Below are 243,720 nucleotides of genomic sequence, written 5' to 3' on the forward strand. Positions count from 1 at the left end.
GCAAAAATGAAACAAAATATGTGAAAATTGTCATTTATTGGCCATAACTTTTATAAGAATTTGTCTAACAGTTATAAAATATATGGACATTAGGTAGAGCTCATTATTCTGAACCTATTTGTTCCTTTCAGATTTTCTCTATAAAATAACTGTTCACAAAGTAATAGACAAAACTTGCATTTTACCCCTATGTTCTATTTTTAGCCATGTTACTTGGAAGGCAGGGTCATCTGACACATTTTTATACAACCGCGAAAATAAAAGAATTGTTTGGTTCTATATTGGTATCATGTCGTCGTCGTCAGTGTCGTCCGAAGACGGATGTTTTCGGGCTAATAACTTTAGTATACGTAAATAGAAATCAATAAAATTTACACAAGGTTTATAACCACTAAAGAAAAGTTGGGATTGATTTTGGGGGTTATGGTCCCAACTGTTTAGGAATTAGTGGCCCAAAAAAGATTTTTTGTAGTTTCCAGACAATAACTTGTGTTTAATAAATGTATGAATCTCTCTGAAATTATACTACAAGGTTCCATATAACAAAGGGATGGTTAGGATTGACTATGGGGGAGGTTATGACTAAAACCATTAGGAATTCGAGGCCAAAAAAGGGGGAATACAAGGTTTTTTTTCTGGTTAAAGGACAATTAAGACAATTTAAAAGCAGTCTAAGGGAGGCAATCCAATCCCAATTTAAAAGAACAATGTTTGATTACCTCCCTTACACTCCCTGTAAATTATGTATTAAGAAATGATGATTGTCTTGTGGTGATTAGCTGTCAATTTATTTTTGAGAGTTACTATTAATTGATATTAATTTTAGCCATGACTATGCATGTAATTTTTAGATTTTATACTTTTATGTTGTATTTAAAAGGGTAATTATGGTTCCAAATTAATTTGAAATTCGAATTGAGTATATGACTTTAACTTAAGGGAATGATTTTTTTTTTAGATAAGGGAAAGGTGAAAAAAATTTGGGAGGGAGGACTATTTTTTCTTATTTCAGATTTCAGAAATTAAAAAGAACTTTCTTCAAATATTATTTTTTGGGGTTAATATTCAACAGGACAGTGTATTGCAAAAATGCAAAAAAACGGGGTCAATTTTATTTAGGAGGTCAATTCGCAACAACATAGTGTATTGCACAAAAGCAAAGCATTGAATATAAATTCAAATCACATAATCAATTTTTAAGTTCTTTGACTACAGTTATTCTATGGCAAATGGGTCAAATATTTAATAACAATCCAAATTCAAACCTGTATCAAGCGTGAATATTGTGTCCATTATTGCCCCAACGTTTCAGGGTTTGACATCTGCAGTCGTATCCATCTGTGCTCAGCTGAGCAATTTATTTTTAACTAGATACCTTAATGATGATTATAATCAAGTTTGGTTCAAATTGTCTCAATAGTTTCAGCAAAGATTTTTGTAAGGTTACAACAGTTTACAAAAAATGTTAACAATTGACTATGAGGGCAATAACTCCTAAATAGGTCAGTTGACCATTTTGGTCATGTTTGACTTATTTGCAGATCTAACTTTGCAGAACAATTTTGCTGTAAACAGTTTATCTTTATCTATTATAATAACAAGATAATAACCAAAAACTTGTAAAATTGCCTTAAAATTACCAATTCTGGGGCAACAATCTATCAACATGATTGTCTGATTCATCTGAAAATTAACGGGCATATAGATATTGACCTGATGAACATTTTTATCCCTTTCAGATTTGCTGTTTATGCTTTAGTTTCAGAGATATAAGCCAAAAACTGCATTTTGCCCCCATGTTCTATTTTTAGACATGGCGGCCATCTTGGTTGGTGGACAGGGTCATCAGCTACATTTTTATAACTAGATACTATAAGGATGTTTTAGACCAAGTTTGATCCAATTGGCTGAGTAATTTCAGAGGAGAAGATTGTTGGCAAAACTAACAAAAGTTTACGAAAACTTGACTTTCAAGGGCAATAATTCCTAAAGGGGTTAATTGACGCTTTTGGTCAAGTGACTTATTTGTAAATCGAACTCTGCTGAACAATTTTGCTGTTTACAGATTATCTCTATCTGTTTTGATATTCAAGATAATAACCCAAAACTGTAAAATTTCTTTAAGATTACAAATTTAGGGGCAACAAACAACAAACGGTTGTCCGATGCGTCTGGGAATTTCAGGGCAGATAAATATTAACCTGGTTTACATTTTTATCCCATATCAGATTTGCTCTAAATGCTTTAGTTTCAGAGTTATAAACCAAAAGCTGCATTAAATCCCCATGTTCTAGTTTAAGCAATGGTGGCCATCTTGGTTGACGATCACATAACCACCCACACATCCATCCCCTGCTGACTGTAGTAAAAATCCTTTACAGAGGTCTTGTTTCAATGGTTAACTTAATGGAAAGAAAACATCAGTGTTGGCTTTCAATTTCACCAGGATGTAACTCTTTAATCTTTTATATATAGTTAAAGTCAACATTATTTGAGGAACTAAAATTCAAAATAGCATAGTACAGGCCTTGAAATCGGCAAAAATAACGTATGATGTCCAACTTGCTAAGACGATAAATCATATAGCCGTCATAAGCAACAACCAGCGGTTATCACAATGTATGGCCATAGTAACCAAACAATCAATCCTACAAAGACAGGCACTCATCCTAAAAAAACCTAAAAATTTTAACAAAACCGATTTAAAATTAACTTTAGGCAACTTCTAGACTATACATGCATATCCATATTAAGATACTGCACAATAATCTCGGTCTAATAAAAGCAGACATAAAGTAAGAGTACATTAAATATCGATGCAAGTATGTATCAGAATTACAAAATGAATTTTGTTCTCCTTGTTGAACACTACTGTAATTTCCACAGTACATACGGCCTTAAAATTTACAGTTAACGTCACTCTGCCGGTTTTATGGAATGGGGGTTATACTACCTATCCAGAAGCATATGCAGTTATACATCTTGTTACGCTTCCATACAACAACTCAATTCCAGCCTATGCCTATACGAATAACTAGTGGAACTGTATACTTGTTCTTATGCTTATGGGTACTAAACATTAATATGAAATTCATAAAACAACTCTTATTCCTTTATTATGTTATATTTCATGTGACAACTCAACAGTATTAAGAATTTTAGATAATCAACTACTGTAGGGTCGTATGCGAGTTGACGTTCTTACGATCTGCCATGCATGGAGTCACTCAGACACAACCAGTGAAACTGTGAGCTACTGCTCCCTGATGATACCCCCGCCGCAAGTGTAAAAATATACAAGTGTTCGGTACACAGGAAGTTATCGAGTGATGACTCTGAAAACGCATCACACGGTATAGCTGACTTATATAAACCTTGAAACCAAATTTCAGAAATCCTTGTATTATAGTTCCTGAGAAAATTGTGACGAAATTTTGTTACTTTGCTATCATGTGTAAAATCATACAAGTGTTCGGTAAACAGGAAGTTGGCGAGTGATGAATCTGAAAACGCATCACACAGTATAGCTGACTTATATCAAGCCTGAAACCAAATTTCAGAAATCCTTGTTGTGTAGTTCCTGAGAAAAATGTGACGAAAATTTTCAACTTGGCTATCATGTTTAAAATTATACAAGTGTTCGGTAAACAGGAAGTTGTCGAGTGATGAATCTGAAAACGCATCACACGGTATAGCTGACTTATATCAAGTCTAAAACCAAATATCAGAAATCCTGGTAGTGCAGTTCCTGAGAAAAATGTGACGAAAAATTTTCAACTTGGCTATCAGGTGTAAAAATGATACAAGTGTTCGGTAAACAGGAAGTTGAGAAAAATGTGACGAAACATATTCATGGGACGGACGGACTGACTGACAGACTGACGGACTGACGGACTGATGGACTGATGGACTGACGGACTGACGGAAGGACAGACAGAGGTAAAAAGGTATACCCCCTTTTTTTCAAAGCGGGGGTATGATTATCATGGAAAACTTATGTGAAACCGACTCTCCCAAAGCATTTGTGCCCGCAAATAAATTTAATCTAAAAAAAACTCTGTTGCCTTATTAAGAATTGAATCTTTACACCCTGTTTGGACTAGCTTATTAGCAACTATTTCGGATGTTAAAAAAAGAGCAATCAAAATACGTATCACAACTGGAACCTACATATTTGAATCGCATAAAAACGCATTTAGTGATGATAGAAAGTCATCTCTAAATGAGGTGGCGTGAATCAGATGTGGATACTAAAAAAATCCAAAGATCTTTTAGAGTACATACAATCTAAGACTTTTCCATTTTGCAATAGCATTAACACATTTGACTTTTCTACACTTTACACAAGTATTCCCCATTCCAAGGTAAGCGACTAATTGAAAGGGTTGGTATTGCTTTGTTTCACAAAAAAGAATGGCCAACAAAGATACAAGTATCTTGTCTTAGGGAGGGATAAATCCTACTTTGTAAAGGATTACACTGATTCAAACAAAAAATTATCTGAAACTGACATTATCAAGATACTTGATTTCTTGATTGACAACATATATGATACGTTTGGAGGACGTGTTTTTCAACAGACTGTCAGCATTCCAATGGGAACAAATTGTCCCCCTTATCTTGCCGACTTGTTTCTTTACAATTATGAGGCTGACTCCATACAGGAACTTCTTAGGATGAAAAATAAGAAGTAATATCCTTTAACTTTACTTTCTGCTATATAAATGATGTTCTATCACTAAATAATTCAGATTTTGGTGACTATGTTGAACGCATCTATCCCATCGCAATGGAGATAAAAGATACAACAGATACAGTTTAGTGTGCCTAATATCTTGACTTGCATCTAGAAATTGACAATGATGGTCGGTTAAAAACAAAACTTTGCAACAAATGAGATGATTTCAGCTTTCCGTTTGTGAACTTTTCATTTCTTTGTAGCAACATTCCAGCAGCGCCTGCATACGGAGTATACATCTCCCATTATTGATACGATATTCCCGCGCTTGTATTTCCTTACTATGATTTCCTTGATAGAGGGTTTCTGCTCACAAGGAAGCTATTAAACCAAGAGTTCCAAATTGTGTAGTTGGAATCATCCCTTCGTAAATTTTACAGACGCCATTACGAGTTGGTTGACCGTTATGGAATAACCGTTTGACAGATGATTTCGGATATGTTACTCACGTCTTAACTACAATCCCCTCCAATGAATGTGACTTACCGAATTAGATTATTTACTGGGTTTGTAATACATGAGCAACACGACGGGTGCAACATGAGGAGCAGGATCTGCTTACCCTTCCGGAGCACATGAGATCACCCCCAGTTTTGCTCGGATTGCTCAGTCTTTAGTTTTCTATGTTGTTTCTTGTGTACTATTATATGTCTGTTTGTCTTTTTCAATTTTTGCCATGGCGTTGTCAGTATATTTTCGATTTATAAATTTGACTGTTCCTCTGGTATCTTTCGTCCCTTTTTCATCTTCACGAAAATGCTGTGGAACTTCAAATGAAGATTATAAACACTTTCTACAACACGTCATCGTGTTTTCACATCTATTCTAAACGACATATTATGTGATTGTATAGATAATTCAAATAGCTTAAATGAAAAACCAAGGAAGGAATTTTCAAAATTGGATCATATTTTTTATTATTCGCTTTACTTGAATGGAATGTCAACGGGCGAAAACATAAAAACTTTTCTATGTATTTGTCGACTGGTGTCAAATTAGTTTTTAAATCTGATTCATGGAAACGGATACTTTGCAACGTGAATCGTACTTTATACGAAAAATTTTTAGAACATCGAAATGATCTTTTAAGAGTTATTGTTATGCCAAGAACACGGAGAAATGTTCCCTCGAAATCAAGATGAACCTTGCATATATTTTGGTGAGGTTCTTTGAAAGATGTAGATCATGCTGCATCTGCATTGGAGAACACAGACTACAATATACATCAAAGAAAGAATCAATCAAATACTGTCATAACTGATCAATACTTGTCCGAACATATTTAAAATACATAAACAATACAAACATATAGACAACAACTGACCATATCAAAATATATGTGAGATATCTTAACGTGAAACTATTTATGAATATGACAAATAATCCGTATATCCTTCATACCAATTTTGATAAACAAACTAACCAAAAGAAAAGAAAAAAAAAACTGAATTTGTATACGCAAGAAAAGACAACTCAAGAGTGAATATGGCTTAAACTGTTAAAAATTAAAAAAATATTTATCACGGACAAAGCACGAGAAGAAATGGAGAAAAATAGAAGTTGCAATGTCTCTTGACTCAACATTCCTATATGCACTTGGCCAGACCAGAACGAGAAACAGCTCTTTTATTAATGTGTTTCGTCGATATAACTCTATGCTACATACTGTTTAAAATAAACTGTTTTGTTATTTTCCCACATAGATATTGTACCTGCAGTAACCATTTAACCCAAATGAAGTGAGCAAACTGAGATCGCATAACGATCTAAACAATTTTACAACATTTCCTTAAACAGATAGTAAAAGCGCCATTTCAATCTTGTAAGCAAACGATTGCGGTATCTCCTTGCGTGATCGTCAGTTATTCGACCAAAACAACGCCCACCAAAGTTACTTTGACACTTTCGATAGTGATGGATATATGCAATCTCAGGATTAAAATTTTCCACTTTGAAATGTTCCTCCATTGGCTTGCTCACGTGATGTATTCCAATTTCAAAGATTTTGATTGGATCAACAATCATTTTTGTTCGAACAGTACTAAAATCCTCCTTTCTGCTTATTGAATTTAATGTGACTAAATGGTTCTCAATGTGGTCTGAAAAATCAAAAATATCCGAAATGATTGTATCCTCGAGAGGATCAAAGTACGCACTCTGGAATCTAAAAGCACAAATGTCGCCACCTTCTGAGTGTTGTTCGTGGAATGATTTCATTGTTTTGTTTATAAAGTTTGGAAGCGTTTCATCATATCGAGGGAAAATAATTTCGTCGATGTCAAGAAATGCAACATGTTTAAAAATATACATATTTCTATAAAGACAATCCCACACGGCAGCTGACTGTCCGTGATACCAGATCCAGTCTTCTTGTATAGGTAAAGGCCAGTCAAGTATCGTAACTAGACCCTCCTTTTCATAAAGTTTTAAGATTTTTAAAGTTTCATTGGTTACATTTTGTGAATAAAAAGTAAAATGCTTATATCCTAGTATGATAGAAAATTCTACGAATTCCAACAAGCGTAAAGAATTAACAGTCCCAAATAATGGCGGGACACAAACAGCTAAATCGCCTTTTACTTCAGACTTGTTTGAATGTTGTATGACAGGAATAATGTGTTTCGTTTCTTCGCTGTTCGCATCTTCAGAATTTGAAATGTAAATATGATCAAATTGCACATTGTCGGGAATTCCACATGATCCTATATAAGCTGCAAACGTCTTGAGATGGTTTTCACAAGTCTCATAGAACACAAATACAGACGATTCCCAACAATTTATGATAGGATTCCAAAAGTGACAATAAAGTTGTTGATTGAAATTCTTAGCAGATCTGCTTATTATAACATTTCTTATAAAACGTGTTTCCTTCCTGTCATCATAATATGATGCATATACATAAATATCTTCGGCTACTTTTAAAAATCCTATATTACTTTTTGTTAATGTAGAGTTAATTTCTCTTGTATAATGGTATTTGGTGTTTTCTTTCTTTTGGTAATTATTATCATTAGTGATATTGTAACTTCTGCGTATAGGTTGTTTAGCTGTCGTTATCGATCGCAGCTTTAGATTTGTTGTACTATTTTGGATACGATATATTTTCAAAATATGATCTACTTTCTCTTTAAATGTAAGATTTTTTAAACTGTCCCAATAATCTTGATTTGTAAGTGCTTTGCCGTTCTCTATCTTACTCTTATATCGTTTTCTCATTTGAAGTTTACCACTTCCAAGTTTTTTAATCCTCTTTATTGATTGTAAAGCATCTTTCTTTTTTAATTTATACAAACTATCAAACTTAGATTGAATTTCGGACTTTTTCGGTGTTGAAATATTTGACCTGTGAAGTTGTCGGATATCCAACAGAACCTGTTTATCGTATGAATACGTTGTTTTATTAGATGCCTTTATGAACACCTCATCTATTGGTAAATAATCATCTCCAGTTTTATCTATAACCTTGACATCATTTCCAGTCAGGAAAAATATGAGACCAAAAACATAAAATGCCAATGCTATCAGTAACAGTCGTGTTATCTGACGGGTAGCCATCCCCCTGGTGTCATCTCGACAAACAACTATTAAAATCTGCTGATAACCAGGTTACACTGTAGATAATCGTTATCATTACCTGCAAATAGAGAGATTATATTAACATCCCTTGTCCACACTTGTTTTCCGGGGGTATCAAAATAATGGAGTCCAGTCAAACGCATCAATGTTTGATACCAAATGTGCATGACACACATTTACGATGTTTGCATATGGTTCCAATATACCTTATAAAGATTTTTGTGCATCAATTACCTTAGCTTTGCACACAAAAACCCGTTAAGTTTAGTGTCAACTCATCTTCTATTCAGTGTTATACTACTTCTCTTTCTATCCTTTGTTTTAACCAGTTCCTTGACTTAGTTTAAGGTACTAATGGATAGATTATGTCTTGGTTGTCTACATGCAGGAAACAAAATAATTTGATGTATTTGAAATTATTTTAAAAAGGTTACTAATAAAATTGAGAATGGAAATGGGGAATGTGCCAAAGAGACAACAACCCGACCATAGAAAAAAACAACAGCAGAAGGTCACCAACAGGTCTTCAATGTAGCGAGAAATTCCCGCACCCGGAGGCGTCCTTCAGCAGGCCCATAAACAAATATATACTAGTTCAGTGATAATGAACGCCGCATTTAAGAATAACAGAAACACATATAGTACTATATTTGTCTTTGTTCAATAATAACACAAACAAAACTAATGGGACATCATTACAGGAAAGTACAAGAAAAAATAGTGAAAGTATCACCTAGCCACCGGATTGATTTCCCTTTCTATGCACGGCCATTTTTTAAATTTTCTGTGTCGTATTATTCATGGTGTGACACCGTAGAGATAACAATATAGTGTATAGATCATATAAAAACCTTAATTTTACTAATATATTGACTGAGCATGTGATCTAGGCAAGTAAAATATAATTAAAGTTATATAACTGGCCTGGATAAAACACTCACTTGCATACGTACTTTTGGTTTTTTTCCCAGACGCTTAAGAAGTCTATATGAGAACTAGTAAATTTATTTGTTAAAGCATTAGATAATATTATATCTATGGTCTGTCTACGGAATGATATATATGAAAATATTCATTTGAAACACTTCAGAGGAATCTTTTTTTAAATGTTATAAGGCGATAACATGTGTTATTGCTTTGTTGTATTTGAAATTGATATATATATACTAAGCTAAATAAAATCCTTTTAATACACAACATATTTGTATTGGACGATATACCCCAAAATACAATGACTTTGCGTTATAAGACCAAGGACACCTAGATCTTAAACTAAAATGTAAATTGCTTCTTGAATTTTATCCTTACTTATCACACGAACGATTTCAATATTTATACTATATCCTTAACCGAAAAGCAAACATATCAAAAACCGTATGTATGAATGTGTGCTGTTGATGTCCAAACTAACCTGAGAACTTATTCAACTGAAATCAAATTCAGTTAAATGCAAAAAGCCTGGCATCAGGCTGGGTAATTACAACATGCTATTCGTTTCTTCTCTCAACATTTAGCTATTGTGCAATAGTTTAACACAGTGGTATGGAAAAAAACCCGAAATAAATCAAGAAAGAGGTATTGATTTGAAAATGAAATAATGTGATATGATTGTCAATGTTACACAATGCTTATACTAGAAAGTTCTATAAACTATGAATATCTACTTAAAAATTCCGAACTTCATTCTTTAAATTTTTTTAAGACAATCAAAACGATTGAAATTGAAGCATTTAAAGCAATTCATACAAAGAGAAGCATTAGCGTTTTTCATCGTTGAAGATGACCCGTAGTTACTAACTTCTGTATCACTGGATCTCTGTTGGAAAGTTGTATCATTGGCAATCATATATTTTTATTTTTTAGCAGTAAACTATATGAGCCAAAACGATGTAAAAAAAATACCAAACCTGTAACAAATGTCGATGATGATAGCCCATTAACTGTAAGCAGTTCTTGAAATAAATTAATAATAGAATACAAAACTGTTATTTTAGATCACAGGAAACAGAACTGCCAGGTAACTAAAAGATTTTGATATCGTTTCGTTTTAATGTTGCACAAATCTGGCATTAGCTATTGACCAAACTTGTACAAACAATAGTTACAAATATCACATGCCGGTGCAGTTCATGCACATAGTTGTATATAGCGTGTTTTTTTTCTTAGTTTGTTAGACTTCTTATTTGCTTTTGGTTTATTTATCTGCTATGCTTTACTTATTTAGTTTAAACATGTGTCAGATGACCCTGGCATGCCAACTAACATGGCCGACATGGCTAGAATAGAATATAAGGGTAAAATGCTAGTATTGTCACGGTCTATTGTCTTTAGAATAGCTGTGAACAGGCAAAATCTGAAAAGTCAGAAATGGTACGAATGTTGGGATCCACCTTCTGTCTTTTTACACCAAAACTGCCAGACTATTTTTTATAGTAGTTATTGTCCATTAATGACGAATTTTACTTTGTTTTGCGGTTTGTTAATTATCTTGAATACTATAAAAGATCGATAGCAAGAATGACAAGATCTACATATAAGGTAAGTGTTGCCGAAATTGTTATTTGACCCTTAAATGACAATTTTTGACCCTTGTGGGGGTTTTGCAAGTAAAAAAGACTATATCAGCTTTACAAGGTCAACAACAAAAAACAAACTTGAAATTTGTTTTTCGTGGAGTATAAATTATCTAGTCCACAAAGTTGGAAGTATATATCAATTGTTAAAGATACACTTAGACTGATGTGACAGATTTTAAAACTTAGTTAACATTGCATTTATTGATCTTTTATCTTAACATGCATCAAACAGTCGATTATCACTGAGGCGTTATAGCATATAAGAGTGACTATTTCCCGCATCATGTATTTGTAATGAACAAGGTATTACAAACAAGAAAGAAAACCTGAGTTGTGTATAAATACGTGAAAGCATTCAATTTCCTTAATCACAAAATTGAAAAATAACATGAAAATTCATACATATTTTCATTCTTTTATCTTAAAGGTAAATATTTTATAGGTTATAGGTTTTATTTGCTTAAGATTATAATTTATACTGTCGGCAACTCTTTTGTTTTGTAATTCATTATATGGTCTATTTTGATAAAATTAAATGTGGGAACTGGAAATAAAATGCATCATTATTAAGCACTTTCAACTAATGCAGCTTTTTTATATTTTAAAATTAAAATTGCAATCAAATGATTAGAGTTTTACAGTAGTGTTTGTGTTACTGTATGGAATATTTGAACTTTATATGATGTTCTTTTATAATCTTCTTACTTTATTCGAACATATAATTATAGATGTAATTAATTAAACTTACCAATACCAAACAAGTCCATCTTGGTAAAAATAGAATATGATATATTACCCAAGTAAAATCTTTATCACAGGGTATCACTGGGTTGAAGTACAAATCGTTATCTGACTTCGGGTGCATAAAATAAACAGTTCACAAAATTTCTCCGTTGTACTTACCTTACACACTATTTTTGTTTGCAAAAGACTTTTTTATAAAATGTTTGTATCGATTTAGTTTGACAATGATATGAACATGCGTCTGTCGTTTAGTTTAAGTCATAGTTTTTTTTTATTAAGTTATTTAATATAGCACGTACGGATATAAAAGTACTCTAAGGAAAAGGTTATTTGATTTGAGAGTCACCAAATAAATTACTAATATGAGGCTAAGTGTATGTTGTATTATAAGATGCATTAAACCAACCAAATGCATGTACTATGACGTTATATATAGTTTTACCCGATCGACAGACAGGCGGTGGCGGAATGCTGTCAATCATATCACGGTTTAAATTATATAACTGTGAATGAAAATTAATCTTTTCAAATTTAAAGCCTGAACATAAAAAAGATGTACAAAGATTCGGAGATCGAAGATGTTAAACATGTATTTTCTTAATTGCCAGAGAAGACTTTGTGATTTATAAATCTGGACAGACATTTTAAGTGAATGTAGGACACAACAGTAAAACTCATAATCAGGTGCTTTACTCAACAGTGGCTAACACATCGTGCAAAGAAAATTATAAAGGGCAATCAGGAGGTGCACTCCTTGAAAGGGCCAGAGTATATAAACATCAATTTCAGTCAGAAATTTCCTTGCAGTGAACATTGTTGATTGGAAAAATTCCCGTATATCCCCATTTTTAAAAGTATTTATTGAAAAAAACTTTTTTAATAGCTTAAGAGTAACACCTTAGTCGGAAATGAAATTCTCCTTGCAGTTTGATACGAAAACATATATATTTGTGATCTAACATGCTACAACCATAAGACATTGATAAACCAATAATTGATGAGAAAGCATGACAATCCAGAATTTATCCGTCACTGGTAACAAAAAAAATCTGAATATGATTATTCCTCTTTTGCTGCCAAGCAATAACCATAGACACTAAATTGCATCTAGTTGGTTAATCAATGTTTTTGAGTACGAACATAAAGTTGTGATGAGGTATAATTGGTAAAAGGAAAAAAAAGTAATGTTCAAATTCAATGAAATGTATTAAATTAAATACATACCACCGAGTATAGCTATTCTAATAATCATTGTTGTGTTGTTCTGTTTCCAATAGCAATTAAAAAGTTACTACAATCTCGAAATGGGAAATATCTATTAAAAAGCAACAAAATTTAACTAATATCAGGAACTCTTTAAAAGCCTCATCAAAGCTATCACCCACATCTTCTGGTTTAAGAAACGCTAATCCGAAAATTGTTGAAACCGTTTACTCAGGATAGTTCCAATTTTCTTGTATTCTTTTTCAATACCTAAATTCTGTATTTTCCTCCACTAAGCCTTATCAAGATAGAATCTACAAGACATTTTGCTGTTTAAGGTAGATCATAGGTATACGTTTCTTGAGATAGAATTTTCTTATACTTTTACTATGCTCTTTTCAAATATATAATAAAAAGGATGGGTCACCGTGCTATTTTTCAAGCTATGATTCGTTGAAAATTGCATTAATTTGCTTAGAATGATCATGAAAAAAAACACTTTTGTGCTTAAAAAAATCTATAAGATAGAATTTTGAAATAAATTGTGAGAAGATAGATTTTGTGTCACCGAACTTGTTTTCTTGCTACAAGTAAACATTAAAAATTTAATTGACTGATTGTGTACTGCAATAGTACAATCCGAGATGGCGTTATACCATGAATCTAGGTCCCATGAATCTACCTTAATGCTATCGTTCTTCAAAATCTAGATGAATGGTGTTAAGGTTCAAGGTCAGATGAAAAAAAAATTTCATGAAGTAAGGAATTATATCTTGTAATAAGTCTCTTATTTTGACGGTTACAGACAAAATACAAATGGAATAAAAAAAAAAACGGTATAAAAAACAAATTGTTTAGAGAACAATTGAAGGTCTTTCCACTTTATTGATGAGAAGCTACTTTCGGTTTATTCAAAGTTACTATTGGCGTCCAAGCATAGGTTTCTTCATACTTATTCAATAAATAAATCTTTCTATATATTTTTGCCTAAAACAAGGGAGATAATTATTAACTTCCGGTTAAAAATGTCACTTCAAATCTCACATGATAGCTTTATTTACACTGATTCCAAAAATATATGGTTTCTATTTAAGAATTGAATGCTTCTTTTTGTAACTTCATTGGGGTGTAAAAGCGTTGACCGAAGAACATTTTGTATGAAGCGCGGAAGCGCTTCATTCTAAAAATGTACGCACGGCCAACGCTTTTACACCTCTATGAAGTTACAAAAAGAAGCATTCAATACTTATAATTAAATTTTTTAGCTAGGATCAGAATAACGCATTATAATGAAACATATACATTATATACTTTTGCCTGTAATACGAGAGACATTAGATATTTCCGGTTAAGTAAAATTCACTTGCGGTCTCAAGTGATAGGTTTATGTAAACATATTTAAATTTTTTTTTGTTTCTATGGATTTTTCAATGAAATAATTTCAAAATTAGCTACTTCCGGTTTACACACGGTATTTTCCGGTTTACATACGGTATTTTCCGGTTAATATTTTTCAAGGTCACACGTCAACCAACAGTTTATAAAAGACCTTATGGCTTTATCATGTACCAAGTTAAAGTAATAATCAATTAACCTTAAATTGTTACAATAACTCTTATAAGATGTCATTGGATCGTTCTGAACAAATGTATCCTATCTTGATCATAATTAAGCAAACATTCTGCACTAGTTCTTTTATATGTATCTTTAAAAGTGACAGAGGAGATCAAGGGACAAGTAAAAGTCAATATTTTGAATTTAACCTTGACCTTTGACCTTGACCTAGTTTTATATTTTATGGATCAGGGACCTAAAATGTCCCAAATACCGTACCTATCTCTTAGGGTTTTAACTTAATACCATTAAATCCTTCGCAATACATTCCTAACATTCATTAGGTATTCTTTCAAACCCCTACTGAATACCAACGCATCATGTAAATATGGTATGTATATGTTATATAGAAAGTGTTCGCCCGTCAATCCAAGGGAAAATCTTTCAATTCGTACAAACCCCAAGATGTACAAAAGGCCGTTAATTTTTTAATAGCCTCGAGCTCATTCATCAATCATTGACGATAGACTATTCATTGATCAATTACATTGAACCATTGTTTCCCTACGAGCGAGTCTAAAAAACCCTGGATTATAGGAAAATTTGTATCGGATACGGTTTCCTTCATGAGGTCTTTACATTCGATACAAAGACGCAGACTTCCATTTTTCTTTCTCACACAGACAATAACACAATAACACTCCAATAGGGAGAAGAGAGTTGCAACGTTGAACCCCATTCATATGTATGTGATCTGAAAGACAATCCTTGATCTCATGGGTTTTGATATTGAAGTATAGGCCCTATTACGGGAGTTTGGTCAGCAATATCTTTATTTTCAAGCCTGGTGCACAACCAAGTTCAACATTATTTGCAAGAGCTCTATACTCTTCTTTGAGTAATTGCTGTAATAAAATTGACGGTACTAATTTTCTTGCACCAGATGCGCATTTCGACAATACATGTCTCTTCAGTGATGCTCGTGGCCAAATCTACTTTTTACGCTTACTGACAAATTTGGGCCAAGATCGATAGGTGGGTCTCAAATATGTTCATTGTTATTGTCTTCAGTGTTCAGATAATCGTTAAAATTGAGAATGGAAATGGGGAATATGTCAAAGAGACAACAACCCGACCGACGAGCAGAATTGTCGACCTATGTCCTTAGTTTTATAGTCCGCATATGGCATACCATAAACGCCTTCTACGTTTTGGTGTGGTTCCCTCGGTTTCAGTTTGTAACCCGGATTTGTTTTCTCTCAATCGATTTGTGACTTTTGAACAGCGGTATACTACTGTTTCCATTATTGAAGCAGTCACATATTTATTTTCTTTGGTAAAACACCATGCGCCAATAAGTGCTCTCCACAACGACGTGTATTTTCGAAGTACTACCATTTCCATATCTTACAATACTTTCTTTGATTCTAAGTGCTTTAACTGGAGCCAAATTTTAATATAAAAAAGTGGAGGTATTATTATCCTGGAATAATAATATCTAGGAGCCTTTCTCCACATTACTAATTTTTGTGATGTTCAACAAGGTGTTTATTCGATTGACTTTGATGCCTAATGCAGATTTAAACATGTTAGCTGCATCTGTATTTTTCATCATAAAATACTATTGAGAATGGAAATGGGGAATGTGTCAAAGAGACAACCAGACCAAAGAGTAGAAAAACAGCCCAAGGCCACCAATGGGTTCAACACAGCTAGAAAATTTCGCATCCAGAGGCGTACTTCAGCTGACTCCTTAAACAAAATGTGTACCCTTAACTCCGAAACATATAAATGCACTGAAATGAATGCCAATCACATAATATCCAATAATCGGTTCATTCATGTTAGGATGTGAGAGTAGGATTGGCACTTCTAAGCTATTTTTCTGTTCTTTTATCTTTGCTTTTGAGTTTGAAATTTACTCTTTTAGTGGTTTTATTTGATTTTCGTTCATGTTTTCTTTCAACCCTTGAATAGGTATAACTGATACTAATGCTTCCGTGTCCTACAGGAGTTGAATTAATTTTCCCATGTAAAGAAAAGTCAACCTCACATTCACTAAAAAAATGTTTTATTTGATGATCGTTGGAATACGGTTCTTTTCATCTCACATGCGGACTCCATGCAATACTGGTATCTGCCTGTTTTGATTCTCATGGATTTAAATATACCTTTGAATCCCGCTTTTTATTCTTTAGATGCCACCTTGTGTCTAATATTTAGAGCTCGAAGCAAGATATCTTGTGGACTTTCTTTTTGTTAATGGGATAAATAGCACAGTTCTATATATAACTATGTTGTGGTCTTCTCACAATAATGAGCTCTTGCTATACCTTTAGTGTGGTAATGTTGAGCTATCCTTTCCTTCGAAGTTACTGCGTAGGTTAGATCCTGCGGTAATTGCCGAATGATGACATAGATTACTTCCTGCTCATTATATCCCTTTTCAGTCATTGCTTCTGTTAAACGAATAAGCTAGGCTACTGTAGTATATATGATATGCACGCTATGGAGTCTCCTATTTGACCGACAATCTTTGAATCTGTTCTTCATAGTGAACATTTATCACTTTAATAATGGTGTAATTTCGTCGTTAGTTTTCTTTTAAACGATATTTTTGGGTCTTCAACTCCTTGTCCTTCGTCTTTAGTCATATCTCATATCTTCTGTTGCTTCTATTGCTTTAGCTGCTTCAGTATGTTTTCCTCCCAAGAAAATCATTTCTTTGTAATAATGTCGTGATTCGTTTATCATCATCACCTTCAAAAATTGAAATATTAATTGTTTTGTCTTAACCTTAGTCAATGCTAAAACGTGTTGGCAGGTATTAGTTATTCGTATATCAGGGTCTTTAAAACAACCAACGGTTGAATAAATATGTTTCCAGCTACTTCTTAGTAAAGTATAATTTCTTTCTCATTCTCTGGTTCTTTGATCATATTCAAATGTATATTCTTCTTATAATATCTGAAGCCAACATGTCCAAGACAAGACCCCAAGTTTCACGGGTAACTTCGCACAAAATTTGGAAATTTGAAAAAATTATGTGTAATTTTTATAAATACATTATGCATATTTAAAGAAGTTGCAAAATACGTGATCAATTAGATTTTTAAACCCGACTAACAATTTTCAACATGTAGCCATCATGACATTATCGAATGTAATCATGCTAGTGAGTAATCCGCTGATACATCTGTTTATTCAACAATTCACGTGATGTCTAATTACCACAGTCCAAAACAAGCATGGCATACCAGACTTTCAAAATGGCATACATGTATATATATTTCTGGTTACAACAACGTTTATATATACATGTAATACATTAATTCATTCAGAGTTCTTCCCTAATTGATAACTGACATGCCTTATAAAGTGATTGCCAAAAGTCGTATCAAAGTTATGCATTTGGATATTCTAGCGACTTAATGACTGGAAAAACTTAGTACTTTTACTCACACTAAACTAGACATTATAAGCTATGAAACTATATAATAAATTTAGAGATATTACTCAAAACAGAGACATAATACGATACAATGTATTATATGTCTCTGCTCTAATGATCATGTATACCAAAAAGTTTTTAAAAAAATACGTTTGTCACCTCCTGTTCTTGGTGGGGCTCGTGTCTCTTCGCGATGTTTTATGTCTATTGTTCTTTTTCTGTCCGTTGTTTTTTTACCATGGCATTGTCAGTTTGTTTTCGATAATGAGTTTGAATATCTCTATGGATTATTTCGCTTTTGTTTGATAACGAATTGATTTCTTTAAAAATATGAAGAAATTATTACTTTTATATATAACAATCCGTAATTTTGATTGGCTGACAATAATCCTGAGGCACTTTAATATCAAATTTTATTTCCGTATAAAATACAACAGTTATGACTACACCCGCATTTTCATGATTTTAGCATAAACATGTAATTATTATGATTTTTTTTTATACAATTGTATATGGTCGTAAAAGCGTTGATTGTGTGCACATTACGCTTCAAACAAAATGTGCTTCGGTTTACGCTTCAACATTCAAATAAAATAATAAAAAGAAGCATTCGATTTTTAAATTAAAAAAAAACCACTTGATTATTTGATAAGCTTGTATTCATAATTAAATCTATAATGATATACTCAGGTAATCGACATTCTGTTAAAAAAAACAAGTATAATTTGGACCTTTCCGCGATTTCTTTTAAAGCTCCTGGGTTCATCAGAAAAGTCCTACACGTCACAGGTTTAAAATACGCAAAGATTAAAACAAATATATGTTAATTTTACGTGGCGATATTCCAATTATTTTGATGAGGTTAACAAATAGCGCTTTGCTCGCACCAAATTATTAAAAAAACAATTTTTCCTTTTCTATACATCTTTCTACAAATAGTTCCTAATATATATTATGTATCTTTGGTCAAAATAGCAGTCATGCATTTCCAATTTAAAAGTATCAATTTATATCAAAACTAAACAAAAATAATATATATATATATATGTCTCTGATTTACCATACGAGTGTTTTAACTATTGAATGTAAAATGTTGCATGTCTGATCATTCTATATTTTCATTGTTAGATGGTTACAACTAATTGGTAAATATCAATCATTAAAAGTTATATTTTCTTCGTTATTATTGTACATATTTCGATAAAAAGTTGTAAAAATGTTGCTGATGGTATCATGAACGTATTCAAATAGTAAGTCAAAATTCGCGAATTTTCCATTTTAAAGTTTTAGCCATATAGGCCATGTTGGTAGGGAAACGGGATAATCGGACATATTTTTTTTTCAAAGTTCCCCAATGATTATATAATGATTCAGGTAGGCTAAAAAGCGGTTTCAGACACGAAAATGTTAGAAAAGATAAACGGACGATATACAAAAAGTGATTGGAAAGCAAACACTATCATTTTGTGCCAAGTAAGCTAAAGCTACATGTTGAGTACAATACGAGCTTAAATACAGTATGCAGATTAAAATAATATATGTCTATGTACATATTTTAAAATTGTGTAGGTACAGCTACTGGATTTTCATAGCTGCTCGATTCGCTAAGCAGTTTCGGCCTATACATACGGACAGTCGTCATGTCCATCAGCTTTTGTGAATCCTCTTGAGCTTCTAAAAATAAAAAAAAAAAGATTATAAGGAACACATCTTTAAAAAGGCTGATTTGCGTTTGTTCAAATGTGGAAGTATGATTTTGATTCCCTGCCCTACGTAAGACATTGGAAATTGTCATTTACTGCTTCTCCGCCAAGCAGGAAGCATTCAGATATAGGAGCAAAGAATATTCCTGCTGGAGTCAGGAAAATATGTGAATAAAGGGTAATATGTCCCCCATGTGATAAATTCGTTATACAGTTTACTACTGACTATCTACGGAACACAGAGGGTGAGTAAAATTAATAAGACACTCGGACTTCGTCATCACTCCCTATGGATTTTACTAACCCTCTATATATGGAATCGTAGGGGATCAGTAGCGAATCATATGACTAATGATAAAAAGTGAAATCACAAAAATACTTCTCAACTCTGAGGAAAGTTCAAAACGGAAAGTTTCTAATCAAATGGCAAAAACAAATGATAAAACACATCAAACGAATGGACAACTACTGTCATATTTCTGACTTGGTACAGGCATTTTCAAGTGTAGAAAAAGGTGGATTAAACCTGGTAATACAGCGCTAAACCTCTCACTTGTATGACAGTTGCATAAAATTCCATTATAGTTACAACGATGCGCAAACAAAACGGACATACTAGGAAAAATTGTCAAAATAGAGGTACACACTCGCATGTTCTGGTCCTGATATGCAATATTAATGCAATATTTTGAAATTTGACGTGAAACACCAATCTGTCAATCCATAAATTTGCACTAAACCATAAAGAGTACAAACATGGACATATGAAAAAATAAAATAAAAAGAAGGGTTCTTTCAATTAGAAATTATCAAGACAAAGGATTTGAATGCTACAAATATACATCATACTGTCTTCTTTTATTTTACATTTAAATCTTATGTATCACAAGCCTGTCAAAACTGAGATAGTATTTTTGAGAGTTCGAACACAGCACATGGCATGACTCGACGTTCGACTCCAATCTTTTTCTCTTTACCACCATGATATAGACAATAATGCTGGAAGTGGTTTCAAACACTAACAATTAATCAATCACTCAATTTCATAATCGTTCCGAAGAAGCATGAAATTTTGTCATTGACGTTAAAAAAATCAATCTTTCAATTTTACGATGAGGATGTTTTCACTCTTTAAACTATTATATTAGAGTATCTCTCTGCATCCTGTCTTTAAATTGAAAAATAAGACAGAACCCAAAAACCAAAATTCTAATTCATAAATAAAGTAATTGCATATTATAATAACAAAAGTGGTATACACTTTTGGAAATTAAGGACGGATTTAACAGTGTATGTGATCTAACGTTCTGCATTGTTTAACTTCAAGATTTCCTCTCAAATTCCGGAGTTGATTATGAATCTTTAAACAAATCCGACATGTTCTAAATATATAAGTTGCTAAAGTGGTTTTACACTTACCAAGGGTTTGCTCAGTTTTGTGTTTAGTCAAGTTTTTCCGTATTATGTAGACAGTGGTTACTATAACTATGAATCCAATCACAGCAGCACCAGCACTTATAACAGCTATCCAAAGTTTTGACACGTTTGATGTTCCGCTTTCTGTTGAATCTAAATGAAAGATGAAAATATGAACATTAGTTACTTGAATTACTTTATAGATACAAATAACTGTTTTAAAAGTTTTGTTTTACCTTATTTCTAAAAAAGTTACCAATTCAACAATGTAATTAGATCTTTGAATATTGTTTTCCTTGGTATAAATATTGACTTTAATATCAGTAAATTAAAAAAACAACTACACTTAGATCAGTGTTTTGTGTTTTTGTTGTTGTAAGGGTTGAAAATATACCCTGCCACGTCCGGTCTATGTTTGTGTAAGATGTTTATCTGCTGTGTATCGAACTCATTGATTAAGACCTTTTTAACTGATTGTATTGTCTGTTCGTATTTTGTACTGTAACACCCTTTTCCTAGACAACGGGTTCAGGGTTGATCGCCCAGAAACACGTTTAAACCCGCCACATTCAATATGTGCCTGTTCCATGTCAAGAGCCTGTAGGTTGTCGTTTGTTAACGTCTTTCACATTTATTTTTCATAAATTGTTTTATTATGAATTAAGATGTTAATTTTTTTTAATTGAATTCTTCAAGTCAAATTTTTCATGTCGGAGGCTATTATATTTAACTTAACGGTATGGGATTTTCTTATTGTTGGAGGTAGTACGGTTTCCTATAACTGCTTACATCCACCTTTTGGAAGATATTTGTCTGATTCCCAATCAAAACCCATCTCCTTGTGTTTCATAATTATATTTTGTTAAGGAATTCGACGACCTTAGACGGTTTAGGAAAAAAAAACTATGTTTACATTTTTGTTACATTTTTGTTCAAATTTTATCATGCAGCCCAAATATCTCTTGTTGAATACTTAAGTGTGTTTTATTTTTCAATATTTTGTCATAAAATATGTCAGAGCAAAATTCATGAAGCACAATCCTTTCCATCTGAATTATTCGATAGATAAAAATTGCGACTTAATAGCCTGTATATGCGATGAAATAGATCACATTAGCTGAATGAGAGAACCTAATTCGATATTTCGTGTCTTCAAAACTCTTCGTAGTTTATTTGCCTTTTTATCTACTGTTATTCGAGCGTCACTGATGAGTCCTTTGGAGACCAAATGCGCGTCTAGCGAACAAAATTTTAATCTTGGTATTGATGAGTATATGTATATATAATAACTCATGTAAACTTTATTTCATCCCAATAAGCATACATACTTTTATTGAGCATTGCTCAGTTTGATGTTAACTTAAATCGGTTACATATTATGCTGACATGAGCTGACGGATGCCCCATGTGGATCAGGATCTTTACACGCCGCTTCTTATGTTGGTTTTTTTATGTCATGGCGTTGTCAATATTTTCAACTTATAAGTTTGAATATACCTTTGATATCTCTAGCCTCTCTTTAAGATTCAGATTTGTTTTAAATTGATAAATATAATATTTACTTTTTTCATATTTTTTACTGATTACTTCTTTAATGTTAGATTTATCCTCGGCATTCTTGTTTTAATGCAAATACTCGTATTGGTGAGTTCTTAGTGTAACTTTCAAATACTATAATGCACTGCTAAAATAACTGTAAACTAGTATATTAAATATATAAATACAAAGCCAAACACCGTATGCGACGCCATCATGACGTTAAAATAAACTTTTTCACTCAATGCACATTGAGAAGTCTTACCAATCACATTGAAAGACAAAGCTTTAACAGTTTGATTTCCGATCTTTAAAGGATTGTTCTGTTTCATCGAATCTAATGTCATCGTGATTTCTTCTTTCGATTCTGTGCTAGTAATAACGTCATGATAAGCAATAAGACTGCCTTTCCTGTTAAATGTTATTTCAAATTATACTTATTTTTGACAAACCAATGAGGTCTCTGAAATAATATCAAATAATTCATGCCTCTATCATGGATATATCTTTTCGTAAAAGTTACCTGGTAGATGTACCAATCAAATTTTTATTTTTTCTTTATTTGTCACTTGTCACTGTACGTGAAATATAACGGGCAAGATGACACAGTCCACTATATATTGCAGTTTGCACTCACTAATATCCTTTTAATGAAAATGGTCGAGTATCTGTTTATAATACACAGGCAACTACTTCGACATGTTTTTAATATATATATGCTCAATCTTGAGGACCACACGTGTGTATTACACAGATTAAACGTTCTTATAACATCCATATTAGTAGTATATTTTAATAGCACTATACCAACTTCACTTGCATATTGGATATATATATATCCTAACTTAATCGCTATTCAATAGCCCGAGCTGCTATTCAGACTTTGTAAAATTCACCAGTGTCTGAGAAGAAAGTTGATGAGCCAGGGTTATGTCAAAAAACATTTCTCCCTTTTCTAAAACAAGTTCATCGGAAGGTATCAAGACATTGTTGATAAATATCAACTTCATAAATAATACAGGATGGTTTTGAAGTAAAAATTCTGGGTTCTCACGATGTTTATCATCTAAATAACGTGTTAAGTATTTTTTATTTGTCTTTATGTATATTACTTATACTTTTTAGTCTGTTTTGGTAATATTCATTTATCGTGGGTCTGTACCTATACATTCCGTCATTGTGTTAGTGTACTATAAAAAATATTTGTATTCTTGTTTTTTTAATTTTGCAAATGTGCTTTGTGTACATGCCTTTTTGTGTTTCTTTGTTACATATTTATTTATTTTTAGTAGTGATTTAGATAATAAAACAAGGTTGACTGCTGTACTCCAATTTTGATATTTTTATTGATCTTGTTTATAGATATAGGAAGATGTGGTGTGAGTGCCAATGAGACAACTCTCCATCCAAATAACAATTTTTAAAAGTAAACCATTATAGGTCAATGTACGGCCTTCAACACGTAGCCTTGGCTACCACCGAACAAAAATCTATATAAAGGGCCCCAAAATTACTAGTGTAAAACCATTCAAACGAGAAAACCAACGGTCTAATCTGTATAAAAATTGAGAAACGAGAAACACGTATAAATTACATAAACAAACTACAACTACTATACATCAGATTCCAGACTTAGGACAGGTGCAAACATTTGCAGCAGGATTAAACGTTGTCATGGTACCAAACCTTCTCCATTTTTCTGAAACAATAGCATAACTTCCCAACATAGAAAACCACACGATAAAATATTAATTGGAAGGCTTAACTCAATCAAAAAACGTAAATTAACACACTGTGAACGAATAAATTTGATCTGCGATACCTGAATGCAAATGCACAGTTAATATATATAAGGGACAAACATTCAAGGCCAAAAAGCAAACAAACAAATCCAAACAAAGCCATAGCAAGACACCACCGCGAAATATTTAACCCATCGAAAATAATCACTTTTGAAAAAAAAACGGTTTTAATAATACCTACAGGTAAATGAAAAATAACTTTGTCGTTTTAGGTATACTACTTATTTGTATAAAATTCTTCCAACAATTAGGAATACCAAGAAAGTTCTGTCATTTAAATACATAATTTAACACTAGATACAAATTGGGGTGAATATTAACAATAAAACTATACAATTAGAACTAGCTAAAACTTCCCTGTACAGATTTAAGGAGAATAATCTTGATGTTCATACAAATGTAATACGAAGAAGTGAAAATTAGTAGATATTCCCCTTTTTTCAAGGTCCTGTTTGTTTTGTTCATACACCATTATCAATATCATGGAATCTTTTGCGACTGTCATACAAGTGAGTTTAGCTGGCTAAGTCTACCATTTTCTGCATAAAAAATTCTGTACCAAGTCAGGAATATGACAATTGTTATCCATTTATTTGATGTGTTTGGGCTTTTGATTTGCCATTTCATTAGGGACTTTCCGTTTTGAATTTTCCTCGGCGTTCAGATTGTTTGTGATTTGACTTTTTCTCAAAAAAATTAACATTAACATATAAACAGTTTAGAAGGGGGGAATACAGAAATTAAAGCAAGTTTTGAAAAACAAACAAGTTGAGGTTCGTCAAACTGTGGTGCTTTTGCTCATTAGCCGTGTTGTTGTCTCTTTAACAATTTCCCCGCTTTCATATTTTAAAATATTTGATTCGGTCAGATGTTGTTATAGTAGTCCAATATATAAACAAACAAGGGGGAACACGGTCTCCTAAGCTTTCTAAAAGGAATTCGGATCTATGGATGTTTGCTTTATAAAACAATTTTTATCTGAAAGGAGCACACATTACAGGGATGAACAACGTGTTAGCAGATCCATTGTTGTGCAGCATATTTTTTTTCTTCAAATGTGCGGGCATCCAACCATAGTTCTCTCTTCATAAACGAGAACAGGAAAGCATTTGTATTTTGCTTATGGTTGAGCTGTTCATAAGATTGCACAACCTGTGTGTGTATATGCTTCCCCCTGGCACTACAACTAAAAGTATAACAATTCATGCAACAATGAGTAAGCGAAAATACTGATAGCTCCACATTAGTCAAGATAAGATTGTTAATCCCAATTGTAACAATTTGATTGACAAATTTGGACTAAGGTACTTACGCAATTGAGAGCAACGTAATATTGATAAAAACGTCCTTGATAGATGATTGAGAATAATACTCGAACAACTGAAAAAGAAAGGAGTACATATCTACAAATTAAATGAACATTTCTTTTTTAAATTATCTATGAAATATGTAAACATTAACTCGCTCGCTCGATCGATCGATCGATCGAACGCACGAACGACCTAACGGACAAAAACGAGTTGTTTGAGTATCCTTTAAACTATACAAACAGTTTTTGGCCAAAAGATCAAAGTTGATTACAGTGTGTATAAAAAGACGAAAAAATTCAAAGGAAATACATTCATGTTATCTGTAATTACTTAGCTTTTTCGATAACCGTCTATTATTTTTATTGAGCTAACAAAATTTTTCATATTGGTTAAATGCAATCTATGATGGAATTAAAGGTAAATTTCTTTAACGATTCGAATAAAAAGTAAAATAACAAAAATACCGAACTCCAAGAGATTTCAAAACAGAAATTCCTTTATAAATTGGCGAAACTCCTACACATAAAACGAATTGAAAACAACTGTCAAATTCCTGATTTGGTAAAGGCATTTTCTTATGTAGAAAATGGTGGATAATCCCTGCTGAACCTCTCACTTACATGGTAGTCGCAAAGAATTGTAACCTACTTTTGAAAACATAATTGACGATTTTGTTAGAAAACTGTCCTTTTGTTAAGGTTTTCATATGTTTTAAGAAATTAATGACTATATGTTGAATTTATGACTATGTGCTATTTTTTGTCCATCGCTTAATTATCCTAATACAAGTCAGTTTTAAATTGTTTAACAAAATATCGAGCTTAAAGGTAAACTCATAAAGGGGAAGTAAAAGAAACTTGTGGGTTGAAACAGGTTATAAAAGGTACCTCATGACTTTTCTTATTCATACATATAATCTTTGTAAACTCCGTCATAGTACGAACCTGAACGATATGATAGTAACAGTAGCCATGTTGGGAAATTAGAGGGACACGTACAATAGAAACAAAATTGAAAGAAAGCACATTAAACAAGCTTGTTGTCGATTTGCCTTTAGAGACGAGTTTTGTTAAACGGTTTATTGATGAACGACAGCAGACTACACACAATGTCATACAATTCCTTTTGTCATGTGATCTTAATAATTGTATAGATCATAAATAATTTTACCCCTGTGAAGGTATCTTGGAACAGTTTTTTGTATGTTGTGGTTGTTGTATCTGTCAAATCCACTGTGACTTCGAAATCAAGGCGCAAATCTATTCTCTCTTTATACGTCTTTCCCACTCCTATTAATGAAAATAAAAACCAATAACTTCTTGGGGGGAATAGGGAGAAAAAATCTAGATACTTAATGACCTTTAGTAGCATAATTATACAAATATTCAAAACACAAAAAGAAGGAGCATTTTAAATATGTGAATCAGATACGCTCATATTTAAAAAAGAAGTGAAATGTCAAAACTACATATGAGTTATAACTGTACACGACACGACGGCTTGGATATTGATAAACATGCCAAATCTTATACAACAAAGCTGACGAATATTTATATCTGGCACAGACAAGTTTACTCGTAAAACAAATCAATGATTGCATTTTCAAGTTGATGGTAAAGGTCAAATACATGTTAAAGTAATACAATAAAATGTTATATACTAGTATATTAATCTGCATCATTCAAAATATGACAAATGTATGGACAAAATTTGGCTTAACAATAAACAACAATAAAACACGGGCTCAAATTCATACCTAATATGTAAATGTGGCACTTGAGAACAATAGATTGGAATCTTCATCAGTAAAGTAATAGAAGTAGAATTTTGTTATTGAATATCTTATATTTAAACTTATGTATACCTTCTGTAGCTTTTTGTGTCGTAAAGACATCAACACTGTTAGTTGTTGATGAATCAATATCTAGACCGGGGCTAACACTCATAGTTGATGTCATTAAATCTAAAACAGATAGATTGATATATCTTAATTTGTATGTTCAGTTTTATAATGTAATAACATGTGAATATAAAAATAAGAAAATGATTTCCAATGAGAAAACTCTCCATCAGAGACCTTATGACATAGAAGTTCACAATAATAGGTGACCTGGTTTACATTCAAACTATGAAAAAAAATGATATACAGGCTCCTAACTTGGAATAATCACATATGGAATATGGTGGGGTTAAATTATTTGCTGGTGCCCAAGCCTTTCGCTAACATGGGAGATTGGTGTAACTGTACAACATAAGAACCATCATCAGATCGAAACAATACAGAAAAAAACTAGCAAAAACACAGACTGAACTTGGCAGGGTATTTATACAATACCTCAACAAAAAAGATCTGAGATTAATACCTCCGACTAATTCAAAGGCGACAGCAACTCACCACAAAGTCATGCAGCTAAGACTTGATACCGAAAGAAGTTTTTGACATTCATTTAAATATGATTTATTTTCAAATTAAATCCTGCCTTTATGGATTTTAAGGTCTTTAGAAGTTTTTGTTCATAAGAATGATACTTATACTTCGAATAACAGACCAGTCTTCACCAAGGCATGAACGGTCAAATTGATAGGAAACTGGGTTTTCTGTATTTTGAATGGCGCTTTCGGGCTTTTATGACATGTCATATTCTATATCTATTTTGAGCAGAAAATTGATGAAACCAGGGTTATGTCAAAAAACTTCTAGTCCCTTTTCTAAAAAGAAGAACATAGGAAGATACCAATATCTTGTTGATAAATATTTCGTCACAACTTCCCAAATAATACATGATGTCTTCAAATATTGATTCGATGTCCTGGCGTTACTTGACTCTTTAGTCAACCTTTTGATAATATACTTTTGGCTTGGCTATTTTTGCTATGAACTGTTTCTTTAGAATATTTGTATATCATTTCATTTTCCTTTGTTGAAATAGTTACATGTTTTTATAGTTATTAAGATAATAACACAGTGTTGACTGTCGTACCCCAATTTTTGACATTTGTGCCTATTAGGTCTGTTTGTTTTGCTCACATATTGCTGTCAATATAATTGAATTATACGCGACTGTCAAGTGAGAAGTCCGATGAATAGTTAACTTGTACAAAAAATCTTCTCCTCTGAAACTACTAGACCAAATTCAACCGAACTTGGCCACAATCATGATATAACATGCCAAATCTAATACATCATGTCTGACGGATATCTATATCTGGCACAGACAAGTTTACTCGTAAAACAAATCAATGATTGCATTTTCAAGTTGATGGTAAAGGTCAAATACATGTTAAAGTGATACAATAAAATGTGATATATTAGTATCTGCATCAAAATATGACAAATGTATGAACAAGATATATAACTATACGATAAACAACAATAATCGTTTGAACTGTGTTGCATTTGTCATTTCGGGGCCTTTTATAGCTGACAATGCGGTATGGACTTGCTCATTGTTGAAGGCTATGCGATGACCTAATGTTGTTAATTTCTGTGTCATTTGGTCTATTGTGGAGAGTTGTCTCATTGGCAATCAAACCACTACTTACTTTTTTATGTGATATATATGTAAATGGGGTACTTAAGAACAATATAATCATGATTGACGCATCTAGTTAAAAAAAAATCAGATGCAGCATGGCTAAAAAATAGGACATAGCGCTAAAATACAAGTTCTGTTTTTTCTATTGAAAACCATTATAATTAAAGAATATCTGACGAATCAAAACTGTTCAGAATGTCGAGTTCTACGAATTGTTTTTGACGTGAAAACTTTCAGGCGACTTCTTGCAGGTTGTATTTTTGTAAATATAGACCATGCAATTTCCCATAGGAACTTTTTTTAAGGCTTAAAATGTCCCACTTTCACTGTCAAATTTCAAAAATAAGACCCTAGAATGGAAGTTCATTTGCAATACTTTTTTTTTTCAAAGGTCAACATATTGGTCTGAGCGGAATATTTTTAACATTTATATACCCCGATCTCTTAAGAGTAAAAACTTATACTAAATTTCTGAAGTACCCCTACCTTCATTTTGTTTTGTCTTACTCAGAATTAAAGGCCGCCGCTATTTATGTTTATTTATAATTGTAACATTACCAAGTTATGTCTCTATGAGATGAAACATAGAGATCATATCTGGGACTCGTTACGTAAACAAAATGAAATATCTATGTATATTATATATCTTCCTGAAAGAGGCGTGGTTTGTGAAACAGCTGTATTAACAAAGTGCAAACTACAGGAGTTGTTGCCTTTAAATGTGAAGTTTCTGCTTTTTATCTCTAAAACTATAATAGATAGAGAGAGACTTTAAGGTGCAAACATGATCAGCAAGACCGGATCTACATATAAGTATTGCATTGTCCATATCTGTATTCGTGATTATAGTTATTGCCCTTTGATGATGATTTTTACCAATTTTTGCATTTTTGCCTTATATCGTAATAATTATAAAAGAAAGACAGAAACATTTATAGGGACAAATTATCAGCAAAACAAGATCTACATTTTAGACAATATTACTGAATTTTTTCTCTATATTTGAGTTTTTGGCCTTTACTGACGATTTTTATCATTTTTGTTGCGTTTTGCCTTATGAGATAAAAAGTGTAAAAGATGGATAGAAAATTTAAGTAGCAAAATGTTCAGCAAAACAAGATCCACAAACAAGTCAAATTTTATCGATATTTTTTAGTACACAGCTACTTTTCCATAGGTACTATTTCTGTACTAAAAATCTGTAGTACTGGAAATCTACTTTTCATATTCAGTACGATTTTGTTACTTTAAAATTATTGTAATATTAAGGTACCTCTATTTTACAGTACTTTTTTGTACTTGAAATTTAGGTACTACAGATTTTGGTTATTACCGTTACATTTTCAGCATTTTGAAAGTTTTTCTATTCTAAATCTTTTAAAGTTATGATTTTCAAACGGAATATTGTGATCACTGTTGGCGTTATTTCTGTACTAAAATATCTAGTACAAATCAAGTACTGTTAAATACAAGTACATAAATATTACAATAATTTTAAAGTAAAGAAATAGTACTTAATATTCAAAGTAAATTTCCAGTACTTCATATTTTTAGTACAGAAATAGTACCTATGAAAAAGTAGCTGTGTAGACTGTCACTCTCAATAGGAGTGATTGCCCTTAAATAAGGATCTGTTTACCCTCTTTTGAGTTTTCGAAAAAAACTATAGAAGAAAGAGAGAACTCTTAACAAAAAATGATCAACAAAATAAAATTAAGTTATTGTCATGAAATTTGTGTAATTTCTACGTAATCTGCAAGGATAAAAAACTACCGTTCGCAAATAGATCAAGGAAATGACTACTAAATGGTAAAAATAAAAAAATCCGCAATATTAAACTTGACCTTGTCAATATCAGTTGTGAACTCGTAATTAGAGTTATTGCCCTTTGATGACGGTTTTGACATATTTTGGCATTTTTATAATAGATAGATAAAAAAAAACTTTATTGGGTATTAAAATATAATAATACATTTAATTTGAAAACCATTGGTAGGAGGTTGCAAACGTTATTGCATGGACACTATTCGGACCCGTTCACCGCCCAACGTATTTAATAAATTAATAACTGTTTTTTTTCCATGGAAAACCCAGTAGATCATTTTCATGTTAACAATTTTTGACTCCAGAATTTATATTTTTTCGACATGTTACCTGCTTTGTGGTAGGAGATCATGTTAATCGGTCAAGCAAGAGCAACATAAATATGTAAATTCAAGCTTTTAATTGGTACAATTATGAAGGAAAGTTAACTGTTAAATGCTTTCTATACATAATTAATAATAGGAATACAATAAAATTTCCCCCAAATTGCACCAATTATATATTTAATTTTACTTCTTTTAGTTGCTCGCAATTGACAAAGACAATTGACTGATCCCAATATGTAGATTCAAATAAAAGAATATTAATGTTGATAAGAATCCTACCTGGACATTTCTCGACAACAACAGTATCACTGTAATACTTTTGCAGCGATGTTCCATTCTCCACAACTATCGCAACTATTGTAATATTGAAGTGATCAACTTCCGACATATTTCCTCCAAATACTTCAATTGTATCTAATATATCCATAGACGACAGTACAAATGTTCCCGTATTAGTTTCTTGCCCTAAACTCAAATTAAAGTTTTCAGGAACCGTTATGCTAACTTCAAGTGTCTCTGAACTATCCATGTCTTTTAAAGGTGCATTTATCTGTAAATTGGCATAATTCTTCTCCATGCTAAAGCAATCGACTCTTACTCGCATGTCAACACCATCAAGAATAGGTTCGATAAGAACGGTAATGAAACTATTTCTCGTAGAGTTTCGTGAACCTTGTACCAACTCAGCAAGGACATGAAATGTAAAATTTCCAGATATATCCCTTGGTGGCATAAAACTAATATTTCCGAAATCACTAAAATCCAATTCCCAACGATAATCAACCATTTGTCCAAATGAAAATGTCGAATTTTCAGGAAAATTCATAATGTAAATCTTGAAGCTGTCGAATTGTGTTCCATTTGTAACTTTTGCCGACATATATATTGCAATTTCTGAATCTTCAAATCCCTCGGCATCGCGAGCATCAATTATTGGTGGTTCAACTGGTGGTGTATCTGCAAAAAATGTGGAAATAAAAAATTAAAGCATTACAATTTTTAACGGTAATAATCACATAATACGATACGAATCAACGATTCGAAGTTTTACATGTAATATTAATGTGTCGCATTAAAGTCTTTAACAAAGATGTTGGAAATTAGCACAATGAAATAAATATTCTTCGTACTGAATTAAATTGTATTCCCATCATGTCAGCATGCATGAAAAGTGTCTAAACTAAGTTATCATTGTTCATAACAAACTACATCCATATAATAATTGGACATAACACATACTTATAATATATTGATTACTGCTACCAAAGCTCTCAAAATGAAACTTACCAAGTTTACAAAATTCTCGACTTGCTATTTGAAAGCACAAAACTAATTTTGATAAATCACAACCAATTCTATTCTGATTGTAGAAGGATATTCGGATACAGATGTGCACTATAGTCTGCGCATATGTCAAAGTTCATGTCATAATAAAAAAAAAACACCAACAATCTTTCGGATGATTAATGTAAAATGAGGACGAAAGTAAGAATAGACGGGCAAGCATACCATCCCCATATACCACCATTTTTCAAAAATGAGGAGTATATTAGGTGTAACACGTGGATAGCACTTCTTACAGAAGCTATCCGAAATGCACATACGTAATTAATCGAGAAACCAAATGTTTACCAATAATTTCTCAAAAGCCACAATATTCATGAACAAAATTTCTATTCTTTATAATAATACAATTTTAGCGACTTGGACAGGCCAAATGACCCTGGCTGCGAACTAGGTGTGCTTGGCACATGCCAATAACATTGATACACATTAACATATCAATAATTTTTAAAAGAAAACAGTATTTTCTATTTTAAGATCAATGACCTTGAACATAGATATGTTGACTTAAATAAATAGATGTAATTCTTGTTCTTGTTTTAAAAAACAATGAACTTATATTTTAAATCTTAAATTCAATAGGCATCTACCTCTTCATTATATCAACAGGCCGCTTTAGTCTCATTCAAATCAGACAAGGACACACTGTATGGAAACAATTTGTTTCGAACGGACATAAAGACAGACCAAAAAGGATTATGCACTCAACTTATATTTTATTCAAAACAGTAAGACTTAAAACTGATTAAAAACAATAGCTTATCATATAAACAATATCAATACACTGAATAACAGCACAGGGGCTTGTTACAATTGCCGGGTTTACTATCCATACGAACCCCTAAAAAAACACAAGGGAGGAAGCTCATTTGCGACAATGCTTCAAATTATTGTTGTAAATTTTTTCTAAGACTTTCACTTACTTTGTGACCTGAATAAATATGTTCCCACTTGAATTATCTCTCCAATGACATATATTTGTTACCTTAAATAACCTCTATAACTATTGTAATCAATAAAACAAACTCGACATTTTTGAAATAGAACGAATCGAGGCCCTACATTTGAAAATGAAAGTACTAAAGCGACACCTACCGGAAAATATATTTTCGGCTCTCTCAGGAGTTTACCGAAATATGAGGACGAAAGACAGTATGTTCCTAATAATTCCCGCCAATTTTTACATTATTGTAATAAAAAATACCGTAAACTTCCGAAAAGCATAACATTTATGTAAACACCCGAGAGTGCCGAAAATATATTTTCCGATAGGTGTCGCTTTAGTACTTTCATTTTCAAATGTAGGGCCTCGATTCGTTCTATTTCAAAAATGTCGAGTTTGTTTTATGGATTATAATAGTTACAGAGGTTATTTAAGGTAACAAATATATGTCATTGGAGAGATAATTCAAGTGGGAACATATTTATTCAGGTCACAAAGTAAGTGAAAGTCTTAGAAAAAATTTACAACAATAATTTGAAGCATTGTCGCAAATGAGCTTCCTCCCTTGTGTTTTTTTAGGGGTTCGTATGGATAGTAAACCCGGCAATTGTAACAAGCCCCTGTGATAACAGTATAAAAATAAAAATCCGAAGACAAAATATTTTGGATTATTGTTTATAAATAGTTACCTTCGCTGCAATCGGAACCATAGAATCCAAAGTCACAGACACAATTATTGTTGCTTGTACAGTTTCCATTTCCAGAACAATTGTTCTTGTCAATACAAATACCTAAATTTAACAAAAAGCTTGAGTAAATAATCTTAAAAAAGTCTTAAAAATTGAAAAGATAAAGTAAAACTCCATTCTTAGCTGTTGCTAGTTATTTACACAATGACCAACCATGCGTGTACCAAGTCAGAAATATGACAGTTACTTTCTACTCTGACAGATGATATATTTGAGATTTTGATTTTGACGTTTGACAAAGGATTCCCAATTATTTTCTTTTTTAAATTTATCATATTTTATTGAAATCTGTACATTTGTTAGTTTAAAACATCAAGTACCGGTACCTTATCCCGGCCTCGTTAACATTAGTAAATATCATATTTATACAGTTGTTAGTATTTGTTAGTATTATACATCAATTTTCAATATTTGAAAAAAATATACCATGTCAGTAATTTAAAAAAAAAAGAAGTTTACCATTAAGATTTTCAAACATAATTATCTGTATAACAAATGCACAGGTTTTGAAAATATATATATATATTGTTTTTTATATTAAATTTCTTTTTTTCTTATTTGCACATGAACATAATAATTTACACACATATATTTAATAGACACAGCTGTTTTAGTTTGATACATTGCAGATAATGATTTTAAGACAGAGGCTGTTTCGATATGAAATATATACATTATATGTGGAGTCTATTTGGTTTTTGTTTTTATGATAATAAAGGAGTCCAGGGGTTCAAGGATTCCCAATTTAAATATTCCTTGGACTTCGGTATTCCTTTTAATTTTTTTATATATACTACCAGCGCCATGTCAAAGTAGATGTATATAGAGTTACACAACTGACAAAACATGCATTTAATTTTAATAATCAACCTTTTAAAGCTAACTGCTAACTTTTAAATGCATGTTTGACTGTCCCTCTGGTATCTTTCGTCCCTCTTTCATTAGTTTTGGCTCTCTGTCACAAGGCACAAAAAGTCAATAAAAGCACAAAGTTTGAAGCCTGACTTGTATCATAAAGGTTGAAATGATTCCGTACCTAAGTTGGACACCCATCACTCGGAATATCGTTATCGGTCGTCTCCAAGCCGTAAAAGACGTAACACGATGTTACACATACTCTAAACGTTAAGTTAACCAGAGCACAACTTTTCGGATTTAGAACAGATTCCAACTAATAATTGCCGGATGAGCAGAAGACCTCCCTTAACGACTCCTGAACAAGATCGCTATATCTGTGTATAACATCTACATCACCAAGCCGTTAATACCACATCAACCACTGTAGCCGGAAGACCTGGATCGCGAAAAAGCACTTTGCAAGCGACTTCAAAACCCATCAGACCAAAAAAAGTATGTTGGTGCAACACAAAGGTTCAAAAGCGACTTTCTTCATGATGCAGAAACGTGATGGCAACATACAGTTTTACAGGTGCCAGAATGTTTTACGTTGGCCAAGCTTCAAATACAAAACCGTCATCTCTTAAATACACCAAAGGAGTTTTCGTTAATATCAAAACGTGAATGAATATCTGTCTTACATGCCTAAATATATTAATTTTACTGGTCTTAATTGAGCAGATTTATAAGATTCGATAATTGTCAGCTTTCCTAAATGTATCTACAGTGCATTTTAAAATAGATACTTACGGCGCTTTCGCTCGAAAAAAACGAAAAACAAATTGATCTTATAACTATTTATCGACGAATTGATTGGGGGAAAAGAGGCTGGACAGATTTTCGGTAAAACAAGGAGTTTATACCTTAATGCAAATATTTTAGACATGAATAAATAATATGAACGCTAAAAAATGACAGGCTAATGTCTATTTATATTTTAGGGAAATTATTTGGTAGATGTATGATACTTTTTTTTAAATTCTAAAGTCGTCAGATCATACCTTTTTCGTTGTCCATTTACAATATTCAATGCGTCAGGAAGACGCTCAGGTGTTACCGTTTCACAAGAAATATAGAAGGCTACGTTTCGTGGAAATGATATATTTTTACAATTTATTTACTCCTGTTAAACAGTAAAATGTTAATACCTGTTACTCTTGGAAAGTGAACATGAATAGTATTCATTTCTTTGATACTTTCGAGACCAGGTCGGTTGTCAGTAAAATCCACAGGACTAAATAAAAGTTCATATACCTCGCCAGGAGGTAGCGGTATTTGTATGACATCTTCGGTTATTCCAGTAAGTAATGTCTTATAGCCATACTCTACAAAAAGTTAAATTCTCTATCATATTCTCTTACTTTTTATTTGTTTCCTGCATTTGTTTCATTTCAAGTGAGATTTGAATATCGGTAAACTTATATTGCCTATATTTATATTTACAACGTGACCTGATGACAAATCGTTACCTATTGGACAATTGTAAGAACCTTTTTCCCCCCAAGGTAGTTTTATTTATCAAAAACTATACAGCAGTGTAACTTTGATCGCACTTTTTTTAAATATCTAGGATTTTGATTGGTTGATAGTTGATGTATATATGTATTTTTTTCTATAAAACGAACAGTTTTAATAATTTTCTATTGGCAGGGTTTATGTACAAGGACATGTCTTTTTTACCCAAAGTAATTCCAAATACAAATTTGCCTTTTACCGCTTTACGGTGACTCTTGATCATGTTTGCGTCACCAGTTTTCAAGTAGAAACTTGATGAACCAGCGTCCTTTTCTTTTAAAAATTTCATCGGAAGATTCCAAGACCTTGTTGATATATACCTCATATCAATTTCACAAAATAAAACATGATGGTCTTGATGTATAGAGTCTAGGTACTGACGTTGTTTATCATCTCAAATAAGTGATATACTGTTCTATTTTTAATTGACTTTGTATATTTTTTCACCTTTACTGTTAAGTTCATTTTTGGTAATATCCTTTTGGCATGGATCGGTACATACATCCCTCCAATGTATTGTCACTTTTTGTATTCTCGTCATTCATTTTGTTATATGCTTGGGGTGTCTTTATTTATACCATTTTGTTTCCCTTTGTTGACATTTTTTTCAACGCGACGAAGATTATATCACAGAGTTTACTAATGTACTCTAATTTTTGTCAATATAATATAATTCTATGCAACTGCTATACAAGTTTTTAGAGATCTAGAAAGCTATAAAATCTGGTTTAACCACCATTTTATACAGAAAATGTCTGTACCAAGTCAGGTAGATTTCATTTCATTCATTTCGTTTAATGTGTTTGAGCTGTTGAATTTGCAATTTGATGACAGAATTTCGGTTTTGAATTTTCCTTGGAGTTTTTTTTATACAAAGTTTGATTAAAGGCAGCTGTTTTGCTAACGTCTTGAAGAAAAGTTAAATGTTTTCCGAAAGTTTTAATGAATCATCTCTAATTATCTTCATTGTAATATTAAACAAATATCGTATGGTCATTGAAATGTTTTCGTATTTTTTTTGTAAATAAATACATGTATTAGTGGAACAGAATTTTCTATACTCTGTGAATACCATTGCCAAATATGTATAAATAATCAAACCCGATTTCAGTAGGACGTCTGTAGATTGATATCCAGATCCTATATCATGATAGGAAATTGCTACTGCCAAAATTTCTGAGCTCAGCATTTCCTGGACAACAGAGCCATTAATTTCAGGAGGAGAGTCATCTATCTGTTCAATAAAATTGAGAATGGAAATAAGGAATCTATCAAAGAGACAAAAACCTGACCAAAGAGTAGACAACAGCCGAAGGCCACATTACACAAGGAATTGAATAATGTGAAAATAATAAATCTGTTCTGCTAAAGACACCAAACGCCATCCGTCATAAAGTACCCGACAAAATATATAAACCACGAAACCAGAAGACAATACAAAAGACAGGGTATATCAGGGTAGCGACTGACTTACGTAATGTAACTGTTACCAGAAAGCTAAAAAATTGCCAATAACTGTATTAAAAAGTTTTACATCACATGACAAATAGGAAGTTCGATGTCTGTAACATTCATAATAAACTATGCGGCAGCGCTTTTGGCTCATTCTTGAAGGCCATTATGTGACATATAATGGTGATCTTTTATGGAGAGTCTCTAATGGAGAGTTGTTTCATTTGCATCTAATTATTTTCAATCCAGCAAGATCGGAAACTTCACATGAGGAAAAGAGGAATTTCCTTCCTGTTCAGTTTACCAGTAGGACTTGATACAATCACCACCACTAACGTTGTACATCAGGAGAAGGTAATATCCCAAATTCCTCTTTAATTCCAAATCAGTCTGTTCCTATTGTATTCTATAACTACACCAAAATCATTGCACCTAGAGTATTTAACAATAAGCAAAAATTGCACGACCTTGATTTAGAAAGCATAAAAAAAAACTCTTGACATGTGACTGTTCCAATTCGCCTTTATAGCGCCTCTGGTCATGTTATTACTGAGGATCTGAACATGATTCAACATCTCCGAAAGGTCACATGGTCCTAAGTTAAGAGAAACCCAACACATAAAGTGGAACCATAACTTTAAAGTAATTATGGATACCATTGTAGACTACGCTAGAACATGGATTAAACGAGAAGAAGTTCACTTGACCAAGTAACACACAACGGTCTTGAGGTATATTGTTTTAGTACTGACGTTGTTTATCATCTTAATAACGTGTTATAATATTATTTTATTTTTTCTTTGCAAATTAATAGTTTCTGTATTGTCTATTTTTTGTTATAAACGTCATTGTGTTATTGAGCTATGGTTATTTTTTGTATTCTTATCTTTCGTTTTTGCTTATATGCTTTGTCGATATGCCTTTTTAGCTCACCTAGCCTAAAAGGCCATGTGAGCTTTTCTCATCACTTGGCGTCCGTCGTCGTCGTCGTCGACGTCGTCGTCTGTCGTCGTTAACAATTTTTCAAACATCTTCTCCTCTGAAACTACTAAATGGATTTGAATGAAACTTAAAATGATTGTTCCTTAGATTATCCTGCACAAAGTGTGTGCTTCGATTTTTGATCCGTCAAAAAACATGGCCGCCGTTACTTAAAATAGAACATAGGGGTCAAATGCAGTTTTTGGCTTATATCTCAAAAACGGAAGCATTTAGAGCAAATCTGATAGGAGTAAAAATGTTCATTAGGTCAAGATCTATCAGCCCAGAAATTTTCAGATGAATCAAACAAACCATTGTTGGGTTGCTGTCACTTAATTGGTAATTTTAAGGAAATTTTGCAGTTTTTGGTCATTATCTTGAATATTATTATAGATGAAGATAAACTGTAAACAGCAAAAATTATCAGCAAAGTAAGATCTACAAATAGGTTAATATGACCAAAATTGTCAATTGACCCCTTAAGGGGTAAATGTCCTTTAATGACAATTTTTCACAATTTGTTCATCATATTTGCTAACTTTAAAAAATCTTCTTCTCTGAAACTACTGAATGGATTTGGATGAAACTTAGCATGATAGTTCCTTAGATTATCCTGCACAAAGTGTGTGCTTCGATTTTTGATCCGTCAAAAAACATGGCCGCCCTTACTTTAAATAGAACATAGGGGTCAAATGCAGTTTTTGGCTTATATCTCAAAAACGAAAGCATTTAGAGCAAATCTGACATGGGGTAAAAATGTTCATTAGGTCAAGATCTATCAGCCCTGAAATTTTCAGACGAACCAAACAAACCATTGTTGGGTTTCTGCCACTTATTTCGTAATTTTAAGGAAATTTTGCAGTTTTTGGTCATTATCTTGAATATCATTATAGATAAAGATAAACTGTAAACAGCAAAAATGATCAGCAAAGTAAGATCTACAAATAGGTTAATATGACCAAAATTGTCAATTGACCCCTTAAGGGGTAAATGTCCTTTAATGACAATTTTTCACAATTTGTTCATCATATTTGCTAACTTTAAAAAATCTTCTCCTCTGAAACTACTGAATGGATTTGGATGAAACTTAGCATGATAGTTCCTTAGATTATCCTGCACAAAGTGTGTGCTTCGATTTTTGATCCGTCAAAAAACATGGCCGCCCTTACTTTAAATAGAACATAGGGGTCAAATGCAGTTTTTGGCTTATATCTCAAAAACAAAAGCATTTAGAGCAAATCTGACAGGGGTTAAAATGTTCATTAGGTCAAGATCTATCAGCCCTGAAATTTTCAGACGAATCAAACAAACCATTGTTGGGTTGTTGCCACTTAATTGGTAATTTTAAGGAAATTTTGCAGTTTTTGGTCATTATCTTGAATATCATTATAGATAAAGATAAACTGTAAACAGCAAAAATGATCAGCAAAGTAAGATCTACAAATAAGTTAAATATGACCAAAATTGTCAATTGACCAGTTAAGGGGTTATTGTCCTTTAATGACAATTTTTTCACAATTTGTTCATCATATTTGCTAACTTTAAAAAATCCTCTCCTCTAAAACTACTCAACCAAATTCAACCAAACTTCAACTGAATGATCAGTAGGGTGTATAAAATAAAGTTTGTGTTTTATTTTCTATTTTGTACAAAAACATGGCCGTCATGGCTAAAAATAGAACACAGGGTAAAATGCAGTTTTTGGCTTATATCTAAAAAACTCCAGCATTTAGAGCAAATAAGACTAGAAGTTAAAACATGTATTAGGTCAAGGTCTACCTGTCCTGAAATTTTCAATTTGCAATTTGCAAAAAAAATAATTTGTTGTGCTACTTCCAAAAATAGCTGTACATGTTTGCCTGGCATGGTTCTATATGTTCAATAAGGCACTGTTTACCAGGTGAGCGATTCAGGCTCTTGAGAGCCTCTTGTTATTTTTCTTTGTTATGTTTTTTTTGTTTTTATAGCAATTAAGATAATAACACAATGTTGACTGCGTACCACTTTTTATTTTTATTATTTTTAATTTTTTTTATTTTGTTCACATATCATTGCCAATATAGGTGCGACATTCATACAAGTGAGTGATTAAGTTAGTTATAAAACTAGGTTTAATCAACCATTTTCTAATCAAGAAAATGCCCGCACTATTAAGTTAAGGATATGACAATTGTTATCCATTCATTGATGTATTTGAGCTTTTGATTTTGTCCATTGATTAGAGACGTTCCATTTTGAATTTTCCAGGGAGTTGGTATTTTTGTTATTTTCCCTTTTCATTTTAATATATTTTACTATTCATATTGATATACATGTGTACTCATCAAATCACCTCTGATAAACTCATTTGTAATATTAAAGGAAACATGCTGTATAGAAGAATGTAAGTCGTCTAAAAACATAGAGGTGGACAAACATGAAAATAATCTATATGTATTTTTTTTTAATGTAATAACTTTTTGTGTTAACTTTCAAATACTTGATGTCGTATTGTTTATGAATTAAACTGATTTTAAAACATTTTTTTTTATTAAAATTACATTATGAATACAAATTGCAAGTGGATGAAAGAATATTTCTTAATAATTTCTTACCGTATTAAAAATCAATGGTGTATCAATCGGTTCGTTCTGGTCGAAATAAATAGATGCTTTTAAATCAATCCTTGTCAAGGTTTTAACATCTGTCTTTGGTTTGACAGAAAACGTAACATATCCTTGCCCATCGGTCCCATTATTTGGTGGGAGAAATCCTTTACGTGGATCGCTCGGAGAAAGACCTAAGTTGTAAATAAATATCTGTAAACACTGTACAAAAGTGAAGAACATTTGTTCAGACTATAATTTTAGTATGTTATATAAAAAGAAAAAGAAATGCCTGCAACATAATGCTGTAACGACATCGCACAAACGAATAAAATATTCCTGAGGAATCTCATTAATATCATTCAAATAATCTTGAACTGTCAAACAATAAAATAATGCTTTATTGATGAGGATCTCAAACATTTTGAAAATATTCTAAAATTCTAAACTGACAATGAAGTGCGGAAACTTAACCGATATATCATTTAATTCATATTAACATGGCAAATAATAGGAACATTTTAACATATAAAAACTTTTAGGAATTTTGGTCCTCAATGCTCTACAACTTAGTACTTTATTTGGCCTTTTTAACTCTTTTGGATTTGAGCGTCACTGATGAGTCTTTTGTAGACGAAACGCGCGTCTGGCGTAAATACAAAAACTTAATCCTGGTATCTATGATGAGTTTGTTTTCTTTATGTTTACTTTATATAGCGTCAAATTAAGCTTGATATGACAAACAAGAAAACATAAATATAGTTGAGGGTTGAAGAAAAAATGGGAAATGAAAACGAATGAACAAATGAAAAAAAAATATAGCATCATTGCTGATCTGTTGATAGTAGATTAAATGACAAAATATTTCCCCGAAAAACTTTTCCTATATAGTAGATTTGTTTAATTGGCAGTCTAAAAGTTAATTTTATGAACCTTATTTCAATCGGATTAGTTAAACAACTATATTGTACCCTTTAAAAAAAATGGTATATTTTTAACTAGAGGCTCTTAAGAGCCTGTGTCGCTCACCTTGGTATATGTGTATATTAAACAATGACACAGATGGATTCATGACAAAATTGTGTTTTGGTGATGCTAATGTGTTTGTAGATCATACTTGACTGAACATTCTTGCTTCTTACAATTATCTCAATTTATAATGAACTTGACCCATTAGTAAAAGAGGAAAATATTTTGTTAAAATTTACAAAAATTTACAAAATTTACAAAATTATTAAAAATTGACTATAAAGGGCAACAACTCCTTAAGGGGTCAACTGACCTTTTTGGTCATGTTGACTTATTTGTGGATCATACTTTGCTGAACATTATTGCTGTTTACAGTTTATCTCTATCTATAATAATATTCAAGATAATATCCAAAAACAGCAAAATTTCCTTCAAAATTTCCAATTCAGGGACAGCAGCCCAACAAACAGTTGTCGGATTCATCAGAAAACTTCAGGGCAGATAGATCTTGACTAGTAAAACAATTTCTTCCCATGTCTGAATTGCTCTTAATGCTTTGGTTTAGAGTTATAAGCCAAAATCTACATTTTACCCCTATGTTCTATTTTTAGCCATGGCGGCCATCTTGGTTGGTTGGCTGAGTCACTGCACACATTTTTAAACTAGATACCTGAATGATGATTAAGGCCAAGTATGGTTGAATTTGGAACAGTAGTTTTAGAGGAGAAGATTTTTGTAAAAGATTAGGAAAAATTACGAAAATTGGTAAAAAAAAAAACTATAAAGGGCAATGATTCCTTTAGGGGTCAACTGACCATTTTAGTCATATTAACTTATTTGTAGATCTTACTTTGCTGAACATTATTGCTATTTACAGTTTATCTCTATCTATAATAATATTCAAGATAATAGCAAAAAAACGGTATAATTTCCTTAAAATTGCCAATTCAGGGGCAGCAACCCAACAACCGGTTGTCCAATTCGTCAGAAAATTTCAGGGCAGATATATCTTTACCTGATAAACAATTTCACCCCGTCAGATTTGCTCTAAATGCTTTGATTTCAGAGTTATAAGCCAAATTCTATATTTTACCCCTATGTTCTATTTTTAGCCATGGTGACCATCTTGGTTGGTTGGCCGGGTCACGCCACACATTTTTTAAACTAGATACCCTAATGATGATTGTGGCCAAGTTTGGTTTAATTTGGCCCAGTAGTTTCAGAGGAGAAGATTTTTGTAAAAGCTAACGACGACGGACGACGACGGACGACGGACGCAAAGGGATAAGAAAAGCTCACTTGGCCCTTCGGACCAGGTGAGCTAAAAAGGGTTTTTGATATTTTGTTAATCTTTTTTTGAAAAGCAAATAGCGAAAGCGGCTTTATATATAAGAACATGCCTTAGTTATTATTTGCTGCATAATGCCCTAGAGAGACCTTAAATGAAAATACCAACCCTATACATTTTATGATTAAAGCATAAATGACATTTTATTCATTAAGGTTTAATACCTGTACTGGCCTCAACTGTTTGAAACTCCCAAGTAACTCTTTTTTTCAATATGTCCAATCCACCTCGAACGCGAACAAACAAACCTTCATATATTTCAGTCAAATTTACAGATACCTACGTAATTGAAAAATTAACTAAATTTATAGTTATTTAGCCTGTGATACCAATGTTTGTAAGGAAATTACAAACAAATAAGCATGAAAATAATATGAAAATACATCACAAATTTTATAAGGCAGCATATATTAGTCCAATACGTATCATATGTAGATTTCGATCTTATGTCTGTACACTCGAATATTTTCATCTTCTTTTGCGTTGATTCATGTTATTTTCAAAACAAGTATATGAATTATGTTAAGCTGTCTGATATGGTAATTGAAGCTAAAACATTTCAGCTTTGTACTAAAATAAGTTAACGTATAATATCAATTTAAAAAATGAGGATGTTCAAAATGTAAAGTCTACTACACAACCATAACTAACTATTTTATTTAAAATAGTACCTGGAAATGTGTTCTTTCCTTCAATTCATGATTAAAATTTCCGAAACCAAACTTGCCCAATTTGAACGTTCTCATATCTATGGATTTATCGAATTCATAAATTATGAAAACTTTCTGTGCTGGAGCTGTTGCGTTAGCGACATTTTCAAATCGAATTTTTATACTCATTGTAGTATCCTTTTGGATGAAACGAGCAGCACCATATCCTAAAGGTCCAATGATGTCATTCTGCGCAAAAAAAAACAACATTATATCGATATATATCATATTTATCAAACACTCTTTTCTTGGTAGCATATTTACAAAATGACATCTGTAAAAAAAGTTCTCTAATTTTATTTACAAGTCCAAATTTCAGTACTCGTTTTAAATTTACTGTTTCTATTATATCGCATTAATCTTTTTGTTTGGAACATAAAAACTCATCAAAGTTACTGACAATCTATTTTATGCCAGACTCGCTCTTTGTCAACTTAATAGTCATCAGTGTTGTTTAAATATAAGAGAAGATTGTGATCAACGTTTCAAATTAACCTTTAAGTTTTAGAAGCATGATTATTTGTATCATTTTTATTAGTTGTTATTGGCTTTGTACTAACTTCAGTTACAGCAAGTACTCTTATATCTGTGTCTTCTTGTTGTGTGGATGTATAAGTATCATACAAAGTCCAGTCCATGTTTTTGTTATGTATATTTCTGCTTTAACTATCACGAGTTAAGGCCTTTTCAACTGATTTTTATAGTTTGTACTATTACTCCGCTGTCCAGGGTTAGAACAGGGTTGTCGCTTTCATTTTAGTTTAATCCCGCCACATGCTGAATGTGCTTATCCCAAGTCAGAAGCCTATAATCCAGTGTTTGTCATTTTTTGTTGTTTATAATATTTGTTTTTCGTTTATAATTTTGTACATACATCATGACATAAGTTTTCTCGTTCGAATTTCGGAACTTTTTATATCTGACTATGCGGTATGCATTTTACTTATTGTTGAAGGCCGTACGGTGATAATTTTTGTATCATTAAGTATCTTGTGGAGACTTGTCTCATTGGTAATCATACCACACCTTCTTATTGATATATTTATATTATGTTGATTAATAGCATATTTCTGTCACGTTCTATATAGTCAATTCTTGTCTTCTACGACATTTTTCTCCATTATTGAATTTGGTAACAATAACCTCTTCCTTTAGGTTTTAAAAATGTTAATCCTTAATTCCGTGACTAGGGTCTGTTTTTACATTTAGACAAACATTAATGAAAATGTAATTAGCCTTGTACTCATTCATCATGTAGATGCAAGTCAATTGTAAATTTATGTACTGGTAGTTAACAAATGTTCAAATCTTATAAAACGATGTTGAAGATACAAATCATGGTGAAAAACAAAACTTGTGGGACTTGCTTGAAATCGGATAGTGAGCGACAGTGGTTTGCTTTGATTGGTGCGATGACAAGATAAGTGCAAAATTACTATAAACATGCCATGTCGCAATGTCACAATCGGTAAAATCACAGCCACATGTGGAGCAGGATCTGCTAACCCTTCCGGAGCACCTGATATCACCCCCAGTTTTTGTAAGGGGTTGTGTTGCTTAGTCTTTAGTTTTCTATGTTGTGTCTTGAGTACTGTTATTTCTCTGTTTGTGTTTTTCTTTTTTAGCCGTTGTCAGTTTGTTTTCGATCTATGAGGGTTTTTTTCACATTACCCTTTCGGAGCATTTTTTCTGTAACGAGTGTTACGCATAAATTGCTAATAACAATTGCTAATAAATTAGTTGTTGATATTAGAAAATACAAGATCAGCACGTGTCATGGAGAGTAGTTTATACTCGATCAACTTCATTTATGTCGAGAAAAAGAACAACATATGAAGCAGAACTTCTAGTTGAGGTACGTATACTCTTAATTTCACTGGGACATTTGAAACCCAAGCGAGCTCTGAAATGGGGTTTATTGAGATACAAGACATTATTAATATATCTGTAAGGAAATTAAAGAATTTTGCAAGATAGTTTTCCCTTTCTATGAATGAGTACAAAAACAAGTAAATCCGTAGAGGTTGAAATCTCAAGCCACTTAACTCAACATATATGTCGTCGTAAAAAATATTACATTTTTTTATGACATGATGAATCACTTTTCGATTGGATAAATTTACAAAACGGAAAATATATATACATGTATATATATTTCATTACATAGTATAATTCTCTACTCAACATCATCAATTACTCCAATATGCAATACATCTTGTGTGAAATTTCAAATCAAGGGCAACATTATGAAAACTTAGATTAATAAACCAGATAGTTCTTACCGGATCAAATGATCTAATCCATTCTATTATTTTATCTATTAATTTATCAAATGCATCTGGCCATAAGTTCGATGCAATATTCTTTGCGTCCTGTAAATAATGGTTTAGGATTAGTATCGGTTTAAAGTATAGGCATATTGTGTAGTGTGTGATTGTACTAATAAACAATACAAACATCTTTTTAAAAGAAAACACACAAAAAAAAGCAGTCAACAAAAACACTTTTTAGCGTTAAATTAAGACAGTGCAATGAATAATATTTAATGTTCATATAATTATAGAATATGGTGCGTGATCTATCATACGATTATTCAGCAAGATAATAATTTTATCCCAAAAACGCTACATTTTCATGCATCATCTATTCATAGCAACGTTTTGTATATTGTTATCGTTCACAACTGCAATTTAGATTGTTTTGTTAGCTTAAAACCTTAACTGTACAACTAATATTTCACCAATTAGGAAAGGCATCTTGAGGAAACTTGTAGAGGTGACCGGAAACTGTTATTCGATAAAGGGGATAAAACAACTCATAACAGTAACACAATAGATTTATCCGAATTAAGCCAACCTTCCAAAAGCATGCAAATAGAAAGGTTTTTCACAGTGCCATTTAATTCATTAAGCTATCACGTACGCCTGAAATGTCTTTTCTGTTCTGAATGTGTCATCCATTGAAATACATAACTCTAGCTAACACGTTAGGAAAGACTGCATTCATGAAGTGCAACTCGGAATAAAAAAGTGTACTACAAGTGAGAGATTTAGCTAGCTATAAAACCAGGTTTAAGCCTTGTACCTTTCACAACTATTTACACCACTGGGTCGATACCACTGCTGGTGGACGTTTGGTGCCCGAGGGTATCACCAGCTCAGTAGTCAGCACTTCGGTGATGACATGCATATCAATTATATGGTCAATTGTTTTTAATTTACCGTTTGCAAAAGTACGAACTATTCGAAATACTATGGATTTTTTAATCCCAGGCATAGATTACCATAGCCGTATTTGACACACCGTTTTGAAATTTTGGGTTCTCAATGCTCTTCAACTTTATACTTGTTTGGCGTTCTAACCAATTTGATCTGAGCGTTACTGATAAGTCTAATGTTAACGAAACGCGCGTCTGGCGTATTAAATTATAAGCCTAGTAATTTATAACTATTAATACACCATTTTCTACATAAGAAATACCCGTACCAAGTCCAGAGTACGACATTTGATTTCATTCGTATGATGTGTTTGGGCTTTTGATTTTTCTATTTGCCTCGGAGTTCGGTATTTTTATTATCATATCTGTTATTTCTATTGAAGTTTTTGATTGTGTTACAATACCATTTAATATAACATATATCGACTCGTGATAAGTATAATTCTTGTTCAAAGATAATCCTCTAATGATTTCATTTTTTTGTTGCATTGATATAAACAAATATTTGAATAGCATATATATCATTTTCAAAGGAAGTATTAGATAAACATACCTGAAGCTTGTCATCCCATGATTTATTTTTAATTAGTTTTCCCAAAAGTTTGGATAAAAAGAAATCTGCAGCTTTTTGTCGTTTTCCACGATCAGTCTTGGTGGGATAATAATCAATCAGTATTCCTGTAAGAAGATCTTCTCCTAAGCCTTTCCAGCTGAACGGTTTGTCTCCAAAAACGTTATCTATAATCACTTTTGTTAACTCCCCAGCAATAGTTGCTGCATGTTTTTCTATGATAATTCCAGCTACTTCCCCAAGCAATTTACCACCAAAAAAACCGGCGATTTTACCACCTATTACACCACGAGGTACAACACTTACCATCCCTCCGACGAAGGCACCTGCAGCGCCTACAATACCAATAGAATAAATCAAAGTACCTCCATTTCAAACTATGCAAACTGTTAGCACATCTAAAAATAATTACTGGTTTAAGAAAAGTTAATGTAGAATGCCTATCAGTATTTGTCGTGTTTGCATAAATTCTGGTATGCAAAATATAAGAAAAGAAGAAGTTCTAAATTTTGATATATACTAAATTAACTATATGAACGTTACATTGAAATATACTGTATTGTTTTGTTCGTATTTCGAATAAAAAGCTTTTTGACCAATGTTTTTTTTAAATTTCACATTTTGTAAAAGAAAAAGCGCCAATCTTATGAATCAGAACAATACTTAAAACAAGAGAAGCGCTTTGCAATAAATATATTTATATAACAAATTTAGTCAGTGGTTAAGGAAAATGAAAATAGCACTATTCAAGATCACCAGCATAAGGAACACTCAACCCTAAAATTTTGAAAGCCGAGAATAATTCAAGTTATAAATGATTGAATACTGGTACTTATAAGATACATTGCCAAAGGGAATTACAAAAAAGAATAACCAAATGAATATTAGTGCAAAGGACAAGGTACGATAAGGCCTGTTTTTGGCCCCCTATTTTTTTCATTTTTTAAATTCTGTTATTGAAAGCTACTGTTTATGTTAGAATATTTCCTAATGCTTTAAGTTTGTTAGGATGAACTTCAAAACCGTTAATTTTAGCAACTGGGTGGGGTTAGGGGGTAAACTTGCTGTTATTATTCAAATATTGTAATTATTATTCACTTTTAAGGTGTTTTGTACAACAAATTGTTAGTTTTTAAGTGCCTGCGCCAACGTGACCCAGGAATGTTTTAATTTCAATGTCATAAGTACTGTTTTTGCTGAGGAAATCGACGTTATTTTCTCTGGGTCACGTAGGCGCACCCTATTAAAGTTTAAGAACCAATGACCAAAAATCGTAATTTTTCCTTCTTTTGACGTTTTTGGTGCCCTTTTACCCCCATCATCGCAGCCATTTTCTAAAATTAATAGTTTAAACTTTAAACCTTAGGGAATATTGTAACGTGTAGTTTTCCATTACAGAATTTGAGAAAAATGAGAAAATAGGGGGGCCAAAAACGGGCCTTATCGTACCTTGTTCTTTGTCAAAGGAAGTTGATACCTTGGTTTCTGAATTATGTATAAATGTATCAGCGGAAGAAAGGCAAGTTATAAATCTTTTTAATATCGATGATATTGATAATACCATTTACAAGCTGTAGTAGACAACAGCATCGACCCAGTGCAAAACAAGAAATGTGTCCCCAGTACACGAATGCCCCACTCGCACTATCATTTTCTATGTTCAATGGACCGTGAAATTGGGGTAAACACTCTAATTTGGCATTAAAATTTGAAAGATCATATCATAGGGAACATGTGTACAAAGTTTGAAGTCGATTGGACTTCAACTTCATCAAAAACTACCTCGACCAAAAACTTTAACCTGACATGGGACAGACGGACGAACAGACAGACGGACGAACAGACAGACAGACGGACGAACGGACGCACAGACCAGAAAACATAATGCCCCTACTACTATCGTAGATGGGGCATAAAAAGTGAAAAAAATATATATATAAATTAGTTGCACCGATGCGCTTTTCTGTTATTATACTGATCGGTAACTCTTATCACTAAACATTAAAGGGAGTATGTAAAACTACATATATAGTTGGCGAGCTATATGACCAATATATACATAAGTTCGGATGGAAGGACAAGCGAATAAATGAAAGATTGTATGAAGGTAAGTACGAACGGACGCGTGTTAATATAAAAAATATACAGGCTTATTTTCAAGTACATATGTACATTGTTATAAGCATGCATGATCATAATGTTACCTCCTAGTGAGCTCTCTTGATTTGTCAGATAGTTATATCCAAGATAAAAGGCCAAATTCACCGCTCCTTTGAATACGAAGGGGACTAGGAAAGCAACGTTTCCTTTTGGATCTAGAAAATGAACAGGATTATTGTATGCATAAGCATAGAAATTTTTCATTTTTCCGTCTAGCGCAAATTGATCCATGCTTAAAAATCGTCCATGTTCAGAATCATAACATCTTGTTCTCATAAGATACAGTTCTTTGATTTGCTTCATGTTCATAACACCCCACTGACCAATATATGTAAATGGATTGTGTAGCTGTTCAATATCTGACGTAATATTTCCAAACGGATCATATCTGTATGAATTCAAAATGTAGCCGTTTTCATCTAACATGCCTACAACTGATCTGAAATTAAAATAGAGTTAAAAAAGATTAAAAGAGGGACGAAAGATACCAGAGGGAGAGTCAAACTTATCGATAGAAAATAAACTGACAACGCCATGGCTAAAAATAAAAAGAGAAACAGACAAATACTAGAACAGAAGACAGAAGAAGAAAGACTAAGCAACACGAACCCCACCATAAACATGGGGTGATCTCAGGTGCTCCGGAAGGGTAAGCAGATCCTGCTCCACCCGTTGTGTTGCTTATGTTATTACAAATCATGTAAATAGTCTAATTCGGTATGTCACATTCGTAAAATAGTCACTACCTTCAGCACAATAAAAGTGCTTAAACATGCGCCGACAAATTTTTGGTGTTTTGATTTTCTCTTATATTGTTTTTTTTTTTTTGTAAATTTAATGATCGAGATTTAATATCGCGGTATCATAGATACCAAAATATACAATGTATATAGGAATCATTAAAATGTATACAGAAATTCGTATACTTTTTTAATGGAGTATTTATATTGATGATTAATTTACTAACAGTATGTATTAAGTAATGAATTCATCCCGTTTATAAAATTTAAATTGTCTGCATGACATTTTGCACGCTTTTATCAATAAAATTATCTGTGTAAAATGAGGATGTTAAATATTTTTAAACTGCTTTAAAGGGGCACTAGCTACGAGATATATATGATCTTTTTTGTTCAATCATCAATGAAAGTGAAATAATATAATCGATTTTAGCAGCCAATATATTTCAATTTTGTCAAAGCTAAGTATCATCAATGATGAATTATTGACTTGCAAGTTGTACTGAACTTTAATCTATTGACCCTAAATCATATAGGCTTATTTCCCTCCCCCGTAGCTCTCATTTGTATTAGTTTCAATCCAATCCAGACAGAGGAGCTCATAATGTTGCTTTTTTTTAACAGTGACATTGACCTTTAACTTTATGACCAACCCAATATAAAGGTTACTTGTCCTGTGAAGGATACATTCTTATCAAGCAAGAACAAATAAAATTGAGACAAAAAAACTACTTTTTCTATTTTAATGATATATTTGTTAGGTAGCAGCGATCTTGGTCTTATCCCTTGAGATCTCCAAATAATAGACTGATTCCCATCCTCAATATCTTTCATATGCATTCATTCTAACTAAGTAATAGAAATTTGAATTGCCATACGCACAAGATACCATGTTTCCTATATTTAAGTGGCAGCGATCGTGATGCTAAGCCAATAAACCCAAAAGAATAGGATGACCCCGACTCAATATCAACCTTGCAGCATGCTTATAAATCATGTTCCAATCAAGCAAGGGAAATTCATATTACCATTTTTGGATTTCTTTTTCTATTTTTAAGTATAAGCGATCTTGTTCTTCAGCCTATATACTAGGTTGATTTCTATTTTTTCATTTTATTTCGACTTTAAGTAATGACCCAAATCCTTGTCCCAAAATTCAACAGGCTTTAACCAATTCCATTATATTCCTTCGGTATAAGTTTAATTACAATTAAGAAATGAATATTGAAGTTTAACCGAAACAATTTGTGTCTGAAACACGAATAGAAAGACAAGCGGTAAAGCAAATACTATATGCTGCCAAAGTTTTTACGAGGAGCATAAAAGCCAGACAATATATGTATAACATACAATTGGTGTTGTAACCATAATGAAACGGGACTTTTTTTGTTGTTAAAAGCGAAATAAAAAAACCTACCCCATTGGATCAAATTGGTAATAGTAATATCCATTTTTATTCTTCATAGCAATCAATCCTAATTGATCACTGCCATGGAAATATAGTTGGGTATCTGTAGATTCGCCATGGTGAGTTATCTGTTAGTCCAATCGAGTGTTATGAAAGAAAAGTTGACATATTTAAAACAAAAAAAAAGTATAATCGATTTATCTTATGTTTATCCAGTAAAAAAAAGAATGATATACCTTGTTATGATGCCTATCAGTTAGTTGAAACACGTATAATAACGGAAAAAAAACATCCATACATTTCACCTAATTTGATTTTCAAAGCAGGTCAATTCTTTTATAACCTGTATTTTTGTATAGTTGAAATAAATGACAAGTGTTTTTGTTTAATTCATTTAGAATAAAAATCGGTGACCATTTTGAAACATCTGTCCTCATTTTTGCAAATGTATAACTATTCTATGTACTAGTCTATGTAGAATATTCATCATAGATGTCTTATTTCAAATGTCATATTAGTCCGTTTATTTTCAATGTTATTATCAGAAATGTTTCTGTGATTTTCATTTTCGAACGAAAAAAGCACATGTTATTCGGCTATACTTTTTGGACCTTTTGGATTATAGCTCTTCATCTTTTATATAAGCTTTGGATTTCAAACATTTTGGCCACGATCATCACTGAAGAGACATGTATTGTCGAAATGCGCATCTGGTGCAAGAAAATTGGTACCGTTAATTTTATTATAGTAAGTTTCAACAAGAGAAGTACTGAGACATGCAATCGTAAACATCTGCATTATCAGATGGTCGTTGCATTAAGTTACGGTTAGTCGAAAATGGGAGACAACTCTAGGGATAAGTTTTTCTTTTCCAATTTTCGTGCAGTAAAGGGTTCATTTGAGCCAAACCGTTTGCCTCATACACACTATTCGTGAGTGCTTTGATATTGAAACACAAATTGATACATAAAATCATACCAATTTTCGTAGAATAGTCACCCAAAAATTCGAGCATGATGGTCGTAACTTTTTAGTATGCGATGGTCGTAATGTCAACTATAGTATTTTTGATGATGGTCATAGCCGACACAAGATGGTGGTAATTTTTGAAAGATGGTCGTAACTCGAGTATTTAGACGAACTTTTATCAAAGTATTTTAAAAGAACTGTGCACATAACCATGTTGATAAACTCGGGTGTCATATATGGTTTACTACGAACAATATTATTTGTAACTCTAATAATGGTATGCAGAAAATTAGTTAATGAATCATAAAACATTCACAGTTCTGATATATTCCAAACGCCCATCATTTAGGATTAACAGTGAAAATGATCAACTCGCAGTAGCAAAATTGTCTGTTAGGGTTGAGTATAAGGCTTTTCTACCTCAGGAATAGACTGCCTTAGCTGTATTTGGCAAAACTTTTAGGAATTTTTGGTCCTCAATGCTCTTCAACTTCGTACTTTAACATTGGCTTTTTTAACATTTTTTTTATTCGAGCGCCACTGATGAGTCTTTTGTAGACGAAACGCGTGTCTTGCGTAAATATAAAATTTCAATCCTGGTATCTATGATGAGCTTATTAGTATATTTTTTTATATTGTACGTTAATACATTCAATTGTTCAATACACGTGTATTCCCTCATATTTGTTTTTAGAATATTTGTTTTTATTTACGACTTTTAATTATATGCATTCATGTCGGCAGATGAAATTTATGAACGTACAATTTTGAACAATCATCTTTTATTCAACTATTGCAGTTCTTATACCATTGGCCTTCAAATATTCAGCTTTTTGGTCGTTCTTGATGAAGGTAAATCCAAAAATGATCTTCTCAGTCCTGCTGTTTTTAACGTGTTGTTTTTTTTTTATCGATTGCATGACGATCATATATTGCAGTATATCATTGATATTAGTTATAAGTATTGGTACGGAATGAAAACTGAATCCATGGTGTCGCAACGAACATTGTGTTAACCTCGAAAGTAGGAATATTGTTGATATATATTTTACACTGCTACATGCGCTGAATTTAAGAGTAAGATATTAGTAGCTTGAAGCCAGGATAATATAACAAGGTATAACTTAATCATCGTACTGCGGCAACTTTCACGTACATATAGGTTGAAAATAATGTTTATGTTGTATGTTTATATATATTATATAAATGTGTTCTGTTTTAAGACCAGCACGCTGAGTTGAATCATCATGAAAGTTCTATCTTTTAATATTATCCTGGCTACAAGCTTCTCATACATGTATTTGATTTCTTTCTTAAGTTCAGTTACTGTATGTATAGCTGATAGCAGTGTAGAACAGATATCAACAATCTCATACGTCGAAGCTACCACAAAGTTCATTACGACCCCATGGATTCAGCATTCCAACCCATGTCAAGCAATCCTCGCTCAAAGCTCCTGTAGACCTCCTACGGCACCCATCAGTAGTTAACGATTTGATGTCATTTAACAAATCAATTTATGACCTATATGTACTGTACGTGTCGCTTAGAACACGGCTATGACATTGTACAGGGAATAATTGTGCACCCCTATAAGCAACTTGACTTTACCAAATGACAATACGACTTCTAAAAATCCAGACTAAAATAAGGCGTATGTTCTTTAATACCGGTACGGACCCGCGATGTCGCGAGTATGGTCTAGTCTTGATATATAGACCTCCGTAAACCTATCAATATTTTTAGCTTATTGATTCCTAACTAATGCTCTTTCGACTCAATGTAACAATTTTAGATTGTAGATTTTTTTTTATTTCACCCTCAAATAGTTTTAAAAAGTTTATTTTTTCAATAGATGCAAAATCTTAAAAAAAACCAACCAGAATACTGTGATTTCATGTGATGTTTAATTTGTTAAACACGCCTTTTTAAAAAAAAATAATATCTTTTATTTTGTAGTTAAAAATGATTTGATACATTTCGTGCTTTTTTATTCCTTACTATATTTTATTTTTATATTTTAAGTAACAGTGACTGTTCATTTCATTTTGTATTGTTTCGTTCGATTCGTTCCACTTTTTTTCCGTTTCGCACTTTACAGGTACTTTCTTTACCCCTTTTAGTTTTTATTATTTGGGGAAATTTCAAAAACAGTAAACAAAAAAAATGAAAACTTTTTAAAATTTTGAATTGATATCAAAGTGTTAAACGGACCGAAATTGCTTTATTTTTTGTTGTATGTAAAATCAAAAACTTCCCAAATATATCATACTTTATTTATATAATAAAAGACATGTTTAAAACTCTTCACGTGCCTTATTCGGTCCTATTTAATGAAGAGTTACGACCATCACAGTTTACATTACGACCATCCTCAACATTTTTGTTGTTTTAGTTACGACCATCATGTTCGAATTTTGAATGACTATTTTACGAAAATGGGAATGATTTTATATATCAAATTGTGTTTCAATATCAATGTACTGACGAATAGTATGCAAGAGACAAGCAGTTTGGCTCAAATACACATTTTACTGCACGAAAATCGGAAAAGAAAAACTGACCTCCAGAATTGTCTCTCATTTTATGGCTAACCGTAACTTTACGTTACGACCATCTGCCTACCACTAGTGATTATGTGTTGGCTTTTAAAAATTATATTACATAGTTGCGTATCCAATGCCACATATGGGGACATAAATCAGTATCATGGAGTGATTACCAAAACAAGAGATAGATATAAAGAGGCCATTCAAAATTTAAGTCGAGATACACCAAGAACGCAATGGCAAAAAACATACAACCACAAGACTAAAAAAATATCCAAACACATAGTGCACATTTGCAAACAAAATTCTTTTTGTATCTTTTTTTTTTATTTTGCTGTTTTCTAAAAAAAGAATATTGTAATGTTTGTATCTCTAGGTTTTGATACGATGACTTATGTGTGAAAATATGTCTATGATTGTTATATAAATTAGGTCCAAAGTTAAATTTTATAGTCTTATTACATGCAGTTAATCGCTAAACTTTGTCCATTCAACCGTCTAAATGACAATTCCGAACCCGGAAGCATAGGAAAACCAACGGTCTAATCTATATAAAAACGAGAAACGAGAAACACTTATGAACCACATAAACAGACGACAACCATTGAACATTTGATTCCTGACTTAGGACAGGTGCAAACAATTGCAGCGGGATTAAACGTTTTAATGGCACCAAACAATAGTATAACATCACAACATAGAAAGATACACTATAAAATATCAATCGGAAGGCTTAATTCAACCAAAAGACGAAGTGACACAAATTAACACACAATGAACGAATGCATTTGATCTGTGTTACAATGCAAATGCATAGTTATAAAAATAAGGGATGAATAACTAAGATAAAAGTATAAAACCGTTGTGAAAGGTCAAACAATTTTAAAAACATCAACTTTAGAAAAAAATAACGTCATATTATACACAGGTAAATGAAAATAATTTTGTTGTTAAGTATACTTCTTCTGTGTGTATATTTTCCGTTTAGGAATATCACGATATTTCTTGTATATAAATAAAATTAATCTAAAACTTGGTAATATGGGGTGAATATGAACAATAAAACTATACAATTGGTGCTCGATAAAACTTAGTGTTCTTCATATGCAGGTGCCAGAACAGTATTTAAGGAGAAATGAAGTAATTTTGATGTTTATAGAAAATTTGTAGTAATTCCAACCAATCAAAGCTGGTATATAGACAAGATCCGTGTTAACATTAAATAACAAAAAAAAAAGCATTACAAATAGTATCAACAGGTCAAATTAACGATAGTTAAGTACGATTTGAGAGTACTCGCAGTTACTGACAGCTAGTTAAAAGCCAAACCAATAAATAATTTTAAAAAAAATCATGCATCAGAGACTAAAGTCAATTAAAACACTTTCCATTGATTTAGTATTTTAACGTCATGGACAGTCAAAGAAGACATGACTTGTGCAATGCCAAAAATAAATATTTCGACAGGCAGTAGGATAGTTAGGAGTTTACCTCTATATAGATAAAAATGAACGTATGTGTGTGTCTCTTAACATCCCGTTTCAAAAGAAAATACAAATTTAGTTGTTTTAATTTGCTGATGGCAACATCGATATTAGTGCCAATGTAAACTTTATTCAAAGTTCTAATTGCAACATTGGTAAGATAAAGAAAGGCAACAGTAGTATACCGCTGTTCAAAACTCGTAAATCGATGGACAAAAAACAAAATCGGGGTAACAAACTAAAACTGAGGGAAAAACATTAAATATTAGAGGGAAACAACGACACAACATTAAAATGTAACACACACAGAAACGGACTAAGCATTAGACAAAATCCTATGAGAATAACAAATATAACATCAAAATCAAATACATAAATTTGAGATAGAAAAGTACCGTGACACGTCTTATAGTAATGTGAATTCACACTCAAATATAAGAGAAAACAATCGACACAACGGAAACACAACGTTAAAATGTAACACACACAGAAACGAACTATAATATAACAATGGCCATATTCCTGACTTGGTACAGGACATTTTTAAAGAAAAAAATGGTGGGTTGAACCTGATTGTTGTGGCATGCCAAACCTCGTGCTTTAATGGAAATGTTAAATATAACATTATAATGACAACATAAAATTGCAGGACTACAATACAAATAAATAGGAGAACATATTAGACAAAGAAACACATGAATAATAGCTAACAAAAGGCATCAGGTTTAAAATTCAATACGACAGAAGCGCGCCTCGTCCATACAAGACCCACCAGTGACGCCCAGATATAAAAGTTCGAAAGTCAAAACAAGTACAAAGTTGAACAGCACTGATAACCCTTACCAATAAGTTTTTTTTAAATTATACGGATCATAAAGTGATTTCCGCGCTTTTAATACAATATTACCGTAAAATTTAGAACGTGAAATACCATTTTTAATAAGTTTTCTAGCCAACATTTAGTAATCAACCTTTGTATCTATGAAAGAATTTAGTAAAAGTTTTAAATAATTTATTATATCGAAATCACTGACTTAATAATTTACCACTGATGCATTGATAACGTACGTTAAAAAATATATGACATCACTACACATACGGACATACCAAACGAGTTAGAATATATAAACAACGTATGATGGAGCCAAAGGAACATCGCCGTCTAAAAAAGGAATAATTAACAATAGGGAATGAAAAATCGTCTCTTTCGTCGTAAATTTTAGTATGGAGTTTCCCTTTAGAAATTGAAATGTCTCAATCTAGAAAAGGAAAACAACTGCTGTTTATGTTAGATTTAAATAAAGTAAGTTCTTTTGAGTAAATTTCGGTAGTATATTTAGAGAACTCTTGATTATTCAACAAAAAATATCATCAATATAACGGTAGGAATGGTTTAATGTATCAACCAAATGTAACAATGACGTGTCTAAACTGAGTCTGGTCATAAACTGAGATTCATAGCAATACAGGAATACATCTCTGCTATCTAAGTGGCAAAGTTAGTGCCCATGGGAATACCTACTACTTGTCGATACACTTTATATAGGGTATACATTACCTCTGCTAAAATATCTTGTCCAAATCGCCCAAATGAATCAACCACATATTCTGTACGTTCATTTTCACAACTTTTTCGTACAAGATTCTTGAGACCGTCATACTCCAGCGTGCATTCGTTATCTGGTGTTCTGAATTGAACTAACTGATTTTCAACATTAAATATAAAATCTTCTTTTGTTGGTCTATCTTTTGAGATTAAATTACCATTTTCATCGTGTTTGAACGTCTGATCGTTTCCATATTTTGTATATTGATTTAATGAGTTAACAGTATATTCTTTACTAACATCATTAATAGTAACAACTTTTCGATTTTTACGTTTATCATACTGTAATGTTTTCACAGTGCCATCTGGATGTTTGACGTACGTTAATTGCCCAGATGGATCATATCGAAATTTCCAGTTGCCATCCATTGTTTTCAGCGATATTCTTCTCTGTCGTAGGTCGTATAAATACTCAAATTTTGTGCTTAGATTTCCATTTGGTAGGTAGTTATATACACCTTTTAGCAGGTCCGTACCCACAAAGTAGGTGTACACAGTTTCAGCACCGTTACCTAATATCTTTTTCTTCAATTGCATCTTTTCGTTATATTCAACCTTCAACAAACTTGTGTTGTCGTAAGCATTGATTACCCGTGTAAGCAAATTTCTTGAATTGTATTCATAATTTACATCATACCCCTCTAAAGACAATTTCATACTGGATTTCTGAAAATTTTCGTTAAGACTATAGTTTACATATATATCTTTTTCAAAGTATTGAAACTTGACATACTCTGGTAAACCATTAGAATTATAGCCAATGGAAGTTGTTCCTATTTCCTTTCTTGCCTCCTTCAACCTATGCTGTTCATCGTAAGAAAATGAATAAACGCGATCGTTTCCAAAGTCTTTTACAAGAACATTTCCATTATCATCTATTTCAGATCTAATGTTTTGCCCAGATCTACTTTTAAAAATTCGTTCATTTTTTTCATAAGCATATTCTTCTGTAGTTTTATCTGGGTACAAGACAGTCCTTATCTTGCCGTCAGGATTGTATGACACTGAATACGCATTATTGTCGCTATCCTTCACAACTGTAACACGCCCGTTATCATTGTACGATATAGTCAAAAAATCCCCGTTAGCATCTTCGCATAATACTGAGTTCGTCAGTTCATCATATATGTTTTTAGAAACTATCTGTAAAGAGTGCGAACAAAATACATTGTTTAATTAGTTATAAATGTAAAAAAAAACATCAACCTTTAAGGAAATATGAATAATAAGTTAATTAAGAATGACTTTAAAGGTAGAACAATAAAAAGATTTTATACCTCCAATTCCCCAGTTTAAAATTGCTGCAACTTTTGGTATAATGCTTGAAAATTAATAAAAGTGGTATTTATGGATAGCTAACAGATTACTCTTCAAAGTAATACAATGTTATTATTATACAACAATTATGTAATCAATTATAATGTTTACTGTGTCTTCCAAATTTTACAAGAAATTTCCTCTTTCGATTGGAATTAGCTTCTCCATGGATACCACGAAAGGGTTGTTTTATTATATGTTGTTCCTAGAGACATTATCTACAAAAGCATGTCTCAGATTTATGATAGAATGTATTGATCAAATTTATCTACTTTTAGTTGTGGTAAGGATGTTTACACTAATTACAGATTTATGAAAGAATAGAATACGATAGTGATAATTTGAGACACTCTTTTGAAGCTCCTGTTGTGTTGATTAAGATTTCGTTATAATTTTGTGTACAGTTATGGAGGGACGAAAGATACCAGAGGGACAGTCAAACTCATAAATCGAAAATAAACTGACAACGCCATGGTTGAAAATGTAAAAGACAAACAGACAAATAATAGCACACATGACACAACATATCAAACTGAAGAAAAAGCAACACGAACCCCAACAAAAACTGGGGGTGATCTCAGGTGCTCTGGAAGAGTAAGCAGAACCTGCTCCACATGTGGCACCCGTCGACCCGTCGTGTTGTTCATGCTATAACAAATTCGGTAAATAGTCTAATTCGGTAGGTCACATTCATGAAAGGGAAGGGGATTGTAGTTAAGACGTAAGGAATATATCCGATGACATCTGTGAAACGGTTATTCATCAACGGCCAACCAACTCGTGATGGCGTCCGAAAAAAATACGAAGGGATGATTTCAACATCACCATTTGAAACTCTTGGTTTAATAGCTTCCGTGTGAGCAGCAACCCTCTATCAAGAAAATCATGATAGGAAATGCAAGCACGGGAATATCGTATCAATTAGGGAGATATATACACGTGTGCAGGTGCTGCTTGAATGTTGCTACTAAGAAATGTAAAGTACATAATTGGAAAGCTGAAATCATCTCTTTTGTCGTAAAGTTTTGTTTTCAACCGACCCTCATTGTCAACTTCTAAATGTAAGTCAAGATATAAGGCTGACTAAACTGTATCTGTTGTATCCTTTATCTCTAGTTCGATTGGATAAATGTGGTCAACATAGTCACCAAATTTTGAATTATTTAGTGAGAGAACATCATCTTTATATCAGAAAGTAAAGTTAAAGGATATTGCTAACTTCTTATCTTTCTTCCTAAGAAGATGATAGAGCTTAATTCAATCAAGTAAACTGACCAAGATTTTGTCATTTATTGCATAATAATTGATTACATAATGATTGCGTAACAAAAACATTGCATTCATTTAAAAAATTAATCTTTTATCTATCTATATATGCCTCTTTTATTAATTTATATGCAGTCTTAAGAACGTAACAGCATTTTAAAAGGTAGGAGATTGGAAGTGAAAAAATCATTTTATTGTGCTACCTTAACATAAAATTGAGAATGGAAATGGGGAATGTGTCAAAGAGACAACAACCCGACCAAATAAAAAACAACAGCAGAGGGTCACCAACAGGTCTTCAATGTAGCGAGAAATTCCCGCACCCGGAGGATACAACATACATTTCTATGTAACAAATAATTGAAAATCACAGGACAACCAAATTTGTAAAGTTCATCACTCAAAATACACTCTGCAAAAGTTACTGAAGATACGTTTATTTTTGATGATGAAGAAATTTTCTTCGCAAATATTTATACTTACGAAATCGCCTTGGGATACTATTTTATCATGCTCTGTTCTCTGAATTTTTTCAGTTGAGAATCCAAATCGGTTACGTAAAGCAATTTCTCCATTTTCATCGTAAGTTAGTGTCAGTGTCACATTGTCCGGTTGAGTTAACGTCATAACTGTTGCTTCACCCATAAAGGTATACACCTTGTTAGCCATTTGTGTGCCATTCGTAATCAGTTCAATACTTTTCAACCATCCTTGAGTGTAATATTCAAATTCTTCTATAGATCCAGATGAATATTTTATCCGCTTTAAAGAGTTGTCACTGTTGTATTCATAGTTTGTAATCTTTCCATTTACATCTGACGATATCAACCAGTCGTTGTCCACATCATAGTCATATATACTAATGAAATAATAGCTCAATTATTATACAACTCAAAACACAAAAATATTTTTTTAACATTTATATTTTTCATTGATATTTTTCAATTATATTTTAGTATAACCTTTTTAAATTCAATACATCATCATACACATACAAATGCAAAACTTGAGGTCAATGTGGGTGTTTAAGCTTAAAACAAAACAACTTTGTCTTGATCTAATTATCATTATGTAGATTAAAGCGAAGAACTAGACATTATATACGATAGCGGTATACAGTAAATAGACGTTAGGTTGAATATAAAATCAAATCTATGCTAGCAGGGAAGCAATATATATAATATTATGTTAATCCCTTATCACTTTTGCACACCTACAAATATCGCGAATGAATCTATAGTTGCAAAATGGCATGCACGCTATCCTGTCATGCACCAAAACGTAAAATCAATAATCATAACCAGCCTATTTAAATGATCTTTGACCTAATGCATTAAAGACTGACTAAGAGTTTTTAGACTGCTTGCATATTTTGTTTTTTTGAATATACATTATTTTTTAGCATATTTTTTTTGTATTTCATCGTACGTCGATTTTCTGTATACTTATATTTTGGATTGTAAAAAGTAGCATTACACTCAAGAGGTAGTCCTTTGCTCAAATCTACATATTTGGGATATAAAGAGAAGTAAATAATGAAAAATATCTGATTAATTATTTTTTCAAGACTGTTTTTACGAATACCAAGCATTTGCTATAATTCCATACAATGTTTTGACTAACCATATAATATAACTCTTATTGCAAAATCTTATTTAAAGAACGTGAAAGAAAATTTCAGTTTTAACTTGTAGCCAGAAAACAAGTTCAGTAACACCATTTCTTTGTATTTTGTAAAAGAATATATTAATAAAACCTACTTTTAAAACATAGCCTCATTTATAAGTGATAAGTAGAATTTAAGCAACTAGAAGACGTTCTTAAAGAAAGCATACAAATTTGTATATATATATATATGTACAGAGAGAGAGAGTCTTTGGTATAATTATTTGGACTTATATATATTTTGATTCCTTGACGATAAATACTAATTGAGCTATTTGTCTCTAATGCGTGAGACCCTTAAAAACAGCGGGTAACAAAATCAATAGAAAATTTCAAATTACGTTATATGAAATATAAAAAAATCAACTTAAATTTAAAAGACACCAATAAAACATTTAAACACTAGAAACAAGAAATTAAATAAAGTTTGTTTAAGTCCCATGCATAGACATTGGAACATTACTGCACATTTAAAAGTTTGCATACATATTCTTAAATTTGTTTTTCTGTCTTTGTTTTATATAATTATGCAGACGCTATTTTACAAACTTGACAACCATCATGTGTAGTTATTCATATCAAGAAGAGGTATGGAAGTCATTAAGTTGTTTTGAGCACTGACAAGGATACGGTTTAACTCCTCGTAACGGTTCAACAATTTTAGAAAAAATGTGTACAATTTGAGATCACTTAAAAGTCATCTTTCCAATTTATAAAAAGAGAATGCATCAAAACTTATTACTGACTTTTATAATAAATTATTATAGTACGTACCTCTCCTGTTGATTACCTGAATCGTTTCTTAATTCAGCCCAATTAATGAAACCTCTCTCGTTGTAAGTCATGACTAGGAAAGGGCCATCAGAATGTTCGATTTGCTGTAACTGGTTATCTTTATAATGCAAATTGACAAAACTTTTGTCGTTTATGGATTTTATAGCAATCAGTAATCCTGTTTCATTTGAATATAAATACTCTCTGCCTTCAATTTTGTCGATATAAATATATGTTAAATCTGAAAAGGCATATTGTGAAGCATTTAAAATTATAGATACTGTCTTTGAAATTCTTGTTTCTCCTAATCTAAATACTTTAATCTTTTCATCAATAGTAAATAATACGCCCGATCATGGTCACACTACACGGAATTCATTAAATAGGGGTATATGCTTCTTTAAAAGTGCACCAACAAAGATACGACATCGATGCTACATAAGTTTTACTGTCACTATCACGAAATGATTGACTAATCATGTCAATACGATGTGTATGTGTCCTATTACCAAAATCTAAAGCTCAAACAAATCAAACGAATGAACAACAGCCATCATATTCCTGATTTCGTACAGGCATTTCCTTATGTTAAAAATGGTGTATTAACCTGGTTTTATAGCTACCTCAACCTCTCGCTGATATGACGCATTTAATTCCTTATAATGTTAAAAATGTGTGACCAAAACATTCATATTGGTCAATTCATTTAATCCTGACTTCGCCTCTGTAGTAGTCATTACCTGTTAGCCGTAAGAAAAATGTTTTAAGGTTTTGAATTTGAATTACACAAAAAAAAACAAGATACAGAGAAATACTCTTTACAATAGGTTAACTTTTTACACAGAAAAACGCTTTCTGTATTGAAGTGCTAAAAGTGGCGTTGTACACCTACCAATCAATCAATCAATCAAGAGGGCCCATGCATGCAACAAACGATCCAACAAAAGTTCTACATTTCATTGCTTATTTCATATTGGTTTTTTTTTTCCTAACTGATAAAAGACCAGAGCAATCAAAAAGATTCTGATGTTATTTGAATAAATCATATAACGTGTGAAGGGGACAATTAAATGTCGTTACTGTGTTTAGTTATTATATCAAATATGTTTCTACTTACTGTTGGTGCCATTACTTGAAAAACGCAATTCGCCAAGATATTTGTTTTGGTATATGCCATCAGCTTGTCTCTCAAAAATATAACTCTTCCCATTGAATGTTACATTAGCTTCGTCATAATGCACTGCGTTGAGATTTGTACTCCTAAAAAGTTTATCTCTCTTTTATTATCTATGTTCAGAATTAATCACTTTAGAAAGTATTAAATAAAGGCAACAGTAGTATACCGCTGTTCAAAATTCATAAATCGATAGACTAAAAAAAAAAAAAAAAAAATCCGGGTTACAAACTAAAACTGAGGGAAACGTATCAACTCGGTTAAAGTGTTGAAACATCATGTTTATTCTTCAAAGACATTTTAAAGAAACTTTCAAACTATTTTTAAATGATGTTTCTGAAACAGTAAAACAATCTAGTAAAACAATCGTTTTAATAATACATTCTTTATTTGATGAGTTTGGTTGATGCATATCATTCGGTATTTAAATTGGTACCTGTTTTGTACTCATATGAAGTCGATTTGATATACATTTTCCAAAATAAAAAAAAATCTTGCGTTTTACTTTCATGTATATTTGATATGAAAATAAGACAATGTACAGCTTTCAACAATGAAGAAAATCCATACCTCGTAGTCAGCGATAAAAAGCCCCTTAATGACAAATAAAAACAATTTAAACGATAACTTCTAAATCACAGGTTACTCGCTCAAGATAGGCAAATACAAAATTTGGCGTGGTGGTACTAGTTTGAAGGCGCCACCCTTCCTCTTCCTACTTCAAATAAAAATCAATGACAATAGTTATCAAAGGTACCAGGCTCATAGATTTAAACCCCAGACGCGCGTTTCATCTACACAAGACTTATTTAGTCAGAGATGTATGATTTATCTTATTAGTTGTTAGTGGCTTTGAACTAGCTGTCAGTAAATGCGATTTCTCTCAGAACAGTACTTAATGTCTTTTTTTTGTTTGGATATACAAGTACCCGGCCACGTCCACTCCGTGTTTTTGTTAGATGTATTTCTATTTGTATCCATCTGATGAGTTGAGCATTTTCAACTGATTTTATAGTTTGTTCTTATGTTGTTCTGTTCTACTACACTGTCCCAGGTTAGAGGAGGGTTGGTATCCCGCTAACATGTCTAACCCCACCACATTCTGTAAGTTTTTTCCTTGTCCCAAGTCAGGAGCCTGTAATGTAGTAGTTGTCGTTTGTTTCTGTGTTATATATTTTTTTTCCGTTATTTTTTTGTACCTAAATTAGGCCGTTAGGTTTCTCATATGAATAGTTTTACATTTATCATTTCGGGGCCATCTATAAATGACAATGTGGTATGGGCTTTGCTCATTGTTGAAGGCCGTGCGATGACCTATAATTGTTAATTTCTGTGTCATTTGGTCTCTTGTTGACAGTTGTCTCATTGGCAAACATACCACATCTTCTTTTTATATAATCAGTGACGCTTAGATCAAAATAGTTAGAAAGACAAACAAGTATAAAGTTGAAGAGCATTGAGGACTCAACATTCCAAAAAGTTGTGCCAAATACAAAAGTGAAGATTTTTCTAATTACCAAGTCCCCTTTTTTCAGCCTTAAACTGTCATCTGCTTCATCGTATAACAATAACATGCCTATACAATGTATTATACTATTTTATTAAAGTATAGATTTTGTGTACTGACGTTGTTTATAATCTTAAAGGAGGCTTGCGGGTACAAAAATTTCAGCAAAAAATTAAACATTTGTTTTTTTCATAACACATTTTATTTATTACACTATTAGTTATTACTTTAAGATATGGTACAAAAATCACCCAAAAAAATTATTCCGTTTGGCCCCAGATGACTTTAAAATGTTTTTATCATGGAAAAAGCCCCAAGTTTTCTCCCTTTGGTGTAAAAATGTAATTTTTTCATAAAAATTGAAATATATTTTTTAACCAATCGGTGACCTATATTTTTTATAAATGTTTTCAAATAACTATAAACTAAATAATTGTAAAATTTAAGCGATTTCTGTAATATAGTTCTTTTTTTTATTTCGATATTACCTCTCTTTCTTCTATTTGTTCAACAGAAAAAAAAGGACATTAACAAAAATGTATTCTTCTTTCAAAGGCAGATTGTGAGCTTGATTTCATTTTTCTATTAAGTAAATGATAAAGTTCATTTTATAAAATTGCTGATGTATTTGGGCTTTTTATTTTGCCATTTTCAAACTTTCCGTTTTGAATTTTCCTCAGAGTTCGGTGTTTTTGTGATTTACTTTTGAACGATTGGTTTGTAACACTATATCACGAACTTCTTTAGCGGAGTATACTCCTTTCACAGAATCTCCTTTAACATAACTAGGAGTAAAAACAACTTGAATCGACACAATAACTGGCATGTACGTCTTACAATAAAAAAAACCTGTACAAACAGAATTATGAGGAAGAACGATTAATATCGACACATCATCAGTTTTACTGTTTCCATCACGAATTTGTTAATCGTTACGATATGCACTAGCGAGGAATTTTTTCGGAATCTTTTATCTCTACAAGCCAGAATTGTCATTTATTCTGAAATGTTATCACCATAAGGCCTTCAACAATAAGCAAAGTCCATACCACATAGTCAGCTATAAAAGGCCCCAAAATCATAAATGTTAAACAATTCAAACAAGAAAACAAACAGCCTAATTAGTGTACAAAAAAATGAACAAAAAACAAATTATAAACACAGCAACAATGATTACATCAGAATTACAGGCTCTTGACTTGGACAGACAAGGCAGGTAATGTATGTATAGAAGGAGAAGTTTAACGTGTCGCGTCACTCAGTGTCGATCCTTTTGGAGTTCATACGATTTCCTTATTTTGTTTGGTTTTTATTCTAGATTTGCTTAAATTTTTTTTGGAATTAGTCAGTCTGAAAATTGAAATGTGTGTTTTTTCGTACATACCAATATGGAAGCATCCATCCCTTTCCCATCACGCTTTTATGATATCTAGAAAATACTTTTGATGAAAAGAATCTCGTGAAATCTAAAACAAGATTTCTTGCCTGTCTTCTCACTATAATGTCATTTTCTTGAGCCAGTATTGTATCCTCATTATGTCCACCTGCCATGTCTAGTAACATTGTAACTACATCTGATAGCTGATTAACATTACGTCCAGCGAGACTTAATTGATTCATTATTTCAGAAACCTTCCAGTTGAGGGAATACCAGCTTGTACCTATCAACTGAATAAAATTGTCCCATATTCGATCCCATGCCTCGTCGTTTATATCGCTAGTTCGCAGTTGATCTTTAGTAGAGACATATACATGATTCGTCTCTTTCAATGGTTTAATTAAGCTTACACTTATCTTACTTTTCCCTATTTTCGAATTGTCTATTTGTTTGACATTGAACACGAATCTATATGAAGCGCCAGGAGGTAAAACACCTCCTGGTGTATTTTCAGAGCTAGCAATTAAGATGTTTTGCTCCCAGAACTGCACTTCTTCAGAGTCACTTTCGAAATTCAAATGAGCAATTCCATTTGTTTGGATAAATATAAGGGGTGAAACGATATCCGTATCGCCAATGTTTTTGATATATAGATACATTAAACCACGTTGACCTGGAAGAAGTGCATTTGGCATGTCTATATGAGTAGATACTTTACCAACTTCTCCAGTACTAATTTCTAATGCATCTTCTAATATTGTTGTGTTTCCAATCAATGAGTTGGTCAGAATTAACGAAAACCTCTGGCCTCGAATCGTTAAATGGAAATCAAATGTAGCATACAAAAGTGTAGATGAAAATCGAAATATCTTGAGCGGTTTCAATTCTCCAAACGTTGTACTGAATAGCTTCATATCTAACTCCTCTGGGAACAGCGTTCCTTCAATTTTTAATGTTGCATTACCAAGCGGAATTGCTCGAGTTGGAAAAACACTCATTATCTCAAATCTAGCAAGTTTCACAAAAAGATTCACATCTACTGATGAAATATGATCATCTGAGTTTGTAGTAGTTACTAGAATATAATAGTTACCAAATTTAGTCATAGGTATAGTAAGTGTTTGGTTGGATTTAAATGGGTCATCAGAAATATAATCAAAATCAACATCTGTTGCCTCTTTTCCATATTTTACTTTTATCTCATAAAATGTGTCGATGTTTTTACATTCAGACCTTATAACTATGGTTTCTTCTGATGAAATATTTGGTAAAAGGAATAATTTCGCATTATCTGTACCAATGCTTATGTCATGTACAGTGTTGAGATATAAATGCGTTACTTTAATATTTGTTCCATTATAGCTGAACCCGACATTATTCTCCAAATACCCGTCCAGTATATTGGATCTAGATTTTACCATTGCCACATATGAAGCTTCGGACATTTCCGGTATTTTTCCACTTAGAGAATTACTCACATCTGTAGTTGAACTTAGATGATCATAGGGTTGTAATGTAACAAATCTACATGTAGTTTGTCCTATCTGCTTGTCTTCAATATCCCATTTTCTGTCTGCAGAGAGAAAAACCGAATCGCATGCATAGCCCTGTGCACTTATAGTTCCGTTATTACGAAGTTTCCAGTGAACTTCTAAATTATCCCCATATGAAACTGTTTCAGTTGTTTTAACGTCGACTACAGCAACGTCAGTGCTCAGTGTTTGCTCTATTGACATCGAAATAACAAACTCATTATCTAACTCATCAAACTCATATACAGCATTTCCACTGTCAACTTCAATGATTATGAAATAATTTCTGCTCTTTAAATCATATGGTAGAAATACTGAAACTGTATCATTTATTGTTTCATTCACTGCTATTGATTCGGAATAAAAGCTAGTTTTCAGATTAAGATCAAATTCATCTCGGAAATAATCGTCACTAAGATACAAACTGTTGTAAAATACTCTTGTAGATGGAATAACTCCATTGTTTGTAAAGTTATAATTAATTAAAAGCGGTTGACCACCTTTTTGGGGTCCGATACTTTCATTTGCAGAAACAATAATATTCGGGCGACTATTGTGGTCAACAGATATTGCTTTCTTGTGAAAATACAGGGACGTGGCTTGAGAACTTAAATCTACAGATAATCCTGTCTCATCAGCATCAAAAGACATAACGTAAAAGAATATTAAACTGTTAATATCATTTGGAATAATAAGTGTTACGTTTGTCAAATACGTCTCTCCAGGGTCTAAAGCTCCAACGTGAAGTGTTGTTGAAAGTAAATATCCTGAATCAAGTAAAACTTCTTTTGATGCATTCTGTTTTGGAGACATGTAAACGAGATCTTCCCACGATGTCAAACGTGTACGGGCTGATCCAGTATTTTCAGTAAAAAAAGAAGTACGTATGCTACTTCCAGGTGTTAGCATGGTTTCATTGAAAAGAAAAGATACATTAAGTTGAGACATTGGTATCGGAGGTATAACGATTAGTTTGCTCGCCTCTATATTGTTATCCTCTTCATTAAATTCGAAAACGGTATCTGCATAGTCCGTGATAACATATAAGTAGTATGTTCCTACATACTGTTTTGGAATAACAACTGTTTTCGACATCGAGTAGGATGCAGATGATTCAAGTCCATAAATTATTTCAAAAGTATATAGTATTTCAATATGTCTAGCTATATCTGATATTTTTACATGATTTTGGCGTGATATTCCAACTGCGTCTAACCAATTTGACCGGAAAGGCATAGAGTTCCCTTTATTATGTACTGACCAGGTAACAGAAACTAATGATTGACTTGATGACGAATTCTTCAACGAAACTTTCAAAAAGTCAATTATCAGATCAGGCGATGGCGGTCTGTTAACAAAAAGAGTAATAATTTTGTGATTATTTTCTATTCTCGGAGGCTCTCGGCCTTCAAACAAATCATCTTTTGTCTCTACAATACAATGCAGGTATACATCACCATTGAGTAGTTTCGGAATTTGAAGTAAAGTAGTTGTACGAGAGATCTGCTCTGTATGTAAAGGTCCTAATTGTACTGATTCTTCTGAAACAATGTCTGTATACTGTGAGCTAGTAGAGGAAACAATAATTTTATGGTACCACCTTTGATTCGATTGAATGGTAACACCTAGGTTACCTACTGAACACTCCAATTCAAGTTTGCCACCGCTATATACTTCGTCAGATATGACTCTGAATTTGTGTATATACAAATCAGGGGATTTGAGAGGTATATCAAACATGTGTGTCATTTCCATATTATTATTCCTATTGTCATCAGCAGTTTGACCTAAGTAATCAACTTGGACACGAAAAACCACATCGCCATACACATGTGGTGGTAGCACCAATTCATTTTGTATAATATAACTCTGATTGGGTCTTAATATGTGGTCATCTCCACTGTAGAATTGTCCTAATGTGTATTCTGATTTATTATTGGAGTGAACAACAGCAATTAGTTTATCAATCCACCTTGAAATTAGTGTTTTTCCCTCGCCTTTGTTTTCAGCTGTCCACGAAACGCTTATTGAGTTGGATGTCACATTTGACTGTACTTCAACGGTAATGTTGGTCACGAACAAATCTGGTAAAGCTTTTTGTATTTTAATCTCTTTATTGAGAACATTATTGTCCTCATTTTGAAATTCAAAAACTTGGTTATAGTAATCTGTGATAACACTTATGTTGTAAGTACCAGATTGGACATTTGCAGGAATATGATAAGTGATTGAATGACTGTATGACATTGTTGGGTCCAGTTTTGAACTATATGATTGTTGACCTATAATATAGGATCGACCAGGTTGTTCCAATGAAATCAATTTCTGTAAATTAGGATAAATTATTCGTTAGTTTACTGTTATGTTACAATAATTTCAAATGAAAAACTAGACTCAGATATTGCAGTTGCATAGTATCATGGGTATGAAATCTATATCAAAAATATAAAGTTTAAATATGACCAAAATATTGTTTATACCAACAAAACAAATAACCGTTAACCCTTCAAATAAATTGGAATTTCATATTTTATCTACATCACTAGTTAACCTGAAGTTTGCAATGATATTTTCTTTATTTGATTTCTTTAAATGTTTTGTTTTTTCCCTGATATACTACATTTGACCCTTCGTCAAGGTTGTTCCCATGTTTAGGCATGTGTAAGAATAATGTATTGCATATTAATAAGATATTAAAATGCGTGAAAACATATGACCGAAACATGATTTCAACATGATTTTCAAAATGTATACCAATAGTATGAACATGAAGGAATTAATTCTATTAAAACTCAAATACTTACTTACAACTAAATTCCATAGACATAATATTCAAAATTGCAAAGTAAAAAAAATATGACGCAATTTCATACAGATATATAATACTTGACAGTCACTAGGCCCTGAATACAAAGGTTATAATTGTTTTAAGATAGGATCAGGTCTTATTTTAATTCACTTCAATTCAACTGTTTAAGTGTACATCATGAAAGACTGGCGTATTTATATTACTTCAAATGTATTATTTGTAACAGTGACTTACAAAATAAATTTCATGAATTTTGGAAGAAAATATATGTACTTGTAAGCAAAATCAAAATTGGGTCACATATTTTTAATTTTAAAACTTTAGTACTGGGCTATAAAATACATGATCCTATGTATAATGATATAAATCTCTTCCTAACTGTCTTAATATATTCAGTACTCATATATCAAATTATAAACAAAAAGGCATAGACGCTTATGCAGTTTTTAGAAATGAATTTTTAAACACATACGAAATTAACAAATATATTAATGCTAAAAACAGCAATTTTTTAAATGATGTAAAAAGATACATATGATCATGAATAGCTAGATTTAATATATTTTCATGTATAAAATTTGTGTAGCAAAAGTTGACAATATATCTGAACACGTGGTAATAAACCAAAACAGCATGCTTCGTGAAAATGTACAGAATTTTGTCTCAAAACACATTTATTACACACTTTATCACTTAATCAAATGAATTTCCATTTACAATGTCGAAACTTACCACATATAATTTTTAACTTAAGTTTAAGTTGCTCGTGAGTATCAATAAAACGTATAAATTAATCCGCACAATTGATCAACCAGCTTCAACGGTTTTCATCAATAAGGTTAAAGGTCAATGATCATAAAGTTTTAATCTTTAGAAACAAAACCGGACAAAACTGTACACTTTCCGTAATCATGAAACAATATAGTTTGTAAAATGTTTGTAGTAACCATGAACTGTAAAACTAACAAACTATCTATAAATATGCATAAATTCCCTGGTTATCCAGTGACTAATTCACAGGGATACTCGGCCAACTGCTGTAGGTTGAGTATCAATAAAACGTATAAATTAATCCGCACAATTGATCAACCAGCTTCAACGGTTTTCATCAATAAGGTTAAAGGTCAATGATCATAAAGTTTTAATCTTTAGAAACAAAACCGGACAAAACTGTACACTTTCCGTAATCATGAAACAATATAGTTTGTAAAATGTTTGTAGTAACCATGAACTGTAAAACTAACAAACTATCTATAAATATGCATAAATTCCCTGGTTATCCAGTGACTAATTCACAGGGATACTCGGCCAACTGCTGTAGGTTGAGTATCAATAAAACGTATAAATTAATCCGCACAATTGATCAACCAGCTTCAACGGTTTTCATCAATAAGGTTAAAGGTCAATGATCATAAAGTTTTAATCTTTAGAAACAAAACCGGACAAAACTGTACACTTTCCGTAATCATGAAACAATATAGTTTGTAAAATGTTTGTAGTAACCATGAACTGTAAAACTAACAAACTATCTATAAATATGCATAAATTCCCTGGTTATCCAGTGACTAATTCACAGGGATACTCGGCCAACTGCTGTAGGTTGAGTATCAATAAAACGTATAAATTAATCCGCACAATTGATCAACCAGCTTCAACGGTTTTCATCAATAAGGTTAAAGGTCAATGATCATAAAGTTTTAATCTTTAAAAACAAAACCGGACAAAACTGTACACTTTCCGTAATCATGAAACAATATAGTTTGTAAAATGTTTGTAGTAACCATGAACTGTAAAACTAACAAACTATCTATAAATATGCATAAATTCCCTGGTTATCCAGTGACTAATTCACAGGGATACTCGGCCAACTGCTGTAGGTCGAGTAATTTGTCATAACAGCAAAGAAAAGTGCAATAAAGATATTATTTTATAAAAAAAAAAAAAAAAAAAATAGTTTATATGATCCCTCTTTTTAAAGCATGGCTTCTCTGAAACAGGCATTACACGATTGTTGATCGGATGTTAATAAAGAACAACATTAAATTACCAATGTAGTTATTTGATACACGCATTAGTTTCTGTGACATATAAACAATGCTAATATAAAAAACTCTTACTATACTATCAATCCAATAAAAGGCATATGGTGATCTGTAACCATCATTGATAACAGTCCATGTTATAACCATGGCATCACCGGTGACATAGAACGTCTTTTCAGTAAATATTTCTCTTATTGTAAGGTCTGGTGGAGGAGTCAGTGTAACATCAAGTACCTGATAAAAAAAAATACAATGAATTAGCATGTAAGTTAAACATAGTAGAGAAAAAACAAGTTCAAATGTATTTCCTTTTTATCGTCGAAAAGCTAATGTCTGTCTGTCTTTATATGACTTTAAGACAGTGATAAAGTGAATGCACCTGAAAAAAAATTGGTAATACTGAATCTTTGTGATGATGAAAGCAACCAAAGACGCGTAAATCCTACGTATATCTTATTGATTTTTTTTAAGATACCGTGCAATAATTTTCTGGACAGAGAATGAAAGAATCAACTGATATTTAAAGTCCCAGTTATGATGAAACAGGATTTTCATGAAAGTCAACGAACGAATCAAAGTAAAGGATGTGAACATGAAACACATTTAGGAAGACATTTAACTATGCTTTTAAATTATCTTTTTTGTCATTTCTACGTTTTCTTAAGTCGTAGTCCTTTGACCAGTCTTCTCGGCTGGCCACATTTGTTCACAGAGGATTATCATTGTGTAAAGCATCATTTTTGGCACGTATCATATGAGTAAAATTGCAACATTGCTCCACGACAGGTTATTCATCAAACATATCAAAAGTGACGAAAAGCATGTTATTTACAACATGATAGCAGATAAAGTGATTTCCAAAACAGATGACAGATGCAAAGAGTTACAAAATGTCAAATCTGAAATATAAGATAAGAATTATTGAATTTTGAAAATGCACAAGTAAATATATAATAAACTCATCATAGATACTAGGATTAAATTTATATTTACCACAGACGCGCGTTTCGTTTTTAAAAGATTCATCAGTGACGCTCGAATCCAAAAAGGTTAAAAGGCCAAATAAAGTACGAAGTTGCAGAGCATTGAGGACCAAAATCTTTTGGCAAATACAGCTAAGGTAATCTATTCCTGAAATGGAAAAGCCTTAGTAACATATATGATAATATGAATAAATAACACTACCTTTGAAACCCTCCTGTTGTTTTCATCCATCCCATGTTCGTATACATCATTGCCACTATCAGAGTGAACAATTATAGTGTAATTTCCATATATATTTCTAGGAACAAGGACTGCTAAATGCACTGTATAGCTTTCGTCTGGAACCAACTTGCCTAATCTGTAGTGTCTTTCCAGGCGAATATCTTGCCAATCTGATAATAAAATTGAGAATGGAAATGGGGAATGTGTCAAAGAGACAACAACCCGACCAAATAAAAAACAACAGCAGAAGGTCACCAACAGGTCTTCAATGTAGCGAGAAATTCCCGCACCCGGAGGCGTCCTTCAGCTGGCCCCTAAACAAATATATACTAGTCCAGTGATAATGAACGCCATACTAATTTCCAAATTGTACACAAGAAACTAAAATTAAAATAATACAAGACTAACAAAGGCCAGAGGCTCCTGACTTGGGACAGGCGCAAAAATGCGGCGGGGTTAAACATGTTTGTGAGATATGACTTGCTATTTTGTTAACCGATATGGATAAAACACACAATTATATCTATTCCGTGATTTCTATTGTCAGCGCATCGGATTTTCTGTTCCATTAAAGACATAGTTATATGCAAACATTGCAAAAAAGGGTGGTATATTATAAATTTGTTCGACTTAACAGAATTTGTAAACATACATTTTAATGAATTGGTACAATTTCCGTATGTTTCGATTACTGAATTCAGAAAACGTACAAAAGCTGGGAAATTAATTTTTTTTTAAGTCTTATTATATCTCCATCATAAACCTCAATAACAAAAGAAACATGCAAAGATCCCTTAATAATCAGTAAGGAAAGACACATGACCATAGAATAACGATATGATAGGTAACATTAACACAAGTATACACAAATGGTTAAACAATAGTATATCGCATCAAATAATGATCGCAGCTACTGAAAAGAGGCAGAAAGTACTTTATGTGCTGACTGATGTAATCATCAAACCAACCATATGGTGTTTTTATGATGCTAATTCCATGTTAATTATATGTTTTTTTGTAATCCATTATACACTTCATATCCACATTTTCAAAAAAACAAAAAAAAAAACATTACACTTTAATTGACATAAATATATAAATCTTCAAAATAGAGCTGGAAAGTACCTAAATTATCATCCTCAGACCAGTAAATATCATCTTCCCAGACATCAGCAGTGGTAGCTCCGTCTCCATGGTTACGAACATTGTAAATAACAGGTAAAGAAGACCCTATCAATCAAATATATGAAACAGTATATATTAAATGTCACATAATGTGATACGAAAAAGCAGTAGTATTACAAAATAAGTCTTTTTTACAAAAAAAAAGAACGTTTTTGAAACAAATTAAAGGAGGGTTGACAATATCTTTTTTTCCCAAATACTTCCTAACGTTGTTTGATCTTGTATATTTTGTTTGATCACATTTACGTCTGACCAGAATGACTGGAAGTCAACGTATTTGATAATATTTACTCGAAAAAACGCGGACACATTAAAAAAAAACCCGGTCGAATCATTCGAAAAAACAAGATCGCAGCCTGACACTATATTTACTGTATATTTACATGCAAAGTTAACAAATTGAATAAAAACATTGTATTCATTCTGATGTTCAGAAAACAATGTGCAATGATGAGTAGTAAATAACACGTCGATTTACTTGTTCTAATTTCCCTTGTAACGTTGACATGCTCCGAAAGGCCATTATTTTATAAATACACAACAAACTGCAAAAATCATCCAACGAATAGAATATGGCAATGCCACAATTTTGTATCCCATTCCAAGGATAGGCATATCCAAATTTAATCATTCAATGTGATACGAGAAATATATCTTCATGCGAGAAATAAATAACAGGTTACAACTACATGAGATTGATAATGATAATTAATCTGAGGTCAAGTATTTATTTTAACCTTTTTGGAATTTTGTATGATCAATGCTCTTCAACTTTGTACTTGTTTGGCTTTATGAATATTTTGATATGAGCGTCACTGATGAGTCCTATGTAGACGAAACGCGCGTCTGGCGTACTAAATTATAATCCTGGTACCTTTGATAACTATTTATAAATAAAGGACATGATTCACATTTAACGTATGCCTTAAACACTTCTCGTGTTTCTTTTCACTTAAATAAAATAGTTCAACTCACATATTGATAGTATAAAACTTAGTCTTGAACATGTGAAATCTAGTGAAGTATCCGATATAAAGAATACATACCTGAGAAGGTAACATCTTGAACTATTATTGAATCAATCTGTAAATCCGGCGGTGGAGTTAGTTTAACATCTACACGATGGTCACTGACACGTACATTGTTTGTTGTATTGGAGTCTTGATATCCGGTCTCAACAAATACCCAAAATAAGCCAATGTCGCTCTCATGCAAATTCACCTAAATTCAATAGACATTTATTTCGCATAGTCGTAAAAAGATGCATATTGACTTGTCGTATATGTAGTAGTAAAACAAACATATAAAAATCAAATGGTATCTCTGGAAGACCAAATTGGATAAATACCAAAATAGAGGGAATATTTACTGTGGCATTGTTGTTAAAGCATTGTTAGTCAATGTTTAAACTGTACACATTATTTCGCAGGATATTCATAAATACTCAAATAATTGTGTATATATATGTATTTGTAAATACCTTTGCTTGAGATGTGTATCCATCTTCTGGGAACAAGATATTCCTTTGCCAAACATATGTTGGACTTCTGAATCTTTTTGCGTCTTCAAAACTGTCAGTTAAAGAAAAATACACTCGGTCATACCAAATGGAAGTCTCTGTTATCCCAGTGCCAGTGTTACGCGCTGACCATTGAACAACAAACGATTGTCCTGAGAATGCAACCGTTGGAACTGTGACACGTTCAATTGTTAAGTCTGGAATTTTTCTCGTTTCAAATGACCATTTTGGACCAGGAATAGTATCATTCTCTCCAATATCAATTTCAACCTTCCATGAATATTTTGTATTGGACGTTAATCTTGACGTTCTCCAATATGTACGCGATTGTATGGTAATAACTGGTCGTTCTGGTTTTTCTTGTCCATACAGCCACAGATATATTTCATATTTGATAGCGTTTGGATAGGCTGGCCATCGTAATGTGGACTGTAATTCTACATTCACTTGACCATTTTTAGGCGTCACTGGTACTTCCAGTTGTAAAATTTTAATTTGCTGTGTGCCGTTTGCTGTGCTTCCACAACTATCTTCAATGTGCCATGTTCGTATGATTGTGATACCACATTTGTTAATGTTTGAATCTGTAAAGGAAATTCTTTTGAAAGGTATTCCACAAGGGTGGTTTATATTATTCGAAATATAATCTTGCATGCTCTTGGTAAAATCATCAATATCTCCACAAGGAACCAATGCCTCTCTTGCAAACAATAACCTTATTGGTGTCGGAGATTCAAATGAGATTACTTGTGTTTGTGTAGCTTCATTCCCTGCAGCATCAGTTGCAGTCCAAACTCTTTGAATTCCACAGTTGTTTCCTACACTGTCTGTATAAAGAATGTTCGTTCCCTCAGGATTATTGTCTGTTACAATTGGGATGCCAGTTGTGTTTGGGTTAAAATCTGCGCCACATGTGAGTGTCTTATTTACGATTGTAGTCATCGAAGGTGAGATGAAATCTGTTTAATATACAATCGAAAATGTTGTTAACGTGAATTGATATATACGTCTAACACTTGGTCAATAAAAGGTTTCTTAGAATTATTTATTATGATTCTATTCTTAAATAAACTAATCATTAATACAAGGATTAGAACCTTTGTCTACAAAAATTCCATCGTTTGTTAATAACATCTTCCAAGCATTGCAAATGTTTTGTGAATTCAAATATCATTTTGATGATGTAAGTTTCAGGTAATTGTTTTCTGAATCGGGATGATTTATTCTTTCCTTATCATTCTTTGCTCAAACAGTGATGAACTAGTTCTTTAATCGATCTTTGAATTTAAAATACTCAATACTTGAGTCAGAGGAGTCGAATGCTTTATAATTTTGCACGAATAACGTTTATTAGATTGTAGATACTTTAACAGATCTTTAGATTTTTTAAGCAAAACTTCAAAAGATTCAATTGTAACAAAAATATAGTGATAGATCTTTTTTCGATTAAGCAGACATTATGATATGTCCTTGGTTTGAATTCATAGGTTCATAAAACAAAATTCAGTATATAAATACGGATTTGACTCGAGACAATTCAAAATTCAAACTCATAGCACAAAGTTTCCCAAGCGTATAAACGTTTGAAATATAATTGTCTAGAGAAGGCGAATATCGTATATACCGATTCGATGATGAAATATGTTTCTTTAAGTTCATGAGGCCCACTCTATCTCTCTTTTCCTATGATCTGAAATCGTTGTTTTTTTTACGTCACATTTTTTTTCATGGGCTGTTTTTTCAAGAATTCGAAATACTAAAACATAATAAATTATCTTCCATGTGGCTTTTACATTTAAGATAAGAGTAGGTTTATATTTAACATTGCCCTAAAAGTGGGAGGTTTGGCATGCCACAAAACCAGGTTCAACCCACCATTTTTTCTTAAAATGTTCTGTAACAAGTCAGAAAAATTGCCATTGTTATATCATAATTTGTTTCTGTGTGTGTCACATTTTAATGTTGTGTTACTGTTGTGTCGTAGTTCTCCTCTTATATTTGATGGGTTTCCTTCAGTTTTAGTTTGTAACCCAGATTTTTTTTTCTCGATCTATTTATGAATTTCGAACGGCAGTATACTACTGTTGCCATTATTCAGTAGATATATAATCTGAGACACGGCTTCGTATTAAAAAAACTATTAAGACAAACCAATACCTGTTCTAAATCTGTAAAGTGTGCTATTGCCTTCATTTCCAACAGCGTCGACAGCTTTCACAAGAAAAACATAAGTGGTGTTATCTTTCAAACTAAACATAGTGTTTGATAAACTACATATGACATACGTTGGAAGGCTCCCTTCTTCATAAAGACTGCAGAAGGTACTACAGTTTTCATTGCAGCTTAAGATGAATGTGAACTGTCGCTGTTTACTTATGTAATGTGGTTTATCGTTGATAATAATATCCGGTGGAGTTGTATCTAGAAGGCAATAAGTATTACAGGAATATTAGTATCGACCTAATTTTACTTTTACAACAGGTCACATTTTGTCAAGGTTTTCTAAAGAGCATCGCCAATAAAACACATTTTGATGAACATAACATTAAACAGAACCATACACACAAGTCAGTAGTCATTTTTGTATAGTGTATTGTTTGGAATAATTCTTATGACGTTAATTTGTCGCACGAGGAAAATCATAAATCGACAACCAAAAAGCTATAGTTTAATAACATAGGTGATTGAGTGGTGCAGGGTGCTGTACTCAGTACATGTGGTGTTGTCACAATGTCCAAGATTCAGGGGTTCAAATCCCGCTTAGGTATAACTAAACAAAAATTGCAGTTCTAACATTTTTGCTAAATTTGAGACGAAGTATTAAAAATTATGGTGTTAGCCCTGTATAACCACAGGTTCATTTTTTGTTGCTGTTGCATTTAGTCTCTAGCTTATAAGGTATTTGCTTCAAGTTATGCTTGATAGGTGCAATGTGGGTTCTCGGTACAATTTGGGTACTGTAACGTTACATTTTTCAATAATAAAATGAGGTCAAAAATATTATAGAAAAAAAATATACCTCTCTGTAATGCAGTCTTTTAGATGCAAATTTCTTTTAAAAAAACATGAATAGAATTGTAAAAGACAAGTTGCAAATATATAATCAACAAGGAACTGTAACATAAAACACTTTACCGATTTGGAATTCGTATTTTCCAACGTCTGCTTGGTTTCCCTCCAAGTCTGTCCCAAATATGAATAACGTATAAAAACCCTCATTCAGGTTGTCTCCAGACCAGTAATCTGTGCAGTTCGCCTTTTCTGTCGCATCTGGTTTAACAATAGTACATGTTGATGTTACAGGCTCGTTGAATGTCCATGATACAGTAATATTACCATTCGTTGCTTTCTGTCTCGATATAAAGGTTAGTTCGGGTTTTGTTACATCTCCTGTTGAATACACATATACATCAATAAGGTTTCTTTGTCAAAAGTATAGGGTTGTTTAGTCTTCCCTACCCCAGTTTATCTACCAGTTCTACACTACATGTAAACAGCAGCTACATATGTATTTTTCCAAATGTGGGGATTTCCAAATCAAGGCTTTTACTTAACTTGATCTAGAAGGGAGTCATAATAAAATTCGTAATTCCGTGATTAGTTCTTTGTATGAACATTTCATTAATTAACATCCCACATTTCAAATCATGAAAATATCAGATGCCGATGTGTTGTGTCGTTATTTTTTGTCAAGTTGGATAATAGCTTTACGCTATTGAGTATGTCTTATTTACATAAAGATATTGTCCCAAACAAAAACTATGAAAGATGCAAAGTTCGCTATTTGGGCCGTCAGACGAGCGTTTCATCTAACCAAGACTCGTCAGTTGTGCTCAAAATTAAAACAGAAGAATGGCAAAACCAATTACGAATTTGAAGAGCATAAAAACCCGAAAAAACTTGAACAGTTGAGGCAAATATGGTTGGATAAATTTCTGTCTGGGTGCAAAAACCTTTAGTGTTCCGATTTATTCTATATTCTAGAGGACATGAAAACATCAATTACATTCCACGTCAACCCAAAAATACTGACTACTGGGTTGTTGATACCCTAGAGAACGAAACATCCAACAGCAGTGACAACGACTAAGTGCTTGTATAAACTCAAAATGAAATCACAGGCTTATGATTTGAACGTCAGACGCGCGTTTTGTATACATAAGATAGAGCTTAAATCAAATCAGTTTGAATGCAAAACGATTTTTAATGTGTTTTTTTTTTTCCCGTGCCTTTTTTTCCTGTTTCCTGTGACTCTCGAAAAGGGATATTTTGGCGGGTAGCAGGACTCAAGAGTCTGGTTGAAACAAAGTGGGGACGGGAAGTTAAACACAAAGTTATGCTTTATGATACTAGTACCTATTTCCGACTGGGGTAATGGGATTAAGATTTGGAATCAGAGACCTCTTTCGCCCCTCCACAAAGAGGACTTTATATACTTATGATCCATATAATTAAATTTGTTTTGGGATTTTCAAATCAATGAAATAGATTTATAGTGGAAATGTTAAAACTATTATACACTTAACACTGTTACAACTTTAGTCGTAAAAAGGTTTTGGGGATACATCAAATAAGTAAAGGAGTCTTGAACCAAGCAAACGGCGCTTAAACAGATTTGTGTGTTCTGTATGTAAAACAAATATGTCAAGTTGATTGTGGGTTTAATGCCGAAACCTTTTAAACGATTACTTAAATATTTACTTATTCTAAACTGCCAAAATGTTCTGTTGCGAATTGCCGATGATTCAACTTTGCAATCGTTGGTCTTTCCTCTGCCTGCACCTGAAAGAAATATATATATATATATAAATGACGTAAAAAGGATTTTCATGTAAAACTAATTATTCACTCGAAATTGCGAAATTGGATCATAGCTTTTTTGTAAAGTCATTGATAAATAAAAATACTTATATAAATAACTCCAGAATTTGGTTAAATGACGCTAAAATCACGCTAGTTAATGACTTTTTATCTTACCTCCTATACATTTCTAGGAATATGATCGGTTAAAAGCAACCTCGTGGAGACCGTGTATATACCATATTAGGTTAGTAGCTTTTCAATACACGATTAGTAGAGGTGTTACGTCCCTTTATAAAAGCAAAACGGTGCTGTGAAAAAATCTTAAAGGTTTCAACAGACAATGAATGATTGAAATAAAGTCATAAAACACATTTAAAACTACCAAGTTGTTATTGTTGGCATTCGTTTTTGAATGATCAATGGAAGTATAGTTTCTTAATGCTTACGGTATTGAAGACTATCTCACTATGATAGGTTACTAGTCTAAGGCCATATGTTAAGATAGTAGACAAGATAAACTCGAGCTTCTCTCTCACCCCATATGGAATTTACTGACCCCACATATATCGTATTAGGTCACTAGCACACTATGTAACTAATAATATTCAATTGGAATTGTAACATAATTAATAGCTGATATTCAAATTCTAAAATCTTTTTCAGCCTTAAGAATAGTTATTCGTCGATAACCACATTATGTAAACGGTGTACTGGGAAAAATTGTTCTATATGCAACTCACTGTACTGTGACTTCTAATTTGCAACACCAATAACAACAAGATATTTAACTTGGTATGCTTATTTTATTTTCTTGATTTTTTTATTTTTAATAACCAGATATATTTTAGAATGAATTTTTGAAAGGTTAATTGCATATTTCCCAAATTATGAATTTAAACCCACTTCATAATCATTTATCTTTAAATGAACATACATAGTCGTTTTATTCTGCAAGTGTGCTGTGACTACGTGTTCATAATATTTTTAAAAAGATGGTACTGTGCTTTCATGTTTTTGAGTATTTTGACTGCATGCTGTAGTATCATATGACAACCTTAACTATTAGTTTTCGTATTCTAGAGTGGTCATCTTGCTTTGTTATTTAACTTTTCCATATCACAACCCTGCAAATATTGTACGAAACAAACGTTTTCATTTTCTAACACAATATTCTGAACTCTGGACACACACACATATTTGGGTTTGCATGTGAAAAGTTTTTGTCCTTTTGAACATTTTTTGTTAATTTTGTATCAGGCTGAAGGGTTATCCAATAAAAAGCTTTTGAACAGTCATCCAGTCTCATTCATTTAATACAAACTGGTATGGACACCACTTACCACTAAGGCATGTATAGCTTTAATGTCTCCTAATCTCTTGTAGCTTCCTTAAGGCCTTTTTAACTTTTGTTTATCGTAAATTCTAAATTTGTTAACGTATCAGTACCATCAATGCTTCCATGATATGTAGAAGTTCATTGTCATCTTTCGGGCACTTTGATATACATATCATTAAAGTCGAATGTATCCAATTCATAGAATTTCATCAACATTTTATATATTCGACACGCAACAGTTTCTTATTTGCTTACTATATCTGTTCGGTCATTTGCTGTTGGCTTGTCTTCAAAACCAAATAGATCTACACTGTCGCAAAATAATCCAGAGGACATGTTTAGTTTTAGCCGTCTACACAATGTTTTTATAAATTTTCAGACTATCATTATCTGCTGACGACTATTTCAAAATTGCTGCATTTATGATTTTTTTTCCATTTTTATGTATGAAAATTGTTTCCAATATCTTTCAAATTCACATAACGTAAAGTTTAAGTACCATACTGACCGGTGTTGGCAACATTCCATATTTTTATTTTTTTTTTATTTTGTTGTACGAACGTACATGACTTTTAGAACGCACCTACGCATGTGAGATTTCCGCGGGGTTTTGGTGAATGTAAACAGAAAGATACGAGGACCGAGAATACTGAACACAAACAGAGAAAACGTTATTTAAATGGTATCTTTGTGCTTTTGAAGGTTATTGAAATGATAGTTTTAAACATATACTCAAATTTAAATACGTCGGATATCTTTTTTAAAGATAGTTCTTGTTATGTTTATAATGTGCTTTGCAAAATTCATTCAGTAATACATCATGTTATTTAAGAAAAAATATAAAAATACTGGTACATCGAATGTCATTTGGTGTTGCAAAATAGAAGTCTCAGTACAACGAGAACTTGGAGGCACATTTCATTACATAGTATGATAATGTGGCAAATGATTAATTGCCGAATATGAAATCGTACGTGGTGATTAACATGTGTCTATAGAGTTGTTTTTGTCTTATCCATCTCGGTCTTCCGTGTTTTACATTCAATAAAATAAAATAAGATATACCTGGATCTAAGTTCACGTAATAGTGTTTCTTTTCTGTAAACACAAAATTGGTATTCACTACAAGAGTCTTTTCAAGGGCACCTTGTGGAAAATAAGCATCTCTGCTTGTTGAAATGTCGATTTTGTATACAACTGCATCCGTTTCATTATCTTTGAAATACATATATGTTGTTCTGTTCGGTCGTTCAAACTAAAAACATGTATCAAATTATTCAATATTTGCTTTTTATTCATCGATGGAAGGAAAACGGTAATATAAAAATCTACAATATATAGATTTGATATGTCTTCAAAATTTACACAAAGTTATGACTTAATCTGGAATGTTATTCTTGAACTTCAACAATCAGTATAGTAACACAATCTGGTTTATTTCAGAAGAGTGTTACGAAATAAATAAAAAAAGTTTGTTTTGTTCACGAATCGGTGACAATATAATGGAATTTGATGCGACTGTCATACAAGTGAGAGGTTTAGCTAGCTATACAACCAGGTTCAATCCACCGTTTTCTACATTTGAAAATGCCTGTACCAAGTCAGTTCTTGTCCATTCGTTTTTTATGCGTTTTGTTATTTGATTTTGCCATGTGATTATGGACTTTCCGAATTGATTTTCCTCTGAGTTCAGTATTTTTGTGATTTAACTTTTTATTTTTTAGATGCCCTACTAATCAACAGATGCATACATTTTTTAAACTCATGTTCAAATTATTTTTCCTTCTGAATTGTTTCTATTTTTTTCCTCCCCAAGTAAAACGAGTATTCTAAACGGTTTGCACAACATTTATCTCTTAGTAGCCGACCACAGTAATAATCGATGTTTAAAATAGTACATCGATGCATTTTGATAAAACAAACAGAAAACTTTACACTACAGACCAAATGACACAGAAATAAACATCTATAGGTCACCATGCAGACTTCAACGATGAGTAAAACTCATACAAATATTTGTTTTTCGTTCATCTTTTGTATATAGGTTAGTCCATTAATTTTCTCGTTTGAATTGTTTTACATTTGTCATTTCGTGGCCTTTTATAGCTGACTATACGTTATGGGCTTAGGCCGTACGATGACCTATAGTTGTTAATTTCTGTGTCATTTGGTCTCTTGTGGAGAGATGTCTCATTTGCAATGTGGCGGGTTACACTTGTTTTAAGGCGCGCCAACCTTCCTACTAACATAGGACAGTTAAAACACACTGTAAAATCCGTTGAAATTGGCATCACTCAGCAGGTCGATACAAAACAGAAATAATTATAACAAAACACAGAGGGGACGTGGCAGGGTAATTAGACAACCCCACAACAAAAGGCTAGTTCAGACCCAATAACAACAAATAAAAAGATAAAAATTTATCAGGCGTCTTGTAGGCAAGTTTCCGCCTATTAAGGGTTGTTTTATATATAAACTTCTATACTTTAAATATAATATTGTTACCTGTTTATCAAATTTGATGGTCCATGTGCTATGGTTTGGAAATAAATCACCAACAGGTTGTACTTCAACTATTTCTGGTGGAGACACTGTAAATAATTTGAATAAAGAATGGTGTTAGATCTTAATAAATCCAAAAAGATTAACATATTAGCACCGTATATTTTGATTTTTGTTATTAACATTTTAAATATAAATGTAGACAGAAATTATCTAGTAAGATGAAAGTTGTCTATGTACCTTTCGTTTTGATATTTGGTGCTAACTAGTCTAGCACTAATAAGTAGGAAATGTAAGAGAAAGTCTAATGGAAGGAAACGTGCATAGAATGTTTATGTGGAGCATATCAAGGACACAAATCATTTTGAAAATGAATGATAGATTTTTTTCCAAATATGTAGGGGGCCTCTGTAGCCAAGTTGTCTGAGAAGTCGAAGTAAAAAATAAAATTAAAGAAATACTGAACTCCGAGGAAAATTCAAAACGGAAAGTCCCTAATCAAGAGAACAAACACATCAAACGAATGGACAACAACTGTCATATTCCTGACTAGTTACAGGCATTTTCAAATGTATACAATGGTGGAGTGAACCTTGTATTACAGCTTGCTAAAAAGGGACGAAAGATACCAGAGGGACAGTCAAACTCATAAATCGAAAATAAACTGACAACGTCATGGCTGAAAATGAAAAGGACAAACAGACAAACAATAAAACACATGACACAACATAGAAAACTAAAGAATAAACAACACAAACCCCACTAAAAACTGGGGGTGATCTCAGGTGCTCCGGAAGGGTAAGCAGATCCTGCTCCACATGTGGCACCCGTTATGTTGTTTATGAGATAACAAATCCGGTAAATAGTCTATTTCGGTAGGTCACATTCATGAAAGTGAAGGGGATTTTAGTTACGACGTAAGGAACATATCGGATATCATTTGGGAAACGGCTATTCCATAACGGTCAACCAACTCGTGATGGCGTCCGTAAAATTTACGAAGAGATGATTTCAACTTCACAATTTGGAACTCCTGATTTAATAGCTTCCTTGTAAGCAACAACGCTCTATCAAGAAAATCATGATAGGAAATGCAAGCACGGGAATATCGTATCAATTGGGAGATATATACACCGTATGCAGGTGCTGCTGGAATGTTGCTACTTAGAAATGGAAAGTTCACAATTTGAAAGCTGAAATCATCTCTTTTATCGTAAAATTTTGTTTTCAATCGACCCTCATTGTCAATTTCTAGATGTAAGTCAAGATATGAGGCCGACTGAACTGTATCTGTTGTATCCTTTATGTTATAGTTATTGACCAAGCAAGTCGGTATATGCCATTTAATCTGCACAGCACGAGATGACCCAATAACCCGAACGACGTAGGAGTTCGGGTTATTGGGTCATCTCGTGCTGTGCAGATTAAATTACATATACCGATTTGATTGGCCAATAACTGTTTTAACACATGACGCAATCAATTTACGTGAACGTTTTAGAAATGTGGACGTTATTCCGCAATCCACTGATCCTAGGAAAGTTTCTTGTAGGGGAAATACGACTTTGGTAAGTTTAAAATTAATATTTTTTTTTATATTTAGACTCATTCTAAAATTGCGATTTAATGGTGTATTTATTTTTATCGTTTCCGTTAAATTTATTCCCAATCTTTATTTAATTGGTGACGATTAAGACTTTGACAAATTGTGTACTTTCAAATTGGTGTATGAAAAGAAAAATAACTGCAAGGGTTATTGAGTTTAAATTAGATTAATTGCTTTTGAATTTATTTCTTTCCCTCAATGACATGCTTAGAGAAAAAAAGAACATAGGAAGATGTTATATTACCTAAATTTTAAAAATGTTAAATAAACAGAAAATACATTTCTCTTTTAAAACATTTTACCCCCCCCCCCCCCCTTACCCCCACCAATTTCCTTTTTATTTACTGTATTACGTCCATCTAAATAAAGTCTGATTGATCTCCAGCTAACCAGCTAATCCCCGTTTTGAAACTAACTTAAATATGATCCTCATTAAATTCGATCCAAAAATAGTCCTTTTATAGGAATAGCTATCCAAAAAGTCGTTATAATTCCTTTGAGTCTGAAACTAATCCAAATCAGATTTCTTTTATTCGGATATTCTAAGATACATTTCTTTTTTGGCAGAAATTACCAAAAAATGTTTTAACTATCTTTCTAACTTTAAAACACTGAATCAGATTTAGATTTACGTTGTACACAAAATATAATAAAATAGTTTATGTCCCAGCTTAAATAAAAAAAAAAAAGGAATGAGAAACCTTTCGTTTTCCTATTTTGAAACTACGATGTTTGTACGAAGTTCAACTTTGTCGTAATTTCAAGGCAGATAGCGGATTCGGGGGTGGGGGCGAACAGGTCTTTAACCCTTGGATTGGACAAAGTATCGTGTTTTAACTTAAAATCGTCTATTTTGTCTTTAGTCTTGCTACACTCTGTGATATTTTTTTTAATTTGATAGAATACCGCCCCTTTTAATATCTAGGAACCGCCCCTTAAGATAAAAATAGATTTGAACTGTGCAGTATATCTGAGGTAGTTAATGCACACCTTTGCTGTGCATTATCCAGATTATAACACAGTAAGAACAAAGAGATTTAACTCTTGCCATGTGTTAACTTTAGTTAAATGTAGATGCACTCAAAATAGTCACCAAATTTTGAATTATTTAGTGAAAGAACATCATCTAAATAGCGGAAAGTAGAGTTAAAGGATATTGCTAACTTCTTATCTTTTTTCCTAAGAAGTTCCTGTATGAAGTCAGCCTTATAATAATAAAAAACAAGTCGGCAAGAAGAAGGGCACAATTTGTTCCCATTGGAATGCCGATAGTCTGTTGAAAAACACGTCCTCCGAAAGTAACAAATATGTTATCAATCAAGAAATCAAGCATCTTGATAATCAAAACGGAAAGTTCCTAATTAAATGGCAAAATCGTATGATAAAACACATCAAACGAATGGACAACAGCTGTCACATTCCTGACTTGGTGCAGGCATTCTCAATGTAGAAAATGGTGGATTAAACCTGGTTTTATAGCGCTAAATATCTCACTTCTATGACAGTCGTATCAAATGACATTATATTTATAACGATGCGTAAACAAAACAGACATAATGGGAAAATTGTCAAAATAGGGACACAGCCATCATCACCATGTCACAATCATAATCAGAACAAAAACAAACAAATGTATAACAATAAAGCACAAAAAGGGAAATATAAAATTTTAGCAACCACATGCATTGCTACTTATATATGTATTTAAAAATTAACCCAAATGACTGCATGGCGAGTTAACAAAAATGTCAGTATTCACCCCAGAAGCTAATAAAACCTTTAAACAGACTTATTAAGGAGGGATATAGTTACGATACTGTTGTCAGGTCATTAAATATTGCATATTTTGGCTTTAATATTGATTCTCTTATAGGGTCTTTGCATTGGAATTAAACACATTTACTTAAAAACCAGTTTGTGGCATGACACGGGTTATGTTCTCATATATTTTATGATGGTATAATACTAAACCCCTAACGGGAGGGATTGTGCCTGATATACCTATGATGAAGACATAATCTTTCAATCAGTTTAATTGAGGTTTGGAGCTGGCATGTCAGTAGTCTGTTGTTATTTATGTATTATTGTCATTTTGTTTATTTTCTTTTGTTACCTTTTCTGACATCAGACTTGGACTTCTCTTAAACTGAATTTTATTGTGCGTATTGTTATGCGTTTACTTTTCTACATTGGCTAGGGGTATAGGGGGAGGGTTGAGATATCAAAAACATTTTTAACCCCGCCTCATTTTTGCGTCTGTCCCAAGCCAGGAGCCTCTGGCCTTTGTTAGTCTTGTATGATTTTTAATTTTAGTTTCTTGCGTATAACTTGGAGTTTAGTATGACGTCCATTATCACTGAACTAGTATATATATTTGTTTAGGGGCCAGCTGAAGGACACCTCCGGGTGCCGGAGTTTCTCGCTGCATTGGTGACCTTCTGATGTTGTCTGTTCTATGGTAGGGTTATTGTCTCTTTGACACATTCTTCATTTCCTATCTCAATTTCTAAGGTTGGTAAAATATTGTGACTTACCTCCAACAAGCAGTCTGATACAAATCGAGTCAGAATTCGCCCTGTAATCAAAATTTTATAGTTTCATTCTAATGCACTTTCAATGTCTGAACTTTCAATGTACTTGTTTGCCTTTTCAAAATAGTTTTTTTAAAGGAGCTAACCATTAAAAATCTCGTGTAAATGATGCTTTGTTAACATTGGTACTGTGAAAATTAAGTCTGCAGTTGTATTAAAAATTTTGCGCTCAACTTTGCCGCTCTCTGCTCTTAATGAAGGATAATACTGAAAGACGTATAAATAAAAAAAAAAGATATAAAGAATTCCAATCTTCAAGGAATCCTGCCTATTTTTCAACAGTTTTAGTCTTTTTTTTTCTTCAAAATTATGTGTGATTGGGTTAATTTGATATGCAGTTATTTCTATATACCTATTTCTCTGCCAAAAAATATTTAGAAAAAACGTTTCGTTTTGTTGTCGGATTTTTTTAGCACTATGTTGTAATAGACAATTATAATTAATGCTAAATATACATTGGTTTTGAATATCTAATGCCAAGATAGAATTGATGAAAAATCTAATATTTTTAATGCAAACTTATTTATCATTTGTGATGAATACACCAAACCTCTCCTCTGAACCTTAATTTAAAGGGGATACAAAGAGTTTTGTCACTTTTTTGTTTTCTTATTTGCATTATTTTAATATCATTGAAAGCAGCCGTTATGTAAATCGCTTAACGTGGTGTAACTTCCATCATGATAATAATTTCTGAAAACAAATAATTATTAATTTGGTCTTTGCCTAAAGTTTTTGTTTTAACTATTAAATTATTATAAGTATGAAATAGATTGGTATCTTTCGCCTCTAGTTTTCACCAGGTATCACAGAAATAAATAAATCAACATCTACAATAACACAACTGTGTATTAGTTTTAATCACATTCATATAAAACTCATCAGTCATTCTGTTTCAAGTGTTTGCCAATATGCCAATTCATTGGTTGTGTCGGAAATTCAAAAGGATAAAATTGGTTAATTAAGATTTAAAGAGTATTTCTGTACATACTGTTGTGATTTCAACACAATATTTGCAATGTAGTTACTAAAAAATCAGACACACAAAACAAATATGACAAATGAATCACCAAAATACTTGTTTTATTTGGGTTTAATTTAATTTTGATTTAAAGTGTCTTCTGATTGGCTGAGTGTGTTTTGTGATGTGACCGTGACCTTGTCAGTGGTTTTTCGTGATTTACTACGGCTTTAAATGGAATTTAGAATTAAATTATAAGGAATGACTGTAATATTTTTCTGTCTATTCAAAAAAACATAAAAATGTGGTGCACACTTTAAAATAACACGATATCACACTTTTTTATGTTATTTCTTCAAACCCAGAAAAAATATTACAGTCATTCCTTAAATATTGTCTTTAAAATTTAAAATAGATACAAATCATAAACTTACCCGTTGCTATCTAAAGCTGTATAACAAAATATGTGAGGTCCAGCCTGTCCAGTATCTGGGGTCCATGATATATTGACATACCATTCCCTATTGGCATACACATCTAGTTCAGATTTCACCATTCCTTGTGGTGAAGCAGTTTGAATTTCTCGGATACTGTTTGACAAACAAAAACCTCTGTTCATCATGTTCATATATCGTTCAATATGGCTTAACAAAGGTTTCTTGTTTGTCTAGATTATTTCAAAATTGTGAACATTTCTTACTGACATAAGAAAGATTATTGTTTACCAAAGTAATACTATTGAAATACCAATTTCTATTCCATGAGACATACAGTTAATTTCTATTGAAAGTTTATAATACACAAAACATGTATTCCAGATGAGCTTGGAGGAAAGCACATCTTGTTGTTGCTTTGTTATTGTTTGGGTTTGTGTTTGTCGATGGGTTGTTTTGTTATTGTTTGGGTTTATGTGTGTCGATGGGTTGCTAAATCTCTTCGATTTAAACATTTGATTTTCGTAAAATCAACTGTAACATCAATAAAAATGTTTGATATCACATTTGCGAAACATTTAAATGATATATTAATTAAGAATGGATGAGTGGCGGCTGTTTAATATACATTTACATATTTGAAACGAGAACATGTTAAATTGATTTGAATATGGAACTGTAGTTACACAATGACAAACTGAGTCGGATTTTTGACTAACTTATTCTGAAGATGACAGTCGAACTAGGCTCAGAAGTAACAAATAATCAAAGCACCAAAGGATGCTATAGGCAGTTAATCAAAAACCCAAAGGCAAACTTGGCCAAGTTCAGATGAACAGTGTAAAGAATTAGTCAACATATTTATCTCAGGCATTGTTCTCAGCTATTTCTAAAGTATCAAATAACATGAATAATGCTTGTACAGTAATGTTTATGTTATGCAATCCTACCACTTTCAAAAGTTATTTCCAATTTATATTTATAAAGATTCAATGTCTGAGATTATACACATACACTGTCCTATATTAGGGGAGAGTTTTGTGCCAGTTAAGATGTTTAAGCCGCCACATTCTGTATGCACCTGTCCATAGTGAGGACCCACTAATGTGGTGAGTGTTGCTGTATATCATATTTATTTTTCATAATTGTTTTGTAAATTTTTTTAAATTTTAATTTCTTGTGTATACTTCTGATTTTAGTGTATGTCCAAGTTATTGTAATTTTATGCTCTTTTGTTCCGATGTTGGAAAGGTCCCGGCCGAAAAAACTCACTAGCCGAAAAGTTCCGGAGAAACTTATTATTATGTGTTACTTTGTTTTTCCTCTGATTAAAAAGTTCCACCAGAACAAAGTGACTAGTTGAAATAGTATACATTTTCGTTATTATGTTAAGGGGCCAGCAAAAGAAATCCTTTGGGTGTAGGAGTTTCTCCCTGCATTAAAGATCCATTGGTAACCTTCGACTGTTGTCTGCTCTTAGATCAGGTTATTGTCTATATGACACATTCCCCATTTACATTCTCAATTTTATTAGACACTGGCTAAGGTTACATGGAAATGTAACAACAATAAAGATATTATTGTTACCCTGGAGACTAATTGCCGGAATGCAAAGTTGGGCAAGGAACCGATTTATTACGTATTCAATGTAACAATAATTACTGAGGCTACGGTTACATTATACTGAGATTAAAATTAATCACAGCATTACGTTATTGTTACATGAAAAACAGTAATGTACGCTAGATTTATTAAACTTAAATATATTTTGTATGTACTAAACAATACTTGTATAATACTCATTGGCGGATCTAGGGGGGTCCGGGGTTGGCCGATCAATGCATTTGAATGGGAGCTTATAGTTGGAACCCCCACTTTTATCAAATGACTGGATCCGCCCCTGATACTGATAAAAAATAAATATTATTATTGTATAGCAATATAATATTTCCCACAGAAAGTAACCAAAAGTTAGAGTGCAATAAATTCTAATATTGCACTAGTGCAATAAATCTTCAAAATTCATGACGTCATCAACGACAAAAACCAATTTTTACTTTTAAATATTATATTGCTATACAATAAAAGGGTTATTGCATGAATATTGGGGAATATTGTCCCTCGTAGAACATATATTCCACTCGCAAGCTCGTGCAATATAAAATTCTACTCGGGACAATATTCCCCAATATTCATGCAATAACCCTATATTATTCAACAAATGGTGTATAACTTGAATAGTTTTACGTATTAATGGTTTTGATGTTCTTAAAGATACTACTCAAGATTAGGAGTGCCAAAGGCGAAAAATATAGTTCAATGGTTTCACTTTTTTACAGTATTTAACTGCACACCTTCTCTTATTACTGTCATTATACTTTGAACCAATTTTGTTTAGGGTGAAAAACATTAAAACTTGGGATGCGTTTTAAACGAAACTAAAACAATATTAAGACATAAATTTCATACAGCTATACAATTGGACTCAAATTGATACATCAAAAGCAAAGTTTGCTAACTGTCACTTAAATACTAAGAACTTCTGTATGTACACGTTTCCGTGGAGGACGTAATTTTGTTCATCAAAAATGTGTCGGACTTTAAAAAACACTTACTGGATTTGTAGAAATTGTCATTGTAAATAAAAAATTACAGTAAACAAATTGTATGTAATAAATGTATGTATTGTAAATATAAAATAAATGTCTTCAACTTTTATTATTAGTACATATTTCTAGTCCCATCGTACATTACTGTTTTTCATGTAACAATAACGCAATGTAACCGTAGGCGTAGCCTCAATAATTATTGTTACATTCGTAATTAAACAGGTCCTTACCCAACCATGCATTCCGGCATTTAGTCTCCAATGTAACAATAATATTTTTATTATTGTTACATTTCCATGTAACCGTAGCCAGTGCCATTTTATATTAAAACGTCTCAAATTATAACTGAATTAAAATATCTTGATTACGGTTTAACTGTCTTCCATTACTTATATCATAATAAAAATAAAAAACATGTATTTAAACTTTAAATAACTGTAATAGTAGGAATTAAGAAAAACTTGATTGTAACTTCAACTTGTTGAAAAAAATAAACGTTTCTCGAGCCTAGTTAGTCGTTACCTTTTTATCGTATCATGCGATTTTTTACACATTATTTTCATGGGGAAATCGTTTACCAGCATAAAGTTGCTGAAGGAACCGCATAGAATTGATTTAAGAACACTTAACGAGTGTTTAATGTGAAAAATTATAAAAAGAAACATCATAACAAAAGGCGTATTTTTCTGTACCGGAAATCGAAAAGTCCTTGTAAATCAAAAACAATTACGGTGTGATACGCGTCACAGATTCGGACTTAATATTTTACAGAATATGCGACTTTGGAAGTTAAATAATGCCGTCCTTTAGAAAACAGTTGTTAAAGTTTTAATCTCAATATTTATTGAAGCACATTGACCTAAAACAAAGCACGTGTAGCATTATGTTACATTGTAACACCAAAGCGAAACAATCTTAAAATGACCTTGACATCGACCAATCAGAAAACTACAATAACAACAACTTTATTTGACAAGCATGAAGGAGGTCATTTGCGAGATAACGGAATAATATTAACAAGAATACAAATGAGCATACATTTAAGATTACTGAATTAAGATGATTTAAATAACCTCAATCATTTCAGACAAAAAACGAATAAAATGATTAATAATAAAGTACCTATGTATCATCAGAATCCTCCCAATTTAAAAGGTACGTAAATTTCGTCTTCTATGTAATTTGAAATTGCCGCCAACTTATATCAGCTGATTAATAGACTACTGACGTATGTAATACGAAATCGATGACAAACAATATTCCTACGACTTTTGCCATTTGGGAAATGTAAACGACTCATCTTTATAGATTTTCGGCGATCAAATATTTCATACAATTGTTCTTTGACATCTTAGCCAACAAAACAGGGGATAATAAACTATAGAAGGATTTCTATCGAGCACTACTTCCTATGTGCAACTTCAAAACTTTTGGGAAAATCGACGACCATTTAACGTTTTTATGGTAATATTTTTTATATTCCAGAATAAAAAGTATGAAAAAAATGATCAATTCGTTATAAATAACATGATAGCCAGCCAGTTAATAAAAGTGGCACATATTTCAGCATTTATTGGGTAGAACATAAATCTAGGGTGCTCACATAAAGCAGCTTAACTGCTTAAAAATGTACTTCGACTCGACACGGAATCAATCATGCACCCAAATTAAGTATCGCCGTAGCGGTTGATAATAGCAATATAGACTTGTGTTGTAAGGTCATGCACCCAAATTAAGTATCGCCGAAGCGGTTGATAATAGCAATATAGACTTGTGTTGTAAGGTCATGCACCCAAATTAAGTATCACCAAAGCGGTTGATAATAGCAATATAGACTTGTGTTGAAAGGTTATGCACCCAAATTAAGTATCGCCGAAGCGGTTGGTAATAGCAATATAGACTTGTGTTGCAAGGTCATGCACCCAAATTAAGTATCGTTGAAGTGGTTGATAAAAGCAATATAGACTTGGGTTGTAAGGTCATGCACCCAAATTAAGTATCGCCGAAGTGGTTGATAATAGCAATATAGACTTGTGTTGTAAGGTCATGCACTCACAGTATCGCCGAAGCAGTTGATAATAGCAATTATCCTGAGGATAATTTGTCCCGGTAATTTTTTTCCAGGCATGGTATTTCACAGGTTGATTTTTTCCAGAGGAGTGAAAATCTATCTGTGTTATGCGGATAGTATGTACCGGTATATATTTGCCGTGCTATATTTCACAGAACGTGTGAAATAGAGTCCCATTAACTACTATGTAAGTTACTCACAATCAATATATACCTGACTATAATTATAAAATGTTTCACAAAGGTAGACCAAATTTGCATAATTTATCAAAGGGAGGTAATTATGAGCAATTTATATTTTAAAGATATTAATATAATATATTTCTGAATCTATTTTATAGTGAAATTTTTCCTTGGATCTAATTTTTTATATATTCATTTATATAGAAAGGTGACTTACAACTTGTTTAAAAAGACAGATAACATTTCACAGGTAAAAACTACCCAGCTGTTAAACATGCTTTTGTTCCAATATATTGTTATTTATATTTATACTATGATTTATCTGATTTCCATATAATCAACAACTACATCTCTGTCCCCAGACAAAACTATTTGTATAGGTAAAATTATCATCATAATCAAATTCGTTTAATACTGTTAACAGTAGTAATGCAACTATATTTCTACCTTACTTTTAAATTTATATTTGCACTGAGATCTGAAAACAACTCACTTTTACATGTATTTCACTAACCTTATTTAATCATGATATTATTTTCACAATTACGATCTTTGAAATTACTTCTGGTTTTCTTCCCTATGTTTCATGATAATTTTCTTTTTAAAAGGATGATATTGACTTGAATATTTCAGGAAAAAATTTTCAAGGATAATTTGTGAAATTATTTTCCATTATAAATTTTATAATACATTTTTTTTTAACAATTTCGCTTTATTTCAAATACACTATTATTATTTCATAGTATTTTTAAAGGATAAGTTTTTTCTAATAACTATTCAATAAGTTAACTACCCAGATAGAATTTCACGGCAAAGGAAAAAATATCCCAGGGAAATATTTTCCTCCGGATGAAAAAATAACAACAACTACTGTGACATTTTTTCCTCCGGATCAAATTTCACCCGGATATAATTTTGCTTTACACATGCACCCAAATTAAGTATCGACGAAGCGGTTGATAATAGGAATATAGACTTGTGTTGTAAGGTTATGTAGATTATAAAGTTAGGATGTGCCCCTTTCTACAAAAGTATATATCGAACGCATAAGAATTTTATTTTAAAAATTTCCCTAAATTTTAAATTTCCCTACCTGACAGTTTGGCTCCCACTATTACTAATAATTGGTTCAAAATATGTAGTGTTAAAGGGTATTCCAATGCACGATCCGTCCACACGTGTTGGCTCAACAAAAGTTGGCTTACTGGAACATGTTGTATTTGAGCTAAACACTACGACTAAAAATTGTAATGGCACACTACTGAGTGCCTCCATAGATCCGGTAGAGTTGAAATCTTCTATTTGTACTGCAACACCATACCAACCAATTCGCGTTGCTGAATATGATACAGTACATTCTCTCTGAAAAACAACAATTCTTCAAAGAAATTGCTACTTGCAAGTAAGCTATAAACTAGACGGAGAAGGAGCACATCGTTCTGCAATCAAAGATTGTATGTTGATAAAAGACTTTTGAAAATAATTTAGTATTCCTAATTATTTGTATCTTATTAAGTTCTTATCTTTTATTCATATTCTAACAATCCAAGTTTTTTACCTAATGATTTAAAGCGTTTCGATTTTATTTTTTCTATTAAAATTAACTTAAATGTATTGCACGAGTTTTCAACAAAATAAATATTACCTCATGCATTTCTGCTCCGCTGAAAGAAGAGCAAATGCCTTCGCATTCGTTTTGATTTGAAATTGCCCATCTGCATCTGATGTCGTCATTGTCAGGATCACTGACTGCATAAATTAATTAAAAAATGATTATTATGATCATTTTTTTCTGCTGGTTAACTTACACGACAATGTGATTATTTTCAAAAACATATAAAAAAATGCATTTCTTATGAATATATAATACTTAGGCACCGATTATTTACTCTTTTCTGTGAGTGAGGGGCATGGGGTTTTTAGTGTGTGTATTTTTTATCATATTTTCTTTGAAAACAAACTATGTTTGCCACTTCCCTTCTGAAATAGTTTTTTTTTTAAATAGATTTTTGCTAAACTTCTCATGACTATTCATGTTCTGTTGTCATAAACATTTGGAGTACGGGTATCGTACTCATACTCAATTCAACAAATCAAAATACTAGAATGGTGTTTCGAGCACAATCTTTAAAATCTGAGAACTGACAATACTGAATAAAGTTTGATCTAGTGTTGAATTATTTGACGTCACACATATTCATGGTGGTTACAAATTTGAACAAAATGAATCCAGCTGTACATGACTTAAAGTAGCTTTAAATAATTTATTTTTTCGGATAAAAGATCGGACGAGCTTGCACATTGAATTCAGATTTGAAATGTATACAACAAACAACAAAGCGACCAAAGAGCAGAAAACACTCAAAGGTCACCAATGGATATTCAACACAGCGAGAAAATCCTGGCGCCATAAAACTCATCAGCGTCAGATTTTTTCATTTTTTTTTCTCGGCAAAATAAACCGCCATATACTAATTAAATAAATCAGATTTTTCTGGGTTCGACGACTTACAGAAAAGAGCGACGATTTACAGAAAAGAACCGAAAAGGACCAAAAAGGACCAAAAAGAACCGAAAAGGACCGAAAAGAACCGAAAAGGAGATCAACGTTTTTTGTAATAGAAGAAAATTAGCAAATTGCAAATTATTTAAGTCTATTAAAAATGAAAGGATATTTTGACAAAAGTTTATCATTAGGTTTTTAAACCTTATACTGCGACAGGACTACATATAATAACTTATTGCATATGTGAAAAATTATAGGTAGGGTCGGATGCCTAACTTATGGAATAGAAAACATAGAACAGACAAGAACATATAAGATATTTATTCATTACTGTCAAACAATCGTTCTACGTTAATTGTATTTATAAGCTAAGTGTCATTATTTTGTCCAATCTCGGTCGCTAATTCATTTCGAACATTACAACAGTTCCTTATATATATTTTTTTGGAATGTGTATATATATTCCATTCATCAGTGAATATATAATAACACGGACATTCGTACAATCGGACAAAAAGCAAAATAAAACAAAATATCGTGACGGAAAACTTTACAGTAGTTATTGAATAAATACGAATATTTCGGTTTTTTTTTTGTGTTTGTGTATGTGTATTACATGAGGGAGGTAATGCCCTTTACCGTCAGGCGTCAAACGGTCATTTTCGGCTACCGTAAGCGTCAAATGTATAATTTTTTACCGTGATTCGTCAAAATATCCTTATCGTGATTCGTCCGATGTCTTAAATAATTATCGTTACCGTTATTTTTGGGAAAAAATAGCGTGATTCGTCAAATTCAGCTGATTTGTTTATCGTCTAAAAGAAAGTGTACATGTTATCGTCATTCATTAAAAATTATCGTTAACGTCTTTGGTTAACATTTTTACCGTTATACGTCATTAAGGTACTCCCATCCTACCCTGATCTTACATGTTAAATGAAAACACATTAATTGTTACTTTGACACGTTAAACCTGTCAAGGATTTGAATTCTTCAAGGAAAAGTCCCGCTATCTCCATGCACAAGTTTCTCTATAGATACATATACTAGCACAGGCCAACATTTATTTTATCACCATCTGACATCGTTTCGCTAATGTACATAGCTGTTTTAAATGGTTTATAAGATAAAATTATTAGAAATCAACAGGCCATTAACTTTTCCACACCCTTTAATCTATACCTATAAAAGAGTAAACAGTTATCAATTATACAGTAAGCGGGTGCGCTATTCATTTATCTATATTTCCTGAAAGACGAAATGAAATGACTGTGATGTGCACAACATTTATAATATGTAGATAATGATGTATTTTTTTATTGATTTATCTCCTTTTATTCACATGTAGCCCAACGTTTTATACCGTAAATTGAATTAAGAAATTGAAACGAACCAGAAATATGGAACGCCGTAGCTGCCTTATGTGTACTTGTTTTTAGATACGCTTATACTTTTCAATATATGCACATAGTTTTTCTATATATGCACATACTTTTTCTCTATATGCACATAGTTTACTTTATATGCACATAGTTTACTTTATATGCACATAGTTTTTCTATATATGCACATAGTTTTTCTATATATACACATAGTTTTACTATATATGCACATACTTTTTCTCTATACGCACATACTTGTTCTCTATATGCACATAGTTTACTTTATATGCACATAGTTTTTCTCTATATGCACATCTGTTACTTATTCGTTTTTAATGCGCGGAGTATACGGTTGCACTTTGCATTAAATCGTTTTTCAATTGTGTTCATGTCTCTGGTGGTAACAATGTGTTCTTACAGATGAAATGACCCTATAAGCGCGATTGCAACCGTTCCAGTGCTCGGTTAATACCCTGTTACTTATTCACTTATAATACGTTTGTTGTACGTTGCACCTTTTAAAAAATAAATTCAATTGTGCCCATGTCTCTTGGTGTAACAATGTGTTCTTAGAGATGAAATGACCCTATTAGCGCGCATGTACCCGTTCCAGCGCTCGGTTGACACCCTGTTATCTATTCGTTACCTATTCGTTACCTATTCACTTATAATACGTTTGTTGTACGTTGCACCTTTTAGAAAAGGATTTTCAATTGTGTTCATGTCTCTGGTGGTAACAATGTGATCTTAGAGATTGAATGACCCTATTAGCGCGTATGTACCCGTTCCAGCGCTCGGTTAATACCCTGTTACCTATTTGTTACCTATTAGTTACCTATTCACTTATAATACGTTTGTTGTACATTGCACCTTTTAGAAAAGGATTTTCAATTATGTCCATGTCTCAGGTGGTAACAATGTGTTCATAGAGATGAAATAACCTTATTACTGCGTATGTACCCGTTCCAGCGCTCGGTTAATACCCTGTTACCTATTTGTTACCTATTCGTTACCTATTCACTTATAATACGTTTGTTGTACATTGCACCTTTTAGAAAAGGATTTTCAATTATGTCCATGTCTCAGGTGGTAACAATGTGTTCTTAGAGATGAAATAACCCTATTACTGCGTATGTACCCGTTCCAGCGCTCGGTTAATACCCTGTTACCTATTCGTTACTTATTCGCTTATAATACGCTTGTAATACTTTTTATGTGTAGTGTAGTATGTTCAGACTTATGTTTGTTTGTACGTTTTGGATGATTTTGTTTAAATATTCCATGTGTAATGGCAGTGTAAACATTCAGAATTTGAATTTATTAGAATAGTAAATTTAACATTTAAGAGAAAGCTGTACTTGTCACAAAGCTGCCACCAAAAAATAGGGACATTGATTTAATCTACAATTTTCTATGCCAATGATAAATGTTCATTAAGAAGAGCAAATTTTTATCTTTTATTCATCATATTTGATTTTCAACCATATTTGTCAGGGTTCTCCAAGGAAAATATGTGCAAAAGCAGAAACATGTAAATACTTTAATTTTATATAACAGGTAACAGGTTATTTACCGAGCGCTGGAACGGGTACATGCGTGCTAATAGGGTAATTTCATCTCTAAGAACACATTGTTACCACCTGAGACATGGATAAAATTGAAAATCCTTTTCTAAAAGGTGCAACGTTCAACAAACGTATTAAAAGTGAATAAAGAACAGGGTATTAACCGAGCACTGGAACGGTTGCAATCGCGCTTATAGGGTCATTTCATCTGTAAGAACACATTGTTACCACCAGAGACATGAACACAATTGAAAAACGATTTAATTCAAAGTGCAACCGTATACTCCGCGCATTAAAAACGAATAAGTAACAGATGTGCATATAGAGAAAAACTATGTGCATATAAAGTAAACTATGTGCATATAGAGAACAAGTATGTGCGTATAGAGAAAAAGTATGTGCATATATAGTAAAACTATGTGCATATATAGAAAAACTATGTGCATATATAGAAAAACTATGTGCATATAAAGTAAACTATGTGCATATAAAGTAAACTATGTGCATATAGAGAAAAAGTATGTGCATATATAGAAAAACTATGTGCATATATTGAAAAGTATAAGCGTATCTAAAAACAAGTACACATAAGGCAGCTACGGCGTTCCATACAGAAACATCTTAAAGTTTGCCATGGTTTACATGTAGCAGGAATTGAAATTTTCTTCAAATGTTTTTTACAATTCTATTTTCTAAAGCAAGGAAATGACATTTTGACTTTCTTTTTAAATATTTAAATGCCTTAATATCTGATACAGGGAAATCTAACTTTTTTTGTAAGTCTACAAATCCCTATAAATGTTCAAAATAAATTTGAACTATACATTCCTTTATTACGAGGGGGGGGGGGGGAAATTGGTGTATATATATTAAATAATAATTTATATGTATGCTCTTTTCGGTTCTTTTCGGTCCTTTTCGGTTCTTTTTGGTCCTTTTCGGTTCTTTTTGGTTCTTTTCTGTAAATCGTCGCTCTTTTCTGTAAATCGTTGGACCGGATTTTTCTTACTCAAGATTGAGAATATTCTTACTTTTCTTTAAGTATAACCTAAACCATACTAAAGTATACATGTAAATGAATACATGATGCTATTGAAGGAATTTTGATATAGAATTTTAGAACGTAATTTATTAACACGAATTAAACTCTACCCGAAACAACATACATGTCTTTACTTCCATCATATTTTTTGTTTTGGTTAACGTTGTCCTTCTCATGCATTTTTTAGGAAAATACTCAACATTTATGTTTGTCAAAATCTGTCAATATTATGGTTTCGTGCTAACTTTAGGCGTTCATAATTTGCTGATCTGTTTTGAAATCAGCAATGATATTGGTAATTATGGTTAAGTTGCTAATTTTGATACATACTCTCAAAATATAAAAATAATCTTTTAATATACTTAAATATGATTTCATGATTTTGAGATAGGACAAACTACAGTCGCCTTGAGTTATCGTAAAAAGTACGTTACTGTATGATCGCATTGATCTGTATGCTTTTTTTTTCAACCATACCCCTATATCTCAAGCCAATGAAGTATAATAAACAAACATACGCACAACATAAATGAGTTAAAAAGAAGACCGATTCTTATGTCAGATAAGTTAAGAGAAGAAACTTAGAGTAAACAAAATGACAATGATACATACATAAAAAGGGACAACTAGCAGTTACAGACATGCTAGCTCCAGACCTCAATTAAATTGATTAAAAGATAATGCCTTCATTTAAGAACTGAATGCTTCTTTTTGTAAATTTATTGGGGTATAAAAGCGTTGACCGAAGTACATTTTGTATGAAGCGCGGAGGCGCTTCATTCTAAAAATGTACGCACGGTCAACGCTTTTACAACCCTATAAAGTTACAAAAAGAAGCATTCAATACTTATAATTACATTTTTTAGCTATGATTATGAAAACACGAATTTTATATATTTTATTATTTAATTCACCTTTGCACTTTATTGTTGGAGCACGTGTAATCATGAATGAAAAGTTGTATTGAGCAATGCAACTGCTTACGGAATAACACGTGATGTGCAGTTAGTCAATCCGAATAAAATATTATAATGAAACATACATCTAATGTAATTATATGAAAACCAAGCACACTTCCTGCCGTTAGTGATTTGGTATACCATCATAAAATATACGTGAAGAACATAACCAATATCATGCCAACAACTGGATTTGTGTTCATTTTCATTTAAATTCTCCCTCATAAATTCGTCCGAATTTAAAACATTTCTAATCTATCTACATGGCGAAATAAGAGGCAAGTCAAAATGTAGGTTTGGTTTGCTCGCAGTAACTTCGGTTTGGTTTGCTCACAGTAACTTCTTTTCTGTGCGATACAACATTTAATTATGATAATAAGACATTACAAATATATCCCAGCAAATACACATCTAGCTATTCTAAACTAAATCATTATAAATAAATAAAAATAATATACTATGCAGAACGTGTTGTTACTTTGAAGTTACTGTGAGAACCTCGATACAAATTATCCAATTATCGGACTTATATACCCCACCCGTATTCCCGCCTATGAAATGCTCGTGCAGTACTCACTAAAGACTTATATATATAGATACTATCCAACCAATTCTTCAAACTTGTTTTACAAACTTGCTCTATAAGCCACAGTTACTAAAGATAGAAATAGATAAGGGAAAACCCCAAATATAACGGAATAGAAATAAATGACTATTCGAGTCTTCTTGTACCAAAAATATGGGGTCAAATTTCCACTTACTATCAAATTGCACAATTGATTTTGTGACCAAATTCTTTAAAATAGGTTACTTGTATCACGCTTTTACTTGTATTTACGTATGTTGCGTCTGAAACGTCATTTTTATGCCCCATTTATTGCCATTATGTTTTCTGGTCTGTGCGTCCGTCCGTTTGTTCATCCGTTCGTCTGTTCGTTTGTCCGTTCGTCCGTCCGTTCATCCGTCTGTCCCGCTTCAGATTAAAGTTTTTGGTTGATGTAGTTTTTGATGAAGTTGAAGTCCAATCAACTTGAAACTTAGTAAACATGTTCCTTATGTCATGATATTTTTAATTTTAATGCCAAATTAGAGATTTTACCTCATTTTCACGGTCCACTAAACATAGAAAATGATAGTGCGGATGGGGCATCTGTACTTGGGACACATTCTTGTTTTCTGTTGACATTACGGTGTTTATATATCTCAACTTCGCCTTGTATGTAACAATGTTTTAGATTTTAACGAGAGAAATTTATGCATTACTGAAAAATTATTACACCAGGGTTTTCGATATCACAAACTAGTCAAAAAAGCGGGACGAAAGATACCAAAGGGACAGTAAAATTCATAAATCTAAAACAAACTGACAACGCCATGGCTAAAAATGAAAAGTACAAACAAACAACAGCACACACGACACAACATAGAAAACTAAAGAATAAACAACACGAACCCCACCAAAAAACTAGGGGTTATCTCAGGTGCTCCGGAAGGGTAAGCAGATCCTGCTCCACATGTTGCACCCGTCGTGTTGCTTATGTTGCTTCGGTAGGTCACATCCATGAAAGGGAAGGAGATTGTAGTTACGACATAAATAACATATCCGATATCATTTGTAAAACGGTTATTCCATAACGGTCAACCAACTCGTGATGGCGTCCGTAAAATTTACGAAGAGATGATTTCAACTTCACCATTTGGAATTCTTGGTTTAATAGCTTCCTTGTGAGCAGCAACCTTCTATCAAGAAAATCATGATAGGAAATGCAAGCACGGGAATATCGTATCAATTTGGAGATATCTACCCTGTATGCAGGTGCTGCTGGAATGTTGCAACTTAGAAATGGAAAGTTCACATTTGGAAAGCTGAAATCATCTCTTTTGTCGTAAAGTTTTGTTTTCAACCGACCCTCATTGTCAATTTCTAGATGTAAGTCAAGATATGAGGCCGACTTAACTGTATCTGTAATATCCTTTATCTCTAGCTCGATTTGATAGATGCGTTCCACATAGTCACCAAATTTTGAATTATTTAGTGAAAGAACTAAATCTATGTAGCGAAAAGTAGAGTTAAAGGATATTGCTAACTTCTTATCTTTCTTCCTAAGAAGTTCCTGCATGAAGTCAGCCTCATAATAATAAAGAAACAAGTCGGCAAGTAGAGGGGCACAGTTTGTTCCCATTGGAATTCCGACAGTCTGTTGAAAAAACACGTCCTCTGAACGTAACAAATATGTTGTCAATCAAGAAATCAAGCATCTTGATAATATCAGTTTCAGAGAATTTTTTGTTCGAATCAGAGTGATCCTTTACAAAGTAGGATTTATCCTTCCCTAAGGCAAGATACTTGTATCTACGTTTGCCATTCTATTTTACGAAGCAAATCAATACCAACTCTTTCAATTTGTCTTTTAGTATGGAATGTGGAATACTAGTGTTAAGAGTAGAAAAGTCAAATGCTTTAATACTGTAACAAGATGAAAGAGAGTTAGATTGTATGTACTCTAAAAGATCTTTGGAATTCTTAAGTATCCACATCTGATTCACGCCCCCTCTAGAATAGGCAGTTTCACAATAACTTTGAAGCCCGTCTTTGATTGCTTATAAAATATATGTTAATAATTTCGAAAGAGGTTTCGTGGAGCACTTGGAAGACCCAGCAATATACCATTGTTTGTAAGGACACTTATGTTGTTTAGGTATCCAATATAGTGATGGCAGATCCAGTTCTTCATCTTTGGTTGAAATTCCAAAGGAACACAGAACAGACCTATGATTATGCAGGATTTCCTCTTTGGTAAGTGTCGTGAGGGTATATGTTGAGTTTCCAAGTGAATTGTCAATACCTAATTCGTTTATCAAGCAGTTAATGTAATGAGTTTTACACACAAAAACGATGTTGTTTGGGGCTTTATCTGCGGGGACAACAACATATTTGTCATTGAGGTAGGATAGGTGTTTTGCAACATTTGGGTCTTTAAAGATTGACGTAGCATGGACATTGATAGACCCATTCAGTTTCTTAATTCTGATTTGTATCAACGACCTCACTGCCTTAATCCATTCGGAAAGAGTGTCTACGTCTTCTTTCTAGCGCTTAGCCCATTGCCTGGCATAATCCTCAACTGAATCCATCATTTTTTTAAAGTTGTATTTCCAATTGTTGGATTTAGGCTCACGATATTTCGGACCTTTCGATAACACATTGCGTAGAGAAGTGTTATTAACAATGTTGAGGTCACCGGTAATAACGTGGCCAGCAGGATTATATGTGAATTGGGAACTAGCACAAGTTCAATCAGGAGGTTTAGACTTGAAGTCGTCAATATCGAGATCTTGCAAAACGTGTTTGTAATTGAAAATTTTAGTTGCAATAGGTTTGGTATAGGTATACGAAATGATTGGTACAGACTGGACTGAAATAAGGAGGTATTTTCGATTGAACTAATTTATGATGAAGGATATTGCCTAAGTTGACGCCATCGATACCTTTGTTGGCAAAGGAAAGATTAAGGAAAGATCTTTTCTCTTTTTCATCTTTGCCAATGCGGGCTAGCTTGAAAAGTCTGTGACTTGCAATATCCGAAATTATAGCTGTAATTTTGTATTGACATTTACTAAATTTTATCATCGGTATAACGACATCATTCGTAAATATAGCTCAACATGCAGACTTCTTATACGTTCAGGTATTTCACATCCATTTTTTTATGGAAATATTCTTTATAAAGCACAAAAATGTCAGTATTCACCTCAGAAACTAACAAAACCTTTAAATAGACTTATTAAGAAAGGGATATAGTTACGATACTGTTGTCAGGTCATTAAAGATTGCATATTTTGGCGTTAATATTGATTCACTTATAGGGTCTTTGCATCGGAACTAAACACATTTATTCAATCAAAGAGCAGATTGCTCTGATGGATACGATTGCCATTGTTTTCATTGACACATGTATACATTTAGCTGGATAATATTATTTTCAAAACTAATTCAACTGCACATGTAAAATGTTATTTACGTAATCAGAATAGTTACAAAATAGCCAATCCCGGTTAAAAGTGTATGAACAATGTACTTAGGCCTATTGTGTTTTATTTTTGTACTATCAATTCCAAGTTTACTTTCCACAGCAGTCACTGAGACTCAGAGTGAGAGAAAAATTTCACTTCTTATCTTATCACCTATTTTCCTACGTTAATTCTAGGAGAAACCCCATTCCTAACTCTTTAAATATTTAATTTCCTTTGGGTCATTGATCATGACTCCTTTCCGTACATACTCCTCGGTTTAATTGCGATAGTTTTTAATATAATACGACGTTTATCGACAGAACGAGTTAATTTTTCTCAACGTTGTTTTGATTCAGAATTAACGGAAGTGACTTCCGGAAGGGAGACAACTCGATACGATAATATGGAAGACTCCATTTCGCCTGAAAGGGTGTTGAAAGTAAACCTTAACGATGTGGACTACATTTATTTTAATTTAAATGATGCATATGATTTAAAATTATGCAACAACAATAACCCACAATAGCAGACATACATAGAAAGTATCCCATAAGTTATAAATTAATCAATCGAGTGGGGAATCCAGAGCAACCATTTAACCTAGTACCCCTTTAAGTCAAGAAAACTATACGCATGCGCATAATTACCTAAACAAACCCTGCCTAGTAGTAAGAACGTATATTAATCGTAAATGGTTCTCTATTTTTTTTATAGGAGTACAATATCAAATATCAGTTTAATAACGATGACATATAAGTAAAACTCCACTTCAGTTCTTAAATGACAGAAATAGGTTTATCGGAATTCAGAGAACTCTCGCATTTTTATCACAACTGAGGAATTCCCTCTGACGTGTTTTTAAATTTATAAAAACACTAAATATAAATACTGCTTGATTCTGATTTTCCGTGTTGTTAAAAACACGCATATAAGTCAAGGGAAATATCAAACATGAAGATTATGAAAAGAACATTATAGGAAAGTTGTTTAAGTTCAATCCCTTTTACCTTTTAAACCAAGACAATCATAGGAATCTGAGATGGTCCTTGATGTTTTAGAATAAAACGGTTGACGTGAGGGCATTGTCCTGAGCCACTGGTATAAGTCTACAGATTGCTTGAAAGCAATCGTATCCCAAAAACCAGTTATTAGCATGACACGGCTTATGTTCTTCTCATATATGTTATGATGGTATGATACTAAACCCCTAACGGGAAGGATTGTGCCTGATATTCATATGTTGAGATCATAATCTTTCAATCAGTTTAATTGAAGTCTGGAGATGACATGTCAGTTAACTGCTAGTAGTCATTTGTTAATTTATGTATTATTGTCATTTTGTTTATTTTCTTTAGTTACATCTTCTGACATCAGACTCGGACTTCTCTTGAACTGAATTTTAAATGAGCGTTTTGTTATTCGTTTACTTTTCTACATTGGCTAGAGGTATAGGGGGAGGGTTGAGATCTCATAAACATGTTTAACCCCGCCGCATTTTTGCGCCTGTCCCAAGTCAGGAGCCTCTGGCCTTTGTTAGTCTTGTATTATTTTAATTTTAGTTTCTTGTGTACAATTTGGAAATTAGTGTGGCGTTCATTATCACTGAACTAGTATATATTTGTTTAGGGGCCAGCTGAAGGACACCTCCGGGTGCGGGAATTTCTCGCTACATTGAAGACCTGTTGGTGACCTTCTGCTGTTGTTTTTTTCTATGGTCGGGTTGTTGTCTCTTTGACACATTCCCCATTTCCATTCTCAATTTTATTAACACCACAAATGGAATTAAAAAGTTACTTTATACCTGGAATTACAATTGTGTGATTGCACCCAAGCTGCAATCTTACAATAGGTTGCATTACTGATTTTGGAGACGAATTAATCTTTCCTGTATCATTTCTGTTGACTAAACTGGCAGTTGTTCGTAGTATCCAGTACCCTCCTCGCCTATCAATTATTGTGTTTATCCATGCATAACCTGTAAAGCTGAAAAAAAGACAAATGATTCATAGATATATATAAATCACGAAGTAACGGAATCAATTTTACGCAATGGTTCGAATCCCGCTGAGGGAAGAACAAAAAATGTGTTTCTAATGCAAATATAAATCTAACATTGCTGGGCTTAGCCCGGTATAACCACGTGTTTTCTGGTGGAGAATGTGTGTTATAAGCTTTGTTTTTGTCTTAATTCTTCATCAATTTATCCCTTTCTGCACCCATTGTATAGATAATGTTAATCAACGTGAGGTTCGTTTGATCTCAGCCATTCATTGGTTAAAATCCGATTATGACGTCGAATTTGCTTGCTTTCCTCTGACTTTCCTATTGTGACGGCATGATCAAAGACGACCATGCCTGATGACGTCACATAGACAGAACACAACGTTTAGCAGATCATTCGAAAAGAAGGAATAAGTTTGCCTGCATATTATTTGAAAATCATTAGAGAAACATATTCCACCACCAAATCTCGCGTAAAACGATGTATATCCATTATTGACAGTTAAATTTTTAATATTTAAAACGCTCGGTGAGCCTCGCGTTTTGAATTTGAAAATTTACCTGTCTCGAGTGGATAAATGTCGTATCGCACTCGATTCAGTGGTAGAGTTTATATGTCACATGTTTAGACGTCTTTAAAAGCCGTGGTTAGAGCCGACGAGTACACATACCACCGAAAGCTATATTTGTATCTAGCCTAGGTGGTCGAGTACTCTATGGCGCTGGACACGGTGCAGGCGGGGAAGGTGAGCTAGCAAATAGAGTTTTAAAAGGATTCACTATGCCAACAATACATATTAGCGAATATTTTCTCTCTCCTTTGAAACTGTGTAATAATCTGATGAAAATGGAAATGGAGAATGTGTCAAAGAGACAACAACCCGACCATAGATCTGACAACGACCGAAGGCCACCAATGGCTCTTCAATGCAGCGAGAAACGCCCGCACCCGGAGGCATCCTTCAGCTTGCCCCATAACAAATGTGTATATTAGTTCAGTGATAATGGACGTCATACTAAACTCCGAATTATACACAAGAAACTAAAATTAAAAATCATACAAGACTAACAAAGGTCAGAGGCTCCTGGCTTGGGACAGGCGGGGTTAAACGTGTTTTTGAGATCTCATCCCTCCCCTATAACTCTAACCAATAAAGAAAAAACAAACGCATAACAATACGCACAGTAAAACTCAGTTTAAGAGAAGTCCGAGTCCGATGTCAGAATAGATAACAAAAGAAAATAAACAAAATAACAATAATACATAAATAACAACAGACTACTAGCAGTTTCTGACATGCCAGTTCCAGGCCTCAACTTAACTGATTCAAAGAGTATGTCTTCGTCATATCAGACACAATCCCTCCCGTTGGGGGTTTAGTATTAACGCCATCATAAAATATATGTGAAGAAAATAATCTTTGTCATGCCAACAACTTCATAAGTTCATATTTCTGAGAAAGTCAAATAAATAGTAATGGCAAATAATTGTTACACACAGCAGAATGTAGACACATACACACAAAAAGTTTGCATTTTCAATATTTAACTTCCACTTATACAGAATATCTTAAACTACCACAAAGATCAACAAAGAGCAAACAAAGAGCATACACATTCAACAATTTCTCTAAATTCAAGCCAAGATAGTGTCTTTGACATTTAACCTCTTACCAAATACAATTAAAATTCGAACATCCTACCTCCTATGATATGTGCGTCAGATCTTTTGGTATTCTATGTTGACTTTATTTTCAACTCGTTTCATACATGCACTTATCCCATATTTCGAATCTACAGGGTAATATTTATTGAGGGTGGGGTAGTATATAATACTAACTAACTTATTCAGACATGATGGTAGTTATTGTAGCAAACTGACTTTTTTAAATGATTCCATGTTTTTTTTTATATTATGTTTAACAATAAGAAGTTTTATTATTGAAAAGACTGTTCAGTTGAAGAGAGGATTCGCATTGATCAATCTGCAGCAATGCTACAACATAGACTTCATAGATAGTGAAACTGATAACCTTAATTTTATATAGAAAGTAAAATACGATTTTTTTAAATAATTATTTTCAAGATTGGGAGGAACGGTGTGTTCTTTGCACTCATGGTTAAGTTTTTGCAAAATAAACATACCCAATCTGGTACCATTGATCACTAGATTCCGGAAAAGTATATGTAAGCGTATTTTCTCCAGACGTCCAATTTTCGTCTTCACTGAAATCTGTACAGTAAAATTGCATAGTACCTATTGTTGTTGTAGACCCACAGCCATCCAGGCATACCATGTTTCCTGTACCAGAGCCAATAAGATCATCTTTGGTACTTGCATCACACTGAGTATGCGAACTGTAATCACGACGCCATGATACTCTGAAAGTGATACTAACCTGGAATAATCAAATAGTGTTAATGATTGGTTAGTTATATTTCATTATGTATTTAAAAAGGAAGGATTACGATGTTGGAGGTATAAACATTTTGTTTATTTGTGTATTACGCCTTTACTTTTCTTTAATCCTAGCTGCAGATATGACCAGTCGGTAAACGAGAGACATGAAGAAAGAAACAAACGAAAATTACTGATTTTTATTTTCGATCATATAAGATTATTATATGTCATTTTTCATATCGCATGTATTATCAACCCTAGGTTCAATATCAACCCAAGAGCTGCATGGCTCGAGGGCTGATATTGACCGAGAGCTGATAATACATGAGATATGAAAGATAACATGTTATGATCTTTTTATCATATGCTTCAACGATGGAGAAAAAATAACAGATTCATATATATTGATCCTTTTACGGTGTTCCAAAATAGAAGTTCAAAGATTGAAAAGTTCACGGACGTCGGACCCCAGATTTAATACATTCGATATGAAATCTTTCTATCATATGCTTCAACAAAGAAGAAGTGAATCAACTTTCTAAATTATGTTTGAAACTTTTAAAAATGCAAATAATTAATATTTTTTTGTTTTTTTTTGTTGTTTTTTTTATTATTTTACACAATACACTTTCCAGTATTAAAATAATTGTTTTGTATACTACTTTTCACTGAAAACGTAGCATTGAGGTTTATTTTTCGGAATTCGCCGAGTATCAACGGAATGCCATGCGATAATGTTACGAAAAGGCATGTGATAACAATCGAAGCATGCGATAAACTTTTCGTATCAGCCCGCTAAGCACCAGTTCGAAAAATATGGTGTTTACGTTAATTTAATGTTATTATCATACAGTAAAAATCATATGTTATTTAGTCTAAGTATGTGATAAATGAAATTAACCCATCATTTGGTGTAAATATATACTACTACATTAATGATACGAAATTTATCTAAATTAAAAACCAACTTTTAAAAGAACAATTAAAGATTTTTCCACATCACTTGTTGACACTGGATACCAAGACACTGGTTACAAGGCGTCTAGTGCTAATCAACACACTACAACATGCTACAGAAGAGATCCGAAAGTTACCGAAGGGACATAAGTCAGAAATAATGTGACAACGTCATGGCTAAAAATAAAAGACAATCAGACAAATAATAGTACACAAAACACAACATATAAAACAAAGACTTATCAACAAGAGTACAAACAAAAACTGATGCGTTTAACATCCGAAGGAACATCGCCGTCTAAAAAAGGAAAATTAACAATAGGGAATGAAAAATCGTCTTTTTTGTTGTAAATTTTTTTTGGAGTTTCCCTTTTAAATTTGAAATGCTAAATCTAGAAAAAGACAACTACTGTTGTTTATGTTAGATTTAGTTGAAGTTAGTTGGTATGGGTAAACAGTAGTACTGAATTATTTAACGAACAAATATCATCCAAATAACGGTAGGTATTGTTGATTGTATCAACCAAATGTAACAATGAAGTGTCTTTACCGAGTTTGGTCATAAACTGAGATTCATAGCAATATAGAAATAAATCTGCTTGTAAAGAGGTGCAGTTAGTGCCTATATGAATACCTTCTACTTGTAGATACATTTTATCGTCTAAACGTACATATATGTTGTCCAATAGAAAAAATCATATTTCACATTTCCAGTAAGTGTATCTTACATACTTTCCTTTTTCGTTACATAAAATGGCAGTAATATGCAATGGCAGTACTATGCTTGTGTACAATTTGACTCTCTTGCTTTGATGTCATTCTATATTTTGATATTGCTATATTATTATATTCAAGAATGTTTAAATGTCAAACATAATCTTCCTCTAAAAAAATTTTTTTTTTATCCCAGGTATAGATTACCTTAGCCATTGGTACAACTTTTTTGAATTTTTGGTCTTCAATGCTCTTAAACTTTATATAGATGTAGGAAGATATGGTATGAGTGCCAATAAGACAGCTCTCAATCCAAATAACAATTTATAAAAGTAAACCATTATAGGTCAAGGTACTTCAACATCCTTGTCTCATAACGATCAGCAAACTATAAAGCCCCCCGAAAGCATGCAAAGGGGAAAACTAACTGTCTAATCTATATAAAAACGAGAAACAAGAAACACGTATGAACTACATAAACAAACGACAACTACTGTACATAAGATTCCTTTAAGATAAGATTTGTACATGTTTGGCTTTTTAACAATTTTGATCTGAGCGTCACTGAGGAGTCAAATGCAGACGAAACGCGCGCAAGGCGTATCAAATTATAAGCCTGATACCGTTGATAACTATTATTGTCGTGAATAAACATTGTTACCTTACAAGTATACAAGTTTATAGCAATAAACGGAGCCTCGTGTATCATGTGGGCACCCAGCTGTGAAACGAATTCATTTCCCATGCTATTGAGACTACCTGTCTTTACAGGTAAAATATTTGTATATTAGATACAATTAACGGAAAAATGTACCTAACTGTAAGATGAATAAGATTAATCACATTTGCATTTTCAAGAGTCGCCGCATAAATACAATTTATTAACGAACTATAAACTGATTAAAAATAAAATCTAGATATGAATAGTGATAACAAAGATATAAAAAATAAATTATTTTCCTTTTTTCACTAATTCAATTTTGTTTTTAATTTATTTTTAATTATATCCGATACTGTTATAGTAGTCTCAGTGATGTGGTGGTGATATATGTCGTCTGCTACTGTTAAATACGAAACTACGTTAAAATAACGTAGCTAAATATGTGGAGACTCACATTACATGATAAATCGGTAGTAACCAATCTCTGTGTTATAGTAGTCTCAGTTAAACGCAAACATTGGAATCGTATTTTAATCAAAAATGATGAACATTTAAATACGATTCCAATGTTTGCGTTTAACTGTCATTTAAAATTCCCCCAAACAGAGGTACATGTAGGAGATATGAACAAGGGTATTTTCCCAAGTCTTACACTTTCAGCTAGTCTAAGTCACTCCCGAACTTGTAACATCAGAACATATATTTTCATCAGCCAGACTGTTGGTAACTCAAAAAATTTGAGAAATCGGTACGTTCCCGAACAGGGCCGTAACTACATTGAGGCAAATGAGGCAAATGCCTCATGTTTTAAATTTCAAAAAAAAAAAAAACTAAAACAAAAACAAAAGATTTTCTTCATATGATTGTCTTCATATCAAATTGTTTTCACTGAAAGTGTCTTGCAAGAAGCAAGTTCTCTTCTCTCTCTGATGTCGCCCCTGCATATTTTTCGTAATCCATGTTCCTATTTTTCTTTTTGTTTTTCAGAGTTGATGGTCTATTGTTTTTACTTCTGTGTCCCGGGTTTGTCTTTGTTCATTTATTGTCCTACTTAATGACTAGTCTGAGTGTTGATTTTCATTTGTAAACGTAAGAATATACGATGCTACTGGACACAGAAAAAAGTGGTCGTTTCTGCGAAACTCATTTTCTTGTATATAAAACCATACCCAATTTTTCTCAGTATGGATTGCAAAATTAGGTATTTTCTGTAGGTGAGATATGCACAGAAGTGATAGATATGTATTATAAATATAGAAAATTGAATATCATAACCAAACAAAACAACAACAAAAACTGTATCATATACCCAAGCACCTGTGGATAAAACTAGATAGCTGACATGGTTTAAATTAAAGTAAGACCACCAATTTCCCGGTATCAAATCATTTGTTGAAAAAAACATCAATGTATTGCCATATGACCTTTTACATTCAAGGGTTAAATTTGCATTAATTCTTGTTTAGACTCTTTAACAGAAAATAAAGGAATATGAAGTACACGTGCACGGGAGCTAATCGCACACAATGTCAATGTATAGAAAAAAAATACAAATGATCAATGGTCAAAGTTTTTATTCCTGTTCTTCATCTTGATAGTTGCTGGAGGGTCTTCCATTATGAAAGAATCATAAATACCGTAAAACAAGGTCAATATGGTCCCTAGTGTCGCCTTGAGCAGTACTAGTATTTAACGTATATTACTGCACTAATGACTGTCACTATATTTAAATCTAGTCATAAAAAATCTCAAGTTAGCACAATACAAGACAAGAACAGACAGACAGATCCGGTATTAATGATCATGAGAATTACGATTTTTGCTTTATCCTACATATCGCTCTTCTAATGTTTTGAATTTCCCTAAAAGTCTTAAATAACAATGAATCTATGTTTTTGCTTTGAGACCAGAATTATGATTTGTCGAAAAAAATAGCTAAAAATGATTTGCGTTTCTATGTAAGAAAGAGTCCGGGAAACGCTCAGAATGCACGATTTTGCGTTATTTTTCTCAGAGCTTCTGGGGGCCTTTAAAAGCGGCCCCAAGCCCCTCGCCAAAAAAAAATTCGCCTCGCTACGCTCGGCAAACATATTTTGCCTCAGTATTAAAAGGGGCTAGTTACGGCCCTGCCGAAAAAGTTGCCAAGATGATATTTTTTTTAATTAGACCAAATGCGTTGCACATTATATCGACCTTCAGAAAATGATTAATTGCGCCAGTAATTTCTAATCATCACCCCTTTGTTATCATTAAATGTGTTTTTTTACGGTTCTCAAATAATGTTGTTTATGTAATATTTTTTCTATAGATTTTAATCAATTACTCAATTTGACTATTACCAGTTTACAGAATTAGTACATGAAGTAAATAAGGTTTTGATTAAGGTATAAAATTCCTGGGCCTATTATCTAGTCCTTAGTAGGTAATAATGTTGAGGGTTTTAAAATCATATGACAACGACCCACAATACATAAAATGGGTATAATTTTACATTTTTGTGTTTCCATTTTGTATCGCTCGGTAAATGCAACGAGTAGTCGATTAGTAAATCTTTACCGAGTTGACATCCCTAATTTCTAATTTAATAAGACAAAATAATAATCAATAAATGCCTTCATGGGCACTTACTTTTCCACAAATATTTCTCTAAGTACTATTTATTTCTAAACAACCTTTCATTATATCTTGCATTCTTGTTTCAAATGTCATTGGAATTTTTTCTTATCTTTGTCATACATACAGTATTTAACACACTGTTAGATTCAATCATAGTTACCGTCAGTTAGAATACGAGATAAATTTTTTAAATATCTCAAAAAACAAGGTTGAATTAAAAAAGCTTATTTTAAATTAATGACTAATGTGGACCAACAATTAATCGACCAAGGCCACTGCGAAACTGGTAATGAAAACTTGATAGTTTTTAACTTCCGTGTCAAAATATTGGTTCAGTCAAAAATACACGAAATGGACTGAATTAAATTCTAATACATTTCTGATTTCAGTTTCAATTCAGTTATTTTATATGCACAAACAGAGTTAATTTTTAGAAATAGTATCTAATTTTTACATCTACGAATAATTCCTGAAACCCTTTATATTAATCAAAATACATTGTGTACCTCATTCCGGTTTTCTGTTGGTTCCCACATTATTATTCCACCTCTGAAATGCGACATTTTTATATAATCGAATTGATTTAAACAAAAAAGGCACAGAAGTAATGCCTTCATTCCGACTTCTCTTTTCCACCGTGTCAGACTTTGCAGGGGTACAACTAGTAGCTGGTAAAGACTTTGCTAGCTCAACCGTATAAATTAAATAATTGTATTTTTAACGTGGGTGGATTATGTCATTTAATCGTTCGACAGAAATTTTTGTAAAATCGTCTTTACATTCATTCCCGATTGTCGCCTTTTTTTTTTTTTTTTTTTTTTAATTCTACCGTTCTGATTGACCCACTTCAAAAGTTCTGATTGTCTTACATTTTTTCACGATGTTCAAAAAAGTAAAATCACAAAAATACTGAACTTAGAGGAAAATTAATTCGGAAAGTCCGTAATCACATGGCAAAATCAAATAACAAAACGCATCAAACACGATTGGACAACAACTGTTATATTCCTGACTTGGTACAGGCATTTTCAAATGTAGAAACTGGTTTTATAGCGCTTACCCTCTCACTTTGACGACAGTTAAAGTTGTTCTTAAATAACAAAGTAACTGTTGATTGGTTATTTCAAATCAAAGTAAAATTAATCATTTGTGAGCATATCAGTTGTTAATATCTTTACTTTTTCGAGTTCTTATTCTAATTTCAAATCATTAAATTCATCAAAATATTCTCAAATGTACCAAGTTTGGTTAGTATGATAGTACATTTTTTAAGGTTTCATTTTTAGAATTACAAAAAAAGGGTATTTAAAGAAGATTTTTATTTCTTTTCTGAAGATTAAATACTCTTAGGAATTCGAGGAGCATCACTGTTTTTATGAACAAATTCATTATCAGCGTAAACCAGCCAAATAGAGAACGAGTGAATAAAATACTGTAGAATGGGATAGAATTTTAATTCTCTGTATATGCCTCTATACACATCCTTCATAATACCTTCATTTTTTTTTATAAAACGTAAAAGGTGGTGTGGAAAAGGCTTAACTATTTACACAGTTTACTTTACATACGGTAATGATTAGTTGTTGAAGCAAAAAATATTCTACTAATGGAAGCCAAAGGTCAGAGCAGAGATTGACAATCGGAAAGTCTTGATTTAAAAAAACATTTATATTTTTTTTTCTTTCTAGTATTCGATTTCCGTTGAGACAATTTCTGAGCCCTGTAGATTTACTTTACTTTCACAAAGTTCTATAAATAAAGAATTTTGATAACAGTATTATTAAGTTTTTTTTATTTTATTATTTTCTGTCAGTTCTGTCCATTGTGTTGTGGTTATAAATCCATTGACCGAGTCTACGTATCTGCTATTTTATGGAATGTTCAAAATAGCTTCAATCACTTCATTGCAGAATGACATTTTTCTCTTTGTTTTATCTCAATCTTAAAAAAACATTCGGTGTATAATTCTACACTGGAATATATTATTTGTTATTGATATCTGATTTTTACCTCTTTGAACCATTCTTGAAATCCCTTATATGAACTTAAATACATTTTATTCCCCATTTAAGTTTTTTTGGTTGCTCCGAAATTATAATTTTATCTATTTCTAAATTGAATAAGACAATACAAGAAACAAGTAATGCCTTAATTAGAAATTTATTTCCAAGTAACCTTCCTTTATATCATGCATTCTTGTTTTAAATGTCACAATATTTTATCTATCTCATATGGTATTTAACACACTGTTAGTTTTATTCATTATTTCTTGTCACTTAGAATAAGAGTTATTTTTTAAACATCTCAAAGAACAAGGTTAAATTAAATAGCTTATTTCAAATTTATGGTTTATGTGGACCAAACATTAATGGACCAAGGTCTCTGTGAAACTTTAAATGAAAAAAAATGTTAGCTGTTAACTTACGTGTCAAACGGAGGCCAAATAAACGAAATGGACTGAAATAAATTTGATTAAGATCTGTTTTCAGTTTCAATTTAGTTTTTTTTTCTCTCTGCATACATAGAGTTAATCCTTAGGAAATAGTAACTTATTTTTACATCTACGAATAATTCTTGAGACCCTTTATGTTAATCAAAGAGGAGCGAAAGATACCAGATGGACAGTCAAACTCATAAATTTGAAAATAATCTGACAACGCCATGGCAAAAAATAAAAAGACAAACAGACAAATAATAATACACAAGACACAACATAGAAAACTAAAGACTGAGCAACACGAACCCCACCAAAAACTGGGGTGATCTCAGGTGCTCCGGAAGCGCAAGCAGATCCTGCTCCACATTTGTCACCCGTCGTGTTTCTTTATGTGATTATAAATCCGGTAAATAGTCTTATTCGGTAGGTCACATTCGTGAAAAGGGAAGGGCATTGTAGTTACGACATAAGGAACAAGTCTGATATCATCACCATACATTATGTACCTCATTTCGGTTTTCTGATAGTTCCCACATTATTATTCCTACTCTAAACTGCGACATTTTTATATAATAGAATTGTTTAATACAAAAAAAAGGCACAGCTGTAATGCCTTATTCTGGCTTCCTTTTTCCACCGCGACAGACTGTGTAGGGGGTAAATCTTATATCTGGTTACCTCGTTGCTAGTTCAACCGTATATAATCATTATAACATTAAACGTGGTTGGATTGTATCATTCAATCATAGTTTTAAAATGTATGGAAGTCGTCTATACATTTATTGCCTATTCCCTTATAAAATCTAGCGTTATAACTGCCCCACTTCAAAAGTTCTGATTGTCTTAGTTATCAAAGGTGCCAGGATTATAATTTAGTACGCCAGACGCGCGTTTCGTCTACATGAGACTCATTGGTGACTCTCATATCAAAAAATTTATAAAGCTAAACAAGTACAAAGTTAAAGAGCATTGAGGTTCCAAAATTTCAAAAAGTTGGGCCAAATACGGCTAAGGTAATCTATGACTGGGATAAGAAAATCGTTAGTTTTTCGAAAAATTTAAAGTTTTGAAAACAGGAAATTTATAAAAATGACCACATTATTGATATTCGTGTCAACACCGAGGTGTTTCATGATGTAAAATCTTCTTGAATAACAATGCAGTTGTTGATTTATTGGTTTTCCCCATCAAATAGCAATTAATTATTGATGCAAATACTAGTTGTTGATATTTTTTTACTTCTTATTTAAATTTCAATTCAATGACTTCATCAATATATTCTCTGAAGTGTCGTGTTTAGTTAGTGTAACAGTACATTTTTGAAGTTTCATTTGTAGAACTACACAAAGGGTATTTAAGGAAGATACTAATGTAATTTCTTTTCTTAAGATTATATATTGTAGGAATTCGAAGATTATCACTTTTTTGTGAATAAATTCATTCTCAGCGTAAACCAGCCTAACAAAAAATTAGTGACTGGTGAATTGTAAATTGTGAAATAGTTTTATTTCTCTATGTATGCCTCTTTATCATATGTTTAGTAGTAAATACAGTAGTTTGGCATATTTGATAAATAGCCTGCTGTTCAATCCATATCGCGCAACTTTGATGCGCACCCTTTATCGCATACCCTTTATCACACCCCTACTTTTTTTTTTTTTTTTTTTTTTTTATATAAAGTCAGCTTTGTTTTTTTTGGCTAAAAAAAAATTTCCTCAAAATAGGTCAATGTTTTGAATGACGTCATTGTTTGGTATGTGACGTCACGAACGTCAAGTTTTCATATTGTATGTGACGTCACGAACGTCAAGTTTTCATATTGTATGTGACGTCACGAACGTCAAGTTTTCATATTTTTTGGCACACTAAAACACACAAATAAATACAATAAATAATAAACAAAATATTTTTAAAACAACAGCACGCAAATTATAAGGTAACCCAGGTGCTTCGGATAAGTAATTGAGAAGTTCTTTTTAGGCTTTTGAAGCAAGACAAAAGTAGAACTGAAGGTAACCCAGTGCTATGGATCAGAAAACAGTTCATATAATATAATACTCTTCTGTTGAAATATATGATAAAGCGTATAATACATGGCAAAATCCGTATCACATGCCGTATCACCCTCGACCAATATCATCCCTCGGGCCTAAAGGCCCTTGGGCTGATATTGGTGTCTCGGGATGATACGACATATGATACGGATTTTGCCATGTATTATTCTCTATGTACACATCTTTTATTCCTAACAAATCTTTGCTACATTCATTTTTTTTAATTATATATTTGTTCAATTTATAATCTATCATATTGGAGTCTATTGCATATTTTATATCTTTTGTATTATATTATTTTTTCAACTTATAATTATGAACAGTAGTTTAACAAATTATCGCAAAACTAAAAAAAGATATGGGAAAATAAACTTTTCTTCGTGCTTATTTCAAATTGTATAATTTGTATTTATTAATTACTTGTATATATCGCATTCTACACTTGAACAAATGAATAACTATGAAAACTATATCCGATTGTTCAATATTAAAACTTCCCAATTGACCAAAAACTACCTTTTTAGTTGAGTGTCTAACATAATTTCATTACTTTTCCCCATCAATCTTAAAGTTGGACAATTTGGAAGACAAGTGGCTTTCTATAAGTTAATCTGATTTAGATTCAGATTTATTGCAACAAACTTATATCATTAAATTGAGAACGGAAACGGTGAAAACGTCAAAAACATAACAACCCGTCCGAAAAGCAAAAAACACCACGAGGTCAAAAATGGGTCTTCAACGCAGAGAGCGCATAACGAAATCAGAGATATCTTAAAAAGAGTGTTCTATAAGTCCGGATGCTTTTTAGCTTTACATATGATGTATTAATCAAAGCGTTTTATTAAGTCTTAGATAAATGACTTTTCTGAATTCGGTAAATAGTCTAATTCGGTAGGTCACATTCGCGAAAAGGGAATGGGATTGTAGTTACGACATGTAACTGCAAGAGCTCTGCGATCTGTACTTTGTGTCTTTTGTATCAATTATGGATTCTATTTAACGATCCAATTGATTACGCCAACTGTTTTTTTTTTTTGTATTTAAATATGTTGTACTATTACTACAATGTCCCACATAGGAGAAGGGTTTGGCACTAGCAATCATTTTTTATGCGTTTTCAAAACTAGGAGCCTGCAACTCAATGGTTGTCGTTTCTGTGTTTCATATTAAATATTGTTTTCGTGTAATGTGTTTATTGTTCTGTACATAGTGTTCTTGCGTTTGTTTGTACTGTATTCCTGTCACGTAGTGTTGTCATTTAAGTGATATTTCTTTAACATTGCAAATAAGCACGAGGTTTAGCTAGTCATAGAACCAGGTTCAACCACACCTGAACCAAGTAAGGAATATTACAGTTATTATCAAAAAGTCCGTTTCTATATGTTTGTTTGCGTTTGATTTTGTTGTACTTCAGTGATTCTGTAGTTCCCTTATTTTCCTTTTATTAAAAAAAGAAGATGTGGTATGATTGCCAATGAGACAACTCTCCAAAAGAGACCAAAATAACACAGAAATTAACAACTATAGGTTACCGTACGGCCTCCAACAATGAGCAAACCCATAACGCATAGTTAGCTTTAAAAGGCCCCAGACTGACGATGTAAAACAATTCAAACGAGAAAACTAACGGCCTAATTTAAGTACAAAAATTGAACGAAAATATGCTTTCCTCGATTTTCGTTTTTAGCCCGGATTTGTTTTCTCTCAATCATTTTTTTATATTTGGACAGCGGTATACTACTGTTGCTTTATTTATTACTAGATTTATTTCACTTGACTGGGCGGGGGTTTAATATGTTCGCTTATTTAAGACCAGTCCATCTATAGATAGGAGTTTTGGGACAAACTCATCAATATAGTGTCCAGTTATTCGTCCCATATCATACAATAATTTATTCTGCATATGCGTTTGGTGACACTAATTGGTGATTAGAATTCATTAAAGTTATAATGGCAATCATCCTTATCTTCAAATGAACTGTCATTATGCAAATTAAAACACAAGCTCCGCCCGATCAGTTGAAATAACATTGGTATTAGCACATACTTACAACTTCTCGTCCAATCAAATTGCTTGAATTTGCCTTCTAATTTTCATAGTACATACTTTTTCCGTGTACTAAGTAACTACGCATGAATGACCACAAGGGTAAGATTTCATTGTATTGTAATCAAGATATTAGAACAAAAATTGCTACTTTGAAATAAATGATGTGTTCCAAATTTAACTAAATAGTTTGTAATTGGTTTTCAAACAGATTTTTAACATCCTACTAATCAATCTTTTGATCTAAATTTTGTTTTGACAATTAAAAAAGTTTCTTTCATTTAAATAAAGAGTAATAATAATGGTGCTTTATACCTTGATTAAAGTACAACTCAATCTAAAATTTGTAATCCTTTATCTTCCATGCAATTACTTTGTACACAAAAAGAGTCAACCATGAATCTTTTGAAGGGAAATTATTAATAAAGCAATTTGATATATTTAGTCATAAATTGGTCGATAATTGTTTGCCTAATGTCCAGTGACAAATATTTCATGCATATAAACTATCTACTAGACTACCTAGATGTGGGAGGGGGGTCCAACTGTTTGTACTCATTCAAAAGCTAGTTTTAGGTTTTATGTGAAATTAAAAAAATGTTTTCAAGAATGTAAAGCTTTCACTGCAATTTAAGAATTGTCTGCTCTTGAATGGTCAATTCATTTTGTCATCTTACCATGTAAATAAGTACATGTATAGTAAAACAACGCTTCGTTCATATTAATAAACATACTTACACCAGCAGCTACCTTCTTTACATTCTAAAGTCAAGGGCCTTTTGAAATCCCATTTTTACAATGATAAATTTATTATAGTGAGTAGATTTACAAAACTACGTAAATAAGCTACATCCAGTCAGTCAAAACATATCAATAGACTAATTACAGGATTACTCAAGTTGTAAATATGTGCTAAATTGGATATTGTATAGAAAGGTATATACTATGAAAATAAGAGCTTGGGGCAAAGCCCCTCGCTCTGATTTTCATAGTATATACCTTTCTATACAATAACCGAGACATATCAGGCCGTTATATTTCTAGTTTAGATTGTTTACATTTGTCATGCCTTTTATGGTTTACTATGCGACATGTGTTAAGTTCATTGCTGCAGATAGTATGGTGACCTATTGTTATTATTGTCTCCATCATGTTGTCTCTGTAAGATACATCCCAGCTCCTTTGTTCTACAAGGAGTGATCTGAGCCGGATCACCCCTACCAGATCACCCCAGTTTGAGTTTCTTTGTTATGCATGCTTTCCTTTGTTCTGTAACATTTTGGCGGGAATGTCAAATCCACTATAAAACTTATAATTAATTATACGGAAAAGACTATATATTGAAATTCATGTAGAAAAAATACAGTGTATATTCTGGGATTCGAACTCAAGACCTTTAGCATATCAAGCCACGACACATACCTCTACACCAGAACGACTTGATACGAACTAAATGTAATTTGACATACTTAAAGGGAGCAAGATCTTTTTATAAGAGGGGTCAGACCTTTATTCAATGGGGTTTAAACCTTTTTCGTTAATAAGTGAGTTTTCAGAGTGATTGTTCAATTTTATTTCCCTCTTTCAAAAGTGGGGCGAGTGGGTAAACAAGAGTGGGGCGCTTTGTTTTATAAAGTGGCGATATAGTGTGGGGCGATTGGCAAGTGGGGCGATTTTACATTGTTTAATATCTACTCATCGTGTTTCGGGGTCATAAAGGGTATACATCATATAGTAATATATAAAGTATATTGTAATGGTTGTGTGGCGTTCTAAACTAGATTTTATGAATTCTAAATGATTTTTTGTCTAATCTAAAACAGCTGGGATGTCAAATAGTTATCCCACTCGGACTTGGTGTGTCAGTGTTAGATCACCCTCTGGCCTCCGGCCATCGGGTGATCTTACACTGACACACCGCGTCCTTGTGGGATAACTATTAAAGAGTTGTCCCTTTAACAATCATAACACATCTGGAACTAATCATAAATCGCAACATTAAAGGGGCACTAGCTGTCAGATTCTTGTTCACGGATTTGAATCAAATTCTCTTATTCTCTTTACCATTTGATGACTGGCACCATACAGATAAGTGAACATACTGGCAAACAAGTCAAAGTTTACCATGAGGACCGTACTATTGTCCTTTCAAACGAAGACCATCATGCGTAACAGTATCGAAAGAGTTCGTGCTATCGAATAAAACAATATAAATAGTCCTATTCTTTTCAATATGACGTAGGGTCACTTCATTGCCTGTACAAAGTCAGGAATATGACAGTTGTTATCCTTTCGTTTGATGTGTTTGTCCTTTGATTTTGACATTAGATCAGGTACTTCCCGTTTTGAATGTTCCCCGGAATTCAGTATCTTTGAGATTTTATTTTTCCTGAAGATTAAAGGACACATTGATGCTGCTTCAGAGCTTTTGATACGTTAATTGCGGTCCGTTTAGAAAATCTGTTCCTATGCTGGAGAGCTTGATGTTTGTAAATTTTTCGGACACTTGTACTTGGTACAAACGAAATTCCCCGATAAGCATTTGTATCAGTTCGGCTTTTGTTATCACTGTTACACTGGAGGATGATCATAATTCTGTGTCATTCCTTTAGCACATAGGAATATCTCAGAATCAGATTGAATAAAAAACACAAGTGCTTCATTAACAATTTGCCACCGAAACGCAGGTGTTCGTAAGCAATGTTATCATGGCCACATGCTTTGTTGCATTTTAGCTTATAACATATGTCATATACCATGTATACCCTCGAACGTTCAAAAGTAATCTGCATTTCTAATAGCCTACACAATCTCAGAAATTTCATTTTGACGATTACAATCATTGTAGTTTGATAGAGAACACTAGTGCAAAAATGTCCATACCAAATATCACATATACCGTCAGTATATGTCGGTATAGAGAATGAAATATTTCTTAACCGCCATGCATCCGGAATACTTCTTTTTTCGTCTGTTCAAAATGTTCATGCATGTTGGGTTTTTTTTGTTTTTTTTTTTTTTTATCTATATCGATTTCTTTTTCTTACTCGCGTTCAAATCCATCTAATGCTTTGCAATATGCAACACGAAAAAGACTTTTAGTATTTTTGTATGTCACATAATGCAATACCGTCATGGCAATGAATTGTTTTGTTCATTCTTTTCGAGCGGATTACATGTTGTTACGTTAAAAAGTCAAGTTGTTGTTCCAATAATTGTATGGCTTCATGTAACATTATAATATGTGGTTATGTTTCAATCTCTCTGCAGTTTTTATAGAATTGATAACTTCATTGTAATTTGTCAATCAACAATTCGTTAATTTGTCCACTAGGATACTCTACAGACCACAGATTTTGTGACACTGCATTAGAATAGTCCGTTATTTTGTCTTTATTTGGCGCACGGTCTCGTGCAACTTTTGGACGATTTACAAACACTTTATTAATTGTAATATGGTCTATTCCAGCAGCCGAACCTCCATGATGCGACTGAAACGTACAAACGGGTCTCGTGCAAAGCGACTCCCTATTTATAAATACTAGGTTATATTCAATCATAAGTGAACGGAAAAAAATCACTTCTGTGGTCTGCTGAAAAAAAACTTGTATCTTGGTCCATGGATTTTCGTCCAATAAAACTACTGTTCCAATTTCTAGTTGGTTAGTAGCAAAAAGTATAAACACATTTGTTCCCGAAAGATATCAACTGAGTGAGAAGATAAAGGTGCAGGTAAGTATGCCCAAAAAAATATTCGCAGTTTGGAATATCAACTTCAATTCCAGGATTCCAGAGTTCTGACAGTTTATCACCGACTTATATAGATAAATGACTTTCGAAACTAAGAATGCTACGCCTTGTCATCATTTGCTCGTAAAAATTCGATATTTGATTCGTCTAACCTTTTATTGAGTCAAGGATATGCAAATGATATGATCAGAGCCAATGTCCAGACAAAGCACAAATGTCATTACTATTATTACATAAGACTTCTGAGAGAAAGGGAATGCTAGAAAAGATTCCTCTGTAATTTCAACATATAAATTAACACTATTCGTATCCATGATTGTTGTTGTTAGGTACCGAAATTGAATGTTCTGCTGGACATTCTCAAATGGCAACTACGGTTTAACAAAAGAGTCGTTTTCATTTTTCCATGATCTTTGGTGCAAGTTTTGTGCATTTATCAAATGTCGCTCCGGGTTAATTCATTTTCGGTGATTTTTGTATCTGAGACTATTTCGTGTGTTTTTGATTCGTAAGATTGAATTTCAGATACAATTTTGGCATATGACTTTTGTATGTTGGTCTCATTCGATTTTGCATTCCGTTTTACCGTGTTATGATGTTTCCGTATATCAGTTATTGATGAGGAAGGTGAGGATGATGACAAGTCATATTTTTCTATGCTAGTAAAGGTTGATCAATTTGAACCTGAACTTTGTTCCGCAAGAAATTGACACCGGAGTCTTTTGAGTCAGATATTTCTGTAATTTTGATACATTCATAGTCGAGTCTTGAACTGGTTTCATTACACTATTTTATTGTCGCCTCAAGTTTTGATTTGCTTTTCTCGATTTGAACTTTTTTCTATTTGTTAGTTCCATAATGGCAATTGTGTCTGTTTTTGTGTCACGTTGAACTCTGAAATAGTTTTTTCGACATATCGGCAACCGTCTTTTCCAGAGAGGAATGTTTGTCTCTCAATCGTGAAATAGAAGATCTTGATATATTGAGCTGGTGAATTTTGAATGTAAATTAGCCTTTCATTCTGTTTGTTTATTTGCTATCCATTGAAACAGAAATGTTTCAAGTTTGACTAGTTTTTTTTCGTTTATCTCCTTCGTAGTTTTTTTTTTCTCGTGTGTCAGTTTCATATCTATATAGAACTTTGCAAAGCAGAACGAAAATGAAATAGACCCACAACTAGGCCCTAAAAACTTGCGTTACATCTTTGTTAATAAACGTAAACTTTTTGATAAACTGACTACAGACAAAAAGGCAATACTGGTACCAGAGTCAAAATGAACATTTGAATGAACTGAGGTAGCGAGGATTAGGACTAAGTGTATGCATTAAACTTACCAAATAAGTGTGAATCTAGAGAAAACTCATACTAATGAACAAGTGACAGGAACACGTCAGCGTAAGTTAGTAGTTTGGTAGTTAGGTAGTATATTAATTGTAATGTTTTTTTTTTTGCTAGGGGACAAAAAGTCCTAAAAATCAGATCTTAATTCTTTCTGTGACAAATACATTACATCATTTACATCTATTTTGAATTTATAATAAAGCTGGCTATGAGCTTGAGTGCAACTTGTGCATCCACCACTAGGTAGATATGGAACATTTACTGCTGTTAAGTAACAATCACATTCGTTTAGAGCATACTTTTTACCTGGCTTATGTGATTTTCTATTGGTTTATATAGGCCAACCCATTGTGGGATAAAATTAAGATGGTGCAATGAGATTCCGTCTTTTTTTTTAACCTATTTTCTTTAAAATATTAGAAGTTCTTCTTCCTAAAATAATTAACATTTTCTTGGTTTTAATTTAATATAATGATATCTTAGCCTTTGAGCTTTTCTAAGCTGGCATCATTTATATAAACCAATAATGTTGTCTACATTAGACCACTTGAAACTAGTTACTTACATGCTCTTTGGAAATTAGCTGGGGCGTTGCAAAGGTTCATACTATTGCGAGTATATTAAAAAAAACGTAGTTGGTGGTAACAGCGGTATTTTTCAAATTTTCATCTGTAATCCTTATCTGATAATAACTGAGGCTAAGTCGAAAATATATTTCCCTGAAAGTATTCAGACAATATTTATTAATTGACAAAAGGACACAATGCTTTACTGATCTTTTTCATTTAAAAGTCTGTAATCTTCTCACCAGTGCACTGAGTTATCTTTTTTGCGAATCAGCACAGGTACTGAAGCCAAATCGTTTTTACTTGGTATTATTTATTCCACATTCCAATATTTTATTTAGCTGTGTTTCCCCTGCCTCAGAGTAACCTACCGGTGTTTGTCTCAGCTTAAGTATTACTGGTGAGAGATTAATCGTGTTAATACTTTGTTATACAGTGGTATAGCATCCGAAATATGAAACATATGCGAATCTATTTTGATATTCCATGAGAACTGCTTTTATTTTCAATTTCTTGTTAAGTTTTTGAGAAGACTTTAAACATTTTAGCAGGTAATTCTGATGTTAAGATTGTTGCCACTTTTGACTGCCTTACTTGAATTGAATTGGCTCATTAATCAATAACTACTTCTATAAATTCAGCTTTCCCAATAAATTGTCTTTGTTTAAGTTTGACTATGAGATTCAAGTCATTCATTACATGATAGTTTTCCTCCTCTAATGGATTATAATATCAAAACGATTTCGTTTACTTCATTCACATCTAAGTTGTAATCTCCTTCTTCTGGTCTTTTAATTTTGACTGGGATTACCAGAATGGAATTCGCAAGGACTGTTCTTTCCCACACGCCGCCCATATGGGAGGCATGAGGCGGGTTAAAAATCCATGTTGTTCCAGCTTCGTATAAGTGTTGTTTCTACAAACTATATAACTAGCTTCTACATTCGTAACGTTTATTTTAAGATCATCCATTGCACACACAAAATTCGTTCCCCGATCGGATCTTATCTGTTTAACTGATCCTCGAATTGCTGTAAATCTTTTGAAAGAGTTGATGAAAGAGGAAGAAGACATATCTCTTCGGCGACTTCAATGTGGATTCCTCTTGTAGTAAGGCATGTGAAAAGAATCGCCCATCTTTTAGAATAAGCTGCACCATCTCTTCTTCGACGAGTAGTTATTTCTCATGGACCGAACGTGTCAATTCCAACATAAGTAAATGGTGGTCCCGGTTTGAGACGATCTTCGGGAAGATCCGCCATCAATTTGCATTCGAACTTGCCAAGGAACTTTCTGCAGACAACACATTTACTAACTCTTGACATAAACAATTCTTTGTCTGTATTAACCTAATATTAAGGTACTGTTTCATCTGTAAATGTTATGTTTTTTTCTTCTTTTAGATTTGATATTCTCCTCTTTGTCGATAGCAAATCTAGTTTGTGCATTATTTTATCTATCGCTTTAGCTGCACATACATCCCAGACAACTACAAGTTTGCCAATCTGTATCGCAATCTTTTAGTTTATCTTCCTTCTCCTTCCTGATTCTGAGACCAATAATCCTGATTTTTCTCTTGGCTGTCTTTTAATTGTTGTCTTGTAAACGTACTGTAATCTGATAAAGTAACCATTTCAGCTGTACCTACTGTTGCTTCAATCTTAGACTTAGAATTATAAGTTATGACATGTATCATAAAATTTCGTCCTGCAGTTTGTATTACAAATATTTATAGCTGTTCATAAAGTACTTCATATCTTTGAAAAGAGTGATGCGTTACTTCTGCAAGATTACTCTTTTTCATTAATATTGTTATCTTTGGATGATCATTTGTTAACTTTTTTTTATGTCGTGGCCTTTTTTTAAGACAGCTATATGGTTTTGGGTTTTTTCATTGGTGTATGGTTGCATACGGGGTATACATTTAACTTATTTGGTATGCAAGAGCATGCAGCAACTACTCAGACTTTGAAAAAGGTCACATGTGTCTGAACTGAAAGTTGACAAACCAGGGGTATGTCAAATAACGTATCGTCCTTTTTTACAGGTACAGGTACAGATTCTGGGTACTGACCTTGTTTATCATCTTAATAACATGTTATAGTATTCTTTTATTTGTCTTTATGAATACTGTTTATCTTTAACTGTTTAGTCTGTTTTTGGTGGTATCCATTTGAAGTGGCTGTGTACTTATACATCCCGTCATTGTGATTTTGTTCTACGATATTTTTTGTATTCTTGTCTTTCATTTTTGCTAATATGCTTTGTCTATATGCCTTTTTGTGTTTTTTTTGTTACATGTGACGTGGCTCTGTACGTATGCATCAATCCCATCAATGTGTTATTGGTCTATGGTTATGTTTGTACCCTTGTCTTCCATGTTTGCTAATGTGCTTTGTCTATATACCTTTTTGTGCCTCTTTGTTACATATTTATTTGTTTTTTTTATAGTGATTAAGATAATAACACAATGTTGACTGCTGTACCCCTATTTTTGACATTTGTACCTATAATACGTCTTTGTTTTGTTCACACATTGTTGCCAATCAAATGTGAATTTATGCGACTGTCATATAATTGAGAGGTTTAGCTCTCTATAAAAACCAGGTTAAATTCACCATTTTCTCTATAAGAAAATGCCTGTATCAAGTCAGAAATATGACAGTTGTTATCTATTCGTTTGATGTGTTTGAGCTTTTGATTTTTCCATTTGATTAGGACTCTCTGTTTTGAATTTTCCTCAGAGTTCAGTATTTTTGTGATTTTACTTTATACATCAACTTCTTAATGTCTGCTTCGAAGTCAAAAGTTCCATGTTTTTCAATTAGAATCGAAATAATTAGCTTTGAATAAAGATACATGTTTGACGAATATGCATGTACCAAGAAAGATTACACAGTATTTTATATTATGTATGTCAGTGAGACAGTAACCAATTATTATAAAACAGGACATCTCGAGATCAAGCGCTCATGTGTTCATGGGAATAAAAAAAGCCTATGACAAGGGATAAGATGCCCTATGTGGTCGAAATCAACTATGAATATCATGCTGTGAATGTCATACGGAAGCATGTAACATTTTGACATTTAAATTAAACTGTTATTAGCTTTTAGCTTATTTGAAATGGAGAAAGAAAATCTTTACTAACTGGCAAATATTTTTACTGGTTTTAGTATATTGTCAACATTATATAATCTCATCTACCATAGTCAAATCAATTACAATCTACACAATAGTCAAATCAATTACAATCTACACAATAGTCAAATCAATTACAATCTACAATAGACAAATCAATTACAATCTACAATAGTCAAATCAATTACAATCTACACAATAGTCAAATCAATTACAATCTACACAATAGTCAAATCAATTACAATCTACACACTTTACCACTTTTTTACTCGAAAGACTCTTTTATAACGTCTTTCTTCGTCTCGTCATCACATGTTGTAAACTGTACCCAAGCATTTACAACCTGTTGCAAAGGAATCGTATCATTTTTAGGCTCCATTAAAACAAAAGCTTGTCTAAAAGGTTTCTCGTTGTCTTGTCCAAATGCTTTAAAATACATGATTTGTTCATCTACTGATATTTCTCTGTCAGCATTCGTGTCGAAGACGTTAAATATTGTGCTGAAACATGTATTCATCTTCTGGACAAAGGCTTCTCTGTCGCTTTTGTATTCGTCTTCTAATCTCTCAAGAAATATTTCCAGCGTTACCGTGGCATCCTTTGATGGCAAAATGAAAGTCGTCCACCATTTTTCTACATCAGCTCTAACTTGTTCCGTTTTCTCTGATGTTAGTTGGTTCATCTCAAGAAATTTACGTTGGCACTCTTGTGCATCATCAAAAGAGACACTACCATCATGGTTGACATCGAGAGATTTGTACCACAAGGTCCACTTCCTCTTTAAATAATCCATTTTCCTGTTCAAATATCAATTATACATTTCTTAAAAAGATGTACGTAACTTTTTTTTTCACCTAAGGCTATTATGGTTTGATTTTTGCCCATAAGTTTAATTTCAAGCATTACAAGTTGGATCTATTGTAATATATTTCATTGTAATGTATTTTCTTGCTGTTCTTAATAACCGCACTAAACTAATTCATTTGGTAACTTCATACGCTTAACAGTTACATTGGAAGCCACAGTGGAAAATGTTGCAATCTGAGCATTACAAATTGGAGTGTTTGTAAGTAAAATGAAGATTATGACAGAGAAGCAGTAAAGTAAGGACCACACACGAATTTACGAATTTAATTGAACATCCAATCAAAAGGGAAAAGATTCAAAGGCCCGGTAAGGGTGGATTTTAAACTTTAGTTGTTTGATTATATCTGATGTGTATCTTTTACTCGATGTATTATTTTGGAAAGTATACTAAATAAATAAGTATGTCTGCTTAATATTTTATAATATATAAGCCTGAAATGTCAAAAGATTTCAATTGAGATATTTTTTTCTGAATAAAAAAAAGAAGTTGTGGTATGATTGCCAAATGAGACAGTTCTCCACAAGAGACCAAATAACACAGAAATTAACAACTATACGTCAACGTACGACATTCAGCAAGGAGCAAAGCCAATACCACATAGTCAGCTATAAAAGGCCCCGAAATGACAATGTTAAACAATTCAAAATAAAAAACTAACGGCCTAATTTATGTACAAACAAGAATGTGTCCCCAGTACACGGATGCCCTACTTGCACTATCATTTTCTATGTTCAGTGGACCGTGAAATTGGGGTAAAAACTCTAATTTTGTATTAAAATTAGAAAAATCATATCATAGGTGACATGTGTACTAAGTTTCAAGTTGATTTGACTTCAACTTCATCAAAAACTACCTTGACCAAAAACTTAACATGAAGCGGGACAGACGGACGGACGGACGAACAAACGAACGGATGCATAGACCAGAAAACATAATGGCCCTTCTATCGTAGGTGGGTCATAAAAATGATCGAAAAACGAATATGTAACATAACAAACGACAACCACAGGTTGAATTACAGGCTCCTGACTTGGGACAGACACATTTATATAGAATATGGCCGTCTTAAGGATGATTGCTAGTCATGTTTTGGAATTTTTGTCAGATTTTCGAAATCCTCTGGTTTTATCCATTTGAATGCCTTCAAAATTTTGGCCCATGAACCCCCAGTTTCTTTTTATAAATCTTTTACATGTATAATTATAAACCATTTGTAAAAGTCTTATAAAATCTTATTTTTTTTTTAATAGTTTTTGAGAATTTTAACTGGTCAATTATAAAGCTATGAAAAATCAAGAGAGAACATTTTCCCGCCAAAATTCCATTAGCTAATATCTCGAAAACAAGCACATTGACCCCTATAATTTTTTTTCTTTTTTGATTCCTCATTTAATTCCCTATCAATATATACTAGTGTTATGGAAAGCTATTTATTTTGAAACTGAGAAGCGAACTTCCTTAAACATGTTAGCGGAATCCCAACCCTCCCCCTTTTCTGGGACAGTGGTGTGACACCTGAAGTTTGTCACCTTTATCTCCACCACCCTCGACTATTGCAATTTTGGTTGAACAGCAAAGAGTGCGGTATATGAAAAATATTTAGCAATACTGTTGTTTGGCGAGGGTACATGGCGCGCTGTTATTTAAAAAACAAACTTTCATAAGTTTTGTCAAATTATGCTAAAAATCAGCTTTTAGTGAAAGTCGCCTACATGACGCCACAAAACATACGTCAAAAATTACGCATTTGGTGAAAATCTTCTCTTACTGAATCAGTTGGACATTATAACATACGTTTGTATCAATTTTCGCATTGGGACAAATTCTGATTTTTAGGACCAAAATTATGGGTTAGTAAAGATACTCCTTTCTATACGCTTTGCTCAGCTTCAACTGACAAATGAACTTAATGTCTTCATCTCGATCTTCACCTGAGAAGTTTTAACTTTAAAGTCACATCGTAGTAAGATGCTCTTATTTTCACGAAAGGATTATAGGTGTGTATTTGTTTTTTAACAGTTACTTTTATGATACTTACTCAAAGTGTTCGTGTTGACTTCACCTGATGGACGTCAAGTTGGTTACTTATGCCCTATTCCCTATTCGTTACCTATTCCTTCACCTGCTCATGTGCAAGTTAATTTGCAATTTGACCTGGACAATATCACTCCTATATCAGTGGCGGTCATATTATATCATATCATAACTGATAATCAGCTGCATGATAAACACCCGTAACCACATGTGCTCGTCGTATATTGTTTTATAATATGAATATACTAGTAGATAAAACATTTTTATTTTATAGTTTAGATATCTTTTATAAAAATAACCCATATCAAAGGTTAACAAGAATGCGTCCCAAGTACACGGATGCCCCATCTGCACTTTCATTTTCTATGCTCATTGGACCGTGAAAATTGTGTAAAATCTCTAATTTGGCATTAAATTAGAAAGATCCTATCATAGAGAACATATTTAAGAAGTTTCAAGTTGATTGAACTTCAACTTCATCAAAAATTACCTCGACCAAAAACTTTAACCTGAAGCGGGACAGACGGGCGGACAAACAGACGAACGAACGAACAGACGGACGGACGCACAGACCAGAAAACATAATGCCCATAAATGGGGCATAAAAAGGAGGCGAAAATACAAGTAAATCCTTCCAAAAAGCTATCAGTCTGTTAATTTATATTATGATATGATAAAATTGAGACTGGAAATGGGGAATGTGTCAAAGAGACAACAACCCGACCAAATAAAAAACAACAGCAGAGGGTCACCAACAGGTCTTCAATGTAGCGAGAAATTCCCGCACCCGGAGGCGTCCTTCAGCTGGCCCCTAAACAAATATATACTAGTCCAGTGATAATGAACGCCATACTAATTTCCAAATTGTACACAAGAAACTAAAATTAAAATAATACAAGACTAACAAAGGCCAGAGGCTCCTGACTTGGGACAGGCGCAAAAATGCGGCGGGGTTAAACATGTTTGTGAGATCTCAACCCTCCCCCTATACCTCTAACCAATGTAGAAAAGTAAACGCATAACAATACGCAATTTACAGGAATTGGAATTTTAATGTTCATATTTTGGAAAATTACTGTAGTTATGCAAACTTTCTGCAGTTAGAATACACTATCGTAGTTATCAGTTCATTTGACTCATGAGTTTGAATTTACCTTTGGTATCTTCCGGTTCCTCTCCTTGTATAGTTGCCAACGAGTCAACTATTAGTCCAGTCAAACTAAGTTTTAACCTCAAACTAATTGTAACAGAAAATGTTTTAGTTTTTATCTATAGCATTAAGCCCTAAATATACACAGACATAAGTCCCATAAAATCTAACTTGAGAAAACTCAAAATCAGCATTTTTAATTTTCTATGGAAATTTAACATTGGAAGGGGAGAGTCTTTTTTTGTCAGTTTTTCGTTGATTTTCTTAAAATTTATGTAAAGTATGATACTTGACTATATTAAATAATCTTCTGCGCATGAAATGTTCAAAACCGAACATTGGGTTTTTCTCTTGTTTTTTTTGTGTGCATTTAAAGAAATTGTTGCTTTGTGACCATTTTGAAAAAATAATGTGACAATTTGATATTGTTTATATCTGTATATTATATTTGTTCAGCACCTACCTTGTTTATAGAAACTTTAAACCACAAAAAGAAGATTATAATTATGCTTAATTATTTTAAATAAATTTGAGATTCTTTACCTTGACATGTTGAAAAATTCAATAACTGGTCGACTAATGAAATACGAAATCTAGTTTGTATTTTGATAAAAGATATGAAAACACCTTTAGAGTTGTTTGCTATACTCTAAAGACGGCTAAAAGTTCAAGAATAAATGCATTCTGTTGAATAGAAGCGTTAAATTTATAATTTTGTATCAATGCAAATCTCCATACAGTGGCGGATCCAGCCATTTTAAAAAGGGGGGTTCCCAACCCAGAGTAAAAGGGGGGGGGGGGTTCCAACTATATGCTCCCATTCAAATGCATTGATCGGCCAAAAAAAAGGGGGGTTTCAACCCCCGGAACCCCCCCCCCTCCTGGATCCGCCACTGCCATAGGAATTTTAAATCGTCATTTTTTAGTCTTCCTCGAGTAAGATTTGATGGGACTTTTTCTGTGTATATTTGGGGAATCAGTAATGCTAAAGGTTAAAACTTAAAAAATCTTCTGTTGCAATTACTTTAAGGTTAGCACGGTCAAATTTATGCTAGATTGACTGGACTATATCTATAATATACGGCGACTGAAAAAAAGGTGAGAAAATAAATCAAGGAAATAGAGCACCTTATTGATGTCGCTCAAATAAAACACGAAAAAGCAACTACATGTATAAGATGATTGCTCCTTATAAATTTGCGACTTGCACATTAGTGTGTGTTGTGTTAAATTCATCAAACGGGTCAAGAAAAAATCTTGCCTGTTATCATCATAGTACTTCTTTCTATATTATTTTGTTCGGCACCAACTGACAAATTAGCTTATCTTCACCTCGATATCAGTCACCTGAACAGTATAACATTTCAGTTAAAAGCCAGTACTTGACGACCAATTTTTCTGGTGGATCTTAAAAATACATAACTTAAAAAAACCTTCTATTTTTGTGTGTTTTATCTAAGGTAAAGTTATCTTTTTAGTCGTCTGCCGTTCCACGATCAAATTGTTCAATCAGATTTTTTTTACATGATATTTTTGAACTTTCGAAAATTCTTCCTGACAAACCGTTAAGACAATAGTATTTAGTAGATCAAATGCATACACTATTAAATGGTGTTCATTCTTCTCTTCTCTTCTTCTTTATATACAGAAAAACATCAACTGGTTGATGATTTCTTTCCGGCGCATGCCTGGTTTAACAATATTGTTAATGATTAAAAATATATATTTTTGATTTCTTAATAGTTTTTCAATTTTTATATAATACAAATGTATGAGGGGGGGGGGGGGGGGGGCAAGGGGGGTCCCAATAACAGCAAAACAGCAAATTGATTTGGCTCATAACAGATAACAAGGAATTAAAATGGACAAAAACAGATAACAGTAAATGAAATATTAAAATAATTCGGTCTTTGACAAATCAGTATTTCTTATTACGGATATAATCCTTTGTAATGCATTCCATTTTCTATGACTTTTCTAGAATGTGTTTAAATTACTACTCAATATATTATAATATTTTTATACGCTCGTTTACGGAACGTATTATGGTATACTGTTGTCCGTCTGTTGTCAACATGTCGGACATTAACTCAAAAACTCTTTAACCAATTTTCATTAAACTTTGGAATATTGTTTATATCTATTGACGTGAGCTCCTTTTTTTTTTTTTTTTTTTTATAAATTTTAGATGTTAAGTTTCTGGGTAATGGGTTTTTTATTCAATAAAATTGGTGTTTTTTTTTCAGTTTTCAGATAATATCACAAAAATGCTTTCACAAAGCAAGGAATTTTGGTGAATTGTTTATATCTATTAACATGAGGTCACTTTCAATTTTTATAAATTTTAGATTTTACGTTTCCGAGTTAACGGGTTTTATTAATTAAAAAGGGGGGATTTTCCGGTTTTCAGACATTAACACAAAGAATGTTTTCAGCAGTTCTCATGAAACTTTGCTGAAATGTTTATATCTATTGTTTAAACTCCCTTTCGATTTTTATTAATTTTAGATTTTATGTTATTGAGTTAAAGGATTTTATTCATTAGAAAAAGGTGGTATTTCTAGTTTTCAAAAATAACTCAAAAATGCTTTCAGCAGTTTTCATAAAACGTTGGTGTATTGTTTATATATATTGACTGAAGCTCCTTTTGTTGCTAATAAAAAAAATGACCTAAAAGAGTTTGAATATTCTGACTTTTTCTAAATGACCCTTTAATGAGGTGTGTGAATTTTTCTTAAGACTATGAGGCAAAGTGGCATATAGGGTAGAAAAAACAAAAGCACCAATTATAAGCATGCAATTTATCAAGTACTTCGAACGAATTTTGACACTCCAAAAGCAATTTATTCCACTATTTTCAAATGCCTTATTTGAACAATTTTTTATCAGCTGAGGTTTTTGATTGTACCAAGTGTACTTGTAAGTAGAATAATAGTTTAGTAGGGAAACAATGGCTTGAAACGAAATAAATCTTTGTTTGTAATGAGTTATGTGCAGCTTCGGACCCAAGTACATGGTTGGAACTTTCATTGTACAATGCATTTGGTCCTGCTTTGAAAAGAATCACAGAGCTGAGTCTATGTACCATGTTATATAAGGGGTTAAGTGGTTGTTAGGACCTAGTCCTTAATTGAGATCCTTGTCAGATATTCCTGGCCATATGTTTTCCTATTTGTCATATTAAGAATTGTTTTAATTTCACATGTTCGTACGGGAAACAAGGAACATTATTCTCATACAAAAAATTAAGATAGTTCTAAATACACATTCATAAAAAAATGGAATTTATTACAAAGGATAATCATAAGATATACTTGTCCTGGACCTCCCATGATTTCGGAGATGGGTATATGTTAATGGAATCCTTCTCTGAATACGGGACAAACATATTAGTAGTGGTAGACCCCAATGTCCAATGATCTTCAATTTATACCGAATATTGACTGTCAAATGCTAACATTCCAATTTTCAATAACAGTTAACAGCAAATACATTATCACAATAAGAGATAACAAAAAAACTAATAGCCCAATAACAGCTAACAAAGAATAAGACAATAACAGCTAACAGCAAATATATTTTCAAAATAACAGATAACAAAGAATTAAATTGCCCCATAACAGCATAACAGTTAAACCCCTTGCCCCCCCCCCCCCCCCCTCATGTATATGTAAGTAATATTTTTCAATTTTTATTTTTAATTTTTGGTATAAGATAAAAACAAGATACATATTATACATGTAGGTGTTTGTAAGTGTCAAGGAGCATCTCTCTAGTGAGTTTCTCCTTGAAGCACTCAGTAGTGGTGCTGCAGGCTATTGGTTCAGGTAATTTGTTCCAGTCTTTTATAGTTTGGCAGAAAAATGAAAATTTGTAACTGTCTTTGCTGCATCGAATTTGTCGGTATGTTTGTTCGTGGATAGACCTGGTGTTTGATTGGCTTTTAATTAATATGTCAGTATGTGGTATGGCAATTTTGTTGTTTGTTATTCTATGGAACATATTTAATCTGCTTTTGAGTCTCCTTTCTTGTAATGTTGGCCAGTGAAGTGTGTAAATCATTGCTAGATAGTTTTGACGAAGTAGAATCCCGACTGCAAGTGGACCTGTGAGTGTAAGTTTACATTATTTCTAAAGGTACATTCTCCTGGTTCGTACTTTTAAAAATCAAATCGGTCTTTGGGACATTATTAATAAATTGGCGGGAAAGCACGTGCATGGTGGTACATCCAGTTCCTGTTTGGGTAGCAACGTTCAGATGTTATGAACGAACACTTGTCACCACTTCCAGTTCCAAACTATTCCTTCAAGGATCGAGAGAGTAGAAGAGACAAATACAGAAGACTTCGCTCACGAGGAAAAGATGTCCCGCATGCTGATTTTATTCGTGGATTTGGGTTGTCATCACCAATTTCTACAGCTTCATTTATTTCTACATCAGAATATGATGAAAACGAAAGTAAGGGCTTTGATAAACAGGAATAATTAAAGTACCTTTTAGGTATTAAGGCCCAACCAGAGACATATAATAAATAATAATGCATTATATGTCTCTGACCCAACGAATTACAGAGCAAAACTATCCTGTATACATCCAAAACCTTACCCAAACATATACCTAGTGCTAGCCTTTACCATTATAGCATCTTAACCTAGAACAATTTCATCCTCGAATATAACCATAACCTTAATTGATAAATGAACATTAACCCTAAAGTTTAGGGACCCTTAAAGGGGCATTGGCAGTCAAATTCATGTTCACTGATTTGACTCAAATTCTCATATTTTATTTATAACATACAGTATTAAAATTTATATCAAAATTAGAAAAGTAAAAAAAAATTAAAAGGCACAGGCTAGATAATATGTATCATGATGTTTTTTGTCTAGACACCATCTAATTAACTATCGAGTTGACATTCGAAGACTGCCGAAAGTGAAAGTCGAATAAGACACTTACACATAAAAACTTTAAAAAGGTCCTGTCCCCCTCCCCCCACTCTTCTCTAGCTACATTTGTAAGGGTTTAAATGGAAGGTCACATGAATACAGATCTAATGAGGTCGAATTAGTCACTAGCAAGTGAAAAAATCATCATTTAGCTTATTTTGACAAAATTGGACCATACTGGTTGCTAAAAGCAAATTATTATTTGACTATTTAACTTTCAATAATGATTGAAAAAACCCAACATCATGTCATATTTTAATTTTTTTATATGTACATCTCCTAGCTAGTGCCACTTTAAAGAAGAATAAAGTAATAGAAGATCATAGAAGGCAGGACATTGAATGGTTTCTCCTAGTCCCAACAAATTATGAAGTCTTGAAACCCTATTTTGATTTTATGACGTGACACGTCCCTATGTAACTTTGGACTATGTTACCCTTACAAGAAAATTTTATTTGGTAGGCAGACAGGAAAATCTTTATTTTGTGAATGTGGAACATGCAGTTTTGTCAAGAAAATTTTTTGCTTAAAAATGACAGGAAATTCTTTAAAAATATGTGTTGATCTATACTGTATTTATATACATATTTAAAGCAATTTTAAACTTTAGAAATGATAAATGCATCAGTTTTAATGAAATTTTCAGACAGTTTAAGCTTTATTGACCACTGCCTTTAAAGAGAGTTTTGCTTTTATTTTCATCTGTTATAAAATAGATTTGACGCATACATTTTTCCAAACATGGTTATTTTGGGACTAAAAAAAAAGAATCTTGAAAGATCTTGAAATCAGGAATTTTTCTTTTGATTTTCTGAAATATGAATGCATTTCATGATTCAGAAATTTAAATTTTATTTGTCAAGTTATGTTTCCAGGTGCAAAAGTTTGTTAAAACATGTTCTCTGAATTTCATGCTGTAAACTGGTTAATTTTGGGAGAGGTCAATTTGTATGACTTGTGAGAACTTGAGAAGAAGGATAAAACAACAAATAAATTGTAACCAATGTGTAAAATTGAGACTTAAATCTAATACAAATGATAGAAAAATCAAATTTAAGTAAATGAAGGACAAACATTTGAAAAAGTTTTTTTCGTTCAGTAGAGTTATCTGCCTTTGACCTTCAAAATCTCTCATTTTGATAAAGTTTACATTGAACAGTTATCACTTGCACAGATCATTAACTAAGAATTTAACACAGTTTGAATTGTTGATGGGTAACAGATAGACCATTACATTCTTGTAATACACTCATTCTGTTGATTGATATAGCATTACTGTTCATGCTATTTAGTCTTTGGCTTTTTGGATTTTGGATTGCAATTTATCTGTTGCCATATGGAAAATTGTTTATATAAGTTTAGTAAGAAACCCAAAGATCACATTATATATTGGGTTCCAGTTAATATTAAAGTTGACTAGGGGGTTCAAATTTACTGAAGGCAATTCTTTGGCTGAAAATACTTATATTGAATATAATATTGAAATATTCCTTCATAATATAAGTTCCAAGTGGAAACAATATTCTGGAATATTATTTCCACTGGAATTAATATAACAGTAAATGTTCCTAACGGAATAAATGGTATAGAATATTTGTTCCAACAAGAACAGATATTATGACATTGTTTATAACAAAGTTTCCAGTGGAACTTCTGTTAGGCGGAACAAATATGCATTGACAGTCCTCCTTTATTTTCTGAAGGTCCAATTTTAATTGAAAATTAAATTTAGAGAATAACGAAAATACTTACCATTTCAAAGCCATCATCATATCTAACTACATTAAACTATTTTTTTTCTGAATTTCTTAAATGAATTTGGTCAGAGAAATGCTTCCCCTTTTCACAAACACTATCATGACTCTATGCTACAGGTGTTAAATAACACTTATACCTTTTAAATTGTTTTGGTTTCAATTGATGCTATAGAACACACAGGCCTAACTTTGTGTCAGATAACAGTTTCGTTTTCAAACTTGGAGTCAGTTTTTTTTTTAATACATATTTTGGCAAGATATATAGATGCTGGGAGGTACTTTTTCATCATGATATTTTACGGGGTAAATTTTTTAGTATTTGCCCATTCCAACGAACCGGAGTACTTTCCCTCTCACTGTGTGTGTGAAAAATTCACGTTCTCAATTTTCCCTGTCATGTATTTGGTCTTCAGTCAGATCCTGTCTTTGGGTTCCGTTAAGCCAGTTCATCAATCACATCCGCTGTATCATCCATTTCATCAGGTTATCTCCTGTGGAAAGGGTACATACAGTACCTGGCCAAAAGTATTCGGCACCTGCATTTTTTGCTGTATATTTCATCATGTTCATATAAAAACACATTTTTTCCATAAAATATTTTGAAGGCATTTATGGTTGGATTTTTATCAACAAGGCCTTAAAAGACGTAGAGTTGTCTAAAGTATGTTTTGTCTTCAGGTTTTTTTTGTTTTCTCTTCTCTTGCAAAGCATACTGGACCTATAATAGTTTACTTTGGGTGGAGAGTTGTCTCATTTGCACTCAAACCACATCTTCCTGTATCTATTTTAAAGTCATAAGAAACCTCAAATTAAAAAAAAATATGCATATGTTTTTTTATAACTTAATGGATAGTTTTCACTTTTTTCTGAGGAAAATTCTTTAATTTTTCCACATGTAGAAGAAGTTTACTTATATTTAATTGCTTGCTTCCAGGAAGCAATTCACCGACATATTTTCCGTATGCATAGTGACCTGAGCGTGACCCTCCTCGTAAAAATCTGGTGTTCACAATACGCATGGATCTGTCATTAAAATAAACAATTATCTGATTATACATGTTAAACACGTGCTCAATACCCATGCTTTTTGTTATTTGTTTACTATAAGGTCACATTCGGTAAACTTCGGCTTCATAACACAGCATTTAATGAGCAGCCATATTTGTTAAATCATAACAGACAGAGAGAAAAAAAATTGACGATTATACAATATATTCGAGTAAAAAATGATAAAATCGTACACAGAGGACTAAGTTTACGATATATACATGTATTGGTTCAAGAATTGGATAAACATTATTTTTCACCACTCACTCGTTTCATATGACTTTAACCAATTTTTATTGCAAAATGACTTGATATATAAAGTTTTTAGCTAAACACTAGATTATATGTAATTGAAACATTTGAAAAACTTAATGATTACACAAATTAAGCACTCTATGTTAAAAACAGTAGTAAAAAGGCAAACGTTAGGGTAAACATGATATTCCCACTAGGACTTGTTGAAAAAAGTTGCGTCCCTTTTAAGGGAAGCAACTCATAAAATATGGTTCTATAATTACAGTGTCACTCTCTGAATTGGCAAATAGTCTTATTAAAACTTTTTTTGTCTTTAATGGTTAGTTGGTTATGGCAGTCATAACTCTTGCCTTCATTTCTTGTAGGATATTCTTTTAAAATATAAAAGATCCCCAAAATATAATATTAGAGTTATTGCCCTTGGACATGAGATAAAGGACATTGGAATGCTGTTCTTTTGTTCTTCTCAGCAAATGTAGCTTAACAGTAATCTAAAACAGATCATTCAGAAATCTTCTGTAATGGAGAAAATCTGTGTGCAGTTACCAGTATGTTAATAATGACAGTATGTAATCTACTCTTAGTCTGAATTCTATTTATGAGACAGTTTCATTATCTATATGTACTGCATAAAGTGATAGACTAATGGGAAATTGATCTTTGACAAAGACTAATGGGATATTGCTATTCAATGACTAATTTACAAAGAATTGATTTCATACCATTTTTTGTTGCTTGAGAAGACTAGTATGAGCTGTTTTTAGCAAATTCTAATTAAATACGACATTGTACTCCTCTTGGCTCATATATCCCAGCTCTTATAAGTACTTTCAATTTGTAAAGTTATAACTGAATGTAAGAAGTTCATAACTAATGTTGAAGTTATTTGCACAATCCTTTTTATTATTTAATCACCATATCCATCTTTTGCCATCACCTTGAAATCTAAGAATTGTTCCATCAAAAAACATGGATGTTGTTGATAAAATTGAACATGGGGGTTAACTGCAGTTTTCAGCTAAAAATTGTAAACACAATAAAATCTACAGGTAAAGGCATTGTGGACTAAATTGTCTGTTGATATACAATAGGAGTTATTGTCCTTGGGAAAACATCTTTTTATTTTGGCAGAAAAAAGACTTTTTCACATTTGTGGCTTATCTTGAAAACTATTATAGGTAAAGAAAACTCTGGAGATCTTATTTTGATGATAATTTCTTCAATCAATTGGAGAATTCTCTCTATGTACTATATTTAGAAAATAAAACCCAGAGAAAATCACTCTTAAAGTACGAGAACTCTTTTAAGGGGTCTAAATATGATTTTGACCATTTGTAGACCTTATTAAACTGAACATTTCTCTATATAAAAATAATGGACTGACCCCTCATAGGAGTAATTCATGTTGCAAGAAAATTTTTATCTATATTTGTATATTTGCAAAATAGATGATAGAGACTCTAAATGGCAAAAAATGTTGACCCATTTTATTTTCAATTTCTGTTTATATAGAAACTTGGCCGAGCCATAAATTATCAGCACGACAGATCAAGGTGGTCTTCATAGTTCAATTAAACACATGTCTTACTGTTATATGCATCAATTTATTTTGGACAAAAGTGCAAGATAAACAATACAGGTTCCTGGAACACCTTGTTTCTGATTCTTTTGAGTAACAAGTGGGGTAACTAAAGGTTGAGTTTTAGTTTATTTTATGTTACAACGCCAGTGAGTTTCTTCTGTATAAGAGATGGAGAAACACTGACCCAAAAAGATCTAAGTTTTATTGGCTGTTATGAGGATTTCTTCAATCTTATTGATTTAATTACATCATTTCAAAATGATTATATTTTCTTTTTGATGTACCAAGCTTTAGTTTAATGATATCCAGATGGTTAATATAGAAAACCCTTCAAACATGATGAGTTAAAATTACCTTTAATTGTTGTAGATGTTGAATTGTAACATGTTATTTTTGGCATAGTTGGATGAAGTCTAAAACTCCCTTTAACTTTGGTGATGGGTGGAGGGATTGATGGTTGGGTGAAAAGTGGTAACCTTATTTGTGTCATTGACTCCTGCTAAAGTTTTCAACCAAGATTCACGATACTTCTCAGAAAGATTGTTGGACATTTGCTCCTGTTAATTATTGTTATTGATTGAGGATTTTTTCCCCATTTTTCCAAACTTAGGAACTTTGTCTTCTTTCATAAAAAAATATGAATGAAGGTACACATTTTGTGTAACCAGCTCCTCCTACTGATAATTAGCCTTTTGTAGAAGACAAGCTTGTCTGACATAACAAAGTATTAGCTGGGTTTCAAAGATGAGGACTCGTTAACTATATATACAATACAAATCTCATTTATAATTTTCAAACAATTTTATTGAAACTATCATAGACATTTTAAAAAGTTCTGCTTTAAAAAGTTGGCATACTATCCTGATCAGCTTTGAAACATATTTGTGTTATATCCTGTTTTATGAAGACTAAACTTTTCTTGATGATGTACAGGTGATTTGGATAAGGTTAGATATTGGCACTAGAATGGTTGATTAAATATTTGTAATTGGGTTAATTATTTTTGCACTTTTTGTGTATATATATATATTAGTTTTGTGCAAACACTGTAAATCAGATAAGTGAATTTGTCTACTAAGGTTATGTTGAAAAGCACTCCTGTCAAGTTGTGTTGCATGGGGGAAATGTTGCTAGAGCAATGAAATTTACATTTATATCATACATGATACCTCCATGATAAAAGTGCAAAGGTGGCTTTATAAAATTTATTTATTCATCTGTCTTTCTTTCAGTCGTCCTGACTGTCTTGTGAGATTGCAAATTCTGTCTGCCTAAGATTTTCTTGAAGGCCAAAATATAGTAGTTGGTATTATTGTAGCCATTGCATGAGGAAATGGTATAAGCAAGATTGGAAGGACTGTGCAAGGTCAAGGCAAGTGGCCTCGGCAACTGGTTCTGTGCAGTAACTTTTGACCTTTCAACCAATTTTTAACCGGATTTTTGTGACAAAAATGTGGGTTATTGATTTGGGGATGTACGGCGGGCGGCCGGGCGGCCGGAAACTTAATGTTGTCCGTGCATTTACTCATGAACCGTTCAACAAAAGCTTTTTAAATTTTGATATGTTGTTACAGACAACAAAATGAAGGTCAAGTTCAATAATGACGATTTTGACTTTTACTGTTCAGGAGTTATGGTTCTTGAAAGATTGAAAAATGGCATTTCCAGTCGTGTCCGTGCATTTACGCATGAACTGTTCAACCAAAGCTTCCCAAATTTTAATATGTTGTTACTGATGTCAAAATGGAGGTCAAGTTCAATAATGATGATTTTGACTTTTACCGTCCAGGAGTTATGGTTCTTGAAAGATTGAAAAATGGCTTTTCCAGTCGTGTCCGTGCATTTACTCATGAACTGTTCAACCAAAGCTTTTCAAATTTTAATATGTTGTTACTGATGACAAAATGGAGGTCAAGATCAATAATGACGATTTTGACTTTTACCGTTAAGGAGTTATGGTTCTTGAAAGATCGAAAAATAGCATTTCCAGTTGTGTCCATGCATTTACTAGTGTTGGATAATCGGTTGAAATTACCAACCGATTATCTATTACAATTGGTTGACACCAACCAACCGACTATCGGTTATAATCGCATCATAATACCTTGCCCTTTTTTCAAATGAAATCATGCATTTAGTCTCATTGTACATGTCTAATGTGTATATTCCTTATCATTGCAGAGTTTATATATTCATATTTGATCTTTTGTTTCCTTTTCATATTCTGTCGTACTAAATTATAATCCTGGTACCTTTGATAACTATTTATTTAGCAGTTAAAACAATAATTAATAAGAATCAAGATTCATATTGATCTCATAATTACAACATTAATTACCAACAGTGATACTAACATTTCTAAATTTCAATTGTGTAACTCACAGTACAATTTCAATAACATAGCTGTATAAACATTTGAATGCTTCTAATTACATGAATTAAGAAAAGATATATAAAGTTTTAAACTTTAAGAAATTTAAGATTAAAAGAAAAAAATAAAACACTGCATTTGCATTTGCACAGTAAACAAAGGGGATTAAGCCAATGTCTGTTAATTCGTGTATAATGCTTTTTTTTCACTTTTGTAATCATTATTTTTTTATGTCAATTGTGTCATTCGTGCGTCTGAACTTATAATTGCAAGAATGCGGAATTATTACATAGTTGAACCGTATCCGATTCGTGATTCTTATATTTTTTAATATGGCTGACAAATTTTGGAAAATTTACAAAAATAAACGATGTTTGGCAAACAATTTGGAAAGGAATATGACGTTTTTGATGCTACAAATAGATAAAAAATTAATAAAAGGCAATTTGCAACACGTTCTAATGAAGCAAAGAAATTATTTTGTCTAAAATCAGAATGATTTTATGTACGCTCTCAAGTTGCAAGTACCGGTATAATTTGAAAGAAAGTATTTCATACAAAGTTAAATAAAATTAATATTCCATCAATCTGCAAATATTTATAGTCAATGCATTTGTCAAGTTTATAAAGAAGGAAATTGGTTATGTCTTTAATTATAGGATGTTTGACATTGTTATTGTCATCGATCCTGATATTTTTTGTTATTATTTGTTTGTTGCACATGTAAAATGCAAACCGGAAACGGACCGGAAGTTGATAAGCTAAAGTCCGGAAAACTTTAACGACAATCGATCAAAAAAAATCTCAATCGATTATCGACATCGCCAGGCCCAACCAACTGATTTCCGACTTATTCCGATCATCGGAACAACACTAGCATTTACGCATGAACTATTCAACCAAAGCTTCCCAAATTTTAATATGTTGTTTCTGATGACAAAATGGAGGTCAAGTTCAATAATGACGATTTTGACTTTTACCGTTCAGGAGTTATGGTTCTTGTAGGATTGAAAAATGGCTTTTCCAGTTGTGTCCGTGCATTTACTCATGAACCATTCAACCTAAGCTTTTCAAATTTTAATATGTTGATACTGATGACAAAATGGAGGTCAAATTTGATATTGACGATTTTCACTTTCACCGTTCATCAGTTATGGTTCTTGTGATATTGGCAGGATACAAATAAATGTTAATAAATCCGGTTTGCTGTCGTTGTGACAGCCTCTTGTTTTTAGACTTTTAGATGTTGTTACTAATGATAAAATTGAGGTAAAAAAAAAGAATCTCATTATTCAGGAGTTATGGTCGTTGATTGATATAACAGTTCATCTTGTTGATCCATCTAAGCTGCGTCTTTCTCATAAAAAATAAAGATAGATGTTACAGTTTCTGCTAGGGTAACTGCTGTATGGGGAACAACTTATTCAAGTAGTATGTTTTAAGCTAGCTATAATACTAGGCTTAACCCATCATTTTCTTTGGACAATGTCTGTACCAAGTCAAATATTCAAATTCAAATTCTTTATTTGATATGAAAATGTTTGATTTTGTCAGCTTTTTATGGACTTTCTCATTTTGAATTAACCATGGAGTTTGTTAAATTTGTTATTCGTTTTAGATCCTTTAATTGTATGTATTTTTAGCTTGTAAAAGTAAAGGTTTAGGTCAAATCAGATCTTATAGTTTATAGTTTTATATCACTAGTCTTTACACTGAGGAATTTTGTAGTTGTACTTGTACATTCTTAGTAACTAGCTCAAAACCATATACTCAAAACCATATACTTACTACCTCAAAACCATATACTCAAAACCATATACTCAAAACCATATACTTACTACCTCAAAACCATATACTCAAAAACATATACTTACTACCTCAAAACCATATACTTACTATCTCAAAACCATATACTTACTACCTCAAAACCATATACTCAAAACCATATACAATATTTCTGCCTTGGTAAATTTTGCCTTCTATACCAAATCCCAGCCTCAGTAAATGTGACTCCCTAGTTAGTCTATAAAAGCACTTTAGTATGCTTTATGACATATTACACATGTATTTCCATTAACTTGTTGCAGATGAATATGTAATTATTCAGTTATAGATTTTTGCTTATGTGTGTGTTGATAAATGATAAATAGATGTGTTTTATTTTTTTTAAATCGAAAGCTGAGAAGTTAAGCATTGTCTAATATGTTGTTCTATTTTTAGATATAATTGGAAAACACCTAGTATTGCCAGTGAAGCATTGACTTTTATTGATGGGGAGTTTTTTTAATGCATTCTGATATAAGGTGGATAATCGACATCTCTTATAACATACAAAGGATTACATTATCCTTCAAACATAGATTTTGTGTTAATAACAGCCTAGCTGGCCTGTATGCCAAAAAAAGGAAAAGTGCTTGCACTCATATTATTTAATTGAATTTTGTGTTTTTCGTATATTTACAGATTTTTTTCAAATTGATTTCCATCATTTGTACGATGTTTAAACATTCATGATCAGGTAAACATAATGTGTGTCTTGAAAGAAACGAATTCTATAGACATTTTGTAACTTTCGTCTGGGCAATACATTATCATAGTAACTATCCTGCAGTCAACTGATGATTAAAACTGGAAATTCATAAAACATTTATTGTTAAAAGTATTGACTGATGATTTCTGTCTTGAAACATTTTTCTTGACTAATATGGAATGGAAAAATTATAAGGATATATTGTGATGGAATCAAATTATAAGGATATGTGATGATGGAATTATTGGAGTAAATAATTAATTGGATTTTTAACATGTATGCATAGTAATAAAAAACTTGATGATTTTTGTAAATGATTCGGATGGAATTATTACTGTTTTTGTGTTAAAAGCACTGTCAGATTGATTTTCAAAATCAATATAACCTTAATGCCGTGTTTATTCTAGTTATTAATAATTGAATAAAGTGATGTATTTTATAAAGTGAAGAATGATGCACATAGAATAAGTGATCATGTGGAAGTTATCGTCTGTTTACACCTGGAAACGATCATTCACCTGAGTAATGAACAACAATCTGTTAACTATGGAGGAATATGACCGATATAAAAAGTCTCCCGAGAAAAGTAAAATTCCAACTCTATTCAAAAAGTCTAAAACATCTAAGCAGAAAAAATCATCTCCAAAGCGTTCTTCAAAGGATGCACATTCCAGAAGTGTTAGTTTGTCTCCCAGGCTACGTCATGGTATACCGTCCTCAGGACCAGTGTCACCATACAAATATTGTGGAGGTATATACATTTAAGCTTTGTATTGTATTATACGTTTGAAAAAGAGGGTTTCCCTGAATAAATATTAAGTCAAAATTTGAATGTTAAGGCAAGAATTTTTTTTAAACAACAGATAATCATTTCAATTAAGCAATATGAGTATATTTTTAAAGTTCCGGCTCTTGTATATATCCTACAAAATTAGAAACAAGTTATTGTGTAGACATTAAAATGAGCAACATTTAAATATTTTCGCTGTACTGGAAAGTACTTGGTGTGTCATTTTAGATCAACTATTTACTCAAATTAATTGTATGACTGCAAAGCCACTATGTCAAAAATTTTATGATAAACCAATCAAGATTTAATTTGATGCATGTCAATAGATTGGATTTGAATGTCAGTATTGATGCCCTTGAAGAACATTAGACATTCCTAAGAGATTGGTGTTATTTACAGGTAATGGTACAGTCCTTAGTAATTCTTGTTAATTTTACCTGCAGCACATGCATTAATGACTGCAATCAATAGATGTGTCTTTGATCCCAATAGGTGAAACAGAACAGATAAGATGATAAATGCTGTGATGACTTTGGTCTATCTGTCTGATTTTGATGACAAAATATTGATTTATAAAGGAATTTCCATGCAGACTCATTCTCTGATAGTGTGTCACCTTTGTCATTTTGTAGAAAAATATACCCTGGAGGGCTAGTACTATGGGGTATATCTAATTTACACTATGATATTATGATTAACGCAAAGTGATTTAGAAAAGGTCCTAACAGGAGTTTGACCTTCTTTGTGGACATAAGCATGGTAAATGTCAAGATTACATTTAATACATCTGACACCCAATTAAATAATTTACTTTCAAAAGCTTGATTGTACATGTAAGATTCCATCATTCTTCTGTTTATCCATTGAAAAAAATACATATACAGTAACTAAGGTCATCTTGAAATTCTTTCCAGATTTGATATCATAACATAACATAACATATTAAACATGATTGTTATAGATAAGACAAGTGAAGTTAATTACTAAACTTCTAGAAAATTCAGATGATTAAAAAGTGGGGGTGGTGGGGATGGGGGCACTCATTTTATAAAATATAAGTCACGGCTGCTAGTTGTTAGTATGAAACCAGATTATCAATCATCTTATTTTCAAAACATGTAAAAGATCAAATACCAAGTAGAGACTGCTTACAAAACATCCAAATCTTGACTGACAGCTGGGTTTAGTAAATAGTTCTGAAAGTGACACTAAACACCAACAACCAATCAATCAACTTGATATTTTAATTTTAACCCTTTATCTTTGTAATAGTGATTAGTGGAATTGCCAAAGGAAGTACAGTAAACAACAGTGTAGGAAAAGCATTTTCCTCTATTAAAAACTCTTTCCAAAATCTTGCATAAAACCAACCATTATCCAGTTACTATGACAGAAACCATTATAATTACTGTAGGTCAGTACTGAAGAGCTACTTCAAACTTCTGTATAAATTTACAAGTAGAATGAAATTACTGTTTTGAGTTCTATATAGATTTTATTAAGGAATAAAGCTATAGGAAAGAGTTATTATAAATAATTGCTGTAATTTGCCAGAGCTTTCTTTGAAGTGTGTTGAGAGTTCAGTTTAGTGTATTTTGCCTGATTTTAAACTTGTGTTCTTCACTTGATTTTGAATAGAAAGTGTACAATACTTAGTAGTTTGCAAAAAAATATTGTAAATGCAAGAAATTATAAAACTATCAATATGTGTAGAACATCATTAAAGGCATTTTTCCTTTGCTTTTGAATTTGTTAAGTATTGCGTCATGAGTTTACACAATAACACTTTTTGGGGAAAGACGGCTTCAAGCCGTCAATTCCCTAATGGGGTTGGCCAGAGTATCATTCCCTCACGTCAATCAGTTTGTTTTGATAGTTTGGAAACCCCCTCAAAATGTCATACTGAAATTGATGACAAGGAGAACAGATTGACTTTAAATACATTTTTTACACATTTCCCTTCTGTTTCTCATGAAATTATCGTATAATGAGCTTTCTCTTACACTATATACGTTTCTTTTACAGTCCGGAAAAATCAGTATTACGAAATATTCTAAATATATCTAACCTAGTGACGTCATTGTTGGAATGCCACACTACACATCTGGGATATCCTTTATTCATTATAAAAATCATTCACAGTATTTGTATACTAATTTAAAATCCGTATTTGTTAAATATAAACCAAATGATGTTTGCTGTAGTGTAGATGATTCACACACCAACATGCAATGCTTTAATCTGAGGCTATAATCAGATAATATGTAGGTCAACTTTCGCGGTAAACAATGTCAATGGGGATTTATGAGATTGGGGAGAGAAACGGCAGTTTTCATTGTTTCTGTAAAGTTCTGTTTTTAGAATCTTCCTCCAATTCAGGAGCACCTCAATTAATGAGTAATTTTACACTAAAATTAAAGTAAATGTTTCTGAACATTTAAAATGTGACATTTAGTATATGATAAATAATCTTCTATATAAAAAAAAATGTGTACCAACATAATTATTGAAATGGTTAAAAAAAAAAAAAAAAAAAAAAAAAAATGTTGCTTTTTCATTCTTTCTGTTAAGTTATGTTTTTAGAATCTTTCTCCAATTAAGGAGCACCTCAATTGATGAGTAATTACCCACTAAAATGAATGTATATGAACACTAAAAATGTCACATTAAGTATATATATATGATAAATAGTCATATATTAAAAAATAAATTTGCGTACCAATATAATTATTGTAGTGGTCATTTTTTTTTCATTTTTTTTTTAAATATTGCTTTTTGTAGTTTTAAGCTATTTATTCATGAATTTTACAGATATATCAAAATGTGGGATCTGGAAACAAACTTCACACAGCTTATATCAATCATATTTGATTTTATAAGTACATGTATCCCTGTGACGAGAGTTTTACTGGGAACTTTATCAATGGAAAATTAAAACTGAATAGATTTTTCAGTCCTCACTTTCTTCAGAATACTGTCACAAAAAATTGAGAATGGTCTTAGCCTGCCGTTCAGTTGTACATAATTAAAATTCTAAAATATATTGTAGTAGTTGTTAAATTCAATTGAATTTTAGATAATTAACTCCCAACTTTAATCAAATGTTTTGATTTAAAAGGTGCAGATCTCATTGGTCCAAATTGTCTCTATGATGAATTCTTGACTAAGGAAATGAAATAACAATAAACAACAATTAGTTTCATTATTTTCAGCCTTTCTATATGTTCTAGCTGTTCTTTTGCTCATTCTTTGTATATAGACTATCAAAAGATACCCCCCTAAAAATTGAAACAATGGCCGTCTTTTCCCTCAGAGCTCTTCAGCTCTTTGATTTTCCTTTCAGAGTTTACTGATTTTCAACAGCATCTTACTTTTCCAATTTACGCAGACTTTCTGTAATTGTAAATAGGTTTTCTTCATGCCATCATGTCCTAGTTTCTTCAGTAAATTAAGTTTTCGTTCTATATTGGATTTAGATTTTCTGATAAACTGGTAGAAGTTGATAATTGATGTTCCATTATTTAGCAATTGAAAGCTAATGTCATTATACATGCTATCTAGTGGTTCTGAAGTTTGTTACAATGACAAGTGAAATGTAATAATTTATTTTCTATATTGAAATTCTACATGCAAATTTATAATCCTAATGCATTGGCGACCAAGTTTTCCACTATGCTCATGAAGTAGGTAAATGGAACAAACTTAGGATGAGATCTTTCACTTTCAGAAAAAGTATTTAAAGCATGATTTCTCAATCAGCAGATCAACTACTAACTTTTTGATTGATGTATGATGTCTTTACACTAAATATTTTGGAGGTATACTGATTGAAACTTTGAACAAAGCTTTCAGTACTGCTTCTCTTCTGAGATAGCTACTTTTGTGTCCCTTCAGGTCTTTTTATTTGATGATGCTCAGTATGATCTATTGACTCAATGTCTTTCCAATTGGGTTGTGTGGTTACATCATTGTCCTTTGTCCTGTTAAAGGGAGGATTTAGCTCTCACAAACATTTTCAACCAAGACACGTAGTTCATGTTAATGTCCCAAACCAGAAGGTACAGTTATCCATTGGTTACCTAACTGCAATAATTTTTGTTCTTTCATTTATTTTTAGCTCACCTGGCCTAAAAGGCCAAGTGAGCTTTTCTCATCACTTGGCGTCCATCTTCCGTCGTCCGTCGTCGTTGTCGTCGTTGTCCGTCGTCGTTAACTTTTACAAAAATCTTCTCCTCTGAAACTACTGGACCAAATTTAACCAAACTTGACCACAAACATCATTAGGGTATCTAGTTTAAAAAATGTGTCAGGTGACCCGGCCAATCAACAAAGATGGCCACCATGGCTAAAAATAGAACATAGGGGTGAAATTTAGATTTTGGCTTATATCTCTGAAACCAAAGCATTTAGAGCAAATCTGACGTGGGTTAAAATTGTTCATAAGTGAAAATCTATCTGTCCTGAAATTTTCATATGAATCGGACAACCGGTTGTTGGGTTGCTGCCCCGAAATAAGTAATTTGAAGGAAATTTTGCAGATTTTGGTTATTATCTTGAATATCATTATAGATAGAGATAAACTGTAAACAGCAATAATGTTCAGCAAAGTATGATCTACAAATAAGTCAACATGACCAAAATTATCAGTTGACCCCTTAAGGACTTATTGCCCTTTATAGTCAATTTTGACCAACTTTTCGTAAATTTTTGTAATCTTTTACAAAAATTTTCTCCTCTGAAACTACTGGGCCAAATTAATCCAAACTTGGCCACAATGATTATTGGGGTATCTAGTTTAAAAAATGTGTGTCGCGACCCGGCCAACCAACCAAAATGGCTGCCATGGCTAAAAATAGAACATAGGGGTAAAACGTAAAATTGTCAATTGACCCCTTAAGGAGTTATTGCCCTTTATAGTCAATTGTTACCAATTTTCATAAATTTTTGTTAATTTTTGTAAATTTTTAGGAAATATTTTCCACTGTAATTACTGGGCCAAGTTCATTATAGATAGAGATAATTGTAGCAACAAGAATGTTCAGTAAAAAAAGATCTACAAACACATTACCATCACTAAAACACCATTTTGTCATGAATTTATCTGTGTCCATTGTTAATATGCACATAGACCAAGGTGAGCGACACAGGCTCTTGAGAGCCTCTAGTTATTTTATCAAAGTTGTTGGTAATCTGGATTGTTTTTTCGCTAGATGAGGCAAATCCATTCTAGATTCTTTCCTCATAGTAGGTCATGTCAATAGAAATATGGAAATGTGGTATGATTGGCAATGAGAAAACAATGGCAGGTCACAGATAAACCTTCAACAATTAGCAAAACCCATTTGTTATAAGTATTTATGGTTTCTCTTAGTAATTTTAATTTATCAAAAAAATATTCGATGTTTGTGTAGCATTTAAGTTTCATGTTTCCAATACCAGTATTAAAGAACAACAATAGATGGTCTTTTACTTCAATTTATTCCATTGGTGACTGTACATGTAGGCTTATGTGCTTATCAAAGAAACTTCTCTGATGGTTTAAGTCCTCTCCTTACAGCACTTACTTCAGAGAAATATAACCAGTAAAGATAAACTTTAAAATATTTTTATTTCCAATATGTATTGATGGCTTGTAGTGGCTTCAATAAATTATAATTATCATATTTTACCACTAAATGTGATTTTAAATTTATGAAGAAAATAATACACTGCACATAATTTAAATGTTTGATATTTTTTGCTGATCTGACAATGTTAGTACAAAATGATGACTTAGTGAAGTGCAGTGTCATGAAAAACCTGAGTGAAAAAACATATGTTTTCCTTTATAGAATATAGATACAGTAAATGAAATGTCACAGTGTCCTATTTTGACTTAATTTATTTAAGTGCAAAATGCACCAAAACCAAACCAATTCTGAGATACTTTGTAACTAATGAAATGTGACAGTTCAGCATGGCCTTGAACCCAGATTGACCCTGATCAGGTGAAATACTATAGTTAAGCAGATGTTTATTTGTCAATTTATTATGCTTCAATTGATGTATGATTTTAAAGTTATAAATTGTATAGCCTCATGCATTCACTGGTAAAAGGTGTGAATATGTGTGGAGATGTACTATTATAAAACAAGTCTGTTGCATTGCCACTTAATATTTTGGTCCATTGTATTTAGAACTATATGAATTCATAATTTAATTTCTATATGTGATTTATATGAGTAATTGAATTGGATGTAGTGATTGTATTGAGAAATTGAAAGGCTTAGTGACAGATGTTTGAATCTATCTTCCCCCTGTAAGATATTAGCTATCAACTAGTGGCCGATATTAGAATACTCAATAATTGGATTAGCTGACCAATTCTTTATATGGTCATTGAGATGATTCATGTTAACATATTCTGTTGACATTGTTGATAGACTATTGATGATTGATCTGCAAGTTCAACTGGTACAATTGTTGTGTTATAATTATCCATAACTTGGGAGTTTTACTAAGTTTAGATGCTTGGATTAATACTTACTATCAAGAAAACATTTAGTGAAAAGTTGAATTACTCAAGTGTTAAAATAGTTACGTAACATTGACAAAATAGTAGAAACTGATGCATGATTTGTAAACTAAGTCAGTTACATGCTAAAAAAATGTATAATAGTAAATCAACTGTAGAAAATGTATCTTTATTTCTTTCTTATTGATCGGACTATAAACGACTTATTGAATAAAACAGTTATAGCTCCCAGGTGACAATTGAAAATACTAAGTAGAGTTCTGAATTACATGATAGACATAAAGGCTTATCTTCTATGATAGATCTATAACATATGATATTGAGAATGTAGGATGAGTTGTCTGTCAAATCATGGATTTCACTAGAGGTAAGTAAATTACGATTTATTTACATTCAAGTGTAGAAATCATTGATATTGATTGTAGGCTGCCCCATTATAACACATGATTACCAGCTATTGTGGTAAATGTAGCAATGAAAGTAATTTGAATTTTCTGAAGTCTGAAGTGTGATAGACAGATTGAATTTGACTTTGTAAGGATTTGCATTGAGAGGCTTGTGTCATGTTTTTTTACTTGGATAAATTGTAACTATGTATTTTCAATAGCAAAAACTACAACATTGAGTTAAAGTTTGTAGACTTCAATAAGTAAGTCGTGCTTGTCTTGTGAGGTCAAATGTCAAGGAAATTCACAGTATAGTAAAAACATCAGTAACAATAAGCTTATTAAAAACTGACACTTGTCTCTCGATTATTATTTATACCTGTTTGGCAGAAGGTGGATAAGCAACTGTTTGGATCTGACTAAAAAAATCAGTTCATGCATTGATTAGAAATTTATATCTGTCTAATTTCCATGTCAAATTTTAAGGAGAATCACTTATAATATATTTACAATATTTGGTATGCAGTTGTATTGGCATTTTCATGTCTAATTTCTTTTGAGATTTTTTGGCCTTGTACCTTCAATTACGGTTCATTGACTTTGAATATATTGCATATATATATATATATATACAGCATTTTTCTATCAAAATCACATACAGGCAAATCAAATCTGTGTTTCACAAGTTTATTATTTTGATTGAAAAAGCTACTGGCAATTTGCTGCCATAATATCCCCTTCGAATACCGTCCTTATGGTGCCTCAAAAGCTAATTTCTCATCTGCCTATCTATCTGTGTCTCAACATTAAAATAACCATGAAAGTTTTGCATGATGAATTTCTAGTTAACAGCAAACTTTATATAATCAATATTGAAATTATTTTTATACTTTTATGCAATTAAGTTTGCTGGTAGGATATTTTAGAAGTGATTTTTTCCAATAAAGTTGTTTGACAGATTATCCACCCATTGTATAACTTTTTGAATAGATATTAGACAGCCTGCTTTTCTATGTCAAATCGCTTCTATTGGTGGAAAGCAAGTCATAGCTTTATAGAATATCACAAATTTCCTGATTTTTTTAGAAATTATGAAATACTTAGCCACTTCTAGATTTATTGATATCTATTTTCTTTTTAGCATGCTGTTTGTTTTCTGTTTTGAACTGTTTCACATTTTGTCATGTATACATTATTGATTTTGTTCATTGTTGAAGGCCAAACAATGCCCTATATTTGTTTATATTCTCTACGTTTGGTTTCTGATGGAACATTGTCTCATAGGCAATCATACCATCATATTTAACTTCTTATTTCATATATCTCCCTATATTTTTCAAAAATAAAAATGTAAAACCATGTTGTATCAGTGGCGAATCCAGAACTTTTCCTAAGGGGGGCCGCTGACTGACCTTAGGGGGGGGGGCGCTCCACTCATGCTTCAATGATTCCTTACATAATCAAGCAAATTTTTCCGACAAAAGGGGGGCCCGGGCCCCCCAGGCCCCCCCCCCCCTGGATCCGCCTATGTGTATGGAGATTAGCTGTCGGCTTCCACTTGAATATCTTCCTTCACAATTTTTATTGTTGCACAGAGTTTTTATAAGAATAAGGTTAGCCTATCTAATTGACCTTTGAGGTACACACATTGTAACACCTTTTATGAAATGATATAAATAAATCATTGGAAAGGTAACATAATTGCTTACAGAAAATTATTATATTTCACCTTCGGTTCAGGATTATACCTGTATTTGAACTGATATTTATGTCAATATTTGATATTGATAAAGATAATAAACAAAATAATTTAATGGATCAGACTAAATTTGTTATGTAAATAAAGACTTGGAGTGACATTATTTAGATATTATAGTAATGTTATGAATATAACGATTTGTTAAATTGCTGTTTGAGCAGTATTTTGTACACAAATTTTAAAGCTGGAAGGTAAAAATTTCAATAATTTGTCATTCCATCAAATGAATGTACAATGTTTTATTTATGAATAAAATACTAATTGTATACAATATTAGATATAAATGATTTTGTGCTAGTCAGTGTATCCTCATATCATTTTTGGCTTGTCTGTGATGGCTCTGGCGTCAACAATTGTTAAGTTTTCTGCTAATGTTTGTACGATAGGAACTACTTACCATGCTTTCAATGGACAATAATTTCATTTAAGTTGCATTGATTTCAGAACATCACAGTTTGTTAACTATTACGAGGCAGTACCCACAAGTTGGTCCAGCAACTTTGAAATAATTAGTAATGTTGCTGTCCATCAGATTGTCTTTTTCTGAATTTTATGCCTACAGGCAAGACATTTCTCTGTGTCAACTGTTGATATTGGGTTTTTTCTCTTGTTTACGGTATCTTAAAACTTAGCTCAAATTATTCATCATGTGATTTTCTATTTGAAGTAAGATTTTATTTGTAACTACTATACTTTTATTGATACACATTTGCACAGTTCATGTCTTTTTCAGTAACAATCAGGTTAAAATTAAGGATGCTACAGGTTTAATAAAAGGTACCCTTTTCTATAATTTCTTGAATTATGCCAGCTATGATATCAACTAGAAAATGATCAGTTTGTTTATCAAGTCCAGTTTGTCAATATTAGTAAATAAATGCTGTAATTTATTTAATTTGTACAGGTAAGTACTGTAATTATCAAATTATTTAGATTTATTAGTTTCTTGGTTTCTCTTAAAAGAGGGATTAAGTGGAATTTAAATGCTACAAAAATAGTTTGCCTTGTATATATTGATTTTATAACCTCTATGTAAACTGTGTCTAACATATAAATTAGTATATAAGAGGTGCTAGAAGAATAGTTTGCTGAATTCTCACGACCGGTAAATCCCCTCAAATTTTGGGATAGCATATGATCCCTATTTGTCTACATATTTTTTCATGAAACGCTCATGAGGAGGGAGCGCGATTAACAGATTAAGTTCTGTATGTCGTTTTGTCTCATAAAATATTTGACACATTTTTCTTAGGAGCAACATATCAAAGCATCCTAAAATTTGGTATCATACTTTATGTCAAGCTTTACTAAACCCCTTATGGGAGGGATTGTGATTTTTTCAAATCTTACAATCTGTTTAATTGAGGTGAGGAGCTTACAGGTCAGTAAATGCTCTTTGTTACTTTATGTTTACTGTGTGTATTGCTGTTTGTTTATTCCACATTGGCTAGAGGTATAGGGGATGGTTGAGATCTCTGCATTTTGCACCTGTCCCAAGTCGGGAACCTCTGGCCTTTGTTAGTCTTGAATGTTTTTGTTTTTTTATTTTAGTTCATTTATTTACCTTGGAGTTTAGTGTGATGTCTATTTTTACTGGAACACATTTTTATTTAGGGCTAGCTGAAGCCCACCTGTGGATGCGGTATTTTCTCACTGTGAAGAGTCCCAATTAGTGGATAGTGTCTGTTTTCTGCTTAGTGGTTGGGTTGATGTCTCTAAGACCATTTCATGTTTCCATTTTCTATTTTATTTATAACATATGATGCATTTTCAGATTCTACTCTCATCACATTCCATTTGTAAGCTGACATTTCTACTTGTGCCTGTTTGTATGTACTTACATATGTCACTTTCTCAATAATGTGTATATACATCCTGAATATGCATGAAATATTTGCCCCTGAACATAAAGGAAACAACAATTAGTCTACTTTGTAATAAACTTGTTTACTGTAAAAGAAAATTGGTCAATTAATGATTTTACTTTGATGTGTGCTGATCATCAAGATGTGGTTGTTTTAAATCTTTCTAATTGATATGTTCAGTTTGCTTGTGGTGTTTTAGACAAAAGCTGCAAACTTCAAAGATAGATTTCAGCATTGGATCTTTTACTATTAGAGAATCAATGTTCCTGAATTATTAAAAGTAGCAACATTAATGGTTTTCAGTTCAGTATAGTTTTCTTCTTATTAAATCTATTTTATTTCCAAGTAATCATACAATATAAAATGTAGTATAACCTAAAATGTAATTCAAGTAACATACTCTTTTTGGTTATCATATCATAAGTGTTTTGTTCACATGAAATGTTTTAAATGATTTGTCACATTGAATGGTTCTTACTATTGTTTGTTATTTTATATGTGTTACTCAGTTTTTTATCTGGACTTACTAGCAGTAGAGGTGATTGTGTTTTTCCTGTTCTGTGATCCATAAACACTTCAAAGATAAGTACCTCCAAATTTTGTCTTACTGGTACTGCAATTTTGTGTGAACAAATAAGTTAAATTTAGGCCATGTAGACTTTTCCATTTTGAACATTTATTGGTTAATGTTCTGTGTTAGCTTTATTGACCTTGTGATTATAAGGAGTTTCTTCCCTTTATAAGGACATCTATTATTAAAACGATTTTGCTCTTTAGTTCTGTTTTGTTTACATCAGCGTAGATCTATGCTTTGAGCAGTTTCATTAATGCACATTGGAAAAATCCATACTCCAGAAAAATGACAGTTTTCCAGCGAAGGCACTCATTAGCTTGTAAGAACCATGTCCATTGATTAAAGTAAAGATCACCCAAATCCATTCTGACATGGAGGAAATCCATAAGAATTACAGAGTTATATGTTTCCATGGAAACCAATTTAAATAGAAGATTTTTTTATCATGACCATGTCAAGATGACTGTGAAGTGAGTTTTAAGTGGTATTTTTTATTTGACACTTATAACAAGGAGATTATTTATGTATTGTGGACTCTTATTTTTATGCACGACCTAATAAAGTCTAATACCTTAACTGCCATGATTTGGAAAGCATGTGTTTTGATATATATTTTCGTCATATGACATCTTCGTGTAAATAAATTATAACTTCATGGTGGTGGATAAGTATTTTTTTGACCCAGGAAAGCACTATTACATTATGTTAACTTGTATTGTGCTGTGCATTTACATAAGAAATTAAGGACTTAGTAGAAATAGAACTGATTTATAGATAATAAATCATTTTTTGTAATTGTTTTTGCACATGGTAACAAAACAAATCATAAAATTAGGCAGGGTTTGACAACAGGAAGCATTCACTTTTAGTACTAGAAATTGCCTATTGTTATTTTGAAGGTTATAATTTCTTGAAAACTGTAATAGAAAAAACATTCTAGAGCAAATGTTCAGATCTACAAAGTATTCTCCCCTTTGCACAAAATTAGTGGTATTTACTTAGTTTATGATGACATTTTTGACCAGTTCATTCATGTTTGATCTACTAACTTAGTTATAATAGAGACTGTTACAGATGGATAGAAACTGTTTGATTGATTGATTGATTGTGTTATGTCCAGTGGCAAATATTTCATGCATTAATGACATGTCTTCAGTCTCTAGTGGAGAGTTGTCTCATTGACAATTGTACCACATCTTCATATTGTTATATGATAAGGTTTGAGAACAAATTAACAATAAATTCAAAAGGTAGGTCTTGTAAAAAAGGGCTTCAGGATGAGTGTTGGGTATATCGAAGAGGGACCAAAAGTTTGATTTGCAACAGACCTGATCTACATACCCCTCAAAGAATTGTTGCACATGTTTTTATGTGCAAGGAGTGTGGCACTCTCTACTCAAGACATCAGATTTGATATTTGCATTCTGACGAATGAGGCTGCATATTATACATCCACACAGCTAAACTGATCCCCCACTTAGACAAGAGTTTTACTGACTGTCAGTCCATATTTTATTATGTACATATTTATAATGGCATATTACTCCCAGATGGAAAGCCAGGCTCCTAAGATGTAAACAATTATATGGCATATCTCTATAAAATGGGCCATTCAGGCTCCGAGTAGCCTATTGTATTCATTCTTATTATTTCATTCACAGATATTAATGTTGTATTTTGTCATAATAATTAGGTGTACCAGAATCTTAACAATGGAAATTAAAAAATGTCTATGGATATAACTGTAAAGGGATAGATAATTTCATTTAACTCCTTGTTACACTGCTTTGATGTCTTTATGGATGTTCTCTCGTCATTTGTCTATAGCTGTGGTATTTTGATAGGAATTATTATCTGTATGATTCTGTAGTATGTAAAGATAAAAATGTGTGATTCATACAACACCTGGTAGACTTGTGAAAGATTTCTGTCTTCCAGATGTGCTGCACTTACATGCTGTAGGCAGATAATTGTTCACAAGAAGATGGATTGAAGTCATATTTTTTTTTGCAAATGCATATTTATCTCCCCTGCTAATCAAACACAGATTTAGTTCTTTAGGATCAATTTCTTATTCCACAGTCAGATTAATTGACTTCATTATAAATAATTTAATTACCTCAGGAAACTTTTATTGGTGATCTGAGTATAGATTTTTTTTTTTTTTTAGCAACAATGAAATAGATTTCTTGAAATCTTTTTTTTAACCTAGTGGTCATTAGGACCACCAAGAATACAAATCTGATGTTCCGAGTAAAAATTTGGGTGTCCTGTATTTTGCATTAAAATATTTGCTATCTTATATTTCTACAGGTTTATTAGATACCAAATTGTGTAATAATTATATGGCACAATATCAAATATTGATATACAGTGTAATTAATTAGGAGCTATTCTTAAATACCAGAGAGTATATATAAAAAAACAACCAAAAGTACATCTCAAACTTATATTTTAGTCTGTACATTTACCTACCTGATTTTTGATGATCAGGACAAACAATAGACATCCAGTTTCCAGTAACATGGATGAAACCATGATCTTATTGTTTATCTGCTTTACATTTCATATAGTAACTAAAATTTGCTATTGCAAAATCTCAAAAACGAAAGTCCTACATTTTTATGTTCCATTTATGGGCATTATGTTTTCTGGTCTGTGCATCCGTTTCTCCACTTCGTGTTCAAGTTTTTGGTCGAGGTAGTTTTTGATGAAGTTGAAGTCCAATTAACTTGAAACTTATATTAGTACACATTTTCACTATGATATGATCTTCCTAATTTTAATGCCAAATTAGAGTTTTTACAACATTTTCAGGGTCTACTGAACTTAGAAAATGATAGTGCAATTGGGGATTTATGTACTAGGGATACATTCTTGTTATTTAGATATTAACCCTTTTAACTGAAACTTCACCTTTTATAATTTCACTTTGTCCGTCAAAAATTATACCTTTACTTTTAAAAAAATATATTTTCATAGAATTTATCTGATCACTCAAGTTGTCAAGAAATCTCTTAAATTTGATGATCCACCCCAGACATTGACTGCACCAGCCACAAGGCATATAGTGGTTACCATGTCCTTCCCTTATTCAGTCTTTGATTATATAATAATCCATCAGAAATTTTGATTATTTTTTATGTGTAATGATGAGAAACAAATTTCATTTTTAGTTTCATTTCAGATTACTGATTTTACATGGTATTGAGATCGATCGATAGAATCTGTTTTATGGAAATTTGTTCATAATAAGCAGAATTTACAAAAGTAGAGGGGAAATTATGATTTTCAAGCAGAATTTACAAAAGTAGAGGGGGAATTATGATTTTCGGTCTGTCCTTCAGTTAGTCATTCTTTCAATACCGTTTGAGTGAAAGTTTTGGTTGGAATTTTGACTAAGCATTCATGGTTCACTGAACATGAAAATGTGATAGTGGGAGCATGATCTCCTATGGACACTATTCTTGTTTGTACTAAACTTTTGGATGTATAACACAATAGTTGGAGTTGGGCCCGGTTGGTATGAATATATTTTGGTTTTCTTATTTGCCATTCTAGGAACTTTCTCTCAAACTTGGCATCTTTCAGATTGGTTACAATAGCTTATTATTTGTGTAAAATGGTAGTTTTGTTTTAGAAGACAGATGAAGGTTGTAAATTTGTGAAAAACATTACTCAGCTGTTCTGGTATGTTTGGTAATAAAGTTTGGGAGGAGGATTATATAATTCTTACTTGCTTATCTCCACCTGACCTATTATTGTCATAATAATACTGTAGTGTTATGTAATCGAGATAAAAACAATAAATTTACTGAAGAATTTAGAATGAACCTTTTGTTAAGAATATGAGCAGGCAGCAAGTAATGTAAATAGAAAAGTGAAAAGCAAGTGCACTCTTAAAATGGAATAAATGAGAAAAGTACTGATAATTAATAATACAAGTTATCAATTGTTCATTGACCTAAGTTAGTGTAGATATCAGTGGCGGATCCAGCCATTTTAAAAAGGGGAGGTTCCAACTATATGCTCCCATTCAAATGCATTGATCGGCCAAAAAAAGGGGGGGTTCCAACCCCCGGAACCCTCCCCCTGGATCTGCCACTGGATATAACCAGAAGGTATCTTTGTAATTACAATTCTTTCGTCTGTGTTTATTAAATATTGTAATGAAAGAGGTTTGTTTGGTTGATTTAGCTTACCCTGTTGTTATCCTCATATATGAAATGGCTCATAAAAAACAAATTTATCTGTCCATGGTTCAGTAAGAACTATCAATGAAAAACATCAAAAGATTGTGTATTTCCTAACGTAAGTAATAGACACATGGATATGTCTTCTCTACACAATAATAAAGGTAATACTTCTTCACTTTTAAATAATTTTGTCTCAATGAAGATTTTCTGTAAAAGTAAGTCAAATCTTAAGAATAGGATTTCAAATTATTTGTTTCTTATTTGTGCATTTTTTTAGTAGCTCTGTTTAAGATATTAACATCTCCATGGAGTTGTTTTTAATGATCCATTGAAGACGTCTCAAGTTTACCTTATTATTAATTTTTTTTTTTACAAGCACATTTGTATTTACAGGTATAGCAAGGTTACCTAAAGCCTTTGGCATGAATATGTATGCACATCACACTTCTAAACTTAGTGCAGACTTACATATCATAAATATTTAATGAACTTTATAATTAAACATTGGGAATCTCCTGGTATCAATATATAAATAGATAAATAAAAGTTTGTCCTGCCCATTTGTCAACAAGACTAAGATGATTGACAGGTTGTTGTTTCCCTCAGGTGTAAGGATCAGCAAGATAATCTTAATTGTAAAGTTTATGATGTGTACTTGTGATTACAGGTGTGATACATGTAGTAGGATTAGTGGATTATCTTTGACCTTTGACAAAAATGCTGAAAAGGTCAATTTCGGTCAAAATTAATATGTTATTATTGCTGTTGATGGATTGATAGTTGTGCTGATATTTTTTGTCTGTCAACAGATTAGAACACATATCCCTATAATATGACCCTTGTTTGATACTTCGATATTATCTATATATGAAAATCAGTATGCCATTCTGTGGATATTTGTTTGGAGGTGTTATTCACATTCAAGGAAGGAGATGATAACCTTGAAACAGTATGACAGGTAAACATATAGTATTTATCTCTTATGTAATTCAACTTAGAGTACTATTTCTATAATATTATAGTCGTCTCACAATTCATGAAATATAAGAAACATATACTTTTAACCTGAAAGAGAAGTTTACCTTAAAATTGTTATAATAATTTTCAAATTTAAATATCATTGATGATGTATTGAAAAGAAAATTGTACAAATTTTACCACCACTGTTACATATCTTTATGAATGCAATTAATTCTTCAATTTTTAATTGAAATATATATATATATATAAATATTTGTTTGAAGTAAATATATAGATAATGAGTTAACTCCCTTCCAGCACATATTTTTACATTTCAAGTGTAGAAACACAATTAGGTTTTCTGACCATTCCAATTGATTTTAAAAGAACTATTCCAAGTTAGGAAGTAACAATTTTCACTCAACCTTTTTTTTTCTGTTTGTTACATTATAATACAATTTATTACAAGTCTTGATTCATAAAACATGTCAAATTCTATCACACACTAATTTCACTGTCAGTTTATTCTTTTGCCTCTTTCTAGAGATGACAACTAGTGACAATGATTGGCCATAAAAATTGTCTGGGGACTTTTCAGAATATTATTTTTATGAATTATGGTTGAATATATAAGCAAAAGATTCAAATTTCCATTTTGTTCTGTAGAAATTGGAAACATTAATGTTTTACATAATTTTTTGAATCCTGTTCAATAGGAAATAATTGTGGTTCAACAAAATTAGGATTGGTGCATGTGAACAAAGTCCTCTATAAAATAAAAAGGATGATGTCTCATAAATGTTTAATTTACACTATTAAGGCTTTGAATCGGTTGTAAATGTTGTAAATCTAAGAAAGTATGAAGGGTCAATATTACAATTTTATCAGTGGTAGAATTATGAGGTGATAAAATGTATATACAAATGTTTTTTTCTCAATTGATAGGTAGGACAATATTGAAGTTACATGTTTAATTACATGTGCAAATTATTTTCATTTGTATTAATGTGTACATAATGTACTTTTCCATTGTTTGTTGACCCAAGTTTGCAGGTCTTGTTTCAGCAGGATTGAACTCATTGTTTTCGATGGGGAGAGAACTGAATTGAATAAGTGGGAAATAAGTTGGCAGCGGTACAAGCTGTCTCTAATGGGTAAAGAATTACCCAAACCAACCTATGGATCTACAACACAACTCATAAAGATATTTATTATAGTTATCAGGATTGCATTATGTTTTCTGGTCTTTGTCTTACATAGTCTATTGGTCCATTTATCCAAGCCTAATTACAGGTAGTCTACTATGAATTGGTCAAATCAACTTGACAAAGTTTAATTACATGTGCAAATTATTGTATGATAAATTGGTATGATATATATATGTTTGTATGTTTGTGTATAACAAATTTGTATTGTCTTGGTATCAATCCTGTAATTTTGGATTTTAAACCAATAAAAATTACTTACTTACTTACTTACTTACTTACTTGAAACTGAGTACACATGTTAATTTATATGATGTGGGGTTTTAAAATTATGAGCATGCTAAACTAGGCTGTTGAATCTCATCTCAGTAATTACTGAACATGAAACTTTTAGTTTAAGCAAGAATGGACACACACAAATTCTATTTATTTTGCTAACTAATTTATAATTAACAGAATTTATTTTTCAATGTAACATTTGTATACTTTGCGATATGATTCAATTACTGTCTTTATCTTTAAATACTGCATGTACTTCCTCAGCCTTTAATGACTGCCTGTATGTAGGTGACTGTCAGCCTGTATGATAGAGTCCAAAAACAAAATATAGTGATCTATCAATAAATATATATTTAACAATTTTATTCCACGACTTTTTTTTTCAGATTACACTGCTAGAAAGATATATGGTAGTGCTGAGAATGTAAAGGGGAACAATTATGAAGATCTGGATAGTTTCTGGGATGTTTCTATGACTGGTATCCATGTCCGCAGTAAATCACAGCCAAGGTCTGCACCAGGATCTAATTCCCTGCAGAGGAAACAACAGCCAGAGAAACAAGTGCCAAGAAGACATACTCTTGGAGGGTCAGCCTTCCGACCTCCAGAGGACAGTCCTGTCAATGTAAATGGTAATAATCAAGTGAGTATACTGAGATCTGCCACAGTGGTATTGCACTATTGTTTACCATTTATTTTTTCATGTTTCATACATGCCAATATTGTATAAATATGTTCAAATCAAAAGTTTAAAAGCAAATTAATTTTCCCTGTTTGTTGTGTGCAGATAAACCAGTGATGAATCAAATATCCAAGAGAAATGGAAGATCACAATTATATAAGAACACTGTTGGTTGGCATATTATTATGTAGTTGTGATATTTATTTTGACCCCCTCCCCTGCTGTTGATGTATTGAATGTTTTCTATTGTAACATTGTAGTTTAACAATCATGTATTTAGTGTGACCTTTTAACATATCTATATTGTGTCCAAACAGAAAATCATTTATTGATTGTGATGAAGGTGTGTGTTTTATTGATCTCCTAGTGATATATACATTGATTAATTAAGACTTTTACTTCCAACCTAATTCTACATTGAAAAGCAGATACAGCATTGAACACAGTACAATAAAGTCACATGTCAGTGGACTACAGATACCAAGAATTAAATTAATAATTGAAATAATTTTTCAAGTAGATGTCATTTTTGTGTACTTTTTAATGAAAATCATAGAATAACAGAGGCGGATTTAGTGGGGGGGGGGGGGGGGGGGCCCTTTTGGCAAAAAAAAATTTGGTTGCTTATATAGGGAATCACTGGAGCGTGACTGGAGCAGGCCCCTTCTTAGGCAGTCAGTGGGCCCACTTATGAAAATTTCTAGATCTGCCAGTGAATAATATTGCATATCCATCATAACCAATCTTTGTTCCAGAAGGAAAACTAAGTATGTTTATATGATTATCAGTCTACAACTACAAGGACATCCTACTACGGAGTATAGATTGTAACCTGTATTTTTATTGTAGATGTCTCCTAATATGATATACGACTGACACATATTTCAAGGATGTCTGACACAGTCATCTTTATTAACATTATTTGTTCATAAGCTTTCTGTTGAATTCAATATAGATCATTTTAGTCCCACCCTGTAGGTATCGTTGACAGTAACATTATACTTTACCCCATACCCTGTGTTTTACCCTGTATTATATAGAATAGATTTTTTTTTCTTGGAATATATATATATATATACTATGGCACAATGATTGTCTAAAAATACCATAGATTTAGTACCTAGGACTATTTTGAATTTATCAATTAAGGATTGAAGGAGATGCATTATACAGAAAAGTCATAACACTTTTTTATATGGAAGAGGAAGTAATTTAAAAAGAAGACAAGATAAAACAGAAAGAGTAAGGAATGAAATTTAAACCTGTAGATTGTTTATTAAGGCCTTGAGCAGTCCATTAATGCAGTTTTAAAACTTATTAATAGTGAATCCGATTGATATGCCTGTTTTTAATGAGACTGTAGCGTACCACGCTTATGCAAGATTATTTGATTTATTCTTCAGCGTACATGTTTTTATCAAGTTTACTTCACTTACATCAGTGATGACTCCTCCATTCTTTTGTAATGTATTGATCTTCAGAATCATACAGAACACATGAATAAGACATTTATCTCTACTATACATGTATATATGTAAACATAAAAATGTTACGTGACCGCATGTTGACTTTGAACATGTTTTGTGAAGGGCTTCTTTACAATTTATTTTACTAATGAATATATTGTGTGTTGTCTGACATTTTGACAAGATAGCATATTGTCTCATAGGATTTATCATGTTCAAATTGATTATAATCTAGAAGCAGTAAGTTGTCCAATTTGTGTCTTATATTTTCTTAAGTTTTGGGAAAAACTATTAACTGCAAGTAATTGTCTGCTAATATTATATTCAATAACAAATAATATAGCAGGAAAATATATTTTAAATTTTATTGTATGAACAATGTCAATGGTGTTGTTGAAGAACAAAAAAGTTTTGATAGTCTCTGCATTTGCATGTTGATATTTTGGCGAGGACCAAAAATTATTTCCTGACCATGTTCATTGTTGGGATAAACCAATAGCACATGGGGTTTTGAAATGTCAGATCTTGTACTTGGTTTGAGAAACAAGTAAATATAATCCATGTTGAGTACCTAGAATATCAATTGATATTAAACTATTTTGTTGAAGCCTTGTTTTGTATACACTTGCCCTATTTCAAAGTTTTGTAATTATTTTTGTGCATATTTCCAGCCTAGATTGATCAAGTTTTTGCATTGTTATCTGATAGACATGATAGAATTAAACAGTCTGTAGAGTATTAAGGTGATATGTTCCTACTAAGTTCTTAGTCTAATAGGTTATGATAACAGAAGTTGGGGCTGTAATTACTTTTTAATTGGAACTATATAGGTATGATACACATTACTGTTGCATCATATGTCTAATGGTTTCAGTTATAAATGTTATGTACCAGTATATTTAATTAAAACAGGTAGTATTATAATTATCTTTGGGAAGTTAATCTCCCTGATGTAAAATAGTAGCGAGTATTATTGTTACATCATTAACCGGATTTTTGTGACAATCAAATGTTGTCCGTGCATTAACTTATGAACCGTTCAACCAAAGCTTTTAAAATTTTAATATGTTGTTACTAACAACTAAATGAAGGTCAAGTTCAATAATGGCGATTTTGACTTTTACCGTTCAGGAGTTATGGTTCTTGAAAGATTGAAAAATGGAGTTTCCAGTCGTGTCCGTGCATTTACACATGAACTGTTCTACCTAAGCTTCCCAAATTTTAATATGTTGTTACTGATGACAAAATGGAGGTCAAGTTTAATAATTGCGATTTTGACTTTTACCGTTCAGGAGTTATGGTTCTTGAAAGATTGAGAAATGGAGTTTCCAGTCGTGTCCGTGCATTTACGCATGAACTGTTCTACCTAAGTTTCCCAAATTTTACTATGTTGTTACTGATGACAAAATGGAGGTCAAGTTCAATAATGACGATTTTGACTTTTACCATTCAGGAGTTATGGTTCTTGAAAGATTGAAAAATGGTGTTTCCAGTTGTGTCCGTGCATTTTCTCATGAACCATTCAACCAAAGTTTTTGAAATTTTTATATGTTGTTACTGATGGCAAATTAGAGGTCAAGTTCAATAATGACGATTTTGACTTTTACCGTTCAGGAGTTATAGTTCTTGAAAGATTGTGAAATGGCGTTTCCATTCACGTTGTTGCATTTACTCATGAACCATTCAATCTAAGCTTTTCAAATTTTAAGATGTTGATACTGATGACAAAATGGAGGTCAAATTTGATATTGACGATTTTCACTTTCACCATTCATCAGTAATGGTTCTTGTGATATTGCCAGGACACAAATAAATATTAATAAATCCGGTTTGCTGTCGTTGTGACAGCCTCTTGTTTTGTAATGGTTTATAATAGCATGAATAATATTATGAATACGTCTAACATCATGAAGGCTACCGATGACAATATATTTGAATGATGAAGAAGTTAGCATGACACCCCTTCTTCTCTTCTGATAATCACCATTTAGAGGGAACTAATTTAATACAAGTTCTTAATCAATAGTATAAAAAAGTACCTACTTGTACAAACTGAAAAGTTACATTCTGATACAGATAATGAAATTACTGGAAGTAACACATTATAAGTTTAATATTGTCTTCAGTCTGATTATATATAAATGTTTTGGATCAACTATTTAGAAATAATTCTTCACTATTTTTCCTTAATTGGCTCAATGTGCTCAATTGTCAGCTATTGCCATTACTTACTTGGTATCCATCTTCATCATCAGAAGTTGTTGCATCTGTCATCATAAACTTTTAAAAAAATCAAATATACATACAAGATTGTAGACTTTTTATTTTCCTTTATTTCATGCAAAATACATATTGGAACCACTTGTGAGGAAAGAGTAAAAACCTGATAAGTCTGTTACCATTCTACCCACCGTGGAATTGTTTTCTAACAAAAGTTTGACTGATAATATATATAGAGATTATAGTTTGTGTCTGTTCCAACTCAGGAGACTGCAATTCAGTGGTTGTTGTTTGTTGCTGAGTTACATTTTTGTTTTTCATTCATTTTTTTTGTTCATTAATTAGGCTGTTAGTTTCTTGTTTGATTTGTTTTACATTGGTCATTTCAGGCCTTTTATAGCGGACTATTGCAGTATGGGCTTTGCTCATTGTTCAAAGCGGTAGAATTACCTGTAGATAATAGTAGGTAAAGTCTCGTGTGATGCGCTGTCTCGTATGCAAAGTATATATTAATCTGAGTGACAGTTGTTGATAGTCAACTAGGAATTGATAGTAAATAGTAAATCTTAATTTAAGTATTTTTAATGTAACACACAGACGATTTCAAAATAATTGCAATTAAAAGAATTTTGGAAAAAAGGGGGAGGGGATAACAATCTTCCTGTTTCAAAGTACCTATGATGACACCCTAGACAGGGGACAGTGTGATTGCTCCACCTATTTGTGTAGCTCAGTTTGCCCAATCCCCCTAGATATGATCAGTAATTGTCTTCTGATAAAATAAATGCCTGTAAATGTTTATCCCAAATGGATGGTCAAGTTGGTTATTTCCCCTTAATTTCTAGAGAATGAATATAAAAGAAGATATGACAAGTGATATTGTATTTTTTTTTTAAAGTTTGCACAATGAATTAGGATACCTTTTTAAAAGTTTTAGGTAAGTGTTGGATCAATTAATGTAATACTTATCAAAACTTTGTTAACACATTTTAAAATTTACACTATTGAAGTATGGAAGATAAATTTAGCTTTTGAACAAATTGAAACATATGTGCATCTCTCTATCTATTATAGTTTTATTTATGAACCGTGAACACCTACTATAGTGTTTATAATTTAAAGAAATGTCAAATTAGAACCTAGGCCCTGATAATCATATATACTTGCCTCAAACCCTACAAGGCTAAGTATCAAATATGATTGAAACTACAAGATTTATAAATATAACATTAATATGAATGTGAATAGGCCAATCATTTCACTACTAACTGCTATTTTTTTCAATTAAATGATACTTCAATTATCTAGAAGTCTATAATAGATTGACTAAAACTATAAAGTTATAGACAGAAAAAAATGACCAGCAATATAATGTAAGATCTACATACTAAAAATGTATTTGACAATGTTTGCCTATAATTTTAAAACTATTTTTGATGGACAAAAACTGCATTTTCCAGCAAAGTGATCCGCTTTAAAGACAAAAAATAGTAATTTGTTAATGGCCAAGGGTTTATAAATATATGAGTTGCAACTTACAGTAGAAATAAATAACTGTTTTTTGGGGTACTATTTTTAAACACTTCTTGGTAAGTCTATGATATTTGTAATATGTATAAATTAGCATTGGCACATCTTATTTACATGGAGATTGTATACTATCAAGATTAAAAACAAGTGAGACACAACTCAATATTTGCATTGTGACAAGTACCCCAGGTTAAACTATTGCCCAGATGATTATGTACTATGGAAGTAAATTATATTATTAATTAGATAAAGATCATAAATGTATGTAGGTCCTTCCATTTCCAACTATACAAAATGACAATGTTAATCTGAGATATATGTGTTCTCTAAAACCGTGTGACTTATTGATCTGCTAACCTGATGATCATTGAACAGACCATCATCACCTGTCACATTTATGTCTCCATCCTTTCCAGCAGAAAATGATATCTGACCACCATTCCATTATCAGTATACAAAACACCAACCCTAATTAGGGTAGAATCTATCTGTATTTTACAAGGTTAATCGGCAGTTCTGTGCTGGGAATAAGATAAAAAAAAATATTTGTGTGCAATATTGATATTGACCAATGACAAGTCTTAGGAGGATATCTTACTGCAATCTTCATGTTTATTGACCTTCAAATGAAAGTGTTGTGTGTTGTATAATTCTAATTCCCAACTAAATATTGGATTTTTGTGAATGGGAACAGATTCATTATGACAATGGCTGATGGCTTATCTTCAAAGTTGTGATTTGCTGAATTTACATGCAGATTTATGGTTCAACAATATTGGCAATTTTCTTCACAATTGTTGATATGCATATCAATTGATATTTATTTGTACAGAAAAAAAGAGGTGATTTATTTTAAGCTTACCTGTGTAGATATTGATTTTTTGTTTGGATTTTGAATTATAGTCTAAGAAATCTACATGTAAACATACACACTATTTTCTTAGATACTTTGACTTCCATTTGTTGTGTTTTATATAATATACAAGGTATAAATTAAAATGTTTTAGCAATGATTGAAGATTCAATGTTTTATCAGTGTCTCACCACTTGTAATACATATAATACAATCATCATAATATATACATCAAATAAAACAATAATTTTATAAATTAAAATACAAGTGCCATTCTATAAAGAATTATGAGAGACTATAGAAATCAATATAAATTATAACTATATATCTATCATGTCTATAAAAACATTTTTGTTATGTAAAACCATTCAACTACAATTATCATTATGTCTATAAAAAATTTCAAGTTGAAGATGAGTTTGTTTTTAAAAAATTAAAAAAAATCAAGCTGGAAAACAAAAAATTAAAGACTCATTACAGCATGTATCTAAATATTATTTTTTTTTTCAACATATATTGACAGTCATAAATTAATGAGGACATTTTATCATTGACTTTACTCTGGGTTGGGACCCCCCCCCCCCCCTTTTAAAATGGCTGGATCCGCCACTGGATTCATGTCATATGGTCTTGGACTTTTGACCTAATTTTCATGTTTCAGTGGTCAGGCTAAGTCTGTATAAATAACTTAAAAAGTACAGCTAGTTTTCCTTGTTGATTTGTTTTTAAAAGAATAAGTCTGCCAGACATTTTATATGCACCTTGACATCAATTTCATCACCCTGATTTTAGGTTAAAGTGTTGGATTAGGTAAATCTCCTGTTTCAGTTGATCTTGTTTCAGATTAAGTTCTCAGGTTCTAGTTGACAGTGTCCTCAATATGAGAATTCATTTCCGCATAAATAATTTATATGTTTTAACAGATAATTAAAGCAAGATATGTTGGGCTTATTTCAGGACCTGTTGCAGTATTGAAGAACATTTTTTGGTTATTAGGGCCCCGCCAAAGGCGGGTCCCCTATAGTGATCAGTCTGTCCGTCCGTCCGTCCGTCCGTCCGTCCGTCCGTCCGTCCGTCCGTCCGTCCGTAACACTTTGTGTCCGCTCCATATCTAGAGAACCATTATGATTTCATACTTTATACTTTACATGTTTATTAACCACCACCAGAGGGCGTGTCATGATGTATGTACAACTTCCTAGGTCAAAGGTCAAGGTCAAAAAACTTTGGTTTCAGTTGACAACCCTGTGTCCTGTGGTGAAGATCGTGTCCGCTCTATATCTTGAGAACCGTTATGATTTCAAAGTTTATACTTGACATGTATATGAACCAACACCAGAGGGTGTGTCATAATTTATGAACGACTGCCTAGGGCAAAGTTCAAGGTCAAAAACTTTGGTTTCAGTTGACAACCCCATGTCCTATGGTAAAGATTGTGTCCGCTCTATATCTTGAGAACCATTATCATTTCAAAGTTTATACTTGACATGTATATAAACCAACACCAAAGGGTGTGTCATAATTTAAGTGCAACTTCCTAGGTCAAAGGTCAAGGTCAAAAACTTTGGTTTCAGTTGACAACCCCATGTCCTATGGTAAAGATGGTGTCCGCTCTATATCTTGAGAACCGTTATCATTTCAAAGTTTATACTTGACATGTTTATAAACCAACACCAAAGGGTGTGTCATAATTCATTTACAACTTCCTAGGTCAAAGGTCAAGGTCAAAAACTTTGATTTCAGTTGACAAACCCATGTCCTATGGTAAAGATACAATTTTTTAATGCACATTATTCACAGCGGGGCCCACAGAGATGGCTCCCATCTCAATGATATCTAGTTTGTTTTAGTAGGAATTAGGATGTTATAATGTTCTCTTATAAATGGCTGCATTTGTTAAATTGTTCCAAGTAGCTACTCACAAATATTTCTTGATACTTGGTCAGCCTCACATATGTAGTACCCTTCTATGGTAAGCCATACCATTGCATGCAATGTCATGTCTTCACTTGTCTATTTCATGGTCGCTGAAAAGTGATGTCCTATAGTGGTATGGATATTTTTAATTACTATTGATTTTCTAAACCATCATTTGGTACTTACTGCTATAATCTATGTAAGTTTTACTGTATGACATTTTTACAAATTTCATATGCTTTTTTTTTTCCTGTTTCTTAAATACATGTTTCAGTATATAAACCAAGAAACAGGAACCAGCATTATAAACCTAGCTTTTGAGTACTGTGAAAACAGTACATAGAACTATGTTATGATAATCCAAAGGCATGATCACTGCACTATTACAGCGATTTTCAGTAGGTTTATTTGGCAGCAAAGATTGCAATGTGAGACTCAAAATTAATAAAATGTTCATAAAACATGCAATTAAATAAGTATTTATCTATCGGTTATATAAAAAAGCATAAGTAGTTGTAAGTTTCTCAATAAACCTGAAATGAGGACTTTGGAATTGCCCTTCAAATTCATTTTCTAGTATCAATTCCATCTGAATTTGCCCAGGAAAAAGTAAAAGAGGAAACACATTTGTTGCTGAGTCATTCTGAGTAAAAAATCCCATTATTATGACACAGTTTTCATTTATTCTTGCATGAATTTGAGGCTCAGAAAGGGAACATTTAAACAAAATCTATTCTATAAATGTTTTTTTCTTTAGTTAAAATATTTGGACTTGATTTTCCATGTGTATTTGGAAATAAAAAAAATACACCATGGGATAAAATTTAGGTAACATTTGCTTCAATCACATATTTGTCCCCTGGCATCAAAAAGACATTAACTGAATTTGAAAAGAAACTTGATCAGTATCCTTAATGAAATTCCTCCACATTACAAAAAACATTGATCTTGTTTGATGGAACCCACTGAAGAAAATCAATATCTGATGCTAAATATAGCTAGTTTACTGGGAATTAGGATGCAAACCTTTTTTATTGTCAACAGACCAAAGATGTATGATTAGTAAGGTAAATTATCTTTAATATCTCATTTGTAATGGTCTGTATATCAACTTAACTTAAGCATTCTTTTTTTTAAAGTACATTTATTTGGCTAAAAGTGCAGGTCACATAGGCTATTAAGAATGAATTGTTCAACATGAACATTTGGTTTCTAGTCTAAAACATAGTAATTGGTTATAGAATTCTTACAATGTTTAGAATCTTGACATGGTTATAATTGGAACAAAAATTAAATTAGGTCAGCAATTTAAAATTATTTTTCAGAGAATTGCACACTCTAAAATTTAGCAAAGTTTAATACTGTCTATTTGATTTTCATTCTTGTTTTTTTTTTTTTATCAGTTTTATGTTTAAAAGGTGATACTTAATTCAGATGACAATTTTCTCTAGAGTAAAACAATTAACTATGTTACATAACAAGTCAGCTTTATAATGAATAATTAAATGAGCCATTCATTTCCCATCCTTAACACTGACATCAGTTTGCAACAAATGGATGCCATGTGAGGCAAGAAATAATGCATTGATTTTCAAAATTTAATAAATATTGACAGATTAGATTTTTTATTAGGAGATTTTTTTTTTTTTTTACAAAATATTTGAATTACTTTTAAGGTAGATAATTCTGTATTTAAATTATAGATTATAGATTTTTATATTTTTCAAATACTTGTATTATATTTGGAATTCTACTTGATTTTTAATGCTGGATAAAAAGTAGGAAAAGTACATATAGGACCCATGGCACTATCCAAATCAGATGTCATTGTGTTTACACTGACCTTTTTTTTTATTAAATAACCTCTGAGCAGAAGTAATTGTTCTCTTGGTTGCTGGATAACTTTTGTTTTAAATACCCACTCTCTCTTAACACTTCTCCAGGAAATTCAGGTGCAGATTTAAAGCCTGTGGACAGTGTGTAAACAGATATAATGGACATCTTTTAATTGTTTATTTACACTCTGGGCAATAAATGGTACAGCTGGCTAGGTCAATACTGACCAATGAATGGACATATCTATTGATCCATTATAGGGATTAAAGAATGTAAATATTGATTTATATATAATCATAATGGTCATTTCAAAGACTAACCATGTCAGGTTATAGTTTTTTATTTGCCAGAAAATGTTGTTTTTGTTCAACTCTTACTGGAATTTCAGTGCTCTGAAATAATCAGGGGTCATTTTTTTAATTTTTTTTTTAAATTTTTTTTTAGGAAAATGATGTTGGCCTCTTTTTAGCATTAACTTTATTGGTGTGCTTTAACAATAGAGGTGTATGATTGAAACCAGTGAACTTAAAGTGGACAGTCAGTTTCTGACTTAATTTAGAAATCATTATCATACTGATCAAAAGGTTTTCTGATATTGTTGTAAATGAACATTTTGATCTGTATTGAATTATAGGAATTTTACTACCGTGGTGACAGTTTGAGAGATTTCATTTTGTCTGGTGATTGGATATTGTTTGGACAACTTAAGTTTTTCCGAAGATTCATGGAAAGCCGTGGATGACATTCCCTTGAAATCTAATTCCATCTTGTATTGACAGTTTAGAAGGATTTTGTACTCAATTATTTCCAAGGAATGTGATGTTTAGTTTGAGAAAAAAGAATTAAGATTAAAGAAAATAAGATATTTTATTTGGGAACAAACATTTGCTAGAAATGACATTATTCTATTAAGAGAGAATTAGTTTGCAGGAAACATTCATCTATATGCTGATACAAATAATTTTTTTGTAAACCATATATTGATAGAATTTTTGTCTTGTTATGTGTTGTGATTGAGAAGTTTTCTATGAGACAGTTGTCAAGGAGGGCAGATAGACATTAAAGACTATGAAACATCGGGAAGATTTGTCTTGAAGCTGATAATTATTCTGATGTTAGTAGCGCTGGACATAACATTTAGTATTGATCGGATGTCTTAATAAAGAATTTGCTGACTTAGCTGGAAATAAAAGCTTTGGAATAATGACGGCCACCTACGGTAAAATCTATGTGCTACAAATTGTAGATGTTTTAATTGGCATAGAAATGGGTTTTGTTATGAAGCATATAGGGACGAATTTTCAGTGACTTTCTTGTTGTTTTTTTACTAGTGTGACATTTTGGATGTTTTTATTTTCCAGTATTTGACATTTTCACTGTCTTTTCACAACTGGGAATTTAATTAACAGTGACTGTGAATTAATTGCTACACCCACTGTGAAAAGACATTAAAAGCTTTGGACAATCTCAAAGCCTTGCAAAAGTTATGACAATCAATGTATTATCTTGCTGCAGCTAGAGAGAAAAATGAAGGAACATTTGCAATTTCTACAGATATCTATTGTATTGTACTGTTGAGTTGTTTATGGGATATATCCAATGCAACAATCAAAATGTAATTAACATAGGTTCTAATTTGAGTGGTCCATGATTGACCAACTGGTGGACATTAACTTTATCAGTTAATTTATGTCTCTTCACATCTGCTTAATGTGAGATTGATCATTTAAGAGGAGACAATCTGTATTGTTGTTGTGTTGTAATGAGGCAAGATCAACACAAAATTAACACATTATCTTCTATTCATAGCTCAAACATTCAGACTAGTTTGACTTTTACTTCATGTGGAATATATTTACCTCATTTGAAACTTAATTTGAAGTCACCTGTAAAATTGGATTTTAAAACATTCAAGAGAGTGCATGTCTTGTGTTTTTTGGAGTACTATATTTTGAAGCCTAGTTGTACCTGTAGGAAAGATAGATAATTAAATTATGTAAGAAATGGTGTAATGACAAGTTACATAAGACATGTATGATATATTGTGACATTATGTCTTAATGACTCATGTTTTGTACTATGAAAGATGCAATTTTCGGTTGTATGTGGGGTCGACCTAATCCAAATGGCACACCAGATTCAAATCAAGAAACGCTTGAGAAAAAGCCCTTTGCACAACATGTTCAAAGTCAAAAACAATCTGTAGGCTACATGCGAGCCCAATATAATCGAGGGAATAACACTGTATCAACACACTATGTACCTCATTCATCACCACCCAAAAAGGGGTCCAGACAAAGATCCCCTGGACAGAGAAGGACACCAAGAGGATTATCACCCTATGACCGTGAAAGGTCACCACATAGACCTACTACACTATGCACTTTCCCTTGTCAATATGCTTTACCTAGACCAGTAAGGAGTATATTGAAAAAACCTCACAGAGGACATTATTTGACTGAAGAGGATTATTTTGAGGTAAATTGTGTACCTACCTTTGTTGTTGTGTGTTTATGTTGTTAGTTTTTTGTGTAGATTATAAGAAATAAAGAAACTGATGAACAACTTCATGATCCCCCTCCAAAGAATTCTAAGGAAGAAAAGATACCAAAGGTATTTGATAATTTCAGACCGCATCTTACAACTGAAGTGTATGTTATCTAGGGTAAGGGGGAAGTCAGGGATTTAGTCGAGAGTAACTAGGCTGTGTTTCAGATTGGGCATTTCTAAGGTTAAAGGTATTGACTATTTTTATACGCCCGTCGTCTTTTAGACGGGACGTATTATGGTATACCGTTGTCCGTCCATCCGTCCGTCGTCCACACTTCGGACAATAACTCAAAAACACTTTCACCAATTTCCATGAAACTCTGGTGAATTGTTTATATCTATTGATGTAAGCTCCCTTTCAATTTTTATAAATTTCAGATTTTAAGTTTTGGATTTATGGGGCTTTATTCATAAAAAAAGGGGGATTTTCAACACTTCGGACAATAACTCAAAAAGGCTTTCACCAATGTCCATGAAACTTTGGTGAATTGTTTATATCTATTGATGTAAGCTCCCTTTCAATTTTTATAAATTTCAGATTTTAAGTTTTGGATTTATGGGGCTTTATTCATAAAAAAAAAAGGGGATTTTCAACACTTCGGACAATAACTCAAAAAGGCTTTCACCAATGTCCATGAAACTTTGGTGAATTGTTTATATCTATTGATGTAAGCTCCCTTTCAATTTTTATAAATTTCAGATTTTACATTTCCGTGTTATGAATTTTTATGCTTAAAAAAGGGGGGATTTTCCAATTTTGGGACAATAACTAACACTTTCACAAAATTTTATGCAACTTTGATAAATTGTTTATATCTATTGACATAAGCTCCCTTTCCATTTTTATAAATTTTAGATTTTACGTTTTGTTAAGTAATGAATTTTTATACTTAAAAAAAAGGGGGATTTTATGAAACTTTGGTGAATATATTAATGTAACATCCCTTTTGATTTGTATATATATTTCTAGTTAATCATATAAATTCATTTAAAGCATAAAAGACAAGTTAAAAGAGCAACGGGCGTATCATGCGCTAAAGCGCAGCCCTTTATTAAATAATAAAATTGGACTTTGAATTCCTGGCAGTGAGTTTTAGAATAACAGTGATGTTTTATGAATTGGTATCAAACTATTCTGTACTCTGCACAGGTGGACTGTAAGTTCATTGTTTATTTATATCTGCTACATCCCCTAAGGTTCAACATTGTTGTATTTGTTTTCCCTAGTAATGATAATTGACCACTCATCTTTCACTGCTATAACTATAATAGTGTCAGAATGTCAATCAACTAGTCTGTAAATTTCTGAGAAAATTGCCTGGGAATCAAAAGTTGATTAGTTCTCTACTGCAAAAGTAAGTTTGTACCAGTTAAATGTGGACAATTTTCTCTTGTTGCAATTAAAGGTTTAACCCTTTACTCCATGGAAATAATTTTTTTACATACTTGATTCGCATAGGATTTTTTCAATAAAAAAAAATCATCATGTTTAAAGTATTAAAATGCATTGTTAAAACGAATATTTCATCAATGAAATTCCAGCCAGATATTCTCATGAACAACCTGTTTATATTAGATACAACTTTTATTAAGTCTGATTCTCATTTGTCTTAGGCAAGACGTTTTAACTGAGGCACTACACAGGCGTCAAAAGGCGTCATTATGGAGTAAAGGGGGTGGCGTCAAAAAGCGTCATTATGGAGGAAAGGGTTAATGGTGAAATGAAGGCAGTATAATAATTAATTTTTTTAACCCTTTCCTCCATAATGACGCTTTTTAGATTATTTCCTGCTTAGTAGTAAGTATATGGGTAGCACAGTTTTTTGGAAAAAATCATATAATTATATATGTCACTGTGCAATTCTAATTCCTTGGAAGCCCCACAGAAAAATCAATACATCTTAACACCAATCTCTGTCTATATATGCTATATATTACTTTGCATTAATGGTCAAGAAAATCAATCAATCACAAAATAAAAAGAGGTGCAACAAGGTTTCAAGTCTGTGTGTGGTCAGTCTAATAATTACAATGGTCAAGTAGTATTCCCATTAAACATGTATGAAATGAGCTGGGTTTTATTCAATATTTTATATAACTTCTATGTAAAGTGCATCATCATTTCTTCCTATAGATTTGAAGAAGCAAACAAGTGATAATTGTTTAGTTGCATGCTTGTTAGACCCAGATGTCTTGTAAGGTTGGTGTTCATTATAGTAATTACCAATGAAACATAATGGATGGCTTGTTTGTGTTAATAAAGCCTTTTATAAATTGATAGGTGAAATGTTCAAAATCATACATCAATTTTAATGAACTTTAAGAGTCGCACAAAAGGAGGAATCAATCTTTGAAGTCACCTTTGAAAGATTATATATTTAGAATGTTTGATAGAGAGAAGGATATTTTTTTCAAAAAACTTGTTAGACTTATATGTAATTTACCGCCATCTAATAAAAAATGATTTATTTGAGGTTTCACTTTATGCATGTGACGTCAGAATAAAATCTTTGAAGAAAACTTCTTTATTTTTTTATTTTTCAACTTATACGTTAGATTCAGACTTGAGGGAGTGTTAGTACATCTCCATATTATATAGTTTGTTAAAAAAAAAACAACCTTTTGCATATTAAAAAATGGCCAGATATTTTGTCCTGAAGACTAAATTCAAGGCACATAAAAAAACTTATTAAAATGCTTTTAACCTTATATCTATGCTATATATCCCTTATAGTTAACTGTTTGAGCAGCATTAGACTCAGAATGAGGATAAAAACTACCAAATTATTGGCTATATGGATATCTCTAATATGTATCAATTGCCAAACATTAGAGTTTTCTGAGAATATTTTGTTGTTATTTTAATTCAGTTTGTCTTGAAATACAAACACTTCATTGAATATAATACTTAGATTAATCTTGCTTTGAAGTAATTCTTTATATTTTGCTATTGTATGTGTATGTGTTTGTATTTTGATATCAGAGTATTTCTTTATTTTTTGCTATTCGTATTGTGTATCTTTATATTTTATTTTTATCATGTCTACCCTGTGTTATATTTTGCTACTGTTTTGTATGCCTGAGATTTTGAAATTTGAACAACTTCAGGTCATGACATACTGTTTAGTGAACTAAACATTTCAGTTTATTAGAAGTTCCTAAATACAACTTTAATTTATTGTTCAGAAATTCATTATTTAATGTAATTACACATAAACCATTTGAACATGAACTTTACCATTCCATATTACATTGTAAAACCCAGGAGACTTAATCCATTATTGATAAAAGATTCAAAACACAATAAACAATCTTCAGGAGTTTCAGAGAATCAATTTTCAAAGATAAATCTAACTTTGAGGATCATCAGTTTTCTTTATATAACATCTCATTTTCTGGAAAACAATATGAAAATACTTTTAGGTGTTCTCTTCATGATATAGACTTTTGTCATGATTAAAAGATATAGAATATTGGAAAACAAATTTTCTTTAGTGAAAAGTATTAATATAGTTTAAATTTGCTTTTCCTTGTAAAAAAAAACAGCAAAAAGAACTCACCCCATTGAGCATATAAGGTGATTTTTTCATATAGAAAGATTTCCATCTTATTCTGTATCCCACTGACTGTGTAACAATCCTGTGATATATAGATACAGATGATGGATGGCAATATATCCTATTCCACTTCTGGAAACTCCACTCTATTTAACATAATATTGTGGGGTTTTCTTGAAAAAAATATCAATACAGTTTGTCTATGAAAAGTCTGTCAGATGTTTAAGAGAGTATTTGTTGAAATATACTTTTAGGATTGTTGTATACTAATGGTATGTAAAGTTGTGTTGTAATGTATGTTAGTAACTCATATTGTATGTTTTGCTTTGTGTAGTCTTGATCATGTTGATACTGTAAAGAAAGTATTGCAAATATTTACAGATTGAGGAAAAATAAATAAAAAGAGAAGAGATTCAGCCTAATAATGTACTACAATGGGATATAGGATTAAAGGGTTGGCTTTCTGTGAAGAGAAGAAGGGGATATTTGAAACCATGTCACCCCCATCCTTATTTTGTCAAGTATTCCTGCTGAAAAAAAATCTGGTTTATCTGCACAGTATTCATATGTGTACATAAATTTATACTCGTAGGAAAGTTGATTTCAGAGTATTGTTATTCCCCTTAATAGACATTTATTCATAATTTACTGACATCTTAGGCCTAATTTGACAAATTGTGGAATTTTTTAGGATGACTCTAGGAAGAGAGAGCAATTTATGGACATGTTGGCTAAAAGATATCCTAAGTATGCTGAGAAAATTAGTGGAACTTCAAGTGAAGATGGATACCCCATCAGACCACATGTATGTATATAATAATAGTCTTTATGTGTTATCAGTGGGTTTTGGGATATCACTATAGCAATGGCAACACATTTGCAAATGGACAAATTGAGTTTGAATTCTTCTTCTGCAAACTGATCAACTGGTAAAGTATTATTACTATTTGCTTCAGTGAAAGCTTGTTAGTATGAAGTAAGTGCAGTGCAATACAAAAAATATTACTTGCCATCCATATCCAGGTGGTCGAATACAATTTCTATAATGAGTCAATGATTTAAAAGGTCCAACTTTGACATGAAAACTTCTATCATCTAATGTTGTGGATTGGATAGCTAGGTCACAGTATGGACTTCAACAATGGGCAAAAGCCATACTGACAAAACAGTTACAGCATCCTTGTCATACCTGTGATTAATTAAATCAAAGGCTAAGATCAGTAACATAAAGTTGTCTACCTCACAATCGTTTTCTTATAATATTTTATCAAGTTTACGAAGCATCTTTTAACTGTCTGATTACGATTTCATTCCATTTTGAGGTTGCTTGATCACCATTATTCCATATTGATGTGTTTGTTATATTTTATTTCCATTGTATTGCAAGAGGCCCTGTGGATTAGTTGTAAAGCTGACTGTTTTAACCTCTTTATATCAAGAACTATTATTATCATTATTTTTTATTTTCAAATGGTAAAGTAGAGAATCTAAAGGACTATACATGCTCATGATGATGGAAGTTTTTAACGACCTTGACTCGCTTTACAGACCTTGTACGGTCGGCTATACATGCTCAATAGGACCCATGCATAGCCTTTTAAAATACAGTAAGGCTGATCCATGAGGCCTTTGATACAGCATGACTGGACCTTTGCTACAATGGACTGATCTATCTCTTGTCACAGATGTATTTAATTATCTTTGACATAATGCACACTGTCATGGACCTATGTAGACATGGCCTTTCACTATTGTATGATGTTTAAATCCCTACACTTGATTTCCAAGTCAGGTGTGCATGAACACCTTACAAGTCAATTAACATACCTGTATATCCAAATAGATTTCTAAAACACCTGTCAGTGATTATATCACCTTGTATATTTAATTGTTCCTTGTGGCAGGTTTGATTGTGACAATAGAAAGATTTTGGCTACTGGGAAATACTGATAACATTAGCTACTGAATTTAAAATGTGATTGATCAATTTACAAGAAAAAATATTGATTTTGATCAATATAACCTGTTTTATTTACTATGCCTTTTTCGGCATATTTCTTTCTTTAATTCAAAAGATAAATTCTATTGTGAAATCAGGATATGAAATGAAATTTAAAAGGTTTAAAAGCAGTGTTTCAAACATTTAAATGGATTTACATGGCTGGATTGTAGGCTGTTGTTAGGTTATTGTTTGTGATGAATGAAATAAAAAGTCAACCTAAACTGTCATATGTACTTGGGTACCTTTCAGTTTGATATAGGAAATAGGGAAACTTTGTATCTCTGTGTTGAGTTTTTCTTGGATTGATAATCATTCTGTAATCTGCATCTTTTTTATAAACAATGCGCAGGGGCCATGTGTTTTTACCACTTCAAAAAAAAGGATAATTTCATATGATGTGATATGCATCTGTATTCTGTTTAATTGCTTTGGAATTATATAAACCCATTAGTAACTTATTATAATTATTGGGAGACAACATACAAAGGAAATGTAGCAGGAAATTATAAATGGCAAATGGCTATTGAATGCCTCTATTGGTGAATATAAAATATTGAAGCTTTCATTGTGTTCGTTCAGTGCAACAGTTCGTTGATTTCCATATAAAATGTAGGAAATAATTAAATTCGGAAATAGCTAACTTGACCACTGTTATAAGGATGAAGTTTGTTGAACTGGAAAGTTTCTTTTACTTTATAACTTAGTCAAAATTTGATGAAAACAGTCTTCATTGTATTTATGCTTTCTGCTTGAATGGCTTTTCAAGTTTGACAAATTTCTTACAGTTTTTGTTCAAATATTACGACATAAGACAATGTAAACAGATATTGTTATCAGCAGAAGACAAATTGATTAAGTTAATCATAGTCACCAGGATGTTTGATAAATTGAAAGGTGCAGTTTGTTTAATTTGCTAAATTTAAAGTGCAGTTTTCAAGGTGTAAAAACTGGAGTCTTAAATTAAAATGTATGCTTTTGGATTAAGATTGTAAATGAGACTGGAGAGTTTTCTGTCTAATTGTGCATGGATTAAGTTATAAGCTTTAAAAAGAAAGAAGAATGAACCCAACAGAACAAGTGATTTGGAGACATCATAATAACAAGGTATAGAACTTTGATGGATTTTAACCTTAATTAACTTTCTACTTTAATGCTGGAATACTGGTCCATTTAGAAATGAATGATTCTATCTATAAATGTAATGATTTTCTCCTCATCTTTATGATCAGATCAGGTTCTCAGTCAAGACAGTTATTTTAAGTAATAGGTTATCTCTATTTAACTAAATCATTATAAGATGCTCATTGTCCTTTGAGAGAGAGTTGTTCTGATTTTGACTGCATTTTCATGGTTCATTGGTCAATGATAGTTACCCCCAAGGGTAACTACATGTAGGGTAGGGTATAGAAATTTTGTCCTTATGCCCTGAGGCTCACTTTCTTCCTTCACAAAATAAAAACTCTCAACCACAAAATAGGCTAAGAAATGCTGAAAGTACCCATAAACACTAATCAATCCCCCAGTCAATATTCTGCCAAGCAGTGAAACTAAAGTGGCTAGTCCATTTGGCTGTGCTTGATTTATAAGTTTGCAGTTATATTCTGGTCAGAATGTTGACATTTTAAAAATCAGATACCTTGTGAAGAGAGAGCACCACCATGTCTGCACTTTAAAGAACCCTTGCAACAACTCTTTGGGAAGTTCATTGTTACAAGCCGAAAATTCTGTACCTTACAATCATTGTTGTTCCATCCTGCTGATCCTATCCATTGTATTAATTGTTAATAATTTTTGTAAGAGTATGCATGAAATACTATAGTAAATGTATTGTTCAACAAAATATGATTTTAAAATGATTGTTAGGTGTACATGTCAGTCTGAAAGGATTCATTTGACCTTGACTTCTTTTTCATGGATTTTTGATAATTTAAAATTTTTTAAAGACCTTTGCTTACCCTTTTTGTTTAGCCTTCAACATTTATGTTACAAAAACAAGACATAGCTACCCTAGATTGTGACAGGTTCTATATTAAGGTTAATTCTGTCAATAAATAAAATTGAGAATGGAAACAGGAAATGTGATGAAGAACAACCCGGCCAAAGAGCAAAACATAGCCTAAGGCCACCAATAGACCTTCAACATAGCAAGAAATTTCTGCATCTAGAGGCTGGCTTCAGCTGGCCACCAAAATAATATGTGTACGGTACTAGTTCAGCGAAAATAAATATCACACTAAACTCAGAAACATATAAATGAACCAAAATTAGAAAAACATACAAAACTAACAAAGACCAGAGTCTCCTAAATGCATATGGGTTAAACATGTTTTGTGAGACTTCATGACAGCTCCAAACCACAACTTATTGGAACATTATGTGTTCATCATATGAAAATCAAGCACAATCCCTTTTGTTACAGCTTTAATAGCATACTATTATAAAATATATGAGAAGTACATCACTTGTATCAAGTTTATTTAGACATCAATAAATATGTCAAACCTTTGTGGAACTTTTTGAAATTTGAATATTTTTTTAGCTGTCTGTTCCTGTGTCCCAAAATTAGTGTCTGTTCTCTTACTTTAGTTTGCTTCTACCAAATGTTATCAAACTTATACACAATGCTTATTATCACAGAACACAGATCAAGTGAGAATTTTGGTGGCGTCTTTTAAATGGAAAAATTGCTTATTTTTTCTTTTCCATTCTCTAATTCATTTTTGCCTTAACAAAATGTTATAAAACTTGTACCCAATGCTTATTTCCACATATCCCAGATCACGTGTTTTTCAGTATTTTATTGAATTATGGATTCACGTTACCTTTTTACACTGAAAGCAGCAAGAGGGCCAGACACAGGGTTCCATGGAACACTTAACTAATATTAAGATAAGATTAATGCTCAGTTAGTAAAGCATGCATTTGATTGTTCACTTTTGTTCTTAAATAAGAGATAGAAAGAATGCAAGTCAGATTGCCCATGAAAAGACACAAAATCATCGTAATATTTTAGCTTTTAGGAAACTGAAAGGAATTCTTTTAAACCAAAAACAGTAACTTCATCATAGTTGTAGTTTTACCAACTTTCTCTAGTAATATTTGAAAATATGTGTTCTGGAGAAATGCAAACATGTTTTTTAACCCTTTATAGACTTGTTACATAACAATACCTGTAGATAACGAAGTACACATTAAATATATGGATATGAGTCATATCTGTGGAAATCAATTAAATTCAAGGTACATGCTTGTCTGATATTAAGTGTTAAATAAAGTTAAAAACTTCTTTACACAATTAGTAATGGCTTTGTGAATACATGCATTCTAAAGTTGTAAAACAAAATGATTAATAGTGTTTATAATTAAAATGTTGGACATACATGTATACATGTACTTCAATGGAATTGCAAACTATATATTAAGATGGTGATAATAAGGGGGAACTGACCAGGGCAAATTTGAAAGGTCTTTATGTCAAGATGCATAAAAACTTTATCCAAAGTTGTAAGGTGAATTTCTATCATGAATAAATAAACAGTTGTGTTCAAAGGCAATTCATTACAAATTTTTGCCAAATTTAATTCTCAATGATTATTTCTCTATCTTTTATAGTCATTTCTGAAACTTCTCCTGAACTGGTTGACAAAATTTTTAGATTTTTCACAGAATCTTACTTCGTAACATTTCCTTTCTAATTTTTTCTCTCAAATGATTACTGAAATCTTTGAATGACACAGTATTCCTATTAGGATTGAAACCTTTCCTGGGTAGACTATTGGAATTATACATATGGTATATTCTTCTTTCTACCAAATGGTCTCCTGAGAGAAGATAAATTACTGTGTTACTAATTCAGTTTGTAGAAATATTCAATAGTATTAGGAACTTTATGAGTTAATAGGATCTATAAGGTTATTGATTTAATGTACACAACTATATCAGAGTTAATCTAATGCACTCAATATTTATATAGAAATAGATAGAATGGACTAGATGATAATGGCCTAATTTTTGTCCCATACTACAAGTCAGAAAAAAGCTTATAAAGACCATATTAAAGTACTAGTTTCTGTTCTTATTGTTGTATATGAAATCACAAAGTAAGTGTTTTACAGTTCTGATGAGATTTAGAAAGAAGATGGCTCTAAATTAGGCAACTATTTGAGTGGGGACATGTATATGGCAAATGCATTAACCATATATGAAGCTCCATAATGTTGGAGCGAAGGGGGCTAAAACTTAGGTACATGACATACATGTCTCAAAAGCCATAGATTGATATGTTCGTTAATCTATCATGAATATTGTAAACTCTTTGATCAGGTGTAATGCAAAATTTCAAAGACACCTTATTGATTTTTTTATTTATGTTATGTTATAATTTCTTTGCTTAATTATCTAAAAATACCAAAACTTTATATTTAGCATGAAAACAAATTAAAAAATTTCTAAAAATATCAAAACTTTATATTTAGCATGAGAACAATAATTTTCAATTTTAAAATTTTAAAAATCTAAATGCCAAATCAGGTGTCTGAAATTCTACAGAACATGTGACATGCATAGAGTTTACAAAATTCCTGACAGACTGATGGGGGTAATTAGATCTAAGACTTTTGAGACATGTAGTTATGCCTTGGGGTTCAGACAGTGTCTGAAAGCTAATAGAGCTTTTCGCCTCCCACACCATCATTCAATGCAATTGGATTAACTTCTTTATCAATGAAAAAGGTCATGTTCTTGAAAGCTTTAATTTTGCATTAACCATAACATAATACCATGGTGTAAATAAGTTATACCACACCGAACTAACAATTTTTAGAGGTATATTGGAAATTCATATTCATATTGATGATATTCTTGTCCACAGATTAAGTTGTCGTTCAACTAAGTTTGATCAGGATAAAAAAGTTTGTTTTTGTTTTGATTGAAATTCATTTTGTATTGATTGAAAGGGTAATAAATCATGAATAAAAGCATGTGTTATATGTCACAATTTATGTACACTGATAAATTTTATTGTAATCAGATAATTTTCAATACAAATTCCTCCATAATTAATGAAGAAAATTCAATTTCCTCCTAAGTTTTAATCCAGTCGTTTGCACAAGTAAAGAAGTAAGTTAATTGATTTCCTTTTTTGTTTTCTAGTTCCACTGTTCATGTATTTTTTTTTAAATTTTAAATTAAGAATTTTAAAAGACCAGACAAGATTTTACGATGTATTATTTTATCATGATGTTTATCTTAATTAATAATGTAATCCAATGAACTGTAGAAATAAAATAATATTGGGTCTGGATTTCACTTGAACACACTAAAAAATGATAAATATAAGGATTCAAAAATAAATATTTTTTAATGGACTGAAAATTAAAAAAAAAAAAAAAAGAAGTGAAAATAGATATTTTAATGGTGTTGTTTAATGGCATTCATTGCAGTGTTGTACCCATGCCAGGAATCTGATGTACAGTAGTTGTCGTTTGTTTATGTAATTTATACATGTTTTTCGTTTCTCGTTTTTTTATATAGATTAGACCGTTGGTTTTCCCGTTTGAATGGATTTACACTAGTAATTTTGGAGCACTTTATAGCATGTTGTTCGGTGTAAGCCAAGGCTCCGTGTTGAAGGCCTATAATGGTTTACTTTTATAAATTTTTAATCACAGGAACACAGTTTTTGCTAAGTTTGAATATTTTCTTTGAGTACAGTAACTGAGTAACTACATTCTCCTTGTGACTCTAGTTGATCATAACATAGTTATGGTGTAAGCTAAATGTGAATACAGCAGCTGCTCTAATTTCTCCCTGGGCATATCCAAAAGAAAGAAAAAAGAAATGATTTTTCCTCTTTTTTCAGAGCACAATTCTTGTGAATAAAAAGATATTACTTTTATTAATAAAATGCTGCTATATTTACAGGCTCGTAGACCCAGAGATCCCCACAGAAGGGCTACGGTAGTGACCTACAACCCAGCCAATGTGAGAGATTATGAAGATTTCGAGACTATGTCTAACGTGGAAGGACCTGTCAGTTTTCAGAGAGGGAGTTTCATGAGGAATAGTTTACCTATTGTCCGTTCTCCACCCAACACTTATGATAGAGCTATGGGTAGGTGAAGCTGATTGTCTGTAATTAAAGGAATAGTTTACCTATTGTCCATTCTCCACCCAACACTTATGATAGAGCTATGGGTAGGTGAAGGTGATTGTCTGTAATTAAAGGAATAGTTTACCTTTTGTCCGTTCTCCACCCAACACTTATGATAGAGCTATGGGTAGGTGAAGCTGATTGTCTGTAATTAAAGGAATAGTTTACCTTTTGTCCGTTCTCCACCCAACACTTATGATAGAGCTATGGGTAGGTGAAGGTGATTGTCTGTAATTAAAGGAATAGTTTACCTATTGTCCATTCTCCACCCAACACTTATGATAGAGCTATGGTAAAGCTGACCATCTATAAATAAAGGAGATGATTTAATCGCTTGAATTGTGTTTTTAGTTCACCTGGCTAAATGAGTTTTTTTTTTCATCACTTGGTATCTTGTAACAATATTGCCTCGTCTTGATTATAAGTTTTGGGTTGGGACTAGCTCAAGCAATAAAAACACGTCTTATGTTGACGACATTTATTAAAAGAGAGCGAGAGTAAAACAAAAAGTCGTTTCCGGACATAAAACCGAATTAAACATATAAAACATGTATCTAATATATAACAATCTGTAGTCCCTTAAAGTTTACAAAAAATCTTATCCTCTGTAACTACTGGGCTTTTTTGTCAAGCTTGGTTTTCATCATTATTGAGCAATTAGTTTAAAAAATGTGTATGGGGGCAGAAATGTTTGGAATGTTGGGATCTACCTCCTGTCCAATTTGAAAGTCAAAACTGACAAGATTTTTTTTCTGATAGGAGTTATTGCCCTAAATTTTTGTCAAGTTTCACTAATTAAAATAAATTAGTGAAACTTGACAAAAATTTTGTCATTTTGCCTATTATTTTGAAATCTAGAATGGAAAGAGAAATTTTAATCATAAATATGAATAGCAAAGACAATATCTACAAGAAAGGCAACTGCTGAAATGGTCAGAGGACTCTTTAATTGGGTTTTTGATCTTTTATGATGATTTTTACAATTTTTAAAGTTTTTGCCTATTATCTTGCAAATTATAACAGATTATATCTTTAAAAATCAAAAATGATTAACAGGAAAAGATCTGCAAAACAATCAGCATGACTTAAACTCTCAGCTAACTCTTCATAGAGTTATTGCCCTTTCATGAAGATTTTTACGAAAGAAGAAGCCATTGTTGAAGATACTCTAGTTACAACTATTGACTTATCCAATTGAAAATGAAAATTTCATGGTTTCATTTTATAATGAAGAAAAAAGGTTTCTTTATTACTTTAATAGAGACTTTTGATTACAACAATGATTATTTCATCATTGGGTATTTCAAAGCATCAGTTTGTGATTTGATGATTGCAAATATAAGTATTTATCAGTTTTGCAGACATGTTATCAATAAACGTAATTTAAAATCATCAAATTCTTGATTTATTGATGTTTGCAAACCATACATTTATTTCCCTAGTTTTCAGATTGAGATCAAATGACAAAGATGTATTATAAATACTATTGTTAAAAGTAAGATAAGATAAATGCAACAGATTTTTGCTAAAACTTCATTTGCAGTCAACTTATATAAAATATAAAATAGTAGGTCATGTCTTTTACTATTGTGAAATATAAAATAGTAGGTCATGTCTTTTACTATTGTGAATTATAAAATAGTAGGTCATGTCCTTTACTATTGTGAATTATAAAATAGTAGGTCATGTCTTTTACTATTGTGAATTATAAAATAGTAGGTCATGTCTTTTACTATTGTGAATTATATTTACTGTTATATAAAATATAAAATAGTAGGTCATGTCTTTTACTATTGTGAATTATAAAATAGTAGGTCATGTCTTTTACTATTGTGAATTATATTTACTGTTATATAAAATATAAAATAGTAGGTCATGTCTTTTACTATTGTGAATTATAAAATAGTAGGTCATGTCTTTTACTATTGTGAATTATATTTACTGTTATATAAAATATAAAATAGTAGGTCATGTCTTTTACTATTGTCAATTATAAAATAGTAGGTCATGTCTTTTACTATTGTGAATTATATTTACTGTTATATAAAATATAAAATAGTAGGTCATGTCTTTTACTATTGTGAATTATAAAATAGTAGGTCATGTCTTTTACTATTGTGAATTATATTTACTGTTATATAAAATATAAAATAGTAGGTCATGTCTTTTACTATTGTGAATTATAAAATAGTAGGTCATGTCTTTTACTATTGTGAATTATATTTACTGTTATATAAAATATAAAATAGTAGGTCATGTCTTTTACTATTGTCAATTATAAAATAGTAGGTCATGTCTTTTACTATTGTGAATTATATTTACTGTTATATAAAATATAAAATAGTAGGTCATGTCTTACTATTGTGAATTATATTTACTGTTATATACTGCTACTTCAAAAAATTAAAGATGGTATTGTCATAACAATGAATAACCAAACCATCTGTGTTATAGGTATGGTTTTCTTGGTATATCAAGATGAAACAAAGAAATCTGATCTTCCTAATGAAATCACACACTTAGATACTGTCAGAGCCTTGTTTGTAAGATCCTTCCAAGAGAAACTCAATATGGACTACTTGTCATCTCCCAGGAGAAAAATCTATATCTTAGACCCAAGGACCAGTATTTACTATCAACTGGAAGATTTGAGGTAGGTCTATCACAAGTTTGATTTTCTAGTGAAGACGAACTTGATTTTAGTAAAAGTTTCTCAAAGTGTGATTTATGACAGCTATACCAATTAAAAAGTGGGAAAAAAACCAGTGAAAATGAATATAAAGTCAACATGCTATTGATAATAACAAAGATTGATAATGAGGGTTAAATATCAACAGCCCCCCATTGGCATATAATAACCAAAACTGACTTGCATATAAAGTAAACCATATTCTACATCTAGAAATCACATTATTTTTTTAAGTAATGAGAAGGACCTCTCATAGTATCCCAACATTTAACATAAAGTTGAAGAATTAACCCTGAATGTTTTAAAGTAGTCAACAACAAGAAAAACGTAAAGACAAGCACTGAATAGGCTTCTGACTAACAGTTACACAACTATATAGTACCAGTTTTAGGATGAATCTGTGCCATTGTCCAAAAAAGTAAAAAAATAAAAATCATATTAAATGATATATATTCAGTAATAATGTATAGGAATGATATTTGAAAGGAAAAAAGTTTTGTTTCATGAACTTATTCTGGAACTGTGTTTTATTATTTCAGAGATATTAAGGACAGAACAGTGTTAAAGTTATTGGAGAGTGATAGTGACAATCCTCAGAAAGTGAGAGAAGTACCTCCAGAGAAACGAGGGAAAAGATCTGATCAGGGGATATATGAAACACCAGCAACAGCCATTACAGATCAAGTAAGCTTAGGATTAATGTAAATTACATGCAAAATATTCAGATTATGTGTTAGTTAAAGCTATCGGCCTAGCCAAGATCAGATGTGCATTTCATATTGGGTCTATGTTATAGGCTTGTAAAGACAAGAAGATAAACTTTACATAAGCAATACATCTTTGAACTGAAGAAGAGAATGTAGGGTTTCACAATGAATATCAAATATCATGTATAGGTGTTACCGTTTTGAAAAAAAACACTAAAATACACGCTGAAAATGGGCAAAATTACACGTTATGTTGTTTCATTTAAAATTTACCAGTTTTTATCAATTGATAGTTAATAAGTGAACTTAATTTGAACTACATTATTGGTTCACTGTTATAGACAATTTATTCTTCTTTCTTTTACTGGTTGTTGCAACAAAAAATCTTCAGTGGTTACAAAGTTATGATAAAAAGTTGAATACTATGCGCTTGTTATGAAATTTTGTACTTTTGTTTTTCGCTTGCTCAGTGAAGTGATAAAAGAGAAAAATAAATCAAATTTATGCTATTATGTGTTTTGTTTTCTCTTCTAGTATATACAATATCAAAGACTACCTCATTTATCAAAATTGCAGTACCCTATATGGAGATATATGCCATCAAAGTTGGATATACAAATAAAGTGAAAAAATGTCTTGTCCGTAGACATGCATTCCCTAGTAAACTGGAAGCATAATTACATTAATGTTGCATTGCTAAGTTCCTGTTCTTTTGTAGATATGAAAACACTACTAACATTTTTTTCTGCCATCTATTAATAGAGGAAAAAATTCAAAAATATGTCAGAATGTCTTGTCTGTAGACACATGTCTTGTCCGTAGACATGTCTTTTTATCAATATTGCTTGGCTTTATGGGTCTTAATTAGTCCTATGTTTTGTTTAAACTTAGAAATATCTTATTTTTAATAAATAAATGGTAATTTAATTGTTCTCAATTTTTCTAAAATTACTTTACAGGAGTGGATTTTAAAAAGTGTCAGATTATAAGTCATAAAAAGCATACCTTATTTTACTTCAATATTGTTTATTCCAGTTGATGCATACCTTAAAAGATTAACTAAATCAAATGAAGAAAAAGTATTTCTCTCTCTCTAACTTTATCTTTTGCATTTCAGTATTAACAGCAGATGAGGAAGTGTCTACGGACAAGACACTTGTACATAACAAGTATTAAATTCAAATATTTGTCTGCTATGGAACTTAAATCTTATTTATAGGTGATGAAAGTTATCTATTCAAATTAAAACTCATTATTTTCAACATGAATATAGTCAGAATTAAGTCTAACAGATTTTTTTTTTAACTGAAATTGTCTTGTCCGTAGACATCACCATAATATATTTGTATCCAATTTCCTTGATTTCAGCCTAATTTGATAGGTAAAATGTATGTTATTTTTTTAAGAGAACACATTCAACTATGTCAAAATTGAGTTTTAATAATAGTTTGATTGTTTTAAACAGTCAGATATATGGATTTCAGTTAAAAGAATATGTCTTCAGTTTGGCTTAATCAATAAATTATTGAGATATGTAAAGAATTATGGGTACATTTTTATATTTTCCAAAATTTAAAAAACACAGCTTAAAATTTAATTAGTAACTTTTAATCTTAACTTTAACAATCATCTTTGAAAGCATTTAATTGAATATCAATAAAATGTCTTGTCCGTAGACATTACCAAAATGTATTTGTTTCCATTTTCCTCGAAGTTAAGCATCATTTGATAGATAATCCTGATAAAATGTATGTTTTTTTTTTCAAGAGAACACTTTCAGCTATATCAAAATTAGGTTTTAATAATGCATTTGAATACAATGTCTTGTCCGTAGACAAAACATATGAATTGTATTGCTAAGTTTGATTGTTTATTGTAAGAATATGCATCAAGTTATTTTAATGTTCTATACACCAAAAGAAAGGTTTTTTTTTGGAAGTTTTGTTATTTATAGATAATTTTAGATACAGTTTTATCAAATAAGATTAATGATCAAAGAAAGCTACTGTTGTTTGAAATAACTGTGAGTTAAACATGTTCTTGTCATTTTTTTTTTCAATTAAAATGTTTGATATTCAATAATTCTAAACATATTTTGTTGTCTTTGTCATTGACCAAAAATCTGACACTGGTGACCATGTCTTGAAGCTAACCATTAAAGAAAATATTACAGTTTTTAAACACCATTTATTTAATAAAAATATTAAATATTTCTTCCAAAAACTGCATGTAATTATATAAATGCTTCCAGTGTTAGCCTAACGATAGCAATTTTTCATAATTTAAACCATTTTTGAACCAAAATATCAAAAGAGTTTTTCCCTGAGGTGATACTCATTTTTGACTTCATGTGAAACACAAAATGCACATCTGATCTTGGCTAGGCCGTATGGCAAAAGTCCATTCTATTTTTCTGTTTAAAATTCCTTTCTGGTTCCTCAAGTTTTATGATAATGACATAACCCATCAAAAAGTTTTATACTTAAATTTCATTGGCTGATATATCAGAAAATATGGAGCTCTTTCAGATCAAAATAAGGACAGAAAAGTTTTTGGGATACGATTGCTGTCAAGCAATCTGTAGACTTTTACCGTTGACTCATGCTTCATTCCCTCACGTCATTCGTTTTATTCTAAACATTCAGCAACATCTCAGATTCTTATGATTGTCTTGCTTTAAAAGGTAAAAACAAGCAAAAGGATTGAACATAAACAACTTTCCTGTAATGTTCTTCTCAAAATCTTCATGTGTGATATTTTCCTTGACCTATATGCGTGTTTTTAACAACACGGAAAATCAGAATTAAACAGTATTTATATTTAGTGTTTTTATAAATTTAGAAACACCTCAGAGGGAATACCCCAGTTTTGATAACTTGCGAGAGTTCTCCATGTTCTCTGAATTCTGACCGATAATTCTATTTCTGTCATAGGAACTGAAGTGGAGTATTTCTATATTTTACCATTATGAAACTGATATTTGATACTGTACTCTCGTGAAGAAATGGAGAACCATTCATCATATCATTTAATAAACGTTCTTGTTCCAAATCGCAAGTCGCGGTTTGTTTATGTATTAATGCGCATGCGTATAGTTTTCCTGATTTCAAGGGGTATCAGATTGAGTGATTCCCCGCTTCATTGATTAATTTGAAACTCGTGGGATTCTTTCTATGTCTGTCTGCTATTGAGGGTTATTGTTGTTGCATAATTTTAAATCATATGCATAATTTAAATTAAAATAAATGCTTCATCGGAAAAATTACCTATAACACCCCTTCAGCCGAAATGGAGTCTTCCATATTATCGTTTCGAGTTGTCTCCATTCCTCCGGAAGTATTCGTCAAGAAAAATTAACTCGTTAATGCTAAACGTCGTATTATATTAAGAACGATCTCAATTTTAACAGAGGAGTGTGTACGGAAAGGAGTCATGCCCTCTGACCCAAAGGAACTTCAATATTTAAAGAGTACGAAATGGGGTTCCTCCTAAACTGGTCCGCCGTTCTATAGATAGCTTCGCACTGAAGGTCAGTGTAGCGATAAGTGAACACAACAGGGGTCCAGTTTAGGGTTCCTCCTAGAATTACAGTGATAAGATACGGAAGGAAGTTAACTCGTACCACACCATTCGTACAAAAAAAGTTAACGTGTACCACTGGGAAGTCGTACCATTCAGAAAAATATATTAAAAAATATGATGTTTTATGGGTTTTTGTTTGTAAACTTAGTAAAAATAAAGTTGAATTACTTGAATTTTATACAGGATTTTAATGAAAATTTAGACAAAAATAAAGAATGTTTTTAAGCATTATTGTTTAAACTGATCTTTCAAACTAGAACATAGGTGGATCAAGGGGGCCCCCCCCCCCCCCCTTTTCGTGGGAAAAATTTGGTTGATTATAAAGGGAATCATTGAAGCATGACTGGAGCGGCCCCCTCTTAGGTCAGTCAGTGGGCCCCCCTTAGGAAAAGTTCTAGATCCGCCACTGTAGAACATAATCCAGAAGAAAGTTAAAAGATTGCTTTAACTGTACCTTAAATTGAATATATATTTAAGTTAATTAAAAGTTAATTAAAAATATTGTCTTTTGTCTATTGTCTATTAAAGCTGTAATCCATGATCGCAAATTGAATGCCATGTTTACAATTGTTGAAAGCCATGTGCTTTTTTTGCAGGAAAATTCCGGACCCCTTAACAGGAATCAGTTACATTTCATTGTTATTTATAGACAGTAAAAATAATTTTGGCAATCATTTTGTCTAACTGCTAAGATTTAATTATTCATGAAAAATTAATATTTTCTTCGGGTGAAACTGTTAATACTTTAATTATCTACATCTGCCACAGTATTTTCTATCCTATAGACAAGGAACATTAGCTACGAATTGGTCATTGTACTTTCAAATTATATACATTTTACAGACTTAAGAGGTATTGAGTGAAAGTAACGTATATCATGTATATTCATCATTTAACGCCATTTAAATGCATTAAATAAGTTGGTAAGTGTTAGCAGTGGTACGAGTTTGCATTGGTACAAGCTTTTTTTTAGTGGTACGAGTTTACAATGGTACGGGATAACTATAATTCGATAAAACACAATAAGTACATGGCTCATACACTTGTAACCGGGATTGGCTATTTTTAAAGTTGAGTGACTATTCAGATTATTACATTTTGCATGTGCAGTTGAATTAGTTTTGAAAATAATACTATCCAGCTGTACCAGGGTTGCCGGCCAAAAATGCTTGACACTCACGCATGTTCATGCTTTTTTGCGGCAGTATCCTTGGATCTATTTTTTTCCTCTTTGATCTTTTCAATTTTGACCAAATCTCACGCATTTGCTTGATGAAAATTTGGCAGAACTGCTATACATGTGTCAATGAAAACTGTGGCAATCGTATCCCTCAGAGCATTCTGCTCTTTGATTAGATCCTTGTTAGCAAAATGAGACCAGAGGAACTATTTTAATCAGATTGAATTTTTGGAAAGTTTGCTATAGTTTGCTATTGCTACTTTCCTTAGGCGTCGACCTCAACTTCGGGTGAGACAGACTATCGCAATTTTCTGCTCCAAGATAATGTAGTACTAGTGTTCGACTTCTGATTCTTGGATATTTTGAGTTGCTACTCTTTTGAAAAGATTACAGCTTGAATAAAAAAGGAATGAATGTTCAACGACTATTCAGATGGATTTAACTTCATTTTGAAAATAAGTATCACAAACACTACTTTGCAGATCGGCCATTGGCTAAAGAGAAAATCAAAAGAAATCTACGCAAGACAGCATTTCATTCATGAATATACCATGAATGAACATTTTCCAGCACTATTTTTTACTATGTACGATATTTACAACTGTTTATTATTGAATGAATAAAAGCCTGAGTGTATCGAGTGTATCGAAAGAGTCCGGTATGCAAGAACAAGTTGATATTTGACCAAATTGTCAGATGATTGACAAGTGATAATGGTTTGATTTCTTTTAACAATACACAGGTGATAGAATATAAAATAATCGATAATTATATGGCTTATGTCTCACGCCAAGGATGAATAAAGGTAAATACCGGCTTTAAAAGAAAAGTGCATTGTTTTTGTCAAACTGACATCGATCTGAAAGTTTTGATGCCAAAAATCCTTTTGAAAACTTTTAATTCTGTTATTTAAGTACTAGCTGTTTCACATTCCAATGTGGATACAAGGACCTTCACTTGTTCAGCATGCTCAAGTGGATCAAACTGACAACAGAAAAACATTGTCTTAATGACATTTAGTATCAGAGCATCTGTATAATTTAAAAGCAACCAAGTCATCATCTACTTCTTAGAATATAGTTCAGTGTATCAAGACTGAGATCAAGCTAAAGACAAGTGCTGTAGAAATTATTAAAATGATTTAATAACATTGTACTAGCAAAATGACTTTCTTATTGCTTAACAATGCAATGGCAGATCCAGAACTTTTTATCCTCACACTTTATTCCTGGGGCAGTATGATTCTTTAAGCTTGACCTATAATTAACAATGTGTCGTCCTAACACAGAGTCAATGATTACTAGTATATCAAATAAATGGCTTAAAACAAAAATCTCAAATGTCATTGCCTCAATGGTAATTACGCAGCAGCAACTAAAATGTGTTACAGGGTTATAAGCACCTCAGATCAACATTGTATGAATCTAGTGTATATAAACTTTTTATTCCGGAGGTCATACTACTATTGTTACACCCCCACCATATTGAGTTTTATCCTTGTTTTTCTGTCAGTATCACGTCCCTTACTTGTACGTACGTCCATACATCCCAAAATTGATTTCTGTTCTCTTACTTTAGTTTGCCTGATCCAAATTTTATGAAACTTATATGCAACCACAAAACACAAGTCAAGTTTGAATTGTGTTGGCGTCACTTTTACCATTCTAGATGTAAAGGGGTGAAATTTTCAGTATACCCTATCAAGTATATATACCTTTATATATAAGTTTGACTTGTAGCTTTCTTCGGTTATACATTTATCAGGTGAACATAAAAACAGTCTTTAGATTTAGAAGTATAGATATATAAACATGATAAAACAAGAATGTGTCCATAGTACACACGTGACCCATCTGCACTATCATTTTCTATGTTCAGTGGACCGTGAAAATGGAGTAAAAACCTCTAATTTGGCATCAGAATTAGAAAGATTATATCATAGAAGACAACTTTAATACAAAAATAACGAGGTCTAATTTATCAGCCGTCATGGGGGTCATGGGGTAAAAACGACAAATCAAAGAATTCAATTTTATATATATCCAATATAGGACAATGGTGTTGATTAAAAATAACACCACTCCAGACCCTTTTGTTTTCCACATAATTAATATTCACCTGTTACCTATTACCTTATCTGTACGTTTCTCGTCTGACAGGCGCACCACCAAACGGTGTATTTCCAATATTTTTGCCTTATACACGGGTCATTATCACAGGGTTGACACTAAATTCAATCATTGTCAAATTGTTCCCTATTGTAGTATTTTAAGCAGTAAGACTTTCTAAGATGACAATACGAATACTAAAAATCTGGACTTAAGGGCATACGATACAGTTACAGGGAAGGTAATGACGTTGCTAACGTAAAATGTTATTTTCGCGACGTCAAACAGTGACTTATCGGGAAAAGATGCAGGTTTCGACTGATTTTTATCATTCAAACTGATTTTACTTGAAACCGAGTTCATGGACCCCTCTTTTTTAAAAAGACATTTTGTTTCATTTTCCACGGAGATTATGTGGACCAAATTTTATAAAACTGTAAATAGTGCAATGTTTTTAATTTTGATAAATATACAGCAAAAAATTACGTTTTTTTTCTCAATTCATGACAATTTGATAAATATGACTTATTTTTTAGTAAAAAAGACATAAATTTTTAGGATACTTATAAAATACAGAAATTACAACTTATTTAACAAAAAACAATTTGTGTTTATCTTTTAAAACGAAAAAGTTATGGATTTCTTTCGAAAGGGAAAATGCGGCCAGAAATCCGAATTTTTAGCAAATATACAAAATTTCGACCTCATTTAACTCAAAAAGTAGCACATGAAGGTATATTTTTTATTACATAGAGTGGGGTGCTCATTTTCGCCATATCTTTCCATGTTTTCTTCAGTTTATGTTCTGGTCTTTATGTTTTTGAAGTATACTGATATTTCTATATGAATATAACTTCAAATGCAAAAAATTCTTAGCTTGAAAACGTGTTTGTTTTGAGAAAAACCATCTGAAAAGTTGGATTAAAGGATGTTTGAAATTTCATGATTTTTTGTCAACGGGGGACACATATTCGCCGTTTTTACACATCTATTTAAAACCAAATAACTGCAGCTTTAAACAATATTTATCAAATAAATTTCAATATAGATGAATAGCAGACATTTGAAAGGTGCAAAAAACTGAAATTTAGGGCAATCAGTTAAAGAATTACTAAGAAATACTTCTTTAAAATTTTTTTTTTTCATTCAGGAAATTGGCTGGAAATCGTAGTGCGTTTTTCGGTCCTTTGCGGTAAGTGCCGAAATTTGGTCTCATTTTCAAAAATTATCATATTTGTTAAATATGATTTATCCGCATATTTCTGCCATTTCAGCCATCCTTTGAAGTTTTTACACCTCAATATCATAAAACGGCGAAATTGTGTCCACGGCAAATATGAGCGCCCCACTCTATTTGATTTAATTAGGCAAAAATTAGCCTATATAGAAATTTTCATCAAACTGTAAATATGGGATCAAAACTGTATTGTATGCCCTTAAAATAAGGCATACAGGTACAGTTTTCAATTTGTTAGCAGGCATGACATAAAACAGCAAATCAAAGAATTCAACTTTATTTATAAATAAATTAATAAATATAGGACAATGCTGTTGATTAAAAAATACTCCATTCCAGGACCTTTTGTTTTACCAATAATTGATAAGTTCCAAGTCGACAGGTTCAAACAAAAAGATTTTGAAAGCAGAAAACATTGTGCATCTTATAATCGGCACGACTTTATCAGATGACAATCCCAATACTAAAATAAGGCGTACGCATAGTTATATACTTTAATTCAGTCACGGACCCTCGATATTACGGACGTGTTCTAGTGTGTAAGTGTTCTAAGTTTAAAATTGATTGGTCTTTGACTTCATCAATAACTACCTCGACCAAAATCTTTAACCTGAATGGGACAGACAGATGAGCGGACGGACGGACGAGAAAACATAATGTCCATAAATGGGGCATAAAAAGTGATTTGTGGAAATTGCAGGCGAGACAATGGTCTAGTTTGAAAAATGAAAACTGTGATTAAATACATATTTGAACAATACACGTCTATAACCTATTTGAAATAATACATATATACAGTTGCAAACTTTCCAGAGGTGCTATCCAGCACTTTGATTATAAAAAGAACAACTTTCTATACTTGCCATGGATTGTTTTATTCGGATTGTGAGAAGTTATAATATATGACACATGCATATTTTTTTCTGTGAGATTTATACATGTTGTCTAATTTGAATGTTTTCAAAATTATAAAGTTACAGTCCAATTATCGAATCATTCCTATATACAGTACTCGGTAGCTGAGTAATATGACAGACATTTGAATGGTCTGATAGACAGACAAGGTCATTGCAGTATACTAATTGTGTGGGGGTATAAATATATAGGGAAAACTGTCATGTAACTTTGATTTGACACATAACTATACTTTGACATATTTGTATGTCATAATGATAAAAAGACAAGTAATCAATAAGTTAAAGATGAAATTAAAAAAGAAATTAGGAATGGAATCCTCAATAAGAAAGAGGCAGGTATTTTCTGAGTATCAGTATTCTGTTGTTCAGACAATTATCAGTGGAGGCATTAGGCCTTGTGAACATAAAGAAAAAAAATAATCAAAATTCTCGATTTGATGTTGTGTTTGAGCACAAGTTTTGTACTCAGAGAGTTCTGAGTAAAGTTTTATGACTGAGAGCCCAGATCCTGGCTAAGTATGTGATATATCCTGCACTCTCTCTGCTGTCATCTGTTATCTTGTTTCCCATTGCATTGATAGTGTAACAGAATAGAAAAGCAAAGGATAAGGGATATCCATCCATGACACAAATCAGTACAATCACAGCAAAAAAAAAAAACCACAACAAACAAAATAACAGCTCTTTTATTACTGTTCTTCATCACAAAGTCACAGTGAGACCTTCAGACTTTAATTAGTTGAAGGACAAATGTTTTTCTGAATCATGTGTAAAGAATATTGTTTCTAAGATTTCATTGGGAAAAAGGAGTAGGTCTGGTAAAAACCGATTTTGGCCTCAAATTTCAGGTTCATCTAACGAAAGATATTGGACACTTTTTAAACACATAAGTGTCTATTTCAGTTGATTCAATTAGTTAATGTGAAAGATTTTAACTGATTTAGTCACGAAAAACAATCTTATTCAAGCTTAAATATGAAAAATCTATTAAATATGCCCAAAAATGAAATTGGCCGCATCTGTGTTCATCCTCAACCTTTATATATGTTATGTACTATCATCAAATACAACTTACATTTGAATATTAAGAATGAACACGAATGCGGCCACTTTCATTTCAGACGGAAACCGTCTAAATTTTAACTAAAATGCTAAAATTGTGAAGATTTCAGTAATTTAGCATGACTTAATGATTACCCGATATACATGTATGTGCATTGTATTGTCAAAACCAGCCCATATTTATGTAGCAGAAGGATTCTACTTTCCAATAAACAACTTAAAGTTTACATTTTAACAATTTTGTAAAACTGCTATATTTTGGGGCCAAAAAGGGGTCTTACTGGACCTACTCCTTTGAAATGATAATCCAATGGAAAATATTGTATGTATTGAAAAATGTTATTTTATGCCCAACCTATGATTTTTTGTTTACAGTTGAAATGTAATTATTTGTAAAAAAAAAAGTTTTCTTTATGTAATAATCTGTTTTGGGGAATATGCTGATATCAATTTAATATACATGTGTTGATTTATTTTTAGGTAAGAAAAGCCCAGACCTTGCCTGCCTCCATGTCACATTCCTACCCTGTGTACAGGGATCCTATATATGCCAGTGATTATGATATCTATAGATCTCCTACTCCAGACTTGACCAGAAGTGCCCCATCACATCATCCACCTGTCAATTATGCACACAATGCATTGTATGATTCACCAGACCGTATCCGTGGTGACCGAAACACTCCTGATAGACACAACCTTGGACCGATCCCAGAAAATATACAGATGCAGAATGGTTATGTACCGGTACCTCAAACTTACCAAGACCATGATGGCCGAGGCAGACCAACATATCGTCAGCAGGGTCCACAAAGAGGTCCAGAACAGCATTATAGGTCAGTGTCTCCACCGGCACAAAGAAGCCAGCTACCTCCCGGTGATCCTTTGAGGAGAACAATGTCTCCTACACCAGCAACTGGTATGCAGATCTATGACTACCTCCATGGACCAGGTGGGGCTGGTGCCCCTGGTGCTCCACCCCAGACTTACATTGCCAAAGGGGTCAGGGCCAATACAATGGTCTCACCTTTAAGAGCTTCAGGTCCACCTCCTGATACAAGTAAGTTCCATTTTATCCAGATCTTAATACTTCAAACATTTAAAATTAAGTACAATATAATTATTAAAAACATTTTTTTATGCCCCACCTAGGGGCATTATGTTTTCTGGTCTGTGCGTCCGTCCGTCCGTTCGTCCGTCCGTCTGTCCGTTCGTTTGTCCGTCCGTCTGTCCCGCTTCAGGTTAAAGTTTTTGGTCAAGGTAGTTTTTGATGAAGTTTAAGTCCAATCGACTTCAAACTTAGTACACATGTCCCCTATGATAAGATCTTTCTAATTTTAATGCCAAATTAGAGTTTTTACCCCAATTTCACGGTCCACTGAACATGGAAAATGATAGTGCGAGTGGGGCATTCGTGTACTGAGGACACATTCTTGTTTGTTATAACATATAATTTTTGTTGAGCCTGCAACTTTGGTCGCAGAAAGCTTGACATAGGGATAGTGATCCAGTGGTGGCAGCGGCGGCGGTGTTGGCTAACTTCTTAAAAGCTTTATATTTTAGAAGGTGAAAGACCTGGATGCGTCATACTTTTTATATCGATGCCTCATGTTACGAGGTTTCTGTCAGTCACATGTCCAATGTCCTTGACCTCATTTTCATGGTTCAGTGACTACTTGAAAAAAAGTTAAGATTTTTTGTAATGTTAAATTCTCTCTTATTATAAGTAATAGGATAATTATATTTGGTATGTGCGTACCTTACAAGATCCTCATGCTGTCAGACAGTTTTCACTTACCTGGACCTCATTTCATGGATCAGTGAACAAGGTTAAGTTTTGGTGGTCAAGTCCATATCTCAGATACTTTAAGCAATAGGTCTAGTATATTTGGTGTATGGAAGCACTGTAAGGTGTACATGTGTAACTGGCAGGTGTCATCTGACCTTGACTTCATTTTCATGGTTCAGTGGTTATAGTTAAGTTTTTGTGTTTTGGTCTGTTTTTCTTATCCTGTATGCAATTGTTCTACTATATTTGGTGTATGGAAGTATTTTATAATCTATATGTCAGTCGTGCAGGTTTTATTTGACCTTGACCTCATTTTCATGGTTCATTGCTCAGTGTTTAGTTATTATACGACCGCAAAATTTGAAAAATTTTTCGTCGTATATTGCTATCACGTTGGCGTCGTCGTCGTCGTCGTTGTTGTCCGAATACTTTTAGTTTTCGCACTCTTACTTTAGTAAAAGTGAATGGAAATCTATGAAATTTTAACACAAGGTTTATGACCACAAAAGGAAGGTTGGTATTGATTTTGGGAGTTTTGGTCCCAACATTTTAGGAATTAGGGGCCAAAAAGGGCCCAAATAAGCATTTTCTTGGTTTTCGCACTATAACTTTAGTTTAAGTTAATAGAAATCTATGAAATTTTGACACAAGGTTTATGACCACAAAAGAACGGTTGGGATTGATTTTGGGAGTTTTGGTTTCAACAGTTTAGGAATTAGGGGCCAAAAAAGGGCCCAAATAAGCATTATTCTTGGTTTTCGCACAATAACTTTAGTTTAAGTAAATAGAAATCAATGAAATTTAAACACAATGTTAATGACTACAAAAGGAAGGTTGGTATTGATTTTGGGAGTTTAGGTCCCAACAGTTTAGGAATTAGGGGCCAAAAAGGGACCCAAATAAGCATTTTTCTTGGTTTTCGCACCATAACGTTAGTATAAGTAAATAGAAATCTATGAAATTTAAACACAAGGTTTATGACCATAAAAGGAAGGTTGGTATTGATTTTGGGAGTTTTGGTCCCAACAGAATAAGGGGCCCAAAGGGTCCAAAATTAAACTTTGTTTGATTTCATCAAAATTGAATAATTGGGGTTCTTTGATATGCCGAATCTAACTGTCATGACTGTGTATGTAGATTCTTAACTTTTGGTCCCGTTTTCAAATTGGTCTACATTAAGGTCCAAAGGGTCCAAAATTAAACTTAGTTTAATTTTGACAAAAAATGAATCAGTTAGGTTCTTTGATATGCTGAATCTAAAAATGTACTTAGATTCTTGATTATTGGCCCAGTTTTCAAGTTGGTCCAAATCGGGGTCCAAAATTAAACTTTGTTTGATTTCATCAAAAATTGAATAAATGGGGTTCTTTGATATACCAAATCTAACTGTGCATGTAGATTCTTCATTTTTGGTCCTGTTTTCAAATTGGTCTACACTAAAGTCCAAAGGGTCCAAAATTAAACTTAGTCTGATTTTAACAAAAATTGAAATCTTGGGGTTCTTTGATATGCTGAATCCAAAAATGTACTTAGATTTTTTATTATTGGCCCAGTTTTCAAGTTGGTCCAAATCGGATCTAAAATTATTATATTAAGTATTGTGCAATAGCAAGTCTTTTCAATTGCACAGTATTGCGCAATGGCAAGAAATATCTAATTGCACAATATTGTGAAATAGCAAATTTTTTTTTAATTAGAGTTATCTTTCTTTGTCCAGAATAGTAAGCAAGAAATATCTAATTGCAAAATATTGTGCAATAGCAAGATTTTTTTTTATTGGAGTTATCTTTCTTTGTCCAGAATCAACTTAAATCTTTGTTATATACAATATACAATGTATATTCACTTTTTACTACCAACTGATAAATTAAAATAATCTTTACCATTCAGTGATAACAAGCAGTTTTTTTACATCTTATTTCCTTATCTTATCTAAAATGTTTTTAGATAATGTATGTTGGACATTTGCCAGACATGACTATGATGTCATTTTCTATTTTTATTTGCCAATAACTTTATGTAAATAACTTCATTGGAAATTTGCCAATATAAAATGTTGCTGATGAAGTTTTTTTTATTGTTTTATACAATAAACAATGTATATTCACTTTTACTACCAACCAATCTTTACCATTCAGTGATAACAAGCACTTTATTTTACATTTTAATATTTTATGATGTATTTAAAAGAGTAGTTATTGTTGCAAACTCCATTAGAAATTTGAATTGATATCAGTTTTGGAAAAAGGGAAACGGGGATGTGAAAAAAGGGGGGGGGGGTAAATTTTTCTCATTTCAGATTTCATAAATAAAAAGAAAATTTCTTCAAACATTTTTTTGAGAGGATTAATATTCAACAGCATAGTGAATTGCTAAAAGGCAAAAACAAACTTTTAAGTTCATTAGACCACATTCATTCTGTGTCAGAAACCTATGCTGTGTCAACTATTTAATTTTAGATTTAAAAAGTTTGAAGAAGAAATCTTTAATTGTAAAATTTGTAAAATCTTGACATTTGTTTTGTGTAAAAAAAACCCATGTAATGTCAAAAATTTGATCACAATCCAAATTCAGAGCTGTATCACGCTAGAATGTTTTGTCCATACTTGCCCCAACTGTTCAGGGTTCGACCTCTGCGGTCGTATAAAGCTGCACCCTGCGGAGCACCTGGTTGTGTTTTGGTCTGTTTTTCTTAAACTATAAGCAATAGGTAAACTATATTTGTTGTATGGAAGAAATGTTTGCTGTACATGTCTTCTGGCATGGTTCATCTGACCGTGACCCAATTTTTATGGTTCATTGGTCAATGTTTAGTTTTCTTGGTTAATGTTGAGTGTATGTGACAGTTGTAATAAAGCTTTAAATTTAGGACTATCAACATAATAACAATGATTAGTAAAGAAGGCAAGACATTTCAGTGTGTGCACTCTTGTTTTTCATAATACAGAAGTTAAAGTCAATATTTTCATGTGGTTTTAATTCAGAGTTGTTTTATTTCAGGACATCAACCAAATCGTCACTCTTTAGCATTCACACCAATGTCACCAAGATCAGCTGATCAACCCGTCCAGAGATCTCAAAGCTATAGGGTAACTCCAGAGAGAGAACAAATACCTATGGTCCCTCCTCCACCTCGCAGCATTACACCCTCACCTACAACTGATCCAGAAACCAGGTACAACATAACTTTGTGATCATATAAGGATATCAACAGTCCTAAACAAAACTTCTTGTTTCATTGTAGGATAAGAAAAGTTCTATACAAAAACCTTTGTAGAGATCTTCTGATCTATATAAAAAACATGCAAAGCAAACCTTATCTAGTAAATTTACCAGATCAGAATTACCTTGAGGTTAACATGAATAATTACAAAGAGCTATTATGGACTTAACCCTATCTAAAGCATACTACCAGTAATGTGTTTTTAGCTCACCTGGCCCTGAAATTTTCAGATGAATCGGACAATGGGTTGTTGGGTTGCCCCTGAATTGGTAATTTGAAGGATTTTTTTTCTGTTTTTAACCGGATTTTTGTGTCAAAAATGTCGATTATTGATTTGGGGATGTACGGCGGGCAGGCGGGCGGCAACCAAATGTTGTCCGTGCATTTACTCATGAAGCGTTCAACCAAACCTTTTAAAATTTTAATATGTTGCTACTGACAACAAAATGGATGTCAAGTTCAATAATGATGATTTTGACTTTTACTGTTCAGGAGTTACGGTTCTTGAAAGTTTAAAAAATGTTGTGTCCGTGCATTTACTCATGAACCATTCAACCAAACCTTTTAAAATTTTAATATGTTGTTAATGACAACAAAATGGAGGTCAAGTTCAATAATGACGATTTTGACTTTTACCGTTCAGGAGTTACGGTTCTTGAAAGTTTAAAAAATGTTGTGTCCGTGCATTTACTCATGAACCATTCAACCAAACCTTTTAAAATTTTAATATGTTGTTAATGACAACAAAATGGAGGTCAAGTTCAATAATGACGATTTTTACTTTTACCGTTCAGGAGTTACGGTTCTTGAAAGTTTAAAAAATGTCGTGTCAGTGCATTTACTCATGAACCAGTCAACCAAACCTTTTAAAATTTTAATATGTTGTTACTGACAACAAAATGGAGGTCAAGTTCAATAATGACGATTTTGACTTTTACCGTTCAGGAGTTATGGTTCTTGAAAGTTTAAAAAATGTTGTGTCCGTGCATTTACTCATGAACCGTTCAACCAAACCTTTTAAAATTTTAATATGTTGTTACTGACAACATAACGGAGGTCAAGTTCAATAATGACGATTTTTACTTTTACCGTTCAGGAGTTATGGTTCTTGAAAGTTTAATAAATGTCGTGTCCGTGCATTTACTCATGAACCGTTCAACCAAACCTTTTAAAATTTTAATATGTTGTTACTGACAACAAAATGGAGGTCAAGTTCAATAATGACGATTTTGACTTTTACCGTTCAGGAGTTACGGTTCTTGAAAGTTTAAAAACTGTTGTGTCCGTGCATTTACTCATGAACCGTTCAACCAAACCTTTTAAAATTTTAATATGTTGTAAATTTTACCTATTAGGAGTTTTGGTCCTTGTAATATTGATAAATGCCAGAACACAAATAAATGTTAAAGAATCTGGTTTACTGTCATTTTGACAGCTCTTGTTGGTTATTATCTTGAAAACTATTATAGATGGAGATAAACTGTGAACAGCAGTAATGTTCAGCAAAGTAAGATCTACAAATAAGTCAACATGACCAAAATGTTCAGTTGACCCCTTAAGGAGTTATTGCCCTTTATAGTCAATTTTTTACAATTTTCATTAATTTGGTATATTTTGGTAATTTTTTACAAAATGTTTTCCTCTGTAACTAAAGGCTCAAGTTCATTACAGATAGAGAAAATTGTAAGTAGCAAGAATGATCAATAAAGTGCGATCTACAAACACGTCACCAAAACACATTTTTGTCATGAATCCATCTGTTTCCTTTGTTTAATATGCACATAGACCAAGGTGAGCGACATAGGCCCTTAAGAGCCTCTAGTTTTGACATCCAGTCTGTTACATGTAAGTGAAAATCACAAAAATTATGACAATCTTGTACCAAATCAATGAGACAATTTTAAAGCTGAATATATAAAGTTATTGAACGAAGAATGAACTCATCTTTTGTTTCTTTTTTTATATTTCAGAGTACGCATGGAAAAAATGGAAGTGCAACTTGCCAATTTAACAGCTTGGGTGCAGACAGCAGTTGTAACAGGATCAAGTAGGGAAAGTAGTATAAGAAGTGGGGCTAGTACAACACCATCAGATTTAGGAGACTCTAAGCCCCCAAGTGTTGTAGGAAGTAAGTTATGATTGATGGTATTGGGTTAGGAATGGTTAATACTAGACATAAGATTACTCATTACTGATATCTTTTATGGGTGGATTTTAAGTAATAGAGAGCTTTATATAATTTTGGGCTGTAGCACCTTATTACTAACAAACAGTCAAATCAAGTTAATGATGAGGAGATTAAGGACAGGCAAATCTGTATTTGAAAATGTGAATAACTTCTTCAAATATCAGGCAACTGCTTCTCCTGTAGAACTTTGTGTGTTGTCCTCTCCTGCAGTACTTAGTACTTTTTCAGTCTCTGAAACAGCTGTCGCACAAAATTGTGTGTTGGAACAGTCTTACAAAAAAAAAATCCCTTTCGTCTATATGATTAGTAAATAATATATGATTCATGAGTTTCTAAAATTATTACATGATAAAACTAAAAACTTACCCTGACATTTATTAGAATAATGTTTTACAGGGTACTTGTAATAATGTAACCAATCTTATAATATACGTAGGTCCATTTTTGGAAAAGATTCTTACAAACAGTATAGCTCTTCTACTACTCATATGCCGGTTTATATTCTTTAATTTTATAAACAATTATACATTATTATTGTTATATGTATGATAGAGGCAAAGGTTAGGTTCTGTAAGTATAGATTGTTTATATTTTGCATTATTGCCTTAGGTCTATTTTGGCATCAAGTTTTAGCTTAGGGGTTTTCAGTCTTTTTATGGCAGTTGCATTGGTCTTTTTTCCAGATACATATTTCTGTTTGAAAATTATTTTCAATGAATATGATATCCATATTGTCAAATAAAATTACTAACAGCATGGTTGCATTATTTGAGATAGCTTTTACCCAGAATGCACCTTTCTTGCAGAAGATGACACAGACAAAGTCAGTGGTGATCAAGGTATATTTATGACCTGCATTGCTTGTTTTTGGTGTTTGACATATTCTGCATGTTTATAATCACTGCTTATGTCTCATGCTGCACATAGGGTCTGGAGAAAAGGAGATAAAAAAATATGTCAGATTATTTCTCATTGGTAAAAATTTCAGCTTTGATCAGACTGGCAGGTAAAAAATCTAGAAAGAATGTTCTAACAGACTCAACTTCCAAGTACTTATCTTTGATTTTGATGTATTTAGAACTGAGCTGTTTCAGGAACATATACTATACAAACCTCTTTGTTTTAAATCTTTTCGGTAACTGTTTTATTGTATTTAATGAATAGCCACTTTGTAACAGATGCATTTTTTTTAGTAATTAATTCATTTTGATGGATGTTTTAATTAAAGTAACTTCATAGCTTCATGTCAGACAGGAAATTTTCATTTAAAACTAAATCAGTAGATAAAATCAACTGTTAATGCTTGATTATTGCAGATTGAATTTTCTTCCATTGGAAAATTAAAGTTGATAATTTTTCGCTAAAGATAATATAAAACATAGCTCCTCAGTCTAACTCTAACCTGTTTGCATTCCAAAGGAAATAAGTTAACAGAAAAAAAGATTAATTGGCAACATTATATTTATATATTTAGATGATTTAATATGATTTGGAGTGATAATTTTTTTAATTTTTTTTTATGGATAGAAATATTTAAGGAATGACTGTAATATTTTTTCTGTCTATTACAGTCATTTCTTATAATTTAATTCTAAATTTCATTTTAACCGTAGAAAACCAAGAAAAAAGGTTGATGACGTCACGGTCACATGAATAAATTATGTCTATGGGCTAATAACAAAATAACGTCAGCCAATCAAAAGACGCGTTGCATAAAAAAATTAACACATTAATGTTTGTTTCATACATAAAATTTTAATATTCATTTGTTTCCTCATTTATTCATACATTCTTTCTGTAATAAAACAGTATTGCCACCACACGTTGGTCTTTGATTTATGAAAAGAAATTTAATTGAGTTTGTTCATTATCAAATTATCTGTTTCATCATTTCAGTTTAATTATAAACATAGCTCTAACTAGTACTCTGTTATTTTAAAATAATATCTTCTTATGATGGTATTAAAGTTATGCATGTATGTTGTCAATATTGCTTTAAAAATTTCTTTTTGCAACTTTCAAAAGTTAAATGTACAACTAAAACAACAAACACAGCTATTATATAAATTGTACACGATTTAGCAAAAGTTGTAAAGTAGATAGATACAACTTAAATATTTTAAATTAACAAATTATTGTGTGCATTTATTGATGGGTTTTTTGAAAAAAAGAACAAACATGTGAGTTTGATATTTGTGATTTTAGAAAAAAGCTAAATACAGATTGATGTATTAGATATCAGAATGCAAGGTTCTTATGATCAAGTAGTTGCATCATGAGCATTACATGTGATAAAAACCTCTCAATAATTTCTGAATTTGAAGTAACATACACAGCTGATTGTACACTATTCAGAAAAAGATGAGAAAGTAGATTTACAACTAAGATAATTAGTGGTTGATCCAGAAATGTTCATAAGAGGGGGCCGCTCCAGTCATGCTTCAGTGATCCCCAAATAATTAACCAAATTTTTTCCAAAGAAGAGTTGGGCTTGGGGCCCCCTGGAAAACCCTCTAAATCTGTGTCTGATAATGATAGTTGATTGTACAACATTTAGCGAAGTTGAGAAAATAGATGTACAAAAATAACTAACATAACTGATTGTATATCATTCAGCAAAATAAACAAAGTAGATGTACAATGTAAATAACATACACAGCTAAATGTATACATTTTCAACATAAGAACTTATAAGATATACTCAGCTGATTGTAAACTGAAGTAGTGAAATTGAAAGTAGATGTACAACTTAAATATCATAGAAAACTGATTTTAACAAAAAGTAGAGTTTTTATATGATTGGGCAGTATCTATGTATTCATTGCTAAGCAGAAGCTTATTGTGTAACGCACATATATGCAGATTTATAGAACAGATAAATTTTATTACTTCGTTGACTATGTATATCTCGAATAAAAAACCAACAAAAAGTGACAAACTTTTGACAGTAAAAAACATACTAAAACTATCATTTATGGCTTGAAACATATTTTACAGGTTAAAGGCTTGATAATCTGTTCTACAATTCTTGTAATGAATAGCCAACAAACATGGTTAGCACATATATATAAAAATAAGAAGATGTGGTATGATTGTCTATGAGACATCTCACCACCAGAGACCAAATGATGTAAAAGTTAACAACTACATGCCACTATAAGCATGGCATGTTTTATTAACTATTGTCAGTATGAACTCAAATATTTTAAAGTTTTGAATCCTCTTAAATTTGGTTGACTTTTCGATATTTGAAAATAAAAACTATTTTTTAGCTCACCATTCCTAAAAGGAAATGTGAGCTTTTGCCATCACTTGGCGTCCGTCGTCGTCGTAAACTATTTCAAAGATCTTCTCCTCTGAAACTACTGAACCAATTCAAACCAAACTTCATCTGATTGATTCCTAGGGTATCTAGAATAAAATTTGTGTTTTAATTCCCATTTCATCAAAAAACATGGCCGCCATGGCTAAAAATAGAACATAGGGGGGTAAAATGCAGTTTTTGGCTTATAACTCAAAAACCAAAGCATTTAGAGCAAATCTGACAGGGGTAAAATTGTTTATCAGGTCAAGATCTATCTGCCCTGAAATTTTCAGATGAATCGGACAAACTGTTGTTGGGTTGCTGCCCCTGAATTGGTAATTTTAAGGAAATTTTGCTGTTTTTGGTTATTATCTTGAATACTATTATAGATAGAGATAAACTGTAAACAGCAATAATGTTCATCAAAACTAGATCTACAAATAAGTCAACATTATCAACATGGTCAGTTGACCCCTTTAGGAGTTATTGCCCTTTGTAGTCAATTTTTAACCATTTTTAGCTCACCTGGCCCGAAGGGGCAAGTGAGCTTTTCCCATCACTTGGCGTCCGGCGTCGTCGTCGTCCATCGTCGTTAACTTTTACAAAAATCTTCTCCTCTGAAACTACTGGGCCAAATTAAACCAAACTTGGCCACAATCATCATTGGGGTATCTACTTCAAAAAATGTGTGGCGTGACCCGGCCAACCAACCAAGATGGCCGCCACGGCTAAAAATAGAACATAGGGGTAAAATGCAGTTTTTGGCTTATAACTCAAAAACCAAAGCATTTAGAGCAAATCTGACATGGGATAAAATTGTTTATCAGGTCAAGATCTATCTACCCTGAAATTTTCAGATGAATCCGACAACCCGTTGTTGGGTTGCTGCCCCTGAATTGGTAATTTTAGGGAATTTTTGCTGTTTTTGGTTATTATCTTGAATATTATTATAGATAGAGATAAACTGTAAACAGCAATAATGTTCAGCAAAGTAAGATTTACAAATAAGTCAACATTACCGAAATTGTCAGTTGACCCCTTTAGGAGTTATTGACCTTTAGGCCACACCAATTTAATTTCTTGTTCTACGGATTTTTGGACTCCAAAATTTGGGGCGAGCGAGCGATTTGAAAATTTTAATAAAAAAATATTTAATTTGCAAATTTTTGAGGCGAAGCTTGAAAAGTAAAGGCGAGCGATTATAATTTTTTTTTTGTAAACATAAAATAGTAGGTTTTGACAATATCAAAGCTTGATTTCTCATTTGTACTTTGACATTTCTTTAATTTCTGAAGTATTTTTTCCCTGTTCACCAAGAAATAATTAAATCTGGTCTATGTATGTGTGACTGACAATGAGACAATTCTCCATCCAAGTCATAATCAGTTTGGGGACAACCCCTTAATGTTATAAATATCCCTTTTACATGTTTTATGAGGGATCAATATAAGTTATAATATATTTGTTTGTACAAAAGGGCTCATATTTTCTCAAAGAACTATATATCTATCTGGTATTAAATGGTCAAAACATGTCCAAGAATTTTGTAATATTCCTGGACTTGAACCATGTTAACACATTTACTTTAACAGTTTAATATTATTCAAAATAAGTGGACCCCTCTTTTAGAAAAAGTTGTTTAAAATATGATGTAACTCTCCTCTTTTTGAGTACAAAATTCTAAGTTTTCAAAGGTTTTGTATAGAAGAACTATACAAATCCTTGGTATTTCTATTTTCTTTTCTACATCAGTAAAATGACCCCTTGTCTGAGGGAGGGTTGTTCTCAACCTGATAATAACAAACACAGGTCAAAGTACGGCCTTTTACACAGGGCTTTGATACGGACCAAACAGCAGGCTATAAAGGACCCCAAAATTATTAACGTACACAATTCGAACAGGAAAACAACGATCTAATTGATATATCATGTATATCCAAACGGGAAAATACCAATGAACAACATCAACAAACGATAACTGCTGAACGACAGGCCCCTCAATCAATCAGGACAGGTGCATAAACATGCAGCGGCTATGGATAGTTTTGTTTCGCCAGCATACAATATAATTTCAGTTGAAGGCAAATCCTTCAGAAGTTCTAAGTACTTTATTCTAACAACGAACATTTTTTGATAGGGAATAAAGTGTTATTTGGCCTGTCTTGCTGAGCTCTATGGTTACCCGAGGGGTTGGTACAAGCTATGCTTAGTGTTAGAGTGCCCTTACCTTCCTACAAGGTGTCAGTCCCAGCTAACCTCGTCTAGTCCCAGATATCAGGCGCATTGCCTTGCTCTTTCCGTGGTGAGAGAGAGCTGTACTCTAAAAAGAGGCTGGAAGTACCCAACTGTTACGTCATGTCATGTGTCCCTTCGGATCCCTCGGTGATGTACCAGTACCCGTGTGATAGGTTGGGGAAACCCCCATAGACTACGGGGCAATTACACTACAGGAATATAAGTAAGGGGGAAAGTAACCAATTTTTTGTTCTTTACAGGTATTCCCGCTGATATAAATTTATAGCGGAGCCCTCCCGCTTTAGATAAATAGGTTTCATGCTGAAACAAATATTCTCACAGATATTTACAAAGTGTGGTGGGGGTGCTTTTATGTTTAAAATCGTTATATACAGGTTAGACTGTGATTTTAAAAACAAATGTTGATATCTTTTTATAATATTTACAAAAAAACGGTGCGGGAAAATGGACATGATTACATTTCCGGATGCGGGAAGCGGGAATATAAAAAAAATAAAAAAATTCTGTTTTGAAAAAAATAGGTGCGGGCGGGTCCGTCGAACAAGGAATCAAATTGGTGTGGCCTTATAGTCAATTTTTAACCATTTTTCATAAAGATTAGTAATCTTTTACAAAAATCTTCTCTGAAACTACTGGGCAAAATTAATCCAAACTTGGCCACAATCATCTTTGGGGTATTTAGTTTAAAAAATGTGTGGCGTGACCTGGCCAACCAACCAAGATGGCTGCCATGGCTAAAAATAGAACATAGGGATAAAATGCAGTTTTTGGCTTATAACTCAAAAACCAAAGCATTTAGAGCAAATCTGACATGGAGTAAAATTGTTTATCAGGTCAAGATCTATCTGCCCTGACATTTTCAGATGAATTGGACAACCTGTTGTTGGGTTGCTGTCCCTGAAACGGTAATTTTAAGGGAATTTTGCTGTTTTTGGTTATTATCTTGAATATTATTATAGATAGAGATAAACTGTAAACAGCAATAATGTTCAGCAAAGTAAGATTTACAAATAAGTCAACATGACTGAAATGGTCAGTTGACCCGTTTAGGAGTTATTGCCCTTTATAGGAAATTTTTAGCCATTTTTCATAAATCTTAGTAATCGTTTACAAAAATCTTCTCCTCTGAAACTACTGGGCCAAATTAATCCAAACTTGGCCACAATCAACTTTAGGGTATCTAGTTTTAAAAATGTGTCCGGTGACCCAGCCATCAAATTAAGATGGCCACCACGGCTAAAAATAGAACATAGGGGTAAAATGCAGTTTTTGGCTTATAACTCAAAAACCAAAGCATTTCGAGCAAATCTGACAGGAGTAAAATTGTTTATCAGGTCAAGATCTATCTGCCTTGAAATTTTCAGATAAATCGGACAACCTGTTGTTGGGTTGCTGCCCCTGAATTGGTAATTTTAAGGAAATTTTGCTGTTTTTGGTTATTATCTTGAATATTATTTTAGATAGAGATAAACTGTAAACAGCAATAATGTTCAGCAAAGAAAAATTTACAAATAAGTCAACATGACCGAAATGGTCAATTGACCCCCTAAGGAGTTATTGTCCTTTATAGTCAATTTTTAACAATTTTCATAAAATTTGTAAATTTGTATTAACATTTTCCACTGAAACTACTGGGCCAAGTTCATTATAAATAAAGATAATTGTAAGCAGCAAGACTGTTTAGTAAAGTAAGATGTACAAACACATCACCATCACCAAAACACAATTTTGTCATGAATCCATCTGCTTCCTTTGTTTGATATTCACATAGACCAAGGTGAGCGACACAGGCTCTTTAGAGCCTCTAGTTCGTAAAACTTAGTAATCTTTTACAAAAATCTTCTCCTCTGAAACTACTGGGCCAAATTAATCCAAACTTGGCCAAAATCATCTTTGGGGTATTTAGTTTAAAAAATGTGTCCGGTGACCTGGCCATCCAACCAAGATGGCCACCATGGCTAAAAATAGAACATTTGGGTAAAATGGAGTTTTTGGCTTATAACTCAAAAACCAAAGCATTTAGAGCAAATCTGACAGGGGGTAAAATTGTGTATTAGGTCAAGATCTATCTATCCTGAAATTTTCAGATGAATCGTACAACCTGTTATTAGGTTGCTGCCCCTGAATTGGTAATTTTAAGGAAATTTTGCTGTTTTTGGTTATTATCTTGAATATTATTATAGATAGAGATAAACTGTAAACAGCAATAATGTTCAGCAAAGTAAGATTTACAAGTAAGTCAACATGACCGAAATGTTCAGTTGACCCCTTTAGGAGTTATTGCTCTTTATAGTCAATTTTTAACCATTTTTCGTAAATCTTAGTTATCTTTTACAAAAATCTTCTCCTCTGAAACTACTGGGCCAAATTATTCCAAACTTGGCCACAATCATCATTAGGGTATTTAGTTTAAAAAATGTGTCCGGTGACCCGGCCAATCAACCAAGATGGCCGCCATGGCTAAAAATAGAACATAGGTGTAAAATGCAGTTTTTGGCTTAAAACTCAAAAACCAAAGCATTTAGGGCAAATCTGACAATGATTAAAATTGTTTATCAGGTAAAGATCTATGTGCCATGAAATTTTCAGATGAATCGGACAACCTGTTGTTGGGTTGCTGCCCCTGAATTGGTAATTTTAAGGAAATTTTGCCGTTTTTTGGTTATTATCTTGAATATTTATATAGATAGAGATAAACTGTAAACAGCAATAATGTTCAGCAAAATAAGATCTACGAATAAGACAACATGACCAAAATTGTCAATTGACCCCTTAAGGAGTTATTGCCCTTTATAGTCAATTTTTAACATTTTTCATAAATTTTGGTAAATTTAAAAAAAATATTTTCCACTGTAATTACTGGGCCAAGATCATTATAAATAGAGATAATTGTAGCAACAAGAATGTTCAGTACAGTAAGATCTACATACACGTCACCATCACCAAAACACAATTTTGTCGTGAATTTATATGTGTCCATTGTTTAATATGCACAAAGACCAAGGTGAGCGACACAGGCTCTTAAGAGCCTTTAGTTTTGAATAAGAAATAAGTGAAACCATAATAATAAAGTAAAGTTTAAGATTAAATATGTTTCTTGAACCATATCTACAAGAGGTAAGACCAAACAAAATAATACAAATGTGTATAAAAAGCCATAACCTAAACAAAAATTGTGTACTTCCATTTTAGGTATATCAGACATATCCTCCCAGTCATCTCATCATACTATTGTTACACAGAGTATTAAAGATGGCATCCTTAATGTTGCTAGACAAACATCAGATTTAAAAGTAGATTTAAAACATTTGCGGAGAATTCAGCAGCTTAATAATGAATCAATGACTGATTCTATACAAGAAACTATCAAAAAGATTTCGGTGAGTAATATTGAAATACTGTGTCCAAACTTGCCCCATCTGTTCAGGGTTTGACCTCTGTGGTTGTATCAGGCTGCACTCCACAAAGCATTTTATTGAATCTTGATATATGTTCTTCATTTAGAGATAGTTTTCAATGTGAAAACAAAATTAATGCAAATGAATTTTTGAAAAAGCTATTGTAGTATGAATACTTAAATGTTTTTATCCCCCACCTACGATAGTAGAGGGGCATTATGTTTTCTGGTCTGTGCCTCCGTTCGTCCGTCCGCTTCAGGTTAAAGTTTTTGGTCAAGGTAGTTTTTGAAGAAGTTGAAGTCCAATCAACTTGAAACTTAGTACACTTGTTCCCCATGATATGATCTTTCTAATTTTAATGCCAAATTATAGTTTTGACCCCAATTTCATGGTCCACTGAACATAGAAAATGATAGTGCGAAGTTCAGGTTAAAGTTTTTGGTCAAGGTAGTTTTTGATGAAGTTAAAGTTACATCAACTTGAAACTTAGTACACATGTTCCCTATGATATGATCTTTCTAATTTTAATTCAAAATTAAAGTTTTGACCCCAATTTCACGGTCCACTGAACATAGAAAATGATAGTGCGAGTGGGGCATTCGTGTACTATGGACACATTCTTGTTTATGAATGCTCTTGTTATACTACGTTATACTACATAAGAGTGTGTTTATTATTTGTAGAAGGTGCTAACAACAGTTCCTGGGGCTGAACACCAGGTTCTTCGTCAACAACGATCAGATATAGACACACAATGTAAACATTACAAAGATGATGGCAGTAAAGTGTTAAGAGAATTGGGGTATGTTAGTATGATCAGATATAGACACACAATGTAAAAATTACAAAGATGATGGCAGTAAAGTGCTAAGAGAATTGGGGTATGTTAGTATGATCAGATATAGACACACAATGTAAAAATTACAAAGATGATGGCAGTAAAGTGCTTAGAGAATTGGGGTATGTTAGTATGGTAGTTGTAAGGTGTCCGGCGTCGTTAACTTTTACAAAAATCTTCTCCTCTGAAACTACTGGGCCAAATTAAACCAAACTTGGCCACAATCATCATTGGGATTTCTACTTTAAAAAATGTTTTCAGCATCAAATTAAATCTTTTTTTATACAACTTGTACAATGTAATCCTTTTGTCAGTATTTCACTTTAAATCAACCAGGCTTGTGTCTTAAACTAGCTAGTTGATCACCAGGTGATTGCCTATTATCTTTAATTTATTGTTGTATATACAGTCTAATCCTAAACACCTCAGGCAAATTTTACCTATTTTACCATTTGACACAAGATCAATGACAGGAAACTTCCGTTTTTCTCTGACTTTTCCCATATCAATTTCGAGTTTCTCTGACTTTCTTTGTCCATATCGATTTTGTAAACAAAATTGTCTACTGAAATTTTTTTGAGGTTGACATTTTCAAAAGCGGAAGATTTCAAATTTTAACAGGAGGGACAGAAGAGGGTCTGAAAAGCGGGTCCGGCGGGAGTTTTTGACCTCCGCTGGAAGAATCACATGTATGAATTCAATTGATCACGAGTTAAAGAAAAAAAAAATATGATACACTTACTAAAATAAATTCCTACTACTGAGATGATATGCTCATAATTATACCCCACATCATAAATACTACAGTTACTACCCAACCTTTATGATAAAAGTTAGTTTTTAGTAATTTCTTGGGACAGCTTCCAGCCTATTTAAACAAAGATAAGAAAATCAAATGTAATATGTTGTGCATTTCCATATTAAATAACTAGTTGGATTTTTTAACAACTAAACTAACACTGTTTGTGTGCAGTAATAGAACAGTTGATCTGTAACATTTATTGAAGAGCTACAAAAAAAATTAAAGTTATAAACAGCATGTTATGAGATAAATGGGGCAGACAAAATTAAGATAATAAGCAATACAAAACCAAGTATATTATCCATGTCTACAGTGTTCTACTTAATACATACTGTAAATGAGAAAATACAATAACATATTATTTTCTGAGATTAATTAAGAGATAATGTATCTTAATTTCAAATTTTCATTTGAAAATTATCTCATAAATTAAAACTTTTCCTGGACAGATTTTTCTGTTTGCTGTGTGTAGGGAAACTTAGAACACTGGCTTTTCTATGGTGTCTGACTCTGCTGGTTGATTTTAATTAAGTAATGGATATTATGACAACATCTAAGATGAAAGTTACATGTAACAAGATGTAAATTAATTAGATAAATTAATAGATGACTTTTTTTGCAGAGATTTAGAATCGTCAGTAGAAGAAATGAGAGAGGATGTGATATCTAGGCAATGTCGAGTAAATCTGGCTGATGTTGAAGGAATGGCTCTTGTTCTTAGTCATGTGACCAAACATCTTGGAGAACTAAGATGTATGTTGTTAGTTACAAACATAAAGCATATAGTATTTTTTATTCTACTTAGATAATATGTTTGTGTATCACAAAATTTAGGCTTTTTTTGATAGGTGTGCTCTTTATTTTAAAAGAAACTCTAACTAACTACTCTTGAAATGAATGCTTTCAAAATGCAAAGTACCTTCTCCCTTAACTATAGAATTCTACAAGAATTTACACAACAGAATTTTCTTATACCTTATTTACCAATAGATTATTCTTCATTGTAGCTCAGTTTCAATACTAATTATTGAGATTATTCTCCATAGTAGCTCAGTTTTAATACTAATTATTGAGATTATTTTCAGGTCGTTTCCCAGGATTACAGGATCATATGAAGAAAGTAATGAGTGGTGAAATGGAAGTGGTCATCAAAGAAGAAAAGTAGGTTATAAATTGAACATGTTAAATTACAATGTTTGTAGGTCTGAATTAGGCTAAGAAATAGATAAAAAAAAAAATGCCCTCATAACTCTTTCTGTGTAGTAAAAAGATGGTGTACAAAATGTTGCTAAGAATAAGAAAGGAGAAGGTTCACGAAGGCTTAAATTGGCCCTGAATTTTTAATGTTTTTTAAATCGGGCCAAAATATTACAAATTTCACGTAGAAATACTTGTGATAATACTATTAAGACTAACAAAAAATTTCCAGCACTTTCCTTTACAATTTATGGAGCTATGACCCCTTAAATAAACATAATTTGTATTAAAAGGTCAATTTTGGTACTTTTTTCCATAATTTTTATACGACCGCAAAAATTTAAATTTTTCGTCGTATATTGCTATCACGTTGGCGGCGTCGTCCTGCGTCGTCTTGCGTCTTGTGTCGTCGTCGTCGTCCGAATACTTTTAGTTTTCACACTCTAACTTTAGTAAAAGTGAATAGAAATCTATGAAATTTTAACACAAGGTTTATGACCACAAAAGGAAGGTTGGGATTGATTTTGGGAGTTTTGGTCCCAACATTTTAGGAATTAGAGGCCAAAAAGGGCCCAAATAAGCATTTTCTTGGTTTTCGCACTATAACTTTAGTTTAAGTAAATTGAAATCTATGAAATTTTGACACAAGGTTTATGACCACAACAGGAAGGTTGAGATTGATTTTGGGAGTTTTGGTTCCAACAGTTTAGGAATTAGGGGCCAAAAAAGGGCCCAAATAAGCATTATTCTTGGTTTTCGTACAATAACTTTAGTATAAGTAAATAGAAATCAATGAAATTTAAACAAAAGGTATATGAACACAAAAGGAGGGTTGGGATTGATTTTGGGAGTTTTGGTCCCAACAGTTTAGGAATTAGGGGCCAAAAAGGGGCCCAAATAAGCATTATTCTTGGTTTTCGCACCATAACTTTAGTATTAGTAAATAGAAATCTATGAAATTTAAACACAAGGTTTATGACCATAAAAGGAAGGTTGGGTTTGATTTTGGGAGGTTTGGTCCCAACAGTTTAGGAATAAGGGGCCCAAAGGGTCCAAAATTGAACTTTGTTTGATTTCATCAAAAATTGAATAATTGGGGTTCTTTGATATGCCAAATCTAACTGTGTATGTAGATTCTTAATTTTTGGTCCCGTTTTCAAATTGGTCTACATTAAGGTCCAAAGGGTCCAAAATTAAACTTAGTTTGATTTTAACAAAAATTGAATCCTTGGGGTTCTTTGATATGCTGAATCTAAAAATGTACTTAGATTTATGATTATTGGCCCAGTTTTCAAGTTGGTCCAAATCGGGGTCCAAAATTAAACTTTGTTTGATTTCATCAAAAATTGAATAATTGGGGTTCTTTGTGATATGCCAAATCTAACTGTGTATGTAGATTCTTAATTTTTGGTCCCGTTTTCAAATTGGTCTACATTAAAGTCTAAAGGGTCCAAAATTAAACTAAGTTTGATTTTAACAAAAATTGAACTCTTGGGCTTTTTTGATATGCTGAATCTAAACATATACTTAGATTTTTGATTATGGGCCCAGTTTTCAAGTTGGTTCAAATCAGGATCCAAAATTATTATATTAAGTATTGTGCAATAGCAAGAAATTTTCAATTGCACAGTATTTAGCAATAGCAAGAAATCTTCAATTGCACAGTATTGTGCAATAGCAAGCAATTTTCAATTGCACAGTATTGTGCAATAGCAAGAAATCTTCAATTGCACAGTATTGTGCAATAGCAAATATTTTCAATTGCACAGTATTGCGCAATAGCAAGAAATATCTAATTGCACAATATTGTGCAATAGCAAGAAATTTTCAATTGGAGTTATCTTTCTTTGTCCAGAATAGTAGTTGAATCAACTTAAATCATTGTTTTATACAATATACAATGTATATTCACTTTTACTACCAACTGATAAATTAAAACAATCTTTACCATTCAGTGATAACAAGCACTTTATTTTACATTTTAATATTTTATGATGTATTTAAATGAGTAGTTATTGTTGCAAACTCCATTAGGAATTTGAATTGAGATCAGTTTTGGAAAAAAGGAAAGGGGGATGTGAAAAAAAAATGGGAGGGGGGGGTTAAATTTTTCTCATTTCAGATTTCATAAATAAAAAGAAAATTTCTTCAAACATTTTTTTGAGAGGATTAATATTCAACAGCATAGTGAATTGCTCAAAGGCAAAAAAAAATATTTTAAGTTCATTAGACCACATTCATTCTGTGTCAGAAACCTATGCTGTGTCAACTATTTAATCACAATCCCAATTTACAGCTGAATCCAGCTTAAATGTTGTGTCCATACTTGCCCCAACTGTTCAGGGTTCAACCTCTGCGGTCGTATATAGCTGCGCCCTGCGGAGCATCTGGTTAATTGATATTAGCATAATTAACTATGGCCGCCATCTACGATCCAAAAAGTTTTTATATTGATGAAATCTATATCAAATTTGGAATCTTTTGGTTACAACACATTTTGGATCGTAGGCGGCGGCCAAGATGCTTTTAAAGCTTTGAGGTTTAAAAAATGCACAAAATCATCATATTTTGACAAAATGTCCAATATAGGCTTACTTTGGAGAATATTATGTTCTCTTATGAAAAGAACTGATATATTTAGCATTTAGACTTTTGAAATACAACCATTTACGAACCAAATTGAGACCTTTGTGGTGTTTTATGATAAAGTTGATATTTTAGGCCATTTTGTGCCATTAGTGAACCTTGTCCTTTATGTTTTAAAATCCAAGATAATCTCAAATCCAAAACTTCCACTATTAAGATGGGGTAAACAGAAAAGCCTTACCTGTTTTAATGAACTTACTTGGTATTTCAGGTTTAAAGGGGGAATTTACCAAAATAATTATCTTTTTGATTATAGATTAAAAAGAGTGTTGAATTGCTAAGGAAATTGGATAAGCTTGTTCTCTACAGTTGTTGTTTGCAAAAAAAAATATGTTTGACCCAGGGCTTCCAAAAAATATTTTTGCCAGCCTGACATTTCATATCTGATCCCAATTTTAATCCCTTAAAAGTCACAAAAGGCAATTATGGTAATCAGATGGCCATCCGAATGATTGACATTAGATTAAAAAAAACAATATTAAACTTTACTTTGATATGAATTTGATGTTTTGACGTAAGTTGTTAAATTGGCAGTGCATCATTCAAAGTGTGCACATCAGCGTGCTTATATCTGCCTTAGACTCTTTAATTGTGCAAAATAACGTTGTCAGAAGCCTAACTTTAGTTTTTAAAATCACATATTCCTAAAACCGACTTGACAATGGTAAAACATGGACTAGAAACGGATATGTAAAATCTGTGTACATTTACAAAGAACGACTGAGTGAAGAAGCTCTTTCCACTTTATTTCTTCAACAAAATATGTGAAATGAACGTCAGATACAGAGTATCAAAGATAATTTTAGCATTTTTGAAGAAATGTAGGATGCATAATTAAATTTCCCACCTGTGCACATGGGTTCACGTGTTCTAGTTCATTCAACGTGGTTCTGACAACTTTTCATTTGAAACCTTTTTAATTTTTTCATTAAATCATGTATATAAATGTATTTCTTATAATTTTAATCTTTTGGACTAAATCAATAAAATACAAACTGCTGAAATGTAAGAAAATAACTCAGTGTGAAAAGACCTATCAATTTATACGATGTCCGGTACTGTCAACTGAAAACAGTTTACCTGTCACCTGAACAGGTAGATTTCAGCTGTCCCATCAACTAATTAACTTTGATTAAAATTAGAAAGTATTGAAAAAGGGGTTGTTTTGATAGTAATTAATCATCATGTCACTTTTATGACCGGAAATGTGTGGCTGTTAAAGGCAAAAGTTGGGTCAAAAAGATCGTGAATTATGTTAAAATGACCATCTCTTAAGAAACCCTTGAAAAGTAAAAAGTAGATGACCGTTTCATGCTTTGCCCAGCTGGACTTTTACCGAACATTATACAATTATCCGGAATATATGACCGTTTTGGAAGCCTTGGTTTTACCTTAAATTTTTTTGTTTATTCGCTTTAAAAGGGCAATAATTCATGACGTATAAATATGTTGATATTAAGGGAGATAACTCTAACCATAAATGCTGAAATTTTGCTTGAAAAAAATTGTACTAGTTAAAACCTGATATGATTTTCTCAATATAGGTCATGACCTGTATTTTCACTTTCAGTGGTTGACATGTTTGCACAAATTCTAGTATATAGCAACTTATAGAATTTTTGTGGCCCGCTAACTAAGTTACCATTGTTCATCAATCCGTCATTCTGTCATTCCACAACAAACAGTTACGAAGACTTTTTCTAAACACCTTTGCAGATTGAGCTGAATTTTGTTGACTGCTATTTTTGCCGAAATTATGGGCTTTGGACTCTGAAAATATCCTCTCCAATTTTAATATGTTTTGAAAATGATATTCTATCGGTATGTTCCAGATTTTTGAAAGATGAACCTGATAGAATTGAAGAAGCTTTAAAAAGATGTAAAAGGTTAACTGGCACACTTTTTACATTGAAAAGGTAAGATCTTTATTTGGATCTGACATGAGAAGAGTTGGTTGTAATAATGGTTTATCTGAAAATAATTTCACGAGTTTTGGATAGTGTATAGATTGAAATGTTTTATTCAGATACCTCTGATTAAACACCCTTATTGCCAAGAATTGAACCATGATGGGACGGACACCATCCTTTTATCCCAAAAGATTTCAATGAACCTGAAAATTTGAAATCAAAAAGTGGAAAAGTATGTATGTATGCAGAAAACTTATGTCTTTAATGAAGTTATACCTCTGACTTATTCAAACAGCAGTATTGCAAATAAGTTTGTTATTTTGCCATAAGAGGAAGATAAATCCCTGTTGTGACAGTTCTTTATTCTAAATATTATCAGTAGATCAGTTTTAATTTCAGACAGGCTGTAATATAATGAGGTACTTAGTAACACGCTGTCTTAAGACTACAGTTTACAAACAAAAAATGGTGTTGCTAAAAGTTTGACATAGATAATATCCGACTTTTCTTTATACTCCTCAGATTAAAAGTAAAACCCTTGTTTCAAAGTAAAAGCGTTTTTCTTTATTTTCTTTTAGTATTTTTTTTTTTTACTGAAGGCAAACATAAAATGTTTCACAACATCCATTTCAGGTTGGCATCAGCTCAGGAACAACGTCCTTTACATGTGCCAAGTGGTGACAGGGTAGGAGGAAGGATAGCTACACATGTAGATAGAAAGGAATTGTTAGACAATATACAGGCTGTTGTTCCTGATCATCAATCAAGACTTCAAAGTATAAAGGTAACAGGAAATATTTGACTTCCACACACATGGAGATTGTATTGAATAAAAAAATGCATTAAAAAGTTCTTTAGTACAAACATTTTCTTATCAATAATTGTATTCAATTTTCATATCAATCCTGGAAATAAAATGTTCTAGATTTTGTACAAAATTTTCTAATATTTTTCCTTTCGGATATTGATCCATCAGATTTGAGAATAGATAATTTGGATACCCGACAATTAAAAAAAGAAAAGTTTTTCCTCCAAAAAAAAAAAAGTATCATAGGGATTCATAGCCATTGATATGATTCAGATTTGAAAACTGTCTATCAGTTTCCCAGCATGCTTGATTTGAGAGATATATATGTTTTTGTTTAGAATATATTCTCTGTACATTATTCAAAGTAACTACTCTAGAGGTTTGAGTTCCATCAGCCGTTAGTGATTGTAGGCATTATTGTCAGTTCTGTTTGTCTTCTATTCTTGTTGGTTTGATGCAATGGTTAACTGAAAATAGCTCATTTCGTTCTGTTCTGAGATAACAGAATAAAAAATATTGCTTTCCATTGATGAATGTTTGATGATTTTTCAGAATCAAGCTGTGAGTATCCTACATGAAATCCTGTCGCTATATATATATTATTAAGCTTATGAACTTCTCAGGGGTTGATGCAAAATGAACACTAAATTTGCTTGATTATCCAATACTAACAATAGCTCTGTACTCTGGAGATTATTAGCTTGGCATGAAAATATAGGACAAAATATCATTGGAACAAAATTACTACTGGTAGATAGTTCACAACTTCAGGAGATGAACAAAATAGAATTTAAAAGATGTTTTAAATATAAGTAGCCATCAAAGCTTTGAAGAATTAGATAAATGCAAATTTATTTATGTTAATCTTGGTCTTAATGAATTTAATAAATCAAGTGACATTTTTTTGTGATTTGCTTATTGAAATTTGTCGGAGATGAACTGTATTTCTGACTAAAAGAAAAGGATCCATGTGTTTTTGCTTACCTGACCAACCTATTATTTGTTTTTTTATCATTTTTGAATAAACAACATTAAAGTCAAACTGCTTTTCTGATTCAAACCTGTGAAAAATTATCGAAAAATAGAATTATTTCCTTACCTACCAATCCTAATTTTTTCAGCATGTTAGCACACAACAAAGTGAAGTGAACATTCTTTAGATACTTTCCATGCCTGTATAGATTTGTTTATGATAAAAGTATGCTCCAATATTGAATTAACAAAATGATCGAATGTATATTGCAATCTTTTCCTTACATTAGAATAGTAACCCACGGTTGAAGGATATTAGAATTGGCACTTTTCTCACTTCCAAATGTTTGAGATGACAATGACATTTATTTACTTTTGCAAACAGCAACCCAACAACATAAAAAAAGCCAAGAAGAGGCATTATATATATGTAACAGAGGTCAACTAACTGTAACAGTCTAAACAAGGGTTGAATATTAAAAAGACTACCAAAAATGTGGAATCAATGCCAAATATTTTAAAGTTGAAAAGCTCTTTTAAGAATTAAAAAAAGAGAACCACTTTGGAGGCTCCTTACTTAGACATTTTGGATAAACACTGATACATGATACTCACATAAAAACCAAACATTTAACGAGATAACTTATAATTTTGCTCATGAAGGAGCTTGTTAAGGGATTAAGTTGCATAGCAATAACCTCACCAAACTAATAATTGTAGTTTGTATATCTTTCGATTTCTATCAATTTAAAAACTGATACTTGATATTTGATGAATTTTAGGCTGCAGATGCTTCAAGAGAAAGAAAAAAGAAGATTATTACCCAACAGGAAGCATTGAAATTTGGAAAATCATTAGAGAAAGCTACAAAGGCATTAAAATCTGCTGCTGAGAAAGAAAATGCTACTAAGCCAAAATCTAAAGTTGATACAGGTTGTGCTAGTAAAGGACATTGTGAAGGTCAGGACTCTAAGCCAGACCCATCATGTGTCATCAAACCTCAATCTACCTCAGAAACTCCATTAACAACGAAATTCTCTGTTCCACTGACTAGTTCTACAACAGAAAAAATTGTTCTGTCTAGTTCAACTAAAGGAAGTGATGGAGCTACTCAGCGAAAACAAATTGATGAAAAAATAGTAAGAACTACAAGTGATACAAAGGTACCACCTTCTTCATTGTCTTCTACTGAAGAAGAAAATATTAAAAGGTCAGCTGCTAAATTGTCCATTCAGAAAAATGCAGCACGAGCAGCCTTCTTTAGTTCTCTTACAACACCCCCTACTTCCCCGTCAGAGGAAAAAAGGGGGGTATCTCCTGATTCAAGAGATTCACCAACTCGAACGACAATGGACTACACTGTTCGTATTTCGCCATGTCGTTCAACTGTGTCAGGAGCTACTAAGTATATTGTTAAGGATAGTACTAACACCAAGAGTAGTTCATCAGCAACACGTCCTACAGCAAAGGTTTCATTTTCATCACCATCGTCATCGTCATCATCGAGTGATTCTAGTCCATCACCAAACTCGCCTATTTTAGTAAGTGCTAGGGCTTCAAATATTCCTAGGTTTTCTGCTAGGCCAGAAACTGAATCTCGAGAAAAATTTACATATCAAAAAGAGGCAACTGTGCAAAAACCTTCTATTTTGAAAAGTTCTGGTACAAGAAGTGACCAAAACAAATCAAAGGAAGTCACATTGGCAGGAAGTGATAAAAACATTTCTTTTGAAGATAAACAAGGAGACATTTCAAAAACAAGTGAATCAATTCTTAAAATTAGTGATCAAGAAAAATCTAAGGAAATTTCTCACTCAAATGTACAAACTGTGCCAAGATCTCAGCCAGAAACAGTATCAAGTCCATCAAACAAACCTGATGTTCGACCAAAGAAAATCCCTCCTCCGCCTCCTCCTAGACGGAGTAGTAAACTTGTTAGGAGTGGTCCTGGACTAATGTCTCCTGTGGGTCAGGATGAAAGTAAATCTGACATTCATGATTCAATCATCGTAGCGGGAAATAATGATGGTACAGTGAAATCTGCAACTACTTGTACTTCTACGCCAAAACCTGCTATTCCTCAGAAACCTTCTAGAATTACTCGCGATCGAATCTTATCTGAACAGTCTAAACAGACAGTAGAAAAAAATACAAATTTAAATGGTGCAGCCATTAAACCTAAATCATCTGTTAATGTGAAAAAAGATTCAGATGAGTTAGGACATGAAGATCGTGAAGGCAGCATAGATAGCAGTGCTAGTTCTAGTAGTAGTAGTGAGTCACAACAAAGTGTTGTAGAAAAAGACAGATCTACAGCCACAACACCAAATGGGGGACCCTCAACCAGGAAACCTAAACCTCCACCACCCGTTAGAAAATCTAGTCTAGCTGATAGTTTTGAAGAAAAATCAAACAGTGGTAAAACTGATGATGTAAATAAAAGTTAATGATTGTAATTAGTATTACGTTAAATTCAGGGCTTTGTTGAAAATATTTGTTCATATACAAAGGCTTAAAACAGAGTGTCAGCATATATTGTCATATTATTTTTTTTTAATACTCTTGCAGAATTTTCTGTATAATTTGCCATGTATTGCTTTCACATAAGCTTTTTCTTAAAAGTGGTTCAGAATCCAGATTTGTGACTAAATTGATTCAAATATAGAACACATTCAAAAGCTTAAAATAGAGTAGCTTTAAGTTATCAATTTTTTGTTGTTGCTATTTTAATTTTAAGTTTGCTGAAAAATGTGTGTAGATATTAGTGAAGAATTGACTTTCGGAATTAATGGTTGTTTTAGTATGGTATCTCTTACATTGTCTGTCTGTCAACATCTTTGATTAAGTAGGTCAATACTGAACAGATAAAAAAAGTTATCTATTTTATCAATTTTATCAAAATAATGACTTGGGTATACAGTATTTGTTGTTTAAGTTTAAATTTCCTGGCAAATAAAATCTGTATCTACATTTTGCATAGATTTGGACAATGGATGAAGTTAAAGGTCGGTCAGCAATATCAGTATTCTGAGCTATTGTCTAAATTCCTAAATCTTTGTTATAATAAATTATTGTTCGATGTTTTTTTTGGACAGCCAAAATAGAAAATTTAGTACCATTAGCTGTTTTGAAGATGAAAATATGCAAGGGCATTCCTTTTCAGCTACTGTCTTTGTCATACTGCCTTAGGAATAGCTATTCATGAACATCTATCATTTTCATAGACTTATAACAGAACAAAAAGATATCATGCATTCATCATTTTGATATATTTAATGTTCATATGCTGTGCATTTTTGATTTCATATTTTAACATTTCACACTTCAAGGTATTAATGTTTTTACTTTTGATACATGTTATGTTTATTAAAGGTGCTTATTTTGTGTAACTGGCATGTTATATATTTCTATTTTTTCTTGTTATGAACCAGAAGGGTTGTGAACTATTTATTTATACACAAAAGTTAGTGCAATATTGACTATTGGGTTGTTTCCCCTTGTCATATACATAATGTTAAATGTACCTTACTGAAAAAAAGGAAGAGATACACTGTTGTAGGTGAAAATTCACTTAATTTGTTCAATTTCATTTGTTTTTTGTATAAAATGTATGTTACTGATAGGAACGATTATGATTGCTATAAAACAGTAGTACTATGAATTCATTAATATCTGTGGGTACCAATTTCCGTGGATTTATGAAAACTTCATTTTTTGTGGATATTTGATTTCGTTGTTTTCCAAAAGTCTGTATTTAATCATATAGCTTTGCAATTCGTTGAATATTTAAATTAGTGGCTACTCTTGCACCCTAAAAAAATTGTTATCCCACAAATCATAATGAATCCACAGTAGTTTTTAGATTTGAACACAGAATTTATTACAAAATAACTTACAGAAGATTGAGAGTATTTACTCTTATTTGAACAGTCATGCTAATTTACTGAGTATCTTTTTGTTCCTTTACTGTTATGTTATAGGAATACATTAACAAAAAAAAGGTACTTTTAGGTAATTCTGTGGTCCTGTAATTTTACTTTATGAAATATTTGTAGGAAACCATTCTCTGGCTGTTTGTCTTTGTTTTAAACGCTTGACTGTTCGACTATATTTGCTTAAATTTTAACTGAAAAAATAATTTCAGTTATGTTATGGCTTAAATTAACATGGATTACTAATTATTTATTGTTAGCATGTATGTTAATAATGGGGAAATATAATAAACAGAAATAGAATTATTGTATTACACTACTTATACAATTTAAGAAGACAAATGATTTAAGGTCCAATAAGGTCTGAAATGGTACCTTCTTTTTTCAGTCTTTTTACATGAAGCTGAAAACTAAAATAGTAATTTGTTCTGGTAAAACTTGTGATGAAACTATGGCCCTTAGACTTACAAAAATGATGGAATTTTACTACTTGTGGAATGATTCCTTGATGTCTTTTTACAGTATCTTAAAATGTTGAGCTATTTTTTTGTATGTTGTGTAATACTGCATTTGTTCTTCTTTTGAGAAGTATGGTCCTTGCTCTTTCTTCTTTTAATTCTGTGTCATTCTTTTTTTATTTATTTTTTCTTTGGTAAGGATATGTTCCAATTGCAAGATATATTTAAATCAAGGAGTTGAAATGGCTTTATCATTATTTTTCTGATTTAAGCTTTTATGTTTTGAAAATTTACATATAATGCCATCTCAAACAAATTCTTCTTTAAAGTGTTATAATATTTTATGAGATAATACAAAGTCAGGTTCACATGCCATGCTTGAAGCCAATTACTATGAATACCACTATGTCTTACATAGTGCTTCTGGTGAAAATACAAAAGAATGGAAATTTAAAAAAAATATTATTAAGAAATTAAATTATGAAACTAAATCTCTGCATTTTAAGGAGATCATGTTATTGATATTGTATGATGATGTCAGATCTAATAATGATTATGTACTTGCAGAATATGAAATTGTTGAAAGCATTTATGTTGTTGTTGTTTTTTTAAATTACATTTCTTGAAAGAAAGCAACAGGAACAAAATGTTGTGCCCATGATTGATTGATTGATTGATTGATTGATCTTTTGTGTTTTAACACCACTTTAAAGCGCTACTTTTGGGCTATTTGGTGGTGTAATATAAGTTCACTTAGATTGGCATTTAATAGAGATGGCAGTCAAATATACATATATTAAATCAACTGGAAAATGTGCACTAAGTAAAAAAAAAATGCACACACTGAAATGTCTCACCTGCTTTACTTATGATTAGAATTATGTTGAATGTCTAATATGAAGGTTTTACATCACATAATCACATAGTATCACATAAACTTAACATTATCAATGATTCATGAAAATGAGGTAAATCATTCAAGACTCACACATTAAAATCATACCATACACAAAATATATAGTGGTCAGACTGCTTAAAGTATTTGATAACCTGACAAAACCACAAAAACATGGCATTAACCATTGTCCTGTAAAAGATCTTCTTTATGTTATTCCTGCCAGGTTTGTTTAGTTTGACCTATTGGTGAAATTATGTTTTAAGTCGCAGATTTTTAGGTAGAGTTGGGTGCTCATATTTGCCGTTTAACGATTTTGAGGTGCAAAAACTTCAAAGGATGGTTGAAATGGAAGAAATATATGCCTGTAAATTATATTTTTATAACAAATATGATTATTTTTGAAAATGAGACCAACTTTCAGCACTTACCGCAATGGACCGAAAAACGGACAACGATTTTCAAATTTCAGCCAATTTCCTGAATGAAAAAAAATATTTCAAAGAAGAATTTCTTAGTAATTCTTTGACTGATTGCCCTAAATTTCAGTTTTATACACTTTTCAAATGTCTGCTATTCATTTATAATGAAATTTATTTGATAAATATTGTTTAAAGCTACAGTTATTTGGTTTTGAATAGATGTGTAAAAACGACAAATATGTGTCCCCTGTTGACAAAACATCAGGAAATTTCAAACACACTTTAATCCAAATTTTCCGATGATTTTTCTCAAAACAAAAACGTTTTAAAGCTAAGAATATTTTGCATTTGAAGTTGTCTTCATATAGAAATATCAGTATACTTCAAAACCAGAAAGACCTGAACATAAACTGAAGAAAACCTGGAAAGATATGGCGAAAATGAGCACCCCACTCTTGATCTTAAAATAGACCATTATAGTAACATAAATGCCGAAACTGTTTTGTAATGATCTTGTTCTTTTATCCAAAGTAACATGTTTACACCACCTTAATTGTCAGAAGTATGCTCATGCCCAATTGCAAAATGGCTTACAAAAAGGATCAATTTAAAATGCTTTGGTGGAGTTGGCTCTAGGATTGCAGAAAAAAACATCAATGCAGATGTTAGATTTATAAGCCTCTTGATTAATTTGTGGAGATTTGTAACAATCAGCTTATCTGTCTTGTCACAATTTGTTTTTGCTCACTTATTCAAAAAAACTTGGCATGATAATTCGCCACTAAACTAGAAGCATTTTCATGTACAAGGAAGAAACTTTATATTGAAAGTCAAGGTCAAAAGTTAAGCCATTCCCAGGGCATATGTACAAAAATCTTCTTTGTTTTAAACTTGTCCAGTACATAATACCCCTATTTCCAGAATACGAAAAACCATTGGAGTTCATGGATTAACTTGGCATTTTATTTCAACACTGAGTGGTGTCAAGTGCACATACAAGAAATTCCTAAATTGATGATCCATTTATATAGAATGTATGCATCAACATGATACATGTATAGACAATGGATGAACTTTGACACCCGATGAATTATACATGTATAAAGAGGACACATTGACAGATATGGTGGAAAAAAAATACATGGTGTACCTATTGATATTTAAATGCCAACATTGTAACACAATTTCTACAAAAGACTGTAATGTCACTTCCATTAGTAGTCTCAATTTTTATGCTGTTCATGGGTAAACATATATGCTTTGTTAAAATGGAATACCCCTGATTAATTGCATCATAATTTACTAATTGTGATGTACATGTAGCGAGACACTCTTTGATGGATCATCCCATCATTAGCCTCTAGCAGTAATGTTGATTACTGTAACTTTTAAAGCCTTTGGTCTAGGTAACCTAGACACAAAAAATGCAAAACAGCCAATTTTGTATCTTTATACATGTACCAGTACCAGTAGTATGATTTCCAATGAGACCGCTATTGACAAGAGACCAAAATATGTAAATGTTTGCATCAATTATGATCATAGGCCAATGATGAGCAAAATTCATATTGCATAGCAAGATATTAAAGGTGCAAACATAACCAATTGAGCTAAAGTCATGCCAGTCTTTATATATTATGGTTGCTAATACATGTATATTGAATTTGGATCAGCTTCAAAAAAAAATTTAAGATCAGTATTAAACATAGTAAATACACAAGAGTGCATGCATTAAAATGTCTCACTGCTTTACTTATCATTATTGAAATTATGTTGAAAGTCTGTAACAAAGTTTTTACTACAAGTACCTGACCAACTTAACATTTTCAATGATCCATGTAAACGTGGTTAAAGAAATCCCATCAGATAGAAATGTACACCTTTTAATTATAGCATACACCAAATTTAGTTTGCCTATGCCTATTTCTTGTAGCATCTGAGAACGGTCCCTAATTATGAAAATTGAACATCAATGAACCATAAACATGGAATTCATAGTCAGGTTAACACTGCCAGACACACCTGTACACCTTTTAATCATTCATTCACCAAATATAGTACATCTAATGCCAATAGTATCTGCAAAATAGAACAAACTACAAAAACGTTCATGAACCATGAAATTGGAATCATGAAACCTGCCAGACAGAAATTTACACCTTGCTATCATAACATACACCAAATACAGCTGATCTATTCCTTATATTATCTTAGAAACAGAGTTGCATTTTCTAATTTCTGTCTTTAAAATACTATAAATTCTTTTATTTTTTCGTGGTAACAAATTAAATTTTCTCATATGTTTTAATTTTGTGATTTTGCAAAAGTCTGCATACAAGTCTTAATGGAGCTGACTGGTGATTTATTTCCAAGGAAAAATGACACATTTATAGCAAAAGTTCAAAGTCTGTCGGTGGTTTCAGAGGATTTTTTAAAAGTTTATGCTGTCAACATACACCAAGGCATGGCAATAGTTCCCTTTGGTCATTGTATGCTAAAAAGTTCACAGAAAAAGGCTAAAATATTATTCATCGCCAAAAACACTCAAAACAGGCTGATCCAAGAAGGAAGATCTGCACTGCATTCAAAATTTCTTCTAAATGATAGATTTTTCATCCATCAAATGGTCCAAGTACACAGTTATTTCGTAGTGCATTCTTTAAGATGATAAATGAAAACAAAAAAAATCCCACCTGTGCTTTCTCAATAATATTTTTACAGTGTTTTGTTCTACTTCTGGGACAAATTATATCAAAATTAAAGAATACTTCATCGGTTCCAACTCAAAATATGGACAATGTTATGTTAAGAGGGTCTTGAAATCTTTCGACAGCTTCGGAAGTGCTAATTTTTCACCCTTTTCAGCTGGACTTTACTCTTATTAATGACATTTGAAAGGGGTATAAAAAAAAATTGGCAGTAACACATTGTCCACACTAGGGACTATATTCATTGACAACGAAAATCAAAGGACAATAACTGGGTACTCGAACCAGATGAGCTAACCTTGAACTTCTTGAGGTGTATGCATAAACATATAAGTAAAGTTTGAGCACACTTTGGGAATAATACAAATTTGCAAGAGCAAAAAAAAGACACTCCTATAATGTTGTGCTGGATTTAAGATGAAAAATTATAGATATTAGTGTATTGGTGTATACTATTACCTTGGATAAAACTATTTATCATATACTTAAAGAAAATAATTATATAATTGAACCCCTTGATAAAATCAATTTGTACAT

The 243,720-nt window shown here is 32.2% G+C and overlaps 3 protein-coding genes and 1 long non-coding RNA gene across 13 annotated transcripts; 1 reads left to right on the top strand and 3 right to left on the bottom strand.

The window, feature by feature from the left end:
* Nucleotides 1–6,348: 6,348 nt before the first annotated feature.
* On the bottom strand, nucleotides 6,349–11,764 carry LOC143065046 (beta-1,4-galactosyltransferase galt-1-like). The gene is made up of 2 exons (XM_076238350.1): nucleotides 11,639–11,764; nucleotides 6,349–8,372 (listed from the first exon to the last, which is right to left on the bottom strand). Exon 2 carries the CDS (start codon nucleotides 8,291–8,293, stop codon nucleotides 6,515–6,517), a length of 1,779 nt encoding a protein of 592 aa, XP_076094465.1. The 5' UTR covers nucleotides 8,294–8,372; nucleotides 11,639–11,764; the 3' UTR covers nucleotides 6,349–6,514.
* A 6,474-nt stretch (nucleotides 11,765–18,238) lies between these two features.
* Nucleotides 18,239–119,417, bottom strand: LOC143065048 (uncharacterized). The gene is made up of 39 exons (XM_076238353.1): nucleotides 119,286–119,417; nucleotides 113,576–113,829; nucleotides 111,231–111,412; nucleotides 99,607–99,710; nucleotides 99,055–99,323; nucleotides 93,100–93,255; nucleotides 91,648–91,688; nucleotides 87,511–87,596; nucleotides 86,071–86,260; nucleotides 83,568–83,648; nucleotides 82,002–82,256; nucleotides 81,024–81,287; nucleotides 78,828–79,825; nucleotides 78,394–78,568; nucleotides 77,288–77,392; nucleotides 76,142–76,332; nucleotides 75,032–75,190; nucleotides 68,580–72,430; nucleotides 65,632–65,774; nucleotides 64,515–64,755; nucleotides 62,559–62,934; nucleotides 59,445–60,635; nucleotides 52,894–53,012; nucleotides 50,781–51,175; nucleotides 48,559–48,911; nucleotides 47,071–47,160; nucleotides 44,750–44,977; nucleotides 44,243–44,357; nucleotides 41,771–41,955; nucleotides 37,845–37,977; nucleotides 36,377–36,553; nucleotides 34,272–34,373; nucleotides 31,575–32,252; nucleotides 27,474–27,572; nucleotides 26,780–26,898; nucleotides 25,612–25,679; nucleotides 22,763–22,908; nucleotides 20,965–21,114; nucleotides 18,239–19,516 (listed from the first exon to the last, which is right to left on the bottom strand). The coding sequence occupies exons 1-39, from the start codon at nucleotides 119,394–119,396 to the stop codon at nucleotides 19,398–19,400; spliced, it is 12,699 nt and encodes a 4,232-aa protein (XP_076094468.1). The 5' UTR covers nucleotides 119,397–119,417; the 3' UTR covers nucleotides 18,239–19,397.
* A 14,990-nt stretch (nucleotides 119,418–134,407) lies between these two features.
* On the bottom strand, nucleotides 134,408–137,163 carry LOC143065049 (uncharacterized). Its single transcript, XR_012975388.1, has 2 exons — nucleotides 137,026–137,163; nucleotides 134,408–134,916 (listed from the first exon to the last, which is right to left on the bottom strand). It is a non-coding gene; the product is annotated as an uncharacterized LOC143065049 (long non-coding RNA).
* A 5,219-nt stretch (nucleotides 137,164–142,382) lies between these two features.
* Nucleotides 142,383–239,746, top strand: LOC143065050 (SRC kinase signaling inhibitor 1-like). Of its 10 annotated transcripts, none has more exons than XM_076238356.1 (17): nucleotides 142,383–142,630; nucleotides 171,578–171,834; nucleotides 188,494–188,607; nucleotides 195,727–195,916; nucleotides 198,410–198,608; nucleotides 199,184–199,328; nucleotides 209,918–210,497; nucleotides 214,227–214,401; nucleotides 216,420–216,577; nucleotides 217,444–217,476; nucleotides 225,390–225,577; nucleotides 226,279–226,397; nucleotides 227,858–227,988; nucleotides 228,321–228,396; nucleotides 232,911–232,994; nucleotides 233,622–233,772; nucleotides 235,551–239,746. In XM_076238356.1, the coding sequence occupies exons 1-17, from the start codon at nucleotides 142,435–142,437 to the stop codon at nucleotides 237,213–237,215; spliced, it is 4,461 nt and encodes a 1,486-aa protein (XP_076094471.1). In that variant the 5' UTR covers nucleotides 142,383–142,434; the 3' UTR covers nucleotides 237,216–239,746. The 10 variants fall into 10 exon arrangements, with proteins under 10 accessions (XP_076094471.1, XP_076094470.1, XP_076094469.1 ...); XM_076238355.1 differs by lacking the exons at nucleotides 142,383–142,630; nucleotides 217,444–217,476 and adding exons at nucleotides 153,000–153,414; nucleotides 217,190–217,207; XM_076238354.1 differs by lacking the exon at nucleotides 142,383–142,630 and adding an exon at nucleotides 153,001–153,414.
* The last annotated feature ends 3,974 nt before the right edge of the window (nucleotides 239,747–243,720 follow it).

The sequence above is a fragment of the Mytilus galloprovincialis genome, chromosome 2, assembly GCF_965363235.1.
Source record: "Mytilus galloprovincialis chromosome 2, xbMytGall1.hap1.1, whole genome shotgun sequence".
Classification (NCBI taxonomy): domain Eukaryota; kingdom Metazoa; phylum Mollusca; class Bivalvia; order Mytilida; family Mytilidae; genus Mytilus; species Mytilus galloprovincialis.

What these genes read in the sequence shown, in the direction of transcription:
- LOC143065048 (XM_076238353.1), bottom strand. Translation starts at nt 119,396, where the DNA reads ATGAAGGCATTACTTCTGTGCCTTTTTTGTTTAAATCAATTCGATTAT. An exon ending in TTACGTGAACTTAGATCCAG is followed by an intron (nt 83,649 to 86,070) that starts GTATATCTTATT and finishes TATTTCTTTCAG; the next exon opens with GTGCAGGCAGAGGAAAGACC. An exon ending in GGATTAGATCATTTGATCCG is followed by an intron (nt 44,978 to 47,070) that starts GTAAGAACTATC and finishes TTTTTTGCGCAG; the next exon opens with AATGACATCATTGGACCTTT.
- LOC143065046 (XM_076238350.1), bottom strand. Translation starts at nt 8,293, where the DNA reads ATGGCTACCCGTCAGATAACACGACTGTTACTGATAGCATTGGCATTT.
- LOC143065050 (XM_076238354.1), top strand. Translation starts at nt 153,189, where the DNA reads ATGAACAACAATCTGTTAACTATGGAGGAATATGACCGATATAAAAAG. An exon ending in GCCCCCAAGTGTTGTAGGAA is followed by an intron (nt 216,578 to 217,443) that starts GTAAGTTATGAT and finishes CCTTTCTTGCAG; the next exon opens with AAGATGACACAGACAAAGTC. An exon ending in ACATCTTGGAGAACTAAGAT is followed by an intron (nt 227,989 to 228,320) that starts GTATGTTGTTAG and finishes GATTATTTTCAG; the next exon opens with GTCGTTTCCCAGGATTACAG.